Source organism: Hemitrygon akajei, chromosome 2, assembly GCF_048418815.1.
Source record: "Hemitrygon akajei chromosome 2, sHemAka1.3, whole genome shotgun sequence".
In the NCBI taxonomy this organism is placed as follows: domain Eukaryota; kingdom Metazoa; phylum Chordata; class Chondrichthyes; order Myliobatiformes; family Dasyatidae; genus Hemitrygon; species Hemitrygon akajei.
The window spans coordinates 181,208,567-181,496,924 of record NC_133125.1 but is presented as its reverse complement, the minus strand read 5'-3'; the positions used below and the strand labels follow the sequence as shown (position 1 = coordinate 181,496,924).

At 47.2% G+C, this 288,358-nt stretch overlaps 3 protein-coding genes and 1 pseudogene across 7 annotated transcripts; 3 read left to right on the top strand and 1 right to left on the bottom strand.

Moving 5' to 3' along the window:
- The first annotated feature begins 57,462 nt into the window (after positions 1-57,462).
- Positions 57,463-182,327, top strand: LOC140718976 (HHIP-like protein 1). Of its 3 annotated transcripts, XM_073033290.1 has the most exons (9): positions 57,468-58,262; positions 90,616-91,277; positions 96,962-97,105; positions 106,690-107,018; positions 109,901-110,027; positions 121,628-121,773; positions 136,265-136,346; positions 150,439-150,521; positions 170,174-173,511. In XM_073033290.1, exons 1-9 carry the CDS (start codon positions 58,002-58,004, stop codon positions 170,812-170,814), a joined length of 2,475 nt encoding a protein of 824 aa, XP_072889391.1. In that variant the 5' UTR covers positions 57,468-58,001; the 3' UTR covers positions 170,815-173,511. The 3 variants fall into 3 exon arrangements, with proteins under 3 accessions (XP_072889396.1, XP_072889403.1, XP_072889391.1); XM_073033295.1 differs by lacking the exons at positions 150,439-150,521; positions 170,174-173,511 and adding an exon at positions 181,346-182,327 and having other exon boundaries at positions 57,463-58,262; XM_073033302.1 differs by lacking the exon at positions 150,439-150,521 and having other exon boundaries at positions 57,465-58,262; positions 170,174-170,287.
- Positions 182,328-184,265: 1,938 nt separating this feature from the next.
- Positions 184,266-233,750, top strand: LOC140718964 (potassium channel subfamily K member 6-like). 3 transcript variants are annotated; one of them, XM_073033278.1, is made up of 4 exons: positions 184,266-184,744; positions 199,873-200,268; positions 211,048-211,283; positions 233,655-233,750. In XM_073033278.1, the coding sequence occupies exons 1-3, from the start codon at positions 184,426-184,428 to the stop codon at positions 211,266-211,268; spliced, it is 936 nt and encodes a 311-aa protein (XP_072889379.1). In that variant the 5' UTR covers positions 184,266-184,425; the 3' UTR covers positions 211,269-211,283; positions 233,655-233,750. The 3 variants fall into 3 exon arrangements, with proteins under 3 accessions (XP_072889379.1, XP_072889368.1, XP_072889361.1); XM_073033267.1 differs by lacking the exon at positions 233,655-233,750 and adding an exon at positions 231,957-233,072; XM_073033260.1 differs by lacking the exon at positions 233,655-233,750 and having other exon boundaries at positions 211,048-213,163.
- A 9,897-nt stretch (positions 233,751-243,647) lies between these two features.
- LOC140721526 (serine/threonine-protein phosphatase 5-like) lies at positions 243,648-288,126 on the top strand. The gene is made up of 6 exons (XM_073036342.1): positions 243,648-243,773; positions 256,153-256,394; positions 274,709-274,856; positions 277,477-277,598; positions 286,769-286,834; positions 287,965-288,126. Exons 1-6 carry the CDS (start codon positions 243,689-243,691, stop codon positions 288,124-288,126), a joined length of 825 nt encoding a protein of 274 aa, XP_072892443.1. The 5' UTR covers positions 243,648-243,688.
- Positions 254,480-255,271, bottom strand: LOC140738069 (eukaryotic translation initiation factor 5A-1-like; annotated as a pseudogene).
- Positions 288,127-288,358: the final 232 nt, after the last annotated feature.

The following is a 288,358-nucleotide window of genomic DNA, read 5'->3' as shown; positions in this document are numbered from 1 at the left end:
ATGAAGTCAATGAGCTCAGCACGTGTGCAGGAGGCAGTGCCAATGCAGTCGTTGATGTAGCGAAGGAAAAAAGGGGGACAGATACCCGTATAGACTTGGAACATGGACTGTTCCACAAAGCCAACAAAAAGGCAGGCATAACTGGGACCCATACGGGTGCCCATGGCTACACCTTTGGTTTGGAGGAAGTGGGAGGAGCCAAAAGAGAAATTATTGAGAGTAAGAACTAACTCTGCTAGACGGAGGAGAGCGGTGGTAGAGGGGAATTGGTTAGGTCTGACTTTGATTTATTTTATCACTAGTCTCCAAGTATCTGGAAACCATATCCTTAATAATAGGTTCCAACACTTTCCCAACCACTGAGGTTAGGCTAACTGGCCTGTAATTTCCTTTCTTTTGCCTTCCTCCCTTCGTAGAGAGTGGAGTGACATTTGCAATCTTCCAGTCCTCTGGGACCATGCCAGAATCAAGTGATTCTTGAAAGATCATGACCAATACATCTGTTATCTCCTCAGCAACCTCTCTCAGGACTATGGGATGTAGTCCGTCTGGCTCAGATGACTTATCCACCTTAAGACCTTTGAGTTTGTCCTTTGTGATAGCAATGGCGCTCACTCCTGCTCCCTGACACTCACGGATCTCTGGCACATTGCTAGTGTCTTCCATAGTGAAAACTGTTGCAAAGTACCCATTCAATTCATCTGCCATTTCTTTGTCCCCCATTACTACCTCACCAGCATCATTTTCTTGTGGTCCAATATCAACTCTCACCTCCCTGTTACTCTTTATATAACAAAAACACTTTTCATATCCTGCTTTATACTATTGGGTAGTCTGCCCTCATATTTCATCTTTTCCCTTCTTATAGCTTTTTCAGTTGGATTTTAAAGGCTTCCCCGTCATTCAACTTCCCACTCACTTTTGCTACCTTATATGCCCTTACCTTGGCTATTATGAAGTTCTTAACTTCCTTTGTCAGCCCCGGTTGCCCAACCCTGCCGTTTGAGAACTTCTTCTGTGGGACATACCTTTTCTGCGCCTTGTGAACTATTCCCAGAAACTTCAGCCATCTCTGCTCTGCCATCATCCCCGTCAGTATCCTCCTCCAATCCACCCGGGCAAGCTCCTCTCTCATGCCTCTGTAATTCCCTTTATTCCATTGTGATGCTGATACATGTGAGTTATGCTTCTCCCTCCCAAATTGCAATATGAATTCAATCATATTATGATACTCTCTTCTTAGGGTTCCTTTACGTTAAACTCCCTAATAAGATCTGGATTACACAACCCCCAGTCTAACATAGCCTTCCCAGTTCCACAGCCAGCGGAATCCAACTTGTCGAGCTCTTCTTCGTCACCGCTCCTCCTCCCTTTTCCATTTCCTCATTCTGGCTCCCCTCTTCTGTTCTCCCCACCTGACGATCACCTGTTCTTTCCCTTTCTCCCATGGTCCACTCTTCTTCAGCCCTTTAACTTTCCTACCTATCACCTCCCAGATTCTCACTTCATCCCACTTTTCCCGTCTCCTGGTCTCACCAATCACCTACCGACATGGACCCCTTCACCGCCACCTTCTTATTCAGCCTTCTGTCCCCTTCCTTTCCAGTCCTGATGAAGGGTCTCAGCCCAAAATATTGACTGGTTATTCCCCCTCACAGATGCTGCCCAACCTGCTAAGTTCCTCCAGCATTTTGTATGTTACTATGCATGATCTTGACACATATTAATCATTATAAGAAATTACTTTATTAGATTTATATGAAGAATAACCTACAGAAAGAAAGAAAACAGATTAATAAAGTATTAAGTATCAATCAATCACTGAGCCACTCCACACATTAGTATACTGGAAGGAAGCACATATCCAGTATCTCTCTATCTATCTAAATGTCTTTCTCTCTTTTCTCTCTCTATCTATCTAATTTTCTCTTTCTTTCTCTCTTTTTCTCTCTCTCTCTCTCTCTCTCTCTCGTTCTCTATCTCCTTGCTTCCAGTTATTAGCACCAGTCAAGACCCAGGCTAAGAGAAGATACCCCTTTGTATACCTCTCAAGACCTCTTACTCTGATACCCATGGGTCAGGGCCAGGCAGTATCTTCACCTGCAGAATCATCTTCCCCTTCCCAGACAACCATGCTTTCCACTATTATCTGCTCTCAAGGCTGTAGACTGATACTCACACTAAGTTCCCCAAACATTGCTGTGGACTGGTCCCTTTGTGCTTTAGAGCACTACAGCACTGAAACAGGCCCTTTGGCCCATCTAGACGGTGCCAAACTAATATTTCTCAAAGCAGTCTCGCATTCCAAACCATTTTGTCTTTCAAACTTGCATTTTGTGTGACACATTTTAGCATATACCAATCAAGTTAACTCTTTCTTTACACAAGGCCTTTTTGCCCATCTACATTAATCCTAATTACCTGCATTCAGTCCGTATCCCCTTATGCCTTGCCTGTTTAAATTGTCTTTGTCTAAGTCTTTCTTAAATGTACTGATTGTGTCTGATCCCACCTTTCCTGTCAGCTCACCTCGGATATCAACCACTCTCTTCGTAAAAAAAAACTTACCCTTCAGACACCATTACAATTCCCTCCCTTCACTTTGAAGTTAACATATTTCAACAAAATTAACATATAACCACATTGAGAACGTGCTAGGGTATTACACAGAGCACAGGAACAGGCCTTTCGGCCCACAATATCTGTACTGAACACAATGCTGAATTAAACTCAGTTTGTTCTGCCTGTACACAGTCCATGACATGAATAACATCCTAGAGCCACTGAAGTCCACAGGGAGCCAGATTTTATGTTCGTTCTGAGGAAAGGAGACCAACATTGTACACAATAATCCTGACAGCATAGGAAGGACTCAGTTAATTGAGACATCTGCACAGTATACCATTCCTAATGGAGTCACACAACATGAAAATAGGCCATTCAGCCCATCATGAAATCCCTGACCAGTGGGCACCCAACCCATCTGCCAGCACTTGGCCTGAAACCTTCTCGGCCCAGGTGATTGAAGTATCTGCAAAACTTCTAAATGTTGTCCGTAGCACAGCTTCCACCACCCTCTCAGTTCCAGGTACTCCCAGTCTCCGGGAGAAAACGATCCTCCTCGATCCCCCTCAACTTTCTCATTCCCTGGTTTTATTTACCTCCAATATGGAGAGCAGTTTCCTAGGGTCTACCCTACCTATAGACCTCGTAATTTTATATTCCACAAACATGTCCTCTTCTATGGCAGCACGGTACCATGATGGTACCTGGGCTAGCGCCAGTTCCTGGTACTGCCTGTAAGGAGTTTGGACGTTCTCTCTGTGACATGCTGGTTTCCTCCTGGTGCTCCGGTTTCCTCCCACAGTCCAAAGATGTACCAGTTGGTGAGCTGTAAATTGTAAATTGCCCAGTGATTAGGCGAGGATTAATTTGGTGGGTTGTTGGGCCAGAAGGACCTGTTCCGCACATCATCCCTCTCTGCCCCAGACCTCCAGGTTGTGGCTTTGAGAGGCACTGCCAGACAAAACTTCATGAGTTAACGTTACATCCCCCCACCCCACATCTCCTTCAATCTGCCTCTCACCCCTCCCCACAATTATCAGCCTCCCTGCTTTTTCAGTTATCAGCACAAAAGATTCTGCAGATGCTGGAAATCTGGAGCATCGCATAAAATTCTGTCCATGCAACCAGGAGGCAAGAGGGCCAGAGTCTGGGGTCCCATTACCGGCTAGTCTGAAGGTCAGAGCCCAAATGTCGTTCAGAAGTTGGAGCGCAGTGGCTGCAGCCTGGAGTGAGTGTGAGAGTGTTTGTGTGTGTGTGTGTGTGTGTGTGTGTACATGTGTGACCATCTATCTGTGTGTGTGTGTGTGTCTGTGTGTGTCTGTGTGTGTGTGTGTGTGTGTGTGTCTGTGTATGTGTGGGTGTGCACGTGTGACCATCTATCTGTATGTGTGTGTGTGTGTGCATCTGTGTGGGTGTGTGTGCATGTGTGACCATCTATCTGTGTGTGTGTGTGTGTGTGTGTGTGTGTGTGTGTGTGTGTCTGTCTGTGTGGGTGTGCATGTGTGACCATCTATCTCTGTGTGTGTGTGTGTGTGTGTGTGTGTGTGTGTGTGTGTGTGTGTGTGTGTGTGTGTGTGTGTGTGACCATCTATCTGTGTGTGTGTGACCATTTATCTGTATGTGTGTGTGTGTGTGTGTGTGTGTGTGTGTGTGGGTGTGTGACCATCTATCTGTGTGTCTGTGTGGGTGTGTGACCATCTATCTGTATGTGTGTGTGTGTGTGTGTGTGTGTGTGTGTGTGTGGGTGTGCATGTGTGACCATCTATCTGTGTGTGTGTGTGTGTGTGTGTGTGTGTGTGTGTGTCTGTGTGGGTGTGCATGTGTGACCATCTATCTGTATGTGTGTGTGTGTGTGTGTGTGTGTGTGTGTGTGTATGTGTTGGTGTGCATGTGTGGCCATCTATCTGTGTGTGTGTGTGTGTCTGTGTGGGTGTGTGACCATCTATCTGTGTGTGTCTGTGTGGGTGTGCATGTGTGACCATCTATCTGTGTGTGTGTGTGTGTGTGTGTGTGTGTGTGTGTGTGTGTGTGTGTGTGTGTGTGTGTGTGTATGTGTTGGTGTGCATGTGTGGCCATCTATCTGTGTGTGTGTGTGTGTCTGTGTGGGTGTGTGACCATCTATCTGTGTGTGTCTGTGTGGGTGTGCATGTGTGACCATCTATCTGTGTGTGTGTGTGTGTGTGTGTGTGTGTATGTGTGGGTGTGCATGTGTGACCATCTATCTGTGTGTGTGTGTGTGTGTGTGTGTGTGTGTGTGTGTGTCTGTGTGGGTGTGCATGTGTGACCATCTATCTGTATGTGTGTGTGTGTGTGTGTGCGTGTGTGTGTGTGTGTGTGTATGTGTTGGTGTGCATGTGTGGCCATCTATCTGTGTGTGTGTGTGTGTCTGTGTGGGTGTGTGACCATCTATCTGTGTGTGTGTGTGTGTGTGTGTGTGTGTGGGTGTGTGGGTGTGTGACCATCTATCTGTGTGTGTGTGTGGGTCTGTCTGTGTGGGTGTGTGGGTGTGTGACCATCTATCTGTGTGTGTGTGTGTGTGTGTGTGTGTGTGTGTGTGTGTGTGTGTGTGGGTGTGTGACCATCTATCTGTGTGTGTGTGTGGGTCTGTCTGTGTGGGTGTGTGGGTGTGTGACCATCTATCTGTGTGTGTGTGTGTGTGTGTGTGTGTGTGTGTGTGTGTGTGTGTGTGTGTGTGTGTGTGTGTGTGTGCATGTGTGACCATCTATCTCTGTGTGTGTGTGTGTGTACATGTGTGTCTGTCTGTGCATGCGTGTGATTGTGTGTATGTCTGTCTATCTGTTTGTGTGTGTGTGTGGAAAGGAACTACAGTTACTTTCTCCTCACACACGCTGCCCGACCCACTGAGTTTCTCCAATACAATGTCTGTTGAAGGTGTGGATATGTCTGCATGCTTCATTCTGCGGTGGTGGGGTGCTGCCTGCGAACAGTGCTCAGGCTACGGGCGAGACTTATCCATACCCTCATCCTGATACGGCTTCCTGTCGCAGTGTGTGTGTGTGTGTGGTGTGTGTGTGTGTGTGTGTGTGTGTGTGTGTGTGTGTGTGTGTGTGTGTGTGTGTGTGTGTGTGTGTGTGTGTGTGAGAGAGAGAGAGAGAGAGAGAGACAGAGAGACACTGTACTTTGCTACGTGGGCTGCAGGGGGCAGTGCTGAGGCAGACTCCACGAAGGATATCCAACCAGTTTAATGCAAGCATTTCCAGAAAAAGATTCAATTTTATTTATTGTCGTTCGTCAGGACACCAGTGTAAAGGAGATTGGAATGATTGTTACTCCAGATCCAATGCAGCATAAAGGCACAAACATAAGATTAATTTATATAAATAGACAGTGTGTACATAAACTGACCCTGGCGTATAACAGGAGTCTATATCTACAAAATGACAGACGGGTGTTTATCAACCTCCCGGCTAGAGGGGGGTGGGGCGGGTAAGTAGCTGGTTTTGAGTCTGGTGGAACTGGTGTGGATGCTGAAGACCCTTCTTCCCTGATAGGAATGGGGCAAATAGTCCATGAAGAGGGTGAGTTAGATCCTCATGAGGTTGCTGGACATTTTCTGGTATATTTCTGTATATATGTAAATAAAAACAGGTAGGCTAATGCCAACTGTGATAACAGCATGAGTTAGACACACAGAGTGAAGCTCCCTCTACACTGTCCCATCACACACTCCCAGGACAGGGACAGTATGGGTTAGATACAGAGTGAAGCTCCCTCTACACTGTCCCATCACTCACTCCCAGGACAGGGACAGTATGGGTTAGATACAGAGTGAAGCTCCCTCTACACTGTCCCATCACACACTCCCAGGACAGGGACAGCACGGGTTAGATACAGAGTGAAGCTCCCTCTACACTGTCCCATCACTCACTCCCAGGACAGGGACAGTATGGGTTAGATACAGAGTGAAGCTCCCTCTACACTGTCCCATCACACACTCCCAGGACAGGGACAGCACGGGTTAGATACAGAGTGAAGCTCCCTCTACACTGTCCCATCACACACTCCCGGGACAGGGACAGTATGGGTTAGATACAGAGTGAAGCTCCCTCTACACTGTCCCATCACACACTCCCAGGACAGGGACAGTATGGGTTAGATACAGAGTGAAGCTCCCTCTACACTGTCCCATCACACACTCCCAGGACAGGGACAGTATGGGTTAGATACAGAGTGAAGCTCCCTCTACACTGTCCCATCACACACTCCCAGGACAGGGACAGTATGGGTTAGATACAGAGTGAAGCTCCCTCTACACAGACCCATCACACACTCCCAGGACAGGGACAGCACGGGTTAGATACAGAGTGAAGCTCCCTCTACACTGTCCCATCACACACTCTCAGGACAGGGACAGTACGGGTTAGATACAGAGTGAAGCTCCCTCTACACTGTCCCATCACACACTCTCAGGGCAGGGACAGCACGGGTTAGATACAGAGTGAAGCTCCCTCAACACTGTCCCATCACTCACACTCAGGGCAGGGACAGCACGGGTTAGATACAGAGTGAAGCTCCCTCTACACTGTCCCATCACACACTCCCAGGACAGGGACAGTATGGGTTAGATACAGAGTGAAGCTCCCTCTACACTGTCCCATCACACACTCCCAGGACAGGGACAGCACGGGTTAGATACAGAGTGAAGCTCCCTCTACACTGTCCCATCACACACTCCCAGGGCAGGGACAGCACGGGTTAGATACAGAGTGAAGCTCCCTCTACACCGTCCCATCACACACTCCCAGGACAGGGACAGTACGGGTTAGATACAGAGTGAAACTCCTCTACACAGACCCATCACACACTCCCAGGACAGGGACAGCACGGGTTAGATACAGAGTGAAGCTCTCTCTACACTGTCCCATCACACACTCCCAGGACAGGGACAGTACGGGTTAGATACAAAGTGAAACTCCTCTACACAGACCCATCACATACTCCCAGGACAGGGACAGCACGGGTTAGATACAGAGTGAAGCTCTCTCTACACTGTCCCATCACACACTCCCAGGACAGGGACAGCACGGGTTAGATACAGAGTGAAGCTCCCTCTACACTGTCCCATCAAACACTCCCAGGACAGGGACAGCACGGGTTAGATACAGTGTGAAACTCCCTCTACACCGTCCCATCAGACACTCCCAGGACAGGGACAGCACGGGTTAGATACAGAGTGAAACTCCTCTACACAGACCCATCAAACACTCCCAGGACAGGGACAGCACGGGTTAGATACAGAGTGAAGCTCTCTCTACACTGTCCCATCACACACTCCCAGGACAGGGACAGTACGGGTTAGATACAGTGTGAAACTCCCTCTACACCGTCCCATCACACACTCCCAGGACAGGGACAGCACGGGTTAGATACAGAGTGAAACTCCTCTACACAGACCCATCACACACTCCCAGGACAGGGACAGCACGGGTTAGATACAGAGTGAAGCTCTCTCTACACTGTCCCATCACACACTCCCAGGACAGGGACAGTACGGGTTAGATACAAAGTGAAACTCCTCTACACAGACCCATCACATACTCCCAGGACAGGGACAGCACGGGTTAGATACAGAGTGAAGCTCTCTCTACACTGTCCCATTACACACTCCCAGGACAGGGACAGCACGGGTTAGATACAGAGTGAAGCTCCCTCTACACCGTCCCATCAAACACTCCCAGGGCAGGGACAGCACGGGTTAGATACAGAGTGAAGCTCCCTCTACACTGTCCCATCAAACACTCCCAGGACAGGGACAGCACGGATTAGATACAGTGTGAAACTCCCTCTACACCGTCCCATCACACACTCCCAGGACAGGGACAGCACGGGTTAGATACAGAGTGAAACTCCTCTACACCGTCCCATCAGACACTCCCAGGACAGGGACAGCACGGGTTAGATACAGAGTGAAACTCCTCTACACAGACCCATCAAACACTCCCAGGACAGGGACAGCACGGGTTAGATACAGAGTGAAGCTCTCTCTACACTGTCCCATCACACACTCCCAGGACAGGGACAGTACGGGTTAGATACAGTGTGAAACTCCCTCTACACCGTCCCATCACACACTCCCAGGACAGGGACAGCACGGGTTAGATACAGAGTGAAACTCCTCTACACAGACCCATCACACACTCCCAGGACAGGGACAGCACGGGTTAGATACAGAGTGAAGCTCTCTCTACACTGTCCCATCACACACTCCCAGGACAGGGACAGTACGGGTTAGATACAAAGTGAAACTCCTCTACACAGACCCATCACATACTCCCAGGACAGGGACAGCACGGGTTAGATACAGAGTGAAGCTCTCTCTACACTGTCCCATCACACACTCCCAGGACAGGGACAGCACGGGTTAGATACAGAGTGAAGCTCCCTCTACACTGTCCCATCAAACACTCCCAGGACAGGGACAGCACGGGTTAGATACAGAGTGAAGCTCCCTCTACACTGTCCCATCAAACACTCCCAGGACAGGGACAGCACGGGTTAGATACAGTGTGAAGCTCCCTCTACACTGTCCCATCAAACACTCCCAGGACAGGGACAGCACGGGTTAGATACAGTGTGAAACTCCCTCTACACCGTCCCGTCAGACACTCCCAGGACAGGGACAGCACGGGTTAGATACAGAGTGAAACTCCTCTACACAGACCCATCAAACACTCCCAGGACAGGGACAGCACGGGTTAGATACAGAGTGAAGCTCTCTCTACACTGTCCCATCACACACTCCCAGGACAGGGACAGTACGGGTTAGATACAGTGTGAAACTCCCTCTACACCGTCCCATCACACACTCCCAGGACAGGGACAGCACGGGTTAGATACAGAGTGAAACTCCTCTACACAGACCCATCACACACTCCCAGGACAGGGACAGCACGGGTTAGATACAGAGTGAAGCTCTCTCTACACTGTCCCATCACACACTCCCAGGACAGGGACAGTACGGGTTAGATACAAAGTGAAACTCCTCTACACAGACCCATCACATACTCCCAGGACAGGCACAGCACGGGTTAGATACAGAGTGAAGCTCTCTCTACACTGTCCCATCACACACTCCCAGGACAGGGACAGCACGGGTTAGATACAGAGTGAAGCTCCCTCTACACTGTCCCATCAAACACTCCCAGGACAGGGACAGCACGGGTTAGATACAGAGTGAAGCTCCCTCTACACTGTCCCATCAAACACTCCCAGGACAGGGACAGCACGGGTTAGATACAGAGTGAAGCTCTCTCTACACTGTCCCATCACACACTCCCAGGACAGGGACAGCACGGGTTAGATACAGAGTGAAGCTCCCTCTACACTGTCCCATCAAACACTCCCAGGACAGGGACAGCACGGGTTAGATACAGAGTGAAGCTCCCTCTACACTGTCCCATCAAACACTCCCAGGACAGGGACAGCAGGGGTTAGATACAGAGTGAAGCTCCCTCTACACTGTCCCATCAAACACTCACAGGAGAGGGACAGCAGGGGTTAGATACAGAGTGAAGCTCCCTCTACACTGTCCCATCAAATACTCCCAGGACAGGGACAGCACGGGTTAGATACAGAGTGAAGCTCCCTCTACACTGTCCCATCAAACACTCCCAGGACAGGGACAGCACGGGTTAGATACAGAGTGAAGCTCCCTCTACACTGTCCCATCAAACACTCCCAGGGCAGGGACAGCACGGGTTAGATACAGTGTGAAACTCCCTCTACACCGTCCCATCACACACTCCCAGGACAGGGACAGCACAGGTTAGATACAGAGTGAAACTCCTCTACACAGACCCATCACACACTCCCAGGACAGGGACAGCACGGGTTAGATACAGAGTGAAGCTCCCTCTACACTGTCCCATCAAACACTCCCAGGACAGGGACAGCACGGGTTAAATACAGAGTGAAGCTCCCTCTACACTGTCCCATCAAACACTCCCAGGACAGGGACAGCACGGGTTAGATACAGAGTGAAGTTCCCTCTACACTGTCCCATCACACACTCCCAGGACAGGGACAGCACCGGTTAGATACAGAGTGAAGCTCCCTCTACACTGTCCCATCAAACACTCCCAGGACAGGGACAGCACGGGTTAGATACAGAGTGAAGTTCCCTCTACACTGTCCCATCAAACACTCCCAGGACAGGGACAGCAGGGGTTAGATACAGAGTGAAGCTCCCTCTACACTGTCCCATCAAACACTCACAGGACAGGGACAGCAGGGGTTAGATACAGAGTGAAGCTCCCTCTACACTGTCCCATCAAATACTCCCAGGACAGGGACAGCACGGGTTAGATACAGAGTGAAGCTCCCTCTACACTGTCCCATCAAACACTCCCAGGACAGGGACAGCACGGGTTAGATACAGAGTGAAGCTCCCTCTACACTGTCCCATCAAACACTCCCAGGGCAGGGACAGCACGGGTTAGATACAGTGTGAAACTCCCTCTACACCGTCCCATCACACACTCCCAGGACAGGGACAGCACAGGTTAGATACAGAGTGAAACTCCTCTACACAGACCCATCACACACTCCCAGGACAGGGACAGCACGGGTTAGATACAGAGTGAAGCTCCCTCTACACTGTCCCATCAAACACTCCCAGGACAGGGACAGCACGGGTTAAATACAGAGTGAAGCTCCCTCTACACTGTCCCATCAAACACTCCCAGGACAGGGACAGCACGGGTTAGATACAGAGTGAAGTTCCCTCTACACTGTCCCATCACACACTCCCAGGACAGGGACAGCACCGGTTAGATACAGAGTGAAGCTCCCTCTACACTGTCCCATCAAACACTCCCAGGACAGGGACAGCACGGGTTAGATACAGAGTGAAACTCCTCTACACCGTCCCATCACACACTCCCAGGACAGGGACAGCATGGGTTAGATACAGAGTGAAACTCCTCTACACAGACCCATCACACACTCCCAGGACAGGGACAGCACGGGTTAGATACAGAGTGAAGCTCCCTCTACACTGTCCCATCAAACACTCCCAGGGCAGGGACAGCACGGGTTAGATACAGAGTGAAACTCCTCTACACCGTCCCATCACACACTCCCAGGACAGGGACAGCACGGGTTAGATACAGAGTGAAACTCCTCTACACAGACCCATCACACACTCCCAGGACAGGGACAGTACGGGTTAGATACAGAGTGAAACTCCTCTACACAGACCCATCACACACTCCCAGGACAGGGACAGTACGGGTTAGATACAGAGTGAAGTTCCCTCTACACTGTCCCATCAAACACTCCCAGGACAGGGACAGCAGGGGTTAGATACAGAGTGAAGCTCCCTCTACACTGTCCCATCAAACACTCCCAGGACAGGGACAGTACGGGTTAGATACAAAGTGAAACTCCTCTACACAGACCCATCACATACTCCCAGGACAGGGACAGCACGGGTTAGATACAGAGTGAAGCTCTCTCTACACTGTCCCATCACACACTCCCAGGACAGGGACAGCACGGGTTAGATACAGAGTGAAGTTCCCTCTACACTGTCCCATCACACACTCCCAGGACAGGGACAGTACGGGTTAGATACAAAGTGAAACTCCTCTACACAGACCCATCACATACTCCCAGGACAGGGACAGCACGGGTTAGATACAGAGTGAAGCTCTCTCTACACTGTCCCATCACACACTCCCAGGACAGGGACAGCACGGGTTAGATACAGAGTGAAGCTCCCTCTACACTGTCCCATCAAACACTCCCAGGACAGGGACAGCACGGGTTAGATACAGAGTGAAGCTCCCTCTACACTGTCCCATCAAACACTCCCAGGACAGGGACAGCACGGGTTAGATACAGAGTGAAGCTCTCTCTACACTGTCCCATCACACACTCCCAGGACAGGGACAGCACGGTTTAGATACAGAGTGAAGCTCCCTCTACACTGTCCCATCAAACACTCCCAGGACAGGGACAGCACGGGTTAGATACAGAGTGAAGCTCCCTCTACACTGTCCCATCAAACACTCCCAGGACAGGGACAGCAGGGGTTAGATACAGAGTGAAGCTCCCTCTACACTGTCCCATCAAACACTCCCAGGACAGGGACAGCACGGGTTAGATACAGAGTGAAGTTCCCTCTACACTGTCCCATCACACACTCCCAGGACAGGGACAGCACCGGTTAGATACAGAGTGAAGCTCCCTCTACACTGTCCCATCAAACACTCCCAGGACAGGGACAGCACGGGTTAGATACAGAGTGAAACTCCTCTACACCGTCCCATCACACACTCCCAGGACAGGGACAGCATGGGTTAGATACAGAGTGAAACTCCTCTACACAGACGCATCACACACTCCCAGGACAGGGACAGCACGGGTTAGATACAGAGTGAAGCTCCCTCTACACTGTCCCATCAAACACTCCCAGGACAGGGACAGCACGGGTTAAATACAGAGTGAAGCTCCCTCTACACTGTCCCATCAAACACTCCCAGGACAGGGACAGCACGGGTTAGATACAGAGTGAAGTTCCCTCTACACTGTCCCATCACACACTCCCAGGACAGGGACAGCACCGGTTAGATACAGAGTGAAGCTCCCTCTACACTGTCCCATCAAACACTCCCAGGACAGGGACAGCACGGGTTAGATACAGAGTGAAACTCCTCTACACCGTCCCATCACACACTCCCAGGACAGGGACAGCATGGGTTAGATACAGAGTGAAACTCCTCTACACAGACCCATCACACACTCCCAGGACAGGGACAGCACGGGTTAGATACAGAGTGAAGCTCTCTCTACACTGTCCCATCACACACTCCCAGGACAGGGACAGTACGGGTTAGATACAGAGTGAAGCTCTCTCTACACTGTCCCATCACACACTCCCAGGACAGGGACAGCACGGGTTAGATACAGAGTGAAGTTCCCTCTACACTGTCCCATCACACACTCCCAGGACAGGGACAGCACGGGTTAGATACAGAGTGAAGCTCTCTCTACACTGTCCCATCACACACTCCCAGGACAGGGACAGTACGGGTTAGATACAAAGTGAAACTCCTCTACACAGACCCATCACATACTCCCAGGACAGGGACAGCACGGGTTAGATACAGAGTGAAGCTCTCTCTACACTGTCCCATCACACACTCCCAGGACAGGGACAGCACGGGTTAGATACAGAGTGAAGCTCCCTCTACACTGTCCCATCAAACACTCCCAGGACAGGGACAGCACGGGTTAGATACAGAGTGAAGCTCTCTCTACACTGTCCCATCACACACTCCCAGGACAGGGACAGCACGGGTTAGATACAGAGTGAAGTTCCCTCTACACTGTCCCATCAAACACTCCCAGGACAGGGACAGCACGGGTTAGATACAGAGTGAAGCTCCCTCTACACTGTCCCACCAAACACTCCCAGGACAGGGACAGCAGGGGTTAGATACAGAGTGAAGCTCCCTCTACACTGTCCCATCAAACACTCACAGGAGAGGGACAGCAGGGGTTAGATACAGAGTGAAGCTCCCTCTACACTGTCCCATCAAATACTCCCAGGACAGGGACAGCACGGGTTAGATACAGAGTGAAGCTCCCTCTACACTGTCCCATCAAACACTCCCAGGACAGGGACAGCACGGGTTAGATACAGAGTGAAGCTCCCTCTACACTGTCCCATCAAACACTCCCAGGGCAGGGACAGCACGGGTTAGATACAGTGTGAAACTCCCTCTACACCGTCCCATCACACACTCCCAGGACAGGGACAGCACAGGTTAGATACAGAGTGAAACTCCTCTACACAGACCCATCACACACTCCCAGGACAGGGACAGCACGGGTTAGATACAGAGTGAAGCTCCCTCTGCACTGTCCCATCAAACACTCCCAGGACAGGGACAGCACGGGTTAAATACAGAGTGAAGCTCCCTCTACACTGTCCCATCAAACACTCCCAGGACAGGGACAGCACGGGTTAGATACAGAGTGAAGTTCCCTCTACACTGTCCCATCACACACTCCCAGGACAGGGACAGCACCGGTTAGATACAGAGTGAAGCTCCCTCTACACTGTCCCATCAAACACTCCCAGGACAGGGACAGCAGGGGTTAGATACAGAGTGAAGCTCCCTCTACACTGTCCCATCAAACACTCACAGGAGAGGGACAGCAGGGGTTAGATACAGAGTGAAGCTCCCTCTACACTGTCCCATCAAATACTCCCAGGACAGGGACAGCACGGGTTAGATACAGAGTGAAGCTCCCTCTACACTGTCCCATCAAACACTCCCAGGACAGGGACAGCACGGGTTAGATACAGAGTGAAGCTCCCTCTACACTGTCCCATCAAATACTCCCAGGGCAGGGACAGCACGGGTTAGATACAGTGTGAAACTCCCTCTACACCGTCCCATCACACACTCCCAGGACAGGGACAGCACAGGTTAGATACAGAGTGAAACTCCTCTACACAGACCCATCACACACTCCCAGGACAGGGACAGCACGGGTTAGATACAGAGTGAAGCTCCCTCTACACTGTCCCATCAAACACTCCCAGGACAGGGACAGCACGGGTTAAATACAGAGTGAAGCTCCCTCTACACTGTCCCATCAAACACTCCCAGGACAGGGACAGCACGGGTTAGATACAGAGTGAAGTTCCCTCTACACTGTCCCATCACACACTCCCAGGACAGGGACAGCACCGGTTAGATACAGAGTGAAGCTCCCTCTACACTGTCCCATCAAACACTCCCAGGACAGGGACAGCACGGGTTAGATACAGAGTGAAACTCCTCTACACCGTCCCATCACACACTCCCAGGACAGGGACAGCATGGGTTAGATACAGAGTGAAACTCCTCTACACAGACCCATCACACACTCCCAGGACAGGGACAGCACGGGTTAGATACAGAGTGAAGCTCCCTCTACACTGTCCCATCAAACACTCCCAGGGCAGGGACAGCACGGGTTAGATACAGAGTGAAACTCCTCTACACCGTCCCATCACACACTCCCAGGACAGGGACAGCACGGGTTAGATACAGAGTGAAACTCCTCTACACAGACCCATCACACACTCCCAGGACAGGGACAGTACGGGTTAGATACAGAGTGAAACTCCTCTACACAGACCCATCACACACTCCCAGGACAGGGACAGTACGGGTTAGATACAGAGTGAAGTTCCCTCTACACTGTCCCATCAAACACTCCCAGGACAGGGACAGCAGGGGTTAGATACAGAGTGAAGCTCCCTCTACACTGTCCCATCAAACACTCCCAGGACAGGGACAGCAGGGTTTAGATACAGAGTGAAGCTCCCTCTACACTGTCCCATCAAATACTCCCAGGACAGGGACAGCACGGGTTAGATACAGAGTGAAGCTCCCTCTACACTGTCCCATCAAACACTCCCAGGACAGGGACAGCACGGGTTAGATACAGAGTGAAGTTCCCTCTACACTGTCCCATCAAACACTCCCAGGACAGGGACAGCACGGGTTAGATACAGAGTGAAGCTTCCTCCACACTGTCCCATCAAACACTCCCAGGACAGGGACAGCACGGGTTAGATACAGAGTGAAGCTCCCTCTACACTGTCCCATCACACACTCCCAGGACAGGGACAGCACGGGTTAGATACAGAGTGAAACTCCTCTACACAGACCCATCACACACTCCCAGGACAGGGACAGCACGGGTTAGATACAGAGTGAAGCTCTCTCTACACTGTCCCATCACACACTCCCAGGACAGGGACAGTACGGGTTAGATACAAAGTGAAACTCCTCTACACAGACCCATCACATACTCCCAGGACAGGGACAGCACGGGTTAGATACAGAGTGAAGCTCTCTCTACACTGTCCCATCACACACTCCCAGGACAGGGACAGCACGGGTTAGATACAGAGTGAAGCTCCCTCTACACTGTCCCATCAAAAACTCCCAGGACAGGGACAGCACGGGTTAGATACAGAGTGAAGCTCCCTCTACACTGTCCCATCAAACACTCCCAGGACAGGGACAGCACGGGTTAGATACAGTGTGAAGCTCCCTCTACACTGTCCCATCAAACACTCCCAGGACAGGGACAGCACGGGTTAGATACAGTGTGAAACTCCCTCTACACCGTCCCGTCAGACACTCCCAGGACAGGGACAGCACGGGTTAGATACAGAGTGAAACTCCTCTACACAGACCCATCAAACACTCCCAGGACAGGGACAGCACGGGTTAGATACAGAGTGAAGCTCTCTCTACACTGTCCCATCACACACTCCCAGGACAGGGACAGTACGGGTTAGATACAGTGTGAAACTCCCTCTACACCGTCCCATCACACACTCCCAGGACAGGGACAGCACGGGTTAGATACAGAGTGAAACTCCTCTACACAGACCCATCACACACTCCCAGGACAGGGACAGCACGGGTTAGATACAGAGTGAAGCTCTCTCTACACTGTCCCATCACACACTCCCAGGACAGGGACAGTACGGGTTAGATACAAAGTGAAACTCCTCTACACAGACCCATCACATACTCCCAGGACAGGGACAGCACGGGTTAGATACAGAGTGAAGCTCTCTCTACACTGTCCCATCACACACTCCCAGGACAGGGACAGCACGGGTTAGATACAGAGTGAAGCTCCCTCTACACTGTCCCATCAAACACTCCCAGGACAGGGACAGCACGGGTTAGATACAGAGTGAAGCTCCCTCTACACTGTCCCATCAAACACTCCCAGGACAGGGACAGCACGGGTTAGATACAGAGTGAAGCTCTCTCTACACTGTCCCATCACACACTCCCAGGACAGGGACAGCACGGGTTAGATACAGAGTGAAGCTCCCTCTACACTGTCCCATCAAACACTCCCAGGACAGGGACAGCACGGGTTAGATACAGAGTGAAGCTCCCTCTACACTGTCCCATCAAACACTCCCAGGACAGGGACAGCAGGGGTTAGATACAGAGTGAAGCTCCCTCTACACTGTCCCATCAAACACTCACAGGAGAGGGACAGCAGGGGTTAGATACAGAGTGAAGCTCCCTCTACACTGTCCCATCAAATACTCCCAGGACAGGGACAGCACGGGTTAGATACAGAGTGAAGCTCCCTCTACACTGTCCCATCAAACACTCCCAGGACAGGGACAGCACGGGTTAGATACAGAGTGAAGCTCCCTCTACACTGTCCCATCAAACACTCCCAGGGCAGGGACAGCACGGGTTAGATACAGTGTGAAACTCCCTCTACACCGTCCCATCACACACTCCCAGGACAGGGACAGCACAGGTTAGATACAGAGTGAAACTCCTCTACACAGACCCATCACACACTCCCAGGACAGGGACAGCACGGGTTAGATACAGAGTGAAGCTCCCTCTACACTGTCCCATCAAACACTCCCAGGACAGGGACAGCACGGGTTAAATACAGAGTGAAGCTCCCTCTACACTGTCCCATCAAACACTCCCAGGACAGGGACAGCACGGGTTAGATACAGACTGAAGTTCCCTCTACACTGTCCCATCACACACTCCCAGGACAGGGACAGCACCGGTTAGATACAGAGTGAAGCTCCCTCTACACTGTCCCATCAAACACTCCCAGGACAGGGACAGCACGGGTTAGATACAGAGTGAAACTCCTCTACACCGTCCCATCACACACTCCCAGGACAGGGACAGCATGGGTTAGATACAGAGTGAAACTCCTCTACACAGACCCATCACACACTCCCAGGACAGGGACAGCACGGGTTAGATACAGAGTGAAGCTCCCTCTACACTGTCCCATCAAACACTCCCAGGGCAGGGACAGCACGGGTTAGATACAGAGTGAAACTCCTCTACACCGTCCCATCACACACTCCCAGGACAGGGACAGCACGGGTTAGATACAGAGTGAAACTCCTCTACACAGACCCATCACACACTCCCAGGAGAGGGACAGTACGGGTTAGATACAGAGTGAAACTCCTCTACACAGACCCATCACACACTCCCAGGACAGGGACAGTACGGGTTAGATACAGAGTGAAGTTCCCTCTACACTGTCCCATCAAACACTCCCAGGACAGGGACAGCAGGGGTTAGATACAGAGTGAAGCTCCCTCTACACTGTCCCATCAAACACTCCCAGGACAGGGACAGTACGGGTTAGATACAAAGTGAAACTCCTCTACACAGACCCATCACATACTCCCAGGACAGGGACAGCACGGGTTAGATACAGAGTGAAGCTCTCTCTACACTGTCCCATCACACACTCCCAGGACAGGGACAGCACGGGTTAGATACAGAGTGAAGTTCCCTCTACACTGTCCCATCACACACTCCCAGGACAGGGACAGTACGGGTTAGATACAAAGTGAAACTCCTCTACACAGACCCATCACATACTCCCAGGACAGGGACAGCACGGGTTAGATACAGAGTGAAGCTCTCTCTACACTGTCCCATCACACACTCCCAGGACAGGGACAGCACGGGTTAGATACAGAGTGAAGCTCCCTCTACACTGTCCCATCAAACACTCCCAGGACAGGGACAGCACGGGTTAGATACAGAGTGAAGCTCCCTCTACACTGTCCCATCAAACACTCCCAGGACAGGGACAGCACGGGTTAGATACAGAGTGAAGCTCTCTCTACACTGTCCCATCACACACTCCCAGGACAGGGACAGCACGGTTTAGATACAGAGTGAAGCTCCCTCTACACTGTCCCATCAAACACTCCCAGGACAGGGACAGCACGGGTTAGATACAGAGTGAAGCTCCCTCTACACTGTCCCATCAAACACTCCCAGGACAGGGACAGCAGGGGTTAGATACAGAGTGAAGCTCCCTCTACACTGTCCCATCAAACACTCCCAGGACAGGGACAGCACGGGTTAGATACAGAGTGAAGTTCCCTCTACACTGTCCCATCACACACTCCCAGGACAGGGACAGCACCGGTTAGATACAGAGTGAAGCTCCCTCTACACTGTCCCATCAAACACTCCCAGGACAGGGACAGCACGGGTTAGATACAGAGTGAAACTCCTCTACACCGTCCCATCACACACTCCCAGGACAGGGACAGCATGGGTTAGATACAGAGTGAAACTCCTCTACACAGACGCATCACACACTCCCAGGACAGGGTCAGCACGGGTTAGATACAGAGTGAAGCTCCCTCTACACTGTCCCATCAAACACTCCCAGGACAGGGACAGCACGGGTTAAATACAGAGTGAAGCTCCCTCTACACTGTCCCATCAAACACTCCCAGGACAGGGACAGCACGGGTTAGATACAGAGTGAAGTTCCCTCTACACTGTCCCATCACACACTCCCAGGACAGGGACAGCACCGGTTAGATACAGAGTGAAGCTCCCTCTACACTGTCCCATCAAACACTCCCAGGACAGGGACAGCACGGGTTAGATACAGAGTGAAACTCCTCTACACCGTCCCATCACACACTCCCAGGACAGGGACAGCATGGGTTAGATACAGAGTGAAACTCCTCTACACAGACCCATCACACACTCCCAGGACAGGGACAGCACGGGTTAGATACAGAGTGAAGCTCTCTCTACACTGTCCCATCACACACTCCCAGGACAGGGACAGTACGGGTTAGATACAGAGTGAAGCTCTCTCTACACTGTCCCATCACACACTCCCAGGACAGGGACAGCACGGGTTAGATACAGAGTGAAGTTCCCTCTACACTGTCCCATCACACACTCCCAGGACAGGGACAGCACGGGTTAGATACAGAGTGAAGCTCTCTCTACACTGTCCCATCACACACTCCCAGGACAGGGACAGTACGGGTTAGATACAAAGTGAAACTCCTCTACACAGACCCATCACATACTCCCAGGACAGGGACAGCACGGGTTAGATACAGAGTGAAGCTCTCTCTACACTGTCCCATCACACACTCCCAGGACAGGGACAGCACGGGTTAGATACAGAGTGAAGCTCCCTCTACACTGTCCCATCAAACACTCCCAGGACAGGGACAGCACGGGTTAGATACAGAGTGAAGCTCTCTCTACACTGTCCCATCACACACTCCCAGGACAGGGACAGCACGGGTTAGATACAGAGTGAAGTTCCCTCTACACTGTCCCATCAAACACTCCCAGGACAGGGACAGCACGGGTTAGATACAGAGTGAAGCTCCCTCTACACTGTCCCACCAAACACTCCCAGGACAGGGACAGCAGGGGTTAGATACAGAGTGAAGCTCCCTCTACACTGTCCCATCAAACACTCACAGGAGAGGGACAGCAGGGGTTAGATACAGAGTGAAGCTCCCTCTACACTGTCCCATCAAATACTCCCAGGACAGGGACAGCACGGGTTAGATACAGAGTGAAGCTCCCTCTACACTGTCCCATCAAACACTCCCAGGACAGGGACAGCACGGGTTAGATACAGAGTGAAGCTCCCTCTACACTGTCCCATCAAACACTCCCAGGGCAGGGACAGCACGGGTTAGATACAGTGTGAAACTCCCTCTACACCGTCCCATCACACACTCCCAGGACAGGGACAGCACAGGTTAGATACAGAGTGAAACTCCTCTACACAGACCCATCACACACTCCCAGGACAGGGACAGCACGGGTTAGATACAGAGTGAAGCTCCCTCTGCACTGTCCCATCAAACACTCCCAGGACAGGGACAGCACGGGTTAAATACAGAGTGAAGCTCCCTCTACACTGTCCCATCAAACACTCCCAGGACAGGGACAGCACGGGTTAGATACAGAGTGAAGTTCCCTCTACACTGTCCCATCACACACTCCCAGGACAGGGACAGCACCGGTTAGATACAGAGTGAAGCTCCCTCTACACTGTCCCATCAAACACTCCCAGGACAGGGACAGCAGGGGTTAGATACAGAGTGAAGCTCCCTCTACACTGTCCCATCAAACACTCACAGGAGAGGGACAGCAGGGGTTAGATACAGAGTGAAGCTCCCTCTACACTGTCCCATCAAATACTCCCAGGACAGGGACAGCACGGGTTAGATACAGAGTGAAGCTCCCTCTACACTGTCCCATCAAACACTCCCAGGACAGGGACAGCACGGGTTAGATACAGAGTGAAGCTCCCTCTACACTGTCCCATCAAATACTCCCAGGGCAGGGACAGCACGGGTTAGATACAGTGTGAAACTCCCTCTACACCGTCCCATCACACACTCCCAGGACAGGGACAGCACAGGTTAGATACAGAGTGAAACTCCTCTACACAGACCCATCACACACTCCCAGGACAGGGACAGCACGGGTTAGATACAGAGTGAAGCTCCCTCTACACTGTCCCATCAAACACTCCCAGGACAGGGACAGCACGGGTTAAATACAGAGTGAAGCTCCCTCTACACTGTCCCATCAAACACTCCCAGGACAGGGACAGCACGGGTTAGATACAGAGTGAAGTTCCCTCTACACTGTCCCATCACACACTCCCAGGACAGGGACAGCACCGGTTAGATACAGAGTGAAGCTCCCTCTACACTGTCCCATCAAACACTCCCAGGACAGGGACAGCAGGGGTTAGATACAGAGTGAAGCTCCCTCTACACTGTCCCATCAAACACTCCCAGGACAGGGACAGTACGGGTTAGATACAAAGTGAAACTCCTCTCAACAGACCCATCACATACTCCCAGGACAGGGACAGCACGGGTTAGATACAGAGTGAAGCTCTCTCTACACTGTCCCATCACACACTCCCAGGACAGGGACAGCACGGGTTAGATACAGAGTGAAGTTCCCTCTACACTGTCCCATCACACACTCCCAGGACAGGGACAGTACGGGTTAGATACAAAGTGAAACTCCTCTACACAGACCCATCACATACTCCCAGGACAGGGACAGCACGGGTTAGATACAGAGTGAAGCTCTCTCTACACTGTCCCATCACACACTCCCAGGACAGGGACAGCACGGGTTAGATACAGAGTGAAGCTCCCTCTACACTGTCCCATCAAACACTCCCAGGACAGGGACAGCACGGGTTAGATACAGAGTGAAGCTCCCTCTACACTGTCCCATCAAACACTCCCAGGACAGGGACAGCACGGGTTAGATACAGAGTGAAGCTCTCTCTACACTGTCCCATCACACACTCCCAGGACAGGGACAGCACGGTTTAGATACAGAGTGAAGCTCCCTCTACACTGTCCCATCAAACACTCCCAGGACAGGGACAGCACGGGTTAGATACAGAGTGAAGCTCCCTCTACACTGTCCCATCAAACACTCCCAGGACAGGGACAGCAGGGGTTAGATACAGAGTGAAGCTCCCTCTACACTGTCCCATCAAACACTCCCAGGACAGGGACAGCACGGGTTAGATACAGAGTGAAGCTCCCTCTACACTGTCCCATCACACACTCCCAGGACAGGGACAGCACGGGTTAGATACAGAGTGAAGCTCCCTCTACACTGTCCCATCACACACTCCCAGGACAGGGACAGCACCGGTTAGATACAGAGTGAAGCTCCCTCTACACTGTCCCATCAAACACTCCCAGGACAGGGACAGCACGGGTTAGATACAGAGTGAAACTCCTCTACACCGTCCCATCACACACTCCCAGGACAGGGACAGCATGGGTTAGATACAGAGTGAAACTCCTCTACACAGACGCATCACACACTCCCAGGACAGGGTCAGCACGGGTTAGATACAGAGTGAAGCTCCCTCTACACTGTCCCATCAAACACTCCCAGGACAGGGACAGCACGGGTTAAATACAGAGTGAAGCTCCCTCTACACTGTCCCATCAAACACTCCCAGGACAGGGACAGCACGGGTTAGATACAGAGTGAAGTTCCCTCTACACTGTCCCATCACACACTCCCAGGACAGGGACAGCACCGGTTAGATACAGAGTGAAGCTCCCTCTACACTGTCCCATCAAACACTCCCAGGACAGGGACAGCACGGGTTAGATACAGAGTGAAACTCCTCTACACCGTCCCATCACACACTCCCAGGACAGGGACAGCATGGGTTAGATACAGAGTGAAACTCCTCTACACAGACCCATCACACACTCCCAGGACAGGGACAGCACGGGTTAGATACAGAGTGAAGCTCTCTCTACACTGTCCCATCACACACTCCCAGGACAGGGACAGTACGGGTTAGATACAGAGTGAAGCTCTCTCTACACTGTCCCATCACACACTCCCAGGACAGGGACAGCACGGGTTAGATACAGAGTGAAGTTCCCTCTACACTGTCCCATCACACACTCCCAGGACAGGGACAGCACGGGTTAGATACAGAGTGAAGCTCTCTCTACACTGTCCCATCACACACTCCCAGGACAGGGACAGTACGGGTTAGATACAAAGTGAAACTCCTCTACACAGACCCATCACATACTCCCAGGACAGGGACAGCACGGGTTAGATACAGAGTGAAGCTCTCTCTACACTGTCCCATCACACACTCCCAGGACAGGGACAGCACGGGTTAGATACAGAGTGAAGCTCCCTCTACACTGTCCCATCAAACACTCCCAGGACAGGGACAGCACGGGTTAGATACAGAGTGAAGCTCTCTCTACACTGTCCCATCACACACTCCCAGGACAGGGACAGCACGGGTTAGATACAGAGTGAAGTTCCCTCTACACTGTCCCATCAAACACTCCCAGGACAGGGACAGCACGGGTTAGATACAGAGTGAAGCTCCCTCTACACTGTCCCACCAAACACTCCCAGGACAGGGACAGCAGGGGTTAGATACAGAGTGAAGCTCCCTCTACACTGTCCCATCAAACACTCACAGGAGAGGGACAGCAGGGGTTAGATACAGAGTGAAGCTCCCTCTACACTGTCCCATCAAATACTCCCAGGACAGGGACAGCACGGGTTAGATACAGAGTGAAGCTCCCTCTACACTGTCCCATCAAACACTCCCAGGACAGGGACAGCACGGGTTAGATACAGAGTGAAGCTCCCTCTACACTGTCCCATCAAACACTCCCAGGGCAGGGACAGCACGGGTTAGATACAGTGTGAAACTCCCTCTACACCGTCCCATCACACACTCCCAGGACAGGGACAGCACAGGTTAGATACAGAGTGAAACTCCTCTACACAGACCCATCACACACTCCCAGGACAGGGACAGCACGGGTTAGATACAGAGTGAAGCTCCCTCTGCACTGTCCCATCAAACACTCCCAGGACAGGGACAGCACGGGTTAAATACAGAGTGAAGCTCCCTCTACACTGTCCCATCAAACACTCCCAGGACAGGGACAGCACGGGTTAGATACAGAGTGAAGTTCCCTCTACACTGTCCCATCACACACTCCCAGGACAGGGACAGCACCGGTTAGATACAGAGTGAAGCTCCCTCTACACTGTCCCATCAAACACTCCCAGGACAGGGACAGCAGGGGTTAGATACAGAGTGAAGCTCCCTCTACACTGTCCCATCAAACACTCACAGGAGAGGGACAGCAGGGGTTAGATACAGAGTGAAGCTCCCTCTACACTGTCCCATCAAATACTCCCAGGACAGGGACAGCACGGGTTAGATACAGAGTGAAGCTCCCTCTACACTGTCCCATCAAACACTCCCAGGACAGGGACAGCACGGGTTAGATACAGAGTGAAGCTCCCTCTACACTGTCCCATCAAATACTCCCAGGGCAGGGACAGCACGGGTTAGATACAGTGTGAAACTCCCTCTACACCGTCCCATCACACACTCCCAGGACAGGGACAGCACAGGTTAGATACAGAGTGAAACTCCTCTACACAGACCCATCACACACTCCCAGGACAGGGACAGCACGGGTTAGATACAGAGTGAAGCTCCCTCTACACTGTCCCATCAAACACTCCCAGGACAGGGACAGCACGGGTTAAATACAGAGTGAAGCTCCCTCTACACTGTCCCATCAAACACTCCCAGGACAGGGACAGCACGGGTTAGATACAGAGTGAAGTTCCCTCTACACTGTCCCATCACACACTCCCAGGACAGGGACAGCACCGGTTAGATACAGAGTGAAGCTCCCTCTACACTGTCCCATCAAACACTCCCAGGACAGGGACAGCACGGGTTAGATACAGAGTGAAACTCCTCTACACCGTCCCATCACACACTCCCAGGACAGGGACAGCATGGGTTAGATACAGAGTGAAACTCCTCTACACAGACCCATCACACACTCCCAGGACAGGGACAGCACGGGTTAGATACAGAGTGAAGCTCCCTCTACACTGTCCCATCAAACACTCCCAGGGCAGGGACAGCACGGGTTAGATACAGAGTGAAACTCCTCTACACCGTCCCATCACACACTCCCAGGACAGGGACAGCACGGGTTAGATACAGAGTGAAACTCCTCTACACAGACCCATCACACACTCCCAGGACAGGGACAGTACGGGTTAGATACAGAGTGAAACTCCTCTACACAGACCCATCACACACTCCCAGGACAGGGACAGTACGGGTTAGATACAGAGTGAAGTTCCCTCTACACTGTCCCATCAAACACTCCCAGGACAGGGACAGCAGGGGTTAGATACAGAGTGAAGCTCCCTCTACACTGTCCCATCAAACACTCCCAGGACAGGGACAGCAGGGTTTAGATACAGAGTGAAGCTCCCTCTACACTGTCCCATCAAATACTCCCAGGACAGGGACAGCACGGGTTAGATACAGAGTGAAGCTCCCTCTACACTGTCCCATCAAACACTCCCAGGACAGGGACAGCACGGGTTAGATACAGAGTGAAGTTCCCTCTACACTGTCCCATCAAACACTCCCAGGACAGGGACAGCACGGGTTAGATACAGAGTGAAGCTTCCTCTACACTGTCCCATCAAACACTCCCAGGACAGGGACAGCACGGGTTAGATACAGAGTGAAGCTCCCTCTACACTGTCCCATCACACACTCCCAGGACAGGGACAGCACGGGTTAGATACAGAGTGAAACTCCTCTACACAGACCCATCACACACTCCCAGGACAGGGACAGCACGGGTTAGATACAGAGTGAAGCTCTCTCTACACTGTCCCATCACACACTCCCAGGACAGGGACAGTACGGGTTAGATACAGTGTGAAACTCCTCTACACAGACCCTTCACACACTCCCAGGACAGGGACAGCACGGGTTAGATACAGAGTGAAACTCCTCTACACAGACCCATCACACACTCCCAGGACAGGGACAGCACGGGTTAGATACAGAGTGAAGCTCTCTCTACACTGTCCCATCACACACTCCCAGGACAGGGACAGTACGGGTTAGATACAGTGTGAAACTCCCTCTACACCGTCCCATCACACACTCCCAGGACAGGGACAGCACGGGTTAGATACAGAGTGAAACTCCTCTACACAGACCGATCAAACACTCCCAGGTCAGGGACAGCAGGGTTTAGATTGTAACCCCTGGGTCACCTCAGGCATCGCTCAAACTCGTTCTAGTCTAGGGGGAGCGGCCTTCGGCCCCGCCAAGCTGGGTAATCAGCTGGTGTGGATGCTGTGTGATGTCCCCGCCTCGCCCAAAAAGACAGACAGTACACCTTATGCGATTAAATGAGTACAATTTATAAAGATTACTATAACTAAGCGATTACTAACGATACAGTATATATGAATAAGAGAAAAAAAAAGAAAAGACGCCAAACTTATCAAAGTCCAAACCACTTCGTGCACAATCGTTGGAGCTCAATTACTGAAGTCTTCTGGTATTCGATCCCCTCCGAACTCCTCGACCCGCCTCCTGGGACCCCCACGGTGGTCAACCCGTCGCTCCACACTCCTCTGTCTCCGTCTCCTCTCATCACCGAAAACCTTGGGCCGGGGACCCCCGCTCGGGGTCCATTCCGTCGCCCAGCTTCCAGCACCCCGTCCTCTCTCTCTCACTCCATCGTGCCGACTCCCAAAAGTCCCCAACAACAATCAGTTTACAGTCCCAAACAAGCTTCCAGCACTTATCATAACAAAGACAATAGCATTCCTACCATTAAGACAGGCGCCAGGATTCCTACTTGTAACAAACAAAGACGCCATTTTGATTACATACACAGTAACAAAGAAAAAGAAAAAAAAACCCCGTTACACTCTCCCCCCACCAAATAAAAGTCATGTCCTCATGACTATTAGATAACTCGTCACCTTTCCTGCCAACACACCGTAACCCAAGCACAAGCAGTGACATCTCCTCCCCACACAGTAAACCTCACGCCCTGTTCCTTAGGCGCTATATAGGCCAACTATCTGGGCGTTCCCTAACCCTTCTGAGACCTCCGTACCCCCCTCACCTAAACCCTTAGGCTAGGACACAGCTGGGGATACCTTGGGTCCACTACCAACTCCTCTTTCAATCTCTCACTCATACCCCACACTGCACACAGCTAACCCTCCCCACTACACCTGACTCAGTGGAAGAAGGGCCAAAGGTCTCTTCCTCAATCGAGGGAAAGTCAGCAAAAGGCAGCATGTACCACACATCCAGCCATCAGCCTTTGAATCCGTATTCTTCCTCATTTCTTTGATCGGTAGCTGCTGTTTGATCTTCTCCAAACGGAAACACGTGACCTGCACTGCTCCTGCAGTCTCTTCAGCCTCCTGCAATTTAGATTATCGTCTTCTCTGGCCCCTGGCTCAGCAGTTCTGACTCCTGCATCCCGGCCATCTCAATCTGGAATGCAGTTACTCCAACAGCTTCTTCCACCCCGACCTGAAAAGCAGCAGTTAAAGATTGGTCACCCTCCAGTTCAGTATTCACTGCACTTCTCTCCAACTTTTTTTTTCTCCTCATGACTTCTTCCAGATCAACCTTCAGGTTTTGCACTTCATTTGAACTGTCGATGGTCATCTTCAGGTTCCCTTCAAGCTACCGCTTCCCCCTTCCAAGATTTGTCCGCAATTTCTTCACCTCCGCAAACTCCCTTCTCCAGGCTCTGTTCGCTGTGGCTCTCAGTCAAACAACTTTCTTCATTCTCTCCAACTTGTAAGTCTTTCAAATGGTTCCAGATCACTCTCTCCGGTCTCTCAGTCTTCATTTCAAACTTGATTCCGTAGAGACAGACACTCACGAGCTGCGACCTTCGCCAGCCCTGGCACATGTCCAGAAAACACTAACTCTGTAGTTCTCAGCCGCTCCAGCAACGACCTCACTTCATATTCTCCTGAGGCAAATCCAAATACCAGGAGATCATCCACATACGTCAAAATTCCAAACACCTCCACACCCCATGGTCTTCCACATGCCCTGCAGGAAGGTTGCAAGGGCTCCGGAGATACCCTGTGGTATCTTTTCGGACCGGAAAGACTCCTAGGAAACTTTTAACCGCCGTCTTCTCCTTGGCGGCCTCGCTCATTGGGATCTGGCAACATCCACTCCTCAGATCCAGCACCTTAAACCTCTTCGCACCACTCAGATAGGCCATCGCCTCTACGGCCCAATATAATCCACACACACGCTGCCTACGTCTGCCACTCTGTAGGGGCCAGTCGCCGCAACCTCTGCCTCACCGAGGTGTCTTCAGCAGTCAACTCCCCTCCCTGGTGGTATTTCGCAGCGTCCACTAAGAGGGTCTCACCCTCAGATACTCCTCCAGGCCATACCACCACCGGCTCTGGTTTGAATTCGGTATCGGCCCAATGCTGCTACACACGTCCGCACAAGCAGCTCGAAACTCTGGGTGCATCGATAATGCCTCCAAACAGCTCTCACCCGCCTCCTCCGGGCAGGCCCCCAAGCGCACCAACAGGATATTGGTTCTCTCCATAACCGAAACGCTGCCCGTCTCAACAGTGTCTGGACACATCAGCATTAACGATTCACGAACCTCAGTCACCTCCACATTTGCCTCCAAGAACTCCATTTTCACTGACCAACAACCGTCGTCTTTATAATCACCGGCACTGGTACCCCAAATCTCCAGTGCCGTCAATGTCATCAAGGGTAAAGGCTTCCAAAAACGGTTATAAAACAAACTGTACAGCAACTTAACAGGTGCCCCGGTGCCGAGGATGGCTTTAACTTGACTTCCATCCATCCGTAACAACACCTGAGTGCGTGGTCCCTCTAAGCCTTCAGGAATAGGGTCTGTTCCTTGCGGGAGTTCCTTGGTACATTGCTGGGAACGTGCTCCCCCAGAGACCCCAAGCCGTTCCCCCACTGGGCCTCCTCTAAGTTTCCCGACATCTCTCGGATCAACGGAACAACTGATCCCCTTGACAGATCCCCCTGGCTCCGCAAGCAATTTATCTGCCCTCCTAACCAAAAGGGATACCCTAAAAACTTCCCACCAATCTCCTGCCACGGATATGATAAGCCCCCCAGCTGCGGCATTTGACTTCCAGTCGAACCACACGCATTTTCCCACACTTTCCCAGAACTGGCAGCTGTCACTTCGAGATAATTGCGCCCGACAGTTCTAACAACGCTACCAGCCCGCCTACTCAAACTTTCAACCAATCCCTGTCGCTTTCCCTCAGCCAAGCACTGCCACTCACCCAACAACTGAGAGGTCTGCTCCGCCCACGTCTCCGCCCCTTTAGGGCTGGACGTTATTCCAACAACCGGGCGGAGCCCACCATAGCTGAAACATCCCAACCTGTCACTCCTCACTCTCCAAACAGTACGGACAACCCATGGTACCACCACCATTTCGTCAGCGCTAGTCGGAACTCGAACAACGACCCCCGGGCTACCAACAGCAGCCACCCCACCCAACACACATGCAGAGATAACCGGCAATCGCACACCCACAAAGGCACACCAGCTCTTCGCCGCAGACACAATTTAAAGAGGGCGATCACACAGCTTCCACAGAAATCAATCCCGGACGAGCCCCCACAATGTAACCCCTGGGTCACCTCAGGCATCGCTCAAACTCGTTCTAGTCTAGGGGGAGCGGCCTTCGGCCCCGCCAAGCTGGGTAATCAGCTGGTGTGGATGCTGTGTGATGTCCCCGCCTCGCCCAAAAAGACAGACAGTACACCTTATGCGATTAAATGAGTACAATTTATAAAGATTACTATAACTAAGCGATTACTAACGATACAGTATATATGAATAAGAGAAAAAAAAAGAAAAGGCGCCAAACTTATCAAAGTCCAAACCACTTCGTGCACAATCGTTGGAGCTCAATTACTGAAGTCTTCTGGTATTCGATCCCCTCCGAACTCCTCGACCCGCCTCCTGGGACCCCCACGGTGGTCAACCCGTCGCTCCACACTCCTCTGTCTCCGTCTCCTCTCATCACCGAAAACCTTGGGCCGGGGACCCCCGCTCGGGGTCCATTCCGTCGCCCAGCTTCCAGCACCCCGTCCTCTCTCTCTCACTCCATCGTGCCGACTCCCAAAAGTCCCCAACAACAATCAGTTTACAGTCCCAAACAAGCTTCCAGCACTTATCATAACAAAGACAATAGCATTCCTACCATTAAGACAGGCGCCAGGATTCCTACTTGTAACAAACAAAGACGCCATTTTGATTACATACACAGTAACAAAGAAAAAGAAAAAAAAACCCCGTTACAAGATACAGAGTGAAGCTCCCTCTACACTGTCCCATCAAATACTCCCAGGACAGGGACAGCACGGGTTAGATACAGAGTGAAGCTCCCTCTACACTGTCCCATCACACACTCACATGACAGGGACAGTATGGGTTCGATACAGAGTGAAGCTCTCTCTACACTGTCCTATCACACACTCCCAGGGCAGGGACAGTATGGGTTAGATACAGAGTGAAGCTCCCTCTACACTGTCCCATCACACACTCCCAGGACAGGGACAGCACGGGTTAGATACAGAGTGAAGTTCCCTCTACACTGTCCCATCACACACTCCCAGGACAGGAACAGTATGGGTTAGAGATAGAGTGAAGCTCTCTCTATACTGTCCCATCACACACTCCCAGGACAGGGACAGCACGGGTTAGATACAGAGTGAAGTTCCCTCTACACTGTCCCATCAAACACTCCCAGGACAGGGACAGCAGGGGTTAGATACAGAGTGAAGCTCCCTCTACACTGTCCCATCAAACACTCACAGGAGAGGGACAGCAGGGGTTAGATACAGAGTGAAGCTCCCTCTAGATAGATAGATAGATAGATAGATACTTTATTCATCCCCATGGGGAAATTCAACATTTTTTCCAATGTCCCATACACTTGTTGTAGCAAAAACTCATTACATACAATACTTAACTCAGTAATAATATGATATGCATCTAAATCACTAACTCAAAAAGCATTAATAATAGCTTTAAAAAAAAAAAAAGTTCTTAAGTCCTGGCAGTTGAATTGTAAAGCCTAATGGCATTGGGGAGTATTGACCTCTTCATCCTGTCTGAGGAGCATTGCATCGACAGTAACCTGTCGCTGAAACTGCTTCTCTGTCTCTGTATGGTGCTATGTAGAGGATGTTCAGGGTTTTCCATAATTGACCGTAGCCTACTCAGCGCCCTTCGCTCAGCTACCGATGTTAAACTCTCCAGTACTTTGCCCACGACAGAGCCCGCCTTCCTTATCAGCTTATTAAGACGTGAGGCGTCCTTCTTCTTAATGCTTCCTCCCCAACACGCCACCACAAAGAGGGCGCTCTCAACAACTGACCTATAGAACATCATCAGCATCTCACTGCAGACATTGAATGACGCCAACCTTCTAAGGAAGTACAGTCGACTCTGTGCCTTCCTGCACAAGGCATCTGTGTTGGCAGTCCAGTCTAGCTTCTCGTCCAACTGTACTCCCAGATACTTGTAGGTCTTAACCTGCTCCACACATTCTCCATTAATGATCACTGGCTCCATATGAGGCCTAGATCTCCTAAAGTCCACCACCATCTCCACTGTCCCATCAAATACTCCGAGGACAGGGACAGCACGGGTTAGATACAGAGTGAAGCTCCCTCTACACTGTCCCATCAAACATTCCCAGGACAGGGACAGTATGGGTTAGATACAGTGTGAAACTCCCTCTACACCGTCCCATCACACACTCCCAGGACAGGGACAGCACGGGTTAGATACAGAGTGAAACTCCTCTACACAGACCGATCAAACACTCCCAGGACAGGGACAGCAGGGTTTAGATACAGAGTGAAGCTCCCTCTACACTGTCCCATCAAATACTCCCAGGACAGGGACAGCATGGGTTAGATACAGAGTGAAGCTCCCTCTACACTGTCCCATCACACACTCACATGACAGGGACAGTATGGGTTCGATACAGAGTGAAGCTCTCTCTACACTGTCCTATCACACACTCCCAGGGCAGGGACAGTATGGGTTAGATACAGAGTGAAGCTCCCTCTACACTGTCCCATCACACACTCCCAGGACAGGGACAGCACGGGTTAGATACAGAGTGAAGTTCCCTCTACACTGTCCCATCACACACTCCCAGGACAGGAACAGTATGGGTTAGAGATAGAGTGAAGCTCCCTCTACACTGTCCCATCACACACTCCCAGGACAGGGACAGCACGGGTTAGATACAGAGTGAAGTTCCCTCTACACTGTCCCATCACACACTCCCAGGACAGGAACAGTATGGGTTAGAGATAGAGTGAAGCTCTCTCTATACTGTCCCATCACACACTCCCAGGACAGGGACAGCACGGGTTAGATACAGAGTGAAGTTCCCTCTACACTGTCCCATCAAACACTCCCAGGACAGGGACAGCAGGGGTTAGATACAGAGTGAAGCTCCCTCTACACTGTCCCATCAAACACTCACAGGAGAGGGACAGCAGGGGTTAGATACAGAGTGAAGCTCCCTCTACACTGTCCCATCAAATACTCCCAGGACAGGGACAGCACGGGTTAGATACAGAGTGAAGCTCCCTCTACACTGTCCCATCAAACACTCCCAGGACAGGGACAGCACGGGTTAGATACAGAGTGAAGCTCCCTCTACACTGTCCCATCAAACACTCCCAGGGCAGGGACAGCACGGGTTAGATACAGTGTGAAACTCCCTCTACACCGTCCCATCACACACTCCCAGGACAGGGACAGCACAGGTTAGATACAGAGTGAAACTCCTCTACACAGACCCATCACACACTCCCAGGACAGGGACAGCACGGGTTAGATACAGAGTGAAGCTCCCTCTACACTGTCCCATCACACACTCCCAGGACAGGGACAGTACGGGTTAGATACAGTGTGAAACTCCTCTACACAGACCCATCACACACTCCCAGGACAGGGACAGCACGGGTTAGATACAGAGTGAAGCTCCCTCTACACTGTCCCATCAAACACTCCCAGGACAGGGACAGCAGGGGTTAGATACAGAGTGAAGCTCCCTCTACACTGTCCCATCAAATACTCCCAGGACAGGGACAGCACGGGTTAGATACAGAGTGAAGCTCTCTCTACACTGTCCCATCACACACTCCCAGGACAGGGACAGCACGGGTTAGATACAGAGTGAAGCTCCCTCTACACTGTCCCATCAAACACTCCCAGGACAGGGACAGCACGGGTTAGATACAGAGTGAAGCTCCCTCTACACTGTCCCATCAGACACTCTCAGGACAGGGACAGCACGGTTTAGATACAGAGTGAAGCTCCCTCTACACTGTCCCATCAAACACTCCCAGGACAGGGACAGCACGGGTTAGATACAGAGTGAAGTTCCCTCTACACTGTCCCATCACACACTCCCAGGACAGGAACAGTATGGGTTAGAGATAGAGTGAAGCTCTCTCTATACTGTCCCATCACACACTCCCAGGACAGGGACAGCACGGGTTAGATACAGAGTGAAGTTCCCTCTACACTGTCCCATCAAACACTCCCAGGACAGGGACAGCAGGGGTTAGATACAGAGTGAAGCTCCCTCTACACTGTCCCATCAAACACTCACAGGACAGGGACAGCAGGGGTTAGATACAGAGTGAAGCTCCCTCTACACTGTCCCATCAAATACTCCCAGGACAGGGACAGCACGGGTTAGATACAGAGTGAAGCTCCCTCTACACTGTCCCATCAAACACTCCCAGGACAGGGACAGCACGGGTTAGATACAGAGTGAAGCTCCCTCTACACTGTCCCATCAAACACTCCCAGGGCAGGGACAGCACGGGTTAGATACAGTGTGAAACTCCCTCTACACCGTCCCATCACACACTCCCAGGACAGGGACAGCACGGGTTAGATACAGAGTGAAACTCCTCTACACAGACCCATCACACACTCCCAGGACAGGGACAGCACGGGTTAGATACAGAGTGAAGCTCTCTCTACACTGTCCCATCACACACTCCCAGGACAGGGACAGTACGGGTTAGATACAGTGTCAAACTCCTCTACACAGACCCTTCACACACTCCCAGGACAGGGACAGCACGGGTTAGATACAGAGTGAAACTCCTCTACACAGACCCATCACACACTCCCAGGACAGGGACAGTACGGGTTAGATACAGTGTGAAACTCCCTCTACACCGTCCCATCACACACTCCCAGGACAGGGACAGCACGGGTTAGATACAGAGTGAAACTCCTCTACACAGACCGATCAAACACTCCCAGGACAGGGACAGCAGGGTTTAGATACAGAGTGAAGCTCCCTCTACGCTGTCCCATCAAATACTCCCAGGACAGGGACAGCACGGGTTAGATAGAGTGAAGCTCCCTCTACACTGTCCCATCACACACTCACATGACAGGGACAGTATGGGTTCGATACAGAGTGAAGCTCTCTCTACACTGTCCTATCACACACTCCCAGGGCAGGGACAGTATGGGTTAGATACAGAGTGAAGCTCCCTCTACACTGTCCCATCACACACTCCCAGGACAGGGACAGCACGGGTTAGATACAGAGTGAAGTTCCCTCTACACTGTCCCATCACACACTCCCAGGACAGGAACAGTATGGGTTAGAGATAGAGTGAAGCTCTCTCTATACTGTCCCATCACACACTCCCAGGACAGGGACAGCACGGGTTAGATACAGAGTGAAGTTCCCTCTACACTGTCCCATCAAACACTCCCAGGACAGGGACAGCAGGGGTTAGATACAGAGTGAAGCTCCCTCTACACTGTCCCATCAAACACTCACAGGAGAGGGACAGCAGGGGTTAGATACAGAGTGAAGCTCCCTCTACACTGTCCCATCAAATACTCCCAGGACAGGGACAGCACGGGTTAGATACAGAGTGAAGCTCCCTCTACACTGTCCCATCAAACACTCCCAGGACAGGGACAGCACGGGTTAGATACAGAGTGAAGCTCCCTCTACACTGTCCCATCAAACACTCCCAGGGCAGGGACAGCACGGGTTAGATACAGAGTGAAGCTCTCTCTACACTGTCCCATCACACACTCCCAGGACAGGGACAGCACGGGTTAGATACAGAGTGAAGCTCCCTCTACACTGTCCCATCAAACACTCCCAGGACAGGGACAGCACGGGTTAGATACAGAGTGAAGCTTCCTCTACACTGTCCCATCAAACACTCCCAGGACAGGGACAGCACGGGTTAGATACAGAGTGAAGCTCCCTCTACACTGTCCCATCAAACACTCCCAGGACAGGGACAGCAGGGGTTAGATACAGAGTGAAGCTCCCTCTACACTGTCCCATCAAACACTCCCAGGACAGGGACAGCACGGGTTAGATACAGAGTGAAGTTCCCTCTACACTGTCCCATCACACACTCCCAGGACAGGGACAGCACCGGTTAGATACAGAGTGAAGCTCCCTCTACACTGTCCCATCAAACACTCCCAGGACAGGGACAGCACGGGTTAGATACAGAGTGAAACTCCTCTACACCGTCCCATCACACACTCCCAGGACAGGGACAGCATGGGTTAGATACAGAGTGAAACTCCTCTACACAGACGCATCACACACTCCCAGGACAGGGACAGCACGGGTTAGATACAGAGTGAAGCTCCCTCTACACTGTCCCATCAAACACTCCCAGGGCAGGGACAGCACGGGTTAGATACAGAGTGAAACTCCTCTACACCGTCCCATCACACACTCCCAGGACAGGGACAGCACGGGTTAGATACAGAGTGAAACTCCTCTACACAGACCCATCACACACTCCCAGGACAGGGACAGTACGGGTTAGATACAGAGTGAAACTCCTCTACACAGACCCATCACACACTCCCAGGACAGGGACAGTACGGGTTAGATACAGAGTGAAGTTCCCTCTACACTGTCCCATCAAACACTCCCAGGACAGGGACAGCAGGGGTTAGATACAGAGTGAAGCTCCCTCTACACTGTCCCATCAAACACTCCCAGGACAGGGACAGTACGGGTTAGATACAAAGTGAAACTCCTCTACACAGACCCATCACATACTCCCAGGACAGGGACAGCACGGGTTAGATACAGAGTGAAGCTCTCTCTACACTGTCCCATCACACACTCCCAGGACAGGGACAGCACGGGTTAGATACAGAGTGAAGTTCCCTCTACACTGTCCCATCACACACTCCCAGGACAGGGACAGCACGGGTTAGATACAGAGTGAAGCTCTCTCTACACTGTCCCATCACACACTCCCAGGACAGGGACAGTACGGGTTTGATACAAAGTGAAACTCCTCTACACAGACCCATCACATACTCCCAGGACAGGGACAGCACGGGTTAGATACAGAGTGAAGCTCTCTCTACACTGTCCCATCACACACTCCCAGGACAGGGACAGCACGGGTTAGATACAGAGTGAAGCTCCCTCTACACTGTCCCATCAAACACTCCCAGGACAGGGACAGCACGGGTTAGATACAGAGTGAAGCTCCCTCTACACTGTCCCATCAAACACTCCCAGGACAGGGACAGCACGGGTTAGATACAGAGTGAAGCTCTCTCTACACTGTCCCATCACACACTCCCAGGACAGGGACAGCACGGGTTAGATACAGAGTGAAGTTCCCTCTACACTGTCCCATCAAACACTCCCAGGACAGGGACAGCACGGGTTAGATACAGAGTGAAGCTCCCTCTACACTGTCCCACCAAACACTCCCAGGACAGGGACAGCAGGGGTTAGATACAGAGTGAAGCTCCCTCTACACTGTCCCATCAAACACTCACAGGAGAGGGACAGCAGGGGTTAGATACAGAGTGAAGCTCCCTCTACACTGTCCCATCAAATACTCCCAGGACAGGGACAGCACGGGTTAGATACAGAGTGAAGCTCCCTCTACACTGTCCCATCAAACACTCCCAGGACAGGGACAGCACGGGTTAGATACAGAGTGAAGCTCCCTCTACACTGTCCCATCAAACACTCCCAGGGCAGGGACAGCACGGGTTAGATACAGTGTGAAACTCCCTCTACACCGTCCCATCACACACTCCCAGGACAGGGACAGCACAGGTTAGATACAGAGTGAAACTCCTCTACACAGACCCATCACACACTCCCAGGACAGGGACAGCACGGGTTAGATACAGAGTGAAGCTCCCTCTACACTGTCCCATCAAACACTCCCAGGACAGGGACAGCACGGGTTAAATACAGAGTGAAGCTCCCTCTACACTGTCCCATCAAACACTCCCAGGACAGGGACAGCACGGGTTAGATACAGAGTGAAGTTCCCTCTACACTGTCCCATCACACACTCCCAGGACAGGGACAGCACCGGTTAGATACAGAGTGAAGCTCCCTCTACACTGTCCCATCAAACACTCCCAGGACAGGGACAGCAGGGGTTAGATACAGAGTGAAGCTCCCTCTACACTGTCCCATCAAACACTCACAGGAGAGGGACAGCAGGGGTTAGATACAGAGTGAAGCTCCCTCTACACTGTCCCATCAAATACTCCCAGGACAGGGACAGCACGGGTTAGATACAGAGTGAAGCTCCCTCTACACTGTCCCATCAAACACTCCCAGGACAGGGACAGCACGGGTTAGATACAGAGTGAAGCTCCCTCTACACTGTCCCATCAAATACTCCCAGGGCAGGGACAGCACGGGTTAGATACAGTGTGAAACTCCCTCTACACCGTCCCATCACACACTCCCAGGACAGGGACAGCACAGGTTAGATACAGAGTGAAACTCCTCTACACAGACCCATCACACACTCCCAGGACAGGGACAGCACGGGTTAGATACAGAGTGAAGTTCCCTCTACACTGTCCCATCAAACACTCCCAGGACAGGGACAGCACGGGTTAAATACAGAGTGAAGCTCCCTCTACACTGTCCCATCAAACACTCCCAGGACAGGGACAGCACGGGTTAGATACAGAGTGAAGTTCCCTCTACACTGTCCCATCACACACTCCCAGGACAGGGACAGCACCGGTTAGATACAGAGTGAAGCTCCCTCTACACTGTCCCATCAAACACTCCCAGGACAGGGACAGCACGGGTTAGATACAGAGTGAAACTCCTCTACACCGTCCCATCACACACTCCCAGGACAGGGACAGCATGGGTTAGATACAGAGTGAAACTCCTCTACACAGACCCATCACACACTCCCAGGACAGGGACAGCACGGGTTAGATACAGAGTGAAGCTCCCTCTACACTGTCCCATCAAACACTCCCAGGGCAGGGACAGCACGGGTTAGATACAGAGTGAAACTCCTCTACACCGTCCCATCACACACTCCCAGGACAGGGACAGCACGGGTTAGATACAGAGTGAAACTCCTCTACACAGACCCATCACACACTCCCAGGACAGGGACAGTACGGGTTAGATACAGAGTGAAACTCCTCTACACAGACCCATCACACACTCCCAGGACAGGGACAGTACGGGTTAGATACAGAGTGAAGTTCCCTCTACACTGTCCCATCAAACACTCCCAGGACAGGGACAGCAGGGGTTAGATACAGAGTGAAGCTCCCTCTACACTGTCCCATCAAACACTCCCAGGACAGGGACAGCAGGGGTTAGATACAGAGTGAAGCTCCCTCTACACTGTCCCATCAAATACTCCCAGGACAGGGACAGCACGGGTTAGATACAGAGTGAAGCTCCCTCTACACTGTCCCATCAAACACTCCCAGGACAGGGACAGCACGGGTTAGATACAGAGTGAAGTTCCCTCTACACTGTCCCATCAAACACTCCCAGGACAGGGACAGCACGGGTTAGATACAGAGTGAAGCTCCCTCTACACTGTCCCATCAAACACTCCCAGGACAGGGACAGCACGGGTTAGATACAGAGTGAAGCTCCCTCTACACTGTCCCATCACACACTCCCAGGACAGGGACAGCACGGGTTAGATACAGAGTGAAACTCCTCTACACAGACCCATCACACACTCCCAGGACAGGGACAGCACGGGTTAGATACAGAGTGAAGCTCTCTCTACACTGTCCCATCACACACTCCCAGGACAGGGACAGTACGGGTTAGATACAGTGTGAAACTCCTCTACACAGACCCTTCACACACTCCCAGGACAGGGACAGCACGGGTTAGATACAGAGTGAAACTCCTCTACACAGACCCATCACACACTCCCAGGACAGGGACAGCACGGGTTAGATACAGAGTGAAGCTCTCTCTACACTGTCCCATCACACACTCCCAGGACAGGGACAGTACGGGTTAGATACAGTGTGAAACTCCCTCTACACCGTCCCATCACACACTCCCAGGACAGGGACAGCACGGGTTAGATACAGAGTGAAACTCCTCTACACAGACCGATCAAACACTCCCAGGTCAGGGACAGCAGGGTTTAGATTGTAACCCCTGGGTCACCTCAGGCATCGCTCAAACTCGTTCTAGTCTAGGGGGAGCGGCCTTCGGCCCCGCCAAGCTGGGTAATCAGCTGGTGTGGATGCTGTGTGATGTCCCCGCCTCGCCCAAAAAGACAGACAGTACACCTTATGCGATTAAATGAGTACAATTTATAAAGATTACTATAACTAAGCGATTACTAACGATACAGTATATATGAATAAGAGAAAAAAAAAGAAAAGACGCCAAACTTATCAAAGTCCAAACCACTTCGTGCACAATCGTTGGAGCTCAATTACTGAAGTCTTCTGGTATTCGATCCCCTCCGAACTCCTCGACCCGCCTCCTGGGACCCCCACGGTGGTCAACCCGTCGCTCCACACTCCTCTGTCTCCGTCTCCTCTCATCACCGAAAACCTTGGGCCGGGGACCCCCGCTCGGGGTCCATTCCGTCGCCCAGCTTCCAGCACCCCGTCCTCTCTCTCTCACTCCATCGTGCCGACTCCCAAAAGTCCCCAACAACAATCAGTTTACAGTCCCAAACAAGCTTCCAGCACTTATCATAACAAAGACAATAGCATTCCTACCATTAAGACAGGCGCCAGGATTCCTACTTGTAACAAACAAAGACGCCATTTTGATTACATACACAGTAACAAAGAAAAAGAAAAAAAAACCCCGTTACACTCTCCCCCCACCAAATAAAAGTCATGTCCTCATGACTATTAGATAACTCGTCACCTTTCCTGCCAACACACCGTAACCCAAGCACAAGCAGTGACATCTCCTCCCCACACAGTAAACCTCACGCCCTGTTCCTTAGGCGCTATATAGGCCAACTATCTGGGCGTTCCCTAACCCTTCTGAGACCTCCGTACCCCCCTCACCTAAACCCTTAGGCTAGGACACAGCTGGGGATACCTTGGGTCCACTACCAACTCCTCTTTCAATCTCTCACTCATACCCCACACTGCACACAGCTAACCCTCCCCACTACACCTGACTCAGTGGAAGAAGGGCCAAAGGTCTCTTCCTCAATCGAGGGAAAGTCAGCAAAAGGCAGCATGTACCACACATCCAGCCATCAGCCTTTGAATCCGTATTCTTCCTCATTTCTTTGATCGGTAGCTGCTGTTTGATCTTCTCCAAACGGAAACACGTGACCTGCACTGCTCCTGCAGTCTCTTCAGCCTCCTGCAATTTAGATTATCGTCTTCTCTGGCCCCTGGCTCAGCAGTTCTGACTCCTGCATCCCGGCCATCTCAATCTGGAATGCAGTTACTCCAACAGCTTCTTCCACCCCGACCTGAAAAGCAGCAGTTAAAGATTGGTCACCCTCCAGTTCAGTATTCACTGCACTTCTCTCCAACTTTTTTTTTCTCCTCATGACTTCTTCCAGATCAACCTTCAGGTTTTGCACTTCATTTGAACTGTCGATGGTCATCTTCAGGTTCCCTTCAAGCTACCGCTTCCCCCTTCCAAGATTTGTCCGCAATTTCTTCACCTCCGCAAACTCCCTTCTCCAGGCTCTGTTCGCTGTGGCTCTCAGTCAAACAACTTTCTTCATTCTCTCCAACTTGTAAGTCTTTCAAATGGTTCCAGATCACTCTCTCCGGTCTCTCAGTCTTCATTTCAAACTTGATTCCGTAGAGACAGACACTCACGAGCTGCGACCTTCGCCAGCCCTGGCACGTGTCCAGAAAACACTAACTCTGTAGTTCTCAGCCGCTCCAGCAACGACCTCACTTCATATTCTCCTGAGGCAAATCCAAATACCAGGAGATCATCCACATACGTCAAAATTCCAAACACCTCCACACCCCATGGTCTTCCACATGCCCTGCAGGAAGGTTGCAAGGGCTCCGGAGATACCCTGTGGTATCTTTTCGGACCGGAAAGACTCCTAGGAAACTTTTAACCGCCGTCTTCTCCTTGGCGGCCTCGCTCATTGGGATCTGGCAACATCCACTCCTCAGATCCAGCACCTTAAACCTCTTCGCACCACTCAGATAGGCCATCGCCTCTACGGCCCAATATAATCCACACACACGCTGCCTACGTCTGCCACTCTGTAGGGGCCAGTCGCCGCAACCTCTGCCTCACCGAGGTGTCTTCAGCAGTCAACTCCCCTCCCTGGTGGTATTTCGCAGCGTCCACTAAGAGGGTCTCACCCTCAGATACTCCTCCAGGCCATACCACCACCGGCTCTGGTTTGAATTCGGTATCGGCCCAATGCTGCTACACACGTCCGCACAAGCAGCTCGAAACTCTGGGTGCATCGATAATGCCTCCAAACAGCTCTCACCCGCCTCCTCCGGGCAGGCCCCCAAGCGCACCAACAGGATATTGGTTCTCTCCATAACCGAAACGCTGCCCGTCTCAACAGTGTCTGGACACATCAGCATTAACGATTCACGAACCTCAGTCACCTCCACATTTGCCTCCAAGAACTCCATTTTCACTGACCAACAACCGTCGTCTTTATAATCACCGGCACTGGTACCCCAAATCTCCAGTGCCGTCAATGTCATCAAGGGTAAAGGCTTCCAAAAACGGTTATAAAACAAACTGTACAGCAACTTAACAGGTGCCCCGGTGCCGAGGATGGCTTTAACTTGACTTCCATCCATCCGTAACAACACCTGAGTGCGTGGTCCCTCTAAGCCTTCAGGAATAGGGTCTGTTCCTTGCGGGAGTTCCTTGGTACATTGCTGGGAACGTGCTCCCCCAGAGACCCCAAGCCGTTCCCCCACTGGGCCTCCTCTAAGTTTCCCGACATCTCTCGGATCAACGGAACAACTGATCCCCTTGACAGATCCCCCTGGCTCCGCAAGCAATTTATCTGCCCTCCTAACCAAAAGGGATACCCTAAAAACTTCCCACCAATCTCCTGCCACGGATATGATAAGCCCCCCAGCTGCGGCATTTGACTTCCAGTCGAACCACACACATTTTCCCACACTTTCCCAGAACTGGCAGCTGTCACTTCGAGATAATTGCGCCCGACAGTTCTAACAACGCTACCAGCCCGCCTACTCAAACTTTCAACCAATCCCTGTCGCTTTCCCTCAGCCAAGCACTGCCACTCACCCAACAACTGAGAGGTCTGCTCCGCCCACGTCTCCGCCCCTTTAGGGCTGGACGTTATTCCAACAACCGGGCGGAGCCCACCATAGCTGAAACATCCCAACCTGTCACTCCTCACTCTCCAAACAGTACGGACAACCCATGGTACCACCACCATTTCGTCAGCGCTAGTCGGAACTCGAACAACGACCCCCGGGCTACCAACAGCAGCCACCCCACCCAACACACATGCAGAGATAACCGGCAATCGCACACCCACAAAGGCACACCAGCTCTTCGCCGCAGACACAATTTAAAGAGGGCGATCACACAGCTTCCACAGAAATCAATCCCGGACGAGCCCCCACAATGTAACCCCTGGGTCACCTCAGGCATCGCTCAAACTCGTTCTAGTCTAGGGGGAGCGGCCTTCGGCCCCGCCAAGCTGGGTAATCAGCTGGTGTGGATGCTGTGTGATGTCCCCCGCCTCGCCCAAAAAGACAGACAGTACACCTTATGCGATTAAATGAGTACAATTTATAAAGATTACTATAACTAAGCGATTACTAACGATACAGTATATATGAATAAGAGAAAAAAAAAGAAAAGGCGCCAAACTTATCAAAGTCCAAACCACTTCGTGCACAATCGTTGGAGCTCAATTACTGAAGTCTTCTGGTATTCGATCCCCTCCGAACTCCTCGACCCGCCTCCTGGGACCCCCACGGTGGTCAACCCGTCGCTCCACACTCCTCTGTCTCCGTCTCCTCTCATCACCGAAAACCTTGGGCCGGGGACCCCCGCTCGGGGTCCATTCCGTCGCCCAGCTTCCAGCACCCCGTCCTCTCTCTCTCACTCCATCGTGCCGACTCCCAAAAGTCCCCAACAACAATCAGTTTACAGTCCCAAACAAGCTTCCAGCACTTATCATAACAAAGACAATAGCATTCCTACCATTAAGACAGGCGCCAGGATTCCTACTTGTAACAAACAAAGACGCCATTTTGATTACATACACAGTAACAAAGAAAAAGAAAAAAAAACCCCGTTACAAGATACAGAGTGAAGCTCCCTCTACACTGTCCCATCAAATACTCCCAGGACAGGGACAGCACGGGTTAGATACAGAGTGAAGCTCCCTCTACACTGTCCCATCACACACTCACATGACAGGGACAGTATGGGTTCGATACAGAGTGAAGCTCTCTCTACACTGTCCTATCACACACTCCCAGGGCAGGGACAGTATGGGTTAGATACAGAGTGAAGCTCCCTCTACACTGTCCCATCACACACTCCCAGGACAGGGACAGCACGGGTTAGATACAGAGTGAAGTTCCCTCTACACTGTCCCATCACACACTCCCAGGACAGGAACAGTATGGGTTAGAGATAGAGTGAAGCTCTCTCTATACTGTCCCATCACACACTCCCAGGACAGGGACAGCACGGGTTAGATACAGAGTGAAGTTCCCTCTACACTGTCCCATCAAACACTCCCAGGACAGGGACAGCAGGGGTTAGATACAGAGTGAAGCTCCCTCTACACTGTCCCATCAAACACTCACAGGAGAGGGACAGCAGGGGTTAGATACAGAGTGAAGCTCCCTCTAGATAGATAGATAGATAGATAGATACTTTATTCATCCCCATGGGGAAATTCAACATTTTTTCCAATGTCCCATACACTTGTTGTAGCAAAAACTCATTACATACAATACTTAACTCAGTAATAATATGATATGCATCTAAATCACTAACTCAAAAAGCATTAATAATAGCTTTAAAAAAAAAAAAAGTTCTTAAGTCCTGGCAGTTGAATTGTAAAGCCTAATGGCATTGGGGAGTATTGACCTCTTCATCCTGTCTGAGGAGCATTGCATCGACAGTAACCTGTCGCTGAAACTGCTTCTCTGTCTCTGTATGGTGCTATGTAGAGGATGTTCAGGGTTTTCCATAATTGACCGTAGCCTACTCAGCGCCCTTCGCTCAGCTACCGATGTTAAACTCTCCAGTACTTTGCCCACGACAGAGCCCGCCTTCCTTATCAGCTTATTAAGACGTGAGGCGTCCTTCTTCTTAATGCTTCCTCCCCAACACGCCACCACAAAGAGGGCGCTCTCAACAACTGACCTATAGAACATCATCAGCATCTCACTGCAGACATTGAATGACGCCAACCTTCTAAGGAAGTACAGTCGACTCTGTGCCTTCCTGCACAAGGCATCTGTGTTGGCAGTCCAGTCTAGCTTCTCGTCCAACTGTACTCCCAGATACTTGTAGGTCTTAACCTGCTCCACACATTCTCCATTAATGATCACTGGCTCCATATGAGGCCTAGATCTCCTAAAGTCCACCACCATCTCCACTGTCCCATCAAATACTCCGAGGACAGGGACAGCACGGGTTAGATACAGAGTGAAGCTCCCTCTACACTGTCCCATCAAACATTCCCAGGACAGGGACAGTATGGGTTAGATACAGTGTGAAACTCCCTCTACACCGTCCCATCACACACTCCCAGGACAGGGACAGCACGGGTTAGATACAGAGTGAAACTCCTCTACACAGACCGATCAAACACTCCCAGGACAGGGACAGCAGGGTTTAGATACAGAGTGAAGCTCCCTCTACACTGTCCCATCAAATACTCCCAGGACAGGGACAGCATGGGTTAGATACAGAGTGAAGCTCCCTCTACACTGTCCCATCACACACTCACATGACAGGGACAGTATGGGTTCGATACAGAGTGAAGCTCTCTCTACACTGTCCTATCACACACTCCCAGGGCAGGGACAGTATGGGTTAGATACAGAGTGAAGCTCCCTCTACACTGTCCCATCACACACTCCCAGGACAGGGACAGCACGGGTTAGATACAGAGTGAAGTTCCCTCTACACTGTCCCATCACACACTCCCAGGACAGGAACAGTATGGGTTAGAGATAGAGTGAAGCTCCCTCTACACTGTCCCATCACACACTCCCAGGACAGGGACAGCACGGGTTAGATACAGAGTGAAGTTCCCTCTACACTGTCCCATCACACACTCCCAGGACAGGAACAGTATGGGTTAGAGATAGAGTGAAGCTCTCTCTATACTGTCCCATCACACACTCCCAGGACAGGGACAGCACGGGTTAGATACAGAGTGAAGTTCCCTCTACACTGTCCCATCAAACACTCCCAGGACAGGGACAGCAGGGGTTAGATACAGAGTGAAGCTCCCTCTACACTGTCCCATCAAACACTCACAGGAGAGGGACAGCAGGGGTTAGATACAGAGTGAAGCTCCCTCTACACTGTCCCATCAAATACTCCCAGGACAGGGACAGCACGGGTTAGATACAGAGTGAAGCTCCCTCTACACTGTCCCATCAAACACTCCCAGGACAGGGACAGCACGGGTTAGATACAGAGTGAAGCTCCCTCTACACTGTCCCATCAAACACTCCCAGGGCAGGGACAGCACGGGTTAGATACAGTGTGAAACTCCCTCTACACCGTCCCATCACACACTCCCAGGACAGGGACAGCACAGGTTAGATACAGAGTGAAACTCCTCTACACAGACCCATCACACACTCCCAGGACAGGGACAGCACGGGTTAGATACAGAGTGAAGCTCCCTCTACACTGTCCCATCACACACTCCCAGGACAGGGACAGTACGGGTTAGATACAGTGTGAAACTCCTCTACACAGACCCATCACACACTCCCAGGACAGGGACAGCACGGGTTAGATACAGAGTGAAGCTCCCTCTACACTGTCCCATCAAACACTCCCAGGACAGGGACAGCAGGGGTTAGATACAGAGTGAAGCTCCCTCTACACTGTCCCATCAAATACTCCCAGGACAGGGACAGCACGGGTTAGATACAGAGTGAAGCTCTCTCTACACTGTCCCATCACACACTCCCAGGACAGGGACAGCACGGGTTAGATACAGAGTGAAGCTCCCTCTACACTGTCCCATCAAACACTCCCAGGACAGGGACAGCACGGGTTAGATACAGAGTGAAGCTCCCTCTACACTGTCCCATCAGACACTCTCAGGACAGGGACAGCACGGTTTAGATACAGAGTGAAGCTCCCTCTACACTGTCCCATCAAACACTCCCAGGACAGGGACAGCACGGGTTAGATACAGAGTGAAGTTCCCTCTACACTGTCCCATCACACACTCCCAGGACAGGAACAGTATGGGTTAGAGATAGAGTGAAGCTCTCTCTATACTGTCCCATCACACACTCCCAGGACAGGGACAGCACGGGTTAGATACAGAGTGAAGTTCCCTCTACACTGTCCCATCAAACACTCCCAGGACAGGGACAGCAGGGGTTAGATACAGAGTGAAGCTCCCTCTACACTGTCCCATCAAACACTCACAGGACAGGGACAGCAGGGGTTAGATACAGAGTGAAGCTCCCTCTACACTGTCCCATCAAATACTCCCAGGACAGGGACAGCACGGGTTAGATACAGAGTGAAGCTCCCTCTACACTGTCCCATCAAACACTCCCAGGACAGGGACAGCACGGGTTAGATACAGAGTGAAGCTCCCTCTACACTGTCCCATCAAACACTCCCAGGGCAGGGACAGCACGGGTTAGATACAGTGTGAAACTCCCTCTACACCGTCCCATCACACACTCCCAGGACAGGGACAGCACGGGTTAGATACAGAGTGAAACTCCTCTACACAGACCCATCACACACTCCCAGGACAGGGACAGCACGGGTTAGATACAGAGTGAAGCTCTCTCTACACTGTCCCATCACACACTCCCAGGACAGGGACAGTACGGGTTAGATACAGTGTGAAACTCCTCTACACAGACCCTTCACACACTCCCAGGACAGGGACAGCACGGGTTAGATACAGAGTGAAACTCCTCTACACAGACCCATCACACACTCCCAGGACAGGGACAGTACGGGTTAGATACAGTGTGAAACTCCCTCTACACCGTCCCATCACACACTCCCAGGACAGGGACAGCACGGGTTAGATACAGAGTGAAACTCCTCTACACAGACCGATCAAACACTCCCAGGACAGGGACAGCAGGGTTTAGATACAGAGTGAAGCTCCCTCTACGCTGTCCCATCAAATACTCCCAGGACAGGGACAGCACGGGTTAGATAGAGTGAAGCTCCCTCTACACTGTCCCATCACACACTCACATGACAGGGACAGTATGGGTTCGATACAGAGTGAAGCTCTCTCTACACTGTCCTATCACACACTCCCAGGGCAGGGACAGTATGGGTTAGATACAGAGTGAAGCTCCCTCTACACTGTCCCATCACACACTCCCAGGACAGGGACAGCACGGGTTAGATACAGAGTGAAGTTCCCTCTACACTGTCCCATCACACACTCCCAGGACAGGAACAGTATGGGTTAGAGATAGAGTGAAGCTCTCTCTATACTGTCCCATCACACACTCCCAGGACAGGGACAGCACGGGTTAGATACAGAGTGAAGTTCCCTCTACACTGTCCCATCAAACACTCCCAGGACAGGGACAGCAGGGGTTAGATACAGAGTGAAGCTCCCTCTACACTGTCCCATCAAACACTCACAGGAGAGGGACAGCAGGGGTTAGATACAGAGTGAAGCTCCCTCTACACTGTCCCATCAAATACTCCCAGGACAGGGACAGCACGGGTTAGATACAGAGTGAAGCTCCCTCTACACTGTCCCATCAAACACTCCCAGGACAGGGACAGCACGGGTTAGATACAGAGTGAAGCTCCCTCTACACTGTCCCATCAAACACTCCCAGGGCAGGGACAGCACGGGTTAGATACAGTGTGAAACTCCCTCTACACCGTCCCATCACACACTCCCAGGGCAGGGACAGCACGGTTAGATACAGAGTGAAACTCCTCTACCCAGACCCATCACACACTCCCAGGACAGGGACAGCACGGGTTAGATACAGAGTGAAGCTCCCTCTACACTGTCCCATCACACACTCCCAGGACAGGGACAGTACGGGTTAGATACAGTGTGAAACTCCTCTACACAGACCCATCACACACTCCCAGGACAGGGACAGCACAGGTTAGATACAGAGTGAAACTCCTCTACACAGACCCATCACACACTCCCAGGACAGGGACAGCACGGGTTAGATACAGAGTGAAGCTCTCTCTACACTGTCCCATCACACACTCCCAGGACAGGGACAGTACGGGTTAGATACAGTGTGAAACTCCCTCTACACCGTCCCATCACACACTCCCAGGACAGGGACAGTACGGGTTAGATACAGTGTGAAACTCCCTCTACACTGTCCCATCACACACTCCCAGGACAGGGACAGCAGGGTTTAGATACAGAGTGAAGCTCTCTCTACACTGTCCCATCAAATACTCCCAGGACAGGGACAGCACGGGTTAGATACAGAGTGAAGCTCCCTCTACACTGTCCCATCACACACTCCCATGACAGGGACAGTATGGGTTCGATTCAGAGTGAAGCTCTCTCTACACTGTCCTATCACACACTCCCAGGGCAGGGACAGTATGGGTTAGATACAGAGTGAAGCTCCCTCTACACTGTCCCATCACACACTCCCAGGACAGGGACAGCACGGGTTAGATACAGACTGAAGCTCCCTCTACACTGTCCCATCACACACTCCCAGGACAGGGACAGCACGGGTTAGATACAGAGTGAAGCTCCTTCTACACTGTCCCATCGCACACTCCCAGGGCAGGGACAGCACGGGTAGATACAGAGTGAAGCTCTCTCTACACTGTCCCATCACACACTCCCAGGACAGGTACAGTATGGGTTAGAGTTAGAGTGAAGCTCTCTCTATACTGTCCCATCACACATTCCCAGGACAGGGACAGCACGGGTTAGATACAGAGTGAAACTCCTCTACACAGACCGATCAAACACTCCCAGGACAGGGACAGCAGGGTTTAGATACAGAGTGAAGCTCCCTCTACACTGTCCCATCAAATACTCCCAGGACAGGGACAGCACGGGTTAGATACAGAGTGAAGCTCCCTCTACACTGTCCCATCACACACTCCCATGACAGGGACAGTATGGGTTCGATACAGAGTGAAGCTCTCTCTACCCTGTCCTATCACACACTCCCAGGGCAGGGACAGTATGGGTTAGATACAGAGTGAAGCTCCCTCTACACTGTCCCATCACACACTCCCAGGACAGGGACAGCACGGGTTAGATACAGACTGAAGCTCCCTCTACACAGTCCCATCACACACTCCCAGGACAGGGAGCACGGGTTAGATACAGAGTGAAGCTCTCTCTACACTGTCCCATCACACACTCCCAGGACAAAACAGCACGGTTAGATACAGACTGAGGCTCCCTCTACACTGTCCGATCACACACTCCCAGGACAGGGACAGCACGGGTTAGATACAGAGTGAAGCTCCCTCTATACTGTCCCATCACACACTCCCAGGACAGGGACAGCACGGGTTAGATACAGACTGAAGCTCCCTCTACACTGTCCCATCACACACTCCCAGGACAGGGACAGCACGGGTTAGATACAGACTGAAGCTCCCTCTACACTGTCCCATCACACACTCCCAGGACAGGGACAGCACGGGTTAGATACAGAGTGAAGCTCCCTCTACACTGTCCCATCGCATACTCCCAGGACAGGGACAGCACGGGTTAGATACAGAGTGAAGCTCCCCCTACACCGTCCCATCACACACTCCCAGGACAGGGACAGCACGGGTTAGATACAGAGTGAAGCTCCCCCTACACCGTCCCATCACACACTCCCAGGACAGGGACAGCACGGGTTAGATACAGAGTGAAGCTCCCTCTACACTGTCCCATCACACACTCCCAGGACAGGGACAGTATGGGTTAGATACAGAGTGAAGCTCCCTCTACACCGTCCCATCACACACTCCCAGGACAGGGACAGCACGGGTTAGATACAGAGTGAAGCTCCCTCTACACCGTCCCATCACACACTCCCAGGACAGGGACAGCACGGGTTAGATACAGAGTGGGGCTCCCTCTACATTGTCCTATCACACACTCCCAGGACAGGGACAGCACGGGTTGGATGAAGTTCAATAGATGTTAAAGTTCTCTGAACAACTGCCTGTGTGGGCGAGAGTTAAAAGGAGCTTGAGGTGAAATGTGGAGTTTGGGATCTGGGATGAACTTAGGCTACAGAAGGTGGGAATCATCAGAGATTTGAACCAGAGGGCACAATGTTACTCACATCAACACTGAACTGATTCCACAACCTATGGACACTACAGCTTGGGTTCTCAATATTTATTGCTTATTTTTTTAAATTATTATTATTTTCTTTACTTGACTGTTTGAATTTGCAGAGTTTGATTTCTTCTGCACATCGGTTTTTTGCCTGTCTCTGTTACGTGTGGATTTTATTGACCGTATGTGTTTCCTTCCGTTTACTATGAATGCTCACAGGAAAATGACCCTCCTGGTCATATATGGTGACATAAATGTGCTTACATTTACTTTGTAAATTAAACAAATTAATTAAATAAATACATGATTTAAAATAAACTTACTTGGAACTTTGAAGTTTGAAGCAGCCAGAAATCCTGAAAGGTAAACAGCAGGGGCAAGGGTGGAGGAAGATTTGGCCCTTGAGACAAGGAGAACGTCTGGGGGGGGGGAGATTTGGACGTCGAGACAGGGAGAAACGACTTGGAGGGGGTGAGATTTGGCCCTCCAAATGGGGAGGAACGACTGTGGGTGGTGAGATTTGGCCCTCGAGATAGGAGGAATGACTGTGGGGGGGTGAGATTTGGCCCTCGAGACAGGGAGGAATGACTGGGGGGGTGAGATTTGGCCCTCGAGACAGGGGGGAATGAATGGGGGGGGTGAGATAGGGAGGAGTGACTGGGGGGGTGAGATTTGGCCCTCGAGATAGGGAGGAATGACTGGGGGGGTGAGATTTGGCCTTCGAGACAGGGAGGAATGAATGGGGGGGTGAGATAGGGAGGAATGACTGGGGGGGGGGTGAGATTTGGCCCTCCAGATAGAGAGGAACGACTGGAGAAGGTTACAAACACTTTCCTCTCCTCTTCAATCCAGCTTCTTCCTGGAACAAGTTGGACTGAGGTGACAGCTGAGCGGGAAGAGCAAAGGTCTGACGTGCTGTTGGCAGGATGCCCAGTACCTGATTGTGTGTGTCCCACGGCCCCCGTGGAAACTCCTCACCACACCAGTCACTCCTCAAACAGCTTGCCAGAAAGTCAGATGCTTGTTAAAGGGTCCAACCTGCTAACTCCTGCAAGCTTTACCAGTGATGGAAAGGTACCCACCAGCCTTCCTGCTCCTCTTACCTTTGAAGTTGTCAATGTTTTTGAAAGATCAGGGAATCGGGGGCAATGGGATCTGGTACAGAGGTGATCTGAGGACTGGGGTCGATCAACCTTGATTATATTGAATGGCGGGCAGGCTTGAGGGGCCGAGAGGACCAGTGCCATCCCTGTTTTTTCCTTGCGTTCTTTCTCTCCCCTATACTCAGCCCACTTCACTATCTTTGCACTCTCTCCCTCTTCTCTCCCCCTTGGCCCTTCCCCCTCTCTTCTCACTCTCCCTCTTTCCCCCTCACTCAGTCACCCTCCCCTCTCTCCCATCCCCTCCCTTTTTCCCTTTGTCCCTCTTCCTTTCCCTTCAGCCTCCCATTCTCTCCTTCACCCTCATCACCCTCCCTCCCCTCCCTGCCTCCCACCAACGCTGGTTAGAGCAGAGAAAGTTATGTTTCAGTACTTTCACCGGTGATTTGAAGCCAGCTCCGAGAGAGTCTCTGCCAACGTTCACACAGAGGTTCTCTTCATTCACTGCCCAGGCCCTTGCCAATGGCCAGAGATAGTTGACAGTTTGAGGCAGTGTGGTAAGACTGCACATTGGAGCAAGGTCTCTCACCTGCTCTGCGGAGGTGTGTGATGAAGGTGTCTGGGGAAGAAGGTGGCTGTGAGGAGTGGGGAGAGGGTGGGGACAAGGGGCTTTTGGGGAGGGGTAGGTAGTGTATCGGGAGGTGAATCAGAAAACAGTTTATTATTATTGAAATGTGTTGTTTTGCAGCAGCAGTACAGCGTAAGACATAAAATTACTGTACATTACAAAAGACAAGTAAATAAATCATGCAAAAGAGGAAGACAAGGAGGAGTTGAAGGACCATTCAGAAATCCGATGGCAGAGAGGAACAAGCTGTTCCTGAAACACTGAGTGTGAGTCTTGAGGACACTGAACTGCCTCATAGTTGGTAGTGAGAAGAGGGCATGTCCCAGATGGTGAGCGACGTTGCCTTCTTGAGGCACCACCTTTTGAAGAAGTCCTTGATGGTATGGAGTGTAGTGCCTGTGATGGAGCAGGCCGTGTCTACAATCCTCTGCAGCTTTTTCCCATCCTGTGCGTACCAGGCAGTGATGGAACCAGTCAGCATGCTCTCCATTTTTGAACAATGGATTCAAGATAATCAAGAATCCCTCCCACCTCGGCTATTCTCTTATCTCTCCTCCCTCTGTCAGGCAGAAGATACAAGAAGATTGAGAACACGTACCAACAGACTCAAGACACGGCTTTAAGTCTCTTTATAACTTTCCCTAAAAATATGAAAGTTCATATATTGCTGCTGAATTATCTTTATAAACCCCACAGCTGAGACAAGGATAGACATAGCAAGACCCCACAAACAAAAATCACTTGTGAGATCGAGTCGGACTCCCAAGAACAAATCTTTTGCTCTTCCTCAATGCCTGAAGGCATGCAAACCTCAGAGCAGCCTGAGCCTAGCTTAAACATCTCATTTAAAGAACAGGACATCGAGCCATTCAAAAACTCCCAAGGTGGGCCCTCTGCATCACCTTCTGTGCTTGATTCACTGGAATATGGTGGGTGATATTAAGGGAAATAAATAGCACTGTAGGATAGTAGTAATGAAGTCAATAGCAGTCAAGATCTTACTGAATAATAGTATATGTTTGAAGAGCTGAATGGCCTACCACTACTTGAATTCACAAACTTTAGCCACGTATAGTTCTCGGATGATCTGGAAGGAGGCTATTTGGCCCATCAGATCTATGCCAGTAAATCCTCTTTGTAGCCCATTCTCTCCTTCTCCCCTCCAGTTCTTCCTAATTCACTCACCCACTGTAGGAACAATTTACAGTAGCTAATTAACCTGCCCTCCTACATGTCTTTGAGATAAAGATTAGCTTTATTTGCCACACGTACATCGAAAAATCCAGCGAAGTGCAATGCTCTCCTCAACGACCAAAGCAGTGTGAGGATGCGCTGGGGCAGCCCACAAGTTTCACCATGCTTCCAGCAGCAACAGAGCTTACTAACCCTAACCTGTGGGTCTTCTGGGATGTGGGGGGATACCCATGCAGTCCTGGGAAACATACAAATTCCTTACAGACAGCAGCAGGAATTGGCTCTGTAAAGCATTACGTTAACTGTTACGCTACTGTGCCAATGGATATGGGAGGATGACGCTCGGGCTGGCAGGTTAATAGCAGTGAACCCAATAGCAATCCAGATCTTACTGAATAGAAGGTGCAAACTTCACACAGAAAGCACCCGAGATCAGGGTCATGGTTCACTTTGAACTGTGTAGGTGCACAGCCGCACAGGAACTGAAATGCTCCCATGCATGTAGCCTTTGTTGCTGCGCATCTGGAATTTTCTTTCATATAATGTTAATATAATTTTGAAATTATGTGCATATAATTTTGAAAGCTAATATAACTGTGAAATACCCTGTATAATTAGGTGTTAATGAATATAAATTTTCTAAATAATAAATGCACCGCAACCTTTACTTTGAAACTTCCAGAGCTTCAATGTATCTACATTGTCAGTGCTTCAAGTTACAACACTGTTACAAATTGTAACACTAAACACAGAATGGAAATTGGTAGCTCATTGGTAATAAACCGTCAGCCAGCTGAATACCAATGCTGTCTAAGTTGAAGTGTTTACGAAACATGAAAGATTTTCTTTGTTGTACTGTATTTCATTAGAGCCTTCAATTAATAAATAAAATCAAAATAATGTGATTTTTTTTTCAATTTAATTCCAAATATTCTTAGCATGCATATATTTTAAAAACCGCGCAGTTCTCAGACGGTGTAACAATTTCCTGCTCAGGCAATGGTTGATCCACACAGTTGAAAAAGAGTAGAGGGAATGTTGGACTGGAAGCAATGAGACAGCAGCTCTCCAGCAATAACCTCCCAGATCAAATTAACTGTTGCTGTGACACCCACTATGGCACAGAAACAAGTCCTTTGGCCCATCTAGTCCCTGTCAAACTATGAGCCTGCCTTCCTGGTGAGGTTTTGGAGAAGGGTTGTGGACCTGTAAAGTTAATATGTTTTATTTTTCTTGCTGTTCACAGACACTGCCTCACCTGCTGAGTATTTCAGCTTGTCTTCCGGAAGAAACATTTTTTTGCAGTCTCAATACCTTCCCTGTGATGCAGAACTCAGAACTCTCTGCAATTTCTTGTGGTTTTGTCTAGGGATGACACTGTTTATCCCAGCTGTTATATATTCTCAAGAGGGAGGGGAGTCTGTTTCCACCGTCTGAAGCCTCGATTACCAGCAGCCACACAAATGGCATGGAGAGGAGTGGGGTGCGGAATTGTTATGTGGAGAACGTACTGCATGGAGACCAGTGAAAACTAAGTGAATCACAGCTTCCAAGGGCAAATTGGATAAGCACAGGAGCAAGACACGTTACAGGGCGCCAGACAGAGAGTAAATCACAGGATCAGAATTAGGCCATTCAGCCCATCATGTGTATTTCACCATTCAATCATATTTTCCTTCTCAACCCCACTTTCCTGCCTTCTCCCTGTTTCCTTCAATGCCGTGAATCAAGAACCTATCAACCTCCTCTTTAAATATACCCAGTGACTCAGGCTCCACAGCCAGCTGAGAAAATGAATTCCACAGATCCACTGGCTAAGGAAACTCCCCTTCACCTCTGTTCTAAAAAGGTATCCCTCTATTCTGAGGCTGTTCCTTCTGGTCCTAGACTCCTCCACTATAGGAATTATCCTCTCCATTTCAACTCTACAATAAGCAATACGTTTCAGAGACCCCCCCCCCCTCATTTTTCTAAACTCCAGCAAGTACAGGCCCAGAGCCAGCAAACATCCCCCATGGCTTAGCAAGAGAGTGCAAGGCTCAGGAGAGTGGGGTCTTTAAAAGAGCTAGGAGAGCCAGTGTGGGCTGAATGGCACCGAGGACGACTGCGATTCTTAATGACAAATTTCTAGCTTGTTCCTTGAATACAGCCGGGTCTCTTTATGGAGAGTGCGATTGAGTGAGGTTGATGGGGCAGACAACTTCCCTACACTCCCCTTGAGACCCCCAGCAGTGGATGTGGGAGAGGAGATGGGATTTAGGACAGAACACTCCTCTAGGAACGGGGAACCTGTATCAAACACTTGTAATCTTGCGGGTGGTAAATTTGCTACAGTCCTCCCCATGCAAGAATTTCCATCTACTTCGTGTTTTTAGTGGCATAGAAGGAGGCCATTTAGCCCATCACGCCTTTCTGTTCTCAATTTAATCCCATTCCCCCCCCCCCCCGTTATCTCCCTGCAATTTAATGTCTCCTCGCATTCCCATACCCTCCCCGCCTTAAAGTCTACCTCCCACCGATACACTTTGGGCCACTTTGTAGCGGTCAGTTAACCTACCAACCGGCACGCATCTGGGATGTGGAGGAAACCCGGGCAACCGGGGAAACACACAGCAAGACCGCGCAAACTCCACACAGTTCAATTACAATTGATAAATTCCTCAAACTGATTTTATGATTTGAAGTTTTATTCTTGTTGCCCGACGTGAGATTTTCTTTCCTCTTTTCCTGTTTTGTTTGGCTGCGATCTCTCCCCAGCAACTATCATTCCTTTGTTTCCGACCCTCTTTATCAGCGTCCCTGCAATTCCCTTTCCCTAGCAGACGTAGCAGCGAGGAACTGGGTTCGAAAGAAAGGAAAGACTGTGGGGTGAATGAAACGGTCCCGTCTCTCTCCCTCCCCAGCTGAAAGATCAGCTTCGCGCCTGCAGACACAGCGGTTAGAGATGACAGAGCAAACGCACAGAGCGGGCTAGACTGAGGAACTAAGTGACAAGAGGTCAAGGGAGAGACAGTAAGGCGGGAGACGTGGAGAAAGAAAACACGAAGTAAGACGGGAAAGAAGAAGAGTAATTGAGATAGAAAGGAAAATACGGAGAGGTTGTGAAGGTGCTGGAGAAAGCGAAACTCCGAGGAAGCAGAGATTACGGTGATAGAAAAGGGGAAACACGGGAGAAAAGGGGAGGGAGAAAGAGCAAGGAAGAAACTGGGAGAGAAAGGAAGACTGCGAGAAAAGAAATACGGAAAGAACAGAGGGGGAGGGACGGAGAGAGAGGGAGGGAGGGAGAGAAGGGGAGAAGGAGAGACGGGGAAGTAACAGGACTGAGAGAAGAAAAAAACACGGAGAGAGAGAAAGAGAAGGGTGAGGTTTGAGAGAGAGATGAGAGCCGGACAGATTTAAGCCCCAGTTTCCCGGTTTGAAGTGACGTCCCACGATAGGATGAATCGCTTCTTCGTCGGTAGCCTGGTCCTCCTGATGGCTGCCGTGCATCCGGTGACTTCCCACCCCCAGTGTCTGGACTTCAAGCCCCCCTTCCAACCCTCCAAGCCCCTATCATTCTGCACCATGTATTCCTCGTTCGGGTGCTGCGATTCTCGCCGGGACTCCGCCATCTCTCGAAAGTACCGACAAATCCTCAGATACTTCCACTCCTCAGCGATCCCCGTCTGTGCCAGGTACATCCAGGAACTCCTGTGCCAGGTGAGTCAGGGAGGCGAGAACGGGTCGGAATCGGGTTTTGGGTTGGTGGGGATTCGGTGAATTTTGGACCCAGTCTATGGGGCGATTGGGAGGGAGGGAGGGAGAGCTCTGGAATGAGAGAATTCTGCCTCCCTCCCCTCCCCCTCCCGCTCTGGGTTGTAAATGAGCCAGAAACCACTCACTTCACGGGAATTAAAGATTTCCATGACAACAATTCCCAGATCCAGAAAAAATATGACTGGAGTTCATTTTAGGGTTGGTTACTGCTGGTGAATTCTGGGATTAATCATTGATTTGCCGATGAAGGTTCACCGTCCGAAACGCCGACTATTAATTCTTTCAGAAGACGCATGCCGACCTGCTGAATTCCTCCAGCATTTTGTGTGTGTTACTCCGGATTCACAGAATCTCTTGTTTCATCGAATACTTCTGACTTCAGAGGATTTTGGATTGAGTTTGGGGATTCCAAATTGTTTCTGGGATTAAGGGTTGACAATTTCCAATTAAGGCTGACAACTCCTGATTGGGATAGGGATTGGGGACTCCTGAGTGGGATTGTGGACTTCCCTTTGAGGGCCATTCAGGACAGAGCTGAGAATTTCCCTCGGTCAGAGGGTGGTGAATCGTTGGTACTCTCCCTGCAAGGTGGTACAGGAGCGTCCTGGTTAACACAATCACTGATCAGGTTTCAGTTCCTGCAAGTAGTTTGTTCGTTCTTCCCCTGACAACACGAGCTTCCTCTGGGGCCCTGGTTTCCTCCCACGTTCCAATGATGAATGTTTAGGGTCAGCAAGTTGTGGACATGCTATGTTGGCACTAGAAGCATTGTGGCAATCGTCACTGATTTGATTTGACACGAATAACACATTTTGATGTTTCAGTGCAGTGTGACCAATAAAGCTGATCTTTACAGAGCTGATTTTTAAAGAGACCTTCAGTAGATCAATAGTTTTTGGATAATCAAGAGATATGGGTTAGTGCAGAAAATGGTGTTGAGGTAAAAAAAAAAAGCCAATCAAAAACAAAGCAGGACTGGAGGGCATTCGGCCCACCATGCCTCAATGGGAAAGTATATGGGTGGAAAAGGCTTAGAGGGATATGGGCCAAATGCAAACAAATGGGGCTAGCTTGGATGGGGATCTTGGTCAGCATGAACAGGATGAGCTGAAGGGTTGTTTCTGTGCTGTACAACTCAAACTCTACAACAGGAATAAGAGGCTGAATTGCCTGCTCCTGACCTTACGTTTATCTTTGTACTTGAAAACCCACCATTTTCCCAATGTGCCAATCCTTCCCTCCTGGTCCTGTAGTCAGTCTCCCAACAGGTCAGCCCTTTCCGGCGGATCCTGTAGTCTTGTCTCCCAACATGGCAATCCTTCCTTGTTGGTCTTGTAGCCTCCTAACATGCCACCCCTTCCTTACTCGCCCCGTAGTCTGTCCCCCATTGTGCCACCACTTCCATGCTGGTCCTGTAGCCTAACTCTCATTGTGCCACCCCTTCCCTGCTGATCCTGTAGTCTATCTAACAACGTGCCACCCCTTCCCTGCTGATCCTGTAGTCTATCTAACAACGTGCCACCCTTCCCTGCTGATCCTGTAGTCCATCTAACAACGTGCCACCCCTTCCCTGCTGATCCTGTAGTCCATCTAACAACGTGCCACCCCTTCCCTGCTGATCCTGTAGTCTATCTAACAACGTGCCACCCCTTCCCTGCTGATCCTGTAGTCTATCTAACAACGTGCCACCCCTTCCCTGCTGATCCTGTAGTCTATCTAACAACGTGCCACCCCTTCCCTGTTGGTCCTGTAGTCTATCTAACAACGTGCCACCCCTTCCCTGCTGGTCCTGTAGTCTATCTAACAACGTGCCACTCCTTCCCTGCTGATCCTGTAGTCTATCTAACAACGTGCCACACCTTCCCTGCTGATCCTGTAGTCCATCTAACAACGTGCCACCCCTTCCCTGCTGATCCTGTAGTCTATCTAACAACGTGCCACCCCTTCCCTGTTGGTCCTGTAGTCTATCTAACAACGTGCCACCCCTTCCCTGCTGATCCTGTAGTCTATCTAACAACGTGCCACCCCTTCCCTGTTAGTCCTGTAGTCTATCTAACAACGTGCCACCCCTTCACTGCTGGTCCTGTAATCTATCTAACAACGTGCCACCCTTCCCTGCCGATCCTGTAGTCTATCTAACAACGTGCCACCCTTCCCTGCTGGTCCTGTAATCTATCTAACAACGTGCCACCCTTCCCTGCCGATCCTGTAGTCTATCTAACAACGTGCCACCCTTCCCTGCTGGTCCTGTAGTCTATCTAACAACGTGCCACCCTTCCCTGCTGGTCCTGTAATCTATCTAACAACGTGCCACCCTTCCCTGCCGATCCTGTAGTCTATCTAACAACGCGCCACCCTTCCCTGTTGGTCCTGTAGTCTATCTAACAATGTGCCACCCCTTCTCTGCTGATCCTGTAGTCTATCTAACAATGTGACACCCCTTCCCTGCTGATCCTGTAGTCTATCTAACAACGTGCCACCCCTTCGCTGTTGGTCCTGTAGTCTATCTAACAACGTGCCACCCCTTCCCTGCTGATCCTGTAGTCTATCTGACAACGTGCCACCCCTTCCCTGCTGATCCTGTAGTCTATCTGACAACGTGCCACCCATTCCCTGCTGATCCTGTAGTCTATCTAACAACGTGCCACCCCTTCCCTGCTGATCCTGTAGTCTATCTAACAACGTGCCACCCCTTCCCTGCTGATCCTGTAGTCTATCTAACAACGTGCCACCCCTTCCCTGCTGATCCTGTAGTCTATCTAACAACGTGCCACCCCTTCCCTGCTGATCCTGTAGTCTATCTAACAACGTGCCAGCCCTTCCCTGTTGGTCCTGTAGTCTATCTAACAACGTGCCACCACTTCCCTGCTGGTCCTGTAGTCTATCTAACAACGTGCCACCCCTTCCCTGCTGGTCCTGTAGTCTATCTAACAACGTGCCACCCCCTCAATGTTGGTCCTGTAGTCTATCTAACAACGTGCCACCCCTTCCCTGCTGGTCCTGTAGTCTATCTAACAACGTGCCACCCCCTCCCTGTTGGTCCTGTAGTCTATCTAACAACGTGCCACCCCTTCCCTGCTGGTCCTGTAGTCTATCTAACAACGTGCCACCCCTTCCCTGTTGGTCCTGTAGTCTATCTAACAACGTGCCACCCCTTCCCTGCTGGTCCTGTAGTCTATCTAACAACGTGCCACCCCTTCCCTGTTGGTCCTGTAGTCTATCTAACAACGTGCCACCCCTTCCCTGCTGATCCTGTAATCTATCTAACAACGTGCCACCCCTTCCCTGTTGGTCCTGTAGTCTATCTAACAACGTGCCACCCCTTCCCTGCTGATCCTGTAGTCTAACAACGTGCCACCCCTTCCCTGCTGATCCTGTAATCTATCTAACAACGTGCCACCCCTTCCCTGCTGATCCTGTAGTCTAACAACGTGCCACCCCTTCCCTGCTGATCCTGTAGTCTAACAACGTGCCACCCCTTCCCTGCTGATCCTGTAATCTATCTAACAACGTGCCACCCCTTCCCTGCTGATCCTGTAGTCTAACAACGTGCCACCCCTTCCCTGCTGATCCTGTAGTCTATCTAACAACGTGCCACCCCTTCCCTGTTGGTCCTGTAGTCAATCTAACAACGTGCCACCCCTTCCCTGTTGGTCCTGTAGTCAATCTAACAACGTGCCACCCCTTCCTTGATGATCCTGTAGTCTATCTAACAACGTGCCACCCCTTCCCTGCTGGTCCTGTAGTCTATCTAACAACGTGCCACCCCTTCGCTGTTGGTCCTGTAGTCTATCTAACAACGTGCCACCCCTTCCCTGCTGATCCTGTGGTCTATCTAACAACGTGCCACCCCTTCCCTGCTGGTCCTGTAGTCTATCTAACAACGTGCCACCCCTTCCCTGCTGATCCTGTGGTCTATCTAACAACGTGCCATCCCTTCCCTGCTGGTCCTGTAGTCTATCTAACAACGTGCCACCCCTTCCCTGCTGATCCTGTGGTCTATCTAACAACGTGCCACCCCTTCGCTGTTGGTCCTGTAGTCTATCTAACAACGTGCCACCCCTTCCCTGTTGGTCCTGTAGTCTATCTAACAACGTGCCACCCCTTCCCTGCTGATCCTGTAGTCTATCTAACAACGTGCCACCCCTTCCCTGCTGATCCTGTAGTCTATCTAACAACGTGCCACCCCTTCCCTGCTGGTCCTGTAGTCTATCTAACAACGTGCCACCCCTTCGCTGTTGGTCCTGTAGTCTATCTAACAACGTGCCACCCCTTCCCTGCTGGTCCTGTAGTCTATCTAACAACGTGCCACCCCTTCCCTGCTGATCCTGTAGTCTATCTAACAACGTGCCACCCCTTCCCTGCTGATCCTGTAGTCTATCTAACAACGTGCCACCCCTTCCCTGCTGATCCTGTAGTCTATCTAACAACGTGCCACCCCTTCCCTGCTGATCCTGTAGTCTATCTAACAATGTGCCACCCCTTCCCTGCTGATCCTGTGGTCTATCTAACAACGTGCCACCCCTTCCCTGCTGATCCTGTAGTCTATCTAACAACGTGCCACCCCTTCCCTGCTGATCCTGTAGTCTATCTAACAACGTGCCATCCCTTCCCTGCTGCTCCTGTAGTCTATCTAACAACGTGCCACCCCTTCCCTGCTGATCCTGTAGTCTATCTAACAACGTGCCACCCCTTCCCTGCTGATCCTGTAGTCTATCTAACAACGTGCCATCCCTTCCATGCTGGTCCTGTAGTCTATCTAACAACGTGCCATCCCTTCCCTGCTGATCCTGTAGTCTATCTAACAACGTGCCACCCCTTCCCTGCTGATCCTGTGGTCTATCTAACAACGTGCCACCCCTTCCCTGCTGATCCTGTAGTCTATCTAACAACGTGCCACCCCTTCCCTGCTGATCCTGTAGTCTATCTAACAACGTGCCACCCCTTCCCTGCTGATCCTGTAGTCTATCTAACAACGTGCCACCCCTTCCCTGCTGGTCCTGTAGTCTATCTAACAACGTGCCACCCCTTCCCTGCTGGTCCTGTAGTCTATCTAACAACGTGCCACCCCTTCGCTGTTGGTCCTGTAGTCTATCTAAAAACGTGCCACCCATTCCCTGCTGATCCTGTAGTCTATCTAACAACGTGCCACCCCTTCCCTGCTGGTCCTGTAGTCTATCTAACAACGTGCCACCCCTTCCCTGTTGGTCCTGTAGTCTGTCTAACAACGTGCCACCCCTTCCCTGCTGGTCCTGTAGTCTATCTAACAACGTGCCACCCCTTCCCTGTTGGTCCTGTAGTCTATCTAACAACGTGCCACCCCTTCCCTGTTCATCCTGTAGTCTATCTAACAACGTGCCACCCCTTCCCTGTTGGTCCTGTAGTCTATCTAACAACGTGCCACCCCTTCCCTACTGATCCTGTAGTCTATCTAACAACGTGCCACCCCTTCCCTGCTGATCCTGTAGTCCATCTAACAACGTGCCACCCCTTCCCTGCTGATCCTGTAGTCTATCTAACAACGTGCCACCCCTTCCCTGCTGATCCTGTAGTCTATCTAACAACGTGCCACCCCTTCCCTGCTGATCCTGTAGTCTATCTAACAACGTGCCACCCCTTCCCTGCTGATCCTGTAGTCTATCTAACAACGTGCCACCCCTTCCCTGTTGGTCCTGTAGTCTATCTAACAACGTGCCACCCCTTCCCTGTTGATCCTGTAGTCTATCTAACAACGTGCCACCCCTTCCCTGCTGATCCTGTAGTCTATCTAACAACGTGCCACCCCTTCCCTGCTGGTCCTGTAGTCTATCTAACAACGTGCCACCCCTTCCCTGTTGGTCCTGTAGTCTATCTAACAACGTGCCACCCCTTCCCTGCTGGTCCTGTAGTCTATCTAACAACGTGCCACTCCTTCCCTGCTGGTCCTGTAGTCTATCTAACAACGTGCCACCCCTTCCCTGCTGATCCTGTAGTCTATCTAACAACGTGCCACTCCTTCCCTGTTGGTCCTGTAGTCTATCTAACAACGTGCCACCCCTTCCCTGCTGATCCTGTAGTCTATCTAACAACGTGCCACCCCTTCCCTGTTGGTCCTGTAGTCTATCTAACAACGTGCCACCCCTTCCCTGCTGATCCTGTAGTCTATCTAACAACGTGCCACCCCTTCCCTGCTGATCCTGTAGTCTATCTAACAACGTGCCACCCCTTCCCTGCTGATCCTGTAGTCCATCTAACAACGTGCCACCCCTTCCCTGCTGATCCTGTAGTCTATCTAACAACGTGCCACCCCTTCCCTGCTGATCCTGTAGTCTATCTAACAACGTGCCACCCCTTCCCTGCTGATCCTGTAGTCCATCTAACAACGTGCCACCCCTTCCCTGCTGATCCTGTAGTCTATCTAACAACGTGCCACCCCTTCCCTGCTGATCCTGTAGTCTATCTAACAACGGGCCACCCCTTCCCTGCTGATCCTGTAGTCTATCTAACAACGTGCCACCCCTTCCCTGTTGGTCCTGTAGTCTATCTAACAACGTGCCACCCCTTCCCTGCTGGTCCTGTAGTCTATCTAACAACGTGCCACTCCTTCCCTGCTGATCCTGTAGTCTATCTAACAACGTGCCACCCCTTCCCTGCTGATCCTGTAGTCCATCTAACAACGTGCCACCCCTTCCCTGCTGATCCTGTAGTCTATCTAACAACGTGCCACCCCTTCCCTGTTGGTCCTGTAGTCTATCTAACAACGTGCCACCCTTCCCTGCCGATCCTGTAGTCTATCTAACAACGTGCCACCCTTCCCTGCTGGTCCTGTAATCTATCTAACAACGTGCCACCCTTCCCTGCCGATCCTGTAGTCTATCTAACAACGTGCCACCCTTCCCTGCTGGTCCTGTAGTCTATCTAACAACGTGCCACCCTTCCCTGCTGGTCCTGTAATCTATCTAACAACGTGCCACCCTTCCCTGCCGATCCTGTAGTCTATCTAACAACGTGCCACCCTTCCCTGTTGGTCCTGTAGTCTATCTAACAATGTGCCACCCCTTCTCTGCTGATCCTGTAGTCTATCTAACAATGTGACACCCCTTCCCTGCTGATCCTGTAGTCTATCTAACAACGTGCCACCCCTTCGCTGTTGGTCCTGTAGTCTATCTAACAACGTGCCACCCCTTCCCTGCTGATTCTGTAGTCTATCTGACAACGTGCCACCCCTTCCCTGCTGATCCTGTAGTCTATCTGACAACGTGCCACCCCTTCCCTGCTGATCCTGTAGTCTATCTAACAACGTGCCACCCCTTCCCTGCTGATCCTGTAGTCTATCTAACAACGTGCCACCCCTTCCCTGCTGATCCTGTAGTCTATCTAACAACGTGCCACTCCTTCCCTGCTGGTCCTGTAGTCTATCTAACAACGTGCCACCCCTTCCCTGCTGATCCTGTAGTCTATCTAACAACGTGCCACTCCTTCCCTGCTGGTCCTGTAGTCTATCTAACAACGTGCCACCCCTTCCCTGTTGGTCCTGTAGTCTATCTAACAACGTGCCACCCCTTCCCTGCTGATCCTGTAGTCTATCTAACAACGTGCCACCCCTTCCCTGTTGGTCCTGTAGTCTATCTAACAACGTGCCACCCCTTCCCTGCTGATCCTGTGGTCTATCTAACAACGTGCCATCCCTTCCCTGCTGGTCCTGTAGTCTATCTAACAACGTGCCACCCCTTCCCTGCTGATCCTGTGGTCTATCTAACAACGTGCCACCCCTTCGCTGTTGGTCCTGTAGTCTATCTAACAACGTGCCACCCCTTCCCTGTTGGTCCTGTAGTCTATCTAACAACGTGCCACCCCTTCCCTGCTGATCCTGTAGTCTATCTAACAACGTGCCACCCCTTCCCTGCTGATCCTGTAGTCTATCTAACAACGTGCCACCCCTTCCCTGCTGGTCCTGTAGTCTATCTAACAACGTGCCACCCCTTCGCTGTTGGTCCTGTAGTCTATCTAACAACGTGCCACCCCTTCCCTGCTGGTCCTGTAGTCTATCTAACAACGTGCCACCCCTTCCCTGCTGATCCTGTAGTCTATCTAACAACGTGCCACCCCTTCCCTGCTGATCCTGTAGTCTATCTAACAACGTGCCACCCCTTCCCTGCTGATCCTGTAGTCTATCTAACAACGTGCCACCCCTTCCCTGCTGATCCTGTAGTCTATCTAACAACGTGCCACCCCTTCCCTGCTGATCCTGTGGTCTATCTAACAACGTGCCACCCCTTCCCTGCTGATCCTGTAGTCTATCTAACAACGTGCCACCCCTTCCCTGCTGATCCTGTAGTCTATCTAACAACGTGCCATCCCTTCCCTGCTGCTCCTGTAGTCTATCTAACAACGTGCCACCCCTTCCCTGCTGATCCTGTAGTCTATCTAACAACGTGCCACCCCTTCCCTGCTGATCCTGTAGTCTATCTAACAACGTGCCATCCCTTCCCTGCTGGTCCTGTAGTCTATCTAACAACGTGCCATCCCTTCCCTGCTGATCCTGTAGTCTATCTAACAACGTGCCACCCCTTCCCTGCTGATCCTGTGGTCTATCTAACAACGTGCCACCCCTTCCCTGCTGATCCTGTAGTCTATCTAACAACGTGCCACCCCTTCCCTGCTGATCCTGTAGTCTATCTAACAACGTGCCACCCCTTCCCTGCTGATCCTGTAGTCTATCTAACAACGTGCCACCCCTTCCCTGCTGATCCTGTAGTCTATCTAACAACGTGCCACCCCTTCCCTGCTGGTCCTGTAGCCTATCTAACAACGTGCCACCCCTTCCCTGCTGGTCCTGTAGTCTATCTAACAACGTGCCACCCCTTCGCTGTTGGTCCTGTAGTCTATCTAACAACGTGCCACCCATTCCCTGCTGATCCTGTAGTCTATCTAACAACGTGCCACCCCTTCCCTGCTGGTCCTGTAGTCTATCTAACAACGTGCCACCCCTTCCCTGTTGGTCCTGTAGTCTGTCTAACAACGTGCCACCCCTTCCCTGCTGGTCCTGTAGTCTATCTAACAACGTGCCACCCCTTCCCTGTTGGTCCTGTAGTCTATCTAACAACGTGCCACCCCTTCCCTGTTCATCCTGTAGTCTATCTAACAACGTGCCACCCCTTCCCTGTTGGTCCTGTAGTCTATCTAACAACGTGCCACCCCTTCCCTGCTGATCCTGTAGTCTATCTAACAACGTGCCACCCCTTCCCTGCTGATCCTGTAGTCCATCTAACAACGTGCCACCCCTTCCCTGCTGATCCTGTAGTCTATCTAACAACGTGCCACCCCTTCCCTGCTGATCCTGTAGTCTATCTAACAACGTGCCACCCCTTCCCTGCTGATCCTGTAGTCTATCTAACAACGTGCCACCCCTTCCCTGCTGATCCTGTAGTCTATCTAACAACGTGCCACCCCTTCCCTGTTGGTCCTGTAGTCTATCTAACAACGTGCCACCCCTTCCCTGTTGATCCTGTAGTCTATCTAACAACGTGCCACCCCTTCCCTGCTGGTCCTGTAGTCTATCTAACAACGTGCCACCCCTTCCCTGTTGGTCCTGTAGTCTATCTAACAACGTGCCACTCCTTCCCTGCTGGTCCTGTAGTCTATCTAACAACGTGCCACCCCTTCCCTGCTGATCCTGTAGTCTATCTAACAACGTGCCACTCCTTCCCTGCTGGTCCTGTAGTCTATCTAACAACGTGCCACCCCTTCCCTGTTGGTCCTGTAGTCTATCTAACAACGTGCCACCCCTTCCATGCTGGTCCTGTAGTCTATCTAACAACGTGCCACCCCTTCCCTGCTGATCCTGTAGTCTATCTAACAACGTGCCACTCCTTCCCTGCTGGTCCTGTAGTCTATCTAACAACGTGCCACCCCTTCCCTGCTGATCCTGTAGTCTATCTAACAACGTGCCACTCCTTCCCTGCTGGTCCTGTAGTCTATCTAACAACGTGCCACCCCTTCCCTGTTGGTCCTGTAGTCTATCTAACAACGTGCCACCCCTTCCCTGCTGATCCTGTAGTCTATCTAACAACGTGCCACCCCTTCCCTGTTGGTCCTGTAGTCTATCTAACAACGTGCCACCCCTTCCCTGCTGATCCTGTGGTCTATCTAACAACGTGCCATCCCTTCCCTGCTGGTCCTGTAGTCTATCTAACAACGTGCCACCCCTTCCCTGCTGATCCTGTGGTCTATCTAACAACGTGCCACCCCTTCGCTGTTGGTCCTGTAGTCTATCTAACAACGTGCCACCCCTTCCCTGTTGGTCCTGTAGTCTATCTAACAACGTGCCACCCCTTCCCTGCTGATCCTGTAGTCTATCTAACAACGTGCCACCCCTTCCCTGTTGGTCCTGTAGTCTATCTAACAACGTGCCACCCCTTCCCTGTTGGTCCTGTAGTCTATCTAACAACGTGCCACCCCTTCCCTGCTGATCCTGTAGTCTATCTAACAACGTGCCACCCCTTCCCTGTTGGTCCTGTAGTCCATCTAACAACGTGCCACCCCTTCCCTGCTGATCCTGTAGTCTATCTAACAACGTGCCACCCCTTCCCTGCTGATCCTGTAGCCTATCTAACAACGTGCCACCCCTTCCCTGCTGGTCCTGTAGTCTATCTAACAACGTGCCACCCCTTCGCTGTTGGTCCTGTAGTCTATCTAACAACGTGCCACCCATTCCCTGCTGATCCTGTAGTCTATCTAACAACGTGCCACCCCTTCCCTGCTGGTCCTGTAGTCTATCTAACAACGTGCCACCCCTTCCCTGTTGGTCCTGTAGTCTGTCTAACAACGTGCCACCCCTTCCCTGCTGGTCCTGTAGTCTATCTAACAACGTGCCACCCCTTCCCTGTTCATCCTGTAGTCTATCTAACAACGTGCCACCCCTTCCCTGTTGGTCCTGTAGTCTATCTAACAACGTGCCACCCCTTCCCTGCTGATCCTGTAGTCTATCTAACAACGTGCCACCCCTTCCCTGTTGGTCCTGTAGTCCATCTAACAACGTGCCACCCCTTCCCTGCTGATCCTGTAGTCTATCTAACAACGTGCCACCCCTTCCCTGCTGATCCTGTAGTCTATCTAACAACGTGCCACCCCTTCCCTGCTGATCCTGTAGTCTATCTAACAACGTGCCACCCCTTCCCTGCTGATCCTGTAGTCTATCTAACAACGTGCCACCCCTTCCCTGTTGGTCCTGTAGTCTATCTAACAACGTGCCACCCCTTCCCTGTTGATCCTGTAGTCTATCTAACAACGTGCCACCCCTTCCCTGCTGATCCTGTAGTCTATCTAACAACGTGCCACCCCTTCCCTGCTGGTCCTGTAGTCTATCTAACAACGTGCCACCCCTTCCCTGTTGGTCCTGTAGTCTATCTAACAACGTGCCACCCCTTCCCTGCTGGTCCTGTAGTCTATCTAACAACGTGCCACTCCTTCCCTGCTGGTCCTGTAGTCTATCTAACAACGTGCCACCCCTTCCCTGCTGATCCTGTAGTCTATCTAACAACGTGCCACTCCTTCCCTGCTGGTGCTGTAGTCTATCTAACAACGTGCCACCCCTTCCCTGTTGGTCCTGTAGTCTATCTAACAACGTGCCACCCCTTCCCTGCTGATCCTGTAGTCTATCTAACAACGTGCCACCCCTTCCCTGTTGGTCCTGTAGTCTATCTAACAACGTGCCACCCCTTCCCTGCTGATCCTGTAGTCTATCTAACAACGTGCCACCCCTTCCCTGCTGATCCTGTAGTCTATCTAACAACGTGCCACCCCTTCCCTGCTGATCCTGTAGTCCATCTAACAACGTGCCACCCCTTCCCTGCTGATCCTGTAGTCTATCTAACAACGTGCCACCCCTTCCCTGCTGATCCTGTAGTCTATCTAACAACGTGCCACCCCTTCCCTGCTGATCCTGTAGTCCATCTAACAACGTGCCACCCCTTCCCTGCTGATCCTGTAGTCTATCTAACAACGTGCCACCCCTTCCCTGCTGATCCTGTAGTCTATCTAACAACGGGCCACCCCTTCCCTGCTGATCCTGTAGTCTATCTAACAACGTGCCACCCCTTCCCTGTTGGTCCTGTAGTCTATCTAACAACGTGCCACCCCTTCCCTGCTGGTCCTGTAGTCTATCTAACAACGTGCCACTCCTTCCCTGCTGATCCTGTAGTCTATCTAACAACGTGCCACCCCTTCCCTGCTGATCCTGTAGTCCATCTAACAACGTGCCACCCCTTCCCTGCTGATCCTGTAGTCTATCTAACAACGTGCCACCCCTTCCCTGTTGGTCCTGTAGTCTATCTAACAACGTGCCACCCTTCCCTGCCGATCCTGTAGTCTATCTAACAACGTGCCACCCTTCCCTGCTGGTCCTGTAATCTATCTAACAACGTGCCACCCTTCCCTACCGATCCTGTAGTCTATCTAACAACGTGCCACCCTTCCCTGCTGGTCCTGTAGTCTATCTAACAACGTGCCACCCTTCCCTGCTGGTCCTGTAATCTATCTAACAACGTGCCACCCTTCCCTGCCGATCCTGTAGTCTATCTAACAACGTGCCACCCTTCCCTGTTGGTCCTGTAGTCTATCTAACAATGTGCCACCCCTTCTCTGCTGATCCTGTAGTCTATCTAACAATGTGACACCCCTTCCCTGCTGATCCTGTAGTCTATCTAACAACGTGCCACCCCTTCGCTGTTGGTCCTGTAGTCTATCTAACAACGTGCCACCCCTTCCCTGCTGATTCTGTAGTCTATCTGACAACGTGCCACCCCTTCCCTGCTGATCCTGTAGTCTATCTGACAACGTGCCACCCATTCCCTGCTGATCCTGTAGTCTATCTAACAACGTGCCACCCCTTCCCTGCTGATCCTGTAGTCTATCTAACAACGTGCCACCCCTTCCCTGCTGATCCTGTAGTCTATCTAACAACGTGCCACCCCTTCCCTGCTGATCCTGTAGTCTATCTAACAACGTGCCACTCCTTCCCTGCTGGTCCTGTAGTCTATCTAACAACGTGCCACCCCTTCCCTGCTGATCCTGTAGTCTATCTAACAACGTGCCACTCCTTCCCTGCTGGTCCTGTAGTCTATCTAACAACGTGCCACCCCTTCCCTGTTGGTCCTGTAGTCTATCTAACAACGTGCCACCCCTTCCCTGCTGATCCTGTAGTCTATCTAACAACGTGCCACCCCTTCCCTGTTGGTCCTGTAGTCTATCTAACAACGTGCCACCCCTTCCCTGCTGATCCTGTGGTCTATCTAACAACGTGCCATCCCTTCCCTGCTGGTCCTGTAGTCTATCTAACAACGTGCCACCCCTTCCCTGCTGATCCTGTGGTCTATCTAACAACGTGCCACCCCTTCGCTGTTGGTCCTGTAGTCTATCTAACAACGTGCCACCCCTTCCCTGTTGGTCCTGTAGTCTATCTAACAACGTGCCACCCCTTCCCTGCTGATCCTGTAGTCTATCTAACAACGTGCCACCCCTTCCCTGCTGATCCTATAGTCTATCTAACAACGTGCCACCCCTTCCCTGCTGGTCCTGTTGTGTATCTAACAACGTGCCACCCCTTCGCTGTTGGTCCTGTAGTCTATCTAACAACGTGCCACCCCTTCCCTGCTGGTCCTGTAGTCTATCTAACAACGTGCCACCCCTTCCCTGCTGATCCTGTAGTCTATCTAACAACGTGCCACCCCTTCCCTGCTGATCCTGTAGTCTATCTAACAACGTGCCACCCCTTCCCTGCTGATCCTGTAGTCTATCTAACAACGTGCCACCCCTTCCCTGCTGATCCTGTAGTCTATCTAACAACGTGCCACCCCTTCCCTGCTGATCCTGTGGTCTATCTAACAACGTGCCACCCCTTCCCTGCTGATCCTGTAGTCTATCTAACAACGTGCCACCCCTTCCCTGCTGATCCTGTAGTCTATCTAACAACGTGCCATCCCTTCCCTGCTGCTCCTGTAGTCTATCTAACAACGTGCCACCCCTTCCCTGCTGATCCTGTAGTCTATCTAACAACGTGCCACCCCTTCCCTGCTGATCCTGTAGTCTATCTAACAACGTGCCATCCCTTCCCTGCTGGTCCTGTAGTCTATCTAACAACGTGCCATCCCTTCCCTGCTGATCCTGTAGTCTATCTAACAACGTGCCACCCCTTCCCTGCTGATCCTGTGGTCTATCTAACAACGTGCCACCCCTTCCCTGCTGATCCTGTAGTCTATCTAACAACGTGCCACCCCTTCCCTGCTGATCCTGTAGTCTATCTAACAACGTGCCACCCCTTCCCTGCTGATCCTGTAGTCTATCTAACAACGTGCCACCCCTTCCCTGCTGGTCCTGTAGTCTATCTAACAACGTGCCACCCCTTCCCTGCTGGTCCTGTAGTCTATCTAACAACGTGCCACCCCTTCGCTGTTGGTCCTGTAGTCTATCTAACAACGTGCCACCCATTCCCTGCTGATCCTGTAGTCTATCTAACAACGTGCCACCCCTTCCCTGCTGGTCCTGTAGTCTATCTAACAACGTGCCACCCCTTCCCTGTTGGTCCTGTAGTCTGTCTAACAACGTGCCACCCCTTCCCTGCTGGTCCTGTAGTCTATCTAACAACGTGCCACCCCTTCCCTGTTGGTCCTGTAGTCTATCTAACAACGTGCCACCCCTTCCCTGTTCATCCTGTAGTCTATCTAACAACGTGCCACCCCTTCCCTGTTGGTCCTGTAGTCTATCTAACAACGTGCCACCCCTTCCCTGCTGATCCTGTAGTCTATCTAACAACGTGCCACCCCTTCCCTGCTGATCCTGTAGTCCATCTAACAACGTGCCACCCCTTCCCTGCTGATCCTGTAGTCTATCTAACAACGTGCCACCCCTTCCCTGCTGATCCTGTAGTCTATCTAACAACGTGCCACCCCTTCCCTGCTGATCCTGTAGTCTATCTAACAACGTGCCACCCCTTCCCTGCTGATCCTGTAGTCTATCTAACAACGTGCCACCCCTTCCCTGTTGGTCCTGTAGTCTATCTAACAACGTGCCACCCCTTCCCTGTTGGTCCTGTAGTCTATCTAACAACGTGCCACTCCTTCCCTGCTGGTCCTGTAGTCTATCTAACAACGTGCCACCCCTTCCCTGCTGATCCTGTAGTCTATCTAACAACGTGCCACTCCTTCCCTGCTGGTCCTGTAGTCTATCTAACAACGTGCCACCCCTTCCCTGTTGGTCCTGTAGTCTATCTAACAACGTGCCACCCCTTCCCTGCTGATCCTGTAGTCTATCTAACAACGTGCCACCCCTTCCCTGTTGGTCCTGTAGTCTATCTAACAACGTGCCACCCCTTCCCTGCTGATCCTGTAGTCTATCTAATAACGTGCCACCCCTTCCCTGCTGATCCTGTAGTCTATCTAACAACGTGCCACCCCTTCCCTGCTGATCCTGTAGTCCATCTAACAACGTGCCACCCCTTCCCTGCTGATCCTGTAGTCTATCTAACAACGTGCCACCCCTTCCCTGCTGATCCTGTAGTCTATCTAACAACGTGCCACCCCTTCCCTGCTGATCCTGTAGTCCATCTAACAACGTGCCACCCCTTCCCTGCTGATCCTGTAGTCTATCTAACAACGTGCCACCCCTTCCCTGCTGATCCTGTAGTCTATCTAACAACGTGCCACCCCTTCCCTGCTGATCCTGTAGTCTATCTAACAACGTGCCACCCCTTCCCTGTTGGTCCTGTAGTCTATCTAACAACGTGCCACCCCTTCCCTGCTGGTCCTGTAGTCTATCTAACAACGTGCCACTCCTTCCCTGCTGATCCTGTAGTCTATCTAACAACGTGCCACCCCTTCCCTGCTGATCCTGTAGTCCATCTAACAACGTGCCACCCCTTCCCTGCTGATCCTGTAGTCTATCTAACAACGTGCCACCCCTTCCCTGTTGGTCCTGTAGTCTATCTAACAACGTGCCACCCTTCCCTGCCGATCCTGTAGTCTATCTAACAACGTGCCACCCTTCCCTGCTGGTCCTGTAATCTATCTAACAACGTGCCACCCTTCCCTGCCGATCCTGTAGTCTATCTAACAACGTGCCACCCTTCCCTGCTGGTCCTGTAGTCTATCTAACAACGTGCCACCCTTCCCTGCTGGTCCTGTAATCTATCTAACAACGTGCCACCCTTCCCTGCCGATCCTGTAGTCTATCTAACAACGTGCCACCCTTCCCTGTTGGTCCTGTAGTCTATCTAACAATGTGCCACCCCTTCTCTGCTGATCCTGTAGTCTATCTAACAATGTGACACCCCTTCCCTGCTGATCCTGTAGTCTATCTAACAACGTGCCACCCCTTCGCTGTTGGTCCTGTAGTCTATCTAACAACGTGCCACCCCTTCCCTGCTGATTCTGTAGTCTATCTGACAACGTGCCACCCCTTCCCTGCTGATCCTGTAGTCTATCTGACAACGTGCCACCCATTCCCTGCTGATCCTGTAGTCTATCTAACAACGTGCCACCCCTTCCCTGCTGATCCTGTAGTCTATCTAACAACGTGCCACCCCTTCCCTGCTGATCCTGTAGTCTATCTAACAACGTGCCACCCCTTCCCTGCTGATCCTGTAGTCTATCTAACAACGTGCCACTCCTTCCCTGCTGGTCCTGTAGTCTATCTAACAACGTGCCACCCCTTCCCTGCTGATCCTGTAGTCTATCTAACAACGTGCCACTCCTTCCCTGCTGGTCCTGTAGTCTATCTAACAACGTGCCACCCCTTCCCTGTTGGTCCTGTAGTCTATCTAACAACGTGCCACCCCTTCCCTGCTGATCCTGTAGTCTATCTAACAACGTGCCACCCCTTCCCTGTTGGTCCTGTAGTCTATCTAACAACGTGCCAACCCTTCCCTGCTGATCCTGTAGTCTATCTAACAACGTGCCACCCCTTCCCTGCTGATCCTGTAGTCTATCTAACAACGTGCCACCCCTTCCCTGCTGATCCTGTAGTCTATCTAACAACGTGCCACCCCTTCCCTGCTGATCCTGTAGTCTATCTAACAACGTGCCACCCCTTCCCTGTTGATCCTGTAGTCTATCTAACAACGTGCCACCCCTTCCCTGCTGATCATGTAGTCTATCTAACAACGTGCCACCCCTTCCCTGCTGGTCCTGTAGTCTATCTAACAACGTGCCACCCCTTCCCTGTTGGTCTGTAGTCTATCTAACAACGTGCCACCCCTTCCCTGCTGGTCCTGTAGTCTATCTAACAACGTGCCACTCCTTCCCTGCTGGTCCTGTAGTCTATCTAACAACGTGCCACCCCTTCCCTGCTGATCCTGTAGTCTATCTAACAACGTGCCACTCCTTCCCTGCTGGTCCTGTAGTCTATCTAACAACGTGCCACCCCTTCCCTGTTGGTCCTGTAGTCTATCTAACAACGTGCCACCCCTTCCCTGCTGATCCTGTAGTCTATCTAACAACGTGCCACCCCTTCCCTGTTGGTCCTGTAGTCTATCTAACAACGTGCCACCCCTTCCCTGCTGATCCTGTAGTCTATCTAACAACGTGCCACCCCTTCCCTGCTGATCCTGTAGTCTATCTAACAACGTGCCACCCCTTCCCTGCTGATCCTGTAGTCTATCTAACAACGTGCCACCCCTTCCCTGCTGATCCTGTAGTCTATCTAACAACGTGCCACCCCTTCCCTGTTGGTCCTGTAGTCTATCTAACAACGTGCCACCCCTTCCCTGTTGATCCTGTAGTCTATCTAACAACGTGCCACCCCTTCCCTGCTGATCCTGTAGTCTATCTAACAACGTGCCACCCCTTCCCTGTTGGTCCTGTAGTCTATCTAACAACGTGCCACCCCTTCCCTGCTGATCCTGTAATCTATCTAACAACGTGCCACCCCTTCCCTGCTGGTCCTGTAGTCTATCTAACAACGTGCCACCCCTTCCCTGTTGGTCCTGTAGTCTATCTAACAACGTGCCACCCCTTCCCTGTTGGTCCTGTAGTCTATCTAACAACGTGCCACCCCTTCCCTGTTCATCCTGTAGTCTATCTAACAACGTGCCACCCCTTCCCTGTTCATCCTGTAGTCTATCTAACAACGTGCCACCCCTTCCCTGCTGATCCTGTAGTCTATCTAACAACGTGCCACCCCTTCCCTGTTGGTCCTGTAGTCTATCAAACAACGTGCCACCCCTTCCCTGTTGATCCTGTAGTCTATCTAACAACGTTCCTCCCCTTCCCTGTTGGTCCTGTAGTCTATCTAACAACGTGCCACCCCTTCCCTGCTGATCCTGTAGTCTATCTAACAACGTGCCACCCCTTCCCTGTTCATCCTGTAGTCTATCTAACAACGTGCCACCCCTTCCCTGTTCATCCTGTAGTCTATCTAACAACGTGCCACCCCTTCCCTGTTGGTCCTGTAGTCTATCTAACAACGTGCCACCCCTTCCCTGCTGATCCTGTAGTCCATCTAACAACGTGCCACCCCTTCCCTGTTCATCCTGTAGTCTATCTAACAACGTGCCACCCCTTCCCTGTTCATCCTGTAGTCTATCTAACAACGTGCCACCCCTTCCCTGTTGATCCTGTAGTCTATCTAACAACGTTCCTCCCCTTCCCTGTTGGTCCTGTAGTCTATCTAACAACGTGCCACCCCTTCCCTGTTGGTCCTGTAGTCTATCTAACAACGTTCCTCCCCTTCCCTGTTGGTCCTGTAGTCTATCTAACAACGTGCCACCCCTTCCCTGCTGATCCTGTAGTCCATCTAACAACGTGCCACCCCTTCCCTGTTCATCCTGTAGTCTATCTAACAACGTGCCACCCCTTCCCTGTTGGTCCTGTAGTCTATCTAACAACGTGCCACCCCTTCCCTGTTCATCCTGTAGTCTATCTAACAACGTGCCACCCCTTCCCTGTTGGTCCTGTAGTCTATCTAACAACGTGCCACCCCTTCCCTGCTGATCCTGTAGTCTATCTAACAACGTGCCACCCCTTCCCTGCTGATCCTGTAGTCCATCTAACAACGTGCCACCCCTTCCCTGCTGATCCGGTAGTCTATCTAACAACGTGCCACCCCTTCCCTGCTGGTCCTGTAGTCTATCTAACAACGTGCCACCCCTTCCCTGTTGGTCCTGTAGTCTATCTAACAACGTGCCACCCCTTCCCTGCTGGTCCTGTAGTCTATCTAACAACGTGCCACTCCTTCCCTGCTGGTCCTGTAGTCTATCTAACAACGTGCCACCCCTTCCCTGCTGATCCTGTAGTCTATCTAACAACGTGCCACTCCTTCCCTGCTGGTCCTGTAGTCTATCTAACAACGTGCCACCCCTTCCCTGTTGGTCCTGTAGTCTATCAAACAACGTGCCACCCCTTCCCTGTTGATCCTGTAGTCTATCTAACAACGTTCCTCCCCTTCCCTGTTGGTCCTGTAGTCTATCTAACAACGTGCCACCCCTTCCCTGCTGATCCTGTAGTCCATCTAACAACGTGCCACCCCTTCCCTGTTCATCCTGTAGTCTATCTAACAACGTGCCACCCCTTCCCTGTTGGTCCTGTAGTCTATCAAACAACGTGCCACCCCTTCCCTGTTGATCCTGTAGTCTATCTAACAACGTTCCTCCCCTTCCCTGTTGGTCCTGTAGTCTATCTAACAACGTGCCACCCCTTCCCTGTTGGTCCTGTAGTCTATCTAACAACGTGCCACCCCTTCCCTGTTCATCCTGTAGTCTATCTAACAACGTGCCACCCCTTCCCTGTTCATCCTGTAGTCTATCTAACAACGTGCCACCCCTTCCCTGCTGATCCTGTAGTCTATCTAACAACGTGCCACCCCTTCCCTGTTGGTCCTGTAGTCTATCTAACAACGTGCCACCCCTTCCCTGCTGATCCTGTAGTCTATCTAACAACGTGCCACCCCTTCCCTGTTGGTCCTGTAGTCTATCTAACAACATCCCACCCCATCCCTGTTGGTCCTGTAGTCTATCTAACAACGTGCCACCCCTTCCCTGCTGATCCTGTAGTCTATCTAACAACGTGCCACCCCTTCCCTGTTGGTCCTGTAGTCTATCTAACAACGTGCCACCCCTTCCCTGCTCATCCTGTAGTCTATCTAACAACGTGCCACCCCTTCCCTGCTGATCCTGTAGTCTATCTAACAACGTGCCACCCCTTCCCTGCTGATCCTGTAGTCTATCTAACAACGTGCCACCCCTTCCCTGCTGATCCTGTAGTCTATCTAACAACGTGCCACCCCTTCCCTGTTGGTCCTGTAGTCTATCTAACAACGTGCCACCCCTTCCCTGTTGGTCCTGTAGTCTATCAAACAACGTGCCACCCCTTCCCTGTTGATCCTGTAGTCTATCTAACAACGTTCCTCCCCTTCCCTGTTGGTCCTGTAGTCTATCTAACAACGTGCCACCCCTTCCCTGCTGATCCTGTAGTCCATCTAACAACGTGCCACCCCTTCCCTGCTGATCCTGTAGTCTATCTAACAACGTGCCACCCCTTCCCTGCTGATCCTGTAGTCTATCTAACAACGTGCCACCCCTTCCCTGTTGGTCCTGTAGTCTATCAAACAACGTGCCACCCCTTCCCTGTTGATCCTGTAGTCTATCTAACAACGTGCCACCCCTTCCCTGCTGATCCTGTAGTCTATCTAACAACGTGCCACCCCTTCCCTGCTGATCCTGTAGTCTATCTAACAACGTGCCACCCCTTCCCTGCTGATCCTGTAGTCTATCTAACAACGTGCCACCCCTTCCCTGCTGATCCTGTAGTCTATCTAACAACGTGCCACCCCTTCCCTGCTGATCCTGTAGTCTATCTAACAACGTGCCACCCCTTCCCTGCTGATCCTGTAGTCTATCTAACAACGTGCCACCCCTTCCCTGTTGGCCTGTAGTCTATATAACAACGTGCCACCCCTTCCCTGTTGGCCTGTAGTCTATATAACAACGTGCCACCCCTTCCCTGCTGATCCTGTAGTCTATCTAACAACGTGCCACCCCTTCCCTGCTGATCCTGTAGTCTATCTAACAACGTGCCACCCCTTCCCTGCTGATCCTGTAGTCTATCTAACAACGTGCCACCCCTTCCCTGCTGATCCTGTAGTCTATCTAACAACGTGCCACCCCTTCCCTGCTGATCCTGTAGTCTATCTAACAACGTGCCACCCCTTCCCTGTTGGTCCTGTAGTCTATCTAACAACGTGCCACCCCTTCCCTGCTGGTCCTGTAGTCTATCTAACAACGTGCCACCCCTTCCCTGTTGGTCCTGTAGTCTATCTAACAACGTGCCACCCCTTCCCTGTTGGTCCTGTAGTCTATCTAACAACGTGCCAGCCCTTCCCTGTTGGTCCTGTAGTCTATCTAACAACGTGCCACCCCTTCCCTGCTGATCCTGTACTCTATCTAACAACGTGCCACCCCTTCCCTGTTGGTCCTGTAGTCTATCTAACAACGTGCCACCCCTTCCCTGCTGATCCTGTAGTCTATCTAACAACGTGCCACCCCTTCCCTGTTGGTCCTGTAGTCTATCAAACAACGTGCCACCCCTTCCCTGTTGATCCTGTAGTCTATCTAACAACGTGCCACCCCTTCCCTGTTGGCCTGTAGTCTATCTAACAACGTGCCACCCCTTCCCTGCTGATCCTGTAGTCTATCTAACAACGTGCCACCCCTTCCCTGCTGATCCTGTAGTCTATCTAACAACGTGCCACCCCTTCCCTGCTGATCCTGTAGTCTATATAACAACGTGCCACCCCTTCGCTGTTGGCCTGTAGTCTATCTAACAACGTGCCACCCCTTCCCTGCTGGTCCTGTAGTCTATCTAACAACGTGCCACCCCTTCCCTGCTGATCCTGTAGTCTATCTAACAACGTGCCACCCCTTCCCTGCTGATCCTGTAGTCTATCTAACAACGTGCCACCCCTTCCCTGCTGATCCTGTAGTCTATCTAACAACGTGCCACCCCTTCCCTGTTGGTCCTGTAGTCTATCTAACAACGTGCCACCCCTTCCCTGCTGGTCCTGTAGTCTATCTAACAACGTGCCACCCCTTCCCTGTTGGTCCTGTAGTCTATCTAACAACGTGCCACCCCTTCCCTGTTGGTCCTGTAGTCTATCTAACAACGTGCCAGCCCTTCCCTGTTGGTCCTGTAGTCTATCTAACAACGTGCCACCCCTTCCCTGCTGATCCTGTACTCTATCTAACAACGTGCCACCCCTTCCCTGTTGGTCCTGTAGTCTATCTAACAACGTGCCACCCCTTCCCTGCTGATCCTGTAGTCTATCTAACAACGTGCCACCCCTTCCCTGCTGATCCTGTAGTCTATCTAACAACGTGCCACCCCTTCCCTGTTGGCCTGTAGTCTATCTAACAACGTGCCACCCCTTCCCTGCTGATCCTGTACTCTATCTAACAACGTGCCACCCCTTCCCTGCTGGTCCTGTAGTCTATCTAACAACGTGCCACCCCTTCCCTGCTGATCCTGTAGTCTATCTAACAACGTGCCACCCCTTCCCTGTTGATCCTGTAGACTATCTAACAACGTGCCACCCTTCCCTGTTGGTCCTGTAGTCTATCTAACAACGTGCCACCCCTTCCCTGCTGATCCTGTAGTCTATCTAACAACGTGCCACCCCTTCCCTGCTGATCCTGTAGTCTAACAACGTGCCACCCCTTCCCTGCTGATCCTGTAGTCTATCTAACAACGTGCCACCCCTTCCCTGCTGATCCTGTAGTCTATCTAACAACGTGCCACCCCTTCCCTGCTGATCCTGTAGTCTATCTAACAACGTGCCACCCCTTCCCTGCTGGTCCTGTAGTCTATCTAACAATGTGCCACCCATTCCCTGCTGATCCTGTAGTCTATCTAACAACGTGCCACCCCTTCCCTGCTGGTCCTGTAGTCTATCTAACAACGTGCCACCCCTTCCTTGCTGATCCTGTAGTCTATCTAACAACGTGCCACCCCTTCCCTGCTGATCCTGTAGTCTATCTAACAACGTGCCACCCCTTCCCTGCTGATCCTGTAGTCTATCTAACAACGTGCCACCCCTTCCCTGCTGATCCTGTAGTCTATCTAACAACGTGCCACCCCTTCCCTGTTGGTCCTGTAGTCTATCTAACAACGTGCCACCCCTTCCCTGTTGGTCCTGTAGTCGGTTTCCCATTATCCATTTGTAAGACTGTGTAATAGTTATGGCGAGGACAAGGCATGAAAGGGTTACCGTATGAGGAATGTCTGGAGTTCTTGGGCTGTATTCCCCAGAGTTCAAGAGAATCGGGGGGGGGGGGGATCTCATAGAAACATTCTTAATATTAAAAGGCCTGAACAGATTAGATATGGCAAAGTTATTTCCTGTAGTAGAGGAGTCCAAGGCAGGAGGGTATGACTTCAGGATTCAAGGATGTCTATTTAAAACAGATGCAGATAAATTACTTTGGTCAGAAGGTGATTAATCTGTGGAATTTGTTGCCACGAATCGCTGTAAAGGCCAAGTTACTGGGTGTATTTAAGGCAGAGATAGATAGGTTCTTGATAAGCCAGGGCATAAAAGGGTATGCGGAGAAGGCAAGGGAGTGGGGATGACTGGAAGAAGTGGTTCAGCCCTTGATTGAATGGCAGAGCAGACTCGATGGACCGAATGGCCTACTTCTGCTCCTATATCTTATGGTCTTAGGACAAATGACGCAGAAAGGGCTAAGCTTGTGATCCAGAGTTCAAATCCCACTGCAGCAGCTGGAGAATTGATAATTAAATCAGAAAATCCAGGTGTCATTAAAACTGAATATGAAAGCAAGTTGTTGCAGAAATGCATCTGATACTGTGACGTCCATGAAGGACTAAGATTTGCAGAATTTGCCCAGTCCGACTCTTAACCCACAGCGCAGTACTTCAGGAGACTACGCCACATCCTGCCAATGACTAACTATTTCTCATAGCCATGTAAGGCAGCAACAGGGACTTCAGCCAACTGTGTAAATTCTGACCGACAATCACCCATCTGCACTAATTCCATTTGTTCCTCTTACATCCCTATGAATTCTCTCCCCTCCCCTGTTCTACCAGACAACTCACAGTAGCCCATGAACCACCAACTGGTACACCTTTGGAATGTGGAAGGAAAGCTACTTGATCAGAGAGCCCACACTCACAGCACAGAAAATCGGGAACAAACTTGGGGAGCTTAAAATCATAAATACAAGAAGTCTTGCAGATCCTGGAAATCCAGACATTTTGGGCCACAACCCTATGAGTCCTCATGAAATGTCAGCTCCTTATTCTTCTCCATGAATGCAGCCTGACCCTCCAGCATTTTGTGTGTGTTGCTCAGGTAGCTGGAGATTGAAGACAGCAGTACTAACCAATATGTTCGTGTTTTATAGGAATGCTTTGCCCCTCCAGTGTTTTGTGTTTCTCATTTTATCCATACTTGTAACAGAGAGGTTTTTGGAGGAACTGACTGTCTTTATTTCCTCCCTGTTCCCCATACCGATGAGAAATATAAATGGAATGACTCTCCTGCTTTAAAGAAGGGAGCATTTTTGAGGATTTTCAATTGCTCTTTTAGTTATTGTCTTACTTTTCCATAAATGAGTGATCTTGAGAACACAAAAATCAACTCTTTAGAACATATATGTCAAACTCAAGGCCCGCGGGCTGAATCCGGCCCGTGGTGGAATTATCTTTGGCCCGCGAGATAATATCTAATTACTATTAAAGCTGGCCCCAGTAATCGAAGCGCCTATGGCGTATGATATGGCTAATGCTGAGTTTATTCAGGTACCAGGTTTTCAGGGTTTTTAGTGTTTATTCGGCAGTCTTCTTCATAAGAAACGGAATTTGTAAAGTGAAACACTTTGTAGTTATAGCAGAGACTGAGACACATGAGAGCAGGCTGAAAAAATGGAGGCAACGAAAGCTGCATTCGCACGCGTCCGACTGATCCGGCCCGCATGAAGCTGCATTTTGCTCAATCCGGTCCGTGACCTAAAATGAGTTTGACACCCCTGCTTTAGAACATGTGAAAAAGAACAAGAATTGAGCCTTAGACCATAAGACACAGTTTGCAGATGATATGAAGATAAGTGGAGGGACTGGTAGTTTTGAGGAAAAAGAGAGGCTATAGAAGGACTTAGATAGATTAGGAGAATGGGCTAAGAAATGGTGGATGGAATACAGCGTCAGGAAGTGTATGGCCATACACTTTGGTAGAAGAAATTAAAGGGTTGACTATTTTCTAAATGGAGAGAAAATACAAAAATCTGAGGTGCAAAGTTATTTGGGAGTCTTTGTGTAGGATTCCCTAAAAGTTAATTTGCAGGTTGAGTCAGTGGTGAGGAAGGCAAATGCAATGTTATCACTCATTTTAAGAAGACTAGAATATAAAAGCAAGGATGTAATGTTGAGACTTTATAAAGCATTAGTGAGGCCTCACTTGGAGTGTTGTGAGCAGTTTTGGGCCCCTTATCTTGGAAAGGATGTGCTGAAACTGGATAGAGTTCACGAAAATGAATCCAGGATTGAACGTCTTGCCATATGAAGAGTGTCTGATGGCTCTGGGCCTGTATTCATTGGAATTTAGAGGAATAAGGTGTGACCGAATTGAAACCTATTGAATGGTGAAAGGCTTTGATAGAGTGGATGTGGAGAGGATGTTTCTTATGGTGGGAGTGTCTAAAACCAGAGAACACAGCCTCAGAATAGAGGGGCATTCTTTTATAATGGAGATGAAGAGGAATTTCTTTAGCCAGAAAGTGGTGAATCTGTGGAATTCTTTGTCACAGGCAGCTGTTGAGGCCAGGTCTTTATGTATATTTAGGGCAGAGGTTGATAGATTCTTGATTGGTCAGGGCATGAAGGGATACACGAGACGGGGGAGGAAGGCAGTAGATTGGGGCTGAGAGAAAAGTTGCATCAGCCATGATGAAATGGTGAAGCATACTTGACGGTCTTAATTCTGCTCCCATATCTTATGATCTTATGGACACAGGAGCAGACTTAGGCCATTTGAGTCTTCTCCACAACTCCATCATGGCTGATCCTGGATCTACTATTTAGGGAACGAGGCACGGCAGGGGACAGAAGTTTGTGTATGGAAATGCTTTGCATCCAGTGACCACGATGCCATTAGTTTCAAATGCCCTTGGGCTGAGATTCTAAATTGGAGAAAGGCCAATTTGATGGTATCAGAAAAGATCTGGAAAGTGCGGATTGGAACAGGCTGTTTCCTGGCAAAAATGCACGTAAGTGGGAGGCCTTCAAAGTGACATTTTGAGAGTACAAATCTTGTATGGTGCAACAGGAGTAGGGAACCTTAGTTCTCAAGAGATATTGAGGCCTGGTTAAGAATAAAAAGGAGTTGCATAGCAGATATAGGCTGGTAGGAACAAATGGAGTACTTATCGAGAGTAAGATATAAGACCAAAAGACAAAGGAGCAGAATTAAGCCATTCAGCCCATCGAGTCTGCTCTGCCATTCCATCATGGCTGATCCCAGATCCCACTCAACCCCATACACCCGCCTTCTCACCGTAACCTTTGATGCCCTGACCAATCAGGAAACTATGAATTTTTGCTTTAAATATACCCATGGACTTGGCCTCTATAGCTATCTGTGGCCACAGATTCAGTATTCTGTGGCTAAAAAAAAAAAATCCTTACCTCTTTTATAAAGGGTTGCTCCTCAAATTTGAGGCTGTGCCCTCTAGTTCTGGACACCCCCACCAGAGGAAACATTTGGCTATTTGGGAGGGTAAAAGCTCATCACAACATTGCAGTACAGAATCTGTTCTTAAGCAGGGTAAGGGTTAATCAGCGTGACTACTGTTTGTTATTCAGCAGGGAAAGGGTTATTCAGCAGGTTAATGATTATCCAGTGTGACAGCTCTGTCTGTTATTCAGTATGGTAAGGGTTAATTAGTGTGACAACACTCTATTATTCGCCATGGTAAGTGTTAATCAGACTGACAGCACTGTCTGTTGTTCACCAGAGTAAGGGTTAATCAGTCTGATAACAGTGTCTGTTATTCTGCAGGGTATTGGTAATCTGTGTGACAAAACTGCTAATCAACAGGGTAAACACTAAATAGTGTCAACACTGCCTGTCATTGTGCAGGATAAAGGTTAATCAGAGAGACTGTACCGTCTGCTATTCAGCAGGGTAAGCTTTAAACAGTGTGACAACTCTGTCCGTTATCCAGCAGGATAGATGTTAATCAGTGTGAGAGCATTGTCTGTTATCCAGGGTAAAGGTTCAGCAGTCTCGCAGTACTCTTTGTTATTCAGCAGGGTAAGGGTTAATTAGTGTGGTAAAACTGTCTGCTATTCAGCAGGATAAGGGTTAATCAGTATGACATCATCATCCACTATTCAGTAGGATAAGGGTTAATCTGTGTGAAACCGCTGTTAGTCAGCAGGGTAAGGGTTAATCAGTGTGAGAACACTGTTTATTCCGCAGGGTAAAGGCTTCTCATTGTGACTAAGGCCTCGTCAGTCAGAGTTGACCACGGATATTGTGTCCTAGCTGTCTAGATACACCAGCCTGGGCAGTACGATATGGAGAGCAAGCTCCCCCTCTCCACGTATCTGATCAACCCAAAGGAACGGCAGAGACCGACCGATACGGTTTGGCACAGGAGTTGCCAGTCAACATTGAACTCAAAGTAGGACTGCCTTAGGGACTCCAGCTCTGGATTTTTCCCTCGGAGTTTATTCCCGAAGCCTTCCCCATGAGTGCTGCAAGACAGCGGAGGTTTCCTTCTTCTGGATGAGCTGCCGACCACGGCTGACAAGCCCCATCTGACCGCAGCAACAGGTTTTAAGGTGCCAGTAACCTACCTTTGCCTCTCCTCCTTCAGTAGAAACAGTCCCACTGGGTTTAGTAGCTAAGCCACATATGAATACCAGGAACTACATTTGGTTGTCAGAGGCTACTTGAGGTGCACGCCACTGGGAACATTTGATAGGTAGTGGGAGCTTGTCCACATTACCAGCCCCACCCTGGCTATAACAACCTTAAGGAACCTCAGTGTGACTGCACTGTCTGTTATTCACCAGGGTAAGGGTTAATCACTGTGACAGTGCAGTCTGTTATTCAGCAGGATGAGGGTTAATCACTGTAACAGTGCAGTCTGTTATTCACCAGGGTAAGGGTTAATTACTGTGACAGCGCAGTCTGTTATTCAGCAGTATAAGGGTTAATCACTGTGACAGTGCAGTCTGTTATTCAGCAGTGTAAGGGTTAATCAGTGTGACAGTACTATCTCAAACAAGAGAAAATCTGTGGATGCTGGAAATCCAAGCAACACCCACAAAATGCTGGAGGAACTCAGCAGGCCAGACAGCTTCTATGGAAAGAAGTACAGTTGACATTTTGGGTCGAGACTCTTTCGCAGGACCATTCCTGCTGAAGGGTCTCGGCCCAAAACATTGACTGTACTTTTCCTTTGAAGCTGCCTGGCTTGCTGAGTTCCTCCAGCATTTTGTGTGTGCCACTGTCTGGAATTCAGCAGGGTAAGTGTTAATCACTGTAACTGCACTTTCTGATATTCAGCAGGTAAAGGTTATTCAGTGTGATTTCACTATCTGATATTTAGCAGGGTAAGGGTTAATCTGTGTGACTTCCCTGATATTCAGCAAGGTAAAGATTAATCAAATACGTGTAGATGATGCATGTCTGAAATGATGATTGAGGGATATGGGCCAGACACAGGCAAATGGGGCCAGATCGAGGGCTTCCAACCTATTTATATCAAGGACTATATCAACTGAGTTTTCCGTTGACCCCAGGTTGCGAACCTGTCTTAGATAGCATGGACTTGTTGGGCCAAAGGGACAGTTTCCACACGCTGTGACTGCAGCAACCAAGCACTGGGTGTACCAGCCAGTCATGCAGTGGCTGTGGAAAGAGAGGAGAAGAATCAGAGGACACAGACTTGACTTCCCAAAGTTTAAACTTCAAAATCGCTTAGATGAGACTCCATCAGCCATTTCTAACCCCAACTGATCAGTAATCTGCCATCAAGCCACTGTCCCTGACACCATGACTAACCTAATCACCTCTGGAGAACTCTCATCCATTGCCACAAAATTCAGTTCCCTTATCCCGCACTACTCACTTCTACTTCCTACCCAAGATCCACAAACCTGACTTGTTTGGGTAGGCCCACTCTCTGCCTACTGCTACACCACTGAACTTGGGTCCCATACCTTGACTCCATTCTACCCCCCACCCTTGGTTCGGTCCTTCCCACTTCTCATGCTCTCGATCTTCTCACTAACTTTCAATTCCCCGGCGCTGACGGCCTCAGTTTCGCCACGGATGTCTATACATTTCTATCCCCCCATCAAGAAAGCATTAAAGCCCTCACAATAATAGAGTCAACCAGTTCCCCTCCACCATCATCCTCCTCTGTCAGACAGAACCGGTCCTTACCCTCTACAATTTCTTCCTCAGCTACTCCCACTTTCTCCAAACTCGAGGAGTAGCCCTGGGCACTCACACGGGCCCCAGCTATGCCTGCCTTTTCATTGGCTACCTAGAACAGTCCATGTTCCAAGACATCCCTGGTAGCTAACCAAGTCTTGCTCTGCTGCATTGATGACTGCATTGGTGCTGCTTCATGCACCCACGCTGAGCTCATCAATTTCATCAACTTTGCCTCCCATGTCCACCCTGCCCTTAAATTCACTTGGTCCATTTCTGAAACCTCCCTCCCCTTTTTCAATATCACTGTCTCCATCCCTGGAGACAGACTGTCAACTGACATCTCTTATAAACCTACCGATTCCCAAGGCAGTCTTGACTATACCCTTTCCCACCCTGTCTCCAGTAAAAATGAGTCACTTTCGTCTGTTCCTTCATCATCACCACTTCTGTTCCCAGGATGAGGCTTTCCTTGATGTCCTCCTTCAAAGAACAGGGATTCCCTTCCTCCACCATTGATGCTGCCTTCAACTGCACCTCCTCCATTTCCTGGACATCCGCACTCACCCCATCTTCCCACTACCTTAACAGTGATAGATGAGCCCATGAGCTTCCAACACATCATTCTCTGCAACTTCTGCCATCTCCAAAAGGATCCTACCACCAAACACATCTTTACCTTCCCCCACTCTCTGCTTTCCATAGGATCACTCCCTCTGTGATTCCCTTGTCCATTCGTTGCTCCCCACTAATCTTCTCCCAGCACTATCCCTGCAAGCAGCCAAAGTACTACACCTGCCCAGTCACCTCCTCCCACACCTCCATTCAGGGCCCCAAACAGTCCTTCCAGGTGAGGCAATCCTTCACCTGTGAATCTGCTGGGGTCATCTATTGTGTCCGATGCAGCCTCCCCTACATTAGTGAGACTCGTCGTAAATGGGGGGATCACTTCGCTGAACACCTCTGCTCCATCTGCCAAAAGTGGAATTCCTGATGACCCAACATTTTAATTCTGATTCCCATTCCACATATCGACCCATGGATTTCTCTTGTGACCCAGGGTTGAGGAGCAACATCTCATATTCTGTCTGGGTAGCCTCTAACCTGATGGCATGAATATTGATTTCTCCTTCCGGTGAAAGAAAAATTGCCTTCCTCTCCCCTCTTTTTCTATTCCCCACTCTTCTCACTTGCATATCACCTCCCCCTGAGTCCCCTACTCCTTCCTTGCCCCCATGGCCCATCTTCCTCTCCTATAAGATTCCTTCCTCTCCAGCTCTTCACCTTTTCTACCCTCCTTGCCTCACCTATCACCTTCTAGCTGTCCTTCTTCCACTCCCCCCATCTTTTTATTCTGGCATCTTCCCCCTTTTATTTCCGTCCTGAAGAAGGGTCTCAGGCTGAAATGCCGAATGTTTGTTCATTTCCATGGAAGCTGCCTGACCTGCTGAGTTCCTCCAGCACCTTGTACGTGTTGTAATCTACTATATTGTTGACAGCTCTCTGCACTCTCCTCATCTCCACCAATCTTTGTCAAAAATCTTACTAACCCACCCACCAACAGTTTTCAAGTCATTTATATTTATAACTATATATTATTCATTCCTTGGAGTGCTGTAGAATGAGGGGAGTTAGAAACATAGAACACCTACAGCACAATACAGGCCCTTTGGCCCACAAAGTTGTGCCGAACACATCCCTACCTTAGAAATTACTAGGCTTACATATAGCCCTCTATTTTACTAAGCTCCATGTACCTATCTAAAAGCCTCTTAAAAGATCCTATCGTATCTGCCTCCACCACTGTTGCTGGCAGCCCATTCCACGCACTCACCACTCTTTGAGTAAAAACTTACCTCTGACATCTCCTCCGTACCTACTCCCCAGCACCTTAAACCTGTCCTCTTGTGGCAACCGTTTCAGCCCTGGTGAAAAGCCTCTGACTAGCCACACGATCAATGCCTCTCATCATCTTATACACCTCTATCAGGTCACCTCTCATCCTCCGTCGGTCCAATGAGAAAAGGCCGAGTTCACTCAACCTATTCTCATAAGGCATGCTCCCCAATCCAGGCAACATCCTTGTAAGTCTCCTCTGCACCCTTTCTATGGCTTCCACATCCTTCCTGTAGTGAGGCGACCAGAACTGAGCACAGTACTCCAAGTGGGGTCTGACCAGGGTCCTATATAGTTCTGATAGAGGTATGCAAAATTATGATGAATATAGATAGGATTAAAACAAGCAGACTTTTCTCCCTCGGATAGGGTGAGACCAGAACTAAAGGTCATAGGTTTAGGGTGAAATATTTAAGGGGAAACTGAAGGGGAGTTTCTTCACTCTGAGTTTGGCTCGAGTGTGGAACAAGCTGCCAGTGAAAGTGATGGATGCAGGTTCAACTGAAAGTGCAGGTTTGCATAGATATGTGGATGAGGGAGGTTTGTAGGGCTACTGTCAGTGCAGGTAGATGGGACTACGCAGGAAACCAGGCAGGCATGGATTTGATGGGCTGAAGGGCATGTTCCTGTGCTGTGGTGTTCTTTGACTCTCTCACAGAGGTCCCAGCACCAGTCACCATCGGTCACAGACCCCAGACAGAATAATACCCTCCGCAACTTCCCACTGTCTTCTATCGGGGAGTTAGCTTGGTATCCAAACGGCTAAATCTTAACCTTCCAGATCATTAGGAAATTGCACCCAATGTGCGGAGTGTAATACAGCGGCAGCGCGACTTGAACTAAAAAGCTGCAACGTCAACTCTGGACACCAAGTGCTGACAGATTCTGATTCCGTGCCTGTCTTCTCTCTCTTGCCCCTCCACCCTCACCGCACCACTGCTCCCCCAACATCCCACCCACCCCTCTGCAGCGGTGCTCTCCGTTCGCCGCCCACCTGTACGACGCGGAGGACGCCAGCACGCCGGTCCGCCAGCTGCCGGGCCTGTGCGCCGGCTACTGCACCGCCTTCTGGCGGCAGTGCCGCTCGGCCCTCAGCCTGCTGACCGAGGGCGGCGCGCAGGCGCAGGCGCTGGCGCTCGAGCCCGACCCCGACCGGGACGCCTTCTGCGGCCTCCTCGAGCTGCGCGACCCCGACTACTGCTACCCGAACGTGCTGCGGAGCGCGCGGCCCGAGTCCGGGCTGGGGAACGCGCGCACGGGCTCGAGCGGCTGCCTGCAGCTCTGCCTGCGCGAGGTGGCCAATGGGCTGCGGAACCCGGTCGCCATGGCGACCGCCGGCGACGGTACCCGCCGCCTGTTCGTGGCCGAGCAGCTGGGCCTGGTGTGGGCCTACCTGCCGGACGGCTCCCGCCTCAGCCGGCCCTTCCTCAACCTGACCCAGGCCGTGCTCACCTCGCCGTGGCTGGGCGACGAGCGCGGCTTCCTGGGTCTCGCCTTCCATCCCGACTTCAGGCGCAACGGCAAGGTCTACGTCTACTACTCGGTGTACGCCCGCAAGGAGGAGAGGATCCGCATCGGAGAGTTCCGCCTGCTGCCTGACAACATGAACGCGCTAGACCCCGCGTCGCAGAGGTGGGTGGGGTGGCTGTACCGGGATGGGGAGTGGGGTTGTATGGTGGTCGTGGGGTTGGAGTATGGGGAGTGGGGTTGTGTGGTGGTCCCGGGGATGTGGCTGAGGTGCACTCCTCAGGAGTGAGGGTGGTGGTGGTCCCGGGATACGGGTTGGGGTTGGAGGATGGGGAGTGGGGTTGTGTGGTGGTCCCGGGATACGGGTTGGGGTTGGAGGATGGGGAGTGGGGTTGTGTGGTGGTCCCGGGATACGGGTTGGGGTTGGAGGATAGGGAGTGGGGTTGTGTGGTGGTCCCGGGATACGGGTTGGGGTTGGAGGATGGGGAGTGGGGTTGTGTGGTGGTCCCGGGATACGGGTTGGGGTTGGAGGATGGGGAGTGGGGTTGTGTGGTGGTCCCGGGATACGGGTTGGGGTTGGAGGATGGGGAGTGGGGTTGTGTGGTGGTCCCGGGATACGGGTTGGGGTTGGAGGATGGGGAGTGGGGTTGTGTGGTGGTCCCGGGATACGGGTTGGGGTTGGAGGATGGGGAGTGGGGTTGTGTGGTGGTCCCGGGATACGGGTTGGGGTTGGAGGATGGGGAGTGGGGTTGTGTGGTGGTCCCGGGATACGGGTTGGGGTTGGAGGATGGGGAGTGGGGTTGTGTGGTGGTCCCTGGATACGGGTTGGGGTTGGAGGATGGGGAGTGGGGTTGTGTGGTGGTCCCTGGATACTGGTTGGGGTTGGAGGATGGGGAGTGGGGTTGTGTGGTGGTCCCGGGATACGGGTTGGGGTTGGAGGATGGGGAGTGGGGTTGTGTGGTGGTCCCGGGATACGGGTTGGGGTTGGAGGATGGGGAGTGGGGTTGTGTGGTGGTCCCTGGATACGGGTTGGGGTTGGAGGATGGGGAGTGGGGTTGTGTGGTGGTCCCTGGATACGGGTTGGGGTTGGAGGATGGGGAGTGGGGTTGTGTGGTGGTCCCTGGATACGGGTTGGGGTTGGAGGATGGGGAGTGGGGTTGTGTGGTGGTCCCGGGATACGGGTTGGGGTTGGAGGATGGGGAGTGGGGTTGTGTGGTGGTCCCGGGATACGGGTTGGGGTTGGAGGATGGGGAGTGGGGTTGTGTGATGGTCCCGGGATACGGGTTGGGGTTGGAGGATGGGGAGTGGGGTTGTGTGGTGGTCCCGGGATACGGGTTGGGGTTGGAGTATGGGGAGTGGGGTTGTGTGGTGGTCCCGGGATACGGGTTGGGGTTGGAGTATGGGGAGTGGGGTTGTGTGGTGGTCCGGGGATACGGGTTGGGGTTGGAGTATGGGGAGTGGGGTTGTGTGGTGGTCCCGGGATACGGGTTGGGGTTGGAGGATGGGGAGTGGGGTTGTGTGGTGGTCCCGGGATACGGGTTGGGGTTGGAGGATGGGGAGTGGGGTTGTGTGGTGGTCCCGGGATACGGGTTTGGGTTGGAGGATGGGGAGTGGGGTTGTGTGGTGGTCCCGGGATACGGGTTGGGGTTGGAGGATGGGGAGTGGGGTTGTGTGGTGGTCCCGGGATACGGGTTGGGGTTGGAGGATGGGGAGTGGGGTTGTGTGGTGGTCCCGGGATACGGGTTGGGGTTGGAGGATGGGGAGTGGGGTTGTGTGGTGGTCCCGGGATACGGGTTGGGGTTGGAGGATGGGGAGTGGGGTTGTGTGGTGGTCCCGGGATACGGGTTGGGGTTGGAGGATGGGGAGTGGGGTTGTGTGGTGGTCCCGGGATACGGGTTGGGGTTGGAGGATGGGGAGTGGGGTTGTGTGGTGGTCCCGGGATACGGGTTGGGGTTGGAGGATGGGGAGTGGGGTTGTGTGGTGGTCCCGGGATACGGGTTGGGGTTGGAGGATGGGGAGTGGGGTTGTGTGGTGGTGCCGGGATACGGGTTGGGGTTGGAGGATGGGGAGTGGGGTTGTGTGGTGGTGCCGGGATACGGGTTGGGGTTGGAGGATGGGGAGTGGGGTTGTGTGGTGGTGCCGGGATACGGGTTGGGGTTGGAGGATGGGGAGTGGGGTTGTGTGGTGGTCCCGGGATACGGGTTGGGGTTGGAGGATGGGGAGTGGGGTTGTGTGGTGGTCCCGGGATACGGGTTGGGGTTGGAGGATGGGGAGTGGGGTTGTGTGGTGGTCCCGGGATACGGGTTGGGGTTGGAGGATGGGGAGTGGGGTTGTGTGGTGGTCCCGGGATACGGGTTGGGGTTGGAGGATGGGGAGTGGGGTTGTGTGCTGGTCCCGGGATACGGGTTGGGGTTGGAGGATGGGGAGTGGGGTTGTGTGGTGGTCCCGGGATACGGGTTGGGGTTGGAGGATGGGGAGTGGGGTTGTGTGGTGGTCCCGGGATACGGGTTGGGGTTGGAGGATGGGGAGTGGGGTTGTGTGGTGGTCCCGGGATACGGGTTGGGGTTGGAGGATGGGGAGTGGGGTTGTGTGGTGGTCCCGGGATACGGGTTGGGGTTGGAGGATGGGGAGTGGGGTTGTGTGGTGGTCCCGGGATACGGGTTGGGGTTGGAGGATGGGGAGTGGGGTTGTGTGGTGGTCCCGGGATACGGGTTGGGGTTGGAGGATGGGGAGTGGGGTTGTGTGGTGGTCCCGGGATACGGGTTGGGGTTGGAGGATGGGGAGTGGGGTTGTGTGGTGGTCCCGGGATACGGGTTGGGGTTGGAGGATGGGGAGTGGGGTTGTGTGGTGGTCCCAGGATACGGGTTGGGGTTGGAGGATGGGGAGTGGGGTTGTGTGGTGGTCCCGGGATATGGGTTGGGGTTGGAGGATGGGGAGTGGGGTTGTGTGGTGGTCCCGGGATACGGGTTGGGGTTGGAGGATGGGGAATGGGGTTGTGTGGTGGTCCGGGGGATGCGGGTGAAGCTCCCATGAAAGGGGCAGCCCGTCATGTTCAGATTTCACCTGGAGGAACCCCGTCCCAGCAGCAAAGGTGGGAATCACAGATGCAGTTACAGGTTCTACATACACTAACTGCCACCAGACATGATGAGACATGTAACTGTTACTGGGGTACAGTTTTGTAGTGACCATTATTCACTGCAGATTCTGTACCTGCTGACTGTCTGTATATCACTGGGTATATGATGTCACTGGGGTTCAATAGACGCTAACTGTCACTAGGACACTGATTCACAATGACTGTCAGTGGGGAATTCACATCTACCCTCCTCAAACTTCTTGAGGATTTCGTACATTTCTACAAAAGGCAATGGATTTGGCCCAGTACATCACGGATAAAACCCTCCCAACGATTGAGCACATCTATGTGAAACACTGCTGTAGAAAAGTAGATCCATCATCAAAGATCCTCACCACCCAGGTCATGCTCTTTTCTCACTGTTGCCATCAGGTAGAAGATACAGGAACTCACACCACCAGGTTCAAGAACAGTTACTACCACTTAACCATCAGACTCACCAACAAAAGGGGATAACTGCACTCATTTAAGGACCTTTTTATCTTGTTATTTCATGTCTGTTATTTGTTGCTATTTATTTATTATCTGTATTTGCACAGTTTGTTTATAGTTCCTGATCCTGTTTCCAGTTACTGTTCTATAGATTTGCTAAGTATGCCTGTAGAAAAAGAATCTCAGGGTTGTAAGTGGCCGACATGTATGTACTCTGATAATAAATTTTACTTTGAACTTAGAAATTTGATTTCAATACAATCACCTCTTACTCAAGGGTACAAGCCCAGTCTGCTTGCTTGCTCTTCATAAGATGGACCTGTCAACCCAGGAATCCGTCCAGTGACCTTTCACAACACAGCCCTGTATTCCAAGTGTATCTTCCATTTAGCAGGGGAACCAGAGCTATCTGCAACTTCCCAGATGTGGTCTCAACTGTAAAATGTGAAACAAGACATCTAATTTTGTACTCAGATTGTCTTGTTAAATAAAAAAAGACAACCATACCATTTGCCGTCCTCTTGAAGGCAGAAGAATGGGCTTGAAAGGGAAATAGGTCAGCCATTTAATGAAATTGTGAAGCAGACTTGATGGTCAGTTGGCCCAAATCTGCTCATATGCTTTATAATCTAAAGCCACATGTTAAGTTTCACAGTCTTAGACCATGGGAACAGTTTCTTCAATTCAATGTCTATTCCGTTCAAGATGCCCATCTAAATTAGTCTTGTTTACCCACATTTCAAAGTGGTTTATATATTTATTTATTGGTATACAGTACGGAGTAACCCCTTCTGGTCCTTTGAGCATCACTGCCCAGTAATCCCTGGACTTTAATCCTGGCATAATCACAGGACAATTTACAATGAACCTACCAACCAGTACGGTCTTTGAAACCGGAGCACCGGAGAGAATCCACGTGATGACGGGAGAACATACAAAATCCTTAAAGGCAGTGATGGGGATTGAAGCTGGGTCGCTGGTTCTGTAAAGTGTTGTGCTAACTGAGACACTACTGTGCTGACCCAAGTTATTATCAGAGTACATTTTTGTCACATTAATTTTCCTGTGGGCATTCATAGAAGAACAAAGAAATACAATAGAATCAGTGAAAAACTACACACAAAAGACTGACAAACAAACCAATGTGTAAAAGAAGGCCAACATTTGATCCATATCGCGCTAATTTTCTGATCTGTGTACCTGTCAAATTATCTTTTGACCTTGCCTCGACCTTTGGTACTTCCGTACGCCTAACGTTCCGACTAATTTGTTTCTACAGCTATGCAGACCAACCATTGTCTGAGCAGATTGAACATTTTTACACAGATTGAAAACTGCGCACACTTAAAATGTTTTTCTGTAGATGGTGTCAGTGGTTTATTAACAATGAGCTACTGACTTCCATTCTGTGTTTATTGTTACAATTTGTAACTTAAAACACTGATGATGTAAATACATTGAAGCTGGAAAATGTTTCAAAGGTTGCAGTATGTTTATTATTTAGAAAATTTGTGGATTATACTCATTAGCACAGTTAATTACAGGGTATTTCACAATCATACTAACATAGAATTCAGAATTATATTAACATCATGTTAAAAGAAAATTCCAGCTGCATGACGACGGAGGCTATGTGCACAGGAGCATTTTTACTGTGTGGCTGTGCACCCGCATAGCTTAGAGGGGACAGTGCAAGATAAAATTGACCCTCGGGTCCCTTTAAAATTTTTCCTTTCACCTTAAATCTATGACCTCTAGTTTTTGATTCTACAGAAACTGATCTTCAGAATAGTCAGGAAAATAGTCCTCAGTAGTTGAGAAAATGCTGGGAGTGGTAATAATAATTTAGGAAGGGTTAATAGGGATTCATGAAAAGGAAATCACATTGACAAATTTGCTGAGGTTATAATCAATAGTAGTCGGTGTGCTGTATGGAACTTGGAGGTCCCAGAACATTGGACATCCGTTGCAGTACAGTTCCTGGGTGTTTTCTCTGGGATACAATTCCACACACACTCACCTTTGCTGCAGTACCATTCCCAGTTTCTGAAACACTTCCCCACTTGCTCTTCTGGCACTCCAGTGGCTCCAGCTTTGATTTTCACCTGGACTGAGCTGGGAAGAGTTGAGTGTTTGAGTGGGGGGGGGGGGGGGGTTTGCTGGGGAAAGGGAGGGGTATCAGCCAATGTATTTGAAGCACCCTAATGCGATTGCAACCTTCTGGGACTTTCCTTTCATTAACTCTATTGCAACCTAACGTGAATTCTTAACTCCTCAGGGTGATCCTGGAGGTGGTGGAACCTGCTTCAAATCACAATGGGGGGCAGCTCCTCTTTGGAGACGATGGGTACTTGTACATCTTCACCGGCGATGGGGGAGGATCTGGGGATCCCTTCGGACTGTTTGGAAATTCTCAGAATAAGTAAGTTTCATATCATGTGCATAACATGTGTGTGAGGTGTGCAAGTGTAGTGTGCGCTAAGGATTAGCTTTATTTGTCATACATACATCCAAACAGTGAAATGCATTGTTTGTGCTGATGACCACACAGTCTGAGGATGTTCTGAGGGGCAGCCTGCAAGAGTTGCCATTCTTGTAACACCTCCATAGTGTGCCCATAACTCACTAACCCTAAATTGTACATCTTTGGAATGTGTGAAGAAATTGGATTGATTACCCAGAGGAAAAAAACGTGGTTAAGGGTAGAATGTCCAGACTCCTTACAGATAGTGGTGGGAACTGAACCTGGATCAAAGTGTTACATTAACTGCTATACTGCCCAGTCTGTGTTGGTGATGACATCTGTACACACACGTGTACACTGGAGTGATGTGTGTGGACTGCTGCTCCTTCGACATTCAGAAACTCCATTTGATTTTCTCCTGTTTTTAAGTACTTGTATTGGGATATTCAACTCCTGGAGTAATATATTGTAGCTCTTTGTGAGACTTAGTTGCAGGAGGGACAGAACTGGCAGCTCAGTATTCCCGGGTTCCGTTGTTCTGGACATGACAGAGTGGCATGGATTAAAGGAGGAGGAGTGGTCTTACTAGTCAGGAAAAATGTCATGGCAGTGCTCAGTCAGGACAGACTGGAGAACTCGTCAAGTGAGGCTTTATTAGTGGAACTGGGAGAGGTATGACCATGTTAATAGGGCTATATTACAGACCACCCAACAGTCCGAGAGATTTAGAGGAACAAATTTGCAGAGATCACAGTCTGTTGCAAGAAGATAACGTTGCAATAGTAGGTGATTCATAACTTTCCACATATTGAGTAGGACTCCTATACCATAAAAGGACTAGATGGGGTAAAGTTTGTCAAATGTATTCAAGAAAGTTGCCTTAATCATTCATAGAAGTCCCAACAGGAGCGTGTATGATACTTGATCTACTAATAGGGAATGAGACAGGGCTGGTGATAGAAGTTTATGTAGTGAAACGCTTTGCATTCAGTATTGAATTGAATTAACTTTATTTCTTATATCCTTCACATACATGAGGAGTAAACATCTTTACGTTATGTCTCCATCCAAATGTGCAACGTGCAATCATAGTAATTTATAATAGAACAGTTAATGTAATATAGAGTACGCTCAGATCAGTGTGAGTTCATCAGTCTGATGGGCTGGTGGAAGAAGCTGTCCCGGAGGCTGTTGGTCCTGGCTTTTATGCTGCAGTACCACTTATCAAATGGTAGCAGCTGGAATAGATTGTGGTTGGGATGGCTTGGGTCCCCAATGATCCTACAGCCCTTTTTACACACCTGTCCTTGTGAATGTCCTGAATTATGGGAAGTTCACAACTACAGATGCGCTGGGCTGTCCGCACCCACTCTCCGCAGAGTCCTGCGATTAAGGGAGGTACAGTACCCATACCAGGCAGTGATGCAGCCGGTCAGGATGCTCTCAATTGTGCCCCTGTAGAAAGTTCTTAGGATTTGGGGGTCCATACCAAACCTCCTCAACCGTCTGAGGTGAAAGAGGTGCTGTTGTGCCTTTTTCACCATACAGTTGGTGTGTACAGACCACGTGAGCCATTGGTGATATGGATGCCTAGGAACTTGCAGCTGTTTACCCTCTCAACCCCAGATCCATTGATGTCAATAGGGGTTAGCACGTCTCCATTCCTCCTGTAATCCACCACCAGCTGCTTTGTTTTTGTGACTTTGAGAGAGAGGTTATTTTCTTGACACCACTGTGTCAGAGAGATGATTTCTTCCCTGTAGACCACTTCATTATTGTTTGAGATTAGACCAATCAATGTAGTGTCGTCGGCAAATTTAATTAGCAGATTGGAGCTGTGGGTGGCGATACAGTCATGGGTATACAGGGAGTAAAGGAGGGGACTCAGTACGCAGCCCTGAGGGGCTCCTGTATTGAGAGTCAGAGGGTTGGAGGTGAGGGAGCCCACTCTTACAACCTGCTGGCGATCTGACAGGAAGTTCAGGATCCAGCTACACAGGGCAGGGTCAAGGCCGAGGTCTCTGAGCTTCTTGTCGAGCCGGAATGGAACTATGGTGTTGAATGCTGAACTATAGTCCAAGAACAGTATTCTTACATAATCATCCTCCTCCTCCAGATGTGTAAGGACCTTGAATGCCATTAGTTTTAAAGTAAATGTACAAAAAGATAGGTTTGGCCCTTGGTTTGAGATTCTAAATTGGAGAAAGATCAATTTGATGGCATCAGAAAGGATCTGGCAAGTGTGGATTGGGATGGGCTGTTTTCTCGCCAAAATATGCTTCAAAAGTGGGCGGCCTTCAAAAGTGATATTTTGAGAGTACAACTCTGTTTTTGCCTGCCAGAATAAAAGGTAAAGATAACAGGTGTAGGAAACCTTAGATTTCAAGAGATATTGAGGCCTGGTTAAGAATAAAAAAGAGGTGCATAGCAGGTATATGTAGGTAGGAACAAATGGGGTATTTATGGGACATGAGAGCAGAATTAGGCCATTCAGCCCATCCAGTCTGCTCCGCCATTCCATCATGGCTGATCCCGGATCCCACTCAACTCCATACACCTGATTTCTTGCCATATCCTTTGATGCCCTGACCAATCAGGAAACTATCAACTTCCACTTTATGTATACCCAAGGACCTGGCCTTCACCACAATCTGTGGCAGAGCATTCCACAGATTTACCACTCTGGCTAAAAACAATTCTCCTTACCTCTGTTCTAAAAGGTCGCCCTCAATTTTGATGCTGTGCGCTCTAGTTCTGGATATCCCTACCACAGGAAACATCCCCTCCACATCCACCTTATCTAGTCCTTTCAATATTCGATAGATTTCAATGAGATTCCTCCCCCCCCCCCCCCCCACCACGTTCTTCTAAATTCCAAATGCTCCTTGTATGTTAACTCCTTCATTCCTGGAATCATCCTGGTGAACCTCCTTTGAACTCTCTCCAATGACAACACGTCCTTTCTGAGATATGGGGCCCAAAACTGTTGACAATACTCCAAGTGTGGCCCGACTACCAAAATGCATTATCATACATTTCCCAACGCTGTATTCCATCTGCCACTTTTTTGCCCTTTCTTCCGATTTATTTAAGTCTTGCTGCAATTGCCTTGCTTCCTCAACATACATACCCCTCTACCAATCTTTGTATCATCTGCAAACTTTGCCATAAAGCCATCAATTCCATTATCCAAATCACTGACAAACAATGTGAAAAGTAACAGTTCCAATACTGACCCCTGAGGAGCACCACAGGTCACTGGCAGCCAATCAGAAAAGGCCCTTTTTATTTCCACTTGCAGAAGATGCCTGCAGCCCTGAAACAGTCGGCAACTCCATCCCGCAGATCTCCCAATATACATATGGCAGTTGTTCATAAGCTGGGGAGGATCTGTAATGGCAGGAGATTGCACAGAGTAATTTTGAACTGGGTCACTGTTGAAGATAGGAAATGTAACAATTTCTGTACAGTAACTTCCCACTGAAATGTAATAATTAAAGTGTCCAAATCCTTGTGAACATAAACTCCATCCGTTTACACTCAACAAAATATGCATACACTCGATGTACATAAATTTGATGTCACAAGCCTTAAAATGTGTTGATGCTGTGCTGGGGAGTCCTGAGATTGCTGATAGGAAATGGGAGAGAAAGAGTGGCCAAGAAGTGGGGAGACAGCTTCGGAAAGGAAAGAGAACTTGTGCAAAGAAGGAAGTGCAGGACCAAGGGGTTGATATGAGGGAAGTAGTGGGAAGAGGTACATGGGGGTAACAAAACAGGAGGAATAATTTGAGGGAGAAAGGGGGAAGGGAGCTAAGGGTGAGCAGGCAGAGAAAGGGACTGATTAGGAGTTGATTTTGGGGGAGCTATTGGATGGGAACCATTCTTCTCCCCTGACGTCTGTCTCAGTCTATCCGTTCTTAAGCCTTGAACTTGCATTGTGAGGTACTGGAACTTAAATCCCTTTGCCTACATGCCTGGTTTGAATTTGTGAAAATGAGGCTTATAAATATTTTTAGATGCCCAGTGGAAACATGTACCTGGAATCAATGTGGCAGGGGATTGGGGTGGAGGGGGCACAGAAATCTCTGAGTTGCTATAAATAGTTACTGTAAATCTCTGCAGTAAATAATTACATGCGGTCACGATGCAAAGAGAAAATAGTATAACCAAAAGTGAGATCCAGACACAGTCAGTAAGTCAAAAACAGAGCATGCTCTAATCCTCCTGATTCTCCCATAAGACCATAAGATATAGGAGCAGAAGTAGGCCATTCAGCCCATCGAGTCTGCTCCGTCATTCAATCATGGGCTGATCCAATTCTTCTAGTCATTCCCTCTCCCCTGCTTTCACCCCATACCCTTTGATGCCCTGGCTAATCAAGAACCTATCTATTAAGAACCTTAACTACACCCAATGACTTGGCCTCAACAGCCGCTTGTGGCAACAAATTCCACAGATTTACCATGCTCTGATTAAATTAATTTCTCGGCATCTCAGTTCTAAAAGGACATCTTTCAATTCTGAAGTTGTGCCCTCTTGTTCTAGAATCCCCTACCATGGGAAATAACTTTGCTATATCTAATCTGTTCAGGCATTTTAACATTTGGAATGTTTCTATGAGAGCCTGCCTCATTCTTCTGAACTCCAGGGAATACAGCAAGAGCTGCCAGACGTTCCTCGTACGGTAACCTTTTCATTCCTGGAATCATTCTTGCGAATCTTCTCTCAACCCTCTCCAGTGTCAGTATATCCTTTCTAAAATAAGGAGTCTGAAACTGCACATAATACTCCAAACACAAGAAAATCTGCAGACGCTGGAAATTCAAGCAACACACACAAAATGCTGGTGGAACACTGCAGGCCAGGCAGCATCTATAGGAAGAAGTACAGTCGACGTTTCAGGCCAAGACCCTTCGATGGGGCTCATCAGTCCTGACGAAGTGTGGTTTCATCACAGTGCCTTATAGAGCCTCTCCCCAGTGGGATCATCCTTCACGTGTAATATCACAGTAAAGAATTTCAGTTGATTTTATTTTTATTTTATTAATAATTCATTTTAGAATTATTGACCAAAAAATCGATCCAGTTCAGTGTTCCTTAAAAATTTCACACCCCGTGCTGTGTTTCTGTGACCTCAACTCCTCCAATTCTGGCCTCTGATTCCAGTATCTGCATTCTTGATAGAAAACATGTGGGAGAGAGAATAAATCTGCAAGGATACGGAAATAATGAATGATGGATTTATTACCCTAGGAGTTGGGAGAGACCCAGTGGGACATATGACCTTCTGAGTTAACATAAGATCCTGCTTGGCCTTTGAGCAGAGGTTCACTGAAGTAATACAGGGGCTAAAAGAATTAGGACCATTTTCCTGTATAAGCCCAGCACTCCCTCAAATTTAGATAGTTTCATGCTCATTTAGGTGATTAAAGGATTTGTTAGTATAGAGCGAGTGAAAGGATTTCCTCTGGCTGGGTGGGGACATGGAGAGGAGAGAAGGATTCCAGAACAACAGGATTTTATCTTAAAATCGGAGATGGGTTATTCAGGAGTGATGAAAGGACATCCCCTGAGATGATTTAGTAACAATCCAGCTATTGAAAATCTAAGAATTTCCTCTGTAGGTTGTCACTCAGCATGTTTGTAAGTGGAGTAAATGGTGGAGCTGCTGTCTGTCAGTGCCCGAGGCCCAGGTTCAGTCCTGACCACTGTGTGTACGGAGTCTGTACATTCTCCCCGTGACTGCATCACTTTCCTCCAGGTGCCCCTGTTTCCTGCCACATTTCAAAGATGTTTGGTTGGTAGGCTAATTGGCTAGTGTATGGGTAAGCAGTAGAATCTGGGGGGGGGCATTGATAGAAATGTGGGAAGAATATATGGGATTAATGTGTAAAGGGCCGGTTTATGGACTCGAAGGGCCTGTTCCCATGCTGTTTTAGCCCATGACTAAGTTGTGTAACTGAGCTAGGGTTACAGTAAAGAGGCACCAGAGATATCGGTGAACAAATGTGCAGAGGGAACTTCCTCTGTTTTACAGAGGGATTGAAGTGCACCCCCCCCCCCCCACCCCAGTTTTTGCTCCTTTCAAAGCAAGCCTGGCTTCCAGGATGCTTTCCTTACCCATAAGATATTGGAGCAGAATTAGGCCATTTCATCATGGCTGATGCATTTCCTTTTCTATCCTATTCTCCTGCCTTCTCTCCATAACCTTTCATGGCTTGACCAATCAAAAATATATCAACCTCTGCCAGTGACCTGGTCGCCTACAGCAACGAATCCCACAGATTTACCACCCTACGGCTAAAGAAATTTCTCCCTTTCTATCCTGAGGCTGTGCCCTTTGGTCTTAGACTCCCCCACCATAGGAAACATTCTTTCCACATCCACTCTATCGTTCAATTGGTTTCAATGAGACCCCTCCCTTATTCTTCTAAACCACAATGAGTACAGGCCCAGAGACATCAAGCGCTCGTAGTGTGTTACCCATTCATTCCTGGAGTCACTCCTGGAAGATGAGAAGATGGCGGCGCGACGCAGCGCTCAGCGGCCACTCCGGGATGAATATCTGTATCAAGTAGGATGCCGTGTACAATCCTGTTTTGATGGAGACGGACGTGAGAAGCATGGAGGAACATCGGGTGAAGCTTCTGAAATGCCTGTTTTGCTGCCGCTGCTACTGTGCGATCAAAAAATCTCCAGAGAGGAAAGCCCCAAATCTTCGACTTTGCCTGTTGCTTGGCGGCCGGGGCTGGGGTCGAAGCGTTCAGCAGAGATGGTGCTCAGTGTCGGAGGCTCGAAGTTTTCGGACAGTCTCAGAGTTGGCTGTGGTCGGGTGCTTCCAGGGTGCTGCATCGGCAAGTTTGCGGCGCTGGAGGTTCATGGCAGGAAGAATTTTTCTTCCTTCTGCCGTCTGCGTGAGATGATGGGCTATCGGGAGCTTTGAGACTTTTTTACCGTGCCCATGGTCTGCTCTTTATCAAATTACTGTATTGCTTTGCACTGTTGTAGCTATATATTATAATTATGTGGTTTTTGTCAGTTAGTCTTGGTCTGTCTTGTGTTTCTGTGATATCATACTGGAGGAACATTGTATCATTTCTTAATGCATGCATTACTAAATGACAATAAACGAGGACTGAGTGTCCTCATAATCTAATCTAATCATTCTCTTGAACCCCCTCTGAACCCTTTTCAATGTCAGCAAAACTGCTCACAATACTCCAAGTGAGACCTCACAGTGCCTTATGAAGCCTCAGCATTAGATCCTTGTTTTTATATTCAGGTCCTCTCAAAATGATTGCAAAAATTGCATTTGCCTTCCTCACCACCGACTCAGCTTGCAAATTAACCTTCAGGTTTAGGTTAACATGAAGACTCCAACGAAGAAAGTGCTTGGGAAGCTGAAAAGTTTGAAGGTAAGTAAGTTACCTGGAACCAATGGACTATACCCCTTCTTAAGAAGTGTCAGAAGAGATTGTGGAGGCATTAGTAATGATCCCTTAACAATACCTATATTCTTGAATGGTTCAGGAGGAATGGGAAATTGAAACTGTCACTTCACAGAAAGGAAGTTATAGCTCAGTTAGCTTGATGTCAATAGTTGGGAAGATATTGGAGTCCCGTATTAAGGATGAGGTTTCGGGGTACTTTGAGGCACAGGATAAAATCAGCCAAAGGCAACATGGTTTCCTTAAGGGGAAATCTTGCCTGACAAATTCATTGAAATTCTTTGAGGAAATAACAGGCAGGATAGACAAAGGGGAGTCCATGGATGTTGTTTACATGGATTTTCAGAACGCCTTCGACAAGGTGCTGCACCTGAGGCTACTTAACAAGATAATAGTCCACAGAATTATAGGAAAGATACAGGATGGATAGAGCATTGGCTGATTTGCAGGAGGCAAGGAGTGAGAATAAAGGGAGCCTTTTCTGGTTGGCTGCCAGTGACTAGTGGTGTTCCATAGGAATCTGTGTTGGGACCACTTCTTTTTACATTATATGTCAATGATTTGGATGACGGAATTGATGGCTTTGTAGCCATGTTTGAGGACAATACGAAGACAGGTGAAGTGTTGTGGAAGCAGTGTGTCTGTAGAGAATGGACAAAGAACTGGCATTTGGGATATGGTGTAGGGAAGTGTCTGGTCATGCATTTTGGTAGAAGGAAAGGTGTAGACTGTTTTCTAAATGGAGAAAATTCAAACATCCAAGGTGCAAAGGGACTTGGGAGTCCTTGCACAGGATACTGTAAAGGCTGACTTGTGGGTTATGTCTGTCGCATGGAAGGCAAATGCAATGTTGACATTCATTTCAAGAGAATATAAGAGTAAGGATTTCCAGTTGAGGCTTTATGAGGCATTGATCAGAGTGCACTTGGAATATTGTGAGCAGTTTTGGGCTCTTTACTGAAGAAAAGATGTGCTGGCATTGGCAAAGTTCCAGAGGAGATTCATGAGAATGATTCCAGGAATGAATGGGTTAACATGGGGGAAAGCATGATGGCTCTGGGCCTGTACTCACTGGAGTTTAGAAGAATGGTGGGTGGGAGGAATCCAACTGAAATCTATCAAATATTGAAAGAATATTGAATATAGAGTGAATGAGGAGATGATGTTTCCTATAGTGGGTGAGTCTAGGACCAGAGAGCACAGTTTCAAAGTATAAAAACGTTCAGTTAGAACCAAGATGAGGAAGAACTTCTTTAGCCAGAGGGTATTGAATCTGTGGAATTTGTTGTAGCAGACGGTTGTGGAGGCCAAGTCACTGCATATATTTAAAGTGGAGGTTGATGGGTTCTTGATTCACCAGGGTGTCAAAGGTTACGGGGAGAAGGCAGGAGAAGGAAAATAAGGAGTACCGTAATAAATCAGCCATGATGGAATAGCGGAACAGACTCAATGAGCCAAATGGCCTAATTCTGCCCCTGTGATTTACAGACTTATGGTCTTATTTTATTTATCACATGTACTGAACATCGAAACATTTAGTGAAATGTGTCGTTCACATTAGCAACCAACAAAACCTAAGGATGTGCTGAGGGCAGACCGTAGCATAGCCACAATGCTTGGCAGAACAACACAGAATACAACAATCAGCAAAAGAAGTCCCGTAAGTCCAGTTTGTCGCTCCCACCCACAAACGTACACAGTGTTCCAATCCCAGAACGGGCTGTGTCCAGCCCCCAGCAGGCTCACAGACTCAGAGCTCTGGAGAGGTAAATATTTAACCCATCAGGGAACTGGGGACTATGGTAACTGGCACAGGAGAGGAAGCGAGATCAACATAGGTCAGCCTTGATCATATTGAATAGCAGGGCAGGCTTGAGAGGCTGAGTGGCCTACTCATCCTATTTGCTTATGTTCTGGATCAACAGATGAGTCAGTCAGTCAGGAGATCAAGCAGACTTGAATAATATAACCCTGGCGATATACCACTGCAACACCAGCCAGTGGCAGGGACCCCATGGTGAGGAATGTGCTACTCACAGGCTTCTTGTCCATCCCCCACTCCAACCCCCTCTTCCCCATTACCCTAACACAGGTCATCATTACTGGGCAAAGTGCTGAGGATCGACGTGAACCACAACGACCACGGACCCCCGTATCGCATCCCCCCGGATAATCCGTTTGTGGGGGAACGGGCAGCGAGGCCTGAAGTCTACGCCTACGGGGTACGGAACATGTGGCGTTGTTCGGTGGACCGCGGTGACCCAGTGACCGGCGCCGGGAAGAGCCGACTGTTCTGCGGTGACGTGGGCCAGAACAAATACGAGGAGGTGGACATTATCCAGAAGGGAGGCAACTACGGTTGGCGGGCCAAGGAAGGCTTCTCCTGCTATGACAAGAAACTTTGTGCCAACTCCTCCCTCAGTGAGTCACCCTCATTCTGCCCCCATTACCTCCCTTGAACTGTGTCAACCAGTCAGTCGGATGCAGACTGGGAAACATGAGATGCTGAAGGTCTGGAAATCCAGTGCAAAATACTGTAGGAACTCAGCAGGTCAGGCGGCACCTGAGGTGGGGAATAAATAGCCGAAGTTTCGGGTCGAGACCCATCAACAGGATTAGAAAGGAAGGGGGCAGAAACCAGAATAAATTGGGAATGGCACTATTCTTGACCAGTTAGATGACTGAGTTGCCTCAGTACAGTTGTCAGCCAATGAGTGAGAGGTGGGGAATGTTTTACGAATATTGATGTCAGTATTAGCTAAGGAGTGAGAGGCAAAGGTGTTTAGGGAATATTGATATCGGTGTCAGCCAGTGAGTGAAAAGCAGGGGTAACCTTAGAGATTATTGATGTCAGGGGCTTGACAACAATACAGCAGGTACAGGCCTTTTGGCCCAAGATATTTTGTCAGTTTTTTAACCTATTTTCAAGATCAATGTAACCCTTCCATCCCAAATAGCCCTTCATTTTTCTATCATCCATGTGCCTATCAAAGGGTCTGCCTCTACCACCACCCCCCCCCCCCCCCCAGGAGTGTGTACCATGCACTTGCCACTCTCTGTGTTTAAACTCACTTTACACCGCACACTGTCGGAGCAGTGCTGCCAGGATAATCAAGGACACGACCCACTCAGCCAACACACTTTTTGTCCCTCTTCCCTCTGGGAGAAGGTTCAGGAGCTTAAAAACTCATACGGCCAGATTTGGGAACAGCTTCTTTCCAACTGTGATAAGACTGCTGAACAGATCCTGACCCGGATCTGGGCTGTACCTTCCAAATATCCAGACCTGACTTGCACTACCTTACTTTCCCTTTTCTATTTTCTATTTATGATTTATAATTTAAATTTTTATTATATTTACTATTGATTTATACTCCAGGGAGCGCGAAGCACAGAATCAAATATCGCTGTGATTGTACACTCTAATATGAATTGTTTGGCGACAATAAAGTAAAGGTTAAAAAAAACATACTTGTGATATGCCCCCTATACTTTCCTGCAATCACCCCTAAATTACCCTCTCTCAACTGAGCCATTGCTGCCTAGAAAATAACACTGGCAAAGTCTCTTCTTTGTAGGATTAATGCCTTTATTTACAAGTGACAAATACTTTAAGAACAAAGAACAATACAGCACAGTACAGGCCATTCGGCCCACAATGTTGTGCTGACCCTTAAGCCCTGCCCCCCGCCCCTATATAACCCTCCACCTTAAATTCCTCCAATTGTTTCCTTTCATGACAGGGCCAGTAATGTTCATATCTTATGGCAACTTACCCGTTCCCCTAAGTAACCCAAGGTGGAGGTACTCAAGGATAGATTGACTCTCTCCGTGACCTTCTCCCCTCACGTGAACCCCTAGATAGAGGTTGGGTGGGCAGGGGTTGTGAAGGAGGTTAAGTTGTCATCCGGCAGCCACTGATCACAAAGAATCCCTGTTGTCTTCTCCTTCATAATTCATGTTCTCAAAGATCACCCATGATTCCTAGTGATCACTGACACTGCTCTGTGTTTGTGTATGTGTAACAGTGTCTGTATGTTACTATAGGGGATAAAGAGCTCCAGAGATTCATCACCCTTTGAGAAAGGACATTTTTTACACCCCTCATTTTTAAATGCCCGGCTCCTTCTTTTGTAGCCTTATCCCCTTGTTCATCACTCTCACTGGTAAAAACATCTCAGCGTCGACCCTGTCAAATCTCCCACTTGAATAAAGTCATCCTTTATTCTTCTAAACTCCACAGGAACCAAGCCTCTTGATAGTACAGCCGTCTCCTCCCAGGAATTAGCTCAGTGAAGTTCTGAAGAAGGGGCCTCAGTCCAAAACAATAACTGTTTGTTCATTTCCATAGATGTTGCCTAACCTGCTGAGTTCTTTCAGCAGTTTGTGTGTGTTGCCTTTGGGTTTCCAGTTTCTGCAGAATCTCATGTTGTAAAGAGCCTATTTTATTGTAGACTTTCTCCTGTGTCAGATTAGCTAGGCGTCTCTCCTTTGGACTGCTTCCAATGTTACTACGTGCTTTTATTTTAGGCAAGGGGACTTAAAGTGTGCTTGATGCCCCAGGTGTGGTCTCACCAACACCCTGCATAACTGAAACAGTCTTCTCAATCTTAAACTCAAACCCTTTGTAATGTTCTTTGCCTTCTTAATGACCTGCCTGCAAATAGTCTGTGGTTTATGTACTAAAACACCTAGATCCTTTTCCATTGCTTCCTGTCATTCTCCCTCCTGTTCCCTCCTCACTCCTTCCTCCCTCCACCTCACTCTCATCTTCCTACTCGCCCTCCTACACTTCCCTCATTTCTAAATTCCTATCCTCCCACCATCACCCTCTCTCTTCTGCACAACTTCCTCTCTCATTCTGTCTCCATCCCTCTCTTTTATTTTATATCTTACTCTCTATCTTCTTTCTCTCTGTCTTTGCCACCCCTCTCCCCCACTCCCTCTTTCCCCTCAGTATCCACTCACCCGCAACCATCCTGTTCTCTCTCATTGTGGGTGTACTGTTGCGACAATATCTGTGGACTGCCTCAAACAATGCTTTTCACTGTCTATTCTGATATACATATGATAAATAAACCTGAATATCTGCCATCTGTATGCCCCTCACTCACCCCTCAACCCTCCCACCCCAGCTTTAGCCCACCCTCTCTACCCTCACACCCCCCTCTAACCCCTCCCAGTCCCCGTACTCCTCCCTCCCTGTCCCCCCTTCCTCCCCCTCAGTTCCCCCTTTTTGCCTCTCTCCCTCTTGGGTGGAGTTAACTTTTGTTGATTCTTCTTTCCTGTGTGTTGTCTTCCAGATGATGTCCTACCAATTTTCGCCTATCCTCACAAGTTGGGCAAATCGGTGACAGGTGGTTATGTCTACAGAGGCTGTGAGATGCCCAACCTCAATGGGCTTTACATCTTCGGAGACTTCATGAGCGGGTAGGTTCTCCCCAGGTCCACCGTTCACAAATGGGACCAGCACCAAGGCCCAGCTGGACCAGTCAGAGAATCACTGGAAGAGGCAATTTGGCCCATCCTGCCCATACTAGATCAAACTGGACTTTAGGTTAAGCCGAACACTGTGCTGACCCTTGTGTCATGGCTGCTGAAGAACTATCAGGACTTTACCCTTCCATTACCCCATCTCATCCAGAATGGCTACTGACTCACAACTCTAGTGACGTGGGCTCACTTCTGATCTCTGATGCTGACTGTGTGGAGTTTGCATGTGACTGTGCATTTCCTTAGGGTGCTCTGGTTTCCTCCAAAATAACATTGCCCTAGTGGGTTGGTGGATGTGAAATCTGGGATGAGGAGAGTTGATGGGAATGTGGGGAAAACAGAGGAAGGATATTAGTGGGGAATGATATTTCACTGTGAGCCAGCATAAGCACAGTAGGCTGAATAGTCTAACTCGTAAGGAAATGTGAAAACAATGGATATCAAGTGTTGTATTCATTATTGAGGGATAGTGCAGGACACACCAGTATGCCTGCATGCAGGATACTCCACAGATAATCCTGCTTGTACAGTATGTGAACCCCTAACTGTGTGGCATAGGAATAACCCTTATTAACCACCATTACTTCTTCCCTTCTTGGGGAAAAAAAATAAAAACTAGGTATGTGCTTTTTATCTATAGAACTGCATTGAAACTTTAGTCACTGGCATTGAGCGATTTAGTTCATTTTACTCATAGCATAAACATTTAAAAAATGCCAACATTATAACTGTCTTTCTCTTTGTTTTTAATGGTCTCCCTCTCTCTTTTCCCCAATTCCCTTTTTTTTTAAGAACAGCCTCATTTTGTGCAATGTTTTCAATGTCAGAACACTTTTTATAAAAAAAGGTCAGAGTAGACTGAACACTGCAGAAAAGTGAGAGGATTATTCTATCTCTTTAGTCACTTGCCCTAAGCTATTAAGCTATGGAGTATATCTCTGGTGGGACAGATAAATGACCATATCTGGTACAGGTTCCTGGAACTGTTGAAGCAGATGGAGATTCTTGACAGTTGCAGCCTCCTCGGGTAAGTGGTTCATCATAGGGATCAGGCCACTCTATTTCTTCCTCTTCCTTTCACGGACTTTGAAGGTGCACGAGTGCACGCCTGTTTCACCTGATTTCACCCTGTGATGTTCTGGTCACAAACAATCATGGTGCATGCTGCCGGACTATTGTTCCTTTGGTGAATTGGTCTGAAACCCATATAGCTTCACCACTCCTGAGCAGCGACAAAGATTTTACTTTGTGTCTGAGATTATGCATGCTCTTTATTTTCTCATGTGCTGTCTCAAAATTCCTCCTTTGTTTAAGTCTAGGAAGGGAGCTTGGAGAAAGGAAGGAAGAACGGGCAGGCTCTTTCTCAGTCTCTGGCCTATTCATAGTTCTGATGGACTAGCCATTCGCAAGAACTGTGGAGCGTTTAGCTAACTGTGCTTTGTGGGGGTCTTTTGCCTTCAGTAGGAAGCCCTTAATAGTTTTCAGTGCTCCATCAGCTTCTCCATTTTCCTGTGGATACTGTGGATTGCTTGTCTGATGTTTGAACTCATAGTCCCTAGCAAAGGCTTTGAATTCTGAGCAGCTGAATTGTGGACCATTGACCGTGTCTCTGATATTCCATGGTGAGCAAATACAGCTTTCAGATTTTTAAACATTTATTTATTTACGGGATGTGTGCTTCACCAGCTAAGCTGGCATTTATTGCCCATCCCTAGTTGCCCTTGAGAAGGTGGTGGTGAACTGCCTTCTTGAACTGCTGCAGTCCCTGAGACACAGGTACACGCACAGTGCTGTACGGGAGGGAGTTCCATGACTTTGACCCAGCCATAATGAAGGAATGGCAATATGTTTCCAAGTCAGGATGGTGAGTGACTTGGAGGGAGATTTCCAAAAGGTGGTGTTCCCAGGTATCTGCTGTTCTCGTCCTTCTAGATCATAGTGGTCATGGTTCTGGAAGGTGCAACTTTAGGAACTTTGGTGTGTTGTTGCAGTCCATCTTGTAGATAGTGCATACTGCTGCAACTGTTCATCGATGGTGGAGGGATTGGATGCTTGTAGAAGGGGTACCAATCAAGTGAGCTGCCTTGTAGTGTCAAGTTCCTTGAATGTTGATGGAACTGCACTCATCCAGATGAGTGGCGAGTATACCATTACACTCCTGACCTGAGCCATGTAGATGGTGGACAGGCTTTGTGGAATCAGGAGGTGAGTTAAATGCTGCAGGATTCCTAGCCTTTGACCCTGTCTGGTAGCCACAGTGTTTAAATGGCTAGACCAGTTCAGTTTCCTGTCAGTGGTAACCCCCCCCGCCCCGGATATTGATATTAGGAGTTCAGTGATGGTGGTGCCACTGAATGTCAAGAGATGATGGTGAGAGCCACTCTTGTTGGAGATTGTCATTGCCTGGCACTTGCGTGTCTGGAATGTTACTTGCCACTTGTTAGCCCATGCCTGGATATTATCCAGGTCCTGCTGCATTTGGGTATGACCTGAATTTCAGGTACTGTATAACTGCTACTGAGGATGTAGAGGACAGAATGGGCACCTCAACATTCCATGAGTAATAATCCACAGTGAGAAGATATTTGTCACTTTTCATCTCGAAAATGTCTGTGCCTGCAATTTGCCATGGAAAGTCTGGGAATTTTGTGGAACAGAGAGGTTCATCATGATATTTAGAACCATAGATCATTACAGCACAGAAATAGGCCTTTTGGCCCTTCTTGGCTGTGCCGAACCATTTTTCTGCCAAGTCCCACTGACCTGCACCTGGACCATATCCCTCCATACCCCTCTCATCCATGTACTTGTCCAAGTTTTTCTTAAATGTTAAAAGTGAGCCTGTATTTACCACTTCATCTGGCAACTCATTCCACACTCGCACCACTCTCTGTGTGAAGAAGCTCCTCCCCAATGTTCCCTTTAAACTTTTCCCCCTTCACCCTTAACCCATGTCCTCTGGGTTTTTTTCTCCCCTAGCCTCAGTGGAAAAAGTCTGCTTGCATTCAGTCTATCTATACCCAACATTATTTTATATACCTCTGTCAAATCTCCCCTCATTCTTCTATGCTCCAGGGAATAAAGTCCTAATCTATTCAACCTTTCTCTGCAAATCAGTTTCTCAAGTCCCGGCAACATCCTTGTAAATCTTCTGTGCACTCTTTCAACATTATTAATATCCTTCCTGTAATTTGGTGACCAAAACTGCACCTAACACTCCAAACTTGGCCTCACCAATGCCTTATACAACCTCACCATAACATTTCAACTCTTATACTCATTACTTTGATCTATAAAGGCCAATTTACCAAACACTCTCTTTACTACCCTATCTACCTGTGACACCACTTTTAGGGAATTTTGTATCTGTATTCCTAGATCCCTCTGTTCATACTGCACTCCTCAGTGCCCTACCATTTACCTTGTATGTTCTACCTTGGTTTTTCCTTCCAAAGTGCAATACAGACGACGCAATAGCCATTGCTCTACATATCGTCTTACACATACTGAAATCCCCATGACTTTGCTCTTTTGACATGCATTTTCTATTTCCCATTCTAAATTTGTACCTCACATCCTGGCTACCATTCGGAGAACTGTATATAACTCCCATCAGGGTCTTTTTACCCTTGCGGTTTCTCAGCTCCACCCACAATGATTCTATACCTTCCAATCCTATGTCATCTTTTTCTAAGGATTTGATTTCATTTTTTTCTACCAACAGACACACCGCTCCCACCTACCTGCCTGTCCTTTGATACAATGTCTATCCTTGGGTTTTAAAGTCCCAGCTACAGTCTTTCAGCCACGATTCAGTGCTGTCCACAACATCATACATGCCAGCTGTACTACAAGTTCATCTACCTTATTCCGTATACCGCAGGCATTGAAATACAACACCTTCAGTCCTGTAATCATCTCCCTTTTCGATGGTGTCCCCCTTTTACATTATAACTCATCCCACTGACTGCAATTTTGCCCTATCGTCACCCTCTACTTGCTACACACTACACACACTGCCTCTGTTTGTAAATCAACAGCCCCACCCTCAACTCTATTACTCCAGTACCCATCCACCTGCCAAATTAATTTAAACACCCCCCTGAAAAGCTTCAGGCCACAAGGATATTGGTCCCCCTCGGGTTCAGGTGTAACTCATCTCTTTTGTACCTTTCCCCAGAAGAGGTCACAATGATCCAGAAATCATGATGCTTATGTGAGAATGCTGTTCTTGGACTACAGTTCAGCATTCAACACAATAATTCTATCCAGGATCGACAGGAAGCTCAAAGACCTCGACCTTGACCCAGCCTTGTGCAGCTGGATCCTGGATTTCCTGTCAGATCGCCAGCAGGTTGTAAGAGTGGGCTCCCTCACCTCCAACCCTCTGACTCTTAACACAGGAGCCCCTCAGGGCTGTGTACTAAGTCCCCTCCTTTACTCCCTCTATACCCATGACTGTGTTGCCACCCGCAGCTCCAATCTGCTAATTAAATTTGCCGACGACACTACATTGAGTGGCCTTATCTCAAACAATAGCAAGGTGGCCTACAGGGAAGAAGTCATCTCTCTGACACAGTGGTGTCAAGAAAACAACCTCTCTCTCAGTGTTGCAAAAACAAAGGAGCTGGTTGGATTACAGGAGGAATGGAGACGGACTAACCCCTATTGACATCAATGGATCTGGGGTTGCGAGAGTAAACAGCTTTAAGTTCCTTGGCATCCTTATCACTGAGGAATTCACGTGGTCTGTACACACCAGCTGTATGGTGAAAAAGGCACAACAGCGCCTCTTTCACCTCAGACGGTTGAGGAAGTTTGGTATGAGGCCCCCAAATCCTAAGAACTTTCTACAGGGGCACAATTAAGAGCATCCTGACTGGCTGCATCACTGCCTGGTATGGGAACTGTACCTCCCTCAATCGCAGGATTCGGCAGAGAATTGTAAGGACAGCCCAGCACATCTGTAGTTGTGAACTTCCCATGATTCAGGACATTCACAAAGAGAGGTGTAAAAAGAGGGCCTGAAGGATCATTAGGGACCCAAGTCACCCCAACCACAATCTATTCCAGCTGCTACCACCTAGGAAACGGTATCGCAGCATAAAAGCCAGGGCCAACAGGCTCTGGGACAGCCTCTTCCACCAGTCATCAGACTGATGAACTCACGCTGATTTGAGTGTACTTCTATGTAACATTGGCTGCTGTATTACAAATTACTATGATTGCACATTTAGATGGAGACATAATGTAAAGATTTTTACTCATGCATATGAAGGATGTAAGAAATACAGTCAATTTAATTATTTCAATTCAATTAATTGCTGAGTTGTGTGGCTGTTGGAGATAGCTAACGAGCCTAATTTGTTTCAAGCCATGGTGAGAGGGGTTACGCACAGTACTGTATGACTTTGCTGCAGATTTAGTTCTTCTTCATCTCTGCGCAAATTTCATCCAGTTTACTCTCCGATGCAGGAAAGCTTTCATAAACCTGAGCTAAGTAGATGTTGGTATCTTCCATGGTGGCAGAGTCAGCTTCTGTCTATTCACTTTTGCATGGCATCCCTGACAGAGTGTCTAGTGTTGTGAAAGAGACAGACAGACAGACAGACATACTTTATTGATCCCAAGGGAAATTGGGTTTCGTTACAGCCGCACCAACCAAGAATAGTGAAGAAATATAGCAATATAAAACCAAAAATAATTAAATAATAATAAGTTAATCATGCCAAGTGGAATTAAGTCCAGGACCAGCCTATTGGCACAGGGTGTCTGACACTCCGAGGGAGGAGCTGTAAAGTTTGATGGCCACAGGTAGGAATGACTTCCTCTGACGCTCAGTTTTACATCTCGGTGGAATGAGTCTCTGGCTGAATGTACTCCTGTGCCTAACCAGTACATTATGGAGTAGATGGGAGTCATTGTCCAAGATGGCATGCAACTTGGACAGCATCCTCTTTTCAGACACCACCGTCAGAGAGTCCAGTTCCACACCCACAACATCACTGGCCTTACGAATAAGTTTGTTGATTCTGTTGGTGTCTGCTACCCTCAGCCTGCTGCCCCAGCACACAACAGCAAACATGATAGCACTGGCCACCACAGCCTCGTAGAACATCCTCAGCATCGTCCGGCAGATGTTAAAGGACCTTAGTCTCCTCAGGAAATAGAGACAGCTCTGACCCTTCTTGTAGACAGCCTCAGTGTTCTTTGACCAGTCCAGTTTATTGTCTATTCGTATCCCCAGGTATTTGTAATCCTGCACCATGTCCACACTGACCCCTTGGATGGAAACAGGGGTCACCGGTGCCTTAGCCCTCCTCAGGTCCACCACCAGCTCCTTAGTCTTTTTCACATTAAGCTGCAGATGATTCTGCTCGCACCATGTGACAAAGTTTCCCACCGTCGCCCTGTACTCAGCCTCATCTCCCTTGCTGATGCATCCAACTATGGCAGAGTCATCAGAAAACTTCTGAAGATGGCAAGACTCTGTTTTGTAGCTGAAGTCCGAGGTGTAGATGGTGAAGAGAAAGGGAGACAGGACAGTCCCCTGTGGAGCCCCAGTGCTGCTGACCACTCTGTCTGACACGCAGTGTTGCAAGCGCACGTACTGTGGTCTGCCAGTCAGGTAATCAATAATCTGTGACACCAGGGAAGCATCCACCTGCATCACTGTCAGTTTCTTATCCAGCAGAGCAGGGTGGATGGTGTTGAACGCACTGGAGAAGTCAAAAAACATGACCCTCACAGTGCTTGCCGGCTTGTCCAGGTGGGCGTAGACACAGTTCAGCAGGTAGACGATGGCATCCTCAACTCTTAGTTGGGGCTGATAGGTGAACTGGGGGGGGTGTCTAAGTGTGGCCTAACCAAGATTTGCTTGGGGCATTGTTCAGTATTGCATAAGCCTCATTTTGAATATTTGCAGACGTGGAGGTAAGTCATCCAAGTGTTTTGAGCTGAGGAAGATGACAAGTGGTTTGTGGTCTTTTTCAAGTTGGAATTTAGAACCTATCAGCTAGCAGCTGAGGCCTTCACAAAACCACATGAGAGCAAGCGTATCCATTTCGATTTGTGCATAAACAAACAAACAAACAAACAGGAAAATCGAGCAAACACCTGCTGCTCCAACATCTACATATCTAATAAAGGCCCCCAAGTCATTTGATTTCTCTAAACCAGGGAACTTTGAGAGATGACTCAGATGCTTTGAGAGATGCAATCTCATGCATCAAGTAAGCACACTGATAGACTGCATGAATGACAAAGCTGATGACATCATGGGTGGATCAGGTCTGACAGATGCTCAGGAAAAGGAGTACAAAGCAGTACAGGACAAATTCAAAGAATATTTCACAGGAAAGTGAAATGTGATAAATGGGAGGGCAAAATTCAATTCCAGAAAACAGGAGTCAGATGAAAGCATAAATGACTTAATCACAGAATTGTATGCCCTGTCAGACAACTGTGCATACAGAATTCTGAGAAATTAGCTCATTAGAGAAAGGATGGTTTTTGGGCTACAGTGCACCAAATTGTCAGAAACACTTTAGTTGTAAGTAAGTCTCACATTAGATAAAGCTATTACTATGGTCAGGCAGAGTGAGAACGTTCATCAGCAACAGCCAGAACTCAGACACAATAATGATGCTGAGGTAAAGCCAGATGCTGTACAAAAAGAAAGGTACAAACAGGCATGGTCAGAAAGAGGTCACAGTAGAGCTCAGCTCAAACAAAACAAACAAGTGAAACAAAGAGCAGGTAAAATGTCCAACTGCAGGAGATGCAGCAAGTCTGCTTTCCACGCCAAAGAACTCTGCCCAGCAAAAGAAGGGAAATATCACCAATGAAATAGAGTTGGCTATTATAAAAGTCAGTGTCACTTAAAAACAGTCATCAGGAAGTCAAAAAAAAGACCATGATTCAGACAAAGAGAAAGCTTTCCTTGGGGCCCTAGATTCAAATAGACAAGGTTGGTGTACTACTGTTCAGTTGCAAAATGAGGCAGTGTAGATACCGACAGATGTTACAGCCATCCCTGAATGTCTGTTCACAAAACTGATGAAGAAAACAGGTGTTAAGCTAAACCCAACAAAGAAAGTGATGGGGTCAGGGAACCATAAGCTCAGCGTGAAAGGAATATTTGCTACTTCCATCTGTAAAAATGAGAAACAGTTAAAAAAAAAAGGATGTCTATGTTGTTCAGAATCTCTTCCTACCATTACTGTGATAACATGCCATTGAGAAGCTGAACCTCTTTGCAAGGGTGGATTCACTAAACAATGCACAGGCCTGTGGTACTGAAAGAAGAGTACTTACACAACTGGGGCCAGGAGTGACACCCTACTCTCTGACCACAGTGAGGTGTATACCAGTTCAATTGATGAACAAAATCGAAGCTGAAATTGAAAGAATGGAGGTTTGACACCATAACTGGAGTGAATGGACCTACTGACTGGTGTGTGGACATTGTTTCTTTTCCCAGCTAGATGGCACAGTGACGATCTGTGTTGATCTAACAAGACTGAATAATACAGTGAGGCGGGAGAAGTTTATTCTACCCTCTGTTGAGCACACATTAGGTATACTGGGTGGAGCAAAGTTCTTCACCAAATTAGTGCAAACTCATAGTTCTGACAGATCCATTTAGCTCCCAAGTTACAGAAGCTCACAACCATTTTCACCCTACATGAATGCTCTGCCTTCGAGAAATGCCCTTTTGGCATCTCATCAGCCCTGAACTCTCTCAGATGAGGATGAACCAAATTTTGCAGGGACAGGAAGGAGTAATTTACCACATGGATGATACACTCATCTTCAGAGGTCACGTGAGGAACATGACAGAAGAGTGGAAGCTGCCTTGGAGAAACTGAAACAGGCTGGAATCATCTAAACAAAAATAAAAATATGAATTTGCAAAGTTGAAGGTGAAGTCCTTAGGCCACTGACTGTCCTCAGAGGGAGTGCACCCAGATTCAGACAGACAGGCAGAAATTCGGAACATGGAACAACCTATGAAGATAACAGAAATCCAGTTTCCTTGACATGATAAACCAACATTACCTCTCGGCTCCTAAACTCAATCCCACGATTGATGAAGGCCAATGCACCGTATGCCTTCTTGACCGCAGGGTTAACCTGCATAGCAGCTTTGAGTGTCCTATGGGCTCGGACCCCAAGATCCCTCTGATCCTCCACAATGCCAAGAGTCTTGCCATTAATGCTATATTCTGCCATCACATTTGACCTATCAAAATGAACCATCTCAGACTTATGTGGGTTGAACTCCATCTGCCACTTCTCAGCCCAGTTTTGCATCCTATCAATGTCCCACTGTAACCTCTGACAGCCCTCCATACAATCCACAACACCCTCAACCTTTGTGTCATCAGCAAATTTACTAACCCATCCCTCCACTTCCTCATCCAGGTCATTTATAAAAATCACAAAGAGTTGGGGTCCCAGAACAGATCCCTGAGGCATACCACTGGTCACCAGCCTCCACACAGAATATGAGAGTCTACAACCACTCTTTGCCTTCTGTGGGCAAGCCAGTTCTGGATCCATAAATCAATGTCCCCTTGGATCCCATGCCTCCTTACTTTCTCAATAAGCCTTGCATGGGGTACCTTATCAAATGCCTTTCTAAAATCCATATACACTCCATCTACTGCTCTGCCTCCATCAATGTGCTTAGTCACATCCTTAAAAAATTCCATCAGGCTAGTAAGGCATGACCTGCCTTTGACAAAGCCAAATTTCTAATCAAATTATGCGTCTCTAAATGTTCATAAATCCTGCCTCTCAGGTTCTTCTCCATCAACTTACCAACCACTGAAGTAAGACTCACTGGCCTATAATTTCCTGGGCTATCCCTACTCCATTTCTTGAATAAGGGTTGCTCAGTGTCTGGATATTTTTCATAGATATATGCAAACAAGAACAGTCGTACCATATATTCTTTCTTGCTGAGGATCTCACTTGGTCTGTAGCACCAGTTCATGGATGATCAACCACGTGCCTTCGTTATTGAAGTACGATGCAGAGCACACCACGACGCCAACATATAGGATACTCCACAGAAGTGTACTGATAACCTCGCTTGTACAGTACGTGTGAGTGGCTAACTGAGTGCCATAGGAATAACACTAGAAACTGCCACTACATCAAGTATATTTAAATATTCACAAGCTTAGATGCCCATGAACAGTGTTATTGCAGTGTGTATTACACCGAATTGGGTTATGTTGGTTGGGGTGACGTGGTGTCTCTGATACCCCTTCTCTGACTCTGTTTCAGTTGGAACATTGAACAGTGCCTCACATCTGTGCTGAATACAATCCCAAATTGAGCTAAATCTTTTCTGTCATATCTCTCTGTTCCTTTCATATCTATGTATCTGTCTGACAGCCTCTTAAACTCTATTGCATCTGCTTCCATCAAAGCCTCTGGCAGTCCATTCCAGTCACCTACATCAAAGTTCAAAGGAAGTTGCTGATCAAAGTACATATATGTCACCATATACATCCCTGAGGTTTGTTTTCTTGTGGGCATACTCAATAAAGCTATAATTGAATAATACACAATGGAATCAATGAAAGACTGCACCAACTTGGGCACTCAACCAGTGTGCAAAGGACAACAAGATGTTAAAATACAAAAAGAAAGAAATAATAATACTAAATAATAAACAATCTCGAGAATATGAGATAGAGAGTCCTTGAAAGTGAGTTCATAGGTTGTGGAAACATTTCAGTGATGGGTCAAGTAGAGTTGAGTGAATTTATCCCCTCTGTTCAAGAGCCTGATGGTCGAGGGATAATAACTACTGAACCTGGTGCTGTGAGTCCTGATGCTCTTGTACCTTCTTTCTAATGGCAGCAGTGGGAAGAGATAATGGCCTGGGTGGTGGGGGTCCGTGATAGATGCTGCTTTCTTGTGACAGCTTTCATGTAGATATGCACAGTGCTTTATATGCAACGGACTGGGCCGTATCAATGCATCACGCACAAAATGCTGGAGGAACTCAGCAGGCCAAGCAGCATCTATGGGGAAAAAAGTACAGTCGGCGTTTTGGGCCGAAACATTTTGTGTGTGTGTGCGTGCGTGCGTGATGCTCTCTATTACACATCTACCGAAGTTTGTCAAGGTTTTAGATGTCATGCCGAATATCCACAAACTCCTAAGGAAGTATAGTGCTGTCGTGATGGACCAAGAAGAACTGGTCCTCCAAAATAACACTGAGGAATTTAAAGTTATTGACCATCTCAACCTCAAATACTCCATCTCGCACTTCCCTGGATTAAACTCCAATTACTCCTGTTGAGTGGAGTGGTATGTTGTACTTCACTATCTCATTGAATCACATGTGTGACATGGTGTATGTATCGCCTGTCTAAACTGGGTTGTATTGTGTGGTAAGATGTGTGTATTACTCTCTCTCTGAATGGGTTTTATTGGGTGACATGGTGTATGCATTACGCACTCTCTGTGTTACCTGACACATGGTATAACCTCTCTGACCCCGCTCTGTGTTTCAGGCGTCTCATGGCTCTCAAGGAGGATGCTGGTTCTGGGAGGTGGCAATATCAGGAGATTTGTATGGGCAGTGCCAAAGTCTGCAACTTCCCTAAGCTCATCAATAGCTACTATCAGTACATCATCTCATTTGCTGAAGATGAGGCAGGTAACATCTCTGATAAACTCCAATCACCATCTCCTATTTGTATCCCAGGAGCCCTCCCCTATCCCTGTGTAATGCTATGAGGGGTGGCATCCCCACTCGAGTGTTCAGTCTTTGTGCGTTGGCTGAGTGCAGGAGGAAGCAGAAACCACTTCTTCCCACCCCCATTGTCAGACTTCTGAACCCATGAATACTAACTTGTTATTCTCTTTCTGCATTAAATTGTAGTAATTTTTATGCCTCTATACAGCACTGCTGTCACAAAACAACACATTTCACACTAAGTCAGTGACAAAAAAGATCTGATACAAATGATCAAATACTGCAGGTGCTGAAAATTTGAAACACATTGCTGGAAACACTCAGTCATGCAGCATCTGTGGAGAGAGATAGAATTAATCTTGTAGTCAAAGACCCTTCATTATCTTCAAAACATTAGCTGTCTTTCTACAGACTTGCACAAATGTTATGTTTATTTTTGTAACCTAGGTTATGTGTAATTTAGGTTAAGTTTAAGTTAATTTATGAACATAGAACAGTACAACATTGTACAGGCTTTTTGGCCTATGATGTCGTGCCAAACTTTTAACCTACTCCAAGATCAATTCAACCCTCCCCTCCCACTTAGCCCTCCATTTTCTTTCTTCCATCCATGAGCCCACCCAAGAGTCTCACAAACGTCCTAAATGAATCTGCTTCCAACAACACCCCTAAAAGCATGCCCACGCACCCACCATTACCCATGCAATATACCTGTCATCCTTCCAAACACCCTAAAGCCATTTATAAACCCTAAACCCTCCATCACAGTAGCCATTTCTACCCTAGGAAAATGTCCCTGGCTCTCCACTTTATCCATGCCTGCCACCGTGCCCCACATCTCCTGTCACCCCTCATCATGTTTATAATGTACAAAAGCTAACTGTCATGGCATTTATATCCTAGATATGTACCAAATGCACTACCTTACTTTCCCTTTTCTATTTTCTAATTATGATTTATAATTAAAATTTTTATTATATTTATTTCGATTTGTACTTCAGGGAGCGCGAAGTACAGAAACAAATATCACTGTGATGATTGTACGCTCTAGTATCAATTGTTTGGTGACAATAAAATAAAGTAAGTAAAGTAATAAAGTAAATGCCTCTTAAAAAAACTTGAACTTGAGATGCTGTCTAACCTGCAGAATGTTTTTGACATATTTCTGCATCCACTTTGCATTTCCATAATGCCTTTCATGTCTCCCAAAACACACTGAAAAATAGCAACCACAGATTTCCAACATATAAACAGAAAATGCTGGTGAAAGATCATCAATCTAAGATACATCTTCTCTTTATGCACATTGCCTGACAGTCTGAGTGTTTCAAGCATTTTCTGTGTATTTCTGAATTCATTTGACCTTGGGTTGGGTGGATGTCACTGGTCAGAGATTTGGAATCAGGGACCTACATCAGTTCACAGATTCCCAGCTTTCCCAATTCCTGGAATTCTATAACTGGCTGAAATTAGTGCAGTTTCATCTGACAACTGCGATGTGTTGGGACTGGGTACCACAGCCAGAGTGCTCAGAACTGTGAGGGAAGGTGTCAAGGGAACTGAACTAAATTAAGATGGCACTGGTGAGACACAGTGATGACTTACTGGCAGCAAAAAATTAACTAACTACTCAATTAATCACACTTCTTATTGAAAGTGATCACTACAATCGATAGCCTGTAACTTTCCTTTCAGCGTTGAGCTTTTGAACTACCTGTATGACCTGGTATTTTTGTGGTGTGAACTGAAATCTCAAAGGTGCAAGACGGTTGAGGCAGGGCCCAGGCCTGAGAGTGGGGAGCGAGCTAACGTATGGCGTTTGCTGGAGCGGACCTTGAGCTGATTTGCAGCGGCAGATCTGAGGCGAGGCAGAGTTGAAGCGGTGGCGCCTGGGCCCTAGAGCAAGGAGTGAATTGATGTTTGACAGATTTAAATGCCAGAGGCAGATTGGAAAGCTCAGGGTATTAGGGCCAATGTTTAGTTCCCTGCTCGGTGAGCGTACTTGTCTCTATGCTAAACTGAGGCTGTGGCTCGCAACTAACAGGACCGGCTGCAGTGATGAACTGGCATTGTGAACTTTAGTTCTGAATTTTATTTGCTTTATTTCTATTGTTTGCAAATTGGGTGTTTGATGTTCTTTTTTTTAATGAGTTTTTTGTTTTGTGGCAGCCTGTAGGGAGACAATCTCAAGGTTTTGTAAATTATAGGTACTTAGTACAGCATATATAGTATAGGTATATAGTATAGTCACACTGTCTCATAGCAAGCTCGTATGAGGCCCCAGGTGTGTGTAACCGAGGTACCATCACAATTTGGAAACTTCTCTCCAATACCTTACTGGGGACTATGATCTGTGCCCCACATCCACCAGTCTCTCCCCCTCCAACCTGCCTTCAACTTCTCCTCCCCTTCTGTGTTTATCCAACTTCTGATACTCCTCCCTGCTGTTACTCTCGATCCCTTGTTGTGGGAGCAGATCCCCGTACTCACTGCTCTGTGGAGAAATCTGTTACTGGATTCATTAGCTCTCCTTCCCCTTCTCAGATCTCTGTCCCTTCCTTTTGCTCCCTACACTTATTCTCCATGCTCCAGTCTGCCCTTCCCTCCCCCTTCCTCATTTCCCACATCTCCTTGCCTCCTTCAAACTGTCCTCCATCCCTCACACCCTCCCCTTCATTCCTGTCTCCTCTTTGGAGGTATGGTAATGGCATAATGACTAATAGCAGCAGCGATTGGAAGATGGGGGTTCAATTCCCGCTGTTCCCTGTATGTTCTCCCCCCGACAGCGTGGGTTTCCTCCAGGTGCTCTGGTTTCCTCCCATATTCTAAAATGCATATGAGTTGCAGGTGCTGGAAGCATGCTGATTCTTGTAGTCTGCCCGCAGCACATCCTCAGGATGTGTTGGTCATTGATACAAACGATGCATTTCACTGTATGCTTCAATGTGCATACAACAAGTAAAGGTAATCTTTAATATTAAGCTTTAATCCCTTTCACCTTTCCATAAAATATTGCCATCTCTTTCTCCTCCTCCCTCCTTCCCCTCTATCTATCTTCCCTATTCCTTAGTTCCAATCTTCTTCCCCCTCTTACCCCCCTCCCATTCTTGCCTGGCCTTTATTGCAGAAACAACCCCCCCACTACCCCTCCAGAGCCTCTTGGGAGGGGGGATGCACTTGGCACCTGTCGGACAGTGACAGTGAGGTCAACCTGGTGGTCACTGCATCACTAGGGACAGGGCTCAGTGACAGTTAACAACAGTCAAAGTGAACTGTCATGTCTGAGGTAGTTCACCAAGCCACATTTAGAGTCACAGAGTAATAGAAATGGGCCCTTTGGACTGCTGATGTTTCTGTACTAATCCCAGTTACCAGCATTTGGCCCGTAATTTTTCATGCCTTGGCGATTGCCTGGATATCAACACTGTGGGGTTCTCTGATTCCGGATGTGATTAAGCTAGAGAAGGTGCAGAGAAGATTCACTAGCCTGTTGCTTGGGTTGGAGGGCAGCCCTTCGTACCAGGAGAGATTGGTGGGACTACCTCTGTTTCCTTGAGTGGTGACACAACAGACATATTTATATAAAATTACAATGTACAGGTTGACCACCAATTTTCTGGAAACTAATGGTTTGGCACCTCTTTCAATTCAGATGAAATTATGAGACAGTTTACTGGATGGCCATCAGAATGCACTGCATGTCGCACATGCAGCAGCATCTGTGGCGAGACTCATTTTGACAAAAGCACGCTGTTTTTATTATTTACATTGCACTTGTTGGTGGAAGTCCCAATACTTTGTGCTTACTTCTGCTTATTTTGTGTAATTTAACCGTAGCTATGGCTTCGAAGATAAATGCAAGTACTAATGATGGTGTCAAATGTAAACCTCAGTCCAGGAGAAGGTTGAAATGTTGAAAGAACTGCACCAGGTATTTCTGTACATTTCTGTGTGTGAGCTGTGTGACTTGTATGGCATTAGTTTGTTAACCGTATATGATATAAAGCACCAAAGAGGAAAAAATTTGCAATTCTAAAACAGTGATTTGCTAAGCAAATGAGCATTAGAAAAACTATGGAAGTTGGTAAGAGCACTGAGCACGATCGAGTGATGATTGAATGGTTTCACCAGTGTCAGAGTGGTGAAGTTGAGTATGATAATGAACCAAGCGTAAGTTGTTCCACAAAAAACTTAAATTAGAACATGTGTGCGACCGTAGTGAAGGATGGCTTCAAAGGTTTAAGAAGCACCTTGGAATTTCCATACATAATGTGTGTGGAAATAAACTGTCTGCAAACCACGAAGAGGCTACCGAGTCTATGGATGAACTCGCAAAGCTCATAGCTGACAGAAACCTCAGCCCTGAGCAGGTGTATACTGCATATGAAACTACATTATACTGGTGATACATACCTAGGAAAACATTCAAACAATGATTCCAGAGGATTCAAACAATCTAAGGACAGAGTACCCATTTTAGGGTGCACCAACTCAGCAGGTACTCACAGATGTAAACCACAGGTGATTGGAAAAATCAGGCCTAGGGCCTTGAAAGGTGTTTAAAATTTACCCAGAAACATATTGCACAAATAAAAATGGTTGGATTACCACTGATTTTATGTTGAAGTGGTTTGAAAAATATTTTGTGCCTGAAACCAGAGCACATTGCACATCAGTAGGGCTACCCGAAGATTGCAAAATTCTTCTTATTTTTGGATAACTTTTCACCTCACCCCAAAGCTGAATTCCTGTTTAAGATTAATGTTTCATAGTGTATTTACCACCAAACTGTACATCGCTCATCCAATCCCAAGACCAAGGAGCACTCTCTAAAGGGCAAGTAATGCTCACTTTTCATGAAAGGTCTGTTAGATGAGGTGAATGTTGGCAATTCTGTACAGACATTTATTAAAGAATTTAGCATGGAGGACGTTCTTTGGTTCATTGCTCAAGGGTGGGAGAAGGTACAGCCTTCAACACTAAAGAATGACTGGCATATGTTCTGGCCTGCGTTTATGTTTGCTAATGCACCTGAAGAAAAGCTTGACGATGATTTTACAGCATTTCGTGTACCAAAGGAGAAAGTAATTATTCATGATTTGCTTGCATATGCAAAAAGTGATACTAGACCTGCTGTCAAAGATATAGCAAGTAGTCTTAACGAAGAAAATCTACATGAGTGGATGATGTTTGCCAGTGAAACACCTGTTGTGCATCACCTTACAGACTCGGAAATTATAGACAGTGTTCTGAATCCTGATTTTAAAACTCTGCAAGTGATGAAGATGGCAGTGAAGACGATAAAACTGAAAGGTTTACTGTTGACAAGTTAGTTGAGTTGTTGGGTGATTTAATCAAAGGGTTAGAGAAACGTAATTTGTGAAGGAACAAGAGCTAATGAATTTTTATTTGATGCAAGAAAAATTACACTGGAAAAGATAAAAACACATGAATCAACTTCACCTGGATGAAATGTTTACAAAAATAACTGAGAAGAGACATTCTTTGTAAACACAGTAATTAATAAGTTTATATTTAATTTTTTAATTAAAATTTTAAGCTTCTGCAGTCCATTTTTGCTATTATTATTGCACGACCTCTTTTAATCCTGCAAAATCTTGCAAGTCTCAGGAACCAAGGATGGGTGTCAGAAAATCAGTGGTCAACCTGTATATAGAATAGATATCTAGTGTCTAAAACTATAGAGATCCAGCACGGTGGTCTAAGATGAGAGGATAGAGGTTTAAAGGGGGGGTAAACTTTTCACACACACAGTAGTTAGTATTTGGAATGAGCTGTCAGAAGAGGTAGTAGAGAAGAACATTTAAGATTAGGAGAGCAACACCTCATATTAAGATATCTGTAGAATTAGACCATAAGACCTAGGAGCAGAAATAGGCCATTCAGCCCATTGATTCTGCTCTGCCATTATGGCTGATCCTGGATCCCTCTCAACCCCATACACCTGCCTTCATGCCATCTCATTTAATGCTTAACCAAATGGGTAACTATCAAATATACCTTAAATATACCCATGAACTTGGCCTCCACTGCAGTCTGTGGCAGAGCCTTCCACAAATTTGCCACTCTCTGGCAAAAAAAAATTCCTCCTTACCTCTGTTCTAAAAGCTCACTCCCCAATTTTGAATCTGTGCCCTCTGGTTTTTTATGGCCCACCATAGGAAACATCTTCTCCACGTCCACTGGAATCACCCTCGTGAACCTCCTCTGGACTCTCTCCAATGACAACACATCCTTTCTGAGAAATGGGGCCCAAAACTATTGGCAGTACTTCAAATGCAACTTGACTAGTGTCATATAGAGCTTCAGCATTATCTCCTTGCTTCTATATCCTATTCCCCTTGAAATACATGCCAACATTGCATTTGCCTTCTTTACCACAGACTCAACATGTAAATTAATCTTCTGGGAGTCTTGCACAAGGACTCCTAAGTCCCTTTGCACCTCTGATGTTTGAATTTTCTTCCCATTTAGATAATAGTTTGCACTTTTGTTCCTTTTACCAAAATGCACTATCATACATTTCCCAACACTATTCCATCTGCAAACATTTTTGCCCATTCTTCTGACTTGTCTAAGTCCTTCTGCAATTGCATTGCTTCCTCAGCACTACTTACCCATCCATCTAGCTTCATATATTCCACAAACTTTACCACAAGACATCAGTTCCATGATCTAAATCAATGACAACCAATGTGAAAAGCAGCAGTCCCAATACTGACCCCTGAGGAACACCACTAGTCACCGGCAGCCTGACAGAGCCTCATGTGTGACACCTTATCAAATACCTTCTGAAAATCCAAGTAAGTAACATCCACTGCATCTACTTTGTCCACCCTGCTTGTAACTTCCTTGAAAACTCTTAACAGATTTGTAAGACAAGATTTCCCCTTACAAGAACCATACTGACTTTAGTCTCCAAGTACCCGAAAACCTCATCCTTAATAATAGACTCCAACACTTTTCCAACTACTGATATTAAACTAACTGGTCTATAATTCTGTTTCTTTTTTTTGTAATTTATTTTTTTACTGAAATTCATCATCAAACAAACATTTCATTAAGATGTATTTCAGATATGATATATATACGTATATATGATATATGTCATATATGCCACAAATCTCCACATAATATTTATCTGAGGTATACACATAGAAAAGAGAGGAAAGAAAGAACAAGCGAAAGGAGAAAACTGTACAAGTAGGGAGTGATCTTTTTCTTACAACATATTCATTGATTTGTGAGAATAAAATCAGGCGTATGAGGTGTTATGTAGTTAAACCATCTTTCCCAGTAGGAATCAAATTGTTCCAACTTATGATTAACAGATGCTGTTATCTTCTCCATTTTGTAAATGTCCATTGTAATTTCCATCCATGTATTTAAAGTTGGGCTCTCCTGTGATAACCATTTCCTAGTAAGAGTCTTTTTACCAGTCATCAGCAGTATATTCATTAAATATTTATCTCTTTTCAACCATTCTTGAGGTATATACCCAAAATATATAGTCTTACTTTCTAGGGGTATTTCACATTTAAAGAATACTTGTAGGGTATTGTATATCCCACTCCAATAGTCTTTGATAACGGGGCATTCCCAGAAAACATGATAATAGTTTGCATTTTGATTTCTACAATTTCTCCAGCAAACAGGGAGGTTACTATCATAATGGGATTATCTGAGAAGGTGTAATAAAATATCAAGTTTTTCCATCTGAATTCCTTCCATTTCTGTCAACTGGTACACTTCCATTGATACCTCCATATTATTGTCCATTTTTCCTCAGATATAATTATCCCTCCTTCCTTCTCCCATTTTGTTTTAATGTATGAAGTTGAATGTGTTTTAAGATTTGACAAACCCTTATAGACGCTTGAAATGATTCTACTACTGTTATCTGAATTATATCCTTTTCTAAATAGCTCTATCAAACATGTACTTGCCTTGGTTACATTTTTAACCGTCCTCTTAACATATTGTCACATCTGTAAATACCGATAAAAGTCTTATTTTTCTAATAAGTGTTTCTCTTTGAGCATTTCAAAACTGAACGGTGTTTCTTCTTTCATTATATTGCAAAGAACTGTTATTCCTTTAGCTATCCAGTCCTATGATCTAGCATCCAGTTTATTTGGCATAAAATCCGAGTCACTGTGGTGACCTAATTACAGGAAGGATATTAAGAAGGTTGACAGATTGCAGAGAAGGTTTACAAGGATGCTGCCGGGACTTGAGAAACTGAGTTTCAGAGTAAGGTTGAATAAGTTAGGACTTTATTCCCTGGAGCGTAAAAGAATGAGGGGAGATTTGATAGAGGTATATAAAATTATGATGGGTATAGACAGAGTGAATGCAAGCAGGCTTTTTCCACTGAAGCTAGGGGAGAAAAAAAGTGGACAAGGGTTAAGGGTGAAGGGGGAAAAGTTTAAAGGGAACCTTGGGAGGGGCTTCTTCACACAGAGTGTGGTGGGAGTGTGGAATGAGCTGCCAGATGAAGTGGTCAATTCAGGCTCATGAGAGGTGTATGGAGGGATATGGTCCAGGTGCAGGTCAGTGGGACTAGGCAGAAAAATGGTTCGACACAGCCAAGAAGGGCCAAAGGGCCTGTTTCTGTGCTGTAATGTTCTATGGTTCATATGCACACCATTTAAGAATTGCAATATTTCCCTCTAGTTTATATTCTTTTATAATAGTTCCTCATATTTTAAAAGTCCATTTCACCCATGGGTTATCAATAGTATTTATGTACCTTTGTAGGTTGTTATCAGCCAAAATTGCTTGTATGGGGATGGGAAGTACCCGCTCCTCAATGTTTTTCCATTCAGCGTCATATGATGGGTTGCACCAACATATCGCAGCTCTCAACTGTGCTGCAAAATAATAATCTCTAAGAGAAGGTAGGCCACATCCCCCCTTTTCCTTGGCTAACTGCAAACTTTTGAGACGAACTCTAGGCCTTTTACTTTGCCAAATATATCTTGATAACATTTTGTTCCATTCATTGAATTGATTTTGATTAATCTCTCTTGGTAGTGTCTGAAAAAGATATAATAGTCTGGGCAGTATATTCATTTTAATAGATTCAATCCTTGAACTGAGACTAAAAAAAAGGAATTAGGTTCCATCTTGTTACATCTTCCTTAATTTTTTTATATATAGGCTGATAATTGCATTCTGATAATTTTGCCAAATCTTTTGGCATAATGATGTCCAAATGTTTGAAAGACTCCGTTTCCCAGGGATATCTACTTTCAATTTTTCTTGGTAGGCTATAGTTAGATAGATAAAAGTAATTGGGTTTTATCTATGTTGATCTTGTATCCTGATAGTTGACCATATTGTTCAAAGGATTGCATCAATTTAGGTAAAGAGTATGTTGGTTGCCCTAGATAGATCAAAATGTCATCCGCGTAACAGGCCAATTTATGCTCTGTCCCTTTAATAGTAATTTCCCTGATATCTTCATTTTGTCTGATGTATTGAGCTAATGGTTCCAGATATAATGCGAAGAGTAGCGGTGACCATGCACAACCCTGTCTTGTGCCCCTTTCTAGGGTAAAACTATTTGATAAATATCCATTGATTTTAATCCTAGCAGTAGGGTTGTCATATAGTGCCTGTATAGTTTTAATAATTGTGTCATGGAAACAAAATTCTGTAAAGAAAATTCCAGTTAACCGAATCAGATGCCTTTTCAGCATCCACGATAATCACTATTGCTTCAATTTTATTTTTTTGTATATAATCCATGATGTAAATGTGTTCTTTGTATATTGTCTTGTGTTTGGCGTTGTTGTATAAAACCTGTCTGATCGTTATGATCAGTATGGGTAGAAACTCTTCTAATCGTTTGGCCATGATGGAGGTAAATAATCTATAATCTACCTTAAGAATGGATATTGGTCTAAATGATCCATGTTCTATTTTATCCTTGCCTTCTTTCAATATAGCTGAGATTATCACTTTCTTCCAGCTGGGTGGCATTTGTGCCTTTTTTAGAGCCCTATTCAGTGTGGGGAGTAAGACAGGAATTAACACATTTTTAAATTCTTTGTACCACTCTGCCATATACCCATCTGATCCTGGTGACTTGCTTAATTTAAGACTAGTAATTTCAGCCTTTATTTTAATTTCAGTTATGTCAGCAGTGATCATTCTATTTTGTTCTTCACTTGAAGTGGGTAACTCTAGAGAATTCAGGAAGGTGTCAATTTGGGTTATGCTTCCCCCTGCAACTTTGGAATATAGAGTTTGGTAAAACACTTTAAAGGCTTCTTGAATTTCACTTAGCTTATTTTTTTTTTTCATTTTTGTTCTTGGATCCCTAATTCTATGAATTGTATTTTCTGCTATCTTTTTTTTTCAGTTTCCACACCAGTATTTTCATAGATTTAGATGCACTTTCATAATGTCTCTGTTTAAGAAACATTAAATTTTTCCTGATTTCTTGCGTAGCCAAACTATTAATTTCATTCCTAATTTTAAAAATTTCCTCTAATGTATCCTGTGCCAAATTCAATTTGTGTTTTTTCTCTAGTTCCTTCAGCCTATTTTGTAATTCCTCTAATGTTTTATTCCTTATTTTTTTCTTATATGAAGATATCGCTATAATTTTCCCTCTTAAAACAGCCTTTAGACTATCCCATAGAATGGGAGGTGAAACCGCTCCATTATCATTGAATTCTAAGTAAAGGCCAATTTCTTTTTTAATTTGTTCCTTAAAGTAGGGATCATTGAATAGACTTGAATTTAGTTTCCAAATAGTATTCTTTGCTTGTAGGTCAAAATCAACAAATAAATATATAGGTGCATGGTCACTTACATCTGTTGTCCCAATTCCACAGGTGTTTATTTGGTCTTTGTCTTTTCCAAATGTTATGAAATAGTCTATTCTTGTAAATACTAAATGGGGGGCAGAATAATGAGTGTAATCCCTTCTGTCGGGGAAAAGGTCCCTCCATATATCAATTAAACCAACATCCTCAAAAAGTGTATTAACTTTCTTATGTAAGGATTTTGTTTCATAGGTTTTTATAATTTCCTTTCTTTTGCCTTCCTCCCTTTTTAAAGAGTGGAGTGACATTTGCAATTTTCCAGTCCTCTGGGACCATGCCCAAATCAAGTGATTCTTGAAAGATCATAACCAATGCATCCATTATCTATTCAGCAACCTCTCTCAGGACTCTGGGATGTAGTCCATCTGGTCTAAGTGAATTCCACCTGAGGACTGTTTTCCTTTGTGATAGCAATGGCTCTCACTCCTGCTCCCTGGCACTCACGGACCTCTGGAACACTGCTATTGTGTCCACAATGAAGACTGATGCAAAGTACCCATTAAGTTCATCTGCTATTTCTTTGCCCCCATTACTACCTCACCAGCAACATTTCCAATGGCCCAATATCAACTTCCACGTCCCTTTATATAACTGAAAAAACTTTTAGTACTCTGCTTTATTTTTTTGGCTTGTTTGCCCTCATATTTCATCTCTTCCCTTTTTATAGCTTTTTAAGTTGCCTTTTGTTGGAATTTAGAAGCGTCCCAATCACTCAACTTCCCATTCACTTGTGCTACCTTGTATGCCTTTTCTTGGCTTTTATGCAGTCCTTTACTTCCCTTGTCAGCCACAGTTGCCTACCCCTGCTATTTGAGAACGACTACTTCTGTGGGACATATCTATCCTGATCCTTGTGAACTATTTCCAGAAACTTCAGCCTTCTCTGCTCTGCCATCATCCCTGCTGGTATCCTCCTCCAATCCACCTGGGCAAGCTCCTCTCTCATGCCTCTGTAATTCCCTTTATTCCATTGCGATACTGATACATGTGGCTTGTGCTTCTCCCTCTTAAATTGCAGTATGAATTCAATCGTATTGTGTTCACTGCCTCCTTAGGGTTCCTTTATGTTAAGCTTCCTAATGGGATCTGGGTTATTACACAACACCCAATCTAAGATGGCCTTTCCTCAAGTAGGCTCAAGCACAAGCTGCTCTAAAAAGCCATCTTGTAGGCATTTAATAAATTCCCTCCCTTGCAATCTGACACCAACCTGATTTTCCCGATCTTGCATATTGAAATCCCCCATTACAATTGTGTCATTACCCTTATCAATAGATAGGTTTCAATAGGTATGTTTAATGTTAGAGAAATATATACAATATACATCCTGAAATTATTTTTCTTCGCAAACATCCATGAAAACAGAGGAGTGCCCCAAAGAATGAATGACAGTTAAACATTAGATTCCCAAAGCCCCCCCAAGCTCCCCACTCCCATGCACAAACAGCAGCAAGGCAATGCCTGCCTCCCACCACCAGCAAAAAAAGCGTCAGCGCCCCCCCCTTTACCGAACACTCAAGCGTGCAGCAAAGCATCAATAAAGACAGACTTGTAGTACCCCAAAGACTACTCATTGACCTGGTAATTCGACACACCACAGGCTCTCTCTCTCTCTCCCCACCCCCCAACTAATATGGGGAAAAAGAGCTGTCCACTCGTTGACCTGGTAATTCGACATATCACAGGCTCTCTCTCTGTCTCTCCCCCCTCCCCCTCTCTCCCCCTCCCCCTCTCTCCCCCTCCCCCTCTCTCCCTCTCCCCCCTCCCCCTCTCTCCCCTCTCCCCCCCAATAAGGGTAAAAGAGCTGTTGCACAGTGAGAGAGGAGACAGAACAAACAACTCGTTGATTTATAATGTTAAAAGTCTGATGCATCACTTTTTCCGAGTTCTGTACCCAGAGAGCTCAGGTCTCTGGACACACAACCCACAGCAGCTAACCCGCTGCTCCGTGTTCCGTGTTCTCCCGCGACGCCTCCGTCAGGGGCACCGGCCTTGAATCAGCCCGTCTCCAGAGCTACGAACATCTGGCACCCTGAAGGTGCACTATTCTTTGGGTTATCAAAAAGCGGCCGGTGGTGAGGCCCTGAGAGCAGGTCCCATTCCCGCAAAGAACCGAAGTCAGAGTATAACTCCAGGTCAGGGTCTTCAAAAAAAACCCTGAAAAGGGAAAAAAGAGATATCAAAGATAGAAATAGAGTTGTTTCCAAAGGAGTCGCCGTTTAGCGCCATCATCAGTCCACTCTGCCCCTTGAATTTATTACATTCCTTTAACAACTCTCTTTGCAATCTCAACCTCACATCTCGGCTACTGTTTGGAGGCCTATGTATGATTTCCATAATGTGTTTTTTACCTTTGCAGTTTCTTAGCACCACCCACAAAGATTTAACATTCTCTAACCCTTTGTCTTTCATCTCTTACCAACAGAGCCACATCACCACCTATGCCTTCCTGCCTGTGCTTTTGATACAAAGTATATCCTTTGATGTTAAGCTTCCAACTATGGCCTTCCTTCAGCCATGACTCAGTGATGCCCACAACATCATATCAACTAATCTCTAATTGCGCCACGAGTTTGTCCACCTTATTCCGAATGCTGTGTGCGTTTAAATACATCACCTTCAGTTCTGCATTGTTCGCCCTTTTGGATTTTGCCTCTGTAGTACAATTTAACTCTTTGCTCAGTCTACATTTGTACCCGATCATTGGCTTGTCCTTCCTTACACTCATGTTATACCTATCATCTACTTGTATACCTGCTGGCTCATTCTCAGCTCTATCATACTGGTTCCCATTGCCCTGCCATATGAGTTTAAACCACGTCCTTCTGGGTTGCCTCCAACCCAATACCATGAACAATTATTTCTTCACCTTCTATTTTAATTTCTCTCCCCTAATTCTCTCCTTTTCCAATCCCTATTCTGGTTCTCCTCTCACCCTTATCTAACTTAACTAACCATCATCTCCCTCTGGTTCCCCTCTTCCTTCCCATTCTTCATGGTCCACTGTCTTCTGCTGTTAGATTCCTTTTTCAGCCCTTTACCTCTTCTACCTTTCCCCTCCCAGCTTCTTTCTTAATCCCTCCCACACTCACCCCCTCACCTGGTCTTATCTGTCACCTGACACTTATACTCTTCCTCCTTTCCCCCACCTTCTTATTCTACTTCTGCACCATTCCTTTCCTGAGGTAAAGCACCTCAGCCCAAAACATTGTCTGTTGATTCCCCTGCATAGATGCTGCTTGACATGCTGGGTTCCTCCAACATTTTGTAGTGTGTTTCTCAGGATTTCCAGTTCCACCATTTCTAGAATCTCTTGTGTTTAACATTTAAGAGGAATTGGGACAGGTACCTGAATGAGCAGGCACAGAGGGATATACAATTAAGATGAAATTAAGTCGGACCTTGGTCCTGATGCAGAGTCCCCACCCAAAATGTCAATAACTCCTTCCCCTTTCCCAAACCCTCACAGATGCTGGGCTCCTCCAACAGCTTGTAGGTCTTGTTTCTGCACTGTACAACTCTGACTGCAACACCCTCTCTGCTCACTCGGTGGTGTGTCGACAGAGGTGATATAAGTGTTTCTGCTCCCACAGGTGAACTTTACTTCATGTCTACTGGAAACCCCAGTGCTTATGCACCTGCAGGGACACTGTACAAACTAGTTGACCCTTCCCGGTAAGTAGCTACTTTCTTTTAAAGTTCTGACTTGTGATACTGCTTATCTTTAAAGGATGGCTTTATGTACATTGAAGCGTGTGACATTTGTGTTGTTTGCATCAACAGCCAACATGGCCTAAGGCTGTGCTTGAGCAGCCCGCAGATGTCACTATGCTCGCGGTGCTAATACAGCATGCCCAGAAGGTACTAACACGACCCGTATGTCTTTGGGATGTGGGAGAAAACTGGAGCAACCAGAGGAAATCCACGTGGTTACAGGGAGAAAGTACAAATTTCTTCAAGACATTGAATAGTGAAACCCAATCACTACGACTGTGAGGTGTTACACCAGCCACTGTGCTATCGTGCTGCCACTTTCTGCATATCTTACCAGATTATTCTCCTTTTTTCTCGGTTTCAGATGGCACTGCTGAAGTTCAGCGACTAATGAAACAAAGCAACTAATGGTTCTTTGCTAAATTATCATTGCAAACAGTGGCCTGTGGCTTCCCTGTTGCAGTTGAACTGAATGGCCTGTATGTGATCTGGCATTTTTGCGGTGTGGGCAGGGGTCACGGAGAGTCAGGACAGTTGCAGCATGTCCAGGCCGGAGTTGCTGGAGAGGACTTGGAGGTAATTCAGTACAGCAGAGCCGAGACAAGACAAAGTTGAGGGAAGATTCAAGTTGTAGATAGGAAGTACAGAGAGGTAGTCAGCCCTAGTTTGCAAGAGGCAGGTAAGTGGGTGACTGTCAGGAGAAGAAAGGGAAATGGGCAGCCGGTACAGACTACCCTCGTGGTTGTTCCCCTCAATAATAAGTACCGTATACCATTTTGTATACCATTAGGGGTGAAGATCTACCGGGGGGAGCCACAGCGACTGGATCTCTGGCACTGTAGCTTAGAAGAGAAGAGAAGTAAAGAGGACTGCAGTAGTGATAGGAGATTCCATAGTTAGAGGAGTGGAGCTGAGAATCGTGGACATGATCAAGACATCCAGATGTGGTATTTTGCCTCCCAGATGCCAGGGTCAGGTCTGCGGCTTTCTAAAGGGGATGGGGGAACAGCTGAAAGTCTTGGTACATATTGGCACCAATGACATAGGTAGGAAAGGTGAGGAAGTCCTGAAGAGAGATTTTATGGAGCTAGGTAGAAAGTTTAAAAGCAGGACATCCAGGGTGCCCATGCCATGTGCCAGCGAGGGTAAGAAAGGAGCATCTGGCAAATAGATGCATGGCAGAGAAATTAGTGCAGGGGCCAGGGGTTCAGATTTGAATTGAATTGACTTTATTTCTTACATCCTCCACATACGTGAGTAAAAATCTTTATGTCTAAATGTGCAGTTTATGGTAATTTGTAATAAATAGTATGTACAACAGGACAGTCAATATAGCAATGAAATACAATAGTGTCAGCGTGAATTAATCAGTCTGATGTCCTGGTGGAAGAAGCTGTCCCGGAGCCTGTTGGTCCTGGCTTTAATGCTGCGGTATTGTTTCCCAGATGGTAGCAGCTGGAACAGTTTGTGGTTGGGGTGACTCAGGTCCCCAATGATCCTTCTTTCGCACCTGTCTCTGTAAATGTCCTGAATAGTGGGAAGTTCACATCTACAGATGTGCCTGGCTGTCCACCTCACCCTCTGCAGAGTCTTGCCTTTGAGGGAATTACAGTTCCCATTCTCGGCAGTGATGCAGCCAGTCAGGATGCCATCGTTTGTGACCCTGTAGGAAATGCTTAGGATCTGGGGAGTCATGCTGAACTTCTTCAACCATCTGAGGTGAAAGAGGTGCTGTTGAGATTTTTTCACCATACAGCTGGTATAGATCCATTAATGTCTATGGGGTTAGCCTGTCTCCATCCCTCCTATAGTCCACAACCAGCTCCTTTGTTTTTGCAGTGTTAAGGGAGAGGTTGTTCTCTTGACAACACTGTGTCAGAGTGATGACTTCCTCTCTAGGCTGCCTCGTTATTTGAGATAGGCCAAGCAATGTAGTGTCATCAGCAAATTTAATTAGCAGATTGGAGCTGTGGGTGGTGACACAGTCATAGAACATAGAATAGTACAGCATGTTACAGGCCCTTCGGCCCACAATGTTGTGCTGACCCTCAAACCCTGCCTCCCATATAACCCCCCACCTTAAATTCCTCCATATACCTGTCTAGTAGTTTCTTAAACTTCACTAGTGTATCTACCTCCACCACTGACTCAGGCAGTGCATTCCACGCACCAACCACTCTCTGAGTGAAAAACCTTCCTCTAATATCCCCTTTGAACTTCCCTCCGCTTACCTTAAAGCCATGTCCTCTTGTACCGAGCAGTGGTGCCCTGGGGAAGAGGCGCTGGCTGTCCACTCTGTCTATTCCTCTTAATATCTTGTACACCTCTATCATGTCTCCTCTCATCCTCCTGTCCAAAGAGTAAAGCCCTAGTTCCCTTAATCTCTGATCATAATCCATACTCTCTAAACCAGGCAGCATCCTGGTAAATCTCCTCTGTACCCTTTCCAATGCTTCCACATCCTTCCTATAGTGAGGCGACCAGAACTGGACACAGTACTCCAAGTGTGGCCTAACCAGAGTTTTATAGAGCTGCATCATTACATCGCAACTCTTAAACTCTATCCCTCGACTTATGAAAGCTAACACTCCATAAGCTTTCTTAACTACCCTATCTACCTGTGAGGCAACTTTCAGGGATCTGTGGACATGTACCCCCAGATCCCTCTGCTCTACCACACTACCAAGTATCCTACCATTTACTTTGTACTCTGCCTTGGAGTTTGTCCTTCCAAAGTGTACCACCTCACACTTCTCCGGGTTGAACTCCATCTGCCACTTCTCAGCCCACTTCTGCATCCTATCAATGTCTCTCTGCAATCTTCGACAATCCTCAACACTCTCCACAACACCACCAACCTTTGTGTCATCTGCAAACTTGGCAACCCACCATTCTACCCCCACATCCAGGTCATTAATAAAAATCACGAAAAGTAGAGGTCCCAGAACAGATCCTTGTGGGACACCACTTGTCACAACCCTCCAATCTGAATGTACTCCCTCCACCACGACCCTCTGCCTTCTGCAGGCAAGCCAATTCTGAATCCACCTGGCCAAACTTCCCTAGATCCCATGCCTTCTGACTTTCTGAATAAGCCTACTGTGTGGAACCTTGTCAAATGCCTTACTAAAATCCATGTAGATCATATCCACTGCACTACCCTCATCTATATCCCTGGTCACCTCCTCAAAGAACTCTATCAGGCTTGTTAGACACAATCTGCCCTTCACAAAGCCATGCTGACTGTCCCTGATCAGACCATGATTCTCTAAATGCCCATAGATCCTATCTCTAAGAATCTTTTCCAACAGCTTTCCCACCACAGACGTAAGGCTCACTGGTCTATAATTACCCGGACTATCCCTACTACCTTTTTTGAACAAGGGGACAACATTCACCTTCCTCCAATCCTCTGATACCATTCCCATGGACAACGAGGACATAAAGATCCTAGCCAGAGGCTCAGCAATCTCTTCCCTCGCCCCGTGGAGCGGCCTGGGGAATATTCCATCAGGCCCCGGGGACTTATCCGTCCTAATGTATTTTAACAACTCCAACACCTCCTCTCCCTTAATATCAACATGCTCCAGAACATCAACCTCACTCATATTGTCCTCACCGTCATCAAGTTCCCTCTCATTGGTGAATACCGAAGAGAAGTATTCATTGAGGACCTCACTCACTTCCACAGCCTCCAGGCACATCTTCCCACTTTTATCTCTAATCTGTCCTACCTTCACTCCTGTCATCCTTATGTTCTTCACATAATTGAAGAATGCCTTGGGGTTTTCCTTTACCCTACTCACCCAGACCTTCTCATGCCCCCTTCTTGCTCTTCTCAGGCCCTTCTTAAGCTCCTTTCATGGGTATACAGTCATGGGTATACAGGGAGTAAAGAAGGGGGCTTAGTACATAGCCCTGAGGGGCTCCTGTCTTGAGAGTCGGGGACAGCGGTGAGGGAGTCCACTCTTACAACCTGCCGGTGATCTGACAGGAAATCCAGGATCCAGCTGCACAAGGCAGGGTCAAGGTTGAGGTCTTTGAGCTTCCTGTTGATCCTGGATAGAATTATTGTGTTGAATGCTGAACTGTAGTCCAAGAACAGCATTCTCACATAAGCATCATTCCAATGATTTCTGGATCATTATGACCTCTTCTGGGGAAAGGTACAAAAGGAATGAGTTACACCTGAACCCGAGGGGGACCAATGTCCTTGTGGCCTGAAGCTGTTCGGGGGGGGGGGGGGGGTTTAAATTAATTTGGCAGGTGGATGGCAACTGGAGTAATAGAGCTGACAGGGGTCCTGTTGATTTACAGAGGCAGTGTGTGTAGTGTGTAGCAAGGAGAGGCTGATGATAGGGCAAAATTGCAGTCAATGGGATGAGTTATAATGTAAAAGGGGGACACCATCGAAAAGGGAGATGATTACAGGACTGAAGGTGTTGTATTTCAATGCCTGCGGTATACGGAATAAGGTAGATGAACTTGTAGTACAGTTGGCATGTACGATGTTGTGGGCAGCACTGAATTGTGGCTGAAAGACTGTAGCTGGGACTTTAACACCCATAGATAGACGTTGTATAGGTAGGTGGGGGTGGTGTGTCTGTTGGTAGGAAAAAAAATGAAATCAAATCCTCAGAAAAAGATGACATAGGTCACTCCACTCTTCTAGAAGGGAGAGAGGCAGAAGAAAGAAAATTTTTGGCCAGTCTGACCTCAGTGGTTTGGAAGATTTTGGAGTCGATTGATAAGGATGTAGTTTCAGGTACTTGAAGGTGCATGATAAAACAGGCCAAAGTCAGCATGAAAATGGAAAACCTTGCATGGCAAATCTGTTGGAATTCTTTGAAGAAATAACAAGCAGGATAGACTAAGGAGAATCGGTCGATGATGTGTACTTAGATTTTCAGAAGGCCTTTGACAAGGTGCCACACATGAGCTTGCTTAACAAATTAAGAGACCATGGTATTATAGGAAAGGTTACTAGCATGGATAGAGGATTAGCTGTTTGGCAGAAGGCAAAGAGTGTGAATAAAGGGAGCCTTTTCTGGTTGGCTGCCGGTGACTAGTGGTGTTCACAGGGGTCTGTGTTAGGACCATTTCTTTTGTTGGAATTGATGGCTTTGTGGCCAAGTTTCCGTACGATATGAAGATAGGTGAAGGTGGTGTTGAGGGAGGCACAGAGGTTACATTAGGACTTGGACAGAATAAGAGAATGGGTAAAGAAGTGGCACATGAAATACAATGTCGGGAAATGAATGTTCATACATTTTGCTAGAAGAAATAAAAGCATAAACTATTTTATAAATGAAGGGAATATACAAAAATCTGAGTTGCAAAGAGACTTAGGAGCCTTTGTACAGGATTCCATAAAAGTTCATTTGCAGGTTGAATTAGTGGTAAGGAAGGCAAAAGCAATATTAGCATTCGTTTCGAGAAGACCAGAATATTAAAGCAAGGATATTATGTTGAGGCTTTATAAGGCACTGGTGAGGCTTCACTTGAGTATTGTGAGCAGTTTTGGGCTCCTTATCAAAGATGGGATGCACTAGCATTGGAGAGGGTTCAGGAAAATGATTCTGGGTTTGAAAAACTTACCATATGAGGAATGTTTGGCTTTGGAATTCAGAAAAATATGGGCGGATCTCATTGATACCTATTGAATGTGGAAAGGCCTTGAGTGGGTGTGAAGAGGATGTTTCCTGTGGTAAGGAAGGCCTGGACCAGAGGACACAGCCTCAGAGTAAAGGGGATGGTTTAGAATGGAGATTAGAAGGAATTCTAAATTCTAATAAATTTAGAATGGAGATGAGGAGGAATTTCTTTAGCCAGAGAGTGGTGAATCTGTAGAATTTGTTGCCATGGCAGCTATCATGGCCAAATTATTGGTTTTATTTAAAGCAGAAGTTGATTGATTCTTGATTGATTAATCATGGAATGAAGGGATATTGAGAGAAGGCAGGAGATTGGGACTGAGGGAAATGGGTAAGACATGATGAAATGGTGGAGCAGTTGGCCTAATTCTGCTCCTCTGTGCAATGGCTTTATTATGCAGACCTCCTTTAACTGGTTATGATTTACTGCTGTGGAGCAACTAGCACTGATGGGCAAGTGGTTGCCCCAGCTCCAGCCTGGAACAACATCAGTGTGAACCACCAGAAGTCTTGCTCTGCCCCATGCTACCCTCTGCTGGCGGTCCAAGGAGCTGCAATTGTAATAGTCCCCAAACATGAATTTAAAAACAATTGGCTGGCTGAACATAAGGGTAAGAGGCCACTCAGCCTCAAAAGCCTGTCCCCCTGGTGGGGAGGGGGGCATGCGGCGTAACGCTATTACAGTGCCAATGACCAGGATTAAATTCTCTCTGCTGTCTGTACGTTCTCCCTCTGACTATGGGTTTCCTCTGGGTGCTCCGGTTTCCTCCCACATTCCAAAAGCGTTTGGATTAATAGGTTAATTTGTCATGAGTGTAATTGGGCAATGCAACTCGTTAGGCTGGAAGGACCTATCACCCTGCTGGTTATTCAGATAAAATAAATATGGAGGAGTTTTTGGAGATGGGGTATATCCCAGCACTAACAGAACTAACAGTCATAATCAACAGGTTCTTGCTGCCGATTTTAGTTAATTCCCAAATCTGCCACTTTTGACCTTCTGCCTTCAGCAACCAAGGATGTGACCTGTGGAATTACCTCTGTAAAACCATCTGCCTCCATTCTGCATTAACGTTCTCCTTACACCCTGCCTCTTTAACAAATATTTGGCAGCCTTGCCCTCACATAGCACTCAGTTAAACATTAAATATTCTGGGCGACGCAGCTAGTAACATAGAAACATAGAAAACCTGCAGCACTGTCATACTGTCAAGATTATGTCTTGACAGTATGACAAGTACAATAAATGTTCGACTAAGATTAGTACAATATAACTTTTTACATCAAATATATATTACACCACAAAAAATAAATAGATTAAACTCAAATTTATCTGACCAATGTTTTCGATGTAATCAAGAAATTGGTACTTTTTTACACTCTACTTGGTCTTGTTTTAAAATTCAACCTTTTTGGACAAATTTAAGAGTTTTACTGGAACAAGTTATTGGAATACAACTTCCACATAATCCAACATTATTTTTACTAGGCGATATTGAAGGGATAAAATCGAAATCCAAATTGAATAAATATCAGAAAGAATTCATAAAAATTGCATTGGCAGTAGCCAAAAAGGCTATTGCAGTTACTTGGAAATCGGATTCATACTTAAGTATAGATTGTTGGAAAAATGAAATTTTTAGCTGCATTCCACTTGAAAAAATTACTTATAATTTAAGAGATAAATATGAAATATTTCTGAAAATTTGGCACCCTTATTTACAAAAAATAGGATTAAATATATAGGTGCTCCGAAGATAAAATTATTGGTTATCTGGGGAAAGAAATAAATATACATATTAAAGCTATTGTGAACTCCATGGAGCATGTGGGGATCTTCCGATATCCAGGCATCCTTTTTTTCTTTCTTTTTTCTTCTCTTTCTTTTCTATAGGGATATGTTAAGGGGAGGGGGGAAGGGTTGATAATTTTTTTTCCTTCTGTAACCTATTTGAAAATTCAATTTAAAAAAATTTAAAAAAAAAAGAAAACCTGCAGCACACTACAGGCCCTTCGGCCCACGATGCTGTGCCGAACATGTCCCTACCTTAGAAATTACCTAGGGTTACCCATAGCCCTCTATTTTTCTGAGCTCCATGTAGCTGTCCAGGAGTCTCTCAAAAAACCCTATGGTATCCGCCTCCACCACCGTCACCGGCAGCCCATTCCATGCACTCATCACTCTCTGCATAAAAAAACTTACCCCTGACATCTCCTCTGCACCTACTTCCAAGCACCTTAAAACTGTGCCCTCTCATGCTAGCCATTTCATCCCTGGGAAAAAGGCCTCTGACTATCCACATGATCAATGCCTCTCATCATCTTGTACACCTCTATCAGGTCACTTCTCACTCCAAGGAGAAAAGGCCAAGTTCACTCAACCTATTTTCATAAGACATGCTCTCCAATCTAGGCAACATCCTTGTAAATCTCCTCTGCACCCTTTCCATAGCTTCCACATTCTTCCTGTAGTGAGGTGACCAGAACTGAGCATAGCACTCCAAGTGGGGTCTTACCAGGGTCCTATATAGCTGTAACAATTCCTCTCGGCTCTTAAACTCAATCCCACGGTTCATGACAGCCAATGCACCGTATGCCTTCTTAACTATAGAGTCAACCTGCACAGCAGCTTTGAGTGTCCTATGGACTCGGACCCCAAAATCCCTCTGATCCTCCACACAGCCAAGAGTCTTACCATTAATACTATATTCTGCCATCATATTTGACCTACCAAAATGAACCATCTCACACTTATCTGGTTGAACTTTATCTGCCACATCTCAGCTTAGTTTTGCATCCGATCGATGTCCTGCTGTAACCTCTAACAGCCCTCCACATTATCCACAACACCTCCAACCTGTGTGTCATCAGCAAACTTACTAACCCATCCCTCCACTTCCTCATCGAAGTCAGTTATAAAAATTACGAAGAGAAGGGGTCCCAGAACAGATCCCTGAGGCACACTACTGGTCACGGACCTCCATGCAGGATATGACCCATCTACAACCACTCTTTGCCTTCTGTGGGCAAGCCAATTCTGGATCCACAAAGCAAGGTCCCCTTGGATCCCATGCCTCCTTAGTTTCTCAATAAGCATTACATGGGCTACCTTATCAAATGCCATGCTGAAATCCATATACACTACATCTACTGCTCTACCTTCATCAACGTGTTTAGTCACATCCACAAAAAATTCAATCAGGCTTGTAAGGCACGAACTGCCTTTGACAAAGCTATGCTGAATACTCCTAATCATATTATACCTCTCCAAATGTTCATAAATCCTGCCTCTCAGGATCTTTTCCAACAAATTACCAACCACTGAAGTAAGACTCACTGGTCTAACTCTACTCCCTTTCGTGAATAAGGGAACAACATCTGCAACCCTCCAATCCTCCGGATCTTCTCCTGTCCCCATTGATGATGCAAAGATCATTGCCTGAGGCTCAGCAATCTCCTCCCTCGCCTCCCACAGCAGCCTGGGGTCTGGTTCTGGAGACTTATCCAACTTGATGCTTTTCAAAAGCTCCAGCACATCCTTTTTCTTAATGTCTATATGCTCAAGTTTTTCAATCTGCTATAAATTATCCCTATAATCACCAAGATCCTTTTTCTTAGCGAATACTGAAGCAAAGTATTCAGTAAGTGCACCTCTGCTATCTCCTCTGGTTCCATACACTGTTTTTCCACTGTCACACTTGATTGGTCCTATTTTCTCACATCTTATCCTCTTGCTCTTCACATACTTGTAGAATGCCTTGGGGTTTTCCTTAATTCTGCTTGCCAAGGCCTTCTCATGGCCCCTTCTGTCTCTCCTAATTTCATTCTTAAGTTCCTTCCTGCTAGCCTTATTATCTTCTATATCTCTATCATTACCTAGTTTTTTGAACCTTTCATAAGCTTTTCTTCTTGACTAGATTTTCAACAACCTTTTACACCACGGTATCTGTACCCTACCATTCTTTCCCTGTCTCATTGGAATGTAACTATGCAGAATGCCACACAAATATCCCCTGAACATTTGCCCCATTTCTGCTGTACATTTCCCTGAGAACATCTGTTCCTAATTTATGCTTCCAAGTTCCTGCCTGATAGATTCATATTTCCCCTTACTCCAATTAAATGTTTTCTTAACTTGTCTGATCCTATCCCTCTCCAATGCTATGATATACATGATATACATTAACGATATGGAAGAGGGGACCATCTAAGTTTGCTGATGACACTAAATTGAATGGAAAAGCAAATTGTGCAGAAGATACAGAGATGTCTCCAAAATGCTCTCCCATTGAGAGACCTGACACCTGATTAGGTTAATTTCCCAATACCAGATCAAGTACATCCTCTCCTCTTGTAGGCTTATCTACATATTGTATCAGGAAATCTTCCTGAACACACCTAGCAAACTCCACCCCATCTAAACCCCTTGCTCTAGGGAGATGACACTCAATATTTGGGAAATTAAAATCTCCCACCATGACACCCTGTTATTACTACACCTTTCCAGAATCTGTCTCCCTATCTGCTCCTCGATGTCCCTCTTACTATTGGGTGGTCTATAAAAAAAACACCCAGTAGAGTTATTGACCCCTTCCTGTTTCTAACTTCCACCCACAGAGACAATCCCTCCATAACTTCCTCCTTTTCTGCAGCAGTGACACTATCTCTGATCAGCAGTGCCACGCCCCCACCTCTTTTGCCTCCCTCCCTGTCCTTTCTGAAACATCTAAGGTCTAGCACTCCAAGTAACCATTCCTGCCCCTGAGCCATCCAAGTCTCTGTAATGGCCACAACATCGTAGCTCCAAGTACTGATCCACACTCTAAGTTCATCTGCTTTGTTTATGATGCTTCTTGTGTTAAAATAGACACATGTCAAACCATCGGTCTTTGCGTATCCCTTCTCTATCACCTGCCTATCTTCCCTCTCGCACTGTCTCCAAGCTTTCTCTATTTGTGAGCCAACCAGCCCTTCCTCCTTCTCTTCAGTTTGGTTTACACCGGCCAGCAATTCTGGTTTAAACTCTCCCTAATAGCTTTAGTAAACCTCCCTGCCAGGATATTGGTCCCCTTCAGATTCAAGTGCAACCCATCCTTTTTGTACAGGTCACGCTTGTCCCAAAAGAGGTCCCAATGATCTAGAAATCTGTATCCCTGCCCCCTGCTTCAATCCCTCAGTCATGAATTTATTCTTCACCTCACTCTATTCCTATACTCACTGTTGCATGACACAGACAGCAATCCTCAGATGGCTACCTTTGCGGTCCTGCTTCTCAACTAACTTCCTGACTCCCTATAGTCTGCTTTCAGGACCTCCTCCCTTTCCGTATCTGAGTCATTGATACCAATATGTACCACAACCTCTGACTGTTCACCTTCCCACTTCAGGAAATCATGGATGCGATCAGAAACATCAAGTCAAGTCAAGTAACTTTTTATTGTCATCTTGATCATAACTGCTGGTACAGTACATAGTAAAAATGAGACAATGTTTTTCAGGACCATGGTGTTACATGACACAATACAAAAACTAGACTGAGCTACGTAAAAAAACAACACAGAAAAAAACTACACTAGACTACAAACCTACCCAGGACTGCATAAAGTGCACAAAACAGTGTAGGCATTACAATAAGTAATAAACAACATAATAGGGCAGTAAGGCGCCCGGACCTTGGCACCTGGGAGGCAAATTACCATCCAAGTTTCCTTCCTATGTCCACAGAATCGCTTGTCTGACCCCCTAACTGTAGAGTCCCCTATTACTGCTGCCTTCCTCCTTTCCCTGCCCTTCTGAGCCACAGGACCAAGTTCTGTGCCAGAGATGCGGCCACTGTTGTTCTCCCCCCCCCCCCCAACAGTACTCAAACAGGAGTATTTATTGTTAAGTGGGGTAGCCACAGGGGTACCCTCTAGTATCTGACTCTTGCCCCTTCCCTCTCCTCACTGTTACCTACTTATCTGTCTCCTGAGTCCCAGGTGTGACTACTTGCCTATTGCTCTGTCTATCACTTCCTCACTTTCCCTGACCAGACGAAGATCATCGAGCTGCATCTCCAGTTCCCTAACCCGGTCCCCAAGGAGCTGCAGCTCGACACACCTGGCGCAGATATAGCCGTCCGGGAAGCTGGGAGTCTCCCAGACATCCCACATCTGACACCCAGTACAGAACACCGGCCTCACAGACATACTTCCTGTTTCTATTCCTCACAAATAACTTACCTCGCCTCGACCCATTACCACCGAAACCTGAATGAGCCAAAGCCCTACCACTCTGCCTCAGTTCAGACCGTCGATGACCACTCCACTAGGCAGTGTCTCCCTTTTATGCCTGAACCTTCCCTGCTATCTAACTTATGATTAGTGCTCAGGTTATAGTAGCTGGTAGGCCACATACAATGGACAAACGCTCTCGAAGCTCCCTTTTTAAATAACTGCCACTGACCTGCGAGAAATAGTGCTGTAACCCAAGCACTCTGGTGACCCTGTCCTCTGTCGTTATCTGTGTGGACAGTCCCCCTGTATTCTAGGGTTGGTATAAGAGGCTGCTTGCTGTTTGGCCAGGCAGGAGTGGTTCTAGAACATAGAACACCTCAGCAGAGTACATACTCTTCTGCCCGTGATGCTGCACAGACCTATTAACCTATTTTATGTTCAATCTACCCTTTCCCTCCTTTATGGCACTGAATTTTCTACCATCCATGTGCCATCTAGAGTCTCTTAAATGTCCTTATTGTATCTGCCTCCACTACCACACCTAACAGGGCATTCCACGCACCCACCGTTTTCCACGTAAAGAATTTACCCATGTACTTTCCTCCAATCACCTTAAAATTATACCTTCTTGTATTACCCATTTCTGCCTTGGGGAAAATTCTCCAGCTATCCACTCAATCTATCCTGCTTATCATCATATACACCTTTATCAAATCACCTCTCATCCTCCTCTCCAAAGAGAAAAGCCCTAGCTTGCTTAAACTATCCTAGACATGTTCTCTAATTCAAGGAGCATCCTGGTAAATCTCCTCTGCATCTTCTCTGGAGCTTCCATATCCTTTCTATAAAGAGGCAGCCAGAACTGAACACAATATTCCAAGTGTGGTCTAACCAGGGTTTTATAGAGTTGCAACATTACGGCCCTTGAACTCAAATCTGCCAACTGATGAAGGCCAGTACACCATACACCTTCTTAACCACCCTATCAGCTTGCGTGGCAACTTTGAGGGATCCACGGACGTGGACATCAAAAGGAATCTCTGTCCCTCCACACTGCTAAGAATCCTGCCATTAACCCTGTATTCTCCATCCAAATTTGAGCTTCCAAAGTGAACCATTCCACACTTTTCAGGGTTGAACTCCATCTACCATTTCTCAGCCCAGCTCTACACCTTGTCAATGCCCTGCTGAAACCTACAACCTTCTACACTATTGTCACGTGCCCCGTGACCGGGTTAAACATCCAGCAGAAATGGAAAACACGTTGGAGTCTGGTATTACTATAAGCTAATAGTGTTTATTAGTAACTAAGCAATACAGTAATATAAATGCAAATATATTGAACAGGTTAGCAATGATACATATACAAATGTATGGAAATATGAACAAAACTAGTCTCTTTCAAACCTAGGGGTAAATGGGTACAGTCTTACGATGATGAAGAGAGTTCAGTTCAGTTCGAGGTAGTTAGTTGAGTAACGTGAGAGAGAGAGAGAGAGAGAGAGATATATATATATATATATATATATATATATATGAGCTGTTGCCGTCGATCTTCCCGTTGTCTTCCGAAATCCTGTTGTAGTCACCGACCATGACCGTAGCACGTACGACCGTTCTTCAGTAGTGGAATTATCACCCAGGCAAGGGTGGACACACAAACAAGTCCCCACCAGTTGCACCTTTTCACACTGTGAGCCACTGATTGATTTCCCCGAATCGATCCTTCAAAACCCCACCTTCTCATGGGTGCACAAAGCTCGTTCAGTGTCCAACACTGTGTGTGTCTCATGGTGTGGCTTGGTGTGTCTGTCTGTGGCCCATCGGACCTGGCTTTTTATCTCCACATGTTGGACACCAGCTGTGCATCAACCTGCTCTGCCCACCGCTTTCTGCAGAAACTCTACAAGCAGGCAAGTGACCTCGGAGAAAGGTACACAATCAGCAGAGGAACCATAACATCATTCTTTTGAGCAGTCTCTCTCTCTCTCTCTCTCTCTCTCTCTCGCTCTCTCGCTCTCTCGCTCTCTCTCTCTCTCATTGCGCTGGACGCCTCCCTCCCTCACTCTCTCTTAATAGCAGCACAGTTCATAGGGTCTCTTCTGGACCCCTTTTCCAAACTAGGGTGACCCCTAACAGTTCCACCAACCTTCCTGTCAACTTTGTGCTCTCTTTCTCTTCAAGCCGTGCGCCACCAGGGAAATGTCATTTTAAACCTACGCCTGTGATTGTGAAGGGGAAGCTGATTCGTTTTCGTCCAAAGCAGAGTAAGTGTCTTTTTGTCTCTGGGTTTTATGTACAAACCCCATTTCCAGAAAAGTTGGGATATTTTCCAAAATGCAATAAATACAAAAATCTGTGATATGTTAATTCACGTGAACCTTTATTTAACTGACAAATGTACAAAGAAAAGATTTTCAATGGTTTTACTGACCAGCTTAATTGTATTTTGTAAATATACACAAATTTAGAATTTGATGGCTGCAACACACTCAACAAAAGTTGGGACAGAGGCATGTTTACCATTGTGTTACATCACCTTTCCTTTTAATAACACTTTTTAATCGTTTTGGAACTGAGGATACTAATTGTAGTAGATTTGCAATTGGAAATTTTGTCCATTCTTGATATAAGACTTCAGCTGCTCAACAGTCCGTGATCTCCGTTATCTGATTCTCCTCTTCATGATGTGCCATACATTTTCAATAAGAGATTGATCTGGACTGGCAGCAGGCTAGTCAAGCACACGCACTCTGTGTCTACAAAGCCACGCTGTTGTAGCCCGTGCAGAATGTGGTCTGGCATCGTCCTGCTGAAATAAGCATGGACGTCCCGGGAAGAGACGTCGCCTTGACGGCAACATATGTCTCTCTAAAATCCCAATATACGCTTCAGAGTCAATGGTACCTTCACATACATGCAACTCACCCATGCCGTGGGCATTGATGCACCCCCATACCATCACAGATGCTGGCTTTTGCACCTTTCGCTGATAACAATCAGGATGGTCGTTTTCATCTTTGGCACAGAGAACTCGACGCCCGTTTTTTCTGAAAACTAGCTGAAATATGGACTCATCTGACCACAGCACATGGTTCCACAGTCTTTCGGTCCATTTGAGATGAGCTCGGGCCCAGAGAACTCGCCGGCGTTTCTGCATAGAGTTGATGTATGGCTTCATCCTTGCGTAATACAGTTTCAAGTTGCATTTCTGGATGCAGCGACGGACTGTGTTAAGTGACAATGGTTTTCCGAAGTACTCCCGAGCCCAGGTGGCTATAATTGTCACAGTAACATGACGGTTTCTTAGGCAGTGCCGCCTGAGGGCTCGAAGATCACACGCATTCAACAGTGGTTTCCGACCTTGCCCTTTACGCACTGAGATGTCTCTGAATTCTCTGAATCTTTTCACAATATTATGTACTGTAGATGTTGAAAGACCTAAATTCTCTGCAATCTTGCGTTGAGAAATGTTCCTTTTGAACTGACTAACAATTCTCTCACGAATTTTGGCACAAAGGGGTGAGCCACAACCCATCCTTGCTTGCAAAGTCTGAGCCTTTGATGGACGCTACTTTTATACCCAGTCATGATACCTCACCTGCTACCAATTAGCCTGCTTAATATGGAGTCTTCCAAACCCGTGTTACTTGAATATTCTGTGCACTTTTCAATCTTATTTTAAATCTGTCCCAACTTTTGTTGAGTGTGTTGCAGCCATCAAATTCTAAATTTGTGTATATTTACAAAAAACAATTAAGTTGGTCAGTAAAACTATTGAAATTCTTTTCTTTGTATTTTTGTCAGTTAAATAAAGGTTCACGTGAATTAACATATCACAGATTTTTGTTTTTATTGCATTTTGGAAAATATCCCAACTTTTCTGGAAATGGGGTTTGTAACACCTGAAATGACATCAGTGATTAAGCATGTGCGTTGCTGTTCAATAAACAGGAGTCAGGCTGCCTCTTTGCACACTGCAGCTTATACCACTGTTCACGATAACATAACCAGGCTGGAGCTTGTATAACACACTGGGACACAGCTGGCAAATGTCACAGTATGTCCCATTCTGCCTTGCATTTCACATTTTGTTGCTGTTTCATCCATCATCCTTGGCTCTCCTGTATTGACCACAGTTCCACTCTCATGAATTTGTTACCACTGATTTTACTATCACCTGAGAGTGCATGGTGTTGGTTTAAAAGAGGCTGTGGTCATATGTTTGAAGTTAATATGGGATTCAAGAACTCAAGGTTAGAGAAGGAGATCATACTATCCAGTGCCCTGTGACTCAGAGTTACAGAGTGGGTTACAGTATCTGCTGCCCTGTGACTCAGAGTTATAGAGTGGGTTACAGTATCTGCTGCCCTGTGACTCAGGGTTATAGAGAGGGGTTTACTGTATCTGCTGTCCTGTGTCTCAGGGTTATAGAGTGGGTTACAGTATCTGCTGCCCTGTGACTCAGTGTTAGAGAGTGGGTTACAGTATCTGCTGCCCTGTGACTCAGGGTTATAGAGAGGGGTTTACTGTATCTGCTGCCCTGTGACTCAGGGTTATAGAGTGGGTTACTGTATCTGCTGCCCTGTGACTCAGGGTTATAGAGAGGGGTTTACTGTATCTGCTGCCCTCTGACTCAGGGTTATAGAGTGGGTTTACTGTATCTGCTGTCCTGTGACTCAGGGTTATAGAGTGGGTTACAGTATCTGCTGCCCAGTGACTCAGGGTTATAGAGTGGGTTACAGTATCTGCTGCCCAGTGACTCAGGGTTATAGTGTGGGTTACAGTATCTGCTGTCCTGTGACTCAGGGTTATAGAGAGGGGTTTACTGTATCTGCTGTCCTGTGACTCAGGGTTATAGAGTGGGTTACAGTATCTGCTGCCCAGTGACTCAGGGATATAGAGTGGGTTACAGTATCTGCTGCCCTGTGACTCAGGGTTATAGAGAGGGGTTTACTGTATCTGCTGCCCTGTGACTCAGGGTTATAGAGTGGGTTACAGTATCTGCTGCCCTGTGACTCAGGGTTAGAGATGGGGTTACAGTATCTGCTCTCCTGTGACTCAGGGTTATAGAGTGGGTTACAGTATCTGCTGCCCAGTGACTCAGGGTTATAGAGTGGGTTACAGTATCTGCTGCCCTGTGACTCAGGGTTATAGAGTGGGTTACAGTATCTGCTGCCCAGTGACTCAGGGTTATAGAGTGGGTTACAGTATCTGCTCTCCTGTGACTCAGGGTTAGAGATGGGTTTACAGTATCTGCTGTCCTGTGACTCAGGGTTATAGAGTGGGTTACAGTATCTGCTCTCCTGTGACTCAGGGTTATAGAGTGGGTTACAGTATCTGCTGCCCAGTGACTCAGGGTTATAGAGTGGGTTACAGTATCTGCTGCCCTGTGACTCAGGGTTATAGAGTGGGTTACAGTATCTGCTGCCCAGTGACTCAGGGTTATAGAGTGGGTTACAGTATCTGCTCTCCTGTGACTCAGGGTTAGAGATGGGTTTACAGTATCTGCTGTCCTGTGACTCAGGGTTATAGAGTGGGTTACAGTCTCTGCTGCCCAGTGACTCAGGGTTACAGAGTGGGTTACAGTATCTGCTGCCCAGTGACTCAGGGTTATAGAGTGGGTTACAGTATCTGCTGCCCTGTGACTCAGGGTTAGAGATGGGATTACAGTATCTGCTCTCCTGTGACTCAGGGATATAGAGTGGGTTAAAGTATCTGCTGCCCTGTGACTCAGGGTTATAGTGTGGGTTACAGTATCTGCTCTCCTGTGACTCAGGGTTATAGAGTGGGTTACAGTATCTGCTGCCCTGTGACTCAGGGTTATAGAGTGGGTTACAGTATCTGCTGCCCTGTGACTCAGGGTTAGAGATGGGGTTACAGTATCTGCTGCCCAGTGACTCAGGGTTATAGAGTGGGTTACAGTATCTGCTGCCCTGTGACTCAGGGTTAGAGATGGGATTACAGTATCTGCTCTCCTGTGACTCAGGGATATAGAGTGGGTTACAGTATCTGCTGCCCTGTGACTCAGGGTTATAGTGTGGGTTACAGTATCTGCTCTCCTGTGACTCAGGGTTATAGAGTGGGTTACAGTATCTGCTGCCCTGTGACTCAGGGTTAGAGATGGGATTACAGTATCTGCTCTCCTGTGACTCAGGGATATAGAGTGGGTTACAGTATCTGCTGCCCTGTGACTCAGGGTTATAGTGTGGGTTACAGTATCTGCTCTCCTGTGACTCAGGGTTATAGAGTGGGTTACAGTATCTGCTGCCCTGTGACTCAGGGTTAGAGATGGGATTACAGTATCTGCTCTCCTGTGACTCAGGGATATAGAGTGGGTTACAGTATCTGCTGCCCTGTGACTCAGGGTTATAGTGTGGGTTACAGTATCTGCTCTCCTGTGACTCAGGGTTATAGAGTGGGTTACAGTATCTGCTGCCCTGTGACTCAGGGTTATAGAGTGGGTTACAGTATCTGCTCTCCTGTGACTCAGGGTTATAGAGTGGGTTACAGTATCTGCTGCCCAGTGACTCAGGGTTATAGAGTGGGTTACAGTATCTGCTGCCCAGTGACTCAGGGTTATAGAGTGGGTTACAGTATCTGCTGCCCTGTGACTCAGGGTTATAGAGTGGGTTACAGTATCTGCTGCCCAGTGACTCAGGGTTATAGAGTGGGTTACAGTATCTGCTGCCCTGTGACTCAGGGTTATAGAGTGGGTTACAGTATCTGCTCTCCTGTGACTCAGGGTTATAGAGTGGGTTACAGTATCTGCTGCCCTGTGACTCAGGGTTATAGTGTGGGTTACAGTATCTGCTCTCCTGTGACTCAGGGTTATAGAGTGGGTTACAGTATCTGCTGCCCTGTGACTCAGGGTTATAGAGTGGGTTACAGTATCTGCTCTCCTGTGACTCAGGGTTATAGAGTGGGTTACAGTATCTGCTGCCCTGTGACTCAGGGTTATAGAGTGGGTTACAGTATCTGCTGCCCTGTGACTCAGGGTTATAGAGTGAGTTACAGTATCTGCTGCCCAGTGACTCAGGGTTATAGAGTGGGTTACAGTATCTGCTCTCCTGTGACTCAGGGTTATAGAGTGGGTTACAGTATCTGCTGCCCTGTGACTCAGGGTTATAGAGTGGGTTACAGTATCTGCTCTCCTGTGACTCAGGGTTAGAGATGGGGTTACAGTATCTGCTGCCCTGTGACTCAGGGTTATAGAGTGGGTTACAGTATCTGCTGCCCTGTGACTCAGGGTTATAGAGTGGGTTACAGTATCTGCTCTCCTGTGACTCAGGGTTATAGAGTGGGTTACAGTATCTGCTGCCCTGTGACTCAGGGTTATAGAGTGGGTTACAGTATCTGCTGCCCTGTGACTCAGGGTTATAGAGTGGGTTACAGTCTCTGCTGCCCTGTGACTCAGGGTTATAGAGTGGGTTACAGTATCTGCTCTCCTGTGACTCAGGGTTAGAGATTGGGTTACTGTATCTGCTGCCCAGTGACTCAGGGTTATAGAGTGGGTTACAGTATCTGCTGCCCTGTGACTCAGGGTTATAGAGTGGGTTACAGTATCTGCTCTCCTGTGACTCAGGGTTATAGAGTGGGTTACAGTATCTGCTGCCCAGTGACTCAGGGTTATAGTGTGGGTTACAGTATCTGCTCTCCTGTGACTCAGGGTTATAGAGTGGGTTACAGTATCTGCTGCCCTGTGACTCAGGGTTATAGAGTGAGTTACAGTATCTGCTGCCCAGTGACTCAGGGTTATAGAGTGGGTTACAGTATCTGCTCTCCTGTGACTCAGGGTTATAGAGTGGGTTACAGTATCTGCTGCCCTGTGACTCAGGGTTATAGAGTGGGTTACAGTATCTGCTCTCCTGTGACTCAGGGTTAGAGATGGGGTTACAGTATCTGCTGCCCTGTGACTCAGGGTTATAGAGTGGGTTACAGTATCTGCTCTCCTGTGACTCAGGGTTATAGAGTGGGTTACAGTATCTGCTGCCCAGTGACTCAGGGTTATAGAGTGGGTTACAGTATCTGCTCTCCTGTGACTCAGGGTTATAGTGTGGGTTACAGTATCTGCTGCCCTGTGACTCAGGGTTATAGAGTGGGTTACAGTATCTGCTGCCCTGTGACTCAGGGTTATAGAGTGGGTTACAGTATCTGCTGCCCTGTGACTCAGGGTTATAGAGTGGGTTACAGTATCTGCTGCCCTGTGACTCAGGGTTATAGAGTGGGTTACAGTATCTGCTCTCCTGTGACTCAGGGTTATAGTGTGGGTTACAGTATCTGCTGCCCTGTGACTCAGGGTTATAGAGTGGGTTACAGTATCTGCTCTCCTGTGACTCAGGGTTATAGAGTGGGTTACAGTATCTGCTGCCCAGTGACTCAGGGTTATAGAGTGAGTTACAGTATCTGCTGCCCTGTGACTCAGGGTTATAGAGTGGGTTACAGTATCTGCTGCCCTGTGACTCAGGGTTATAGAGTGGGTTACAGTATCTGCTGCCCTGTGACTCAGGGTTATAGAGTGGGTTACAGTATCTGCTGCCCTGTGACTCAGGGTTAGAGATGGGGTTACAGTATCTGCTGCCCAGTGACTCAGGGTTAGAGAGTGGGTTACAGTATCTGCTGCCCTGTGACTCAGGGTTAGAGATGGGGTTACAGTATCTGCTGCCCTGTGACTCAGGGTTATAGAGTGGGTTACAGTATCTGCTCTCCTGTGACTCAGGGTTATAGAGTGGGTTACAGTATCTGCTGCCCTGTGACTCAGGGTTATAGAGTGGGTTACAGTATCTGCTGCCCAGTGACTCAGGGTTATAGAGTGGGTTACAGTATCTGCTGCCCAGTGACTCAGGGTTATAGAGTGGGTTACAGTATCTGCTGTCCTGTGACTCAGGGATAGAGATGGGATTACAGTATCTGCTGTCCTGTGACTCAGGGTTATAGAGTGGGTTACAGTATCTGCTGTCCTGTGACTCAGGGTTAGAGATGGGGTTACAGTATCTGCTGCCCAGTGACTCAGGGTTAGAGATGGGGTTTACTGTATCTGCTGCCCTGTGACTCAGGGTTAGAGATGGGGTTACTGTATCTGCTGCCCTGTGACTCAGGGTTATAGAGTGGGTTACAGTATCTGCTGTCCTGTGACTCAGGGATAGAGATGGGATTACAGTATCTGCTGTCCAGTGACTCAGGGATAGAGATGGGATTACAGTATCTGCTGTCCTGTGACTCAGGGTTATAGAGTGAGTTACAGTATCTGCTGTCCTGTGACTCAGGGTTATAGAGTGGGTTACAGTATCTGCTCTCCTGTGACTCAGGGTTATAGAGTGGGTTACTGTATCTGCTGCCCTGTGACTCAGGGTTATAGAGTGGGTTACAGTATCTGCTGTCCTGTGACTCAGGGATAGAGATGGGATTACAGTATCTGCTGTCCTGTGACTCAGGGTTATAGAGTGGGTTACAGTATCTGCTGTCCTGTGACTCAGGGTTAGAGATGGGGTTACAGTATCTGCTGCCCAGTGACTCAGGGTTATAAAGTGGGTTACAGTATCTGCTGCCCTGTGACTCAGGGTTATAGAGTGAGTTACAGTATCTGCTCTCCTGTGACTCAGGGTTATAGAGTGGGTTACAGTATCTGCTGTCCTGTGACTCAGGGATAGAGATGGGATTACAGTATCTGCTGTCCAGTGACTCAGGGTTATAGAGTGGGTTACAGTATCTGCTGTCCTGTGACTCAGGGATAGAGATGGGATTACAGTATCTGCTGTCCAGTGACTCAGGGTTATAGAGTGGGTTACAGTATCTGCTCTCCTGTGACTCAGGGTTATAGAGTGGGTTACAGTATCTGCTGCCCAGTGACTCAGGGTTAGAGATGGGGTTTACTGTATCTGCTGCCCAGTGACTCAGGGTTATAGAGTGGGTTACAGTATCTGCTCTCCTGTGACTCAGGGTTATAGAGTGGGTTACAGTATCTGCTGCCCTGTGACTCAGGGTTATAGAGTGGGTTACAGTATCTGCTGCCCTGTGACTCAGGGATATAGAGTGGGTTACAGTATCTGCTGCCCTGTGACTCAGGGTTATAGAGTGGTTTACAGTATCTGCTGCCCTGTGACTCAGGGATATAGAGTGGGTTACAGTATCTGCTGCCCAGTGACTCAGGGTTATAGAGTGGGTTACAGTATCTGCTGCCCTGTGACTCAGGGTTAGAGATGGGGTTACTGTATCTGCTGTCCTGTGACTCAGGGTTATAGAGTGGGTTACAGTATCTGCTGCCCTGTGACTCAGGGTTATAGAGTGGGTTACAGTATCTGCTGCCCTGTGACTCAGGGTTATAGAGTGGGTTACAGTATCTGCTCTCCTGTGACTCAGGGTTATAGAGTGGGTTACAGTATCTGCTGCCCTGTGACTCAGGGTTATAGAGTGGGTTACAGTATCTGCTGCCCAGTGATTCAGGGTTATAGAGTGGGTTACAGTATCTGCTGCCCAGTGACTCAGGGTTATAGAGTGGGTTACAGTATCTGCTGTCCTGTGACTCAGGGATAGAGATGGGATTACAGTATCTGCTGTCCTGTGACTCAGGGTTATAGAGTGGGTTACAGTATCTGCTGTCCTGTGACTCAGGGTTAGAGATGGGGTTACAGTATCTGCTGTCCTGTGACTCAGGGTTAGAGATGGGATTACAGTATCTGCTGCCCAGTGACTCAGGGTTATAAAGTGGGTTACAGTATCTGCTGCCCTGTGACTCAGGGTTATGGAGTGGGTTACAGTATCTGCTCTCCTGTGACTCAGGGTTATAGAGTGGGTTACAGTATCTGCTGCCCAGTGACTCAGGGTTATAGAGTGGGTTACAGTATCTGCTCTCCTGTGACTCAGGGTTATAGAGTGGGTTACAGTATCTGCTGCCCAGTGACTCAGGGTTAGAGATGGGGTTTACTGTATCTGCTGCCCTGTGACTCAGGGTTAGAGATGGGGTTACTGTATCTGCTGCCCTGTGACTCAGGGTTATAGAGTGGGTTACAGTATCTGCTGGCCTGTGACTCAGGGTTATAGAGTGGGTTACTGTATCTGCTGTCCTGTGACTCAGGGTTAGAGATGGGGTTACAGTATCTGCTGGCCTGTGACTCAGGGTTATAGAGTGGGTTACAGTATCTGCTGTCCAGTGACTCAGGGTTAGAGATGGGGTTACAGTATCTGCTGCCCTGTGACTCAGGGTTAGAGATGGGGTTACTGTATCTGCTGCCCTGTGACTCAGTGTTAGAGATGGGGTTACAGTATCTGCTGTCCTGTGACTCAGGGTTATAGAGTGGGTTACAGTATCTGCTCTCCTGTGACTCAGGGTTATAGAGTGGGTTACTGTATCTGCTGCCCTGTGACTCAGGGTTATAGAGTGGGTTACAGTATCTGCTGTCCTGTGACTCAGGGATAGAGATGGGATTACAGTATCTGCTGTCCTGTGACTCAGGGTTATAGAGTGGGTTACAGTATCTGCTGTCCTGTGACTCAGGGTTAGAGATGGGGTTACAGTATCTGCTGCCCAGTGACTCAGGGTTATAAAGTGGGTTACAGTATCTGCTGCCCTGTGACTCAGGGTTATAGAGTGAGTTACAGTATCTGCTCTCCTGTGACTCAGGGTTATAGAGTGGGTTACAGTATCTGCTGTCCTGTGACTCAGGGATAGAGATGGGATTACAGTATCTGCTGTCCAGTGACTCAGGGTTATAGAGTGGGTTACAGTATCTGCTGTCCTGTGACTCAGGGATAGAGATGGGATTACAGTATCTGCTGTCCAGTGACTCAGGGTTATAGAGTGGGTTACAGTATCTGCTCTCCTGTGACTCAGGGTTATAGAGTGGGTTACAGTATCTGCTGCCCAGTGACTCAGGGTTAGAGATGGGGTTTACTGTATCTGCTGCCCAGTGACTCAGGGTTATAGAGTGGGTTACAGTATCTGCTCTCCTGTGACTCAGGGTTATAGAGTGGGTTACAGTATCTGCTGCCCTGTGACTCAGGGTTATAGAGTGGGTTACAGTATCTGCTGCCCTGTGACTCAGGGATATAGAGTGGGTTACAGTATCTGCTGCCCTGTGACTCAGGGTTATAGAGTGGTTTACAGTATCTGCTGCCCTGTGACTCAGGGATATAGAGTGGGTTACAGTATCTGCTGCCCAGTGACTCAGGGTTATAGAGTGGGTTACAGTATCTGCTGCCCTGTGACTCAGGGTTAGAGATGGGGTTACTGTATCTGCTGTCCTGTGACTCAGGGTTATAGAGTGGGTTACAGTATCTGCTGCCCAGTGACTCAGGGTTATAGAGTGGGTTACAGTATCTGCTGCCCAGTGACTCAGGGTTATAGAGTGAGTTACAGTATCTGCTGCCCTGTGACTCAGGGTTATAGAGTGGGTTACAGTATCTGCTGCCCTGTGACTCAGGGTTATAGAGTGGGTTACAGTATCTGCTGCCCTGTGACTCAGGGTTATAGAGTGGGTTACAGTATCTGCTGCCCTGTGACTCAGGGTTAGAGATGGGGTTACAGTATCTGCTGCCCAGTGACTCAGGGTTAGAGAGTGGGTTACAGTATCTGCTGCCCTGTGACTCAGGGTTAGAGATGGGGTTACAGTATCTGCTGCCCTGTGACTCAGGGTTATAGAGTGGGTTACAGTATCTGCTCTCCTGTGACTCAGGGTTATAGAGTGGGTTACAGTATCTGCTGCCCTGTGACTCAGGGTTATAGAGTGGGTTACAGTATCTGCTGCCCAGTGACTCAGGGTTATAGAGTGGGTTACAGTATCTGCTGCCCAGTGACTCAGGGTTATAGAGTGGGTTACAGTATCTGCTGTCCTGTGACTCAGGGATAGAGATGGGATTACAGTATCTGCTGTCCAGTGACTCAGGGATAGAGATGGGATTACAGTATCTGCTGTCCTGTGACTCAGGGTTATAGAGTGAGTTACAGTATCTGCTGTCCTGTGACTCAGGGTTATAGAGTGGGTTACAGTATCTGCTCTCCTGTGACTCAGGGTTATAGAGTGGGTTACTGTATCTGCTGCCCTGTGACTCAGGGTTATAGAGTGGGTTACAGTATCTGCTGTCCTGTGACTCAGGGATAGAGATGGGATTACAGTATCTGCTGTCCTGTGACTCAGGGTTATAGAGTGGGTTACAGTATCTGCTGTCCTGTGACTCAGGGTTAGAGATGGGGTTACAGTATCTGCTGCCCAGTGACTCAGGGTTATAAAGTGGGTTACAGTATCTGCTGCCCTGTGACTCAGGGTTATAGAGTGAGTTACAGTATCTGCTCTCCTGTGACTCAGGGTTATAGAGTGGGTTACAGTATCTGCTGTCCTGTGACTCAGGGATAGAGATGGGATTACAGTATCTGCTGTCCAGTGACTCAGGGTTATAGAGTGGGTTACAGTATCTGCTGTCCTGTGACTCAGGGATAGAGATGGGATTACAGTATCTGCTGTCCAGTGACTCAGGGTTATAGAGTGGGTTACAGTATCTGCTCTCCTGTGACTCAGGGTTATAGAGTGGGTTACAGTATCTGCTGCCCAGTGACTCAGGGTTAGAGATGGGGTTTACTGTATCTGCTGCCCAGTGACTCAGGGTTATAGAGTGGGTTACAGTATCTGCTCTCCTGTGACTCAGGGTTATAGAGTGGGTTACAGTATCTGCTGCCCTGTGACTCAGGGTTATAGAGTGGGTTACAGTATCTGCTGCCCTGTGACTCAGGGATATAGAGTGGGTTACAGTATCTGCTGCCCTGTGACTCAGGGTTATAGAGTGGTTTACAGTATCTGCTGCCCTGTGACTCAGGGATATAGAGTGGGTTACAGTATCTGCTGCCCAGTGACTCAGGGTTATAGAGTGGGTTACAGTATCTGCTGCCCTGTGACTCAGGGTTAGAGATGGGGTTACTGTATCTGCTGTCCTGTGACTCAGGGTTATAGAGTGGGTTACAGTATCTGCTGCCCTGTGACTCAGGGTTATAGAGTGGGTTACAGTATCTGCTGCCCTGTGACTCAGGGTTATAGAGTGGGTTACAGTATCTGCTCTCCTGTGACTCAGGGTTATAGAGTGGGTTACAGTATCTGCTGCCCTGTGACTCAGGGTTATAGAGTGGGTTACAGTATCTGCTGCCCAGTGATTCAGGGTTATAGAGTGGGTTACAGTATCTGCTGCCCAGTGACTCAGGGTTATAGAGTGGGTTACAGTATCTGCTGTCCTGTGACTCAGGGATAGAGATGGGATTACAGTATCTGCTGTCCTGTGACTCAGGGTTATAGAGTGGGTTACAGTATCTGCTGTCCTGTGACTCAGGGTTAGAGATGGGGTTACAGTATCTGCTGTCCTGTGACTCAGGGTTAGAGATGGGATTACAGTATCTGCTGCCCAGTGACTCAGGGTTATAAAGTGGGTTACAGTATCTGCTGCCCTGTGACTCAGGGTTATGGAGTGGGTTACAGTATCTGCTCTCCTGTGACTCAGGGTTATAGAGTGGGTTACAGTATCTGCTGCCCAGTGACTCAGGGTTATAGAGTGGGTTACAGTATCTGCTCTCCTGTGACTCAGGGTTATAGAGTGGGTTACAGTATCTGCTGCCCAGTGACTCAGGGTTAGAGATGGGGTTTACTGTATCTGCTGCCCTGTGACTCAGGGTTAGAGATGGGGTTACTGTATCTGCTGCCCTGTGACTCAGGGTTATAGAGTGGGTTACAGTATCTGCTGGCCTGTGACTCAGGGTTATAGAGTGGGTTACTGTATCTGCTGTCCTGTGACTCAGGGTTAGAGATGGGGTTACAGTATCTGCTGGCCTGTGACTCAGGGTTATAGAGTGGGTTACAGTATCTGCTGTCCAGTGACTCAGGGTTAGAGATGGGGTTACAGTATCTGCTGCCCTGTGACTCAGGGTTAGAGATGGGGTTACTGTATCTGCTGCCCTGTGACTCAGTGTTAGAGATGGGGTTACAGTATCTGCTGTCCTGTGACTCAGGGTTATAGAGTGGGTTACAGTATCTGCTCTCCTGTGACTCAGGGTTATAGAGTGGGTTACTGTATCTGCTGCCCTGTGACTCAGGGTTATAGAGTGGGTTACAGTATCTGCTGTCCTGTGACTCAGGGATAGAGATGGGATTACAGTATCTGCTGTCCTGTGACTCAGGGTTATAGAGTGGGTTACAGTATCTGCTGTCCTGTGACTCAGGGTTAGAGATGGGGTTACAGTATCTGCTGCCCAGTGACTCAGGGTTATAAAGTGGGTTACAGTATCTGCTGCCCTGTGACTCAGGGTTATAGAGTGAGTTACAGTATCTGCTCTCCTGTGACTCAGGGTTATAGAGTGGGTTACAGTATCTGCTGTCCTGTGACTCAGGGATAGAGATGGGATTACAGTATCTGCTGTCCAGTGACTCAGGGTTATAGAGTGGGTTACAGTATCTGCTGTCCTGTGACTCAGGGATAGAGATGGGATTACAGTATCTGCTGTCCAGTGACTCAGGGTTATAGAGTGGGTTACAGTATCTGCTCTCCTGTGACTCAGGGTTATAGAGTGGGTTACAGTATCTGCTGCCCAGTGACTCAGGGTTAGAGATGGGGTTTACTGTATCTGCTGCCCAGTGACTCAGGGTTATAGAGTGGGTTACAGTATCTGCTCTCCTGTGACTCAGGGTTATAGAGTGGGTTACAGTATCTGCTGCCCTGTGACTCAGGGTTATAGAGTGGGTTACAGTATCTGCTGCCCTGTGACTCAGGGATATAGAGTGGGTTACAGTATCTGCTGCCCTGTGACTCAGGGTTATAGAGTGGTTTACAGTATCTGCTGCCCTGTGACTCAGGGATATAGAGTGGGTTACAGTATCTGCTGCCCAGTGACTCAGGGTTATAGAGTGGGTTACAGTATCTGCTGCCCTGTGACTCAGGGTTAGAGATGGGGTTACTGTATCTGCTGTCCTGTGACTCAGGGTTATAGAGTGGGTTACAGTATCTGCTGCCCAGTGACTCAGGGTTATAGAGTGGGTTACAGTATCTGCTGCCCAGTGACTCAGGGTTATAGAGTGAGTTACAGTATCTGCTGCCCTGTGACTCAGGGTTATAGAGTGGGTTACAGTATCTGCTGCCCTGTGACTCAGGGTTATAGAGTGGGTTACAGTATCTGCTGCCCTGTGACTCAGGGTTATAGAGTGGGTTACAGTATCTGCTGCCCTGTGACTCAGGGTTAGAGATGGGGTTACAGTATCTGCTGCCCAGTGACTCAGGGTTAGAGAGTGGGTTACAGTATCTGCTGCCCTGTGACTCAGGGTTAGAGATGGGGTTACAGTATCTGCTGCCCTGTGACTCAGGGTTATAGAGTGGGTTACAGTATCTGCTCTCCTGTGACTCAGGGTTATAGAGTGGGTTACAGTATCTGCTGCCCTGTGACTCAGGGTTATAGAGTGGGTTACAGTATCTGCTGCCCAGTGACTCAGGGTTATAGAGTGGGTTACAGTATCTGCTGCCCAGTGACTCAGGGTTATAGAGTGGGTTACAGTATCTGCTGTCCTGTGACTCAGGGATAGAGATGGGATTACAGTATCTGCTGTCCTGTGACTCAGGGTTATAGAGTGGGTTACAGTATCTGCTGTCCTGTGACTCAGGGTTAGAGATGGGGTTACAGTATCTGCTGCCCAGTGACTCAGGGTTAGAGATGGGGTTTACTGTATCTGCTGCCCTGTGACTCAGGGTTAGAGATGGGGTTACTGTATCTGCTGCCCTGTGACTCAGGGTTATAGAGTGGGTTACAGTATCTGCTGTCCTGTGACTCAGGGATAGAGATGGGATTACAGTATCTGCTGTCCAGTGACTCAGGGATAGAGATGGGATTACAGTATCTGCTGTCCTGTGACTCAGGGTTATAGAGTGAGTTACAGTATCTGCTGTCCTGTGACTCAGGGTTATAGAGTGGGTTACAGTATCTGCTCTCCTGTGACTCAGGGTTATAGAGTGGGTTACTGTATCTGCTGCCCTGTGACTCAGGGTTATAGAGTGGGTTACAGTATCTGCTGTCCTGTGACTCAGGGATAGAGATGGGATTACAGTATCTGCTGTCCTGTGACTCAGGGTTATAGAGTGGGTTACAGTATCTGCTGTCCTGTGACTCAGGGTTAGAGATGGGGTTACAGTATCTGCTGCCCAGTGACTCAGGGTTATAAAGTGGGTTACAGTATCTGCTGCCCTGTGACTCAGGGTTATAGAGTGAGTTACAGTATCTGCTCTCCTGTGACTCAGGGTTATAGAGTGGGTTACAGTATCTGCTGTCCTGTGACTCAGGGATAGAGATGGGATTACAGTATCTGCTGTCCAGTGACTCAGGGTTATAGAGTGGGTTACAGTATCTGCTGTCCTGTGACTCAGGGTTAGAGATGGGGTTTACTGTATCTGCTGCCCAGTGACTCAGGGTTATAGAGTGGGTTACAGTATCTGCTCTCCTGTGACTCAGGGTTATAGAGTGGGTTACAGTATCTGCTGCCCTGTGACTCAGGGTTATAGAGTGGGTTACAGTATCTGCTGCCCTGTGACTCAGGGATATAGAGTGGGTTACAGTATCTGCTGCCCTGTGACTCAGGGTTATAGAGTGGTTTACAGTATCTGCTGCCCTGTGACTCAGGGATATAGAGTGGGTTACAGTATCTGCTGCCCAGTGACTCAGGGTTATAGAGTGGGTTACAGTATCTGCTGCCCTGTGACTCAGGGTTAGAGATGGGGTTACTGTATCTGCTGTCCTGTGACTCAGGGTTATAGAGTGGGTTACAGTATCTGCTGCCCTGTGACTCAGGGTTATAGAGTGGGTTACAGTATCTGCTGCCCTGTGACTCAGGGTTATAGAGTGGGTTACAGTATCTGCTCTCCTGTGACTCAGGGTTATAGAGTGGGTTACAGTATCTGCTGCCCTGTGACTCAGGGTTATAGAGTGGGTTACAGTATCTGCTGCCCAGTGATTCAGGGTTATAGAGTGGGTTACAGTATCTGCTGCCCAGTGACTCAGGGTTATAGAGTGGGTTACAGTATCTGCTGTCCTGTGACTCAGGGATAGAGATGGGATTACAGTATCTGCTGTCCTGTGACTCAGGGTTATAGAGTGGGTTACAGTATCTGCTGTCCTGTGACTCAGGGTTAGAGATGGGGTTACAGTATCTGCTGTCCTGTGACTCAGGGTTAGAGATGGGATTACAGTATCTGCTGCCCAGTGACTCAGGGTTATAAAGTGGGTTACAGTATCTGCTGCCCTGTGACTCAGGGTTATGGAGTGGGTTACAGTATCTGCTCTCCTGTGACTCAGGGTTATAGAGTGGGTTACAGTATCTGCTGCCCAGTGACTCAGGGTTATAGAGTGGGTTACAGTATCTGCTCTCCTGTGACTCAGGGTTATAGAGTGGGTTACAGTATCTGCTGCCCAGTGACTCAGGGTTAGAGATGGGGTTTACTGTATCTGCTGCCCTGTGACTCAGGGTTAGAGATGGGGTTACTGTATCTGCTGCCCTGTGACTCAGGGTTATAGAGTGGGTTACAGTATCTGCTGGCCTGTGACTCAGGGTTATAGAGTGGGTTACTGTATCTGCTGTCCTGTGACTCAGGGTTAGAGATGGGGTTACAGTATCTGCTGGCCTGTGACTCAGGGTTATAGAGTGGGTTACAGTATCTGCTGTCCAGTGACTCAGGGTTAGAGATGGGGTTACAGTATCTGCTGCCCTGTGACTCAGGGTTAGAGATGGGGTTACTGTATCTGCTGCCCTGTGACTCAGTGTTAGAGATGGGGTTACAGTATCTGCTGTCCTGTGACTCAGGGTTATAGAGTGGGTTACAGTATCTGCTCTCCTGTGACTCAGGGTTATAGAGTGGGTTACTGTATCTGCTGCCCTGTGACTCAGGGTTATAGAGTGGGTTACAGTATCTGCTGTCCTGTGACTCAGGGATAGAGATGGGATTACAGTATCTGCTGTCCTGTGACTCAGGGTTATAGAGTGGGTTACAGTATCTGCTGTCCTGTGACTCAGGGTTAGAGATGGGGTTACAGTATCTGCTGCCCAGTGACTCAGGGTTATAAAGTGGGTTACAGTATCTGCTGCCCTGTGACTCAGGGTTATAGAGTGAGTTACAGTATCTGCTCTCCTGTGACTCAGGGTTATAGAGTGGGTTACAGTATCTGCTGTCCTGTGACTCAGGGATAGAGATGGGATTACAGTATCTGCTGTCCAGTGACTCAGGGTTATAGAGTGGGTTACAGTATCTGCTGTCCTGTGACTCAGGGATAGAGATGGGATTACAGTATCTGCTGTCCAGTGACTCAGGGTTATAGAGTGGGTTACAGTATCTGCTCTCCTGTGACTCAGGGTTATAGAGTGGGTTACAGTATCTGCTGCCCAGTGACTCAGGGTTAGAGATGGGGTTTACTGTATCTGCTGCCCAGTGACTCAGGGTTATAGAGTGGGTTACAGTATCTGCTCTCCTGTGACTCAGGGTTATAGAGTGGGTTACAGTATCTGCTGCCCTGTGACTCAGGGTTATAGAGTGGGTTACAGTATCTGCTGCCCTGTGACTCAGGGATATAGAGTGGGTTACAGTATCTGCTGCCCTGTGACTCAGGGTTATAGAGTGGTTTACAGTATCTGCTGCCCTGTGACTCAGGGATATAGAGTGGGTTACAGTATCTGCTGCCCAGTGACTCAGGGTTATAGAGTGGGTTACAGTATCTGCTGCCCTGTGACTCAGGGTTAGAGATGGGGTTACTGTATCTGCTGTCCTGTGACTCAGGGTTATAGAGTGGGTTACAGTATCTGCTGCCCAGTGACTCAGGGTTATAGAGTGGGTTACAGTATCTGCTGCCCTGTGACTCAGGGTTATAGAGTGGGTTACAGTATCTGCTCTCCTGTGACTCAGGGTTATAGAGTGGGTTACAGTATCTGCTGCCCTGTGACTCAGGGTTATAGAGTGGGTTACAGTATCTGCTGCCCAGTGATTCAGGGTTATAGAGTGGGTTACAGTATCTGCTGCCCAGTGACTCAGGGTTATAGAGTGGGTTACAGTATCTGCTGTCCTGTGACTCAGGGATAGAGATGGGATTACAGTATCTGCTGTCCTGTGACTCAGGGTTATAGAGTGGGTTACAGTATCTGCTGTCCTGTGACTCAGGGTTAGAGATGGGGTTACAGTATCTGCTGTCCTGTGACTCAGGGTTAGAGATGGGATTACAGTATCTGCTGCCCAGTGACTCAGGGTTATAAAGTGGGTTACAGTATCTGCTGCCCTGTGACTCAGGGTTATGGAGTGGGTTACAGTATCTGCTCTCCTGTGACTCAGGGTTATAGAGTGGGTTACAGTATCTGCTGCCCAGTGACTCAGGGTTATAGAGTGGGTTACAGTATCTGCTCTCCTGTGACTCAGGGTTATAGAGTGGGTTACAGTATCTGCTGCCCAGTGACTCAGGGTTAGAGATGGGGTTTACTGTATCTGCTGCCCTGTGACTCAGGGTTAGAGATGGGGTTACTGTATCTGCTGCCCTGTGACTCAGGGTTATAGAGTGGGTTACAGTATCTGCTGGCCTGTGACTCAGGGTTATAGAGTGGGTTACTGTATCTGCTGTCCTGTGACTCAGGGTTAGAGATGGGGTTACAGTATCTGCTGGCCTGTGACTCAGGGTTATAGAGTGGGTTACAGTATCTGCTGTCCAGTGACTCAGGGTTAGAGATGGGGTTACAGTATCTGCTGCCCTGTGACTCAGGGTTAGAGATGGGGTTACTGTATCTGCTGCCCTGTGACTCAGTGTTAGAGATGGGGTTACAGTATCTGCTGTCCTGTGACTCAGGGTTATAGAGTGGGTTACTGTATCTGCTGTCCTGTGACTCAGGGTTAGAGATGGGGTTACAGTATCTGCTGTCCTGTGACTCAGGGTTATAGAGTGGGTTACTGTATCTGCTGTCCTGTGACTCAGGGTTAGAGATGGGGTTACAGTATCTGCTGTCCTGTGACTCAGGGTTATAGAGTGGGTTACTGTATCTGCTGTCCTGTGACTCAGGGTTAGAGATGGGGTTACAGTATCTGCTGTCCTGTGACTCAGGGTTATAGAGTGGGTTACTGTATCTGCTGTCCTGTGACTCAGGGTTAGAGATGGGGTTACAGTATCTGCTGTCCTGTGACTCAGGGTTATAGAGTGGGTTACAGTATCTGCTGTCCTGTGACTCAGGGTTAGAGATGGGGTTACAGTATCTGCTGTCCTGTGACTCAGGGTTATAGAGTGGGTTACTGTATCTGCTGTCCTGTGACTCAGGGTTAGAGATGGGGTTACAGTATCTGCTGTCCTGTGACTCAGGGTTATAGAGTGGGTTACTGTATCTGCTGTCCTGTGACTCAGGGTTAGAGATGGGGTTACAGTATCTGCTGTCCTGTGACTCAGGGTTAGAGATGGGGTTACAGTATCTGCTGTCCTGTGACTCAGGGTTAGAGATGGGGTTACAGTATCTGCTGTCCTGTGACTCAGGGTTAGAGATGGGGTTACAGTATCTGCTGTCCTGTGACTCAGGGTTAGAGATGGGGTTACAGTATCTGCTGTCCTGTGACTCAGGGTTAGAGATGGGGTTACTGTATCTGCTGTCCTGTGACTCAGGGTTAGAGAGAAGGTTACGGTATCCAGTGCCCTGTGACTCAGGGTTAAAGAGGAGGTTACGGTATCCACTGCCCTGTGCCTCAGGGTAAAGATGGGGTTACAACATCCAGTGCCCTTAGAGTTTGAGAAGAGGTTACAGAATCTAGTGCCTTAAACCTTAGCTAGAAATTGGCTCACAGTATCCAGTGCTGTCACATAAATCCGGCTGTGTGGATTTGGTTTGGGGTTTGGGCGGGTCCCAGAAGGTAGAATTGATGCTAACTGATCCAGATCCATTGTTGTGAATTTCTTCAGAGCTCATTGATGACTCCGCTGTCACCCCAGTGCCTCCGAGTGCAACCTCTGTCAACCACACGCTGACCCCTTCCCGTGCTCCAAAACAGAGATTAAGAGCAACGCCGACCCCGAGGGAAAGGACCTGGCGCACGACTTCTGCCCCCCACCTGGCCATTCCGACTCGGCGCAGGCCGACCGCGGCCACGCCAAGGACCACTACGTCTGGACCAGCCACCAGCAGTAGATTGCCTGAACGGCCAGCCAAGCCCAAGGGAGGAGGCAGGCGAAAGGGCCGGCTGCCAAAGAAGGAACGCACCAAGATACGGAAAGGCGCAGTGCGCTTAGCAGGGGCAGGGGGGTCTCCCGGGCGAGGCAGGGTGGAGGTCCGCTTGGCTGGCAAGTGGGGCACGGTATGTGATGACTCGTGGGACTCACGGGCAGCGGAGGTGGTGTGCCGGCAGCTGGGCTACCCCGGTGCACTCCGTGCCACGCGAAAGGCTGAGTTTGGCCCCGGCATTTCCCTGCGCATTCTCCTGGATGATGTGCGGTGTGTGGGCACTGAGAGGAGTCTCCTACACTGTCGGCATTCGCCCATCGGGAAGCACAATTGTTCCCACGACGAGGACGCTGGTGTCGTCTGCAACCTCAGGGGCCAGTAAACATTTCAGGGTCTTCTCATCCACCGCATCTAATTAACTTGTCAGACAGGCCCTTCGGCCCACCCAGTCCCTGTTGACCAAACACCCTGTGCACCAATCCAGCATTAGAATAGTACAGTGCTGCTAGAAAGTTTGTGAACCCTGTAGAATTTTCTCTATCTCTGTATAAGTATGACCTAAAGTATGATCAGATCTTCACGCAAGTCCTAAGCCTAGATAAAGAGAACCCAATTAAACAGATAACGCAAAATATAGTTGTTCCTATATTTATTGAGAAAATTATCTAATATTGCATGTATTTGATGGAAAAAGTATGTGAACCTCTGGGGTAATGCCTTCTACAGAAGCTATTTGGAGTCAGGTGTTCCGTTCAATGAAATGAGATTGGAGGTGTCCATTGTAGAAGTGCCCTGCCCTATGTAAAAGACACACAGTCAGGTTACTGACAGAGTCTGCTCTTCTCAAGAAAGATCTGTTTATGTGCACCATACCTCGATCAAAACAACTTTCAAAGGACCTTAGAAGAAGAATTGTAGAGATGCATGAAGCTGGAAAAGGCTACAAAAGCTTTTCTAAAGACCTGAGTGTTCATCAGTCCACAGAAAGAGAAATTGTCTACAAATGGAGGAAACTCACTACTGCTTCTACTCTCCTTAGGAGTGGGCATCCTGCAAAGGTCACACCAAGAACACACTGTGCAATGCTGAAGGAGGTGAAAAAGAATGCAAGGGTAAGAGCAAAAGATCTGCAGAAATCTCTAGAAATTGCTGAAATCTCTGTTCATATGTCCACTATAAGAAAAACACTGAACAAGAATGGTGCTCATGGAAGGACACCATGGAGGAAACCACTGTTCTCCAAAAATAACATTGCTGCTTGTCACAAGTTTGCAAAAGAGCACCTGGATGTTCTGCAACACGTCTGGGACAGTGTTCTGTGGACAGATGAGACAAAAGTTTAACTTTTTGATAGGATTACACATTGCTATGTTTGGAGGAAAAAGGGCACTGCACACCAACACCAAAACGTCATCCCAACTGTGAAGCATGGTGGAAGGAACATCATGGTTTGGGGCTGCTTTGCTGCGGCAGGGCCTGGACAGCTTGCAGTGATTGAGGGAATAATGAATTCAAAATTCTATCAAGACAATTTACGGGAGAATATCAGGGTAGCAGTACGTCGCCTGAAGCTTAATGGAAGTGGATAATGCAACAAGCCAGTGATCTGAAAGACAAGAGTAAATCAATAACAGAAAGGATTAAACAAAAGAAAATTCTTGTTTTGGAATGGTCGAGTCAAAGTCCTGACCTTAATATGCGGAAGCAAGCAGTTCATGCAAGGAAGCCTGTCAATATCCCAGAGCTGAAGCAGTCTTGTGAGGAGGAATGGCCAAAAACCCCTCCAAGCTGATGTGCAGGTCTAGTCAACAGTTACCAGAAACGTTTGGTTGAAGTTATTGCTATACAAGGGGGTCACACTAGTTACTGAATGCAAAGGTTCACATTTTTCCCCCAACAAATACGTGTAATAGTGGATCATTTTTTCTCAATAAATAGATGAGCAACTATAATGTTTTTTGTGTTATTTATTTAATTGGGTCCTCTTCATCTAGTTTTAGGACTTGTGTGGAAAAGCTGAACACGTTTTATGTCATATTTATGCAGAAATAGAGAAAATTCTACAGGGTTCACAAACTTTCTAGCACCACTGTATACTAAACTAGTAATTAAATGCCTAACTAGACTAATCCCTTCTCCCTGCACAACATACACGAAATGCTGGAGGAATTCAGCAGGTCATTAGCATCTATGGAAAGGAATAAACAATCAGTGTTTTGGTCTGAAACCCTTCAGAACTGGAAAGTAACAGGGCAGTTATTTCTCTCCATAGATGCTGCCCGACCTGCTGAGTTCCTCCGGCCTTTTGTGTGTGTTGCTGCAGATTTCCAGCATCTGCAGAATCTCTTCTGTATGTGGCCTTCTGCCTGCCTGTTAAATTCCTCTATCACATTTGCCTCCATTACCACACCTGGCAGCACAATCAAAGCACCCACCACTCTCCATAAAATAAACACTTGCCCCGCACTCCTTTGGTTAACCTATTCCCTCCTAAACATATACCAGTTGTCTTTCTGCCTTTCATAATTTTAGTAACCTCTATCAAATCTCCCTTCAACCTCTGCTGCTTCAGAGAAAACAAACCAAGTTAGTCCAACCTCTCCTTATAGCACTTCCCTTACAAATCCTGGTGAACCTCTTCTGCACCTTCTCCAAAGCCTCCATGTCTTTTCTCTCATGCAGTGACCAGGACTGGATACAGTACTGCAGTTTTAGGCTACATCTAGAGTACTGCATTCACTTCTGAGTTCAATCCCATTTCATTTCCCTCAAACTCCCGTCCAGACTACACCACTCAGCTACAAGGCAAGGAACTCTCACAGCTTATCTGAGTGGTAAATCCAGTGGTGGTGGAGGCTGGATCAATGGTACATGGGCAGGAAATGATTTGGAGGGAAATGAGTGAAATGCAATCAACGGACTACCTTAACTCAGCATCTTTGTCAGCATAGACCAGCTGAGCCGAAAGACCTGTTTCTGTGATGGATTCGTGAAATGGAGATAGATAAATATCAGAATCAAATGGTTTTTTATCATTCTCTTACATGTTTATAATGATTAAAGATAACAATTAGCTGTATTTGTCACTTGCCCTGCGAAACATCAAAACATAGTGAAATTTGTTCTTTGCATCAAAGACCAACACAAAAGTAAACACACAGTACACTGCAGATGCTGCGGTCAAATCAACACGTACAAAAGCTGGATGAACTCAGCGGGTCAGGCAGCATCCGTTGATTGTGCATTTCAACAGCCCAACACAGTTTGACAATGTGCTGGAGGCAGCCCACCACTTGCCTGTGCTGCTTTGGAACGTGGGAGGGAACCCACGCGATCACAGGGAGAACATATGAACTCTTCAGACAGCAACGGGAATTGAACCCAGTTCACTGACACCTTAAGCTGCAACGCTGCCATCCCAGTGGAAAACAGGACTGGACATGCATCACCCACTTAACCTGCAGCAGGCATCAACGTTACTGGTGCCACACTGGCACCACAGGTAGAGCCACTGCCTGGTAGCTCCAGAGACCCGGGTTCAATCCTGGCCTCGGGTGCTGTCTGAGTGGAGGCTGCACACTCTTCCCGTGACTCTGTGGGTTTCTTCCCGGGGGCGTCAGTTTCCTACTATATGTGGTAGGTTAAATGCCCGCAAAGTGATAGAATTGGGAACTAGCTGGCACAGTAGCAGAGTATTACAGCACCAGCGACCCGGGTTAGATTCTGCTGCTGTTTGTATGTTCTCCCTTATCCACATGGATTTTCTCCAGGTGTCCCAGTTTCCTCCCAAGTTCCAAAGTCGTACAAGTTAATTGGTCACATGGGTGTAATCATGTCAGTACGGCCTGTTACTGTGCTGCATCTCTAAATAAATGTGGAGGGGGAATAAAATAGAAATAGCATAACTGGGTGGTTGGTGTGGACTAAGTGTTACTGATCTGTACCACCTTCCCTTGGTAAAGAAGGGGACTCGTGTTCCTGAAGTGCAAACCAGAGGAGATGGAAGAACCCTCACAGTCACAGGGAAATGTGCAAACTTCACATTGACAGTTCTGGAGGTCAGGATTAAACCAGAATCTGTACTCGCTCTACCACCAGACAGAGGTACTGACTTGCCCCTCTCTAATCTCTCCAGGCATCCTCAGCTGAAATACACCCAACCAGACCTGTGCAAATTGGATGCATTTCCCTTGGCATTCTTGAAGGTATTTAGCACGTCAGCCATCTTCAGTCAAGGCACCAAGATTAGCAGCAAGGACATTTGTGTTGCAGCTGCATTTAGAGTTTTGGTGGTACTGTATTGGGGGCAACATTATCTGGAGAGGGTGCAGAAGTTTTACAAGGATGCTACCTGGACTAGGGGGCTTAAGTTATAGGAAGAGGTTGGCTGCCTTGGATCTTTACTCCTTGGAGCACAGGAAATGAGAGGTGATCTCATGGGTATGGATAAGGTAGACAGCCATAGTCTTTTCCCCAGGGTTAGGGAGTCCAAAACAAGAAGGCACAGATGCAGGATAAGAATGGAGAGATTTAAAAGAGACCTGAGAAGTAGCTTCTTTATACAGAGAATAGTGAGTATTTCTTGAAGGTGCCAAAGTGCTTGACAATACACTTCCCAATACTGTGTTCCATCTGCCACTTCTTTGCCCATTCTCCTAATCTGTTTAAGTCCTTCTGTAGCCTCTCTACTTCCTCAAAACTACCTGCCCCTCCACCTATCTTCGTATCGTCTGCAAACTTTGCAACAATTCCATCATCCAAGTCACTAACATATAACGTAAAAAGAAGCGGTCCCAACACAGACCTCTGTGGAACACTGATAGTCACTGGAAGCCAACTGGAAAAGGCTCCCTTTATTCCCATACTTTGCCTACTGCCAGCCAGCCACTGCTTTATCAATGCTAGTATCTTTCCTGTGGGCTCTCAAATTGTTATGCAACCTCATGTGTGGCACCTTGTCAAATGCCTTCTGAAATTCCAAATACATATCAACCAATTCTCCTTTCTTTATCCTTTGTGTTACTTCTTTAAAGAATTCCAACAGAACTGTCAGGCAATAGGGCCTATTTTATCATCTGCCTCCAACACCACATCCTTAATATTCAACTCCAACATCTTCCCAACCATTGAGTTTTGACTAACTGACCTATAATTTCCTTTCTTCTGCCTCTCTCCCTTCTTGAAGAGTGGAGTGACATTTTCAATTTTCCAGTCTTCCGGAACCATTCCAGAATCTAGTAATTCTTGAAAGATCAGTACCAATGTCCACAGTCTCTTCAGCCACCTCTTTCAGAACCCCGGGGTGTAGTCCATCTGGTCCAGGTGATGCATCTACCTTCAGACCCTTCAGTTTCCCAAGAACCTTCTCTCTAGTAAAAGCAACTCCTCACACATGCCTCTGTGATTCCCTTTACTCCACTGTAATACTGATACATCTGACTTGAGCTTCTCCTTAAATTTCAGGATGAATTCAATCATATTATGATCACTTTCCCCTAAAGGTTCTTCTACCTTAAAGTCTCTAATCAATTCCAGTTCATTGCACAACATCATGTCCAGAATATCTGATCCTCCAGTGGGCTCAACCACGAACCGCTCTAAAAGCCGTCTTGTAGGCATTCGAGAAATTCCCCCTCCTGAATTTCCCAAACTAACTTATAATGAAATTCCCCGTGACTATTGTAACATTGCCCTTTTGGCATGCATTTCTATCTTCCGTTGTAATTTGTAGACCACATACTTACTACTGTTTGGGGGTCTGTATATACTCCCATCAGGATCTTATTACCCTTGCTATTCCTTAGCTCTACTCACAATGATTCAGTACCTTCCTATCCTATGTCACCTCTTTCTAATAATTTATTTTTTTTTACCGACAGAGCTACATCTACCCCTGTGCCTACCTTCCTGTCCTTTTGATACAATATGTCTCCTTGGACATCAGGCTCCCAACTGTAATCTTTCAGCCTACAACTTTCATTGATGCCTAGAACGTCATGCATGCAATCCGTAACTCTACCTTATTCTGTATACTGCATGCATTCAACTATAACACCCTAAGTCCTGTATTCACCCTTTTCAATTTTGTCTGCCTTTTACATTGCAGCTCATCCTGTTGACTGCAATTTTGTCCTGTCATCAGTCTCTCCTGTTAGGAGTCTCAATACAGATTGACTTTGATTGTAAACCAATTACCTCATCCTCAGCACCATCACACTCTGGTTCCCATCCCCCTGCCAAATTAGTTTAAAACTTCCCGAAGAACTCTAGCAAATCTGCCCGCAATGATATTGGTCTTCCTCAGGTTCAGGTGTAACCTGTACGTTTTGTACAGCTTGGACCTTCCTCAGAAGAGATCCCAATGATCCAGAAATCTGAACCCTTGCCCTCTGCACCAGTTCCTCAGCCACGCATTCACCTGCCACATCATTCTATTCTTACTCTCATTGGCATGGGGCACAGGCAGCAAACAGAGATTACTACCTTGGAGGCCCTGTTTTTCAGCTTTCTACCTAGCTCCCTAAAATCTCTCAACAGGACCTCCTCACCTTGTCTACTTATGTAGTTGGTGCCAACATGCACCAAGAGTTCTGGTTGCTCACCCTCACCTTTGAGAATGTCGCGGACCCAATCTGAGACATCCCTGGCCCAGGCACCAGGGAAACAGCATACCATCCAGATGACTCTTATCACGCCTTCCTCTGACTAAAGTAAAGAAATGCAGAGGTCCGTGCAGAAATTTCTCATTGCAATCCTTGGTCTGTGCTTCATTCAGAGACTGCATTCCCTGATCCTCAGCCAGGGGAAACATCCTTTTCATTTAATCTGATATATACAGGATGTTATTAAAATAAAAAGCATGCAGGCGGGATTTACTGTAGAAGGTTGTTGCCAGGACTCATAGGACTGAGTTATAGTCAAAGTAAATTTATTACCAAATACTACCTTGAGATTCATTTTCTTGTAGGCATTTACAGAAAAATAAAGAAATACAATAGAATTTACAAAAAATATATATACATAAACAAAAACATGAGAAAGGCTGCAGATGCTGGGAATCCAGAGCAACACACACAAAATGCTGAAGGAATTCAACGGTTCACGCAGCATCCATGGAAATGACAAATAGTTGATGCTTTGAGCTGAGACCCTTCATCAAGACTGGAAAGTAAGGGGGAAGATGTTAGAATAAAAAGGTGAGGTTAGGGGAAGGAGGATATCTTAGAAGGTGATAGGTGAAGCAGGTGGGTAGGAAAGGTAAAGGGCTGGGGAGGAAGGAATCTGATAGGAAAGGAGGGAGGACCATGGGAGAAAGGGAACAAGGAGATGTCCTGGGAGGTGATAGGCAGGTGAAAAGAGGTAAGAGGCCAGAGTGGGGAATAGAAGAAGAGTGGAAGGGGAGGGATTTTCACTGCAAGGAGAACTCAATATCCATTCCATCAAGTTGGAGGCTACCCAGACGGAATATAACGTGTTGCTCCTCCACTCTGTGAATGGCCTCATCTCGGCACGAGAGGAGGCCATTTGCCAATATGTCAGAACAAGAATGGGAATTGGAAATAAAATGTTTGGCCACTAGGAGGTTCTGCTTTGGACGGATGGAGTGGGGGTGCTCGATGAAGTGGTGTCACCAATTTATGATAGGCCTCACCAGTGTAGAGGAAGCTGCATTTGGAGCACCGGACAGAATAGACGACCCAAGCAGATTTGTAGGTGGAGTGTTGCCTCACCTGGAAGGAATGTTGGGGGCCCTGAATGGAGGTGAGAGAGGTGGTGAAAGGGCAGGTGTAGCACTTGGGCCACTTACAGGGATAAGTGGTTGGAGGGCAATTAGTGGGAGGGGTCAAAGGGACAAGGAAATCATGAAGGAACGGATCCCTGCGGAAAGTAGAGAGGGGATATGTTTGGTGGTAGGATCCCTTGGAGTTGGCAGAGGTTGTGGAGGATGATGTGTTGGATCAGAGGCTCATGGGGTGGTAGGTAAGAATAAGAGGAACTCTACCACTGTTCAGGTGGTAGCAAGATGGGGTGAGTGCAGATGTTCGGAAAATGGAGGAGATGCAGATGAGGGCAGCATCAATGGTGGAGAAGGTGAAACCCCAATCTTTATCAATAAAAGAACTGACCAGTTCCCCTCCAACACCACCCTTGTCCATTGGGTAAAACTGGTCCTCAACAATTTTCCTTTGGCTTCTCCCACTTTCTCTAGATTTGAGTGGTAGCCATGTGCCCCAGCTATGCTTGCCTCTTTGTTGACTATGTAGAACAGTCCATGTTCCAAGCCTTGCCTGGTAATGCTCCTCAACTCTTCCTCCATACTATTGACTACAGCATTGGTGCTGCTTCATGCACCCATGCTGAGCTCATCAATTTCAACAATTTTACCTCCAACTTCTACCCTGCCTCAAATTCAGTGGGTCCATTTCTGACACCTCCCTCCTACTTCTTAATCTCTCTGACTCCATCTCTGGAGGCAAACTGTCAACTGACATAATTTATAAATCTATCAATTCCCATGGTTATCTTGACTATACCTTTTCCAGTCCTATCTCCTGAAAAAAAAATACTATTCTCACCACTCAGTTCCTTCATCTCTGCCACATTTGTTCCCAGGTTTAAAGATCGGATTTCCCTTCCTCCTCTATTGATGCTGCCCTCACCCGCATCTCCCCCATTTCTTGAACGTCCACACTCACCCCATCTTCCTGCCTCCTTAACAGTGATAGAGTTCCCCTTGTCCAAACCTACCACCCCGTGACCCTCCACATAGTCCTCTGCAACCTCCACCATCTCCAAAGGGATTCTACCACGAAGCATATCTTTACCTTCCCCTCTCTCTTCACTTTCTGCAGGGATTGCTTCCTCAGTGATTCCCTTGTCCATTCATCCCTCCCCACTAATCACCCTCCCGGCACTTCTCTCTGCAGATGCCTAAGTGACACCTGCCCATTTACCTCCTCCCTCACCTCCATTCAGGGCCCCAAACTGTTTTTCCAGGTGAGGCAACCCTTCACCTTGAATCTGCCGGGATCATTTACTGTGTTCAGTGCTCTTGATGGAGCCTCCTCTGCATTGGTGAGACCATTTGTAAATCGGGGGATTGAAATACCCCTGCATTCTTCCTAATTGCAGTAAGTACAGGCCCAAAGTTGCCAAATACTCCTCATACGTTAATCCCTTCATTCCTAGAATCATCCTTGTGATCTTCTGATCTCTCTCCAATGACAAAACATCCTTTTTGAGAAATGAGGCCCAAAACTGTTGACAATCCTCTAAGTGCAGCCTGACAAGTGTCTTACAAAGCCTCAACATTATCTCCTTGTTTTTATATTCTACTCCCCTTGAAATGAATGTGAACATTGCATTTGCCTTCTTTACTGCAGACTCAACCTGTGAATTGTCTTTCTGGGAACCTTGCACCTCTGATGTTTGAATTTTCTCCCCATTTAGATAATAGTCCATACTGTTGTTCCTTTTATCAAAATGCACTATCATACATTTCCCAACACTGTACAGTATTCCATCTGCCACTTTTTTGCCCATTCTTCCAATTTGTCTAAGCCCTGCTGCAATCACGTTGCTTCCTCAGCACTACCTACCCCTCCACCTATCTTCATACCATTCAGAAAGTTTGCCACAAAGCCATGAATTCATTCAAATATCAAAATCATTGACAAACAATTCCATCTCCCAAAGCCTTTATCACTGAGGCATTCAAGTATACTTTGTACTTGTGTCCTCACTTCTTAAATGAGCCTTCTTAAGTAACTCTGTTCCACTCTCTCAGTCTGCTCCAGATACTCCACCACACTCTCAGACACCCTCTAAATCTTTTACCCTTTATCTTAAATCTATGTCCTCTGTTTAATACAGAAAGGCTAACACTGAGAGGGAGGTTTATAAAATCAGGAGTCTTTCATTGATTTTATTATATTTAATACTCTATTGTGAGTATGCCCACAAGTAAATGAATCATAATAATAGTGACCTACATGTACCTTGATAATACATTTACTTTAAACTTTGAGGTATATGGATAAGGTGGACAACACAAGGATCAGCGAGTCCAAAACTAGAAGACACAGTTAAGAGGTGAGAGATTTAGAAGGATCCTAAGAGGTAACTTCTTTCCAAGGGCGGCATGGTAGTGTAATGTTTGGCGTAATGCTTTACAGCACTAGTGATGTGGGTTCAATTCCCACCACTGCCTGGAAGGATTTTGTACAATTCTCCGTGACTGTCCCACATTCCAAAAACGTACAAGCTGAGGTTAGTAAGTTATGGGCACGCTATGTTGGTGTCGGAAGCATGACAACACTTGTGTGCTGCTCCCAGCACATTCCCAGACTCTGCTGGTCATTGCAAATGACACATTTCACTGTATGTTTCAATATACATGTAAAGCTGATCCTTCATCTGTACACAGTGGGTAGTGAGTAAATGTAATAAGCTGCCAGAGCATCTTGTTGAGGTGGGTCCAGCAGGGAGGATGCTGTGGTCTGCATGGAGCAGTTGGGTCGAAGGGCCTGTTTCCATATTGTATTATCCTGTGACTAGTATTGGAGATGAAATAACTTTACAGACTCACCTACAATGGAGTAATGCTTCTCAGTGCTGCTGGGTGTGTTCCTCATTATAAAGCCAGTTGTTAAATCAAGTACATATGCTTACGCTGGGCTAACCAGAGGGTGAATAAACTTGCAGAACAGGAAAATAATTGGTCTGTAAAGCTCAGGACAAATATGTGTGAGGCAGTTTATTTCAGTAGGGATATGAGGGAGGTCACTTAGTAATTGGGAGGTGCATTTCTTGGCAAGGATTGGAAGGATTTTGCAAATGGCGCACATCATTTAAAGTTGTCATAGGCTATTAAAAAGGCAAATATGCAACATGTTTTTTTTTCCCCTGAAAAGATTTTGTGCTAAACCTCTTGGTTCGACCACGCTTGGAGACACAAGAGGATCAAAAGAGGCTGCAGAGGGTTGTGGTCTCAGCAAGCTCCGTGAGGAAAACATCTTCAAGAAGCAGTGTCGAGAGGACAGAACCCACCACTGAAGACCATCACCACCCTGGACATTTCCTCTTCTCATTACTACCTTAGGGAGGGAGATACTGAACCCTGGAGAACACACACTCAACACTCTTTCCCTCTGCCATCAGTTTTCCGAACAGCCCATGAATACCACTTTGCTTTTTGTCTTTTGCACTATTTGCTTACTTTGCAAATTACAGTAATTTCTATGTATCGCACAGTACTGCTGCCAGAAAACAACTTCTGTGACATACACTCAGTGGTCACTCTACTGGGTACACCTGTCCGTTAATGCAACTATCCAATCAGCCAATCATGTGGCAGCAACTCAATGCATAAAAGCATGCAGACACGGTCAAGAGGTTCATTTGCTGTTCAGGCCGAACATCAGAATGGGGAAGGAATGTGATTTAAATTACTTTAACCTTAGAATGAATTTTGGTGCCTGACTAGTGGTTTAAGTATCTTAGCAACTGCTGATCTTGTGGGATTTTCAAGCACAAGTCTCTAAGAGTTTACAGAGCAGAAAAAAAACACTAGCAAGAGGCAGTTCTGTGGGTGGAAATGACTTCTTAATGGCAGAGATCAGAGGAGAATGGCCAGACTGGTTCAAGTGGACAGGAAGGCAACACTAACTCAAATATCTACCTGTTATAACTATATGGTGCGTAGAGAGCATCTCTGAACGTGCAATACAGAGAACCTTGAAGTGGATGGGCTACAGCAGCAGAAGACCACGATCATATACTCAGTGGCCACATTATTAGGCACAGGAAGAACATAATAAAGTGGCCACTAAGTGTATGCCAGTGATCATAATCCTGCAGAGCTAACGTCACCCAGGGAAGGGAAAGAGTGGATGTTAAGAGTGATGATGTGGGGAGGGTGGTGAGAGGGGTGTGGGGAGTTGAGGGGAGGGTGGTGAGAGGGGTGTGGGGAGGGGGTGGGGAGTCGAGGATAGGGTGGTGAGAGAGGGGTGGGGAGTCGAGGGTAAGGTGGTGAGAGAGGGGTGGGGAGTCGAGGGTAGGGTGGTGAGAGAGGGGTGGGGAGTCAAGGTTAAGGTGATGAGAGAGAAGTGGGGAGTCGAGGTTAAGGTGATGAGAGAGAAGTGGGGAGTCGAGGGTAGGGTGGTGAGGGGTGGGGAGTCGAGGGTAGGCTGTTGAGAGGGGTGTGGGGAGTCGAGGGTAGGGTGGTGAGAGGGGTGTGGGGCGGGGAGTTGAGGGGGTGGGGAGTCGAGGGTAGGCTGGTGAGAGAGGGGTGGGGTCAAGGGTAAGGTGATGAGAGAGGGGTGTGGGGAGTCAAGGGTAGGGTGGTGAGAAGGGTGGGGAGTCGAGGGTAGGCTGGTGAGAGGAGTGGGGAGTCGAGGGAGGGTGGTGAGAGGAGTGGGGAGTCGAGGGAGGGTGGTGAGAGGGGTGTGGGGAGGGGGTGGGGAGTCGAGGGTAAGGTGATGAGAGGGGTGGGGAGTCGAGGGTAGGGTGGTAAGAGGGGTGTGGGGAGTCGAGGGTAAGGTGATGAGAGGGGTGGGGAGTCGAGGGTAGGGTGGTAAGAGGGGTGTGGGGAGTCGAGGGTAAGGTGATGAGAGAGGGGTGGGGAGTCGAGGGTAGGGTGGTAAGAGGGGTGTGGGGAGTCGAGGGTAAGGTGATGAGAGAGGGGTGGGGAGTCGAGGGTAGGCTGGTGAGAGGGGTGTGGGGAGTTGAAGGTAGAGTGGTGAGAGGAGTGGGGAGTCGGTAGGGTGGTGAGAGGGGTGGGGAGTCGAGGGTAGGGTGGTAAGAGGGGTGTGGGGAGGGGTGTGGGGAGTCGAGGGTAAGGTGATGAGAGAGGGGTGGGGAGTCGAGGGTAGGGTGGTGAGAGGGGTGTGGGGAGTTGAAGGTAGGGTGGTGAGAGGAGTGGGGAGTCGAGGGTAGGGTGGTGAGAGAGGGGTGGGGAGTCGAGGTTAAGGTGATGAGAGAGAAGTGGGGAGTCGAGGGTAGGGTGGTGAGAGAGGGGTGGGGAATCGAGGTTAAGGTGATGAGAGAGAAGTGGGGAGTCGAGGGTAGGGTGGTGAGAGGGGTGGGGAGTCGAGGGTAGGGTGGTAAGAGGGGTGAGGGGAGGGGGGTGGGGAGTCGAGGGTAGGGTGGTAAGAGAGGGGTGGGGAGTCGAGGTTAAGGTGATGAGAGAGAAGTGGGGAGTCGAGGGTAGGGTGGTGAGAGGTGTGGGGAGGGGGTGGGGAGTCGAGGGTAGGGTGGTGAGAGAGGGGTGGGGAATCGAGGTTAAGGTGATGAGAGAGAAGTGGGGAGTCGAGGATAGGGTGGTAAGAGGGGTGTGGGGAGTCGAGGGTAGGGTGGTGAGAGGTGTGGGGAGGGGGTGGGGAGTCGAGGGTAGGGTGATGAGAGAGGGGTGGGGAATCGAGGTTAAGGTGATGAGAGAGAAGTGGGGAGTCGAGGGTAGGGTGGTGAGAGGTGTGGGGAGGGGGTGGGGAGTCGAGGGTAGGGTGGTGAGAGGTGTGGGGAGGGGGTGGGGAGTCGAGGGTAGGCTGGTGAGAGGGGTGGGGAGTCGAGGGTAGGCTGGTGAGAGGGGTGAGGGGAGGGGGGTGGGGAGTCGAGGGTAGGGTGGTGAGAGAGAAGTGGGGAGTCGAGGGTAGGGTGGTGAGAGAGAAGTGGGGAGTCGAGGGTAGGGTGGTGAGAGGGGTGGGGAGTCGAGGGTAGGGTGGTGAGAGAGAAGTGGGGAGTCGAGGGTAGGGTGGTGAGAGAGAAGTGGGGAGTCGAGGGTAGGGTGGTGAGAGCGGTGTGGGGCGGGGTGATGAGGGAAGAAAAGGGACAGGAATGGAGGGAGGAGCGGACGGGAGGGGAGGAGGAAGTGCTGTAATCCATCGGTATGTTGGAGTAACTGCGCCCGCCTTGCCTGACGGGGCTCCCTGCAGGAAGTGCCTGAACAGCGGCAGTGCTGACGGCAACACAGCCCCTCGCTGCCACCCCTCCGCCGATGGGGGAGTGCCGGTGGCCCATCCACCCCCTGGCGCTCTTGACCCTCTCTTACGTGTGTTACCTGTTGCTCGGAGCCCTCACCGTGTCTCTGGTGGAACGGCCCCATGAAGTCAAACTCCGCAGCGAACTCCGGCTCCTGAAAAGCCGCCTGCTCAACGCCAGCGCCTGCCTGTCCGAGTCCGACCTGGACCGCTTCTTGTCCCGGGTACTGACTGCCGACAGGTACGGCGTCTCCGTTCTAGATAACAGCTCCCAACACACCAATTGGGACTTCGCTTCGGCCTTTTTCTTCGCCAGTACTCTCGTCACCACAGTGGGTGAGGATTTTTTAAAGTCAGTCCAGTAGTCTTTCTTTAAAACACAACTTTCAAACTCGGTAGTTTTTGAACTTCTCACGAAGAGTTTTGCAACTTTAAATGTAAACATTGTTTATGATATCAAGTGGTATTGAGAATATAATGTTGTTTTTAAAGTTAAACATTTCATTCATTTTATTAACTTTAGAAATTAGTTTTAAACGTTCTTTCTTTTTACGTGGAGTGATATATGTACGTAAACAAGGTGCTGGAGGAGCAGTCGACGCTTCAGGCCGAAACCCTTCACTAGGACTGAAGGGTCTCAGTCCGAAACGTCTACTGTTTATTCCTCTCCACAGATGCTGCCCAACCTGCTGAATTCTTCCAGCATTTTGTGTGCGTTACTCTGGATTTCCGGCACCTGCAGAGTCTTTTCTGTGCAGTTGACAGATGAAGCCGGGCGGGGGAGGGGAATGGAGTGAGGGGCCGGGAGGTGATAGGTGAAACCAGGTGAGGGGAGGTTGGATGGGTAGGCTGAGGAGGAAGGGGTGAAGTACGAAGGTGATAAGTGAAGGGGAAGTTGGTTGGGTGAGAGGGAGTGGAAACCGGGAGGTTTGGGGGGTAAGATGCTGAAAAGTGATAGGTGAAGCCGGTTGAGAGGGAAATTGGGTGGGTGGGGGGGGGATGAAAAAAGCTGGAAGATGATTGGTGAAGTCAGCTGGGGGAGGGGGGATGAAGTACGAAGCTGCAAGGTGATAGGTGGAAGAGGCGAGTTCACGCAAGTGCTGAGGGTGCGGCTGGAAGTTGGGATGCATCATCCAGAAGGGCCACGGGAGTACGTGGCATCGGGCCAGGAGCAGAACCGTGTAAAGGAAATGGTTCTCACGCACTTTGGTGTGATCTCTGCCAAATGTATAATGAGCTCAAACAAAGTTCTTCAAATAGTCAACAGGTCACGCACCATCTGAGGCAATTGAAGCAGTGGAGGATTCAGGTCCATATTTATTCAATTTCCTAAGGATGGCACACAAGAAAATAAGAACAGAAGAAGGCCATTCGGCCCCTCAAGCCTGTCTCTCCCTCACCCTGCCTCCATACAATGCCATCATGGCTAATCTATTGATGGCTTAATATCTTCAGTGCCAGGTGCCCATTCCCCTCATTCCTTAAATATTACCAGTAACTTCCTCCTCTTTAAATACCCCCATCCCAAAGATCCAGCTTCCAAATCCATAATTTCCTACAGGCAATCACACAAGTTGAGTGTGATGTTCTCCTATAGGTAGGTCTTCAGATACCTCTGAAGTCGCAAACACCAGAGGGCATATGTACAAAATTAAGGGAGGGAAGATTAGGGGAGACATCAGGGGTAAGTTGTTTACACAGCGGGTTGTGAGTGCCTGGAATGACTTGCCAGGGATGATGGTGAAGGCTAAAACATTAGGGGTATTTAAGAACCTCTTGGACAGGCACACGGATGAAAGAAAAATGGAGGGCTGTGGGGTAGTGTGGGTTTAGTACATTTTTTTAAAAGGATTATATGGGTCAGCACAACATGGAGGGCTGAAGGGCCTGTACTGTGCTGTAGTGTTCTATGGTCTGGAGGGTAATGCAGGATCCATATAACCAGGATGTCCGGGTGAACTCTCTTGATGGGGACTACCTGTACATGACATTGTTCAATATGGGGAGGCTGATGCAGGTGGTCCTTGACAGATCGGGGTCAGGGTGACTGAGGATTCTTCACTGCTGCAGCCGCCTTCTTCCTTCGCTTCCGTTGTGATCTTCAGCCAGCTCCATCACCGCGGTCTCGGTTTGGCCGTTCTTTGACTGGAACCTCTCTGTTAATCTTACCGACATGGTGACCCTTCCAGGTGGCTAAACTCCAGATGGTGCCATAGGACATTACAGCCCAGAAACAGGCCCTTCGGCCCATCTGCTACATATTAATGTGCCTAGTCCTATTGAAATTGACCAGGAGGATAGCTCTCCATTCCTCTCCCATCCATGTACCAATCCAAATTTCTGCTAAATGTTGAAATCAAACCCATACCCACCACTTCTGCTAGCAGCTCGACCCACACGCTCACCACCCTCTGGATGAAGAAGCACCCCCTCACATTTCCCTTAAACATTTCACCTTTCACCCTTAACCTGTAACCTCTATTTCTGGTCTCACAAAGCATCAATGGAAAAAGTTCAAAGTAAATTTATTATCAAAGTACATATACAGTATGTCATCAAATTCATTTTGTTGCAGGCATTTGCAGTGAATATAAAAATAAAATAGAAACAGTGAATGATCGCCCCCAACAGTATGGGCAAACAATCAATGTGCAAAAGACAACAAACTGCACATACAGAAAGAAATAATAATATTTAATAAATATCGACAACATGAGATGAAGAGTCCTTAAAAGTGTCCATAGGTTGTGAGAATAGATTAGTGACGGGGCGAGTGAAGTTGTTCCCTCTGGTTCAAATGCCTGATGGGTGAGTGATAATAACTGTTCCTGAACTTGGTGGTGTGGGTCCTGAGGCTTCTGTACCTTCTTTCTGATAGCAGCAGCGAGGCGAGAGAAGGATTTTAGATTACATGCTGAATCTACGCAAACTTCTAAGGAAGAAGCACTAGGATAGGCCCTCATGCTGAGGAATGTTAGGCTGCTGACCCTCGCCACCTCTGATCTCCTGATGAGAACTGGCTCATGGATCTCCCACTTCCTCCTCCTGAAGAACATAATCATTTCCTTTATCTTGCTGACATTGAGTGAGAGACTGTTCGTGTGGCACCGCTCAGCCAATTTTTCAATCTCCCTCCCATATGCTGATTCATCACAATGGTGTCGTCAGCAAACGGAAGTGTGGCATGGGAGCTGTGCTTAGCCTCACAGTCAATAGACAATAGGTGCAGAAGTAGACCATTCGGCCCTTCGAGCCTGCACCGCCATTCTGAGATCATGGCTGATCATCTACTATCAATACCCGGTTCCTGCCTATCCCCCTATCCATAAGATACCTATCTAGCTCCTTCTTGAAAGCATCCAGAGAATTGGCCTTCACTACCTTCCGAGGCAGTGCATCCCAGACCCCCACAACTCTCTGGGAGAAGAAGTTTTTCCTTAACTCTGTCCTAAATGACCTACCCCTTATTCTCAAACCATGCCCTCTGGTACTGGACTCTCCCAGCATCTGGAACATATTTCCTGCCTCTATCTCGTCCAATCCCTTAATAATCTTATATGTTGCAATCAGATAAGTATAAAGTGAGTGGAGCAGGAGGCTGAGCACACAGCCTCGTGGTGCTCCTGTGCTGACGGAGATTGTGACCAATTCGAACTGACTGGGGTTCTGGGAGAAGCCAGGGAGTGGTAGTAGACGGTTGGCTCTCTGACTGAAGGCCTGTGACTAACGGAGCGCTGCAAGGATCGGAGCTGGGTCCTTTGTTGTTTGTTATCTAAATCTTGAACTAATGGCATTATGGTCACTAGATGCAAAGTGCTCCCCGGCACAAACTTCTGTCACTTTCCCTGACAGGAGAGCTAGAATCGCAAACTCTCTCATTGGGACCTCTATGAAGGAAACTTTCCTGAACACATTGACAAACCCTATCCCATCCAGCCCCTTTACAGCATGGGATTCCCAGTCAATATATGTGGAAAGTTAAAATCACCTACTATCACAACCTATGGTTCTTGCAACAATCTGCTATTTCTCTACAAATTTGCTCCTCTAAATTCCGTGCATTGTTAAGTGGTCTATGATATAATCGCATTAATATGGTCATACATTTCTTATTCCTCAGTTCTACCTATAAAGCCTCACTGAACGATTTCTCCAGTCTATCCTGATTGAGCATTACAGTGACAATTTCCTGACTGGTAATCCATCCTGCCCCCTTTTATCCCTCCCACTCTATCACGTCTAAAACAAAGGAACCACAGAACATTGAGCTGCCAGTTCTGCCTCTCCTGCAGCCAAGTCTGCTGATCCATCCCCTAAACTCATCTGCCTTTCCTATCAGGCCATTTGGCCCATCGAGTCTGCTCTGCCATTTCATCACGTCTGATCCGATTTTTCCTCAGCTGCAATATCCTGCCTTCTCCCTGTATCACTTCATGCCCTGACCAATCAAGAATCTGTCAACCTCTGCCATAAATATACATAAAGACCTGGCCTCCACAGCTGTCTGTGGCAAAGGATTCCACAGATTCACCACCCTCTGATTAAAGAAATTCCTCCTTATCTCTGTTCTAAAAGGGTGCGCCTCTATTCTGGTCTTAGACTCTCCCGCCATAGGAAATATCCTCTCCATGTCCACTCTGTCAAGGCCTTCCACCACTTTCTGGCCTCACTATCACATAGCACAGGTAGCAATCCCAATACCTCAATCCTGGAGGTCCTGTCCTTTAACTTACCGAACTCCCTGAATTCAGGACTCGTCACCCTGTCATTGGTACCGACGTGGACCGTGGCCCTTTATCTGTTCACTCTCCCACTTAAGAATGCTATGGACTTGATCCAAGACGTTCCTGATGCTGACACCAGTGAGGCAACGTACCATCTGGGAACTTCGTTCTCCTACGTAGATCCTCCTGCCTGTTCCCCTAACAATGAATTCCCTATCACCACAGGTCACCTCTCCTCCCCACTTCCCTTTCTGAGCCACAGAGCCAGACACAGTGCTACAGACCCAGCTACTGTGGCTTTATCTGCTAGGTCAATAGTATCCAAACCCACTGTTGAGGGGAATGGGCACAGGGGTACTCTGCAATGACTGTGTCCCCTTTCACCCTCCTGACAGTTGCCTTGTTACCTGTGTCCTGTCAATCAATCCCTCAGCCTCCCGAATGATCCGGAGTTAATCCAGTTCCAGCTCCAGTTACTTAACACAGTCTGACGAAGCTGCAGCTGTGGATGCACGTCTTGCAGGTATGGTCATCAGAAACACTGGAGGTCTCCCTCCTTTCCCACATCCCACAAGAGGAACTTTCCACTATTCTGCTTGGCATTCCCACTGCTCTAACTGTGCAATAAGAAAGAAAGAAAAATTAAACAAAAAGAAAATCTACCTCCAGCCTCTGCCTCTCCTCGCCAATGTCTCTGAGCCAAAGCCTGATATCCCCACTCTAACACTGGCCAACTAGCACTCTGAGTCTCGGGAACTCACAAGCCTCTTCTCCACTGCAAGGTGATGCTCCTCGGAGAAGATGCCACACAAGTATAGAATAGGCTGATAGACAGAAGCTAGGGTTGTAGCAGTTATATGTTCCCTATAAGGGGGAGCGAGGACCAGAGGGCACAGCCTCAGAACACAAGGAAATCCCTTTAGTACAGAGATGAGGAGGAATTTCTTTAGCCAGAGGGAGGTGAATCTGTGCAATTCTTTGCCACGGACAGCTGTGGATGCCTAGTCACTGGTATACAGTACAGCCTTGAGATTCATTTTCTTCCAGGTATTTACAGGAAAATAAGGAAGTATAATAGAATTTAGGAAAAACTATAAATAAAGACTTACAAACAACCAATGTGCAAATGACAAATTGTGGATATAAAATAAGTACTGAGAAGATGAGTCCTTGAAAGTGAGCCTTCAAGTTGTGGAGTCAGTTCTGAGTTGTGAGTGAAGTAATCCACGCCGATTCAGGAGTCTGATGGTCTTAGAGCTCAGTAATAACAGCGCCTAAACCTGGTGGTGTGGGACCTAAGGTTTCTGTACCTCCTGCCTGATGGTAGTAACGAGAGGAGGGCATAGCCAGGGTTCTGGGGGTCCTTGGTGTTGGATGCTGCTTTCGTATGGCAGTGCTACTCGTAAATGTACTCAAGGTTGGACAGGCTAGAACTTCTTTTCCCTTGGAGTGTGGGAGACTGAGAGGCGATCTTAGAGAACTGTCTAACGTCATGAGGGAGCATAGGTAGGGTGAATGCACTCAGCCTTTTTCCTCGGGCTGGGGAATCAACAATAGGTTTAAGGTTAGAGTACAGAAACTTAATAGGAATTTGAGGGCAAACGTTTTCACACACAGGGTGGTGTGTGTACGAAATGAATTGACAGAGAAAGAGGTTGAGGCAGGTGCAATAATGACAGACTCAGATTTGTATATCACGTGTACGTATGTACAGTGAAATGCATCATTTATATTAACATCCAACATAACTAATGGGGCTGGGGCAATAGCCTGGAGATGGGTGATGCCAACAGGCTCAGTAAACTGATTAGAAAGGCTGGCTCTGTGATAGGAGTCAAACTGGACACGCTGGAGGCTGTGGTAGAACAAAAAACCCTACGGAAAATCCTGGCAATTCGGTGTTTCTCACCCTCTGCATGCCACCTTGGCTGAACAAAGGAACACTTTCAGTAATAGACGAAGGCAACTACGCTGCTCCAAAGAGCGATATCTGAGGTCGTTTTTGCCCTCTGCCATTAGGCTCCATAACGAGTCAACTTATAGCTGGGGAGGTGATGACCCTGTTCAACTGTTTGTGTTAACTTGTTTTTTTTAATTCTTTCTACTTCTAATATTTATAACTGTGCACTTGTAATGCAACTGTGACACTATAATTTCCTTTGGGATCAATGGTATCTATCTAATGGATGTGCTGGGGGCAGCCTGCAAGTGTTGCCACATGTTCCGACACTGACCTAGCGTGCCCACAATGTCCAGCTGAGCAACCAAGAACAAAATAAGCGACAAAGCAACAGCGGTGTGGTGCATGGATAGGGAAAGGTTAGAGGGATCTGGGCCAATGGTGGCAATTAGGAGTACTTTGGATCGGGGTGGTTCAGCTGGGCTGAAGGAACTGTTTCCATGCTCTGTGACGTTGTGGCCCCTAACCAGTGTGCCAAGGTAAAGCAAAGTTCCCGGATCGAAACCGTCTCATAGAGCTATTTCAGAGAGGAGCTCCGTCTACTGGTATCTGTTCCAAAAGCCTCTGAGAATAAGCTCCAGGCACCCAAAATGTATCCCTTTTGTCGTATGGCTGCACAAATACACAATTAACCAGAAGGTTAAGTAACAAAACAGATCTGTTCTGAACTGTGCCTCAAGGAACAGCGATGTACTTTTAGCAATGAGCTCATAGCAGGAAAGTTCATTTATTTTTTTCTCATACGTAGGACAGAATCAAACTCAAAGTAAATTTATTATCAAAGTACATATACATCACCCTGTGATTTGTTTCCTTGCAGGAAAATAAAGAAATACTGTACAATAGAACTTATGAAAACTATATATTAACAGAAACTGACAAACAACCAATGTGTAAGAGAAGGCAAACTGCAAATCAAATATAATACTGAGAACGTCCAACCATAGGACATAGGAGCAGAATTAGACCATTCAGCCCCTCGAGGCTGATTTATTATCCCCCTCAACATGAGTTGTAAGAGCCCTACAAAGTGAGTCTGTAGATTGAGGAATCGGGTTGTGGTGAGTGCAATTATCCACGCTGGTTCAGGGGGCTGATGGCTGCAGAGTAATAACTGATCCTGAGCAATTAATGGCTGTGGAACCAGAATACCCCCCACCCAGTGATTGGTTTCACTAGTCACCAGGTATCAGATGGAAATTGAGTAGAAGTTTTTATTTCCTAAAGACTGGTTCTCATTTTAATGAATCTGTAATTATGCTATTTGTCATTCCATAACCCCGCACAGTCCAAGGTAATATTTCTTCCTCAATCAGTCCGAGTCAGGTTATTTGTCACTGTCATACCGCTGCTGCAAAACAGTGCTAAGAGATAAAATAATTATAAATTACAAAATAAATAGTGCAAAAAGAATAGAATAATGAGGTGGATCAATGGACTATTTGGAAGTCTGATGACGAAGGGGAAAAATACATTGAGAGTGGGTCTTCAGGCTCCTGTAACACCTCCACGATGATAGTAATGAGAAAAGGGCATGTCTTAGGTGCTGAGGATTTAGTGTCACTGGTTGCCTTCTTGAGACACCGTCTTTTAAAGATGTCCTCGATGGAGTGATGTGTCAGCAGGGAGATTGAAAACTTGGCTGAGTGGTGTAATAACAGCAACCTCTCACTCAATGTCAGTAAGACCAAGGAACTGATCGTAGAATTTAAGAGAGGGAAAACAGAGGTCTGTGAGCCAGTAATCATTGGTGGATCAGAGGTGGAGAGGGTCAGTAACTTTAAATTCCTAGATGTCCCTATTTCAGAGGATCTGTCCTGGCACCATCATATAAATATTATTGCCAAGAAAGCATGACAGTGTCTCTACTTCCTCTGGAGTCTGGAGGTTCAGCAAGTCATCGAAAGCCTTGGCAAACTTCTGTCGATGAGTGGTGGAAAGTGTGCTGACCGGCTGCATTACAGCCCGGTGTGGAGACACCAATGCCTTTCAGCAGAAAATCCTACAAAAAGTAGTGGATGATAAAACCCTTCCAACCATTGAACACATCTACATGAAACATTACCGTAAGAAAGATTCTCACCACCCAGGCCATAATTTTTTCTCACTGCTGCCATCGGGGAGAAGGTAGAGGTGCCTCAGGACTCACACTATCAGGTTCAAGAGCAGTTACTACCCCTCAACCATCAGGTTCTTGAACAAAGGACGCTGTTATATTGTTAGTTCATGCTGGTTATTTATTGCTATTGATCTATATCTGGATCTGCACAGTTTGTTTACAGTTAACAGTTCATGATGTTCTCAGAATGCCTGCCAGGATACATCTTGCATTGTAGAAATTTGCATGAGTCTTCGTCACAGCCTGGGGTGGGGATGGAATTGAGGAAACAACAAGAAATACTTTGCTAGCTTGTGTAATCTTTCTTTGTCCATGCTGACTGCTGACTTTTGTATTTTCTCTCCATTTAGAAAATAGTCAAGCCTTTCATTTCTTCTACAAAAGTGCATGACCATACACTTCCCAATGCTGTATTCCATCTACCACTTCTCCTAATCTGTCTAAGTCCTTCTGCAGCCTCTCTACTTCCTCAAAACTACCTGTCCCTCCACCTATCCTCATATCGTCCACAAACTTGGCCACAAAGCCATCAATTCTATCATCCGAATCATCGACAGATAACATAAAAAGAATCAGTTCCAACACAGACCCCTGTGGAACACTAGTCATCGGCAGCCAGCCAGAAAAGGCTCCCATTATTCTCACTCTTTGCCTCCTGCCAATCAGCCAGTTTTATCTATTGTTACGTACCCCGTAACTGGGTCACTTACCAGCAAAGATAGAGAGGTCCGTTGAAGTCTGATGGTACTATTTTTAACAGTATTTATTGATAAAAATACACAAAAATAATATCAATGCAAACATACAGATAATATACGTCGTCAATACTAAATCTAAAAGCGTGGGTATAATAATAATCAATAAGAAATAGCTCTATCGTTGTCTAGGGGATAATGTATTGTCTGATGGAAATATAAAAGTCACTCAAGTTCATTCAGGCTGCAGCTTTTGGTTGGAGAGAGAGACGGATTTTTAGAACTTGCCCGTTTTTCCTTTTTATGATGTCGATCCTTCGAAATGTCGTTGGGGCTGGTTTCTCCTTTTTAGCTAAAACCGTTCTTCCGTGGTGAGGCCCACCAATTCCGAGGCAAATGGAAAAGGACACACGTGGGCTCTCCACCGGCTGTCGCTATTACGCTGTCACGGGATTTCTAGCGTTTCTCCTGGTGCGTCTGAAGGGGTTGTTCCCTAGACCTTCTTTTATCCTTACTCACGGGGTCTCAGATGTCAATCAGGTTGGGAGGATGCCATCCCCCAACCAGTCCACGTTGCTCATTCCTTGAGGGCTTCGATGAATAGCACAGTGCTCAATACACAATTCCGTCTCCAAGAGACAATGGCCGTTTCCCGTGGCTTTGTATCGCTGAGGGGCCAGGACATTCCAAACCCCGTGTGGATTCTGCATGTCTTTCTCTCATTTCCTGGGTCTCCTGACCTGAATTAATAGCGATCTTGCGATTCTCAAAAAGGAGGGGGCTACTTTGTACCCTTCGGCCCCTCAGAGTTGGGGCACAGGTGTAACACTATGCTGGAATCTTCCCTGTAATACAATGGGTTCATAGCTTGTTAAGCAGCCTCATGTGGTACCTTGTCAAAGGCTTTCTGAAAATCCAAACATAACATCAACTGATTCTGCTTTGTCTATCCTGCATGTTCTTTCTTCAAAGAATTCCAACAGATTTGTCAAGCAAGATGTTCCCTTGAGGAAACCATGCTGACTATGGCCTATTTTATCATGTGCCTCCAAGTACCCTGAGACCTCATCCTTAATAATCAACTCCAACATCTTTCCAGCCACTGAGGTCAGACTAACTAGTTTATTATTTCCTTTCATCTGCCTTTCTCCCTTCTTGAAGAGTGGAGAACCATTGGTAATTTTCCAGTCTTCTGGAACCATTCCCGGATCTAGTGATTCTTGACAGATCACTACTGATGCCTCCATGATCTCCCACCTCTTTCTGAAACCTGGGTTAACACCATCTAGTCCAGGTGACTTTTCTATCTTCAGACCTTTTTGTTTCCCAAGAACCTTCTCTCTAGTAATGGTAACTTCACACACCTCATGATCCCTGACATATGGAACTTCCACAGTGAAGACTGATGCCAAATACTTATTCAGTTCATCTGCCATTTCCTTGTCACCGAATACCACCTCTCCAGTGTCATTTTCCAGCTGTCCAATATCCACTCTTGCCTCTCTTTTACACTTTATGTATCTGAAGAAACTTTTGGTATCCTCTTTAATATTATTGGCTAGATTACTTTCATATTCCATCTTCACCTTCTTAATGACATTTTTAGCTGCCTTCTGTTGGCTTTTAAAAGCTTCCCAATCATTTAACTTCCCACTAATTTTTGCTCTATTATATCCCCTCTCTTTGGCATTTAAGTTGGCTTTTACTTCTCTTGTTAGTCACGGTTGTGTCATCTTGCCTTTAAAATACTTCATCCTCTTTAGGATGTATATATCCTGTGCCTTCTGAATTGCTTCCAGCCATTGCTGCTCTGCCGTTATCCCTGCACTTTTCCAATCAGCTCTGGCCAACACCTCTCTCACGCCTCTGTAATTCCCTTTACTCCACAGTAATACTGATACATCTGACTTTATCTTCTCCTCAAATTTCAGGGTGAATTAGATCACAGTCTGGTCACTTGCCCCAAGGGTTCTTTTGCTTTAAGCCCCCTAATCAATTCTGGTTCATTGCACAACACCCATTCCAGAATAGCTGATCCCATCGTGGGCTCAACCACGGACTTCTCCAAAAAAACTGTGCTAAATTCTAGAAATTCCCCCTCTTGGAAACCAATACCAACCTGATTTTCCCATTCTATTGCATATTGAAATCCTCCATGAAGATTGTAAACACTGCCCTTTTGGCAGGCATTTTTTAAGCTCCTGTTGTAATGTGTAGACTATATTCTTAGAACTGTTTGGAGGTCTGTATGCAAGTCCCATCGGGGACTTGCAGTTCCTGAGCTCTACCCACAAATATTCAACACCTTCTGACCCAACCTCACCTCTTTTTAATTATTTGATTTAATTTTTTACCAACAGAGCAATGCCAACCCCAGCTTGTCCTTTTGATACCATGTGTATCCTTGGACATTACGCTCCCAGCTATAATCTTCTTTCAGCCATGATTCAGTGATGCCTACATCATGCATGCCAATCTGTAACTGTGCTACAAGTTTATCTACCTTATTCCATATACTGCATGCATTCAAATGTAACACCTTCAGTCCTGTGTTCACCCTTCTCAATTTTGTCTGCCTTTTATGTTGCAACTGTTGACAGCAATTTTGCCCTATCGTCAGCTTCCCCCTTGCTACGAGTCTCACTACACACTGCCTCTGTTTGTAAACCAGTTGATCATCTTCAGCCTTATCACTCCAGTTCCCAAACCCCTGCCAAATTAGTTTAAACTCTCTTGAACAACTCCAGCCAACCTGCTTGCATTGATACTGAACTCCCTCTGGTTTTGGTGTAATCTATCCCTTTTGTACAGGTCGTACCGTCCCTGGAAGAGATCCCAATGATCCATAAACCCCGCCAAGTTCCTCAGCCACACATTCAGCTGCCAAATCATCCCGTCCTTTCCCTCACTGGCACATGGCACAGGCAGTGATTACTACTCTGGATGTCCTGTTTCTCAGCTTTCTACCTAGCTACCTAAAATCTCTCTTCAGGATCTCCTCACCTTTTCTATCTATGTCAATGATGCCAATTTGTACCAAGACTCCTGGCTGCTCATCCTTGCCTTTGAGAATGCCATGGACCTGAATGCCATAGAGCCTTGCCCTTGAGAATGCCATGGACCTGAATGCCATAGAGCCTTGCCCTTGAGAATGCCATGGACCTGAATGCCATAGAGCCTTGCCCTTGAGAATGCCATTGACCTGAATGCCATAGAGCCTTGCCCTTGAGAATGCCATTGACCTGAATGCCATAGAGCCTTGCCCTTGAGAATGCCATGGACCTGAATGCCATAGAGCCTTGCCCTTGAGAATGCCATTGACCTGAATGCCATAGAGCCTTGCCCTTGAGAATGCCATGGACCTGAATGCCATAGAGCCTTGCCCTTGAGAATGTCATGGACCTGAATGCCATAGAGCCTTGCCCTTGAGAATGCCATGGACCTGAATGCCATAGAGCCTTGCCCTTGAGAATGCCATGGACCTGAATGCCATAGAGCCTTGCCCTTGAGAATGCCATGGACCTGAATGCCATAGAGCCTTGCCCTTGAGAATGCCATGGACCTGGTCAGAGACATTCTTGATCCTGGCACCCAGGAGGCAACGTTCCATCCAGTCATGATAGAATTTGTTCAGCATTTTGAGAAGGAAAAGCTAAATTCAAATGTATCAGTATTACAATAAAATAAAGGGAATTACAGGGACATGAGAGAGGAGCTGGCCAAAGTTGATTCAGAGGGGACACTAGCAGCGATGATGGCAGAGTTTCTGGGGGCAATTCAGAAGGCGCTTGGAGATACATCCCAAAAATGAAGAAAGGGAGGATCGACAATGGTGGATGACAAGAGAAGTCAAAGTGCATAAAAGCCAAAGAGAGGGCAGATAATTAGCAAAAATTAGTGAGAAGTTAGAGGATTGGGAAGCTTTTAAAAACCAACAGAAGGCAACTAAAGAATCTATAAGGAGAGAAATGATGAAGTATGAAGGTAAGCTATAAAAGGAGACACCAGAAGTTTTCCTCAGATACATAAAGAGAAAAAGAGATATGAGAGTGGATACTAGTATTACATAGTATTACAGGAATGATATTAGCATGGATAGAAGATCAGCTGACTGTCAGAAAGCAAAGAATGAGAATAGGAGGCCTATTTTAGTTGGCTGCCAGTGACTAGTGGTGTTCCACACAGGTTTGTCTTAGGAACACCTCTTTTCACATTGTATGTCAATGATTTAGAAGACAGAATTGATGGTTTTGTGGCCATGTTTGCAGATGATACAATGATTATTTAAAGGGCAGGTAGCATTGAAGAAGCAGAGAGTCTACAGAAGTTTGGGAGAATGAGCAAAGAAATTGCAGATGGAATATAATGCAGGGAAGTGCATGGTCGTGAATTTGGTAGAAGGTATAAAGGTATGGACTATTTTCTAAGCAGGGAGGAAATTAAAAAATCTGAGGTGCAAAAGGACTTGGGAGCCCTTGTGCAGGATCCCCTAAAGGTTAACTTGCAAGTTGAGGGAGGCAAATGCAATGATAGCATTCATTTCGAGCGGACCAGAAGAGCAAGGATGTAATGTTGAGGCCTTGTTTGGTGTCGGTCGGACCGCACTTGGAGTATTGTGAGTAGTTTTGGGCCCTTTATCTAAGAAAGGATGTGCTGTCGTTGGAGAGTGTTCAAGGGAGCTTCACGAGAATGATCCTGGGAATAAAAGGATTGAGGTATGAACAGCGTTTGATGGCTCTGGGCCAGTTCTGGAGTATAGAAGAATGAAGAGGGAATCTCACTGAAACCTATAGAATAGTGAAAGCCTAGATGGGGTGGATGTGGAGAGAATGTTTCTTGTAGTGGATGAGTCTAGGACTGGAGGGCATGGCCTCAGAATAGAGGAACATCCATCTAGAACAGAGGTGAGGAGAAATTTCTTCAGCCAGTGGGAGATGAATCTGTAGAATTCATTGTCACAGATGGCTGTGGAGGCCAAGTCATTGTATATTTAAAACTGAGATTCAAAGTAAATTTATTATCAAAGTGCATGTATGTCAGCATATTCAAACAACCATGAAATTGGTTTTCTTGTGGGCATGCTCAGTAAATCCAAGACCCACAATCGAATCTATGAGAGGCAGCACCCAACAGCATGGACAAACAATGTGCAAAAGAAAGAAAACAAATAATAACAATAATAAATAAGCAATAATTATCGAGAACATGAGATGAGGAGTCCTTGAAAATGAGTCCATATGTTGCAAGAGCAGTTCAGTGACCAAGCGAATGAAGCTGTCCCCTCTGGTTCGGGAGACCGATGGTGGAAGGATAATAACTGTTCCTGACTCTGCTAGTGTGGGTCTTGAGGCTCCTTTACCACCTTCCTGATAGCAGCAGTGAGATGAGAGCATGATTCGCTCTCATGTTATAGTTATGAGGAGAAGGCAGGAGAATGGGGTTGTGAGGGATAATAAATCAGCCATGATGGAATGGCAGAGCAGACTCGATGGGCCGAATGGCCTAATTCTGCTCCTATGTTTTGTGGTCTTATATGGTGATGTGTACTTTGATTATCAGTTGACTTTGACTGTGGGAGAGGGGCAGAAGGTAGGAGGGGGAGGAAATGCATGAGGGTGGGGAGGCAGGAGGGGGAGGAAGTGCATGAAGGAGGGAGGGAAGGAAGGGGAAGGTGTGAGGGAAGGAGGGGGGAGGGTGTGAGGGAGGGAGAGAATGAGGACAGGAGGGAAGGAGAGAGACTGAGGGAGAGAGGGAAGTTGGAAATGGGAGTGTGTGAGGGAGATGGAGGGGAGGGAGGGACGGAAGGAAGGCAAGCCCTGGGGTTGATGCCTCAATGATCTTCTGAAGAAAGACGAGTTGATCTTTGTGTGTGTTGTTCGTGGATGTGGATCTGCGGCCTTCCGAGCAGCAGAATATTGAATTCCTGATAGAATCTGTGCTTACCCTCACGGTTTTCCCCTCTGCAGGTTATGGACACACCACCCCACTCTCCAGTGGGGGGAAGGCTTTCTCCATCATCTTCGCCTTTGTGGGGGTCCCACTGACGATGCTGTTCCTGACGGCGCTGGTACAGCGGCTGATGCTCTACCTGACCACTCGGCCCATCCGCTTCTGCCAGGAGAGGTTCAGCTACACCAGACAGCAGATTACCTGGATCCACCTCTTTGTGCTGACACTGACGGTCCTCATCACCTTCTTCATCATCCCCTCGGCCATCTTCAGCGCCATTGAGGTGGAGTGGAGCTTTTCCGATGCCTTCTATTTCTGCTTCATCTCACTCAGCACCATCGGCCTGGGTGACTTCGTCCCAGCGGAACAGAGTAACCAACGCCTGCGGCCTCTCTACAAGTTCTCTGTCACCTGTAAGGAATATCTCGTTGGCTGCATTTGTACCTGGTTATAGCATTTTGGTGTGAGCCCTCTGACTTTGGTCTATATCCTATTCTCTCTGCCCCAGCCAAATTCCTGTCTTTTGTTGTCATCCCTGTCTCACTCCCCACTTCCTTCCCATCTCTACCATCTTGTTCTCTCTTTCCCTATATCACGCGTCTCCACTTCCACTGTTATTGTCGTGGTTTTTCGTGCTTTTCAAATGACCAGGAGACGCAGAAGATTCTTCAAGAAGGGTTAAACTTTAATTTGCAAATCAAAGCTGAGACAGTCATTGAGCTGGTCGCTGACTGCCTCCCGATTCTCGGATACAGCCGCTTTTTAAGGCAAACCTGGTTTAGCTGCATTAACATATCCAAGCGGTGCATATCACAGTTACTATTGTTTTTACCTATTGACGTATTTGTTCTAGTCGACTATATAGTTTTAATTACACAGCAGACATGTTCAAAGCAAAATATCCCTACATATTGTCTCTACATTGCTTTAGTTACACAGCCGATAAGTTCAAAGCAAAATATCCCTACATATTGTCTCTACATTGCTTTACTACGCAGTCGCAGTCGACAAGTTCAAAGCAAAATATCCCTGAGTTACTTTTCATTAACACATATTGTCTCTACATTCAATTGGATACCTGATTAGCATATATTAACACATCATTGTCCTTTAGCATTTCACACAGTTTTGGTTACACAGCAACTTCACAGCTGGCGACCGCTCCCAGCCACCTCTCCCTAGCATATACCAACACACCATAGTTTTTAGCATTAAGTTTTATACTCCATAAAGATTTATACTCCATAATAGTCATATTCTCCAATATATTCCCCCTTTGAGACCCCTCTGGGTCTCACACTCACACAGAGAGAAGACTAAGAGTCTGCGCACAAAAGCCCCAATAAACTCAAGCACTTATTCCCAAATCTCGGGTTAAACTAAAATTTCCTGCGCCAAGACCTCAAAGTATTCTCTCCCTGTTACCCTGGGCCGCTGAGCCAAAAACCTGTCCCTTTGTACCTGAGACAGGGAAAAAGACTCAAAAGCCCTTACAATCTACTCCCACACTGTCGTTCTGCTCCTGTTCATCCTGCAGGTGTTGTAGGCTGTAACGATACATTTCCGGTGTTTCTGTCTCCACTACGCCAGCTTCAGCAATCGTCACGAGCATCGGAAGTTGTTTGGTTGCAGCACGCACTACAAGAGATTTGAGACAAGGAAGAAAACAGCACAGCACAAGCACACAGCTCAACAACACAATACTGACAGTTATTGCTACTTTAGTCATCCATGCTCCCCATCCTCCGAGTCTACTTTCCAACCAATCAAAGAACTGATGTCCGAACCCTGCATTCTGTTTGACCTCCGTCCACAGATTCCTTAACTTATCCATTGCTCGGGTGAAAGACCCTTCTGGGCTAGTATTGTTCGGTATGAAAGTGCAGCATTGGTCTCCAAACATTACACACACACCCCCTTTCTCTGCCAAAAGCCAAACCAGTACCTGTTTTGCCACGCCACCCTGCTAGTTGCAGCTAGCTGTTGCCTTAAGGCCTCCAGTGCATCATCGGTGTAGTTGATGAACCTCTGTTGATTATAGTATATATAGTTTATCCATTCAACAGTTTTGCTTACCCCTATCACAGGTATGATAGCTTCCCAGTGAGCATCTCGTGCGGTGTCAGGCATGTTATTCGATTAGTTTGCATGCGGTAACTCATCAATGCTAACGGTAAAGCATCGACCCAATTAAGTTTAGTATCTGCACAAATTTTGTTTAGTTTGGCTTTCAGGGTTCCATTAATTCTCTCTACCATGCCCTGCGACTGAGGGTGATATACACATCCAAACCTTTGCTTTATCCTCAGCGCCTGTAGTACCAGTTTGACCACTTTCTGGATAAAAGCTGAACCATTGTCTGAGCTCACTTCTGTAGGTATTCCAAACCTGGGGATTACTTCATTTGTCAGGAATTTCACCACTGTCTTTATCATGTCTACGTAATCGATCATTAAATGTTTAAATGGTCCTTCAGGTACGGGAATGTGGCCTATTGGGGTTGTAATTCCCTTCTGAACATTATTTTGTGCGCATACCTCGCACCGTGATAAGACAAAGTCCACTGAAGCCTGTAAATAAGGTGACCAAAAACCATCCTTCTTTATTTTCCTTATCACTTCCCCCTTTGCACAATGGTCAATCCCATGCGCTTCTGAAATCAGAATCGTCAGTAGAGGGGTGGGCGCTACCAACAAGCCGTCTTCCGTGCTCCACAAGCCTTCCGGGTTCTGCTTGGCCCCCCTTTTTCTCCACATTGTCTGTTCTGCCAAAGTTGCCTTACCTTGTATTTCAATTAGGTCCTCCACGTCAGGTTCTGGAGTTAGGCTTACCTGGGGGGCAATGACAGCTGATGTACACCCAGACGCTTTTCTAGCTGCCTCGTCCGCAGCTTGATTTCCCTTTGTTATTACATCGTTAACCTCTCTGCGTCCACACTGCCCCGAACAAATGGCATACTCCGTGAGCATATGCTGAATCAGTATAGGTGTCTACTTTCTCACCTTCCATCATTTCACACGCAGCTGTCAGAGCTTTGAGTTCTGCTAGTTGGGCGGAACACGGTTGGGGACAGGACTCCATCCTAATAATCTTATAGCTCGACTGATCCTGTTGCACCACTGAGAATCCTGCGTGATTTCCATCATAGTCCCTATAACAAGAGCCGTCTACGAACAGAACCTGTTTATCTATCTCCTCTAGTGGTTTTGACCGTAGATCTGCTCTCAATTTGGCAAATGCCATCGTCTTCCCTACACAATCATGGGGTTCTCCTTCATAGTCTAAAGGGACAAAATCGGCTATATTACTGGTAGTGCATCTCTGTATAGTTATGTCAGGAAATGTCAATAGCATCTGATACGCTGCTATCCTGGCTGGTGTCAACACAAATTTCCCTTTTTCCAGCAGTTCTGCTACTTTGTGGTGCTGACTGCAATTCCTGCTTAATAGTACTGAAAGCTATCTCCGCCTCTCCATTCCACTGTAAGCCGTTCTTTAAATTAGTATGTCCTGCTTCTTTCATTATCTCTCTTAAAGGTGCCACAATCTCAGCATATTCTCCTATCCAATCTGAGCTGTACCCTGCCATTCCCAAAAATGTCATCATCTGCCCTACAGTCTGGGGTTTTGGGGCCTTAGCTATTGCCTCAATCTGATCTGGTGCTATCGCCTTCACTCCCTTGGATATTACCCTGCCTAAGTACTCCACTTGCTGCGTGCAGAATTGCAGTTTCTTTTTGGATACTTTATGTCCTCTGTGCGCTAGCTTCTCTAACAGAGTTACAGTGTCCTGCTTACACTGTTCCTCGCTGTGGGAGCAAATCAACAGGTCATCCACATACTGTAACAATGTACTTTCCAATGGCATGCCCTCTAGGTCTGCCTTCAATACCTGATTAAAAATGTGTGGTGAATGTTTAAATCCTTGCGGCATTCTGGTATAGGTATACTGGGCGCCTCTGTAGGTAAATGCAAACAAATACTAAGCACTCCTATTTAAGCAACCCCTGCACTGTCGACGCTATTCCTTCTTTATTTTCTGGTCTTAGTGGGTATCGTGGTCTCCTGGGTGGAATTGCTCCTCTCTTTAGCTTTATTTCCACCGGACTAGCTGTTTTTATTTTCCCTACGTCCGCGTCATGCTGTGACCACAGAATAGGCGGCAACTCATCTAACCTTTTATCTTTCTGCTGGCCTCTTTCCTTTCCCAGCAAGGGCATGTGTGGTTGGGGAGTTATTTCGACCTCTCTCACTGTCCCTACCATATCTACACTTACCATTATTTTAATACAATTGTTGTCTTCTGATATCCACACCTCTGGCGTGATTTTCCTCCACACTGTTACGGTTTCAGCACTCTTAACTAAAGGTCCTAAGTCTTTAGACTGATATCCCTTATTTGTCACCAACGTTACGTGGGGCGCAGCCTCCGGTATCCTGTACCATTTTTCTAAAAAGGTGTTCCACTTAACTTGTAGAGCTGCCCCTTGCTTTCCAATCATCACAGCCTCCCCTTCCAGGTGCTGCTGGGTACATACCTCCAGGTGCCACCGCTCCTCTAACTCCCTGTTCTGAGTCTCGTCAAAAATCACTGTACAATGTAGCTCAGATTTGGGCATTACAGCCCTGGGTAATATAACCTGCACGCCCTTTTTCCATTTTTCCCAGGTTTCCTGAATCTGATCTGCGATGTCTCCTATCCAAAAGGCATTAGCCTTCTTGTCGTCTTGCACTATCAATTGAACCCCTGCTCTTTTCACACTCAGCCCATTTCTGGTGCATTCTAATTTTAATTCCAGTTTCAACAAGACATCTCTGCCAAACAAATTAATCGGAGTTCCTTTAAGTACTAGCACCGGCAAAACAATTTCTTTACTTCCCATTCTCAACCGCACTGGAGCCGTGCCCTGTGTTAACTGTGTTTTCCCGATAACCCTACCGTCTTAATAAACTTTCCTGACATGGGAAGGTGAAGGGCATACTGTGGCTGGCTGATTACATTCCCAGCACAATCTCTCTACCTCTCTTTCCCACTGTCTTCTCACTGGTCTCCTTTGCCCATAGCTCCTCTGTCCCCCTCCTTGGGACTTCCAGTCCTGTCTGGGCTGTTTGAATTTAGTTTGTTCCTGATAGAACATTTGTGGGGATGCTCCCTCAAAGTTAATTATTGGCATGGGGTTTTCCAGCCCTTGTCTTACAGTATGATCGGCCCCTCCATATAGCAGTGTTTTGTCCAGTTCGATGGCTGTACTCGAACCGGTGGTTGTTGGCAGCATCTTTTTATTTTTCTCTTTTTCCTTCTTTTTGAGTTCTTCGAGCTGCATTTGTGTTAACTTTCTTTGCACCTCTTCCTGCTGCTCAGTCAACCTTTGTTTGTCTTTCCGGTATTTCTCAACGGCATGGACTACGTGGTCTCTAAATTCTTGTGGGGTCTTTGACGTTAGCCCAACCACCTCCTCCAGTTTGGATTTTACTTGTGGCGGCATTGCATCCAAAATGCTATGTCGGAACAGTGAGGTCATAAATAAGCTATTCTCCACCTCTTGCTCAGTCTCCAGTCTCCACCTTTTCAACTGGTTTTCTACGTAGGCTGCTGGGTTTTCAGTGTCTCCCATTGGATCCCCTTTTAAGGCTTTGGGGTCCACTTTGGGCGGATAAAGCTTTCTGAGGGCCTGCCATACCCTCTGTCTCACTCTGTCAAACCCGTCTCCATCAGTTCTTGGGTCGTTCGAGTTTACTATGCCAGCCATTTCCATTAGTTCGTTAAATTTGGAGGTTCCCATCAACCTTATCAACAGTGCCTTCAAATCTCCCATAGCCAATAATCGTCCCGCTGTTTCTTCCTCAAAGGCTCTCATCCATTTCCCTGCTCCTTCATGTAAATTCGGCAGAGTGGTTTTCAGCCCTTCTAGGACCTGGGATCCCCAAGGGATATACTGCACTTGTCCTGATCCTTTAACTAACAACGGCATCATTCTTCCTCCTCCTTCCCACCTGCCCTGGCTTTCCTCCTCCCCTGACTCCCCATCTGTCTCTGGGTATGTCTTTACTGCCTCCCACACAAATGTCTCCGGGGTTCTGCTCTTCCCTCGGTCTCCCTGTGGAGTCCTTCCTTTCTGTCTTGATTCAATGCCTGGTGGGCCCCTTGAATATTTTTCACATCTCTCCTGGTAATCCCATTTTTGTAACTTATCTGACTCTCTCTCTACTTCCGCAAGCCGCTCCCCTACTGCCTCCTTCTGTCCTTCTAGGCTTCTGCCCTCTACCTCTTCCCCATAAATTCTCACACCCTCTCTCTCTCTCCACTTAACTCTTGCTCCTCAAATGAGTCACCTTCTCTAGTCTGTTTATTCCTATGGTATAATCGGTACTCCTCATATTCCTTCGCCTCCCTCAAGTATATCATCCGTTCAATCTGTTCTTGCATTTCTCTCTGTACCTGTTCTATCTTTATCTTTTCTGCCTGCATCTCCTGCCATATCGCCGCTTTTTCCTTCTCATATTGTTTTTTCTCCTCCTCATTATCCCAAACCTGTACTTCTCCCTGCATGTTTACTGTTCCCGTTAGCAGGGGGCACTGCTTAGGGGTTCCTTCCTCATTATAGGGAGGAGGGTTTTCTGTTGCCAGCCTCTCACTGTACACTGTACCTTTCTCTCTCTCTCTCTCTCTCTCTCTCTCTCTCTCTCTCTCTCTCTCACACACACACACACACACACACACACACACACACACACACACACACACACACACACACACACACACACACACACACACACACACACACACACACACACACACACACACACACACACACACACACACACACACACACACACAGTTTCTCCAGCACCTCTGTATCTTTCTCACTTGCAATCAATATTCTACCTGTCCTCCTCAGCCTTTCTCCCTCCGTTCTAAAGAGTTTTAGCACTTCCATTTCTTGTTCTCTTTTTTGCTCCCTTTTCTTAGATTTATCTTTTGATTTGTACTTTTTAGTTAGTTCCTCCATTTCTTCGCACAAACTTACATCAAATGTTCCTTCTTTTGGCCACTTTGTGACCAGGTTTTTGGTTCTTTTTTCCCATTTTTCTGAAGTTTTTTGTGATCTCATTTTGAAAAAATGGGAATTTTTTGCTCAGAATCTCTACTGCTATTCCTTTACCTGTCATGTTATTCTCTCTTGTTAATGTACTTTTGTCCCTACTTCTATTCTAACACCTCGCCCGAGCAGACCCTTCTTCTCTCAAGGCGGTAACCGCGAGGACTTTTTTCCCTAACTCTATTCTAACACCTCGCCCGAGCAGACCCTTCTCTCAAGGCGGTAACCGCGAGGACTTTTTTTCCCTAACTCTATTCTAACACCTCGCCCGAGCAGACCCTTCTCTCAAGGCGGTAACCGCGAGGACTTTCTTCCCTAACTCTATTCTAACACCTCGCCCGAGCAGACCCTTCTCTCAAGGCGGTAACCGCGAGGACTTTTTTTCCCTAACTCTATTCTAACACCTCGCCCGAGCAGACCCTTCTCTCAAGGCGGTAACCGCGAGGACTTTTTTCCCTAATTCTATTCTAACACCTCGCCCGAGCAGACCCTTCTCTCAAGGCGGTAACCGCGAGGACTTTTTCTTAACGTATTAACTTATTTGTACTTACCCTCACTGCAGTGTTCTTGAGCAATCCTCTGAGCCTCCTCCGTTAACCCCCAATTCTGCCAGATTCTTTGGACCGGAGAGACCCTTTGGCAGCGGTTCCACACTTCCGAGACTCCAAGACCTCCTCAAAGCCAACAGAATTCTTAGTCCAAATTGTCGCAAAAAAGCGCTTTCCTTTTGTTTTGGGTGCACCCATAATTCTGTTAGCCTTGTGGGGGTCCCTAGAGGACCGGGAAGCGTTCCCAATCTGCCGTTTCCCTTCCGCGGGTCTCTGCCCGATCCTGTTCGTGACGCCAATTATGTCGTGGTTTTTCGTGCTTTTCAAATGACCAGGAGACGCAGAAGATTCTTCAAGAAGGGTTAAACTTTAATTTGCAAATCAAAGCTGAGACAGTCATTGAGCTGGTCGCTGACTGCCTCCCGATTCTCGGATACAGCCGCTTTTTAAGGCAAACCTGGTTTAGCTGCATTAACATATCCAAGCGGTGCATATCACAGTTACTATTGTTTTTACCTATTGACGTATTTGTTCTAGTCGACTATATAGTTTTAATTACACAGCAGACCTGTTCAAAGCAAAATATCCCTACATATTGTCTCTACATTGCTTTAGTTACACAGCCGACAAGTTCAAAGCAAAATATCCCTACATGTTGTCTCTACATTGCTTTACTACGCAGTCGACAAGTTCAAAGCAAAATATCCCTGAGTTACTTTTCATTAACACATATTGTCTCTACATTCAATTGGATACCTGATTAGCATATATTAACACATCATTGTCCTTTAGCATTTCACACAGTTTTGGTTACACAGCAACTTCACAGCTGGCGACCGCTCCCAGCCACCTCTCCCTAGCATATACCAACACACCATAGTTTTTAGCATTAAGTTTTATACTCCATAAAGTTTTATACTCCATAATAGTCATATTCTCCAATATTATCTGCTTCCATTTCTTTATCCTCCCTATCCCCTCAGCTCCTTCATTCCCTACTCAGTTAATATTTTGCCATTTCACATCATTTCTTGGTCTCTACCCTACTCCCCCGGCTTTCTCTACCACCCCGTCATATTGTGTTGCCACTTCAGGGACCTATGGGCTTGGACTTGGGGGTTGAGAGTCAAAATATATCAGCCATGATTGTATGGAGGAGCAGACTCCAAATTGCCTAGTTCTGTAATTCTGTTCCCATGTCTCGTGGTCATATGGACCCAAAGATCTCTCTGATTGCAATACCATTAGAGGTCTTACAATTAATCGTATTCTCTCCCTTACAATTGACCTCTCACTGTGCATATTCCTGTTAAACCTCAAACACGCCAGGAAATGTGGTCAGCGCGCGGACTTGCAGGGGGGGGAAGGTCCTTAAATACAGGAGGCTTCCAAGGTTACCAGAAATAGCAGTAAGGCTGAGAAAAGGAAGCATTTTGGACTTGGCAAAGTTGGACTGAGGAATTTGTGGAGAGCAGGAATGTGGAGCAGAAAGTGCAGCATGGGATCAAATAAGGGAGTTGGGGAGCGTAGCGGGGAACAGTGGGCGGAGAAGGTGACCCAATGGGAAGGGGATGCAGCTGATGGCCAGATGGAGAGGTTTGAGGAGGGGATCGAAACGGGGGAATGGGGGCTAGGGTCGATCAGGAAGAAAGTGAACAGGGTCAGACTTGGAGCCGGTTACCGGAAGCTAGAGAATGCAATGTTCATGCCATCAGGTTGTAGCCCCTTCTCTCAGAGACATGAGAGACATTGCAGGTGCTGGACTCCGGAGCAACACACAAAAAGCTAGAGGAACTGAGCAGGTCAGGTAGCATCTGTGATGGGAAATGGATAGTCAATGCTTCAGGTCGAGACCCTTCATCTGGACTGGAAAGGAAGAGGGTCAATAGCCGAGATGGAGGGAAGGGATGGAGCAGGAGCTGGATTTAGTTGAGGATGGGGCTAATAGATGGAGGAAAGGGGAGTGGGAATAGCAACAGAGGCTGGGAGGTGATAGGTGGAGGTGATACACCTCAGAGATCTGCGGATGCTGGAAATCCAGAGCAACATTCAGGCTGTGAGGCTGATGTGAGAACATCCTTCAGGAGGATGAACCCATGGAAAGCATCTGGCCCAGACGGGATATCTGGCCACACACTAAAGACCTGGGTTGATCAACATGCTGGAGTGTTCACCGACATCTTTAAACTTTCGGTTTAGTAGTCAGAGGTACCCATCTACAAGCAGGCTTCAATTATACTGGTGCCCAAGAAAAAAGTGGTAGCCTGTCTCAGTGACTATCATCCGGGAGTATTTACATCTGTGTGTGTTTTGCAAGGTTGGAGATGAAACACGTTAACCCTCCCTGAGAAGGGACTTCAGTCCATTCCATTTTGCCTACTGGCTTAACAGGTCAACAGCAAATCATTGGCTCCTCACTCAACCCTGGAACATCTAGACAGCAAAAATTAGTGACTTCAGGAGAAGGAAATTGCCCTCATTGGGAGATCAGAGGTGGAGAGGGTCGGCAACTTTAAATTCCTCAGTGTTATCATTTCAGAGACCTGTCCTGGACCAGCACATAAGTGCCATGATGAAGAAAGCATGATAGCACCTCTACTTCCTTCGAAGTTTGTGAAGATTCAGCGTGACATCTAAAACTTCAACAAACTTCTATAGATGTGTGGCGGAGAGTACATTGACTGGTTGCATCATGGCCTGATGTGGAAACACCAACGCCCTTGAGAGGAAAATCCTGAAAAAGGTAGTGAATACAACTCGTGTAAAGTGCTCCCCACCTCTGAGCACATCTACACGAAGTGTTGTCACAGGAAGCCAGCATCCATCACCAGGGACCCCAATCCCCAGGTCATGCTCTCTTTGTGCTGCTGCTATCAGGAAGGAGGCACAGGAGCCTCAGGACTCACACCAGCAAGTTCAGGAACAGTTACTACTCCTCAACTATCAGGCTCTTGAACCAAAGAGGATAACTTCACTCAACTTTAATCACCCCAAATTTGAACTGTTCCCACAACCTATGAACTCACTTTCAAGGATTCTTCACGTCATATTTTTGATGTTTATTTATTTATTTGTTTTGTATTTACACAGTTTGCTGTCTCTTGCACAATAGTTGTTTGTCTGTTCTGTTGGGTGCAGTCTTATATCGATTCTGTTGTTTCTTGGATTTATTGAGTATGCTCACAATAAAACAAATCTCAGGTTGTACATGGTGACGTATATGTACTTTGATAATAAATTTACTTTGAATTTGAAAGTGCTGTAGCCAGACAGGCAGCATCTATGGAGGGAATAATGAGTCCTGATGGAGGTTCGCAGTCCAAAATGTTGACTGTTTGTTCATCTCCATTGATGCTGCCTGACTTGCTGAGTTCCTCCAGCATCTTATGTGTGCTGCTCTGGAATTTCTAAACCTGCCGAATCTCTTGTGCTTGAGGATTGAATGCTTCAGTAAGATCACCCATCATTGTACTTCAGGGCTCAGAGAGTACATATCGAGTGTGTCTAACCTCTCCTGTGTGTGTTTCCCTCTCTCTCCCTGCAGTCTTCCTCCTCTGTGGCCTGGTCATGATGCTGCTCGTCCTGCACACAGTCCACGCCGCAGCAGGCCTCCACGGCTTGACCCAGATTTTCTACCTGCCTCCGGCCGAAGACGAGGAGGACGAGACCGAAGGGACCGTCCTGCAGCTGCAGCACCCCTTGCCCTCACAGAGCCTGGCCGAGCACCCTTCCTACAAGAGCATTTTACCCTCCGAGAACCGGTGATAGTGGGAGAGGCAGGTGAGCGGTGCGAGCTGGCCAGGACTGGGGGCGGATGTACATGTCCCTGACTCTATACAACATCCAGCAGTACAGCACAGTACAGGTCCTTCATCCCACTGTGTTGTGCCAACCCATTAACCGACTTAACGCTTCCCTCCCATATAACCCTTCATTTCTCTTTCATCTGTGTGCCTATCTAAGCTGCCTATTGTATTGGTCTCTGCCTCTTCCCCCAGTGCATTCCATGTACTTGCCACTCTTTGAAAACACCCCGATAATCCATCTGCTTTAAAATTATACCCTCTCGTATTCACCTTTTCCACCCTTGAAAAAAGTTTCATGTTATCCACTCTACCTATGCCTCTTATCATCTTATACACCTCTACGAGTTACCTCTCATTCTCCTGTGCTCCAAAGAGGAAAAAAAAAGCCCCAGCTTACTCAACCTTTCCTCATAAGACATGCTCTCTGATCCAGGTAGCGTCCTGGTAAATCTCTTCTGCACTTTCTCGAAACTTCCACATCCTTTAAATAAATAAGGTGACCAGAATTAATCACAAGTGTGGTCTATCCAGAGTTTGATAGAGCTGCAATATTACTTAGTGGCTCTTGAACTTAGTCCCCTGACCAATGAAGGCTAACACACCGTAAACCTTCTTGACCACTCAATCAACTTGTGCGGGAACTTTGAGGGATCTGTGGACCCTAAGATCTCTCTGTTCCTCCACACTACTGAGAATCCTACCATTAACCTGTACTCTACCTTCAAGTTCGAACTTCTAAAGTGTATCACCACACTTTTCCAGATTGAACTGCATCTGCCACTTCCCAGCCCAGCTTTGCATCCTGTTGTAAACAACGACAACCCTCTACACTATCCACTAGTCCACCAACATAATCAACTGGAACAAATGGAGGAGGAAGATTGGGCCACTCGGCCCATTGAATGCTACGCAATTCAGTAACGTTATAGTTGATCCCATCTCAACTTTAACACCACTGTCTCTCCACCCACTGCAGTTTAAATGCTCCTTTGATTCTGACTTCAATATATCTCGTGATCTCATGATCCTTGGGGAGCTGAAGTTCTCTCTCGTACCTATCTCGAATGAGAGCCCTGTTATTCTGAGTTCATCTCCACTTGCCCACTCTGAAAGGGAAACCATCTTCTCAGTATTCTCTTCTATAGAGTCTCGTACGTGTTATAAAGACCAGCTCTCATTCTTCTAAGCTCCGTTCAGTGGGCTGATATTTCTGGGGTTGGGAGGGGAGGGGTTGACTTGTTCCTCCATCTTGCTGCTAGCATCTTCTACTTCGCCCAGTTTTGACCTCTACTGTTTTCCCCGGATGACCTTGGATCGATAGTCCTAGGATTTTTGGGCTCTCTCCCCTCCCTCAGGCTCCCAGCACGACCGGAACCACCGCCTTGAAGCCCTGTGGGTGGTCGGAATGCCAACTTTCCAGAACCTAGGCTTGTTTATGGACCAGTTGGGCTGTAGGACCTGTTTTCGAGTCGTAAAGGCTGCCTCCAATTGAATCAATGTCCACGTTTGCCTGTAAAAGGCATGTCTCTCATCCCACTTGCACTAGGGGTAATTGAGAATAATTAGCGACGTCTCCAAAATACCGGAGGATAGGTGGGGAATCAGAGGGGGAGCCAGTGGGGACGCAGGAGAGAAGAGGTTACAGGAGGAGTCTCAGTGGGTTGAATGGACCTCAGGTGTGTTGGTTGTTAGTGCAAATGACTGTATGTTTCGATTTACTTGTGATAAGTTAATCTTGAATCTTGTGTCACGAGGAACTAGACTAGTTTACGGTCAGGATTAGCATCAAGAAAACATAAAGCAACATGCTTAAGTATTGCTGCAATTGCTGTTCCCTCCTCGGTTATCCACAATCCTTGAGGAATTCAGGGATTAATGTCTGAGATGTCAGAGTCATATTCTACGGCCCACCAAGTCTGTGCTGATCATCAATCAGAGTCAGGCTTTCATCACTGACAAACGCTGTTGATTTGGGGCAGCAGTACTACATAGAATATACTGTAAGTTACAATAAGGAATATAGAAAAAAAATTCAATAATCAGTGCAGAAAGAGAGCAAATTAGTGAGGTAGTGTTTGTGGATTCCCGTTCATGAATCTGATGGCAGAAGAGAAGAAGCTGTTCATAAAATGTCTGTTTACACTAATCCTATATTATTCCAATCAGCTGCTCAGAGATTCTACAACTCGCCCACATACCAGAGGCAATTCTACCACTCACCCACCTACCAGAGGCAATTCTACCACTTGCCCACATACCGGGACAATTCTACCACTCACCCACCTATTAGAGGCAATTCTACCACTTGCCCACATACCCAGACAATTCTACCACTCACCCACCTATTAGAGGCAATTCTACCACTTGCCCACATACCGGGACAATTCTACCACTCACCCACCTACCAGAGGCAATTCTACCACTTGCCCACATACCGGGACAATTCTACCACTTGCCCACATACCTGGACAATTCTACCACTCACCCACCTATTAGAGGCAATTCTACCACTCACCCACCTATTAGAGGCAATTCTACCACTTGCCCACATACCCAGACAATTCTACCACTTGCCCACATACCCAGACAATTCTACCACTCACCCACCTATTAGAGGCAATTCTACCACTCACCCACCTATTAGAGGCAATTCTACCACTTGCCCACATACCCAGACAATTCTACCACTTGCCCACATACCCAGACAATTCTACCACTCACCCACCTATTAGAGGCAATTCTACCACTCACCCACCTATTAGAGGCAATTCTACCACTTGCCCACATACCCAGACAATTCTACCACTTGCCCACATACCCAGACAATTCTACCACTCACCCACCTATTAGAGGCAATTCTACCACTCACCCACCTATTAGAGGCAATTCTACCACTTGCCCACATACCCAGACAATTCTACCACTTGCCCACATACCCAGACAATTCTACCACTCACCCACCTATTAGAGGCAATTCTACCACTCATCCACCTATTAGAGGCAATTCTACCACTTGCCCACATACCCAGACAATTCTACCACTTGCCCACATACCCAGACAATTCTACCACTCACCCACCTATTAGAGGCAATTCTACCACTTGCCCACATACCTGGACAATTCTACCACTTGCCCACATACCCAGACAATTCTACCACTTGCCCACATACCCAGACAATTCTACCACTCACCCACCTATTAGAGGCAATTCTACCACTTGCCCACATACCGGGACAATTCTACCACTCACCCACCTACCAGAGGCAATTCTACCACTTGCCCACATACCCAGACAATTCTACCACTTGCCCACATACCCAGACAATTCTACCACTCACCCACCTACCAGAGGCAATTCTACCACTTGCCCACATACCCAGACAATTCTACCACTTGCCCACATACCCAGACAATTCTACCACTTGCCCACCTACCAGAGGCAATTCTACCACTTGCCCACCTACCAGAGGCAATTCTACCACTTGCCCACATACCCAGACAATTCTACCCCTTGCCCACATACCCAGACAATTCTACCACTCACCCACCTACCAGAGGCAATTCTACCACTTGCCCACCTACCAGAGGCAATTCTACCACTTGCCCACCTACCAGAGGCAATTCTACCACTTGCCCACATACCCAGACAATTCTACCACTTGCCCACATACCCAGACAATTCTACCACTCACCCACCTACCAGAGGCAATTCTACCACTCACCCACCTACCAGAGGCAATTCTACCACTTGCCCACATACCCAGACAATTCTACCACTCACCCACCTACCAGAGGCAATTCTACCACTTGCCCACATACCCGGACAATTCTACCACTTGCCCACATACCGGGACAATTCTACCACTCACCCACCTACCAGAGGCAATTCTACCACTTGCCCACATACCCGGACAATTCTACCACTTGCCCACATACCGGGACAATTCTACCACTCACCCACCTATTAGAGGCAATTCTACCACTTGCCCACATACCCGGACAATTCTACCACTTGCCCACATACCCGGACAATTCTACCACTTGCCCACCTATTAGAGGCAATTCTACCACTCACCCACCTACCAGAGGCAATTCTACCACTTGCCCACATACCCAGACAATTCTACCACTCACCCACCTACCAGAGGCAATTCTACCACTTGCCCACATACCCGGACAATTCTACCACTTGCCCACCTATTAGAGGCAATTCTACCACTTGCCCACATACCGGGACAATTCTACCACTCTCCCACCTACCAGAGGCAATTCTACCACTTGCCCACCTACCAGAGGCAATTCTACCACTTGCCCACATACCTGGACAATTCTACCACTTGCCCACATACCCGGACAATTCTACCACTTGCCCACATACCCAGACAATTCTACCACTTGCCCACATACCGGGACAATTCTACCACTCACCCACCTACCAGAGGCAATTCTACCACTTGCCCACCTACCAGAGGCAATTCTACCACTTGCCCACATACCCGGACAATTCTACCACTTGCCCACATACCGGGACAATTCTACCACTTGCCCACATACCTGGACAATTCTACCACTTGCCCACCTACCAGAGGCAATTCTACCACTTGCCCACATACCGGGACAATTCTACCACTTGCCCACATACCGGGACAATTCTACCACTTGCCCACCTACCAGAGGCAATTCTACCACTTGCCCACCTATTAGAGGCAATTCTACCACTTGCCCACATACCTGGACAATTCTACCACTTGCCCACCTACCAGAGGCAATTCTACCACTTGCCCACCTATTAGAGGCAATTCTACCACTTGCCCACATACCCAGACAATTCTACCACTCCCCCACCTATTAGAGGCAATTCTACCACTTGCCCACATACCCAGACAATTCTACCACTTGCCCACCTACCAGAGGCAATTCTACCACTTGCCCACCTATTAGAGACAATTCTACCACTTGCCCACCTACCAGAGGCAATTCTACCACTTGCCCACCTATTAGAGGCAATTCTACCACTTGCCCACATACCCAGACAATTCTACCACTCCCCCACCTATTAGAGGCAATTCTACCACTTGCCCACATACCCAGACAATTCTACCACTCACCCACCTATTAGAGGCAATTCTACCACTTGCCCACATACCGGGACAATTCTACCACTCACCCACCTACCAGAGGCAATTCTACCACTTGCCCACATACCCGGACAATTCTACCACTTGCCCACATACCCGGACAATTCTACCACTTGCCCACATACCGGGACAATTCTACCACACCCACCTACCAGAGGCAATTCTACCACTTGCCCACATACCGGGACAATTCTACCACTCACCCACCTATTAGAGGCAATTCTACCACTTGCCCACATACCGGGACAATTCTACCACTTGCCCACATACCGGGACAATTCTACCACTTGCCCACCTACCAGAGGCAATTCTACCACTCACCTACCTACCAGAGGCAATTCTACCACTCACCTACCTACCAGAGGCAATTCTACCACTTGCCCACATACCCGGACAATTCTACCACTTGCCCACCTATTAGAGGCAATTCTACCACTTGCCCACATACCGGGACAATTCTACCACTCTCCCACCTACCAGAGGCAATTCTACCACTTGCCCACCTACCAGAGGCAATTCTACCACTTGCCCACATACCTGGACAATTCTACCACTTGCCCACATACCCGGACAATTCTACCACTTGCCCACATACCCAGACAATTCTACCACTTGCCCACATACCGGGACAATTCTACCACTCACCCACCTACCAGAGGCAATTCTACCACTTGCCCACCTACCAGAGGCAATTCTACCACTTGCCCACATACCCGGACAATTCTACCACTTGCCCACATACCGGGACAATTCTACCACTTGCCCACATACCTGGACAATTCTACCACTTGCCCACCTACCAGAGGCAATTCTACCACTTGCCCACATACCGGGACAATTCTACCACTTGCCCACATACCGGGACAATTCTACCACTTGCCCACCTACCAGAGGCAATTCTACCACTTGCCCACCTATTAGAGGCAATTCTACCACTTGCCCACATACCTGGACAATTCTACCACTTGCCCACCTACCAGAGGCAATTCTACCACTTGCCCACCTATTAGAGGCAATTCTACCACTTGCCCACATACCCAGACAATTCTACCACTCACCCACCTATTAGAGGCAATTCTACCACTTGCCCACATACCCAGACAATTCTACCACTCACCCACCTATTAGAGGCAATTCTACCACTCACCCACCTATTAGAGGCAATTCTACCACTTGCCCACATACCCAGACAATTCTACCACTTGCCCACATACCCAGACAATTCTACCACTCACCCACCTATTAGAGGCAATTCTACCACTTGCCCACATACCCAGACAATTCTACCACTTGCCCACATACCCAGACAATTCTACCACTCACCCACCTATTAGAGGCAATTCTACCACTCACCCACCTATTAGAGGCAATTCTACCACTTGCCCACATACCCGGACAATTCTACCACTCACCCACCTATTAGAGGCAATTCTACCACTTGCCCACATACCCAGGCAATTCTACCACTTGCCCACATACCCAGACAATTCTACCACTCACCCACCTATTAGAGGCAATTCTACCACTCACCCACCTATTAGAGGCAATTCTACCACTTGCCCACATACCCAGACAATTCTACCACTTGCCCACATACCCAGACAATTCTACCACTCACCCACCTATTAGAGGCAATTCTACCACTTGCCCACATACCCAGACAATTCTACCACTTGCCCACATACCCGGACAATTCTACCACTTGCCCACATACCGGGACAATTCTACCACTTGCCCACATACCGGGACAATTCTACCACTTGCCCACATACCCGGACAATTCTACCACTTGCCCACATACCGGGACAATTCTACCACTTGCCCACATACCCGGACAATTCTACCACTTGCCCACATACCGGGACAATTCTACCACTCACCCACCTACCAGAGGCAATTCTACCACTTGCCCACATACCGGGACAATTCTACCACTTGCCCACATACCTGGACAATTCTACCACTTGCCCACATACCCGGACAATTCTACCACTTGCCCACCTACCAGAGGCAATTCTACCACTTGCCCACATACCCAGACAATTCTACCACTCACCCACCTATTAGAGGCAATTCTACCACTTGCCCACATACCCAGACAATTCTACCACTCACCCACCTATTAGAGGCAATTCTACCACTTGCCCACATACCCAGACAATTCTACCACTTGCCCACATACCCAGACAATTCTACCACTCACCCACCTATTAGAGGCAATTCTACCACTCACCCACCTATTAGAGGCAATTCTACCACTTGCCCACATACCCAGACAATTCTACCACTTGCACACATACCCAGACAATTCTACCACTCACCCACCTATTAGAGGCAATTCTACCACTTGCCCACATACCCAGACAATTCTACCACTTGCCCACATACCCAGACAATTCTACCACTCACCCACCTATTAGAGGCAATTCTACCACTTGCCCACATACCCAGACAATTCTACCACTTGCCCACATACCCAGACAATTCTACCACTCACCCACCTATTAGAGGCAATTCTACCACTTGCCCACATACCCGGACAATTCTACCACTTGCCCACATACAGGGACAATTCTACCACTCACCCACCTAACAGAGGCAATTCTACCACTTGCCCACATACCCGGACAATTCTACCACTTGCCCACATACCGGGACAATTCTACCACTCACCCACCTACCAGAGGCAATTCTACCACTTGCCCACATACCTGGACAATTCTACCACTTGCCCACATACCCGGACAATTCTACCACTTGCCCACATACCCGGACAATTCTACCACTCACCCACCTATTAGAGGCAATTCTACCACTTGCCCACATACCCGGACAATTCTACCACTTGCCCACATACCGGGACAATTCTACCACTCACCCACCTATTAGAGGCAATTCTACCACTTGCCCACATACCCGGACAATTCTACCACTTGCCCACATACCCAGACAATTCTACCACTCACCCACCTATTAGAGGCAATTCTACCACTCACCCACCTATTAGAGGCAATTCTACCACTTGCCCACATACCCAGACAATTCTACCACTTGCCCACATACCCAGACAATTCTACCACTCACCCACCTATTAGAGGCAATTCTACCACTTGCCCACATACCCAGACAATTCTACCACTTGCCCACATACCGGGACAATTCTACCACTCACCCACCTACCAGAGGCAATTCTACCACTTGCCCACATACCCGGACAATTCTACCACTTGCCCACATACCGGGACAATTCTACCACTTGCCCACATACCGGGACAATTCTACCACTTGCCCACATACCGGGACAATTCTACCACTCACCCACCTACCAGAGGCAATTCTACCACTTGCCCACATACCCAGACAATTCTACCACTCACCCACCTATTAGAGGCAATTCTACCACTTGCCCACATACCGGGACAATTCTACCACTTGCCCACATACCCGGACAATTCTACCACTTGCCCACATACCGGGACAATTCTACCACTCACCCACCTATTAGAGGCAATTCTACCACTTGCCCACATACCTGGACAATTCTACCACTTGCCCACATACCGGGACAATTCTACCACTTGCCCACATACCGGGACAATTCTACCACTTGCCCACCTACCAGAGGCAATTCTACCACTCACCTACCTACCAGAGGCAATTCTACCACTCACCCACCTATTAGAGGCAATTCTACCACTTGCCCACATACCCAGACAATTCTACCACTCACCCACCTATTAGAGGCAATTCTACCACTTGCCCACATACCGGGACAGTTCTACCACTCACCCACCTACCAGAGGCAATTCTACCACTTGCCCACATACCCAGACAATTCTACCACTTGCCCACCTATTAGAGGCAATTCTACCACTTGCCCACATACCGGGACAATTCTACCACTCTCCCACCTACCAGAGGCAATTCTACCACTTGCCCACCTACCAGAGGCAATTCTACCACTTGCCCACATACCTGGACAATTCTACCACTTGCCCACATACCCGGACAATTCTACCACTTGCCCACATACCCAGACAATTCTACCACTTGCCCACATACCGGGACAATTCTACCACTCACCCACCTACCAGAGGCAATTCTACCACTTGCCCACCTACCAGAGGCAATTCTACCACTTGCCCACATACCCGGACAATTCTACCACTTGCCCACATACCGGGACAATTCTACCACTTGCCCACATACCTGGACAATTCTACCACTTGCCCACCTACCAGAGGCAATTCTACCACTTGCCCACATACCGGGACAATTCTACCACTTGCCCACATACCGGGACAATTCTACCACTTGCCCACCTACCAGAGGCAATTCTACCACTTGCCCACCTATTAGAGGCAATTCTACCACTTGCCCACATACCTGGACAATTCTACCACTTGCCCACCTACCAGAGGCAATTCTACCACTTGCCCACCTATTAGAGGCAATTCTACCACTTGCCCACATACCCAGACAATTCTACCACTCACCCACCTATTAGAGGCAATTCTACCACTTGCCCACATACCCAGACAATTCTACCACTCACCCACCTATTAGAGGCAATTCTACCACTCACCCACCTATTAGAGGCAATTCTACCACTTGCCCACATACCCAGACAATTCTACCACTTGCCCACATACCCAGACAATTCTACCACTCACCCACCTATTAGAGGCAATTCTACCACTTGCCCACATACCCAGACAATTCTACCACTTGCCCACATACCCAGACAATTCTACCACTCACCCACCTATTAGAGGCAATTCTACCACTCACCCACCTATTAGAGGCAATTCTACCACTTGCCCACATACCCGGACAATTCTACCACTTGCCCACATACCCAGGCAATTCTACCACTTGCCCACATACCCAGACAATTCTACCACTCACCCACCTATTAGAGGCAATTCTACCACTCACCCACCTATTAGAGGCAATTCTACCACTCACCCACCTATTAGAGGCAATTCTACCACTTGCCCACATACCCAGACAATTCTACCACTTGCCCACATACCCAGACAATTCTACCACTCACCCACCTATTAGAGGCAATTCTACCACTTGCCCACATACCCAGACAATTCTACCACTTGCCCACATACCCAGACAATTCTACCACTTGCCCACATACCGGGACAATTCTACCACTTGCCCACATACCCGGACAATTCTACCACTCACCCACCTACCAGAGGCAATTCTACCACTTGCCCACATACCCAGACAATTCTACCACTCACCCACCTATTAGAGGCAATTCTACCACTTGCCCACCTATTAGAGGCAATTCTACCACTTGCCCACATACCCAGACAATTCTACCACTCACCCACCTACCAGAGGCAATTCTACCACTTGCCCACATACCCAGACAATTCTACCACTCACCCACCTATTAGAGGCAATTCTACCACTTGCCCACATACCCAGACAATTCTACCACTCACCCACCTATTAGAGGCAATTCTACCACTTGCCCACATACCCAGACAATTCTACCACTTGCCCACATACCCAGACAATTCTACCACTCACCCACCTATTAGAGGCAATTCTACCACTCACCCACCTATTAGAGGCAATTCTACCACTTGCCCACATACCCAGACAATTCTACCACTTGCACACATACCCAGACAATTCTACCACTCACCCACCTATTAGAGGCAATTCTACCACTTGCCCACATACCCAGACAATTCTACCACTTGCCCACATACCCAGACAATTCTACCACTCACCCACCTATTAGAGGCAATTCTACCACTTGCCCACATACCCAGACAATTCTACCACTTGCCCACATACCCAGACAATTCTACCACTCACCCACCTATTAGAGGCAATTCTACCACTTGCCCACATACCCGGACAATTCTACCACTTGCCCACATACAGGGACAATTCTACCACTCACCCACCTAACAGAGGCAATTCTACCACTTGCCCACATACCCGGACAATTCTACCACTTGCCCACATACCGGGACAATTCTACCACTCACCCACCTACCAGAGGCAATTCTACCACTTGCCCACATACCTGGACAATTCTACCACTTGCCCACATACCAGAGGCAATTCTACCACTTGCCCACATACCGGGACAATTCTACCACTCACCCACCTATTAGAGGCAATTCTACCACTTGCCCACATACCCAGACAATTCTACCACTCACCCACCTATTAGAGGCAATTCTACCACTCACCCACCTATTAGAGGCAATTCTACCACTTGCCCACATACCCAGACAATTCTACCACTTGCCCACATACCCAGACAATTCTACCACTCACCCACCTATTAGAGGCAATTCTACCACTTGCCCACATACCCAGACAATTCTACCACTTGCCCACATACCCAGACAATTCTACCACTCACCCACCTATTAGAGGCAATTCTACCACTTGCCCACATACCCAGACAATTCTACCACTTGCCCACATACCGGGACAATTCTACCACTCACCCACCTACCAGAGGCAATTCTACCACTTGCCCACATACCCGGACAATTCTACCACTTGCCCACATACCCGGACAATTCTACCACTTGCCCACATACCCGGACAATTCTACCACTTGCCCACATACCGGGACAATTCTACCACTCACCCACCTACCAGAGGCAATTCTACCACTTGCCCACATACCGGGACAATTCTACCACTCACCCACCTACCAGAGGCAATTCTACCACTTGCCCACATACCGGGACAATTCTACCACTTGCCCACATACCCGGACAATTCTACCACTTGCCCACATACCGGGACAATTCTACCACTCACCCACCTATTAGAGGCAATTCTACCACTTGCCCACATACCTGGACAATTCTACCACTTGCCCACATACCGGGACAATTCTACCACTTGCCCACATACCGGGACAATTCTACCACTTGCCCACCTACCAGAGGCAATTCTACCACTCACCTACCTACCAGAGGCAATTCTACCACTCACCCACCTATTAGAGGCAATTCTACCACTTGCCCACATACCCAGACAATTCTACCACTCACCCACCTATTAGAGGCAATTCTACCACTTGCCCACATACCGGGACAGTTCTACCACTCACCCACCTACCAGAGGCAATTCTACCACTCACCCACCTATTAGAGGCAATTCTACCACTTGCCCACATACCTGGACAATTCTACCACTTGCCCACCTACCAGAGGCAATTCTACCACTCACCCACCTATTAGAGGCAATTCTACCACTTGCCCACATACCCAGACAATTCTACCACTCACCCACTTATTAGAGGCAATTCTACCACTTGCCCACATACCCAGACAATTCTACCACTCACCCACCTATTAGAGGCAATTCTACCACTCACCCACCTATTAGAGGCAATTCTACCACTTGCTCACATACCCAGACAATTCTACCACTTGCCCACATACCCAGACAATTCTACCACTCACCCACCTATTAGAGGCAATTCTACCACTCACCCACCTATTAGAGGCAATTCTACCACTTGCCCACATACCCAGACAATTCTACCACTTGCCCACATACCCAGACAATTCTACCACTCACCCACCTATTAGAGGCAATTCTACCACTCACCCACCTATTAGAGGCAATTCTACCACTTGCCCACATACCCAGACAATTCTACCACTTGCCCACATACCCAGACAATTCTACCACTTGCCCACATACCCAGACAATTCTACCACTCACCCACCTATTAGAGGCAATTCTACCACTTGCCCACATACCCAGGCAATTCTACCACTTGCCCACATACCCAGACAATTCTACCACTCACCCACCTATTAGAGGCAATTCTACCACTCACCCACCTATTAGAGGCAATTCTACCACTTGCCCACATACCCAGACAATTCTACCACTTGCCCACATACCCAGACAATTCTACCACTTGCCCACATACCCAGACAATTCTACCACTCACCCACCTATTAGAGGCAATTCTACCACTCACCCACCTATTAGAGGCAATTCTACCACTTGCCCACATACCCAGACAATTCTACCACTTGCCCACATACCCAGACAATTCTACCACTCACCCACCTATTAGAGGCAATTCTACCACTCACCCACCTATTAGAGGCAATTCTACCACTTGCCCACATACCCAGACAATTCTACCACTTGCCCACATACCCAGACAATTCTACCACTCACCCACCTATTAGAGGCAATTCTACCACTTGCCCACATACCTGGACAATTCTACCACTTGCCCACATACCGGGACAATTCTACCACTCACCCACCTACCAGAGGCAATTCTACCACTTGCCCACATACCCGGACAATTCTACCACTTGCCCACATACCCGGACAATTCTATCACTTGCCCACATACCGGGACAATTCTACCACTCACCCACCTACCAGAGGCAATTCTACCACTTGCCCACATACTCAGACAATTCTACCACTCACCCACCTATTAGAGGCAATTCTACCACTTGCCCACATACCCGGACAATTCTACCACTTGCCCACATACCGGGACAATTCTTCCACTCACCCACCTACCAGAGGCAATTCTACCACTTGCCCACATACCTGGACAATTCTACCACTCACCCACCTATTAGAGGCAATTCTACCACTTGCCCACATACCCAGACAATTCTACCACTCACCCACCTATTAGAGGCAATTCTACCACTTGCCCACATACCGGGACAATTCTACCACTCACCCACCTACCAGAGGCAATTCTACCACTTGCCCACATACCCAGACAATTCTACCAGACAAATTTACAAGGATGTTGCTGAGATTTGAGGCCCGGGGTTACAAGGAAAGGTCGAATAGTTTAGGACTTTATTCCCTGGAGTGTCGGATAATGAAGGGAGATTTCAAAATGAGAATCAGGTTGGTTAGCACTGACGCACGCTGTGAAATTTGTTTCGTGGCAGCAGTACAGTGCAATAAATAACACATACTATAAATCATAATAAATATCAGTAAAAATAAATAAGTAGTACAAATAGCAAAAAAAATAGCGAGGTGGTGTTCATGGGTTCATTGTGCATTCAGAAATCTGATGGCAGAGGATAAGAAGCTGTTCCTAAAACATTGAGTGTGTTCCTCCTCTCTGATGGTAGCAATGAGAAGAGGGCACGTCCTTGATGGTGGGGGGCCTTAATGATATATACTGCCATTTTGAGGCATCGCCTTTTGAAGATGCCTTCAATGGTGGGGAAATTTGATAGAGGTATATAAAATTATGTGAGGCATATTGTAGACAGGCTAAATGTAAGCAGACTTTTCCTCTGAGGTTGAGTAAGACTAGAACTAGAGGTCATGGGTTAAGGGTTAAAAGTGAAATGTTTAAGGGGTCCCCAAGGGCGAGAAACTTCTGAAAGTGTGGAATAAGTTGTTAGCAGAAGTGGAGGATGCAGGTTCGATTGCAATGTCTAAGAGAAGTTTGGATAAGTACATGGTTGAGAGGGGTATGGAAAGCTATGGTCTGGTTTGAGGTCAATGGAACTAGGCAGAGTAATAGTTTGGCATACACTGAATGGGCCGAAGTGCCTGTTTTTGTGTAGTAGTACTCCATAAACAGGAACACAAGCCCAGAAATCCTGAGTCATGCTCCCAGTGCAGAACTGAGAGAGCATATCATGCCCCGGTGAATGATCAATGTACCTTTAAGAGAATCACAAACAAGAGATGCTGGAAGTCCAAGTGATACGTACAAGATGCTGGTGGAACACAGCAGGCCCAGGCAGCATCTATAGGGAGAAGCGCTGTTGACATTTCGGGCCGAGACCCTTCGTCAGGACTAACCGAAAGGAAAGATAGTAAGAGATTTGAAAGTAGTGGGGGGAGGGGGAAATGCGAAATGATAGGAGAAGACCGGAGGAGGTGGGATGAAGCTAAGAGCTGGAAAGGTGATTGGCAAAAGTGATACAGAGCTGGAGAAGGGAAAGGATCATGGGACGGGAGGCCTCAGGAGAAAGAAAGGAGGGGGGGGGAGCACCAGAGGGAGATGGAGAACAGGCAAACAACTAAATATGTCAGGGATGGGGTAAGAAGGGGAGGAGGGGCATTAACGGAAGTTAGAGAAGTCAATGTTCATTGACTTGAGAGATGAGAAGTCTTTTTTCCAGTCCTGATGAAGGGTCTTGGCCTGAAATGTTGACTGTTAACTCTTTTCTAAAGATGCTGCCTTGCCTGCTGAGTTCCTTTAAGAGAAGGTCACTTAATAACTTCTATTGTATTGAATGGGATCTTGCTCTGCACAAATCAGGTGCCTTATGTCCTGTTTCAACAGTGATCGCTTCAAAATATATTTTATTGGTTGTAAAAAAATAAATAAAACAATTTTTGGATCATGAAGTGTAACATAGAGACGTAGTAGCATAGCAGTTAGTGTAATCACTTGACAACGCTCGTGATCACCGATTGTGATTCAGTTCCTGTCACCATCTGTAAGAAGTTTGTATGTTTTCCCCACGGCTGCCTGGGTGTCCTCTGGGTGCTCCAGTATCCTCCTCATTCCAAAGATGCTTGGGTGTTAGGGTTGGTGCATTGTGGGTGTGCTATGTTCCCGTCGGAAGTGTGGGGCTCCCCCAGCACAATCCTCAGACAATGTCACATAACAGCGCATTCACTGTCCGTTTTGACATAGTGCGGTCACTCGACTCACGTCCGATGTTCTCCTAAGGTGCTGAGTGAATCCTGTTACTGGAGAAAGTCTGTGTGTGACTTTGTTTAACATGGGCAGGCTGATCGGCGGGCAACCACCGCACAGTCTTTGACAGATCGGAGTCAGGGTCCAGTAACATGGAATACAAGACGACCACTGCTGTAGACTTCCTCCGCTTTCACTGCCACTGTGATATGGCATCATCTTCGGCCAGCTCCACCATTGTTCTTCGTCCGGATTCTCCTCCTCGACCTTACTGCCATGGGGGACTCCACCAAGAGCGAAGAGCCAGGTAGCTAAACTCCAGAGGGCCGCGCTCTCAGCTCTCAGGAACTCACCAGCCTCATCACGACCTCTAAGAAGGTTTTGATGGAGATGTGACAAATGGGGGGAGAAAAGCTAATTTTGGGGGAATTAGAAATTCTAAAGGACTGTTTCACTGAAGGAGCCCAGATGCTGTTTTGTTTAAAATTTATCTTCCCAGTGCCGGAGTAACCGCGTGCTGTGAGTAACAAGTTATTTTCGGCAGCTGACTCTACCAACTGATGTCATTTGCACCTCTCCAGTGGCTTGGTGTCAAGTATTGTTAAACAAGGTTGCTCTGCATTACTTTTACCACCATTTCACAGAGGAAAGTTCTGAGCTGGCCTGTCTTGGGGTCGAGGGGCCTGTCTGTGTGTAATTGGGGGAGTCAGAGACCTGTCTGTGTGTAATTGGGGGAGTCAGAGACGTGTGTGTGTGTGTGTGTGTGTGTGTGTGTGTGTGTGTGTGTGTGTGTGTGTGTGTGTGTGTGTGTGTGTGTGTGTGTGTGTGTGTGTGTGTGTGTGTGTGTGTGTGTGTGTGTGTGTGTGTGTGTGTGTGTGAGAGAGAGATTGGGTGGGTGATGGGAGGGAGTAAAGGTTGTTGTTTTGTTGTTATCACTCTGATGTTCTGTTGAACACGATGCCGAAGGGTGTCAGGTAGTGTAGCAGTTAGAGCAACCCTGTTACAACTCTGGAAATTGTCACCGTTCTGTAAGGAGCTTCTGGCCATCCTTCCCATGGAAGGTGTGGGTTTTCCCCAGGCGCTCTGCTTTCCTCCCACAAACCAAAGACATACCAGGCAGGCGAATCGGATTGTAAACCGTTCCGTGATTAGGTCAGGGCTAATTGGGTCTGTGGGCTTGCTGGGGCCGTGACTCAAAGGGCCGGAAGGCCAACTGCGCCCTGTATTGCCAAGTGAAATTAATAAAATAAAAGATGGTGAGTATGATATGTCTGTGCCAAGTACGTGGCGACACTTGGGCTGCCCCCAGCACATCCTTGCATTGTGTTGGTTGTTAAAGCAAACGAGACATTTTGCTGTGTGTTTCAATGTAAGTGTGATGACTGACAATGGGAATCTGTTTCTGAGGCCCGGTGTTCCCTGGTGCAGCCTCTGGACGTCCCAGAGCTCTCTGCAGTCAGTGGTGTCCTCCTACAATGCCGGCGATTTGCACAGCAAGATCTCACAAACAGAAATGTAGTAATAGCTGTGTTCAAGTTCAAGTTCAATTGCCAGTCAACTAGACACGAGTACAGCCAAACAAAACAGGGCCAGAGTGTACCAACAGTCATACAGAGCACAGGACACACATGGCGAATATACTATAAGACAGCGGTGAAGTACAGTCGCAAAAAATATTGTCCAAATCCCTGGGTTCTGCAGCAGCAGTCTGCAGTCGAATACAATACATCACCTTCTGCTGACTCTAATGGAGCACACCGACTCTAACCCCTCTCTCGCAGGCAGCTGCAAACAGGTGATGCCACGTTCCGAGGCCAGGCCTTCACTACAACCGAGGCTCCCGTGCTGTCTGCCAGACCTGCAGCGTTGCACATTACCAATGTCAAACAGGGTCTTGCAATCACAAGGAAAGGGACTCACTGTTAGACTGCATGTCACCTTTGCGCACACCGATGTCTCTCGGATACAGGCAGCGGTGCCGCCCACATCGTTCACCTCCTTCAGCTTCTCCACCAACAAGCTGATGTGGCTGCTGATTGAGAGGTAATCAATGACTTGAGACAACCGATCTGCACATCACTAGGGCACAGGCAGTACCTTGGAGTATCTTCTAAAGCAGAGGAATGTGGGTCTCGGGGGGTTTCTGATAAGGGAAAGCTTCTCCTGGGAGCTTCAGCTGGGACTCCCCTTGTCCATTCGTCCCTTTGTGATTCAACCCTGCCTGTTGAATGGATTCTGCGGATGCTGGAAATCCAGAACAATATACACAATTGTGGAGGAACTCATCAGATCAGGCAGCATCAATGGAGAGGGCCAAACAGGTGGCATATTGAGCTGAGCCCCTTCACCGTGACTGTAAAGGATGGGGGAAGGGAAGGTGTTCCAGCCGACAGGTGATAGCTGAGGGGGGGAAGATGGGTGGGTGTGGTTGTGGTGTTGAAGTAACAAGCTGGCAGGGTATAGGTGGAATAGGGAGAGGGCTGAAGAAGGAAAAATCTGATAGGAGAGGATAGAGGGCCATGGAAGAAAGGAAATGAGGCAACCAGAGAGGAGAATGGGGAATGGAAAAAGAGAGACAGTGTGATTGGTTAATTATTGTCACACATACTTAGAAAATATCCTGTTTGCCTGCCATCCAGGAGGATAATTTCAGACTTCTGTACATCAAGAGAAAAAAAAGAAAAATACCCACAGATTAAGGAATATAGTGATTCCGAGAAAACAGAATGCGGGGTGAGAAAGCACAGGACAGCACATCCTTGGACTGTGTTGGTCGTTGAGACAAACGACATTCCACTATACGTTCAGACGTACTGTACGATTACTGAAAGAGGCTAATCTCTACTTTTTAATGTGTGGTGCAGTGAGCTTGCCTCCACAGGCCTTGTACCACTTGCTACGTCAGGTTGACCACCCTGCCCCTGTGCTAGTGAGGGGGACTGGGCAGTACTGGTGACAAACCATGTCCGCTGGATTTGCTCTCTTGATGCCAGGTAACTGTCTGATGAGAAAGTGGCTGTTCCTGGACTTGGTGTGAGTCCGAAGTAAATGTATTATCAAAGTACATAGACAACGCACACAAAATCTTGGAGGAACTCAGCAGGCCAGGCAGTATCTGTGGAAAAGAGTCAACAGTCAAATTTTTGGGCAGAGACATCGACTGTTTACTCTCTTCCAAAGATGTTGCCTGGCCTGCTGAGTTCCTCCAACACTTTGTAGGTGATGGGTGAAACTGGGAGAGGGGGAGGAGTGAAGTAAATAGCTGGGAAGTCGATTGGTGAAAGAGATAACGGGCTGGAGGAATCTGATGAGAGAGAACAGAAGATCCTGGAAGAAAGGGAAGCGGGAGGAGCACCTGAGGCACATCAAAGTGCGTAGAGTATATGTCACCAAAATCTACCTCGAGATTCATCTTCTTGCGGGCATTTACAGGACAGTAAAGACTGCAGATAATGAGACCCAAACAACCAAAGTGCAAATGAAGACAAATAGTGCAAATAATTAAAAATAAATAAATAATACTGAGAACCTGAGTTGTGCAGTCCTTAAAAGTGGGTCCATAGGTCGTGGGATCAGTTCAGTGTTGTGGTGAGTGAAGTTATCCATGCTGGTTCAGAAGCCTGATGGTTGAAGTTTGATAACTGTTGGTGGGCTCCTAAGGTTTCTGTACCTCCTGTCTGATGGAATGTCATTGTTGTGGTCAGACACTCCTGCAACCTGTTCCAGAGTAACACATGCGGCCTACAAAATGTCCTTTATGTGTCAGTCCTGCCGTTCTTTCAGGCCCTTTACTGCAGGTTTTATCTTTCTGTAGGTTAGGAGGTCAAACGTAGTCAAGGAGCAACTTTATTCACCATAAACATTTACAAGTATTAAGAATTTGTCGTGGTGTGTTGGCGCAACATTCCACAACTATAAAAAGTAAAATCAGATGTTACGGTATGGAAATGGAATAAAATGTATGTTTTTGCAATGTAAACTGCATTGTAAATGTGGTTTTAAGTGTTTGCAGTGCAGTGACTGGGGTAATAGACAGAGAGGGTGGCTAACCAGAATGTTTGATCACATTCTCCGCCTGGGAGAAGAAACTTTTAAGACGGCGTGAAGTTTTATTTTAATAGACCTGCAGTGCTTTTCAGAAGGGAGCTCTTTGAAAAGAGAGTTTGCAGGGTGGGTGGTGTCAGCAATGCTACTCAATAGTCCAGGTGTGATTTAACCAAGGCATTATGTAATTATGATAATATGGTGTTAGCATTTTATATAAAGCCTTCTGGAATAAATACGAACCTTATCCTTTTACAGCTGTCTGTTGGCCTTGAATGACGAATGTGTCAGCACACCTATAAACAGCAACATTTCCGAAAATTACACATTATTAAACATATTCGGCATTTCTATTCTGTTTCTGCAAAACGTTAAACCACGTTCTCTTCTGTGTACAATGCTTCATGCACTCTCTCTCGGCTACTTTTCATCCTCTCAAAGCCTCTTAGGATTTCTTTATGACTCACATACTGCTTAGTTTTATGACATCAGCAAATTTTAGAATATTGTTTCTATTATTCCTGGTCAAATCGTTGATTTTGAATGGATGGGACTGGTCGGGAAGATTCTGGAGTTATGACATTATGGATAGCACCGTGATGAATGAACTAAAATGAAAATCAGCCTTTAGAAAATAAGACTTGTATAATTTAACTTCCAACTATGACTAGCGAAATTGGGTGTGAGGCATTCTGATTCTGTCCCATTCAAATAACACGGGGGGGGGGGGAAGACATTGATGAATGTTCCTGCTATTCGCACATTGTTAAAGATAAAAGATCTCTACAGATGCTGGAAAGTCGTAACACACACAAGAAGGTGGAGGAATTCAGCAGAGCCGGCAGCATCAATGGAGAGGAATCAAGATCCAAGGTTTCAGGCTGAGACCCTTTATCATGACCACATTTTCACCTGTACTTCCACACATGGAAACATACAGTGGGATGCGTCGTTTGCATCAAATCGAATCAGTGAGGGTTGTGCTGGTGGCAGTCTGTAGGTATTGCCACACAGCATATGCCCACAATTCACTAACCCTAACTGTACGTCTTTGGAATGTGCAAGGAAGCCCATGCAGTCACAGGGAGAATGTTGTGTATTTAATATTTCAGTAATATTTGAGTAACATTGTAAATCTATTGTTTGATTAAGCATTCTTTATTTAAATAATTCATTATGGTATTGTTATGCCCGCAGCCCCCTCCTTTGCGAGAATCGCAAGAGCACGGGGGGGTGGGGGGGCTGGGTCAGTGGACCCAGGAAATGGGAGAGAGACGTGCCGGATACCTCGTACCCCGGCGATGCAAAATAACACGACATTGGCCATTGTTTCTTGGAGACACCTTTGTGGATTGCGATCCTATACTACGTGACAGCCTTCAGGGCAAAGTGGGCTGGGTGACGGGGAGAGATTGCATCATCCACCAACCTGATTGACATCTTCAATCCTGCCAGTCAGGATAAAAGAGGGGCTGTAGGAACAGCCCCCTCAGACGCACCAGAAGAGACGCTAGCGATCACGTAATAGCGGGCAGCCATTTGAAGGAAGCCACGTGCGTTTGGTTCCCTTGCCTGGGAGCCGGTGGCGGGTATCACAGAAACGATTTTCTTGAACTAACCACGGGGAACCAACTCCCCCGACTCAACGGATTGGCCTCATCAAAAGACCCGGGCAAGTTTCTTTTCTCACAAATCTCTCTCTCTCCAACAAGTGAAAACCCAGCGGTCCCCAAAACCCAGAAGCTTGCAGGAACTGAGTGACTTTCATATTTCCAAAGGACAATATATTACCCCTAGACAAACGATAGAGCTACTTCTTATTGATGATTATTACTATACCCGCGCTTTAGATTGAGTATTGACGACGTATATTATCTGAATGTTTGTATTAACCTTATTTTTGTGCACCTTTATAAATAAAAACTTTTAAAAATAGTACCATCAGACTTCAACGGACCTCTCTATCTTTGCTGGTAAGTGACCCAGTTACGGGGTACGTAACAGTATAAAATACATCAATAGCATATGTCATCACACCACCATATCATACGTACACATCTTGCTTAAAGTGAAAAATAATGAAGTACGTATATTTATCGCCCTGCTCTATTATTTTCTTTTCAATTCACTCTTATGTTTTGGAGTTAGAAAGCTGGTAGGAATGAGCCGTAGCCGCGGCAGTGGCGGTGGTGATCACCGGTATATCCCTAACACTTCAGCTACAGTTCAGGACAGATCCGTTTCATCACTTAACCTGGTTAGTTGTTCATTCATGGAACCATCCTTCAACATATAACGTGGTATATTGGGTGCCTGCAGTTTGTACTCTGAGATTTTTAAAACACCCCCCAGTATTGAATTTTCAAAGGGCTTCTGCTAGTTGGGATGTGCTACTATTGTAAATATGTAATTATGCTGATTTCAAAGTTCAAATTTATTATCGAAGTATGTATATCATATACAAGCTTCAGATTCATCTTCTTGCAGGCACTCACAAAACAAACACAGTAGAATTTACTAAAGAAACATACGAGATCACCAGTTATATGCAATTTTCAAAAGAGGACGAATCACACAAGAAGTAAACAGAAACACGCAGACCACGAACTGCTGAGTCCGTTCGGTGATGAGGTGAGTGAAGCTGCTCCAGGAGCCTGAGGCCTGCAGGGCAACAACCATATAACAATTACAGCACGGAATCAGGCCATCTCAGCCCTTCTAGTCCATGCCGACGCTTACACTCGCCTATTCCCAGTGGCCTGCCCTCAGCCCATAACCCTCCATTCCTTTCCTGTCCATATACCTATCCAATTTTGCTTTAAATGACAATACCAAACCTGCCTCTACCACTTCTACTGGAAGCTCGTTCCACACAGCTACCACTCTCTGAGTAAAGAAATTCCCCCTCGTGTTACCCTTAAACTTTTGCCCCCTAACTCTCAAATCATGTCCTCTCGTTTGAATCTCCCCTACTCTCAATGGAAAAAGCCTATCCACGTCAGCTCTATCTCTCCCCCTCATTATTTTAAATACCTCTATCAAGCCCCCCCTCAACCTTCTATGCTCCAAAGAATAAAGACCTAACTTGTTCAATCTTTCCCTGTAACTTAGGTGCTGAAACCCAGGTAACATTCTAATAAATCTTCTCTGTACTCTCTCTATTGTGTTGACATCTTTCCTTAAATTTGGTGACCAGAACTGTACACAATACTCCAAATTCGGCCTTACCAATGCCTTGTACAATTTTAACATTACATCCCAACTCCTGTACTCAATGCTCTGATTTATAAAGGCCAGCTTTCTTCACCACCCTATCCACATGAGATTCCACCTTCAGGGAACTATGCACCATTATTCCTAGATCACTCTGTTCTACTGCATTTTTCAATGCCCTACCATTTACCATGTATGTCCTATTTGGATTATTCCTACCACAGCAGTACCTACCATTTTCAATGGTAGCAGTACCTACCATTGTAGTACCTCACATTTATCAGCATTAAACTCCATCTGCCATCATTCAGCCCACTCTTCTAACTGGCCTAAATCTCTCTGCAAGCTTTGAAAACCTACTTCATTATCCACAATGCCACCTACCTTAGTATCATCTGCATACTTACTAATCCAATTTACCACCCCATCATCCAGATCATTAATATATATGACAAACAACATTGGACCCAGTACAGATCCCTGAGGCACACCACTAGTCACCGGCCTCCAACCTGACAAAGTTATCCACCACTACTCTCTGGCATCTCCCATCCAGCCACTGTTGAATCCATTTTACTACTTCAATATTAATACCTAACGATTGAACCTTCCTAACTAACCTTCCGTGTGGAACCTTGTCAAAGGCCTTACAGAAATCCATATGGACAACATCCACTGCTTTACCCTCGTCAACTTTCCTCGTAACCTCTTCAAAAAATTCAATAAGATTTGTCAAACGTGTACCGGAGAAAAGATAACTCGTGGGAATGACATTTGTAACAATGAAATATAGCAACCAACAAGTCAGATTGTGCTAGAATGTGGTAAAATGAGAGGACCAGCATTGTGGGATCATGATCGACTGAGACACCTACAACTTGACAGGAGATCCATCCACCTGCCAAAGGGCCTCAGCCCGAAAGGTCAGCTGTACTCTTTCCCAGAGATGCTGCCTGGCCATCTGAGTTCCTCCAGCATTTTCTGTGTGTTGCTTGAGAAACGGGGCTTGGTTCCAAGCTGGAGGAGAGCTCAAGGAGCTTCAGGAAAGTGGCAAGTCTTCGACTTTTGTGAGTACAGAGAACTGGAATCTACTCTGTGCGCGTTAAAGTTATCGCATGAACTTCAGGTGGGAGACAAAAAGCTGTTTGGAAAAGTAGATGCAAAGGCCAAAGCCCAGCTGGAGGAATGGAAGGCCAAACAGAAAGGAGCCAATGGAGATCTGAAAACAGAGGATTCGTCAGATAATGTTGTGGATGAGGAATCCAGGGAGGAGAGGTCAGATTGTAAAGGGAGCAATAGAAGGATTAATAAGAATATACTCCAGTGAACTAAATGCACCTTCAGACGTTCAAGATGCACAAAGCAGAAGAATAAAAACGAAGGCGAAAGGAGGTGTCCAGGGCTGAGAGAACCACCATGGCAGGCCCAGACCCTGATTCTGAGATTGTTGCACAGCCTTGTTTCACCTGCCAAACAGAGTGATCCCCCTTGTCAGGAAAGATGCTATCTATCCCACAAGAGCAGGAAATCCTCCACACCAATTACATCTCTAGGCCTGAACGGGATAATTTAAAATCAACTGTGCTGTGGATGGCTGTATGTAATAGATGTATTATATAATATACTGTGTATAGAATTGAGATGTGTTCTGTATTGAATTGGTTTATTGCTAAGCAGGATGCATTTAATATGTATGTAATGTTTGAGTAATCTTGTATATACAGTATATTGATTGATTGAGTGTCCTTGTTCATTTCAATAATTCATTAAGATTTATATGTAAAATAAGTGAATTGCATAAATCACCACACTACCACGTGATATGTATGTGCCTTGCTTAAAGTTAACCAAAAGTTACACTAACATCTGAGTCTTCCTTTGAACTAGTTTAATGATTTGAAGTTACAAAGTACAGCTTTAATCTCACTCAGCTCCTCAGTTGGCACAAAGAAATGGAGCCCACCACGGGTTTGTCACGGCTATCAGCCTTCGATGCAGCATCCACCCCTAGTGATGGTCACCCAGCCATACCTGCACTCTTGTGAGTCTAGTTCGCTGAATTTTCCAGCAAAAGCACCAAATCATTCAGTCGGTTCAAAAGTACCACTTAAAAGAGAAATGACAGGCTGCAGGCTACGGCCATCACAGTTCAGAAGAAGTCAATCTGCTGGAGTATCTAGAAGTTTTGAGAGCTATTTGCAACACGTCATCATTGGTGACCGGCAAAATCTTGCCACCTGACTATATTAAAAATGTTAAAGGTAAGTGGTGATTATAGCGATTGAACCTTCGGGAATCATTTATGTGTTGAAGAAGTTTCAAACATTGTGTCAGGAGAGTGAGATTCTCTAGGACTCTCTCCCTTTTGGAGTTTTGCTGTGTGGGTAAAGACTTTTCCCACTTACAGCTTCCATGCTGCTGAGTTTTAGCCAGCACAAAACCCAGCAGAACCCCACTACTCAAATCCCACCAACAAAACCCATTTATTCCTTCTGTTTGTTCTCTGCGAACGGCTCCCAATCCGTGCCTGATATTATTCCCAATTCAAAGTTCAAAGTACATTTATTATCCAATACGGATGCAGTATACAACCCTGGAATTCATCTTCCCCACAGACAGTCATGAAAGAGAGACAGACCAGGAAACCAACCCGTCCAAAGCAAAACATCAACCGCACCCCCCCCCCCCCCCCCGTGCCCCTGTGCCAAAAAAATCTGCGCAAGCAGCAGCAGGCAAAAACACAGATTATAAAAGACAAAATCTTACATCTTACAGTACAGCTCAGCTCAGTGATCCCCAATTCAAAAATCACCCAGAATTAGTAACAAAAAAGTGCAACCAGAAGTAGGACACATCATGAACCTCAGTTAGACCAAATCTGCAACCCACGTCGAATGAACCTCTCTTCGGCATCGAGGGAGAAAGAGCCCACTCCTGTGCAAGGACCTTCCCTTGGGAGCAGCAAGTGAGAGCGTCACCCGCAGGCACCCTACACTGGCAACAGCGAGCGAGAGGCTAGCAGATGGTGCTGAACTCTCACTCGCCCTCCGCACCCACCGCGATGATTTCAGTCTTCCTCGGCACTTCAGTGGACGAGAGATGGAGTCGATGATGGCCTGGCCTCGCACCCCGTCTCCCGGCTTCCCGGCATCCGTGCTGCGGGCTTTGACACAGCCCCGTGGAACGCACTCAGAGACCGCAAAGCGCCAGATCGCCCAGTCAGCCCGAGATCACACCGGCAGAACGTAGAGCACAGGCTCGAGCAGTCGGAGAACCGGATCCGAAATAAAAAGAAGATGATCAAGAGGTGGTCAACTACCTATGGGAAAGATGTAAGTAAGGCTGAAAGAGTACAGAGAAAATATACAAGGATGTGGCCAGGTCTGGAGGGCCTGAGTTGTAAGGAAAGTTTGAATAGGTTAGGACTTCTTTTTGTGAAACCTACAAGACTGAAGGGGTATTTGCGAGAGTGTTCAAAATGATGAGGGGTAGAGATGGGGTAAATGCAAACAGGCTCTTTTCCGCTGAGATTGGGAGGGACCACAACTGGAGGTCATGGATCAAGTTGAAAGGTGAAAAGTTCGAGGGGAACATGAAGGGGAGACATCTTCACTGAGAGGGTCCTGAGAGTGTGGAACGAGCCGCTGGCACAAGTGGTGCGCGCGAGCTCGATGTCAACGCTTAAGAGAAGTTTGGATAGGTACATGGATGGTAGGGATAAGGAGGGCAATGGTCCCAGTGCAGGACGATGGGAGTAGGCAGGTTAAATGGCTCAGTACAGAGTAGATGGGCTGAAGGGCCTGATTCTGTGCTGTACTTTTCTACGACTCTATTAAAGGAATTGCTTCGTGACCCGTCTTGAGGGCATCACCTTTCGTTGTGTTGTTCGCTGGTGCCATCCTCTTCAAAGCATCGGACCTTGGGTGACTGTCTCTCGCCTGGGACTTTACAAGAACGCGCACAGGTCTCAGAACCAGGTTTAATATCCCTGGCATATGTCATGAAATTGGTTATTTTGCCACTGGGAGATCTTGCTTTCTCTGGCGGATAGAGACCATTTTGCTGAACACCTACGCTCGGTCCGCCAGAGAAAGCAGGATCTCCCAGTGGCCACACATTTTAATTCCACGTCCCATTCCCATATCCATGGCCTCCTCTACTGTCAACATGAATCCACACTCAGGTTGGAGGAACAACACCTTATATACTGGCTGGGTAGTCTCCAACCTGATGGCATGAACATTGACTTCTCTAACTTCCGTTAATGCCCCTCCTCCCCTTCTTACCCCATCCCTTATTTATTTATCAATTTCCCTCTCTCCTTTTTTTCTTTCTCTGCTCCTCTCACAATCACTCTTTGCCTGCTCTCCATCTCCCTCTGGTGCTCCCCTCCCCCTTTCTTTCTCCCTAGGCCTCCCATCCCATGATCCTTTCCCTTCTCCAGCTCTGTGTTCCTTTTGCCAATCACCTTTCCAGCTCTTAGCTTCATCCCACCCCCTCCGGTCTTCTCCTATCATTTTGGATTCCCCCCTCCCCCCACTACTTTCAAATCTCTTACTATCTTTCCTTTCGGTTAGTCTTGACGAAGGGTCTTGGCCCGAAACGTCGACAGCGCTTCTCCCTATAGATGCTGTCTGGCCTGCTGTGTTCCACCAGCATTTTGTGTGTGTTGTAAGGGAAAAATAGCTGGGGTTCCCTTCATTTATATGGGAGACCGTGCCTCTCAACTGGGGCAGGAAGCTGTTGCCAGTGTCCAACTAGTGTCAATCAGGTGCACATCACGTGGCCGTTAAAAACGACACCGTGGTTGGAGCAAACAGTGTTTAAATAGTGTCAATTGCATGTGTTTGTGATCAAAAAGCAGGATTTCTGTCACTGATAATTGGTAAGAAATAAGCAGCTAGATAATTCAGAACTGTTTTGCTCACTGCAGTTGCCAGAAACAACTGACTGAGTATGAAACAACTTCACTACTAAGTCAGGAACTATGAAGAACTTGAGGTCACCGACAAACACGTTGAATGTTACCTTTGGTCTCCACCGGACCCCTGACTCCACCTGCAGACCTGCCGAAGGGTCTCGGCCCGAAACGTCGACTGTTGACTCATTTCCACAGATGCTGCCTGGCCTGCTGAGTTCCTCCAGCGTTTTGTGTGTGTCGTTTGTGGCTCCAAGCGGTTGTTTGCATGCGATAGCGGATGCACCCAGTACTCCACTTCGACAGGCGGGCTAAACCAGGTGAGAGCGGCTGGCGGGTCTCACGCCCCGGTGGGATAAGGATGTGCCTGAAGTCAGCTCCAGCGGACGAGACCTACAGTAGGACTCAGTGGCCAGGGAGACGGTTCTGCAACGCTTCGTGGAGAGTGAAGGGCATGGAAGACATCATGGTGCTTCACTGCGACATTGGAAGACCCATTTGTGACGTCTACTGGTCCCACTAGACCCAGCAGACATCCAAGGACCAGGGAGTGGAACTGCCCAAGGCAACGGCTTTTCCACTTTAAAAGATCTCCTGCACAGGCTTCCTGTCAAATTAGATATACACATGCTTTAGATTAAATAAGTAATGCAAAAAGAGAACAGAAGAAGTGCAGTAGTCTGTTCAGAAATCTGATGGCGGAGGGAAAGAAGCTACTCCTGGAACACTGAGTGTCGGTCCTCAGGCTCCTGTACCTCCTCCCTGATGGTAGCGATGAGAAGAGGGGTCCTCAGGCTCCTGTACCTCCTCCCTGATGGTAGCGATGAGAAGAGGGGTCCTCAGGCTCCTGTACCTCCTCCCTGATGGTAGCGATGAGAAGAGGGGTCCTCAGGCTCCTGTACCTCCTCCCTGATGGTAGCGATGAGAAGAGGGGTCCTCAGGCTCCTGTACCTCCTCCCTGATGGTAGCGATGAGAAGAGGGTACGTTCTGGGTGATGGGGCCCTTAACGATGGAGCTGCCTTTTTTGAGGCATCGCCTCTTGAGGATGTCCTGGACGCGAGGAAGGCCAGTGCCAGTGATGGAGCTGACTGAGTGATGCACCATCAACAACTCTCCGAGACGTGAGGCGAGATATAGGCTATTATCGGCTGGAAGAAAGAACAAGCAGCAATTGACCACCACACTGCATCCTGGAGACTGAGGCCGGGGCTCAGGCTCCAATCGCCTTTATACCGGGATCCGTGGGAGGAGCCAGGGTCAGTGGGAGGAGCCAGGGTCAGTGGGAGGAGCCAGGGTCAGTGGGAGGAGCCACAGGAGCAGTCAGCAGGGGGGGGCGTGTCCAGACAAGTATATGTAGTTCACCACACTGAGTTCACAATTTTCTGCAGCATTTTCCCAATCCTGTGCAGTGCCCCGTTTCCCTCCACCCCCATACAGACGGCAATACAGCCAGTTACAATGCTCTCCATGGTACCTACCTCAGTAGAAATGCTCCCCACTTCATCTGCTCGTGCATTTATCAGCAGATGGAATAGGGCAGTCAGTCAGGGTATATTTGGCCCAGCCCGTGATGGTGGGTGCATACCTCCTCTTACATTGAGCAATGGGAATATACCCTTGCAGTGTACTGGGGGAGGGGATTTTACACTAGATGAGGGATGAAGGTATAATCTACACTCTTTTGGGATTTGCAATCTATTGTGAAAAGCATTCCACTGCTTTGGATGGCGGAGATATATTCGGCTTTGGATTTGACATTGGGGGATATCTGCAAAGTCAAAAGTTGGATTTATTGTCACATCCACAGGTGCAATGAAGACGGCATTCAAAAAGGAAAAGAAACACGAATCAAATATGAAGGTCTTTGTAGTGCATTGTAGTTCATTATTGTGCAAAGTGGTCGTAGTGATAGGGATTAGGGCTATGCAGATTGGTTCAAGAACTCAATGGTTGAAGCTGTTCTTGGACCTAGTGGTATGGGGTTTCAGCCTTCTGAGGGTCCTGTCATTTGAATCTTGCACATCCAGGCACTATTGGGAAGATCATGCATAGGAACATAAGAAATCGGAGCAGGAGTCGGCCATCTGGCCCGTCGAGCCTGCTCCGCCATTCAATAAGATCATGGCTGATCTGGCCGTGGACTCATCTCCACCTACCTGTCTTCTCCCCATAACCCTTAATCCCCCTACCACGCAAAAATCTATCCAACCTTGTCTTAAATATACTTACTAAGGTAGCCTTCACAATTTACGGAGATAGCCTCAGTGAGTAATATATCTTGCATTCCATGGTACTATGTGCACAGATATCTCACATTGAAATGGACTGTGAAGGTGCATTTTGCATTGCACGGTCCTGTGATGATATATTTTATATTCAACGGTCCTGTGATGATCTATTTTATATTGCACGGTCCGGTGATGATCTATTTTATATTGAACGGTCCTGTGATGATATATTTTATATTGCACCGTCCGGTGATGATCTATTTTATATTGAACGGTCCGGTGATGATATATTTTATATTGCACGGTCCGGTGATGATCTATTTTATATTGAACGGTCCGGTGATGATATATTTTATATTGCACGGTGCCGTGATGATATATTTTATATTGCACGGTCCGGTGATGATATATTTTATATTGCACGGTCCTGTGATGATCTATTTTATATTGCACGGTCCGGTGATGATATATTTTATATTGCACGGTGCCTTGATGATATATTTTATATTGCACGGTCCGGTGATGATCTATTTTATATTGAACGGTCCGGTGATGATATATTTTATATTGCACGGGGCTGTGACGATATATTTTATATTGCACGGTCCTGTGATGATATATTTTATATTGCACGGTGCCGTGATGATATATTTTATATTGCACGGTCCTGTGATGATCTATTTTATATTGCACGGTCCGGTGATGATCTATTTTATATTGAACGGTCCGGTGATGATATATTTTATATTGCACGGTGCTGTGATGATATATTTTATATTGCACGGTGCCTTGATGATATATTTTATATTGCACGGTCCGGTGATGATCTATTTTATATTGAACGGTCCGGTGATGATATATTTTATATTGCACGGTCCTGTGATGATCTATTTTATATTGAACGGTGCCGTGATGATATATTTTATATTGCACTGTCCTGTGATGATCTATTTTATATTGCACGGGGCTGTGATGATATATTTTATATTGCACGGTCCTGTGATGATCTATTTTATATTGAACGGTCCGGTGATGATATATTTTATATTGCACGGTCCTGTGATGATATATTTTATATTGCACGGTGCCGTGATGATATATTTTATATTGCACTGTCCTGTGATGATCTATTTTATATTGCACGGGGCTGTGATGATATATTTTATATTGCACGGTCCTGTGATGATCTATTTTATATTGAACGGTCCTGTGATGATATATTTTATATTGCACGGTGCCGTGATGATATATTTTATATTGCACTGTCCTGTGATGATCTATTTTATATTGCACGGGGCTGTGATGATATATTTTATATTGCACGGTCCTGTGATGATCTATTTTATATTGAACGGTCCGGTGATGATATATTTTATATTGCACTGTCCTGTGATGATCTATTTTATATTGCACGGTGCCGTGACGATATATTTTATATTGCACGGTGCCGTGATGATATATTTTATATTGCACCGTCCGGTGACGATATATTTTATATCGCACGGTGCCGTGATGATATATTTTATATTGCACGGTGCTGTGATGATATATTTTACATTGCACGGTGCCGTGATGATATATTTTATATTGCACCGTCCGGTGACGATATATTTTATATCGCATGGTGCTGTGATGATATATTTTATATTGCACGGTGCTGTGATGATCTATTTTATATTGCATGGTGCTGTGATGATATATTTTATATTGCACGGTTCCGTGACGATATATTTTATATCGCACGGTGCCGTGATGATCTATTTTATATTGCATGGTGCTGTGATGATATATTTTATATTGCACGGTTCCGTGACGATATATTTTATATCGCACGGTGCCGTGATGATCTATTTTATATTGCATGGTGCTGTGATGATATATTTTATATTGCACGGTTCCGTGACGATATATTTTACATTGCACGGTGCCGTGATGATATATTGTCAGTGCACCGGGCCACGGGTACACCCGCAGACCCGGAGACAGGAGCGCACTACCATTCGCATGGGACACCCCACCGAGACGCTCCCGGTGACGTCACGACGGGGACTCCGTTGACTGAAATAGACCGGCGACGGCCGGCTGGGGGCGCGCGGGGCGCTTTTTGCGACCGGTTGCCAGGGGCAGCGGACAGAGCGCGGTTTACGGCAGCGTGTAGAAAATGGCGGAGGGTGCAGACGGGACGAGGGGGGAGGTGCAGGAACACGCTGAGGAGGTGAAGGCCAGGGCCAACCAGTATTTCAAAGGTAGGGGATTCGACTGCAGCCCGCGGTTTGCCTGCGCCGGGCTCGGCGTACCGCCTCTGGATGAGACGGCGCCGGCGGACAGGCCCTTCGGCCCAGCTCTGGGCCCTCGTGCGGCTTCAAGGGGAGACGGAGAAACCGGGTGTGCCAAATAGTTAGCCCCCAATAGCAGCGAACGAGTGTGTCTGCAAGATGCTGAGCCGCTCCGAACGGCGATGGGTAGCGGGGTTTTAGATAGGGTGATTGTGGGGTATTAGTAACGGTGAGTGTGACCGTCTGCCCGATAGCGGGGTATTGATAACGGTTATTGTGAATGTCTGACAGGTAGCGGGGTGTTAGATACGGGGTGTAGTAACGGTGAGTCGGACTCTGCCCGATAGTGGGGCATTAGCAATGGTGAGTGACGGTATCTGCCCGTCTGTGGGGTATTAGTAACCGGGAGTGAGACTGTCTGCCTGACAGTGGGGTATTAGAAATGGCGAGTGAGGCCCTCTGCCTGATAATGGGAGTATCAGTCACGGTATATTGGACAGCCTGGCCGATAGTGGGATATTAGTAACGGTGTTTAAGACTGCTTAGAAGTGGAGTATTAGTAAAGGTCAGTGGGATTCTCTCACTGATGGTGGGGTATTAGTAACCCTGAGTGAGACAGTCTGCCCGATAGTGGGGTATTAGTAACCGTGAATGAGATTGCGTGCCCGATAGTGGGGTATTAATAACGGTAAATGAGGCTGTCTGCCCAGTAATGGGGTATTAGCAATGGTGAGTGAGTGAGACTGTCTGCCTGATAGTGGGGTATTTGCAATGGGTCAGACTGTCTGCCTGATGGTGGGGTATTTGTAATGGTGAATGAGACTGTTTGCCTGATATTGGAGTATTAGTAACTGTGAGTTAGGCTCTCTTCACGATAGTGGGGTATTAGTGACAGAGAGTGATGGTATCTGCCCAGTTGTGGGGTATTAGTAACAGTGAGTGAGACTGTCTGCCCAGTAGTGGGGTATTGGTAACCACGAGTGGGATGGTCTGCCTGATTGTGGGCTATTAGTAACAGGGAGTGTGACATTTTGCCCTATAGTGGGGTATTAGTAACTATGAGTGAGACTGTCTGCCTGGTGGTGGGGTATTAGCTGTGAGTTAGGCTCTCTGCCTGATGGTGGGGTATTGGTAGCTGTGAGTCAGGCTCTCTGCTTGATAGTGGGGTATTAGTAGAGTGAGACTGTCTACCTGATAATGGGGTATTAGTAACGGTGAGTGATACTGTCTACTCGATAATGGGTTATTAGTAACAGTGAATGAGAGTGCCTGCCTGACTGTGGGGTATTAGTATTTGTGAGTCAGACACTCTGCTTGATAGTGGGGTATTAATAACAGTGAGTGATGGTATCTGCCCTGTAGTGGGGTATTAGTATCAGTGAGTGAGACTGCTCGATAGTGGAGAATTTTGTAACTAGTGTGTGATGATGTCTGCCGAATAGTGGGGTGTTTTGTAACGGTGACGGAGGTTGTCTGCCGGACTGTGGGGTAATATTAGCAGCTGCCCATTAGTCTGTTAATTGTAATGCTGGGTAAGACTGTCTGCCCGATGGTAGGGCATTGATAATGGTGGGTGAGACTGTCTGCCCGGCGGTAGGACATTAATAATGGTGGGTGAGACTGTCTGCCCGACGGTAGGGCATTGATAATGCTGGGTGAGACTGTCTGCCCGATGGTAGGGCATTGATAATGGTGGGTGAGACTGTCTGCCCGGCGGTAGGACATTAATAATGGTGGGTGAGACTGTCTGCCTGACGGTAGGACATTAATAATGGTGGGTGAGACTGTCTGCCCGGCTGTAGGGCATTGATAATGCTGGGTGAGACTGTCTGCCCGGCGGTAGGGCATTGATAATGCTGGGTGAGACTGTCTGCCCGGCGGTAGGGCATTGATAATGGTGGGTGAGACTGTCTGCCCGACGGTAGGGCATTGATAATGGTGGGTGAGACTATCTGCCTGACGGTAGGACATTGATAATGGTGGGTGAGACTGTCTGCCTGACGGTAGGGCATTGATAATGGTGGGTGAGACTGTCTGCCTGACGGTAGGGCATTGATAATGGTGGGTGAGACTGTCTGCCTGACGGTAGGACATTAATAATGGTGGGTGAGAGTCTGCCTGATGGTAGGGCATTAGTAATGGTGAGTGTGACTGTCTGCCCGATTGTGGGGTATTAGTAACAGTGAGTCAGACACTCTGCTCGATAATGGGGTATTACTAACGTTGAGTGACAATATCTACTCTATGGTAGGGTATTAGTAACAGTGAGTGAGACTGTCTGGCTGATGGGGGTTATTAGTAACAGTGAGGAAGGCTGTGTGCCCGATGGTTGGGTATTAGTAATGGTGAGCGTGTCTGTCTGATGGTGGTGTATTAGTAATGGAGAGTGCGACTGTCTGCCCGGCAGTGGGGTATTTGTAAGTGGGAGTGAGACTGTCTGCTTTGCAGTGGAGTAATAGTAACTGTGAATGAATGTTCCTGCCTGATAGTGGGGTATTAATAATGGTGAGTGAGGGTGTTGGCCCTATAGTGGGGTATTAGTATCGGTGAGTGTTCCCGCCTGACAGTGGGGTATTAATAACTGAGTGAGGGTGTCTGCCCAGTAGTGTGCATCTGGCCAGCCCTGAGCTTCCAAGTAATGGTATTAGGGTGAATGGAGTGTTTCTGTTTCTACGTAGTGAGTGAGTTAGATTTTGTTCGTAATGTCTGAGATTGCGACTTGTGATTCCAGATGCACCATCTCCATTTTTGCTTTTGACGTCAGTGACACTCGGCCTGTCGATTGTATACTAGTTCACATTTGCTTCCCACAAATGTTCTTCATCTTTCTCACATAGCCACCAACCATTCTACCACACACCAGGTCTAACGTGAAGGGGTGCATACATCTAGCTATGTGGATGTTTTTGGAGTGTTTGAAGAAACCAGAGCAGATGATGGAAATCCTCGTGGCCGGGGAGTGCCTGCAGACTCCACACATACAGCACTGGAGATGCCGATTGTATCCAACTCACTGGAATTTTGAGGTCTCTGCTCCACCAGCACGGCCTGAGATGACTTCAGCAGACATTGATTAGTCAGTCGTTAAAGGTTTCCGAGAGAAAGCAGGAGAATGATTTTCCTTCAACCCCGATCACCCCTTGAAGGAATGGCAGAGCTGGCTTAATGGGCCTGATTCTGCTGCTGTGTCTTATGGTCTAAGTAGTTTTTATTTGAAGAGTGATTTGTATCCAGGACTTGCCATGGCAAGGTGGTAGTGAATCACCTTTTTGAGCTGCTGCACTTTGGAGAAGGCTCCAGAAATACAGTACTGTGGAAAAGTCTTGGGCACCTGAGACTTTGGCAGAGTGCTGTGTGTATCAACGTAGAGCAGCGTGAGTTTGTAAATCTGGTGGGAGCAAAGGATGTTGGGAATGGTGAGGTGGAGTGCCACGGGAGGGGTGTGGGATAGGTAACAGAGGAGTGCCAAGGGGGTGGGTGAGGGTGTTGGCACAAGTGTCTCAGGGCTGGGAGTGTCTACACCAGGCAAGGTCATTTGATTCCAAACAATTGGTTTATTGATCTTTACAGAATGTCTCTCTGGTGGTTCCTGCTTCCTCCCCGCTCCCATCCCCTTTTATCAATCAAGATTCCCCTCTCCCTGCCCCCTTGCCACTTTCTGCCCACAATGGAGACCCACATCAGAATCGGGTTTATCATCATTCACACATGTTGCAAAGTTTGTTTTTTTTGTGGTGGCAGTATGGTGCAAAAATCATAGACACCCTCGCTATGTTTCTGTGCCTGAGACTTTAGCATAGGACTGTAGATTTGGCAGTTTTCCATTTTCCCCCAAGTTAGGATGGTTTGTTATTTGGAGAGGAACCTGCAGGTGGTGATGTTCCTCCACTCTTCCTGCCCTTGTCTTATCTTGTTGATAGAAATCAGGGGTTTGGGAAGGGTAGATTGTACCTTCACTGCAGGATATACTGTGGTGATGGGGTGAAGGGCGTTGTTTGTAGCGAGCTGCTTTCTCCTGACTTGTTGTGTTTATTCTTCGCTGCAACAGCAGCCTCAGGATGCTTGTAGTAAGATTTAAAAACTTAGCTCAATTTGTTACATGCATAAAGTGAAACGTGTCATTGGCGTCAAATCGGTGAGTACTGTGCTGGGGGCACCCAGAGTGTCGGTGCCAGAGTGAGTGTAGCATCCCCACAACTCACTGACCCTAACTGTATGTCTGGACTGTGGGCAGAAACCGGAGCCCCCTGTGGAAACCCCCCAGGTCATGGGAGGAATGTACAAACTCATCACAGGCAACAGTGGGAATAGAACCCCGATCGGTGATCACTGGTGCTGTAATGAGATGTGCGGACCGTTACCTTACCATGCTGCCCATACAGTGCAGAGTTAATGTCCAGTGACCATCACTGGCACTGTAATGAGATGTGCGGACCGTTACCTTACCATGCTGCCCATACAGTGCAGAGTTAATGTCCAGTGACCGTCACTGGCACTGTAATGAGATGTGCTGACCGTTACCTTACCATGCTGCCCATACAGTGCAGAGTTAATGTCCAGTGACCATCACTGGCACTGTAATGAGATGTGCGGACCATTACCTTACCATGCTGCCCATACAGTGCAGAGTTAATGTCCAGTGACCGTCACTGGCACTGTAATGAGATGTGCTGACCGTTACCTTACCTTGCTGCCCATACAGTGGAGAGTTAATGTCCAGTGACCGTCACTGGTGCTGTAATGAGATGTGCTGCCTGTTACCTTACCTTGCTGCCCATACAGTGGAGAGTTAATGTCCAGTGACCGTCACTGGCACTGTAATGAGATGTGCTGCCTGTTACCTTACCTTGCTGCCCATACAGTGGAGAGTTAATGTCCAGTGACCGTCACTGGCACTGTAATGAGATGTGCGGACCGTTACCTTACCATGCTGCCCATACAGTGGAGAGTTAATGTCCAGTGACCGTCACTGGTGCTGTAATGAGATGTGCTGCCTGTTACCTTACCTTGCTGCCCATACAGTGGAGAGTTAATGTCCAGTGACCGTCACTGGCACTGTAATGAGATGTGCGGACCGTTACCTTACCATGCTGCCCATACAGTGGAGAGTTAATGTCCAGTGACCGTCACTGGTGCTGTAATGAGATATGCTGCCTGTTACCTTACCTTGCTGCCCATACAGTGGAGAGTTAATGTCCAGTGACCGTCACTGGCACTGTAATGAGATGTGCTGACCGTTACCTTACCATGCTGCCCATACAGTGGAGAGTTAATGTCCAGTGACCGTCACTGGTGCTGTAATGAGATGTGCTGACTTACCTTACCATGCTGCCCATACAGTGCAGAGTTAATGTTCAGTGACCATCCTCAATAAGTCTTTACTGGCATTTATCTGAAGCGAATGGGTATATTAATAACCAGTGGTAGGTGTATGACCATCCACAATAAGAATCTTTACTGGCATTTGTCTGAAGCGAATGGGTATATTAATGACCTGTGGTAGGTGTATGACCATCCACAATAAGAGTCTTTACTGTTATTTGTCTGAAGTGAACATATTGCTAATCAGCTCAATACTTGATGGACTGTACTTCCTGAGAAGTTGTGAACGGGCAGTCATCAGTGAACATTCATTGTAGATGGCAACAAGGAATGAATAAAAAGACCGGAAACATAAAAGAATTTGGCCCATCGAGCCAGCTCCGCCATTCCATCATGCCTGAATTTTTATCCCTCTCAACCCCATTCCCTGCCTTCTCCCTGTAACCTTTACTAATCAAGAACCTAATAACGGAAATGAGGTAGTTGCTGATGGTTGGGTGTAGACCATCCCCAGGAACTCTTCCCTTCAGTCCTTGCCTGCTAGCAGTTACGACTGCCTTTGACCGCAATGCTGTCCCACAATCTCACTCAATGCAGGCTGGGTGCAGGGTGCAGGCAGCAGATCTCCCCTGAAGTGAAATGGTGAATCCAGTGGCTTTTCATGGCAGTCATGATAGCTTTGTTGCCACCATTATTGCATTCAGATCTTACAGCCACTGTGGTCTCACAGCACCAGAGAACTGGGTTCAGTCTGAACTCGAGTGCTTTCGGTGTGGAGTTTGCATGTTCTCCCTCTGACTGTGTTGGATTTTCCCTGGTGTTCCAATTTCCTCCCATGACCCAAAGACACGCGTCGGTGGGCAATTGTAAAATCTGTGGGTAGTTGATGAGAATGGACTCAATCCAGCACAGAAACAGGCCTTTTGGTCCATCTCATCCATGCCAACCAATGCACACTAAACTAGTTCCATCACCCAGTGTACTTACCCAAGTATCTTAGTAGGTGTGAGATTTTTAAAACATTTGGATGGTTGAATGTCAATGGGACAGAGTTTTTTTGTGTGCTAAATGGCTGTCATAAAGGTGTGTCTCTGTTAGTCAAAGCCTTTAAACTACTGGTGTGGCAATTTAAAATCAGTCACCCCTGAAACCTGGCAACTTCATTGTTCTTGCCACTCCCTCAGCAATAAAATTCTCTCCTGATGAATGTGACAGGGAATTTGGAAATCCATATTATCTGAGAGATCTAAGATTGGGACCTGTCCTTCTTTCATCAATTTAAAGAAGTCCTGTTACATCAGAGCCAAGATACAGCCTCTTCACCCTTCTCTGTCATGATTCTGATTTCAATTTTACTATTATCCCTACAATTCTCTTCATTTGATAAAGTCAGCCGTTTAGCAGGAAAGGAAAAGCTGGCATAACAAGATTACTCAGTGGTTCTTAATGACAGAGTTATCTTATTCAAGATCGAGCCACAGGCTTTAATCTTCCATCAGTGATTGCTGGTCTGTAGGGAAGAGAGGGAATGGCCTTGATTACTGGGCTGTGTGTGCTGGGGGGGGTCAGTAATGGCCTTCCATCAGTGATTGCTGGTCTGTGCTGGGGTGGGGGGGGGGGGGGGTCAGTAACAATTGGCCTGTCGGTGATTGCTGGGTTGGGGGTTTAGTAAATGGCCTTCAATCAGTGATTGCTGGGCTGTCGGGGGGGGGGGGGGGGGGTTAGTAACAAATGGCCTTCAGTGATTGCTGGGCTGTGGGGGTGTTTTAGTAACAAATGGCGTTCTGTCGTTGAATGCTGTGCTGTAGATGAGTGAGGGAATGCCCTTCTATCAGTGATTGTTAGGCTGTAGGGATGGGAATGAATGGCTTTCATATCAGTGATTGCTGGGCTGTGGGGGTGGGGTGGAATCAGTAACAAATGGCCTTCCACCAGTGACTGCTGGGCTGTAGGAAGGTTAATAGCAAGGTCAAAGTGACAAAGTTGTTGGTAAGAGGGATCCCAAAAAAAAGTTATTTTGAGTGCAGCCATTACAAAGAATTGAAACAGGCTATTAAAGGCACCATTGTAGGAGTTAGTGCAATGCTATTGCAGCTCAGGGGTCAGAGTTTAGAGTTAGATTCCAATGCCATGTGTAAGAAGTTTGTACTTTCTTCCTCTAAGAGTGTGGGTGTCCTGGTTTCCTTCCACATTGCAAAGACGTACAGGTTAGTTTGTTAATTAGTCATTGTAATTTGTCATGTAATTAGACTTGGATTAAACGTGTGGGTTGTGACATTGAACAGTACAAGTGCATTGAAACATACTGTGAAATTTATGTTACTGTGGATTTCCAGCATCTTCTGCTTGTGGCCAGCAATTTGAGCTTGGAAACAGTACACAGACACCACTTGGGAGTGGGATTGAGTTTGGGTTCTTGTGGCAGAGGACACCGAGCTCAAGTGGGTGTATGGGCAACCGGGAATGTTTGAACTGTGAGTTAACAGTAAGGGCCTTAATGAAAAGATGAGGTAATTGAAATATTATTGAATAGTGGACACAGGATATCACGCGGAAGATTGGGAATACACCATTCACTATTCTGTTGAACCTTTCAAATTGTGTAAGATGATACAAAGATTGGAGGTGTAGTGGACAGTGAGGAAGATTTTCAAAGCTTGCAGAGGGATCTGGACCAGCTGGAAAAATGGGCTGAAAAATGGCAGATGGAGTTTAATACAGATAAGTGTGAGGTATTGCACTTTGGAAGGAAAAACCAAGGTAGAACATACAAGGTAAATGGTAGGGCATTGAGGAGTGCAGTAGAACAGAGGGATCTAGGAATACAGATACAAAGTTCCTTAAAAGTGGCGTCACAGGTAGATAGGGTAGTAAAGAGAGCGTTTGTTACATTGGCCTTTATAAATCAAAGTATTGAGTATAAGAGTTGGAATGTTATGGTGAGGTTGTATAAGGCATTGGTGAGGCCAAATTTGGAGTGTTAGGTGCAGTTTTGGTCACCAAATTACAGGAAGGATATTAATAATGTTGAAAGAGTGCACAGAAGATTTACAAGGATGTTGTTGGGACTTGAGAAACTGAGTTACAGAGAAAGGTTGAATCGGTCAGGACTTTATTCCCTGGAGCATAGAAGAATGAGGGGAGACTTGACAGAGGTAAATAAAATTATGATGGGTATAGATAGAGTGAATGTAAGCAGGCTTTTTCCACTGAGGCCAGGGGAGGGAAAAAAACCCATCCTATTGAGGTCATGGGTTAAGGGGGAAAAGTTTAAAGGGAACATTGTGGGGGGCTTCTTCACACAGAGAGTGGTGGGAGTGTGGAATGAGCTGCCAGATGAAGTTGTAAATGCGGGCTCACTTTTAACATTTAAGATAAACCTGGACAGGTGCATAGATCAGAGGGGTATGGAGGGATATGGGCCAGGTGCAGGTCAGTGGGACTAGGCAGAAAAATGGTTGGGCACAGCCAAGAAGGGCCAAATGGCCTGTTTCTGTGCTGTAACGTTCTGTGGTTCTATGTGTTAGCTGTAAACTGGGGGGGAAATATATGGCAAAAAGAGAAAAAAGTAGTGAGCTAGTGTTCATGGCTTCAATATCTATTCAGAAATCTGATGGCAGAGGGGAAGATGCTGTTTCAGGCTTCTATACCACCTCCTTAATGTTGCTTTACAGTTGTAGTAAATTAAAGAAAAATATGTATAAGAAACATTGTATATTTTAGAAAGTAGTACAAAAAGAGCGGAAAATAGTAAGGTAGTGTTAATGGACAATTCATAAATCTAATGGCGGAGGGGAGGAGGCTGTTCCTACAATGTTGAGTATGTGTCTTCAGGCTCCCTTGTCACCTCCCTACTGGCAGTAATGAGAAGATGGCATGACTTGGGTGAGTTAACGGTGGATGCTGTCTTGTGGCAGCTCTTTTTGAAGACGTCCTCTGTGGTGGGGAGGCTAGTCCCATGATGGAGTTGGCTGAGTTTACAACCCTCTACAGATTTTACCAGTTCCGTGTATTGGATTATCACCATGTGGTGGTAGAGAGGTGGAGATCCCATGAGTGATGCTGTCAGGCGTTTAGCCATCTGGCACTTGGCTGGTAGGGTCACCCATGGAGGAGGTGGAAGGGGAGGTTCCAGACACAGCAATCCAAGAGCTCAGACAATGACAACACATCACAATGGCAGTGAAGAGTCCTCAGTCCTCACTGGACCCTGGCACTGATCTGTCAAGGGCTATGTGATGGCTCCCTGCGCGTCAGCTTCCCCACATTAAACAAAGTCACAGCCAGGTGTTCTCCTATTATGTGGGACCTTTTACCACCTGAAGAGCCAACAGTAAGAGACCATCCTACTTGACTTGAATGATCATACGACCACCAGATGGTGATGCAACCAGTCGGAATGCTGTCCACGGTTCATCTGTAGGAATTTAATTGAAGTACCACTTACTAAAACATATTGTTCACAAGTGTCAGCTTGAATTGAAAGGTATTACCAATTGAAAGCCAGAAGCCTTAAATTGGAATAAATGGACTTCTGAAGGATTGAAGTAATGGAGTGTATCAGGGATCAGTTCTGTTCTTGTGATCTGGAGAGGTGACGGTATGCAAAGTGTTCAAGTTTGTTGATGACACAAAACTGGCTCAAAGGGCAAATTATGATGAGCACAGAGTCACTTTATAGCAGATCTAGATGAAGTGGGTGAAAGTGGAGTTTAATATGGGATGAGTCATACAGTTTGGTAAGAGGAATTGAAAGGCATATTGCTATCTGTATGGAAAAGAATTGCAAGTGGTTTAAGTGTCAAGGAATCTTGTGTATGAATCATAAACTAGTGGCAGTTGCAGCAGTGAGTTAGAAGTGAAGATGATATATTAGCCTTTGTTGCAAAGAAGCTGGAGATTAGAAGTGAGTTTATACAGGTGAGGCCACGCCTGGAGCATTGTGCACAGTTTCGGTCCCCTTTCTTAAAGGATAGCATTGCATTGGAGGAAATCCAAAAGAGATTCACCCGGCTGATTTCTAAGATGTGCAGATTTGCTTGTCTAGAGTGGCTAAACAATTTGGATTAAGTTTTTGGAGTTTGGAAGAATGAGGAGTAACCATACAAAATCCTAAGAATGCATGACTGAAAACCATGCCAGTCTAGTGGGGAGGGTATCAAATGAGGGGAGATCGTTACATGATAAGGGGTCAATTATTTAAAATCGAGGGATATAGAAATTTATTCTTGGATAGTGATGAATCTCTGGAATTCTCTACCCCAATGAGTTTGCAGGCAAGATCGTGTAGAGTGGAGGAAATAAATATTTGAAAGTATTTTCATATAGTCATGCACTTAGGTTGAAGGCATAAAGGTACAGACTATTTTCGTTTTTTTAACGTTACATCAAGCTTTTATTTGGGAGCACCAAAAGCCATGATTTAGTACAGTGCTGATTGGCCCGCAGTGAACACTGGGAAGCTGGCTGGGCAATAAGGTCACATCCGTCCGGCATCATTGGGAGAATAATTTGAAGGCGATGAGGTCGTGTTACGAAGGCCATTACTTTGGCGATAATTAATCCAATTTAGATCCCAAGAGTTTGGTCTGAGTGGTCAGTACTGGCTGCTGATTTCCCATTTACTCTTTGGCCATTGGCTTGATGGCAACACCAGCCTCGTCTCTCATGGTTTGTTGAACTGTGATCATTAGATCTTCTCCAGCCTCAAATCTTTGTAAGATTTCTTTGCCCAGTTCACCTTCTGCCAGTTTAAGATCCTCACGGATTTCACCAGTATCCGTCATCAGTGAAAGATGGCCATCAGTAATTCCAATCAACTGATAATCATTTCTCTTGACATTAGGGACATCCACATTATGGGTAGAAGGGCAAATATCTTCATACTTCTTTGAAGTGAATATATCAAGGCCAACCATATGAACCTTAGCATGCCCATTCTTGCCAGTCTTAGATGTTGACATTTCAACAATCTTGCAAGGGCGCCCTTTCAGAAGTACATACCCATTCTTGCGCAAAGAAGAGCACTGCATAGATGGTGGTAGACACCCCAGCATCTCCAGTTGTGAAATCCAGGTTGTCATCCATAGTTCCTGTGTTTTAGTGGAGACACCGCTAACGGTCGGCAGAGAAGGCAGCCGCTGCGCATGTGCCGGCACAGACTATTTTCTAAATGGGTAGAAGCTTCAGAAAACAGAGGTCCAAAACTTTGTGCAGGATTCCTTAAAATTTGAATTATTTGGAGGCGGAATCAGTGATAAGGAAGGCAAATGCAAAGTTAACCTTTATTTTAAGAGGATTAGAATACAATGTAATGATAAGGCTTTAAGGCATTGGTCAGACTGCCCTTTTTCTAAGAAAAGATATGTGGAATTGGAGAGGGCCACAAGATTGATCCTGGGATCTAGTATGAATTTCAGGTTGTATTCTATATACATTCTCTGATATTAAATGGAACCATTGACATATGGGGAGTGTTTGATGGCTTTGGGAGTTTAGAAGAATGAGGGGATCACATTGAAACATATCAAATATTGAAAGACCTAGTAGTGGATGTGGAGAAGTGGGGGAGTCTAGTTCCAGTGGTCACAGTCTCAGAATATAAAAATGTCCCTTTAGAACAGAGATGAGGAGGAATTTATTGCCAGAGGTGATTGTGGAGCTTAAGTCATTGGTATGTAAAGCAGAGCTTGGTAGAATCTTGATTAGTAAGGGTGGTGAAACGGTAGGGAGAACGGAGTTGAGAGGGACGATAAATCAGCCATGACGGAACGGTGGAGTGGACTCAATGGACCGAATAGCCTAATTGCTCTCCTATATCTTGTGGAAAGATCCAGGCATTGAGGGCTATGGGATCTGGTGTAGAGAAAAAGTTGAGGTCTTGCATAGACTGCTAATGAATGGCAGAGCAGCTCTGAGGGGCCAGGCAGTCACCTCCTGCTGTCTTCTTGCATTCGTCTGTGTTGTAGCTGAGTATTCCAGTTGTTGCTTATTGCCAGTTTCTAATGATCTATCTTTTTTTTTCTAGATAAAGATTACGACAATGCCATTAAGTATTACACCCAGGCCATCGAGTTGAACTCTGAGAATGCCATTTATTATGGGAATCGTAGTTTGGCATACTTACGGACTGAATGTTATGGCTATGCCTTGTCAGATGCCACCAAAGCGGTGGAGCTGGATAAAAAATACATTAAAGGGTATTATAGGCGAGCAACAGCCAACATGGCACTGGGCAAATTTAAGGCTGCACTGAAGGATTATGAAACGGTGAGTGAAAATTTATTTAATTATCTGTCTGCTTAGAGATACAATGCAGAACAGGCCCTTCCAGCTCACCAAACCATGTTACCCTGCAACCCGCCTATTTAACCCTAACCTAATCACAGGAAAATTTTAAATGGCAAATTAACTACTAACCGGCATGTCTGTGAGAGGGAACCAAAGTGCGCTGAAGAAACCCACGTTGTCCCAGGGAGAACATACAAACTCCTTGAACCCAGAAAAGTGTGAGGTGCTTCATTTTGGTAGGTCAAATATGGCAGAATATAGTATTAATGGTAAGACTCTTGGCAATGTGGAGGATCGGGGGGGATTTTGTGATCAGTCCATAGGACACTCGAAGCTGCTACGCAGGTTGACTCTGTGGTTAAGGCATATGGTGCATTGATCTTCATCAATCGTGGGATTGAGTTTAAGAGCCGAGAGGTAATGTTACAGCTATATAGGACCCTGGTCAGACCCCACTTGGAGTACTGTGCTCAGTTCTGGTTGCCTCACTACAAGAAGGATGTGGAAACCATAGAAAGGGTACAGAGGAGACTTACAAGGATGTTGCCTGGATTGGGGAGCATGCCTTATGAGAATAGGTTGAGTGAACTCGGCCTTTTCTCCTTGGACCGACAGAGTATGAGAGGTGACCTGATAGAGGTGTATAAGATGATGACAGGCATTGATCGTGTGGATAGATTGATGCTTTTTCCCAGAGCTGAAATGGCTATCATGAGAGGGCACAGTTTATGTGCTTGGAAGTAGGTACAGAGGAGATGTGAGGGGTAAGTTGTTTTTTACACAATGTTGAGTGTGTGGGATGGGCTGCTGGTGACGGTGGTGGAGGAGGATACGATAGGGTCTTTTAAGAGACTCCTGGATAGGTACAAGGAGCTTAGAAAAATGGAGGGCTCTGGGTAACCCTAGGTAATTTCTAAGGTAAGGACATGTTCGGCACAGCTTTGTGGGGCTGAAGGACCTGTATTGTGCTGTAGGTTTTCTCTGTTTCCTTGCATGCAATGCCGGAATTGAATTCCAAACTCCAACACCCTGAGCTGTAATCTTGTCACCCTAACCGCTACGCTACCATGACGCCCCTAAGTGCCCTGAAAATGATCTGTTGAAACATGGAGATCATGTGCATGCAGATTCCTGCATTTTATTGAACACAACGAAACAACCAGTCAGACAAAACAACAGCAAACTGCATTTTGCAGTATGCTTAACATAGAAAAATACCCAAGTTCTACAGAGCTAGGCAAGAAGAGTAGGGCAGGTGATCACAGTAACCGTACTTGGATACAGCTGAACGAGACAGCATTTCTTTGGGCCCAAAGGTGTAAAGCATACGCAGCAAATTCAAAATAATGAGGAGGGGAGGAAAGAACACAGTCATGCATATGTAGTCCAAGACCCTGAGCACCATGTCCTGTAAATTTATGTGCAGTTCCCAGCAATCCAGCCTGTCATTCTCAATTCCACTGATCCGACTCTCGAGGCCAGCCACTAGCCGAACACGGATGCCATGCTACACCGCCTCCGGCATCTCCTTATCTGGACTGTAGCAGCAGGCAAGCCTGCGGCTCGAGACATAGTCCTCGCTGCTGAGGCCACATGACTGCCTTGCTATCTGTCGCGCCAGCAAACAAGGGAAATGGATCTGGTGCATCTTACATTATCAATGTCCAACAGGGTCTTGCGATCGCAAGAGAAACATCCAAGACAGTCACTCACGGTCACACTCCACGCTGCTTTTATGCACCAACTCCGATGCTTTTGAGTAGCAGGCAACAACATGCTCTGCACCCAGGTCAGCTTCTCCGATCCTAGTCCAGCCCGCTAGCCAGCTACGAAGAACACCAAGCAGTTCGCTGATGCAATAGACCTGTTTTACCCATAGTTCTTGGAGTCCAGTATGGTCTTGCAGTCATTTCTAAAAAAAAACACGTATTTAACAAACAAAAGAACACTTTTGGTTGGCCCCCAAAAGGCAGCTGTGGGGGCAGATGCACTGCCATCTTACTGGAAGTGGTGCTGTAAAGGTTGGAGACAATTTGCAAAGGGGAAGGCATGCCATTAGTTGAGAAACACACAAGATGCTGTAGGAGCTCAGTGGGACAGGCTGCATTTACGGAGTGAGATAGAACCGTCAACAGCCTTTCATCAGGGATGGGAATAAAGAGGGCAGAAACCAGAACAAAAGGTTTATTTTATTTAGAGATAGAGTGGAACAGGGGAACAGGCCCCCCTGGGGCAACAATTTGCAAACCCCATCTCTACTCTCCAGTGTATGTCTTTGGACTGTGGGAAGAAACTCGTGTGTTCATGGGGCGAACATACAAACTCTTTACTGTGCCAGAACGACACAAACTGTGGAGCACCTCATGCTGTAATAACGTTGTGCTAACGTTGGAGAGAAGCTGGGAGGTGATGGGTGGAAAAGACAAAGGGCTGGAAAAGAAGGAATTTGATGGGAGACACTGAATTAAATGAAGGAGGTCGGGAACAGAGGGAGAATGGTGTAGGTGATAGGCAGTCTGCGAAGGTGGGGGAGGGGAATGAGAGGGTGAAGGGATGACAGGAATAAAGGAGGGGGAAGAAAGGAGTAGTTACTGGAAGTTAGAGAAATCTACTGGAAGTTAAAAGAAAGAGAAATCAATGTTTATACTGTCAGGCAGACGTCCAAATGGAATATGAGGTGTTCCTGTGCCCTGCACCTGGCCTCGGTCTGGCAGATGTGTCAGTGTGGGAATGGGAAGATCCTGCTCTTACAGCAGATGAGTGCAAGTGCTTGGCAAAGGGATTTCTCGCAGTCAGTGTCAGGTCTCTCCGACGTAGGCGAGGCTGCACCAGGAGAACCAGATGCAGTAAATGACACTGATGGATGAACATCTAAAGTGCTCCATCACCCAGAAGCTACTGAAGGGTGGTGGGTGAGAAGGTGTAGGGCCAGCTACAACACTTTGCTCTGTTACAGTGGAGAGTTTGAGTGGGCAAGGGAGATGCGAAGGGAGCAATGCCTGTGGAAAGGGGAAGGGGGAGGCAGACATTAAGTGATTTAGTGCATAGAGCAATACAGGTCCCTTGACCCACTATGTTGTGCCGATCTTTTAACCTCCTCCATGATCAATCTACTCCTTCCTTCCTACGTAACTCTCCATTTTACTGTTACCCATCTGCATATCTAAAGGTTAGATATGCCTATCAAATTTATCAGCCTTGACTACCATCTGTGGAAAGGGCCTTCCTTGCATCCACCACCTCACAATACTTTTGACTAATCACCTTAAAATTATGCTTTTTATTAGCCATTTTCACTGGGAAAAGTCTCTTGTACACCTCTTTCAAGTCACCTCTCATCCTCCTTTGTTCCAAAGAGGATCCTCCCTTCATAAGACATGCTCTCTGACCCAGGTAACATCCTGGTAAATCTCCTCACTTTTGGATTACTGCGTAGGCTGAACTGACGGTGCACATCTTTGGGTGTTGTGCGGCCTGAAAATATTGCAAAGCAGAGGAGAGACAAGACTCTGTAGGTTAACGCAACCTGGCGTTAAAATAAAATTCGTAACATGAAGGCGATGCTGGACCAGAAACCACAGTGATACTGAATAGAATTTAGTTAAGATGTTGAGAGTTTTGGATGCTCTCTGTTGTATAGAGAATAGAAGAATCTGACAGGAATATGTTGGTGTATCGGATTTGAAGGTAACAAGGAGATTGTTGAGATGCTCAGCAACAGAGAACTGGGGTAAGGGTAGAATCATTGAGGCAGAAAGCACTACAGCACATAAACAAGCCCTTTGGTCCACCTAGTCCATGTCAAACTATTATTTTGCCTAGTCCCGTCACCCTGCATCCAGACTGTAGCATATCCCTCCCATCTATAAACTTATCCAAATGTTAAAATCAAGCCCATATCCAGCAGATCTGCTGTTGTTCCATGCTATCGTGAAGATCTCCCTCATGTTCCCCTTAAGCGTTTCACCTTTCACCTTTAATCTATGGGTGACCTTTAGTCCCACCCAAACTCACTGGAAAAAGCCTGCATTCAGTCACCATCTCTATGACCCTCATAATTTTGTATAGCTCTATAAAATATCACTCAGTCTGCTGTGCTCCAAGGAATATAGCCCTAACCTATTCTCTCTTTCCCTATAACTTGTGCCCTTGAGTCTTGACCACAGCTTTGTAAATTCTCTCTATATTTCCTGTAGGTAAGTGCAGGAAGTGTACATAATACTCTACATTCAGTATAAAACAGTTTTTTTTTCCCTATTAATTTACTATGTTTCTTTACCCGAAATCAGCCAGTCTTACATTTAAGGTTATGCGTACATGATCTCAGAAATAGCTTCATTCAGATGTGTTGTGACACTCATTTTCACAGTGTTGGCTGCTGTGGGATGGGGATACATCAGTCATTTTAGTCTGGTAGAGTTGCTATGTAAGCTCATTTTCACTGCAAGTTGCTTGTTACACTAACACTATCAGTGATGTGCCAAAAGTATTTTGTACTGTTCCCAAAAACGGACATTATTCATGGTATGGAAATTTTGTAGAGTGTGATCTCTCAAAATTGGTGACAATGCAGCAACAATGATCTCCAGCTAAGAATCTCCACCAAACAGCACAAGGATCTGTTAGAATAGCTTTGGTTGTTGGCTCTGCAGACTAATTGCATAATGTGCAGTTACGCTGCAAAATAATTGAGTTTCCACCACTCTCTGTAAAAAGTAGGAATCTGGATTCTGTCATTTTGAAGATTAGCTTTATTTGTCAAACGTACATTGAAACATGCAGTGAAGGACGTCATTTTCATCAGCGACCTACACAGTCTGTGGATGTGCTGGAGCAGCCTGCAGGCGTCACCATGCTAACACAGCGTGCCCACAACGTACTGATCCTAACCCAGACATCTTTGGAATGTGGGAGGAAACTGGAGCACCCAGAGGAATTCCACGCAGTCGTGGGGAAAAACGTACAAACTCCTTACAGATGACGGTGGGAATGGAACTCTGATCACTGTGAAGCGTTGCACTAACCTCTAGGCTATCATGGTTTTCTAAATTGTACTGTTTCCTTAATCATTTTACTTTCTGCGATAATTTTGTGTTTTCAGCGGTTTGTTTTAGCTTAAAAACTATTTGTTTTCCACTCGATGAGTTTTTTTTCTCTTGTGTATGTAGTTAAGCATTAATACTCCCTACCAGTAGTTCTACCATTAGTATTTAAACATGGCTACTTGTCTGGTCAGATTATAAATTTGTGAAATTCAGAGAGAGGGAGTTAATAATTTGACAAAGATTTTCTTTGATGGGGAGGGGTGATTGTTCAGAACGGAGCAAAACATTTAAAAAATATTAAAACTTACTATTAAAAATGTATGTATAAAAATTAAATGAATAAGCAGTGCAGAAAAAAAGTTGGTCTGTTTCAGTCAGAGATAATTGGCAGGTCGGCTTTTTTGAGCTACACTCCTAAACGGGAATTCAATACCTAAAGCAATAAGGAATGCAGACTCTGACACTTTTAAACACCAGCTCAAAGCCTTGATTTAGCTTGCTTTTAAGTAACATAGTTTTGTCTTTTATTTTTAATTGTAGTTTTTTATTTTATTTTCATGTTTGTACTTTATCCCATTGTAAATCACTTTGAACTACATTGTATGAAGAATGCTCTATAAATAAGTTATTTTTGTTTCTCAGCTCAGGCTGATGAAACCTGAGGTACGGGCATAGCCAAGTATACTCATTTTTCAATTGCTAGGAACTTTCACACTATTCTTGTGGCTTTCTGGAGATTTGGATAAATGTTGCTGTTGGTTAATTGTTTAATACTATTGTGTAGTTGTAGATTTTACCATTGGGACAATATATACCCTGTTCATGTTCCATAGTCTTAATTTCATCTCTTAATTCAGCATATTTCTGGTGATTTTTATGTTTTGTTTTCAGTACATGCTATATCTATTAAATAAGTTGTTCTTGATTATTTATCCTGTTAAATTATATCCAGATGGTTATTATGGATTGTCCTATCTGTAATAATGGATCGGTTGTCATATAATTTGTAAGACTATGACTCTAAAGCTGGATCAGGCTTATATTTATAGGAAGGTATGATTTATTTTGTGAGTTTGTATTTTAAAGCAAGATTTTGGTGACAGACATTTGCTACTTGTGTAAGTAATCAGATTGAGTTAAACCGCTGTAGGACCCTGAAATGTGCTGGTTTCTCTTGGTATTTTCTGCATTTACTATCCTGAATTTGTTGGTCCTTGAATTTAATTTTGATTTTTTTAACCACCTGGTCCTGTATTGCCACAAGGAGCCCCTCTGTTTCTGGGAAGAGGTCTCCAACTCTGAGCCAGGCATTGTCCACACCTACTCTACTCAGATTGTGGGGATGTCTTCCATGGAGGGCCACGCTCTTCTATTGGTTACCTTTTTCTAATGTTCTTTTCTTTGTTCTATCATTTAGGTTTGGTGGTGTGTACTTACAAGATTTGCATCTAGTTACGTCTCGTGCTGATTCCTGTTTTTGTTGTTGAAAGTATATATATCATCAGAAGTTTTATCTGATTTCTGTAAATAATTTTTTTCTGTTATTCCTCTTCCTCCTCCTGTCCTAGGTAGTGTTAATCTAAGTGAGTTCAAGTGTACATAGTTTTCTAAAATTTGTAATTTCAGTTCTTGTTTTTCTTTGTAAATTTTCTAGATTGGCTTTGGTCTAAGATATTATTCCTAAAGAGTACATTATGGGTATATCAAAAGTGTTTATTACCTTTGTTGTATTTTTACTGTTGTGCTCTGTTGGATATTCTTAAGCCTTGAAGTAAATTCTGTCAAAAGTTTTCCCTTTGTCGCAGTATGATCTATTTTCTTTGCTTTTTGATATCCCAGATATTTACATGTTTCATATGCATCCGTCAGTTATATTGTGTTCTGCCAAACTTTTTTATATTCTACTAGCTCTGTTGTACCTTTCCTTGTGTTTAATGTTCTGCATTTATCTAGTCCAAAGTTCATGTTTATTTCTTTAGAAAATAGTTCTACTATTTGAATTAATTGTTTTAGCTTTACCGATGGAGTACGTAATATCAAATCATCCGTACACGGGTGTGTCAAAGTATAATTTGTTTATCTCTGATTTGATACCCTATTTTCATCTTGCACAGTATGTTAGAGAGCGGGCTTATAGCAGACAAAACCAGAGTCACCCTGGGATATGCTATGTTTTATTTTGATAACAATAGTTCTTTCTTTGGTTGGTGAGTACCTAATTTGATTAGGGAGCTTAAGGTAAAGGAATCCTTATGAGCCAGTTATCATATGATAGAATTCACCCTGTACTTTGAAAGGGAGAAGATAAAGTCTGATGTATCCATGTTACAGTGGAGTAAAAGGAATTACTGAGCCATGAGAGAGGAGCTGGCCAAAGCTGATTGGAAGGGATGATGGCAGAACAGCAGTGGCTGGTGTTTCTGGGAGCAACCTGGAAGGCACAGAATAGATATATACCGAATATGAAGACTTATTCTAAAGGGAGGATGAATCCACCATGACTGGGAAGGGAAGTCAAAAACGGTAAAAGAGGGGACATATAATATAGCAAAAATTAGTGGGAAATTAGAGTAATTGGGTAGCTTTTAAAAAGAAATGGAAGGCAGCTTAAAAAGTCATGAGGAGAGAACCGATGAAATATAAAGGAAAGTAAGCCAAATAAATAAAACAATATTAAAAGTTTTTTTTTTAGATATTTAAAGAATAAAAGATGCAAGAGTGGATATTGGTCCACTGGAAAATGACGCTGGAAGGTTAGTAATGGGGGACAAAGAAATAGTGGATGAACTTGAGTATTTTGTGTCAGTTTTCACAATGGAAGACACTAACAGAAACTTGAGAGTGTGAAATGGCAAGTTTGACTGTAGTTGCTATTACTAATGAGAAGCTAAAAGTTCTGAAGGTAGATAAGTCACCTGGATCAGATTGCCTACACACCAGGGTTCTGAAGAAGGTAGCTGAAGAGATTGTGGAGGCATTAGTAATGATCATTGGAAGAATCACTGGATTATGGAATGGTTCTGGAGGACTGAAAAATTGCAAATGTCACTCCGATCTACAAGAAAGGAGAGAGGCAGAAGAGAGGAAATTATAAGCCAGTTAGTCTGATTTCAGTGATTGGGAAGATGTTGAAGTTCATTATTAAGGACAAGGTTTCAGAGTACTTGGAGACATATGATGAAATAGGCCAAAGTCAGCATGGTTTCCTTAAGGGAAAATCTTGCCTGACAAATCTGTTTGTTGGAATTCTTTGTGGAAATAACAGGCAGGATAAACAGTGGATATTGTTTGTTTTTTCAGAAGACCTTTGACAAGGTGCTGCATATGAGGCTGCTTAACAAGATAAGAACCCATGGTATTACAGGAAAGATACTAGCATGGATAGAGCATTGGCTGATTGGCAGGAGGCAGAGTGGGAAAAAAGGGAGTCTTATTCTGTGCTCATAACTAGTGGTATTCCACAGGGGTCGGTGTTGGGACCCTTTTTACATCGTATGTCAATGATTTGGGTGACAGAATTGATGGCTTTGTGGCAATGGCCAAGTTTGTGGACGATATTAAGATAAGTGGAGGGGCAGATAGTAGTGAGGAAGCGGGGGCTTCAGAAGGACATTGATTATGAGAATGGGCAAAGAAGTGGCAGGTGGAATACAGTATTGGGAAGTGTATTGTCATACACTTTGGTAGAAGGAGTAAAAGCATAGACAATTTTCTAACTGGAGAAAAATTCAAATAGCTGAGGTGCAAAGGACTTGGTGTCCTTGTGTTGGATCCCTGAAAGGTGAACTTGCAGGTTGAGTTGGTTATAAGCAAGGCAAATGCAATGTTAGCATTCATTTTGAGAGGACTAGAATACAAGAGCAAGAATTTAATGCTGAAGCTTTACAAAGCATTGGCCAGATCACAGTTGAAGTATTGTGAACAATTTTAGCCCCTTATGTTTGAACAGATGTGCTGACATTGCTGAGAGTCCAAAGGAGGTTCATGAGAATGATTCGGGGAATAGGAGCTGATGTATGTAGAACATTTGATTGTTCAAGGCCTGTACTCGCTGGAATTTAAAAGACCGAGGGGGATCTCATTGAAACCTGCTGAGATGGAGTGGATGTGGATGCAATGTTTCCTATAGTGGGTGAGTCTAGGACTCAAGAGCACAGCCTCAGAATAGAGGGGCATCCATTTAGGACAGAGATGAGGAATTTCTGTAGCCAGTGGCTGGTGAGGCTAAGAAATTGATTGTCACAGACACCTATGGAAGTCATCATTGAATATATTAGAGTGTAGGTTGAGTAGTCAGCTCGTCCAAGGTTACAGAGCTAATGGAATTGACAAAGATAATAAACTAGCCATGATGAAATGGCAGAGCAGGATGAATGGATGAAACGGCCCAGTTCTGCTCCTGTGTCTTATGGGATACTGTTAGTGTAGGAATTTCTCTCAGACTATCCATCCCATAGGATGATGGTAAGAAGTTAGCATTGTTCAACAGAGTTCGTATGTTCCATGAGGCAACAATCAGATTGTGCTTATGATTCTTACCGCTAGAGTTGGACGACCCGCCAGACTGGCCAGGTTGGTGTGAGCCGGCTTTGATTGAGCCACCTTTTCTAGGCCCTTCCTTATTGTAGGGTGAGCAGTGCCTCTCGAACAGGCCGGCTCAGACGCAGAGGATGCTACCTCACTGGATCTCCACTCTGTAATCCATGTGCGACCACTCTCCCCCTGCTGCCTGCATGCAGGAATGCTATTCAACTGGGGGCACCATCATGGCCAAACTGACCTGCTCACCCCTACACCCTTTATCAGAGGTCCAGCAGCCCAGGGTAATTAATTCCAGGCTAGTTGTGCACCATGACGTACAACTGAATCATTGCAGGAACCTGATTAGTTAACAAGAAAAATGCTTGGCACTTGAATTACTGAACACAAACATAGGGTAGAGGGAGGGAGAGAAGTGATTTGTAGGATAGGCTGTGGTTGGTATTTAAAAGTGCTGTGACATAAAGTCACAGTGTTCAAAGAAGATGTCTTCTCGTCTGCACACACAGACCTCTCTGCTTCGAAGCACAGGAGGCCTAGCAGTAAGCCAGTCCTGTTATCGCACTGTGAGTCAATTGAATAAGAAAAGGAATATGCAAGTACAGACAATTTAATTTTGACTGATGGTTGTCTGAGGTTCTTGTAGCTTGTTGTTTTCTTGTGTTTGGTGTGATGCCTTTCAACAATAAATTCTACAAACGCTGGCTGAAGTTATAACATTTTCTGCCGCTTATTGTCAGGTGCATGGACAGAAATGTCAGGGTATTTATAGCAGGCTTGCAATAGTGATGAGGTTCCCGTGGAAGCTTAATAGAATCATTTCCACGCACAGTCAGTTGTTAAAAATACAAGTTGGGTTTACGTATGTTTTATTTTGGTGGCTGTTGTAAACTCAGTCAGCTCCATCATGGACTCTAGCCTCCTCACCATGGAAGACGTCTTCAAAAGGCGGCATCCATCATGAAGGGCCCCCACCATCCCTCTTTTTACTACCATCAGAGAGGAGGTACAGGAGCTTGAAGAGACATTTAACATTTTTGTCAGCTCCACCAATGGGTTTCTGAACAATGAACCCACTGTTTGTGCTGTTTTCCCCCCACTGATTTATATTTTTATACATTTCTTATTGCAGTTTATATTGTATGTTGTGCATTGTGTTGCTACCACTAAACAGCGCATATGTCAGTGATGTTTAATCTGACACTGTTCAGCCTGGTACTTTCCCTAACCACTTGCCCTTTATAGGGTCATAGAGAGACAGACACCGTGTAACAATAGGCCCCAAACCTGTGCCAACCATCAAACCTACTTCAATTCCATGTTGCTATTGATGGGTCTTGAGGGTCCTTAATGATGGTTGCCACATTTTTGAGAGTCCAGAGGAGGTTCAGGAGAATGATTTTGGGGATGAAGGGTCAACATATGAGGAGCATTAGACGTCTTTGGGCCTGAACTTGCTGGAATTTAGAAGCATGAGGGGCAGTTGTGTTGAAACCCGTCATGTATTGAAAGGCTTCGTTCAAGTGGTTGTGGAGAGTATATTTCCTACAGTGGGGACCAGGGGGTACAGCCTCAGAAAAGAACATAGTAAACCCACAACTCATTAACCCTTATCTGTACATCTGGAATGTGTGAGAAAAGCAAGCACTAAGAGAAAATCCTCGTGGTCACATTGAGAACATACCAACTTCTTGCAGGTAGAAGCAGAAGAATACAGTTGTTGTAGGGGATAATTGAGGGAACAGACTCTTTTCTCTGCAGTCTCGAGGCCTGCATGTGGTCAGTGTTGAAGACGTTTCTGGGTTGGAAAGGAGCTTTGAGTGGGAGGGGGTGGGATCCTGTTGTCACGGTCCATGTTGACACTAACACTGTGGGACTAGCAAAAGATTTTGCTAAATGATTACTAGCAGAATTGAAAAGCAGAACCACAAAAGTGATAATCTCCAAAGTATTACTCAAGCCATGTGCAGATTTACAGCTGTTAAATAAGATTAGATAAAGTGAGGTTTAAAGTTTGCTATGGGAGAAAGGAGTTTCAGTTCATGGGGCTCTGATATCAGTACTGGGGGAAGAGAGAGAGCTGTTCTCTTCAGGTGGACTTCATCACGTTGAGGCTTGTGTCCTGGCCAGTTGCATACGTTTGGGTATAGGTGGTGCTTTATTTTTATTGAGATACAGCCCAGAATAAGCCCTTCCAGCCTTCGATCTGCACTGCCCAGCAATCCCCTGATTCAACCCTAGCTAAATGACAGGACAATTAAATGACCAATTAACCTACCAACCGGTACATCTTTGGACTGTGGGAGGAAGGATCACCTAGAGGAAACCTGCACGGTCACAGGGAGAACGTACAAACTCCTTACATGCAGTGATGGGAATTGAACCCGGGTCACCTGTATTGTAAAGTTTTGTGCTAACCACTACGCTACCATACTGCCCTTTAGACAAATTAGAGGTGTGGCTGAAATGATGGGAAATGAGACTGTGGTGTCACAAGATGGGGTAGAAGTGAGTGGACTAGGGTAGTGTAATGTTATTACAGTACCAGGGTTTAGTTCTACCACTGTAAGGACTTTATGCATTCTCCCAGTGACTGTGTGGGTTTCTTTTGGGTACTCCGGTTTTCTCCAACATTACGAAGATGTACGGATAATTGGTGACATTGGGGGTTATTGGGCCATGTGGGCTCTTTGGGCCAGAAGGGCTTGGTGCTGTGCTGTATCTCTAAGAACATGGGACCTTGAAGTCCAGTCCGGGGACTGCCTGTGACACTGCGGCTGGGCTTCTGATCTTGTTTCAGTCAGGATGAATCTCAAGTTCAGTTAAATTAAATTCCACTGACAGGATGAAGTAGGATGCACAGGAAAAAGAATCTCGGGGTGTGGTATCATGCATGTACTCTGTTAATTTTATTTTGATCTTTGGAGAAGAAAATATAAGCAAAATTGTACAAGTTAATATTGTAAAAGTTAAAGCTCCTTGTCTCAATATTTGAAATTAGATACTTTGGCATAAATAGAAATAAATGTGTTTGATTTAATAAGTGTTGTACATATGTAATGCAGAATTATCTAGCACTTGAAACTCAATGTTCCAGGTTAGACCATAAGACAGGGACAGGCCATTCAGCCCATCAAGCATGCTCTGCCATTCTATCTAGGCTGACTTTTCCTCGCACCCCCATTCTCCTGCCTTCACCCTGTAGCCTTTGATGTCCTGACTAATCAAAAACCTATCAACCTTAGCTTCAAGTTCCACAGATTCCCATCCTCTGGCTAAAGAAATTCCTCCTCATCTGTGTTCTAAATGGACATCCCTCTATTCTGAGGCTGTGCCCTCTGGTTTTAGACTTTCCCACCATTGGAAACATCATCTCTGCATCCACAATATCTAGACCTTTCAATATTCAAGCAACACACACAAAGCTGGAAGAACTCAGTAGGCCAGGCAGCATCTACGGAATTGAGTACAGTCGATGTTTCGGGCCGAGACTGATGGGGGCATCAGCCTGAAACCTCGCCTGTACTCTTTTCCATAGATGCTGCTTGGCATGCTGAGTCCCTCCAGCATTTTGTGTGGTTGCTTGGATTTCCAGCATCTGCAGATTTTCTCTTGTTTGTGATTGATGTCCAAACTCCCTGCTGCCCTATTCGTACCATCCTGGTAGTACGTACTTCCTCTACAGCTGCTTGCACCTCTTCCTGGACCCAGTTTGCTTCTGTCCCTCTCCTGAGCCCTGTCGAAGTGAAACTGCCCAGTCCACCTGACCAGATCTCTATGTCTCGGGCGTGATTCAGCCATTTCCACTGTGCCCTTGATCTTCCATATCCTGCTTGTCCGCACCCCAGTGTCTTCTGACAAGACTTTGGGGTCACAGGAGTCTCTGTACAGCAACAACTCTCTCGTAAGGGAAACGAGGAGCTCCTTGTGCTGCAGGGAAACTGTAATTTATTTCTCTCCCCGTATAGGGCAGTGCTGCTCAGGCTATGTGGGAGGCCCAGCCATCTTTGAAGGTAGCCATTGGTCTTTCTTTTAACAGCCTCAACTGTTGACATGGCTACCTCATAGACCAGCATGGGCCAGAGGATTCTGGGGAGGATGCCATGCTGATAGATCCAGGCCTTAAACTTGCCAGGTAGGCTTGATTGTCTGCTCTGGTCGACCAGGCTTCTAACTTTTGGCAGCTGCATCTCTTAGGCTGCAGTCAAAGACCTTCCCCAGAAATGGATGGGATAGCAATACCATCCAAGGAGAAGTGGAATTTGTCTATGAGTCTGCCTTTCTTTAGCACCAGAGACCTGGATTTCTCTGGCTGAAAGCTTATTCTTGCCCGTGTGATGAGCCTCTCTAGCCCCTGGCAGATCCATCCAGGGACTGATGTAGTTGTCACTGTGAGGTCATCCATGAATGTTTTGATTGGAGCCTGCTGCACGCTTACCTTAGTCAGAGGCCTCTACTCTCCACCTTGGCTGCCTTAACGGCATGTTCATGATCAGGGAGAAGAGGATCACTGAGATTGTAGCTCTGGATATAATATCCTCCTTCAGCCAGTGCCAGATGTTGTGGCCGTTCCTGAGGAGACTCTCAAGCTGAAGTTCCCATAGTAGTTCAGGATGAGGTCTTTTATCTTCCTCGGAACATGATGTCATTCCAGCACGATCTGCCCCAACCTATGCGGTAAGCAGTTTCGGACCCCTTGTTCAAAAAAGGAAGTGCTGACTTTGGAGAAGGTTCAGAGGAGATTCGTGAGAATGATTCCGGGAATGAAATGGTTATTGTTTGAGGATCGATGGATGGTTGTGGGTTTTTGCTTGCTGGAATTTAGAAGAATGAGTGGCTATCTCAATGAAACCTATCGAATGATGAATAGAATAGATATCAAGAGGATGTTTCCTATGGTGGGAGAGTCTAGGACCAGAGGGCACAACCTCAGAATAGAGGGATGTCCATTTAGAACAGAGATGAGGAAGAATTTCTTTAGATGGGGGTGGTGAATCTGTGGAATTTATTGCCACAGGTGGTTATGGAGGCCAGACTATTGAGTATATTTAAGGTGGAGGGTGATAGGTTCTTGATTAGTCAAGGTGTGCAAGGTTATGGGGAGAAGGCAGGAGAATGGGGTTGAGAGGGAAGTGGATCAGCCATGATGGAGTGGTGGAGCAGACTCAATAGGCCAATTGGCTTAATTCTGTTCTAATGTCTTATGGATGGTGTGGGCTCGTGGGCTGTCAGGACTTGTTACCCTGCTGTATCTTTAAGTAAAATGAATTTTAAAAATCTGTGATCGGGTGGGATTGATAAGGATTTGGTATAATTGTATCTAGGGCGTAATCATCACAGCCTGGTACAATTCCAAAGTTGGTGTCCTGAACTTAATCAGGGCAATTGGCAAAGTACAAAGGAAGCATTATTTAGGTTGGATTGGGAAAATAGACCAATGGAAATGTGACCGAGCATAGATTGCCACCAAGGCTCGATGGCCTACATCCAAGTGTCTGAGGAAGTGGCTGCAGAAATAAGAGTGTTTGGCTGAAGTTTTTCAGAATGCCGTTCTTGGGTTGGAAACGCACAAATGTGGTACTCTCTCCTCACGAAGGGAAGCATACAAAAATCAAGGAACTATTGGACAGTTAGCTTAACCTCCATTGTTGAAGTCCATAATAGCACTATATTCTGCACCATATTACTGGTTTTCCTTTGTGCTTTATCAATGTATGGTACTGTGCAGAAGTCTTGGGCAGATGTACAGCTAGTGAGTCTAAGTCTTGTGCACAGTATCGTATTTGTGTTTTCAAATAATGCATGCAAAACATTCTTTTCTGTACCTTGATACACACTACGATAGTTAATCAAATGTAGTATTTATTACATATATCGACAAATTGAGTTCAGCTCCTGGCCTTCACGTGTGGCTTAGTTAATAAGCCCAGTGGAGCTCTCTACTGACAGGAGAAGGGGCGAAGGTGGGCTACTGGCACCTTAAAGCCAGTCAGTTTGGGCAGATGGGGCTCATCAGTTGTGGTTGGCAGCTCATGCAGGAGAAGGAAAACTCTGATCTCAAACCTCTGCCTTGCAGCTATATCCACTCATGGGGAAGGCTTTGAGAGTAAACTCCGAGGGGAAAAATCCAGAGCTGCAGTCTCTTAGGCAGTCCTACATCGTGTTCAACACCGACAGGCAACTCCTGTGATGCTCCTGTGTCAGTCTCTGTCATTCCACTGGGTTCATCAGAAGCGTAGAGAGGGGGAGCTTGCTACATGGGCAACAGCTTGCTCTCCATATTGTACTTCCCTGGCCAGTGTATCTAGCCAGCTAGGACGCAACGTCCATGGTCGGCTCTGACTGATGGGGGGGGGGGGGGGGGCCTCAAGATCAATAATTTGAGGGGGGGGTCAGAGTGTAAGGTGTTTCAAGTTTCCTCATTGATGTGAGAATAGTTGAAAGGACATGCAACATTGAAGATATTTGAATTTACAAGAGGATTGGGTAAACCTGACAAATTTAATGTAGGAATGCATGATGTCCTGCAGTTTGGTAAGAGAAACTAAAAGGCAGGCAGTTGTTTAAATGAAGAGAAATTGCAAAATAGTGGATTATGAAGAGATCAAAGTATTACACAAAAGTATGAAGTAGTAATTGTGGCTGCAGCAAGTAATGTAGAAGGCAATTGGCATATTGGTCTTTACTGTTAGGAGGTTGGAGTTTACATGTGTTGTTGAAGCTGTAATTTGGAGTGCTGTGTATGGTTTTGCTCGTCCTATTTAAGAAAGGATGTACTAGCATTGGCAACATCCCAGGAATTGGTCCAGAAGAGATTCACTAGTCATTCTGTAAGTTAGATATGCAAGAAGATGTATATCAACTTAATCTTGTATATCTATAAGAAGATGTGCATGTGAATGATTGAAGGGAGGTAGCTGTTTTTGAAACTTGTGGGGCTACAGGCTTTGCAGCCTCCTAACGGATAGGAGCCGTGAGAAGATGCCTGGCTCAGTTAATGCAGCAAAAGTCTGAGAATCAGGCTGTTTACCAGAGGTTCAGAGGGGAAGTTTAAAAGAACTGAATAGAGAGAGGGCAAGGTTGGTAGGAAAAAGAAATCTAGAAATACTCCAAGGGCAGAAGTGTAGTTGGAAAAGTCTAAAAAGGAAGTTACCTAATTACTTAAGTACTTTACACCTGTCTTCATTGGGTAGAATTCTGGTGGGGTCTCGGTGAAAGATGTACAGGCCATCCCCAGATAATGAGCTGGTTCCATTTTTACTGACAACTATATGTCAAATTTGTCCATAAGTTGGAAAATATATAAAAATTTCAGTTCAAAGGTAAATTTATTGTGACAGTGCATATGCTACTGAGATTCATTTTCTTGCATTCATTCACAGTAGATACAAAGGAGCATAATAGAATCAATGAAAAACTACACAGATGGACAAACAACCAATTGGAGTTGATGCACTCCACCACTGGGGGTGGTGCGGTGGGGTGTCCGTGATGAAGTCAGGTTTGCTCCCTGTCACCTTCGCCCATGTTTGCTTGGCAGAAGATGAGCCATATTGTGTTTTGACTGCAGATTCCTGCAACATTTGTTGACTCAGGATCTTGGACAATATATTTTTTGTGTTATTATTTTATTGTATGTGCGTGCTATCTTGTATGTACTTTGTGCTGGGTGTGTCTGTTGGTGCTGTGTTTTGTACCTTGGCCTCAGTAATACTGTTTGTTTGGATGTATTGGTGTGTGATTGAATGACAACTTAGGAAAGAAAAAAAACCAAATTGTGCGTTTACAAAGAAAAGTAATAAATAATATTGTGAATCACTGAAAATGAAGATAGAATTGTCATTTGTAGGAAGGAATGTATGTATCTCGATTGAATTTATCGTTCTGGAAGCTCTTTAGTGTGTTTTGTTTTAGGTCAGATGTTCTTCTTCTAGGGGGTGATCTGCAATTGAATTCATGGATGGACTATTAATAGATTAGGAGTGGTGCTTGAAAGGTGACCTGTAATTCGTGGACAGATCACCTAGTCCACGTGGGATAGGCTCTGCGAGAGGTGAGGAAAGGAATCGCAGAATCTTTAGTGATGAACTTCCAAATATTCCGGTGGCGTTGCCAGAAGACTGGAAAGTTGCAAAGGTTACACACACCATGGCTTTCTCTTGTACTGTATGCATGGCATGTGGAGCAAATATTTTCACTGTACCTCAGTGAATGTGGCAGTGATAAACAACTTTATTGAAGGGTCTGAGCACAAAACATTGACTGGTTATTCCTTAAATGCTGCCTGATCTGCTGAGTTCCTCTAGCATTTTGTGTGTTTTAAGATTTCCAGCATATCGAGGATCTTGTGTCCAGTCTTAGAAGGTGTATGCTTGCTTGTCAATTCTGCATCGCTACCTTTACCAGAATTGAATTCCTTCTGACTATCTAACCAGTTCCCCCCTACTATTTTTAAAGCATCAGTCATATGGTTAAGAGATCTGTTAGTGAACTCTGGTTGCTATACTCGGGTGTATTCGCGGTAAGCACACTTCAGCCTCTAGATGGCAGCCGTGTGCTACTTTTGATTCTGGGCAATTGTGGACTAAAACCGTTAAGGACCACTGACCCAAGTAAAACAATAGATACAACTTTGCAAAGTAAACCTCCAGTCTGTAAAGGCTCATTTTCTGCATCTCTCTTCATAATGTGTCTTTGTTCTGTTTGCAGGTGGTCAAAGTAAAACCAAATGACAAGGATGCAAAAATGAAATACCAAGAATGTAATAAAATAGTCAAACGGAAAGCGTTTGAACGTGCAATAGCAAACGATGAGCTGAAGAGATCAGTGGTGGACTCTCTGGATATAGAGAGCATGAGTAAGTATCCAAAATGGTTGGCCTCAAATATCAAGACCTCCGTGTTTCAGACTCTTTTACACTCAATTCTTGGGATGAGTTTATGCAACATTTGGTCCATCCAGTTCATGCTAACTTTTTTAACACACCCAACTTTCTTTCCTCTGTTCTGAGTGTTTATCCTTCTAAACATTGCTGTCAATTTAGCCACAGGGCTTCTTCTAGGAAAAACAAGTCATAAACTAGTTCAGTATTTTTAATCTTGCTGTGTATGATTTGTTTACTGAAGATGTTGACTCTTGCTAGGATAGGGTGCATATATATACAGGGGAAGTGTCTCGACTGTCAGCTTCCCTCCACGGGTACTGCCTGACCTGCTAAGTTCTCCAGCATTTTGTGTTGCAGCAGATTTCCAGCATCCACAGCCTTTGTTGTGTTGCCCCAGCATACGGTCAGCTTTTGTGACTACAGGAGATGAGAAGGGTGGGAAATTCCCATTGTCTCACATAGCCCAAGTTACTTCCAACACCAGATCCTGTTAAAAGAAGTGACATGGGGCAAGAATTAAACCTGTGAACTCCTGGTTGCAATCAGGAATGAACAGAGATTTCTTTCCTATCGCAGACACTAGTATTCTCTGAATGGAAACCTTTCCTTTATGTGTACTTTCATTTTAACCATATAACAATTACAGCACGGAAACAGGCCATCTCGGCCCTTCTGGTCCATGCCGAACGCTTACTCTCACCTAATCCCACTGACCCGCACTCAGCCCATAACCCTCCATTCTTTTCCTGTCCATATACCTATACAATTTTGCTTTAAATGACAATATCGAACCTACCTCTACCACTTCTACTGGAAGCTCATTCCACACAGCTACCACTCTCTGAGTAAAGAAAATCCCCCTCATGTTACCCTTAAACTTTTGTCCCCCTAACTCTCAAATCATGTCCTCTTGTTTGAATCTCCCCTACACTCAATGGAAAAAGCCTATCCACATCAACTCTATCTATTCCCCTCATAATTTTAAAGACCTCTATCAAGTCCCCCCTCAACCTTCTACGCTCCAAAGAATAGTTTCTAATAGTTATACAGTTCAAATGTATATTTATTTTAGTGGGAACTGGTACAAGGGACAGATGAAGTGGAATTATTGCTCTATACCCAGTGGCCGGTGTAGTAGGTAAACCTGTATGCCTGGTCTTTTAATGTAAATATCAGTCAATTTGTGACGACCAAACATCTGAGGGAAGCTGCAGTGACCAAGTCTCTGGCATTGAGTCTGGCTTTGTAGCTTAGAAGAGAAGTGGAGAGAAGAGGAGTGCAGTAGTGATGGGGTATTCCATAATTAGAGGAGCAGGAAGAAGATTCCGTGAATGTGAAAGAGGCCCCTGGATTGTTAAGTTGCCTCCCAGGTGCCAGGGTGAGATGTCTGGGATTGTGTCCACAGTATTCTGAAGGGAGAGGGTGAACAGCTGGAAGTCATGATGTGTATTGGTACAACAGGTAGGAAAAGGGAGCAGGTCCTGAAGAGAGAATATAGGCAGAAAGTTAAGTAGCAGGACCACCAGGGTGATCATCTTAGGATTGCTGCCTGTGATACATTGCAATGAGGGTAAGGATGATTTGGCAGATGAATGTGTGGCTAATGCAAGGGACAGGGTTTCAGATTTCTGGATCTTTAGGATATCTTATGGGGAAGGTATGACCTATACAAAAAGGACGTGTTACACCTGTCAGCAACTCAGTGCCAGCAACAGCAGTTCAAATCCATTGCTGTCTGTAAGGAGTTTGCATGTTCTCCTCATGACTGTGTGTTGGCACGTGGCCAAGTGGTTAAGGCTTTGGGCTGGTGATCTGAAGGTCGTTAGTTCAAGCCTCAGCCGAGGCAGCGTGTGTGTCCTTGAGCAAGGCACTTAACATCACACTGCTCCTGCACGTTTATAGTGGCAGCTGTTGGTGCAGTATGGACAAGACAAGAGTTCCTCCAGGTGCTCTGGTTTCCTCCCACATTCCAAAGATGTATGGGTTTGTAGTTTAATTGATCACATAGATAAAATTGTGCATCATATGGTGTTACTGCACCATATCTCTAAATTAAAAACAACTTTGCAAATCAGGCAGCATCTGTGGAGGAAAGTCCAATTCAGATTAAAAGGCTCCCTGAAATGTCGACTGTCCATTTCCCTCCGTATGTGCTGCCCTAGCAGCTGAGCTTCTCTAGCATTTTGATTGATGAATCCCTTCACAAGAGAGAAGAGCTCAGCCTCATCAATCCTCGCCAATTATTACACCTTATTTATTCTGGCATCTTCCCAGTTATTCCCAGATGAGCAGGATCATCTCACCCCCTTTCATTCTAGAGAGCTATTGTTAGACTGGAAGGGCTGTGTTCTATCATGCTGTATCTTGAAAGAAAAGAAAATAAAAAGTGCCCCCAGCCTTTTCTTGGTAATCTATTTCAAGGTTTAAACAAAATGAATGAGATGTTCCCTACTACCCTGTACTAATAGTTTCTCTTTCTCTAAGCACTCCCCTCTCCGTCTACCAACACCAACCCACCCCAACATAAACGTTAATGTTAATTCAATATGTGTTGCAATCTCTCATTCTCCTAGGTTCTTTTTTTTGTGTTTAGCAATCGAAGGTGATTACACTGGTCCGAAACTTGAAGAAGGCAAGGTCACATTACAGTTCATGAAGGACTTAATGCAGTGGTTTAAAGACCAGAAGAAATTGCACAGGAAGTGTGCTTATCAGGTGAGGAACTATTGTTTCCTATTGGGGTGGATGACAATACCAAGGACTTGTGCGAGTTTCTTCTTCTCCTGCCTTTCAACTCACAAGTGAGCATAGGCCATCAGCAACATCTTTCCAGATCAGCCTGTCTTGTGCATGTCTCTCCAGCTGTGACCATGTCATTGCCACTCTCTTGGCGTCGGTTGACACTTCCCTCCTCCATGTGGACTTGGGCCTACCTCGATTTCGCTTGCCCTGAGGATTCCGTGTGAGGGCTTGTCTGGTGATACTGTTAGGGGGCTTCCTCAACGTGTGTCCCATCCAGCACCACTTCCTTCTCTTTGATCTCTGCCTCAATTGGTGTCTGGTTGGTCCTTTGCCATAATTCTGTATTGTTCACATATTCTGACCATGTTAGCCCCAAAATCTGACGTAGGCATATGTTGATGAAGGTCTGGATTTTTCTGATTACTTCTGATGTCAGTCTCCAAGTTTCAGAGCCATATAGGAGGACAGATTTGACATTTGAGTTAAAGATTCTCATTTTGGTGCTTAACCTTAGTTCTTTTGCCGTCTAAACTGGATATAGTATTATAAAGGCTCCTATGGCTTTTTGGATCCTGGTCTTTCTCATCTGTACCTCCTTTCTTGTTGACAATGCTTCCCAGTTAGACAAATGACTCAACTTCTAGAGGAGTATATCTCAGGGTATCTGTTTCCTGCATTTACTTTTAGTAATTTTGTTTTCCCTACATGGATGTGTAGCCCTATTTTCTGCGATGTGGAGTCTAGAAGATCTGTTTTCTCTTGCATCTGAGCATGGCTGTGTGAGAAGTGCCAAATCATCAGCAAAGTCAAGATCATCCAGTTATCTGAACAATGTCCATTGTATTCCGTTCATCTTGCCATCTGTTGTTTGCTTCATAATCCAGTCCACCGCTAGCAGGAAGAGAAAAGGGGACAGTAAGCATCCCTGTTGTACCCCAGTGTTCACCTTGAAAGTATCTGACAACTGAACTACATGGATTACTCTGCATTCCATATCTTCATAGATCTTCTTTACCAAGTTAGTTAACTTCTCTGGAATCCCAAGGTGCCTCATTAGTTTCCACAGTGTCTCTCTGTCCAGGCTGTCAAATGCTTTTTCATAATCTACAAAATTAACGTACAGTGATGTGTTCCATTCCAACAACTGTTCAATGATGATCCTAAGAGTTGCAGTCCGATCAGTGCAAGACCTGTTTTGTTGAAATTCTGCTTGTTCATCTCTAAGCTTCTCATCTACTGCATTTTTCAATCCCTCGAAAATGATTCTACTCGGAACTTTCCCTGGCACTGAAAGCAACATTATCCCTTTGTAGTTTTTGCATTCCTGGAGATCTCCTTTCTTGGAGGTTTTAACTAGATGTCCTGTTCTCCCGTTCTTGGGTACTTCTGCTTCCCAGACCTTTTTTATGATGTTGTGCAACATTTCAATAGATATGTCTATACTACTGTTGAGTGTCTCTGGAGGTATACCATCAGGTCCTGCAGTTTTACCATTCTTTAGGAGCTTGATTGCCATTCTGATCTCTTTGGTAGGAGTGCCACAGTCTATCTTTAGGTCATTCTCTGCTTGTAGGATGACAGGTGGTTCTGGTGGTGATGGTCTGTTTAGAAGCTGTTCAAAGTGTTCAGTCCATCTTTGGGTCTGGTCCTCAACTCCTGTCAAAACTTGTCCTTCTTAATCCTTAATTGGTCTTTCCACTGGTTGAAATTTGCCAGAGAGTTTCTTGATTGTGTTGAACAGTCTTTTCATGTTCCTTTTTGATGCTTCGTGCTCTGCTTCTCTTGCTAGGTCTTCAATATAGTTTCTTTTGTCCATTCTGATGCTTGCTTTCACCTTATTTGCCTCTGTATAGTTTATCTGTGCAACAGTCTTTGATGCTCTTGTTTTGCTTTTGATAAGTGCATCCTTTTTTGCTTTTCTTAGCTCTGTTTTTCTGAGTGTTTCAGCAGAAATCCATGGTTTGTGTTGGTAGTCTTTCTTACCTAGAACTTTGGCTTGTTCCCAGATCCCCTCCACATTTGATTCTTCATTTAAGTTATGTATGTCAAACTCAAGGCCCGCGGGCCAAATCCGACCCGCGGTGGAATTATCTTTGGCCCGCGAGATAGTATCTAATTACTATTAAAGCTGGCCCCAGTAATCGAAGTGCCTATGGCGTATGATATGGCTAATGCTGAGTTTATTCAGGTACCAGGTTTTCAGGGTTTTTAGTGTTTATTCGGCAGTCTTGCTCGGCAGTCTTCTTCATAAGAAACGGAATTTGTAAAGTGAAACACTTTGTAGTTATAGCAGAGACTGAGACACATGAGAGCAGGCTGAAAAAACGGAGGCAACGAAAGCTGCGTTTGCACGCGTCCGACTGATCCGGCCCGCATGAAGCTGCATTTTGCTCAATCCGGCCCGTGACCTAAAATGAGTTTGACACCCCTGATTTAAGTTTTCCAAGGCTTGAAATCTGTTCTGCAATACTAAGTTGAATTGTTGTCTTTTCCCCTGGTCCTTCAGAAATTGTGTTGCATAGCCTTTCGTTTTGCTTGTTTTAAGTTTGAGCTGAAGCTTACTAATAACACGATGATGATCTGATGCCACGTCCGCACCTCTAAGGACTCTTGACATCCTGCATGGATCTTCTGAACTTACTGATACAGATATGGTCGATCTGGTTCTCTGTTCGATGATCTGGTGAAATCCATGTTGCCTTGTGGATCTGCTTATGCTGCCACCGATTGAATGCACAAAAGTCTACAAATAGCTCTCTTTTCATTTTTGCTTCCAAGTCCATGCTGTCCCATTATTTCTTCAAATCCTGTGTTGTCATTTCCAATTATAGCATTGAAATCTCCCATGAGGATGGTGATTTCTTTTCAGCTTCTCCGGGAGCACTTGCAGTCTGTTGTAGAAATCTTTCTTGACAACGGTGTCCTTGTCATTTTAGGGGCATAGGCGAACACAATGTTTAGAGTTATTCTCCTATTACTGGTGTGGAAGGATGCGGACATGATCCTGGATCCTGATGTTTCCCAAGCCAAAAGTGATCCCTTTGCTTGTTTTGATAACATTTTTCCTACTCCTCAGTGTGTGGTGCATTCTCTTCCATGTGTCCTGAATAGGTGATAGTTTCCCCTGAAGTGAGTCGTACTTGCCCTGAATTTGCCCATCCAGTTTCAGAGTCCCAAAATATCTAATTTATTGTTCTGAAATTCTTTTGCGACTTGTAGGGTTTTCCCAGCTTCATACATGGTCCTCACAATCCAGATGCCAATACTGGAGATCTTCTTGGTTAACAGTAGGTATTTCGGTGAAGGAGCTTACTTTCGGCTTTCACTTCTCCACGTCATATGGCTCTCCAAAAGAGGCCCTACCTCTCCCAAGACTGGCTGGCTTGGTTTTGATGCTGCTGATGTTTCTGTAGCAATAATTATTTTTACAGGATAGGGTTGCTAACCCTATGCCCAACCCTCCTTACTCGCCTTTTACGACATGCATGGCAGGGAGCAGCAGTTCTGTTCTTTTGAAGGACCCAGAAACTGCACAGGTTCTTCTACGAGTTTGTTTTGGCATAAATATCTGCAGAAGTGCCAAGTTATCCTAAGTAAACTTGTCAATTTTTTTCCTTGCTTGGATGTTTCTGGTTTCTATTGATACAGTAGTCAGTGCTGGTCATCTGTAATTTTATCTGTCCTCTCGCTGCCTTGCACGGTTCTGCAATAACCCCACAGGGCATCGACTCCTTAAGGCTACCTCACCATTCTTCCTCGAAGGTTAACAACATCACTGCATCACAAAACTCAGCAGGTTATGAAGCAGTTGATGAAGGAAGAAGCAGTTGATGTTGCAGACCAACCAAGGGTCGTGGCTCAAAACGTTCACAGTTCATTCATTTCCATGGATGCTGCCTGATCTGCTGATTTCCTCCAGCATTGTACCTGTATTGCTCTGGATTTCCAGCATCTGCAGAATCTTTTGAGTTTATGCATGACTGCATGCTTGTTCCCCAGAATGAAAGTGGGTGAGATGATCTTGCTTGGTCTAACTGGGAAGGTGCCAGAATAAGGAAGGTGTAATAATTAGAGAAGATTGATGAGGCTGACCTCTTCTTTCTTGTGAAGGGGTTTATGGAATCATATTAAGGGTTTCATAGGTTGCATATAGAGAAGACACTTCCTAGTCTGCAAATGACTGACAAGGGAGTGTGAATGTGCGAGAAAATAAATAAATCTAGTAAAGGAATTCTCAAGGAGCTCCTTCGTCCAGAGTGAGCTTCCAGAACTTGCTTCCATGGGGAGTAGTTGTGGAGAACAGTGTTGACATATTTGAAGGGAAGCTAGATAATTACGAGGGGTGATGAAATGGAAAATTAGGTGGAACAGGTTGGGAAGACTAATCTGATTGAAACCTATTGAATACTGAAAGGCCTAGATAGAGTGGACCTGGAGGGGATGTTTCCTAGAGTGGAGGAGTCTAGGACTAGAGGGCACAGTCTGGGAATAAAAGGACATCCCTTTAGAACAGGGATGAGGAGGCATATCTTAAGCCAGAGAGTGGTGAATCTGTGGAATTCATTGCCTCAGATGGCTGTGGAGGGGAGGGCAAATAATTGGGAATAACTAATGCAGAATTTGATAGGCTCTTGATTAGTAAGGTTGTCAAATATTACGGGGTGAGGGCAGGAGTATGGGGTTGAGAGGGATAATAAATCAGCCATAATGGAATAGTGGGCCAGTCTTGATGGGTCAAATAGCCTAATTCCTATGTCTTCTGGTCTAATAAAAAGCATAAATAAATACTGCTGAATGTGGTTATCTCTGTCCCCTTGGGTGATGGAGAATATGTTAACCCTGATGTTTGTGATCTCCAAGTCCTTCGCTGAGACTGCTGGAGTGTATTGTAGCCAGGAGCTATCAGCACGGCCAATGCCTGGCTGCCACAAATATCGTATTAACTGAAATTAACTGGATCATGGAAACATTGTTTCTCTTGCACTGCTGTATAGCACATGAAGTTATCAAAAAATGGTTTGTTTACAGCGTGTGTTACCAAGCTGATGCCAAAATATAACAGCGAGCTATCTACTAGGAATATTATTGCTCCTGTTCAGATTCATTCATTACATGTATGTCAGAACGCAGTGAAGTGCATCGTTTGTTTTGATAACCAACACACCCCAATGATGCGCTGGGGCAGCCAGCAGGTGTGGCCACACATCCCAGCAGCAACATATCGTGCCCTCCTGTTCAGCAGAACGACAAACCCCCTTCTTCCCCCCTCCCCAATTACATGCACATGGAAGCAGTGAAATGCATCATTTGTTGTCACAACCAACACAACACACAGCTGGATCGAGGGCAGCCCACAAATAAATTTCAACACTAACATACAGTGGTGCTAGAAAGGTTGTGAACCCTGTAGAATTTTCTGTTTTTGCATAAATATGACCTAAAATGTGATTGGTTCTTCACACGTTCTAAAACTAGATGGAGAAACCAATTAAGTAAATACAAAAAATTATACTTTGTTTATTTATTGAGAAAAATAATCCAATATGATAATGCATTTGAAAAATGTTTGTGATGGTTTGTTTTCAGTAACTGGTGTGATCTCCCTTGTACAGCAATAACTTCCTCCAAACATTTCTGATAACTGTTAATCAGTCCTGCACATTGGCTTGGAGGAATTTTAGACCATTCCTCCTTACAAAACTGCTTCAACACTGGGCTGTTAGTGGGCTTCTTTGCATGAACTGCTTGCTTCAGGTCCTTCCACAACATTTCTATAAGATCACGGTCAGGGCTTTGACTCAGCCATTCCAAAACATGAAATTTCTTCTGCTTTAACCATTTTTTGGTAGACTGACTGTGTACTTAGGGTTGTTGTCTTGCTGCATGACCCACCTTCTCTGAGCTTCAGTTCACAGATGGATACCCTGACATTTTCCCATAGTGAATTTGCTGGTACAAATCAGTATTCATAATTCCGTCAACGATAACAAGTCACCCTGGTCCAGAGGCAGCAAAGCAGGCCCAAACCATGAAACTGCCACCACCATCTTTCACAGATTCTTCTGCTGGAATGTAATGTTTGCTTTTTGACAAACTTGTGTTCTGTCTTGTCCAAAAAAAGTTCTATTTTGGATTTATCTGTCCACAGAACATTCTTTCAATAGTCTTCAATAGCAAACTTTAAACACACAGCAGTATTCTTCTTGGAGAGTAGTGGCTTTCTCCTTGCAATCCTGCCAAGCACACCATTGTTATTCAGTGTTTGCCTGATGGTAGATTCATGAACACTGACATTAGCCAATGCAAAAGAGGTCTGTAGCTCCTTGGATTTATTGGAAAAAGTATGTGAACCTTTAGGATTATCAGTTCATTTAAAGGGGAAATTAGTCAGGTGTTTCAATCAATGGGATGACAATCAGCTAAATTCTTAGATTTCCCAGGGGTTCTTTGTGGCCTTGCTCTTGGAGTGATTTTTGTTAGTGAACCACAAAGTTCCTCCATTTGCATGCTATCTGCCTGACTGTGGATTGGTGGAGCCCATACTCTTTAGAAATGGTTTTGTATCCTTCTCCAGCCTGGTGAGCATCAACATTTTTTTTTTGGGGGGAGTGGGGGGCTCCTCAGAAATCTCCTTTGATCGAGGCATGGCATACTTCCAAAAACCTGTGTGGTGAAGATCGACTTTGCTGAAGACCCAGGTTTATGTTCTTTAAATAGGGCAGGGCCTCCCACACTCACACCGGATTGTTATCCCATTGATTGAAACACCCGACTCTAATTTCCCCTTTTATTGAACTGATAATCCTAGAGGTTCACATACTTTTTCCAACAAATGCTTTCATATTGGATCATTTTTCTCAATAAATATATGAACAAGTATAGCGTTTTTGTGCTACTTAGTTAATAGGGTTTATCTAAAGTTTTAGGACTTGCGTGAAGATCTGATCACGTTTTAGATCATACTTATGCAGAAATGGTGAAAATTCTACAGGGTTCATAAACTTTCTAGCACCACTGCAGCATACGCACAACACCCAGCAGAGCAAAAGAAGCCCCTCCCTCCTGCCACCCCCCTGACCCATGCATGCACACACGGTTCTCGAATCCCAGGACAAGCTGAGATTCAGGTTTGTGCACCTTGGTCCTTCGACGTCGCGAGCAGACCCAAGGTTCCAGTCGCTCAGCCCTCCCCTTTCTTCATACTCATTGTTACCAACCCCTTGTTCAACTTGGTGTTTAAAACACTAACCATCATTCAGCGGCAGAAGAGTTTATCCATTTCCAATTTCCTTATAAAGGTTAGGAGGTAACGTCTCAACGATTCAGGAACAACTTCTTCCCCATGCCATCAGATTTCTGAGTGGATATTGAACCCATGAGCACTACCTCACTAATTTAATTTTTTGATATCGATTTACCGTAATTCAGTTTATTATGTATTGTAATGTACTGCCGCATAGCAACGGATTACATGGCGTGTGCCAGTTTTATAAAGCATGATTTTTTTTCATTAATTGCATTAGTGTAAGGTTAGTTTAATGAAAACCTGTAAATTGCCAGGAGTGGCAGGATAGCTGTTCCATTTGGCTGTTTTCTGTTGTACCTGAAGGAGACAAACAGTAGAAGCCAGTTTGGTTTGGTTTGCCTTCCTGTGTCAGACCTTACTAGCATCTCAGCAACCCTGAGTGAACACCTCTTTACGTACCTGAGCCTGCTGCTTGCCATATTTCATGCTTTCACAAGAGAAACGTAAGAGAATCTGCAGATGTTGGAAATCCCGAGCAACATGCACAAAAACTGGAGGAACTGAGCAGGTCAGGAGTAAACAGTTGATAGGCCCTTTATCACGACTGGAGGGAAAGTGGAGGAGGAAGCCGGAATGAGGATGTGGAGAAGTGGGCTGAAGTACAACTTGCAGATGATGGGTGAGACCAGGTGAGGGGTGATGAAACGAGAAGCTTGGGAGGTGATGGGTGGGAAAGGCGAAGGGATCTGAAAGAAGAGAAGAGTTGACCATTGGAGAAAGGGGAGGAGGAGCAGTGGAGGGAAGTGAAAGGGCAGGTGAACAGAGGAGGAGTAAATGGGAAGCCAGAATGGGGAAGAGAGAGAGAGAGAGAGAGACATTACCAGAAGTTCGTGAAATTTATGTTCATGTCTTCAGTTTGGAGGCTACCCAGACAAAATGAGGTGTTGCTCCTTTATCCTGAGAATGGCCTCATAGTGGCAGTAGAGTAGGTTCTGTTGGAATGAGAAGTCAACCTAAGGGAGTTCTGTTAAGTGAGCTCTGTCCCTTTGTCCCTTCTGCCCCTCAAATTTGATGTGTATTAAAATCAGAATCTGGACATTAAGTACTGTTGTATGAAATCTCTTCAGAACATAGAATAGGCTGAGAAAGGATCTAGTGCTTTCCCGGCATATATAATGAATAAACTCTCTTCCCGGGCTTCAAGCCTGATACAGGGATTGATTATAACTGACCATCTTTGTCAAGGAAGAAGATAGCAGAGTTTGTCATCAAAACTTTGGTTATAATTGACGCGTGTACCTGGCTGGAAGCCCAAGAAGAGTTTATAGAACAGGCCCTTTGTCCCACAATAATGTGCCAGTCTATATTTGCCTATTCTATCACCAATCTAACCCTTTCCTCCTACACATCCCACAAGCTTCCAATTTTTACAAGCTCTTGCCTTCGAGAAATTGAATTTGTACTGATGGAAGGAAATATAATTTGCGGTCTGATGCCATTTCCCACTTTTAGCACAACTCCTTTGGATGGTATAGTGGCCCAGCTAGTACAGATATTGGCTCACCAAACCAGAGAATCTAATGTTGGATGTTTAGAGTTCACATAATATCCCTGTGATTACTTATGTGGGTTCCCCCAGGTCCTCTGATTTCCTTCCCAATCCCAAAGATATGTGGGTTGGCAGATCAATTGGCCTCTCCAAATTGTTCACAAGGTGTAGTTGAGTGGTAGAATCTGGTAGGAGTTGGTGGATATGTGGGAAGAATAAATTAGGATTAATGGGTGATTGATGGCCAGCATCTATTTAGTGGGCTGAAGAGCCTGTTTCCCTGTTTCTTTCCAGGTCTCCATCAAGGATCATAGTACTGTTGGGTTAACATTTTGGATTTTCTTTCAGATACTGGTCCAGGTGAAGGAGGTGCTGTCGAAACTCCCCAGTCTGGTTGAGATCACGGTGGGCGAGGTATGTACTGTGATAGCACTGTCATTCAGAGTTAGTGTTTCTGCCACAGTCATTGTGGGTCTAATTGGACAGTCTTTTCACAGCACAGACAAGAAGAACTTTTGCTTCCCACTCTAGTTATTTTAATAAGGAAAACTTTTGTACATAAAACCTTAAGCAGACTGTTTTTCCTTTGTCTGTTCCATGTTGTGGGTTTGGTTTTGACAATTGGAGCAGAACTTTGTGCACTTTGAAATGCTAGGGTATGTTGATAGTATTTCTCCCATAGAAGTGATCAGATTAATTTCCTGGACTTGAGGGCTGCCTCCAGCATGCACTTGATGCAAACGATACATTTCACTATATGTTTCTATAGTACACGTGCCAAATAGAGCTGCTAATATCCTTTGTTATTGTACGTTCCTCGGCTGTTTCCTCTGGCAGTGCATTCTACAGACACAGCACCCTCTGATTTTAAAAATAAAATACTGGAGCCCCTCTTTCAGTCATCTTTCATTCTTGGAAACTCCAGTGAATGAGGGCCCCCTGTACTCAGCCTTCCTCCATTGCTTGGTGCTCAGGTAACAAAACTACAGGAGCAGACCATTCGACCTGTTGAACCTGCTGTTCTTCTACCTGCATTGCCCCCATATTTCTTAATATCCAGAATTCTATTTATTTTTGATTTAGAGATACAGACAGTAACAGGCCCTTCCCGTCCAATGAGCTCAAGCTGCCCTATGTGATCAACTAACCTAGTAGCTTGTAAATCTTTGGAATGTGTGAGGAAACCCTCGCAGTTACGGGAAGAACGTACAGACAGACGTGGAACTGAACCCGAGCTGCTGTAGCATTATGTTAACTGCTACACTACATATTAGAGAGAAGCAGCTTTGAAACAGGTTCTTCAGCCTAACTCATCCATTTGGCCCACATCCCTCTAAACCTTTCCTAATCATGTACTCACCAAAACACCTCTTAAATATTAATATTGTACCTGTCCCAGCCACTTCCTCTGAAGGCTCAGCATCCTGATTTGTTACATTCATTGCTGCTTTTCTGAGAGTATAATATTTGACGTGCAGTAGTTAATCTGCTATCTGTATTTAGTCAATTACATGTTGTTACCTAGCTGTCCATTTGTCTTTCAGAAAGAGTTCATTACCATTTGCGGAGACATTCATGGGCAGTACTACGACCTGTTGAATATATTTGAACTCAATGGTTTGCCGTCGGACTCTAATCCTTATGTATCCTACTTTTGGAACCATGCTTTGAAGTGTAGCCCATGCAAAAAATGTCAGCTAAGTTGAAAGATCTCACAGATGGGCATTAAGTGGTTCATCAATTAGACTATATTTTAGATGTAAAGTTGGTTGGAACGGTGGAAGACTTCCCTACACTCCTCTTCACCAATGTGATAGGATGATGGAAACCCATCCAGATAGACAGATGTTGTTCGATGCAATCACACAGGAGCACTTAATAACAGCAACAATATATGTGGCACCTTTTTAACCCACCTGAAACCTCCCAGGGCACTTT

Bases quoted from the DNA above. Each gene is read 5' to 3' on its own strand.
- LOC140718976 (XM_073033290.1), top strand. From the start codon at position 58,002: ATGAATCGCTTCTTCGTCGGTAGCCTGGTCCTCCTGATGGCTGCCGTG. The intron at 97,106-106,689 runs GTAAGTTTCATA...ACCCTAACACAG, and splicing joins TTTGGAAATTCTCAGAATAA to GTCATCATTACTGGGCAAAG. The intron at 121,774-136,264 runs GTAACATCTCTG...CTGCTCCCACAG, and splicing joins ATTTGCTGAAGATGAGGCAG to GTGAACTTTACTTCATGTCT.
- LOC140718964 (XM_073033278.1), top strand. From the start codon at position 184,426: ATGGGGGAGTGCCGGTGGCCCATCCACCCCCTGGCGCTCTTGACCCTC. The intron at 184,745-199,872 runs GTGAGGATTTTT...TCCCCTCTGCAG, and splicing joins TACTCTCGTCACCACAGTGG to GTTATGGACACACCACCCCA. The intron at 200,269-211,047 runs GTAAGGAATATC...CTCTCCCTGCAG, and splicing joins CTACAAGTTCTCTGTCACCT to TCTTCCTCCTCTGTGGCCTG.
- LOC140721526 (XM_073036342.1), top strand. From the start codon at position 243,689: ATGGCGGAGGGTGCAGACGGGACGAGGGGGGAGGTGCAGGAACACGCT. The intron at 277,599-286,768 runs GTGAGGAACTAT...ATTTTCTTTCAG, and splicing joins ACAGGAAGTGTGCTTATCAG to ATACTGGTCCAGGTGAAGGA. The intron at 286,835-287,964 runs GTATGTACTGTG...TTTGTCTTTCAG, and splicing joins TTGAGATCACGGTGGGCGAG to AAAGAGTTCATTACCATTTG.